The following is a 288,358-nucleotide window of genomic DNA, read 5'->3' as shown; positions in this document are numbered from 1 at the left end:
TCAAATCCTTCATCAGGTTCAGGTGACTCCCTCTCCACAAGCCACCCTTTAATCCCACAGCTGACCCGTTATCTCCCTCACATGAGATCCCTCAGGCTCATTTTTGCCTTATGAATTCCACTTTTGGTAATCAGGCCACACATCCTCTTTCTCACACGTCACTGACAGGTGCATGAGAACTATCTCCTCCACGGTGCCCACCTCAGCGACTTGAAAGTTTCATGAGACGGTTGTGGAGTAAATCAGTGATTCTCTAGATCTGTTTCTGATTCTGTTAAAGGAGGAAGGTTTCTACAAGCTCCTATTTTCTGACTCCCAGTTTAGATTAAGTCTGAGACCTGCTGCATGTCTGATACCGTGTCTCTCTCATTTCAAAGAAGACGCACGTATGTGACCTTGTCACGGTCACACAACATACGAGGAGTAATTACATCAGGAGACTGAGAATATGCTAAATATTCTCAGAATAACATGCTAAACTGTACATGGCAAGGGCAGCTCGGGGGCGGGGGGGGGGGGGGAGACAGACCTGTGTGGTCCAGAGAGAACTTGGAAGGCTAACAGGAAGGGTACTGAGTGGAACTGAGCTTGGAGGACTGTGGCTTTGCACGGGTCAGCAGCCTGTAGATTGCAGCCCTTGCCCTTGACGCCCTGCCTGTGGAGCTCTTCATCAATGCTTTTTTTTTTTTTAAAAGATTTTATTTATTTATTCATGAGAGACACACAGAGAGAGGCAGGGACACAGGCGGAGGGAGAAGCAGGCTCCCTGTGAGGACCCTGATGCGGGACTTGATCCTAGCACCCCAGGATCATGATCTGAGCCAAAAGCAGACGCTCAGCCACTGAGCCACCCAAGCATCCTTTCACCACTGCTTTTATCGCTAAGGAAACTAGAGGCGAGGCAGGAGCCAGGAGTGGCCCCTGGCAGATCAGGGTACTGTCTTCTTGGTGATCTGCAAGCCTTCCAGGCAGAAGGTGCAGTCGTTGTTGAGGAGGTTCTTGGATTTCTGCTACCCAGGCCTGGGGAAAATCGGGGTGTAGGGTGGGTGAGAGTCCTCCTTAACCTCATCCCCCTTCTCAGTTAAGAGGGAGTGCGCTTCCCTATAACACTTTCCACACAGATCTTGCCCTGACTATCCAGGATGGAAGTTTCCACCTTCTTCTGGGGCTGTCCATACCTTTACCCTAGCCAGTGTGTGAGGTGTCTTTTACATGGTTCCATCATCTGAGTATTGGGGAGTGAGTGTGGTGCTCAGCTGGTGGCCATGTGAACTCAAGTGTCCTCAGCTGAGGAATTCAAGATGCTTCTAACCCTCCTGCCTGAGATCTAAGACGTTCCTTCTCCGCACTTCTGGTCCGTGTTTGGTTTATCAGATAGGAAGGACGGTCGGGGCCTCTCCGGGAGTAGCTTGTTGCTTTATCTGTCAGCATGAGTCAGGGTAGGAGCAGGGTTGCCTAGAAACCAGTCTCAGGCCCCAGCATTGCTTTTTCATCTAGGTACAACAATTGCTCTGGGACACGATGGCCTGTGAGTCCAACAAACAAGCACACACTAAACTGAGCACACGGGCTGGTATTGTGATGGTGGGCTTCCCAGGGAGCTTCACTACATCTCCTACCGCTGCCACCACTCCCTCTCCCTGCCATGTGTATCTTTATGTCTCTAATGCCTAGCAGAGAGCCTGGCACACAGAAGAAATCCTATAAATGATGCTAAATCCGGAGGGAGACGCTTGGCAGATGAATGACACTGGCTAATGCAGCCTTAAAGGTATGGTATTACACAATGGAAAAAAAAAAAACTTCTCTATCTCATTTTACAACAGTAAATCTGAAGCCCCATCTCTCAGAAAACATTGTCTCCACCGTGATGTCCACGTCAATGATCCTGCTTATCAAATTCTGTTGAGGCAGTGTGGAAGGAGCAGCTCTCTGTAATCTATTTACCTTAAGGAGCAGAGTCACGTGCTCGGCTCACAGCCCGTTTATCAGGATGAAGGATGCTCTCTGGAGAGAGGAGACAGCAGGACAGGCTGAGCTCAGATGACAGTCTGCCCTGTAGAGATTGACTTTAATGAAGCACAGAATAAACAGGAAGATTAAGAGGGTGCAAAAATCAGTGACAAGTTTTGAGTTCACCTCTACATAGGGAATGAAAGGTTCTCTGTACAGCTGAGAGCTGTCTCCGGGTTATAGATGGGGCATCTGTTTGGTCACTAATGATCCTGTGCTGTCTAAATCAGCCTCTGTGCAAGGAAAGAAAAGTTTTCTCTTACCTTACAAACCCACCTCAGTGCAATTTAAATGTACCCACAATGTGATGGGATTTAGAGTGAGTACAAAGAGTTATTAAACGGTTTGAGAAATTATTTAACAGGCAAAAATGTTAGCCCGATAAACAGGGGCTAAATATTCTTAATATTGATTTTTTTATACAGTCCCTCCACTTTGTGTCAAGAGACCATGCTAAGTCAGGATTTGTAACTCAAAGGTGTGATCGGTCCTGTAAGAGGTGGCTCACCTTATAAAAGGGCTAAGTTCTTGGAATAAAATAAAACCTAGTCTTCCTCGGAAAACAGTGCCATTTCCATAGGCCTTAATGCCATTCTGACGTTGTACTGTATGTTGTTGCAGTTCCTTATTTCATATATGATTTTTTTTCAATAAATAAAAAGCAAAATTTACCAAGCAGCCAGAGGACATCTAGAATTCACACCCATCTCTGGGAGATGATAGTTTTATTATTGGAGGATCCAAATGGGGATCTTTTCTTATTTGCCATTTATTTTTTGAAAACATAGATGTTACTAAGGATTGGAGCAAAATATTGCTTTGAGGTAGCATATTCTTTATTCAGATTATAAGAACTGGTGTAGGTCACACGTATTGAGTATTTAGTATGTTTACCGAGCAGAATGTAATCGTGTTGATAGTATTGCAACATTTATACCAGTAGATGGCACTCTGGTTCAAATTGAAACTAACCTTCCAGTGGTCCTGCAGTAACATGCATTGAGCTCTTTGAAGGCGCGGTACTAGTCAGCCTGCATGTAGCCAAGTGAAAATGTGTGACAATACAAAAGTCATATTTACACACTACTTTAAGAAGGTGGACGTGTACAAGGATATAGAGTGATCAGAATGCTGCAATTAGTGGGGTTAGTCGAGAACTCCTTTACAGAAGAGCTTCCTTAAGTAGAGTGTTTTGATTGGAGTGGAAGGGGCAGGAAGCTTGCAGGAGGCAAGCAGCAGATATGCCAGGTAGAGGTCAGAGAAGTGTTATGAAAAATATGAGAGTTTCAGTCAACTTTGAGAAAGTTATCTGATGCAGGCTTAAAGGCAAATCCTCATATAATGGGAAGAAAGTGGTGAGATATAGGTTGGGGAGGAGGTTGCTTAGAGCAAGAGAAACACTCAGCTTTGCAAAAATAAGCAGGCAAATAAAACATAGCCAAAGTGATGTATTGTATTCGATTTTCACTTTCGATTATTTATCACAGTAAATAAAATTCAAATCAGCCAACTGAGCCAATATCTTTAATTTCTGACTTTATGTAAATGTAAGAAGTTGTTTTTATATTTTACATTATGTAATTCTGGAGACAGTAGAACTTGTAGTAGTCAAATATAAATGTTGAGTTTTCCATGTAAATGTAGAACTCCGTGTGTCCCCAGTACTTCCCCAAAGCCATCCATTAGACTTCAATTTTTTTCTTACCTTCCTAATTTCCTAACCTTCTGGCAGTCTCTTTCTGCAAAGTTTTGAGTATCGTTTATGTATTTCGCCTAAGCTTAGGATAACAGGAAGGCCAGAGTGTAAAGAGAGAAATGTATCTGTGGTTGGGATTTAGCTTGTATTTATTTTTAGAGCATTTGAGGCAATGGGGAATCTTAATTGGCATTCTAATGCAAATTCATAGTTAAAGCAGTAAGGAAGTGTTTTAAATAATGCAGCAGAAACTGCACCAAATGAACAGTTAGTTAAAATCTCTTTAAGGTCTCAAGTATAGAAAACCATTAATAGGAACTATGTTGCTTAATCTACAGAAAGTGTTTTCCATTCACCATATGTTACCAGGACTATAACTAAAATAGCAATTTATTATGAGGGTAAGTCTTTAAAATGCTGTGCTGAGGCCCCAGGTTCTGGAACCACTGACTGGGTCAGCTCTTTGTGGTCTTAAACTGTGATATGCCTTGGGTAAGAGAAAGAGAATGATGTTCATTAATTCTTGATGTGCTTTAAACACAGAAACACTGCTGTACTTTTTTTGTCTTTCGATGGAGAAAACCATCCTTAAACAAACAGGCTAAATACTCTGATTGCTTAGCTCTCCCCCCAGATTAATAATAATGTCTCCCTCTCAATGTGATCGAATGTATGTTCCCGACAAGCTGTCACTGGGACAGGGCTTTGTAGTTTGCTGAAGAGAGAGGTTTCCATGGGGTCCCTGCTGCAGTCACCATTCTAATCAATAGAACCAGTCTGCAAGAGGTGAAGGTGAAATTCAGTGTGCAGTCTGGCGGAAAGGAGTGGAGGAAATGCAGCCGTCCTGCTGGGGGTCATGACCTAACCCTTGTTAGCCTGCAGCTCTCTCTAGCTCAGCCAGTTGGTCTCTGTCTGAGTTTCTCCATATTGCCACCATTGCATCGCTGGCGTGCTGGCCTTGTGATATGAAGATGGTCCTTGGACCATATTCCTTGACATGAAAATCCTTGTCCTGTTCAAGTAAGTTGGTGCGACTGGAGGGTGGCGCAGTGCTGAATTAAATGGGGTGAATGGGAAAAGACTAATCTAGAAAGATAGGTAAAAAGAGTGTTGCATTGTGGAGGGCCCTGATGGCCCCAGACGTGAGTCTTTTGGAAGCATGTTTGGGGTAGAAGCCACATGCACACTCTTACATTTAGTCCCAGTTGTTTATGACGTATTTTCCAAAGCAGTTGCAACTTAAATTTTTTATTTCCAACCATAAGCCATGAAAAGAATCTTAGAGCCCCTAAAATATTCATGTTATTGCTGCTGCATGTTCATGCTAGAATTTGAGGGCTTGCCTTCAGCTATACCTTAGCATAAAAGAAATCGTAGTAAAAATAATTGGCATAAAGCCATCAACTTGCTCATTTGCTCTCTTTCACTGTAAGACAATAAAGGCATTAAATGATGTCTCATTTGGCTTTACACATTTGCATACTTAAATGTTTGGATACTTCCCTGCTAAGTAAATTGAGCTTGATCAGACAAGCTAGTGGGGGGTGAATACCTAGAATTTTCAAATGGATTCATTCTTTCTGGCTGCAGATCACTGGTAATATTTTTAACCATTTTCCTATAGCGATGACGTATTGTTGAATGGATGAAGCAGGTTAACAGAGCAGTATGCTACCTGTGAGAAAAGAATTATATACATGCCACATATGGGTTTTTTTCTAGACACATGTGATACAGTAATACACACACAGAGGCACATACACATAATAAAAACCAGCATGTCACTATTCGTGAATACAAATTAAGTCATTTCAACCTTTAAAGGGCCAAACTACAATGGCCCTGAGCCCCTTTCCTGCTTGGTTATCTAGTCTTTTAAAAAATCCACTTCCCAAAATATTTCTAAGGGCCCCACAGGAGTTCATATACATTAAAAAAATTAGTCTCAGGCCCAATGACGCCATTAATGTGAAACCCCCACCTACATTTCTGATAAATTTGAGGTTTACTCACACAAATCAAGAACTATGAACAACAGTGATTCCAATAGAATTACTTATTCCTGCCAATCACAGCACAGAGCTTTCTTGTTTTGTTCAGGAAGCAGCAGTTTGGAGGTGATAGTAAAGTCTTCTCTCTTTTTTCCACCATCCAAGATGTCCCAGAGCAAAGCAGATTGGTGCCCCAGTGCTGCAATTTATGAAATGTATGCCAACACACACACACACACACACACACACACACACACACATTCTCTCTCTTTCTCTCTCTCTCTGTCACTTACATGTACATACATTACTTTTCTCTGGGTTATAAGCCATCCACTGGGCCTAAACTGGAGAAATTTCCTTTAATTTTCCTTCCACTGGGAGGAGGCATTCAGCCAAACCTCAAGCATTTTCCTCCTTCATTCTCTGCTTCCATTCTCTTCTTAAAACTGTAAATAAAATATGTGTCACTATAAGTCATCAGCATAATATAGTAATATTGGATACAGAAGGAAAAATTTCTCTCTCCCATCGCCAAGCTCATGCCCAATCTTCCTTTACTGATATTCACTCAACTCTGTTTAGGAGATTTTAAGTCCATATGGCCAACTTTTGTCCAGATTTTTAACAAACCAAATATAAAGAAGTTTTAAATAATAAAACTAAGAACTTGAGTCTATCTACCTATCGTGTACCTATGATCTTTTTTTTTTTTACCTATGATCTTTGAGAGAATATACTACTCCTTTTTCAAGCATATATGAAACATATATACTAATCAACAATATAATAGGATGCAGAGGAAGCCACAAGAAATTCTAAAGAATCAAATGATTCCATATAACCTGACTGTATGCAATAAAATGAGTATAGAAAAAAAATCAATAACAAGAAACATTTTTTAAAAATGTACATGTCTGTACACTAAAATATGTACCGAAACCCTTTGTAAGGAAACAAACTTAGGGCTGGTTCAGTCAGAAGAGCATGTGACTCTTGATCTCGGAGTTGTGAGTTCAAGCCCTACATGTGAGTGGAGAGATTATTTAAATAAACAAACTTTTTTTTAAAAAAAGAAACTTAAAAAAAGGAGAGAGAGAGGCAAACCATAAAGGGACTCTTAACAATAGAGAACAAACTGAGGGTTGTTGGAGGGGAGGTAGGCAGGGGGATGGGCTAAATGAGTGATGGGTACTAAGGAAGGTGCTTCTTGTGATGAGCACTGGGTGTTATATGTAAGTGATAAATCACCAAATTGTACTTCTGAAACTAATGTTACACTATATGTTGACTAACTGGAATTTAAATAAAAACGTGAAACAAACAAAAAACTTAAAATCAAATGGTATTAAAATATGCCAGTAAAAATCACTATTTAGAATGAAATTTATAGATTTAATAAACTTCTATTTATCAGAAAACAAGAAAGACTTAAAACTAATGACCTAAGTGCTTACCTCAGCAAGTTGGAAATGAGTAACAGAGAAAGCCCAAAGAAACATGAAGGAAGGAAGTCATAAACACGAGAAATCAATAAAATACTGAACAATAGCAACCCTCCAAAATAGAGAAATTTAGCTAATGCAAGACTTGCATTTTTTTTAAAGATCAATAAAATAGACAAGCTTCAGGCAAGTATGATAAAGAGGAAAAAAATGAGAGGGAGAAATTGAAAGTAAGCAAAATACAGAAAGAAATTAGAAATTTAAAATTACATAAACACATATATACACATAATCAATGTATTTGAAAACCTAGACAAGATGAATAAATGTCTATAAAAGTATGCATATGCCAAAATTAATGCAAGATGAAATCTAAAATGTGAATAGGTTAAAACCACTACTCAAATTAGAAAAATAATAAGATAATTCATCTTTGCATAAAAAGAAATAAAATCATCCAACCCCAGACAATTATACAAATAAATTCTATCAAATTCTTAGAAATACGTTATTCCTACCATATGTAGGTTGTTACAGAAAGTAGAAAAAGTGAGAGAGTTACCCAACTCACTTTATGAAGTCAGTATAACCTGGAATCCAATAAAAAGAAATAGTAGTAGAAGAAAATTATACCCATTTCATATGTGGAAATAGATATAAAATCTGAAAAAACACACAAAAATAGCTAACTGAACATAGCAGTGTTTTTAAAAAATGATATAATAAAATAAGATTTATCCTAAGAATGAAGAATAGTTTTATAACAGAAAATCTGTCATACAGGGATGCCTGGATAGCTCAGCAGTTGAGAGCTTGCCTTCGGCCCAGGGCATGGTCCTGGAGTCCCAGGATCAAGTCCCACATTGGACTCTCTGCGTGGAGCCTGCTTCTGTCTCAGCCTGTGTCTCTGCCTCTCTCTCTCTCTGTCTCTCATGAATAAATAAATAAAATCTTTTTAAAATAAATAATAAATATAAAAAAAGAATATCTGTCATATAAATCACTGTATTAATGAACTAAAACGGGAAAAAAATACAACTATATCATAGAAGCCTAAAAAGAAATTGAAATAATTCAACAACTGTTTGTAATATAAAAATATAAACTCAGATAACTAAGAACAGAAAGGAACTTCTGGAATGTGGTAAAGGCTCTGCATTGCCACCTACTGGAAACACCATACTTAGAAGAAAGACTTTAAATGCAGCCATAGTGAGATTAAAAACCAAGGCAAGATAGTTATCACCACTATTGTTCAGCATAATTTTAGAAGTCTTGGCCCATGTAATAACACAGAAGAAGAAATTAGAAATTAAAGCATTGAAAAGGGAAGAGACTTTATTGTATCCTTATTTACTGCAACATGATTACGTACATGGAAAACCTTCAGAATCAGCAACCTGTCAGAACAAGAGAGCTGGTATTTTCATTACACTAACAATTAAAGAGAAAATATAATTTGCAAATGACACAACTCACAATAACAACAACAGCTATATAAAGTCTGAGATCAGAATAATAAAGCATGCATAAGACTTCCATGGAGAAAAATCTAAAGCTTTATACCCTTAAAAAAGCATTTAAAAGAATCTGAATAAACATAGAGATTTTTTTATGTTATTAGATGAAATGACTTACTTTTTAAAAAATAACAGTTCTCCCCAAATTAATCCATAAATGCAAAGGACATTTACCCTATTAGAATTAAGAGATATCGGGGTCGCCTGGGTGGCTCAGCGGTTAGGCGTGTCTGCCTTTGGCTCAGGGCATGATCATGGAATCCCCGGATCGAGTCCCACATTGGGCTCCCTGCATGGAGCCTGCTTCTCCCTCTGCCTGTGTCTCTGCCTCTCTCTCTCTGTGTCTCTCATGAGTAAATAAATAAAATCTTAAAAAAAAAAAGAACTAAGAGATCGTAAAGCATTGTGGTAATGCTGTAGAAATAGGCAAATAGAACAATGGAACAAAAAAAAGCCCTCCAAAACACACTCACTGACATACGGGGTACTTGTTAAATGAAAAAGGTGACATCTCATGTCAGTGGGAAGGAATGGGTTCTTTAGTAGATAGAGTTGGGATACCTTTCTTGATATTTGGAGAAGAACAAATGTAGATCCTTACCCTACACTATACATAAAAGTGAACTTCAGATCAATGAGTCCTAAATATAAAAAATTAAAAGTATACAGCCAAAAGAAGAAAATGTAAAAGCGTATCTTTATCTACTTGGGGGTAGGAGAGAATTTCTTAAATAAGACCTAAAAGACATATGTCATAAGTTAAGAAAAAAATTTGATGGTTTTGACACTTTCAAAATTGAGTATTTATAATCAATGAAGAATACGATGGATAAAGTAAACAGGTGACACCCTGGGAAGAGATGTTTACAATAATTAAACAAGCCAACAGATTACATCATAATACATATGCAATATCTACAAATAAATAAGAATAAGGAAAAGAATCCAGCAGAAAAATAAAGAATATAAATGAAAAACTCACATAAAGGGAAATCTGAAGTTACCAAATTACTGAAGAGATGTTCAACGCATTAGTATTCAGAGAAATAGATATTAAAATGAATGCCATTTGATATACATAAGTTTAGTAAAAATTATAAAGTCAGAAACTACCATATTTGGTGAGGATGAAGGGACATGTACTTTCATGTTTTATGAGTGGGAGTGTAAACTGGGATAGCTGTTCTGGAGAGCAATCTGCCAGTAACTGGTAAACCAAGGATTTATAAAGCTCATATTCACAACTCCAGTTTTGATTACATATCCTAAGGAAAATCCTACCCAGGTCCATAAGGGGACATATATGAGGATGTTTATTGCTGCATTGTCTTTTCTAGAAAGCAGTGAACCTCAAATTGTTCAACTTCAGGGGAAAGGATCAGAATATGTGAATAGATTCTATGGGATATTATACAGGAGTAGGAAGCAATAAATTAAATATACATAGAGCCACAAGATAGATTATAAAACATAGTTTTGAATGAAAAAGAGTTACATCACAATACCCTTTGTGTGAATTAACACATACACATGCAAAAGAGCACGGCATAAGTTATACGTATACATAAATATCTGAGGACATCTGCCAAATCCATCAGAGTGGATTGTCTCTGTGAGGAGGAAGGAATGAGTGTGTGGGGATCATGGTTGAAGGGGGAAATGAAATCAAATAAAAATAAAATATAATGAAATAAGCAAGGGGCTGTGCATAGACCCATGTCAACAGCAAGAGTGCCTTGAACCAGAAGTATGATTAACTCAGCCGTTGGCACCTGAGAAGAGAGTCCTAGAAAGGAATAAAGGGAGAGTGCAAAAAGCATTGACCTGGCCTGAGACAAATTCCAATTGCTTCATAGTTGAGAGGTGTCAGGAGTTTCTCAACCTTTCCATAACTTGTAAATAAAACCCAAGGTCCTTAGCAATACATTCAAATCTTTTCACCATCTGACCCCTGCCTCTTTCAACTTCATTGAATTTTCTATCCATTTGTCCCCATAAGAAGACACTAGACTGTTTCATTCTCCTGGGTCTTTGCACCTGCTACTGCTACTGCTTGGGTGTTTTTTCCCCCACCTGTCTAGTTGCAAATTCCTCCTCATTCAACATGGCCCCCTCTATGAACACCTACCTTGACCTTTCTTTCTCCTCCTTCACCTGCTCTTCCCCCATATATACAACTTTCAGAGCACTCATCACATGGCATTGCATTACTTGTCCACATATCTCTCTTCTGGATTAGATCACAAGCTCCTTGATGACATGATTCTGCCTTAGTTTGGCATCTAGAACATGCCTAGAATATACAGCCTTCCTACAACTATTAATTGAATAAATGAAAGCAGGCTTGGTCATGAGAATTTGTAGAGATTTGTAGTGAGTTTCCATCTATGTGCCCAGAGAACCTCTTATTCAAGAAGTGTTGGGAAAACACCAGTGTGTAGTGTTGTGGATGCTGGAGGAGCAGTGAGAGAGGGAGGATTGTGAAACTAAAGATGTAAGGAATTCTGGGTTAGGTCAATGATCCTGCTGCCACCCCCCTCCCTTTTGCAGGATCCAATCCTACCGCTATAGACAGCAGCGGGCCCTGGGTCAGGCAGGACCTACACTTCCTCCCACCTCTAACCTGTCGATTTTCCCTTACTGGACTGCTGTTGTGATTCTCATCAGCCTTTTCTCACTGATGTGACAAAATATATGAACTTAAAACTTCTGTCAAAACCAACAGCACAGTTAAGCTGTTTGAAGACCTGTGAGGTGGCTGCAAGCTGGTCTGTGCACTGGACATGTGTGGAAGTTGTGGCCACACTCACTCCTCATCTCAGACCTCACTGAAGACATTTGGGTTCAGGGAAGCCACCATTTTGAAAGATCTTCACGGAAGTGGACACACAGGCAGAGGGAGGAGCAGGCTCCACGCGGGGAGCCTCATGTGGGGCTCGATCCCAGGTCTCCAGGATCACACACTGGGCCAAAGGCAGGCGCTAAACCACTGAGCCACCCAGGGATCCCTTCACTGCTTTTTCTTAAGAACCAATCCTAACGTAAGTTCCGGCAGCTGCTTTTGGAATATACCCTCGTTGAGTTCCAGCAGAGAATTTTGCAAGTTTGTGGGAAACATTAAATTGAATATTTACAAAGCTTCTATCCAGTTCCTGGTGCATAGTGAGTACTTGGCAAGTTAGTCTGCTACCAACCGCTGCCATGAAAAAATAATTAATGGGAAAAAATTATTCAAGCACCAAGTGCCTTGTAGATTCTGATCATATTTTTTTTTACATGCTCCCTCTTCTCTCTCCCATCCTACCACCTTCCCTCAGTATTGCAACTTTATCCTCATCAAACTTAAACTTGATATTCTGATATGTGTATTTTGAGCTGACTCATTGCTTAGATTAAGCAGGTTTGACTCGAGGGACTCTGGCCTTTCAACACAGCTTCCAGTCCACAGTGATCTCCACATATGTCCTGCTTTCAAGACTGATATTGTCTCCATTTGAATCAGTCAGTCCCAAGCTACCCAAACCCTTGTTTTAGACTTTAAAGTAGACAGTGGCTTGCAGAGTCAACATATTTACACCCATTATGAGGGCATGGTTGTAGCCATACAATCACCCAGGCCAGGGATCCAGGGATCTAGAAGTACATCCTAATGAGGATTAGGGAAATGGCAGACAAGAAGAAGAGGTTAGAGAAGGTGTCCCTGGGCCAAACACAGAAAGCCAGGAGACGGCATAGAGCAGTAGAGGAAGTGCCGAATGGGCATAGGGTGGTACCAAAGATGCACTATCCATTTCTCAAATTCATTTTCTGCCTTCCACAGTTCTTCCATTCCTATTATGGAATTCTTACCTGTGCAGTCTTCGTAGGTATAATTTTTTCTTCTCTTTGATCTACTTCCTCATTTTCATAGACAAAGTGTTTCCCTAAAGACACGTTTTCACCTCTATGCATGAGTTTTTATCATGAAACTCACTCTTCTCCCCACCACCACTATCCCCAATAAGCTCTTTCACTGTAAAGTTAAGCTGCCTGGGGCAAAGGTCAGTCACATTATATTTACATAAGGATAGGGAATATCAAGACATCAGGAAATACAGTGCAGATGTCTGCAGCTACACTTTGATAACCCCCGGCAGCTGTGGCCATTTGAACTCTCTCATGGGAAGTAAGAAACTAAAATCCATAAAACAATCTTCAGGCAGTAACATTGAGTGTGTCCACAGAGAATAGAAATCAGTGGAGTAAGACTTAGCATTAGTGAGCTTCGTACTGAATCTAATTATTTTCTGGTGTGAATTTGTTGTGGGAAATGTAACAATTGGTGCTGACTTTCAAACAGTTCTGAACCTATTTATTATTTTACTTCATTTAATAATGCATTTCCTGGTATGTCTTATTAAGAATGAAGCCAAAAGAACAGGGGGCAAGTTTTTCTTGTTTGTGTGTAATGAATGGGACCAATGGAACTAACCCTTAAAACTCCTGAATTGCTTATACAGATCTGAAACCCATTCTTTTCTTGACATGAACTATGGGTCGAAATGTCGGTGAAAGTGGTTTGTGTTTATTCTTTGACAACTAAGAATTATAATTTTAAAAAGTGCCAAGGCTAAATAGAAAGAAAGAAGAAAGAAGAAAGAAAGAAAGAAAGAAAGAAAGAAAGAAAGAAAGAAAGAAAGAAAAGAAAAGAAAAAAGAAAGAAAAAGAAAGAAAGAAAGAAAGAAAAGAAAAAAGAAAGAAAGAAAGAAAGAAGATAGAAAGAAAGAAAGAAAGAAAGAGAAAAAAAAAGAAAGAAAGAAAGAAAAAGAAAATAAAGAAAAGGCAACTATCTGTAATCCTTATCACAAATTGTACTTAATATCCAGTCCCAACCAACCTACCACTGCTTTCCTCTGCTAGAGGCCACCTGTAAGGAGTGAAGAAACAATCTAAGGCAAGCAGAGACCTAAGTAGCCTAATTTTAGAAATAAGGAATACGAGACTCAGAAACAGTAAGAACTAGTACCACGATTTCATAGCAATTGAGGGGCAAAGCAGAGATAGGAATGTGGTTCTGTGGAACCCTGAAGCCTAAATTCTTTCCTTTACTCCCCACATCCTACCTCTGTTAGAGGTGCCTCAGAACCACTAGCACATTTCATTTGGAAGCCCATCTGTTGGGTAAGGTGAGTGATCAATTCCACTTTTAATAAAGGATAAAATGACTATTTAGGGATGCTTTTCTGGTGTATCTTGCGTGGCTGCTTCATTTTCCTTTTCCTTTCTCTTGCAACAGGGGAATTATTTAAAAAAATATTAATGTGCTTTTCTTGAATGCTTCCCTGAATATAAGACTTTCCCCTAGTCTTGTACTTCTAGCAGAGGCACTTATGAGCATTTAATTGTGGAGACTCCAAAAGGCATGTGAAGAGAGTAGAAGAGTTAATGCTCAGCTTTTGATATTCAAAATAGAATTTTGCAGAAAAAGATGTTAGTCCTCAAACAAGATTATTTTCTCAAGGTAAGATCTTCAAAATTCCTTTGTTTTTCCTTGAACATATCAAGAAATAAGCCTAGAAGTATCAACTCAAAGAGTTCTCTCATACCATAGAGAAGATACTCCTTCCACTATAGCAGCTAGACCATGAAGCTTATTGTTCTATGGTAAGAGCAAGAATATGATAAAGAAAGAATAAATGTCAGGAGAAAAAAACTCATCCTTCTGACTCCAAGGGATAGAGAGAAGAAGAGAACCAGACAGAGTAGCCTCCAGAAATCTTATTTTTTCTCTCTCCTTGGTGCAAAACTCTAAGGGAAAGTGGCTATGGAAACACCAGCTAAACTGAGGAGCAAACACAGTGTAGGGAGGGGTACCACAGAAAGAAACTACAGCCTTTGTTCCCATGTGCCCTGGTTCTGAGCAGGGGCCTTGAGGACTTACCTTGGAATCAGTGTGGTGACTTCATGGCAGAGATTTGGAGTGGACCCCTCAGTCCTGGGTTCCACATGCAGTCAGTTGGGAATCCTGCCTGGTTAGGGGGTAGGGACTACATGAGTGAGAGTGAGGGGAAGCCAAGTCAGCCAAGAACCTCTAGACTAGAGTCAGCAAACTGTTGTCCATGGGTCAAATCCAACCCACTGGCCTATTTTGTAAATAAAATAAACAACCATTTGTTTACATGCTGTCTATGGCTGCTTTGGACTGCAGATGTAGATAATTTCAACAGAGACTATAGGGTTCACAAAGCCTAAAATACTTACTAGCTGGACTTTTGTTGAAAAAGTTTGCCAACCTCTGCCCTAGACCTTATGAAAGCCTGAAGGACAAGCTGCAATGAGGCCAATAAGAGATGGTGGCTTGGGGATGCCTGGGTGGCTCAGTGGCTGAATGCCTTCAGCTCAGGGCATGATCCCGGGTTCTGGGATGGAGTCCTGCATTGGGCTCCCCGTGGGGAGCCTGCTTCTCCCTCTGCCTGTGTCTCTGCCTCTCTCGCTATGTCTCTCATGAATAAATAAATAAAATCTTTTAAAAAAATTAAAGAGATGGTGCCTTGGAGCTTAGAGGAGCCAGAGGATATCAAGCTAATCCAAAGAGCTGGACTCCTTTCCTTAGTCATGAGATTCCATAGCATAAGCCATATACCCGGAAGCTATCCTGGAGAGAAGCTGGAAAAGGGACTGAACACTGAACTAAGTGTTCAAGCTAAGCCAGGAGGCTGAGCTTTTTACCTAGAGAGACTGAGTATTATCTAAAGGGATAACTCTATTATGTCAGTAGATTGGCCTGAATATAGTTTCTCCAACACAAAAGGGTTGAGATTCATGAGGGAATCTGAATCAGGAAATTGCATTTCCTCTGAACATTTCAATGTGTGAGTTTTACAACCCACCTACTGATTTATAGATTATGAGTCTGGATTAAAAACCTTAGAGATACTCTTCTCTCGTTGTGCAGATCAGGAGAGAATGTCCCGGAAAGACCATGTCCCTGTAGTTATGTAGAGGATGAACTGAGACTGGAATCCAAATTCCCTAATCCAGTGGTTCCAAATACCAAATTTTCAAAGGGATTATTAGTGCTATATCTTTATGGTCTTGGCAGGAGAGCACAGTCAAACATCAAAGAAATGAAGGGAGTTTGATAAGGAAACTGTTTACCAAGGTACGGCCAGGGTTTAGGTATACCACAAGGGAGGGTGCAGTATGCCAGGGCTGGCAGGAGTGGGGAGATTTTTCCCATGCAGGTGTGGAGCAAGAGAGGGGGCTACTCTGAGAGAGGGTAGCTTAGGAGACAAACACCGACAAGAGTGGAAGGATGCCGCTAGCTCAAAATAACCCAATGGGAAAAATTCAGGGAACTAAGTTTCCTGACTTCACTTTCTTTCTACTCTTTACTCTTCCTGTCATTCCATTGGCTGAAACCCAAAAACTTAACTTCTCAAGATAAAAAGGTGGATGTAGTTTCTAGAAGAAAAAATAGAAAAATTGGGTACCATGATATAAAATGATCATATAAAACAGTGCCTGGAGGCATTCCTGGCTTGTGGTTGGCGCTCAAATATTTTTTGAATGAATGAATTGATGAATTAGCTAATTTTGCTATTGATAAAGCCATTCTTATGAACTTCTAAGTGATTCTTACCAAGTACAACATCCAGTCAACAGATCATCTAAGCAGGAAAGTTCCCCACAACGGAATATGGAGCTCTCGTATCTGTAAGGGTTATCAGAAGTAGGCTTCGGGTTTGTGATTATAATAGTTGCAGATCTATTACTGCATAACCAATCATCACAAACTTAGCAGCTTGTAACAACACAAATGTATTATCTTACAGTTCCTATGAGTTAGGAGTCCAGGCATGCGTAAAATTAGTTCTTTGCTCAGGATCTCACCAGGCTGAAATCAAGATGTTGGCTGGGGCTGGGGTCTCATCTGGAGGCTGGAGGACTTCCATTCTCATTCAAGTTATTGCCAGGATTCCTTGCAGCTATAGGACCGAGGCCTCTGTTTCTTGCAGGCTGTTAGATAGAGGTTGCTGTCAGCTTTTAAGGGCTGCCCTCAGGCTCTCTCCACAAGCCCCTCCACACCTCTGATCTCTTAGGTCCACCTATATAATCCCCTTTTGGATTAAGTAAATTATTAGTAACTTGATATCTGATATTTCATCATATTCCAGGTCCTGTCTATACTCAAGGGGAGAGGATATATAGGTTGTATGTTCCAGGGGGTAGGGGTCTTGGGGGCCATTGTAGAATACTGCCTTCCACAGTGATGCAAGCTCTAGTGCTCTTCAAAGTTTGTGGATTTTATTTCAAGTAAAAAGTCTGTTTACATTTATCATCTTGACTCAGAAGTTTTAAACTTTAGAGTGCTTTTTGTTTTGTTTTAATTTGGGAATATTTCCAGGCTATTCGTATTTTCAGAGATGCATGTTGAAGAGGCTGGGGTATCAGTAGCTATGCTTGCATTTTAGAACCATTTCTGATAAGGGAATTTGATGGATCTGATGTTATTCACAAAAGAAACGAGAGGAAAGAGTGGTTGATTTAAATTGTGGAAATATGATTATTTGAAACACCAAGTAACCTATACATTCTGATTACATTTCTACCAGATTTTGCAAGCATCGTACTTAGTATCTGCAATAATTTGTAGACAAAATCATGAGAAGTTAAGCAAACTGCAGACTTTTTACAACCAAATCAAAATAGCATTAATAGACCAAATAATGTTTAATCTTAATGCCAAAAGCAAAAGTATTTCTTATGCTTTTATGCTTTCCAGAATGATATCTGTGAGATAGAAGCATTCATACAAATGGTCACATTTAAAAATGAAGAAAATTCCTACCAGTAAACACTTAGAGGAATTCAAGTCCCAGACTTGACACTTTTTGTATCTTAAAAAATCAAAGTGTCCAGCAGCCTGGGTGGCTCAGCGCTTTAGCGCCGCCTACAGCTCAGGGCGTGGTCCTGGAGTCCCAGGATCAAGTCCCACATTGGGCTTCCTGCATGGAGCCTGCTTCTCCCTCCTCCTGTGTCTCTGCCTCTCTCTCTCTCTCTCTCTCTCTCTCTCTCTCTCTCTCTCTCGTGAATAAATAAAATCTTAAAAAAAAATCAATGTGTCTTACACAGGTGAGAACATATTTTAATATAGACTTTTTAGGATTGTAAGGAGGAAAGTAGCAGACATATTATCTTCCATAAAATCTTTGACTGCATGTTCTCTTTGGGTTTTATGAGAAAAGTTCAGGAATTGCAGTGTCTTAAGGTTTTCTGTCAGTCTTTGCTGTCCTACTGAGGCCCAGGGAAAGAAGCAGAGGGGGCTGTGGAATGCTTTTGGAAGCATCCCCACTGGGGCCACCATTTTGGCATGGACCAATTTTGTTACTACAGTGGTTACATCTTGAGAAAAGTCCATTCGTGGATGCAGTTTGAACAGGGTATCACGAGGTGAGTGAGGAAACTGCACTGATTATTTTATGGACTCCCCACTTTCCTAGTCTCCCACTACCTCACTCCCTGCAGCATGAAGCATGGGACTGGCAGCAGAGAGAAGAGAGAGGAGAGCAGGGAAAAGGAGAGACGCACTGTGGGCAGAGCAGCAGACATCATTCAGAAATGGTTTTTACAGCCTTGTAAATAGAATGAAAAGAAAGTCTTCAGGGAACTAGAGTGTATTCTATTTGATTTCACCTTTTCTCACAGATTAAATTTAGTCATGCTTACCCGCTCAATCAGAGTTCTCTCACTATCACGTGATGCTACGATTGCCCACTGGGCATAGCTAATATATTTAGGGAGGAAGATACCACAAAAGTAGTTGACTTTTAAGAAAGGGGTTCAGGGACCTCCCCCCTTACAATCTGGACAAACAATAGTTTTTCTGAAGGCCCTACCCACTTTCTCTTGCATCTCATTGGCAGAACTAGATCACATGGCCATCCCTAGCTGCAAGAAAGTGATTTGTGGGGGAGGCATTTGGGTGGTGCAGTCTGATAAGCCTCTGACTCTTGGTTGGGGCTCAGGTCATGACCTCAGTCAGGGTCATGATCTCAGGGTCTGCTTCTCTCTTTCTGTCCCTTCCCCAGCTTGTGTGCATGTACTCTCTCTCTCTCTAAAATAAATAAATCTTTTTTTTTTCTTTTAAAGAAAGTGGTTTTTAAAAAACTGTCATGTATGGACATGTTGAATCACTATACTGTACACCTGAAACTAATATTAAACTGCATGTTAATTACTTGAATTTAAATAAAAACTATTAAAAAAATTTAAAAACTGCAGGTAATCGCTGTGATGCAAATGAGGTTCTGTATTAAGACAAGGATCAGGGGATCCCTGGGTGGCTCAGCGGTTTGGCACCTGCCTTTGGCCCAGGTTGTGATTCTGGAGACCCAGGATCGAGTCCCACGTTGGGCTCCCGCATGGGGCCTGCTTCTGCCTGTGTCTGTGCCACTTACTCTCTGCCTGTCTGTGCCTCTCACTCTCTCTGTGTCTCTCATGAATAAATAAATAAAATCTTAAAAAAAAAAAGACAAGGATCAGCAAACTTTTTCTGTAAAGCAGTATGTTTTCATCTTTTGGATCTGAAGGTGTTTGTTGGAACTGCTGAGTTCTGTCCTTGCAGTGTGAAAGCAGTCCTGGGCAATACATGGCGAGACTGTGTTCCAATAATACTTTATTATAAAAACAAGCAGCAAGCCAGATTTAGCCTAAGGACTGTTTTCCCAATCTTGACATAGGAGAAAGATATGAAGTATGAAATGAGCAGGGTCTCCCAACCAACTGCCTGTTTTTTAAGAACCACTCCCCACCTTCATTCTAGTACTTGAACACACCAAGAAAATAAGGATGTCAAACACAGCATTTCACACTGGAAGGGGTTCAGCTTCTGGGCTGTCACAGGGCCTGGTTTCTAATCCTCTCCTGACACAGGTATCTGTGATTCTATGGGATGTGGAGCCGAGCTACTCTGGTGTCTTAGTCATCTCGTTTATTCAAAAGGCTGGAGCCCCACAGTGCCAGCATCTAAAGTCACAAACAAAAGTGAAGAAGTGGCTGTCATGAGATGATGAATGGCTGCCCTCTGAAGTTTTGATTTGTATCTGAAATGACAAAACTGGACCGACCAAGAGAACTTGATAATTTTCTCTGCTGCAGAGCAGCCACCTGGCAAAGATCACATTGCAACCACCAACCCTTGGCAGAGGTTGGAACAGCAGCTATAATTATAAAGAGCAGGGAGGAGACTCTAAAAATCTCTTCTGAGTGGCAAAAATTCTGAAAATCAAGATAATTACAACACTAGCTCATCCTGATTTGCTTGGCTATTTATAGATGAGAAGAAGCTGAGCACTGAGAGCTTTTTCTTTTCTTTTCTTTTTTTTCCCTTTTCTATTTGCATTAAATCCTGTGTGGCTCCTCTCTGAAATGTGTGCATATGCTGAGTCCATGTGAGATGCCACCACTGGCACTTGTCATAAGAATTAAATCCCTCTCAAGCTTGTTTACAGCTCAGCACTTGTCATACTGCTCCCTTGAGCTTCATGGCTGGTTGGGTTCTTTTTTTCCCCAGCTCTGCGGAAGATTTAATTTCTTTTTTGTTTATGTGTGTACTTACCCTTGCAGGTGCAGGGGAAAAAAAATTGCTGTGCCCAGATGTTTTGAAGCTGCAGTAGCATACATACAACTCAGATTAAATAGAAAAATTGTGTAAGATAAGGCAGGCACTTCAAGCACATTATTCTATAGGGTATTTCATAAGCCTATCATGGTTTCTCGACAATAAAAGTCTTGAATGTAACTTTAGGAACAGAGGAATATTTTAAGGCGTCACCAGCTCAATTCATTTAGAGATGACTTTACAATGAGCTTTGTCATTTTTGAGCGGGACCCATTACGTTTATCCCATTTTCAACTTAGGAAATATCTTCCCAGAACAGAACAGTCTGGGAATTGGGTGAGAACATCGCCTATCAAGCTGTCTCAGTTCATTACTGGATTAATTAGACCTCAGGGATCTGAGGCCAGATTTCACCTTAGTTTTGAAACACAGCAAACATAAGCCAAGCACAAACAACCCTCTTGCTGCTCGTTGTGCTCTGTACTAATATGCAAAAGCCCTGCCCAAGTTGCAGATGGATAATGCTTCTGCAGACCTTCAGTTTGGATTTTCCTTTACCCCAGGCACTGGGTTAATCTGCTTTGTACATAGAAACTGTCAAATAGTGGGAAGGAGTGCAGCTCAGGAGAGGAGATAATGCTCAAAATTCTCCAGACTCTACTTCACCAGCCTCCAACAATTGTTTCCTGAGACTGTATGGAGGTAGCTCACAACCTTTGGCAACTAGTCCTTTAAAATATTCCTTCACAGCAAAAGCCTACTCACAACGCTTGTCATGGAAGCCTATGCGATATACCCACCCCCACTTTGTGACATCCTCCCCCTAGTGGCCCCAGGAGCATGTTCCTGTTTTTACCTTTCCTGAGGTGTAGAAGAGCTCCCACCTGACTTGCTTAAGATGTTGTTTTAAAAGAAAACCTCTATCTCCCTATGCTCATGAAGCTAAAGACTCTCAAGTAGAATTAGTAAGGTCTTTAGCTAGGAGAAAAGAGTGCTGTAGGCCTGTGTAGAGAAGAAAGAGGTCATGCAAAGAAAGAAAAAAACAGAAGCTCTCACATTTTAATTTAAGTGCCAGCGTTGGATCCCCAGTAGGCATAATCGTTTATAGTCAGTTTTTGGTCCAGCATTTTGCATCTGCAAGATCAGAGCTTATTAGTGTCATCTCTTTCTTGTGCCTCTCAACACTGCCACCAGAGACCATAAAAAGTTTAGACTACACACACTGCAGGGCGAATGGCTCTTTCTTAAATACCACGATGCAGGTTTTTGCTTGCACCGAAAGACTTATATTCCCCTGGTCATACTGATAATATGAAACACTCTCTTCATCCCAGTATCTTCTAGAACCCCCACTTGGAACATGGAGACTATATTAGAAATCCATATCTCCTGTAATGGGCTGTTTGTGAAAGAATGGTAGGACGCAGGAAGCATCTGTGGTTTCATAGACTGTGACTGTCTGTTTGTAGGTCATTGATCAGTTCTGGAAACACAACCATCATATAATGTATAGCCTTGTCGATTTATGTTCCCTCTCCTTAATTTGTCCAAAGAATCCGGTTAAACACCAATTGTTCTTACGGCAAGAAGCCTATGGACTGACTCATCAAGATATGGTGGGACTTCATGAATGAAATCTGTTGCAGTGGTGGTTTTGCTGGTGTAGGTAATTTATTGCATCTCTAACAGGTAATGATTATAAATATTTTAAACATATGAAGCTCATACATTGAAGCTCCAATCAAGCATAGCCACCTGCCACCAGACTATGGGTGACAGAACCACAACCACACCAACCAGTGAGATAAAAGTGGTTAGATATGGTCAGCTCCTCACTCTCAGTGAAATGTGATTCCAGATGATGACTTCAGCAGCCTGAAAACATCTGCTCCCCCCAAACCTTCATAAGCACATACGCAAACACACATGCATATACTTGCCAGATCCAAAAATTAATTTGTGCAAAACACTGATCACTTCTGCTGAGTTAGGTATATCATGTTAAGAAGTAGCACAGGGGAGGGCAGCCCAGGTGGCTCAGTGGTTTAGCGCCACCTTCAGCTCAGGGCCTGATCCTGGAGACCTGAGATTGAGTCTCATGTAGGGCTCCCTGCATGGAGCCTGTTTCTCCTTCTGCCTGTGTCTCTGCCTCTCTCTCTCTATGTCTCTCATAAATAATAAATAAATAATATCTTTAAAAAAAGAAGTAGCACAGGGAAGCTACTTTTTAATGTGTTTGTCAGGTTCACTGGAGCCTGGAGCAAAGCCATGAGGAAGGGAGTCTCTAGCTGGCAGTCTCTGTTAGATCACCAGAATGAAAGAAGATAGAAAGAAGTCTGGAGGCAGAGGGTACTCTTGGGGGGGATGGAGAAGAAGTGGGAGGGAGCAGAGAGACATTGCATATGCACTTTTCCTGCTTCAAAACTTTGTCTCAGAAACGACTAGGCTAATATACAGCAGGCAGAAGCCAAGCCAAGGTCATGAGAGAACTCAGTTATCTGTCCATTCACAAGTTCAGAGGGGCTAAAACTTTAATGCAATTAGTTGTTTCCTCTTTTCTGTATAGCTGCCCCAGTCTATCTTTCCAGCTCATCTGCTGCCACTGTAATCTTTACCTAAGCTGGTCACCTTTCTTGAACATTTAAAACAGATCTGTGCCTTCATATCTTGATTCAGGCTGTTTGCTCTCTTTGGAAAGCTCTTTGCACCTTTCTCCTTTTGAAACTCCTGCCCATTCTTTAGAACCTAGTTCAGAGGTGTCAGATACTGTGACATCTTTCTTGGGCAGATCAGTCAGTTCCTCCACTGTATTTCCAGTGCACATTTTACACATTTATTGCCTCCTATGGGATTGTTTGAGTGCTGCCCTCCCATCAAGATTCAACTCCCAGAGAGCAGTGGTGGCATTTAATTATCTGTATCCTTGATGCTTAGCCCATGGTAGGCACTCAATATATGTTTAGTGAATGGATGGATGGATGGATGGATGGATGGGGCATTGCAATTTTTAATGGAAGAAGAAAAGAGCATGAGGAATTAGCAGGTGAGAAAGTTCCAAAAGAGGTGCTAATCAAAACTACAGCCACTTTCTCACAGAGGTTCACCTTTTACCTCTGAACATTGGACTCTCAACATTGTCATCCTTTCCAAATTGGAGTTACAATCCAGGCAAGTATTAAGGTTTAGAAAAACCATAGGAAAAGTCATGGGATCCTGCTAATTTGAAGATGGATTTAAACTTCGGTGAGGTAACAACATTGCCTGCTTGTGTTATTTCTTTGTGCATTTAATAGGACACTTACCTCTCAAAACCTGCCTGTGGTTTGATCTCACATTTTCTTCATACTTGCTTCAACACCTGTTAACCACAACACTGAGGCTGCCAGTCCTGGCTTCATCTTGCTCTCCGACTGTTACTACGACGTTGTAACCACAGCTCTGCAGCTGCTACACTGGCAGCCATTCCAGGGGCTGGGGCTGGCCTCCAAACCCTGGGGTGCTTTAACAGTCACACAGGTTCTTGGTGCCTTAGACGCTTCTCTCTCTTCCTTCTGGCCCTCACAGCCTTGCTCATCCTGCCCTTGTAAAGCCCATTGTTTCACTGTCATTAGCTCTTGTGTCTATCACCCTCACTGGACTGCAAGTTCTATGAGGGAAGGACTATGTCCCACTCATTATTGTTTCTCTCACACTTACCAGGGCCTGGCAATGGAAGGGAAGAGTGAAGAATGAATGAATGGATAAATTAAAATGTTCTCATTATAGTTATTTCCTGGAACCTCAATCAAGTCACTTATCACTCCTATCAGTTATTATTTCCCCCCAAATTATACTTGTGATTTAGTGTAATTGATTGTTTTTTTTCTTCCACCCTAGAAATAGGTAATCTTTCTTGATTATCAACAGCTATGCTGTAATACAAAAACAGGGAAATCTACATATGGTAGAAACTTGCTAATGGCTTCTTCTCTGAGAGCTATCTTTATACATCTCTAAATCACATTTAGTAATATTTGATTTCTTTAACCTCTCAGGCCAGTTGGACATGGTGTGCCCTGCCTTTGGAAATTACTGTATATAATTCCATGAGCACCAGAGGCATAGTGACACTGCATTTTAACAATACTATTTGTAATTTTTTCTTTTCTTTTCTTTTCTTTTCTTTTTTTTTTTTTTACATTTGTAATTTTTTCATTTAAAGAATTGAATGTTTCTGCTTTTCTTGAGTCCTAAGAGATAAGTGTCTCAGGGCACCTGGGGGTCTCAGTGGTTGAGCATCTGCCTTTGGCTCAGGCCTCAATCCCGGGGTCCTGGGATTGAGTCTTGCATCAGGCTCCCCTCAGGAACCCTGCTTCTCCCTCTGCCTATGTCTCTGCTTTTCTCTCTGTGTCTCTCATGAATAAATAAATAAATAATATTTTAAAAAGATAGAGATAAGTGTCTCTTTGGAATCTTTGAGAAAATAGGCAATATATTGAAGCTTTATCACAACTTTCAGTAATAATGATACCAAACAGATGATTCCTCCCACTTGACTCACTTATCTTGACTCACCTAAATTCAATCTCCATTTCCAAGTCAGAGGGTACTTTTGCATGTAGTGAAATGGGAAACCACGGCCTGGGCTCAGAGCTGACTGAAGCTGACTGGCCAGCGTGGCCATGCATTTCTCTTTATGTCTGTAAAACAGCGAACATAATGTTGACTACACATTATTAAAGAAGATAAAAATAAATTATGGCATGCATAATGCTCCCAAATTTTGTGAAGCAGAATTTCCTCTATTATGTTGGAACTCTTACCCTTCTGACATTTCCAGGGTCCACCAGGGCTACTTTTCCCAACAGAGTGCACTGTGGTGCCAATAGACAGACATAACTTGCCGTGGCAGAGGGAAATGTGGGACAGGGGTGCTTCACAGAGTTAGACGATAGAAGCAAATGGTAAGAACAGTTTTATAATGTTTTGATATGTTTTGTCTTTTCCCTAGTGATAGCACCTTTTTTTTTTTTTCCAATCTAGAAAGTCCTCTTCTAGGCCTCAGCTTTTGAGATTACTGATTTTCCTACTTCACCAACCATTTCTTTTCTCCTAATCTTCCAAATCTCAGGAGTAAGGTCTTTGCTTCTCCACTAGCCATGCTGGCAGTTACCCTTCTTATCAGTGTAGCCAGAGTCCTCCATTGGTTCTCCTCACAGAAAAATGCTCCAGCTTTCCTGGTCCCAACTCACTTCTCTGACCTGGGGCCTTCACACCATGAGTGCCACTCTCATCAGCAAAGCCCAAGCAAGTACTCCTGTCTTCAGGTGTTAAGTTTTTTCTTGACAGGGTATTCCTTCCACCCTGCCACTGGGCTATTTTGTTTCATTCTTCTCCCGACTCTCAGTGATCCTAAAAACACATCTTAACTCATCACAGACACTCCCATTCAGCATTTTAATCTTCTTAAATTCAAGTGGAAAATCTCTGTTCTTCACAGGGTTAATAGAGATAACCACAGTCAAAGGCACTTTTACAGCTACAGAACACTCTTATGGAAGTTGTTTCTCATCTTTCTTCACAAAAATGAGTTCAGAGTGCATACTTATGTTTTGCTATCCCTGGTAGTTCCACCTTCAACTAACTAGTTTCCTTTCAACTAGTAGTCAGTTTAGGGGACATTGGATTTTTAAATTTAAAATGTGAGTTTTTTTTTTTAAATGTGAGTTTTTCTCCTCTTTAAAACATTTTTATTGTCAAAAATGCAAAACAGGGGTGCCTGGGTAGCTCAGTCAGTTGATCATCCACCTCTTGGTTTCAGCTCAGGTCATGATCTCAGGGTCATGGTATCAGGCCCTGCATCAAGTTCCAAGCTCAGCAGAGTCTGCTTGAGATTCTTTCCCCCTTCTTCTCCCTCCCACTCTGCTCTTCCCACGCACTCATGCTCTCTCTCTCTCTCTCTCTAAAATCTTATCACTCCTTGTGGCTGATGCTCTTCCTCATTAAAGGATTATTCACCACGACCAAGTAGGATGCATTCCTGGGATGCAAGGATGGTTCAACATTTGTAAATCAATCAATGTGATACATCACATTAGTAAGAGAAAGGACAAGAACCATATGATCCTCTCAATTGATGCAGAAAGTCTACTTTCAAGAAACACTTAACAAAAGGCTTCACTCTTTCCACTCATACTGTTTGTTTTCATAGCAGTTGTCTCTAAACTAGCTCGTATTCAACAATGATTAACACAGCAACAAATAGTGTTAAACTATTTCAAGCTTTAGCTTATGAGTATACTCATCCTTTTTAAAAAGTAAGAAAAAGAGCTTCTCCAAGGAAATTCCTGTCCCATATCCTTTATGTCTTCAAGCACTCATCCTTCTCTTGTGGTTCTTTCTTTGTACTGATAAATACTGATAAAGACTGTCCACATGAGCTCCCTTAACTTCCTTACTAACTCCTCCATAATGCTGGACACCCTGGATTCCTCCCACACTATTTTACGGATTCTAGGGTCTTATACTTGTTAGGACAGAGGTTTGGCTACTTTTAATTCAAACTGTTCTTTTTCTGTTGAGTTGTATTAGTTTTTTATATATATTGGATATTAACTCCTTATCAGATATATGATTTGCAAATATTTTCTCCCATTCTGTAGACCACCTTTTCATTTTGTTGGTTTCCTTTGCTGTGACTTGAGCCAAAACCAACTGTGCCACCCAGGTGCTCCCACTATACCATTTTTAAAATGAATTATGTCATATCTAAAAAAATCTTTGTCTAACCCATAGTCACAAAAGTTTTTACCTATGTTTTTGTCTAGAAATTTTATAGTTTTAGATTTTACACTTATATCTATGATCCATTTTGTGTTAATGTTTGTGTATGGTGAGATTAGGGTCTATATTTGTTTATTTGTTTTAATGGATATACAATTATTTTAGTTTCATTTTTAAAAAAAGAATATTCCTCAGGTTACCTGTGTGACTCAGACAGTTGAGCATCTGACTCTTGGGTTTGGCTCAGGTTGTCATCTCGGGGTTGTGTGATTGAGCCCCATGTTGGGCCCTGCACTCAGCACAGTATCTGGTTGAAATTCTCTCTCTCTCTTTCCCTCTCCCTCTGTCCTTCCCTCCACTCATGCACTCTCTCTCTCTCTAAAATAAAAATAAATATATAAAATCTTTAAATATTCTTCTCCCATTGAATTGTTTTGGAATCTTTGTCAAAAATTGACAGACTATAAATATGTGCCTTTATTTCTGGACCTGATGCTCTTTTACACTGATTTTAATATGTATGCCAATAGTACACTATATTCATTTCTGAAAATTTGTAGTAAGTTTTGAGGTAAAGTGTATAAAGTTTTGTTCTTCTTTCCAACATTTGTTTGGCTATTCCAGGTGCTTTTCGTTTTTACGTAAATTTTAGGATTAATTTGTCAATTTTCTGTCAACAATGTTTTGTAGTTTTCAGTGTGCAGGTCTTGCCCTTCTAGTAACTTTATTCCTAAGAATTTTATTCTTTTGTGCACTAGGTGAATGGAAATATTTTCTTAATTTCATTATTGGATTGCTGCACTGATCCTGCATCTTGTTGCCTCACTTCTCAGTTCTAGTATTTTGTTTTGCTTTGTTTTGTTTTTACTAGATTTCCTAGAGTTTTGCAGGATGGAAGGAGATTCAGGGTTCTCCCTGGTAGAAAAGTCCCTCCGTATTCCAATAGGAATAACAGCTCTAGTTTTATCTTTTTGATTTGTTGAGGTTCAGCTTTAAAATACCATTTGAATATAAATTATCTATTTTACTCTCATTGTGTAGATGAGGAAACTAATTGATCTCAGAACCACTGAGTAAATTTGATATACAGCTTAAAATTAAATAAGATATTACAAAGGCAAAATAAAATATGATATGGACATACAAAAGAAGTAAGTGAATCAGTAAAATTGCAGCTAGTCTTGTTCCTAACGAAACATTTTATTCTTTCATTATAAATATTAATTCACGGTGGATACAACTCTTTGGCTTTATGTAAATTTCATAGAAAAAATATGTAGATTTGTCATTTTTCTTATCTCAAATTGAAGCTGCATTTGAAAAGGTTAAAAGGATGCATAATTACACCGTTATTAAATGTCATATGGACTGATATTGTGCAGGTTAGGCCAAGTGGCTCTGTAACTCGAGTGTTAATTATTTGCAAACCTGCATATGGGAGGCCCCCAAGGATATGATTACTGAAGTATTGGCCTTCTCCTGACTTCACTGCTGTTAGTGTCAGCAAAGCCAGGGAATCTGTCATGTCTTTCCTATTTATTCATAGAGGGTGTAGTGGTATTTTAGCAATATTCTTGCTTTTCATGGATAATTGTTTCTACTTTTGAATTTATATCTCATGTAACATTTGAATAATCCTTTTCATATGCAGAGCTCACTTAAAATGTGTGATAGCCAACTTGTTATTAACTCTTTTTGACAGAGAGAACTTATTGAGAACTGAATATTAACAAGCAGGGAAAGAAAGACACCAGGACTTTCAATTATTAATAGAAGTAGGAGTTATACCCAGAGACTTTTGACACAAAATACAGGTAGTGAACAGTCTATTTTAAAATGGCATGGCAAAAATACTCTGAAAAAACCCAAGTAAAATGATGGAAACAAGAAAAGAGATACATATTTTTTAAAAATATTTGGCAATGTCTACACTTAACCTTGGTAGAAAAACGAATCAAAATCATTACATGGTAATTAGAAGCTATTGAGTTTTTGTCATTTACTTAACTATACTTATATATTGTAGACATTAAGTGCCTTCAGTTGGGTAAGAAGAGAACAGAATAGCTACTTGTTATAAGATAAAGGTTACTGTGTTTAAATCTACCTTGTTTGTTGTGGTGGTTATGATATCAGGAAGGTATCAGGAAGCAGTTGAAAACAAGAAATTGGGCCATTGTTACATAAGAAGATACTAGAAATTTTAATACACTATGAGTATTTTCTCTTAGAAATAGCTTTACAATTGGGGATTTGTGTGTGACAATACATAACCACTATAACCCTCCATTGTATCTTAAAATAGAAAACTTAGCTCCAAGATCCAAAGATATTTTTATAAATATATTGCTCATATAGAGAATCATGAATTACAAATGTAACACATGAGGAATATAAACATACTAATATTTTATTTTTTATAACTAGTATATTTTAAATTGATTTCAAAAAACAATTTTACCAGTTATTTTAGAATTTAGAAGCATTTTGATAGCATTTTGGTGGACCAGGGATCATTTAAAATCTGTTAAGATCATGTGCACTGATGCCTTCTTTTTCTTTTGATCAATTTCCCTACGGCAAGAAAAGGTATACAAGATGCTTCTCTTGACTCTAACGCTGTCTATGTTCAAAATTTATTTTATGCCAGTTGTATTCTCCTTATTAATAACTATTTTTTAAAGAAGTATCTACTGTCTTTCAGTGCCTACCATGAGAGAAGGTCACTGCCAAGCTTTATGCATTCAAACTAGTGCCACCTCTGTATCTATGTCATGGATCAGGGAGGTCAGATGTCTGGGCCTGGGACTCAAATCCTGGCTCTGCCCCTTATAAACATGTGAAATTGGGCACTTTACTCAATCTACCCTAAGCTTAGTTTCACTAGTTTCACAACACCAACCTCATAGAATTTTTATGGGAATTAACATGGCTATATACAAAGACCTGGCTACTAATAGGCACTAAGTAAATGGTAGATATGTAGTAACGTTTTGCATCACTATCTCAGGATCAGGATCTTAGGAAAAGTGAAGAAGTGATGAAAGCCATCTTTTGTTCTATTTCTTGCTTGCACTCTGTCTTCTGTATTTCTCCACTGCAGTAAGTAGTAGTAAGGTGTAAACTTATTCAAGCTTATTCACAGTGGCCCAAGACTGGAATCAAATGCCCAAGTTATGAGCAGATAGACAAACTATTGTGCATCCACACATGGAATGAAATGGAATACTATTCAGCAGCAGAAAGGAATGAATTACTGATACATACTCCAACAGTCAAAAGAATTATAAAAAATGAAAGACACCAAATAGAAATGGTGATGATATTTTACAAAGGGTAAATCTATACAGTGCCAGAAAACATATTGATGATTGCCAAATGCTGGGAATTAAAGAAAAGGATTTACTTCAAGGAGGCAGGAGGAAACTTTGGGGATGATGAGAATGGAAATTTTGATTGTAGTGATGGCTTATATAACTGTATGTGTTTGTCAAACTCATCAAATTATATACTTTAAAATAATATATTTTATTACATGTAAAGTATACCTTAATAAATCTGACAAAATTATTTATGTAGCTAAATTTTGCTATATCAGTTACAACTAATTTAAAATTACATTCCCCAGTTTTGAGAGCATCTGTACCTCTACATCATGCCAATGAGTAATATTAAACAAACTTTTTTTTATCTTTGTTAAACTTCTAGGTAAAGAGAAATATACCATTTTTTTTTTTTTACTTAAAACTTTTAAAGTATGCACTGGATGAGCATTTGTTTTTATTCTTAGCACATTTTATATGTGAAATGACTTTTCACATCATTTCCCACATTTCTAATAGTGGCGTTTATCATTTCGAACTGAGTTGTAAATACTCGTTGTGGGTTTTTAAGTGGTGCTTCATAATTAATATTAAAATGTTCTTGCCAATATGTTGTTTTTAACTTTAATACATATAGTTTTCATTGGCAATGTTACTAATTTTTATGTGGTCAAATTTACTTTTTCTTTTCCTTAATGTAATTCTGGTTTTACATCATATATCCCTAGTCCAAAGCTATATGTAGTAATCTGTTTTCTTCTAGTAACTTATGGAGTCATTTTATAATCAAGTTTTGCTTTGGGAAGAATTTATTTGGGTGTAATTTTATGAACATGACTTATTTGAAGAATCTGACTTTTCCCCAATAATGCCACTTTTGTTATATACTAAACTCCCATAATCTATTATACTTTTTCTATGAAGTCTATTTTGTTACATTAATCTTTCTAGTCATTTGTGATATTACTCTACATGTTGATAATATTCACAATCTTGCCTTAAGAAATGAGTGTGAGGCAGCCCTGGTAGCTCAGCAGTTTAGTGCCACCTTCAGCCCAGGGTGTGATCCTGGAGACCCGGGATCAAGTCCCACATCAGGCTCCCTGCATGGAGCCTGCTTTTCTCTCTGCCTGTGTCTCTGCCTATCTCTCTGCGTGTCTCTCATGAATAAATAAAATCTTTAAAAGAAAGAAAAAGAAATGAGTGTGCATCTCTTATCATAAGAAAGATAATAAATAGTTGCTCGACTTAGTATTTTAATAAACCCAATGCAAATCATTAGTCTTTCAACTACATTATTTAATACCTCTTAGCAGATGTTATATTTAAATTAAATCAAAATAATAACAAATTTAAAAGAAAAATGTAATAATATACTAGGAAAATTTTAATGTTTTAGCATCAGTGAACAAACTTACAGTACTATATTTAGTTACTCTATTTAAGACTTCTAACATAATAAAATCTTTTTGTAGTTTTATGGTCTCCTCCAAGGAATGGTAATTATGTTTAGTGCAGCAAACAGTGAGTTTCTGATTGCACTGCAGCTCTAGTTCATTAGGACTGAGCTAGAATGAGCTTGCACATTTTGAATTAGACTGCAGAAGGGTGCAAGTAGTCAATAAACTTTGGCACCATTTCCAGATTGGCTTGTGAAAACCCAAAAGGCTCCCTTTGTCCATAGTCATTTCTTTAAATACTGGAGAATTAATAATGCTTCTGTTCAAAATGAATGTTAAATCTTTTGAAATAACAGAGTCAGTAAACATGAATCACCATTTGTATACAGATCCAGCAGATTTTATAAGAGTAAACTGAGTTTTCTAAGGCCTCCCCAGCCTGGTTATAAATTGGGTCATGGTTACAGCAATGGTCTCAAGTCCTCACTTTTTTTCTGTTGTAGTATTTTAGATGAATTCTAGGTAAAAAAAACACATAGATAGATTGTATTTTGAAATCCTATTTGACAATCCTGACCAGTTTAATCTATCTCATTTATCATGAACACTCCCATACTTGGATTCATTCTTACCATATTTTAATGTTTCCTACTTTCTAGGCTTTTTATTTGTTCCTCCTCATCGTTGCTTGATGACTTTATGTATGTATGTATGTATGTATGTATGTATGTATGTATTCATTCAATCATTCATTGGATTGAGTTTTCTTTTTCTTTATTTTCAATATAAAAAGGTGCTTTTATTAAAGCACAGGGACAGGACCCATGGGCAGAAAGAGCATGGGTTGCGTTTTCTTTACTCACTTTTTCCCCCTTTACTGATTTGGGAGTTGCTGATTGTACTTGACTAAAAATCTAAACTTAGTCAATATTTCTTTCTCCTTAAAAATGTAAGGACTCTAATTACAACATGCCTGTACTTTTCACCCTTTTTCATATTAATTTGGATTGTTTTTCTGCTTCACTTAATTTTTTTCTAGTTCCATAATAGTGATTCTTCATTTTCTTTTTTATAAAATCAACTATCAATTTTGCTCATATTATTCTTATAGTCCACATCTTACTCTGGGTTAAATTTCCTAAAGTATATATTTTTATCTTTCTTCAGGGATCTGAGTGTAATAAATTTATCCTTTGCTTGTTTAGAAGGGATTTTATTTTTCTTTATTCTTGAAGATAATTCATTGAGTATAAGTTTATAGACTTGGAGTTATTTTCCTTCAATATTTTGAAATTTTTATTTTATCATCTTATGACTGTCATCATAACAAGTCTATAGTCAGTCAGTTGATTTTTTTCCCATTATAAATACACCATCCTTTCTTCTTTGGTGTCCTAAAATTTTCTGTCTTTGGTTTTCTGCACTTTGGTGACAATGTGTCTACTTCTACATTTATCCAGTAGGGGACTTGTGGTATATTTTGTCTGAAGATTCATGTCTTTTTTTTAATTCTTGAAAATCTTCAGCCATTTTCTTTTCAAATATTGATGCTTCTCTATTTTTCCCTTGTAGAATTGTTTTGAGATATACGTTAGATCTGCTAATTATGCTCTTTATATCTTATAGCCTGTGTTTTGTGTTTTCCATATCTCTAATGTGCATTCTGTGTAAGATTCAGTGATATATTATCCAGGTCACTAATTCCTTCTTTTTTTACTATTTAAACATTTACTGACTTTTAAATCCCAATGCCTATGATGACTATATTCATTTCTTAAAATGTTCCAGGTTCTTTTTAAATTTTGCCTCTTTTTTTTCACAGTGATTTATTTATCATTGTGATTGCTGTGACTTCTTCTATCTCTGACCATTTAACTGTAGACTGTTTGAGATTATCTGTTACCTCACGTTATTAGCCTGTAAATTCTCCAATTAATGTCTGGTGACTCTTCCTCATGCTAGATCACTTCATGTTGTTTTTGTTTTTGGTTTTGTTTTCGTTTTAAAGATTTTTTATTTATTTATGACAGACACACACACACAGAGACAGAGAGAGAGAGAGAGACAAGAGAGAGAGAGTGAGGCAGAGACACAGGCAGAGGGAGAAGCTCCATTCAGGGAGCCCAACATGGGACTTGATCCCGGGTCTCCAGGATCACACCCCTGACCGAAGGCAGCACTAAATCGCTGGGCCATCGGGGCTGCCCACTTCATGCTGTTTATAAATTTTTATTAGTGGCTTAACTTCAATAGGGATTTGCTTTAGATATATGAATTAATGCATCCTGGGGGTATAGAAGGTTCCCTTGGAGCACTTTTGTAGGTTTCTTTCCATGCTGTGTGCCCTCAAATTATTTCAATAGTCATGGATAATTTTTAAATTAATGTCTTACAGCATGGGATAATATAAATTCAGATACTGTACACCACACACAGTACTAGTGGAACGGTCTTGTGGTTAATTTTCTTAGAGGAGACCCACCTCCCCTGCCCCTCTGACCTTCCCAAAATCAGGCAGATGACCAGCTACTTTGTATTTTCCAAAAACTTAATGGGTGAAATTCATCTAGTCTTCTTTTCATAGAAATAGCATCCTTTGGAAGACCATAACTGTATTCAGGGGACTCAGTTCCAGTTCCTTATTTGGGCTCCAGGTTATATCCCCAAATTAGCCAAATCTCTATAAAGACATTGAAACTCTCATCCCTAGCTACTGGATCTGATTAGGACTGCCCCTTCTGTTAATGGTGGAAGGTAATTTGGCCAATACTCCTATTAGAGAAAACTAAAAAAGGTTAGCATAGAAAAATCATATTCTTAAAAGCATCAAAAATGTAAATGATATGAAGGAAATAAATACTGGTGCTAAATCCAGAGTAGAGAATAATAAATCAGGGATTTGCTTTTGCTCAGGGGGGCATTTGCCGACTCAGAACAAGTAGCTGAGAGGACACAGAGTTGTATAGCCCAAATCGGTCTTCAAATTGATACCCCACCAGCTAAGAAAGCAGTCAGCAAAGAGCCTTCAGTTACTGCCCTTCTCAGGGATTGTCTCAGCTGTAGGGAGCCATCTGACCAAGATCATGACATTCCTAGAATGGCCCACATCCAATAACTGATTGATATGGAGGTATAAAAGCTTTGCCATTTTGTTCCTACTTAGAACAACACTCATGGGTCATTTCAACTCACCTATTACTGGACCTGTATCAGAGCCTGACTTTTCCTTATACCCAATTTCTGCTTCCTTTACCTCCTTTTCACAGTTGTGGATCTCAACAACACTCCTGAATAAACACCTTAAACACTAAACTCCAACTAGCTCAGCAGAATTATCAAAAACATTTTTGTTGCAGGTTGAGTTTTCTGTGAAGCAGAGCTTTTCATAGTTTTCAAAAGTTAGTGTGGAAGACTTAGAGTCTAGTGCTTAGACTTACCTAAAGGTCATCTGTGCCCTACCTAAAGGTCATCTTACCTAAAGGTCATCTGTGGCCCAGAAAATCTCAAGTCCTAAGATTGGAATATAGTTATTTGAGATGGTTGAAGCATTCACTCAAGCAACACATGCTCCTTGGAGAACTCCTACAAATAAGTAAGGAAAAAGAACAATAACCCAGTAACCCAGTAGAAAAATGGACAAAAACTTGGATAGGTTCTCAACTCAGTAATCTTCAGGAAAATGCTAAATAAAATGTAATAGATGCTGCTGATCCCTCACTAGAATGGCTAATATTTAAGAGTTGTCAAGAATGTGGAGGAACAGTATCAGCCATGCACTTCTAAGTGGAGTGTAATTGGTACTACCACTTCAGAAAATAGTTTGGTATTATCCAATAAATTTTAAGATATACATACCTCATGATACAATAATTTTACTGCTATATATGTTTATATATATATGTTTATATATATATATGTTTATATATACAGAATTGCATGTGTGTATGAATAGACACATGCAGGGGTGTTCTTTGTAGCCAATGAGCTTACATAGTATTATTATTTACAGTAACAAAAACTGGAAAATAATCAAATATCCATCACCCAAAAAATCTAGAAGTTGTGTCCCTCAGCTATAGAATGTAAAACGCTTTTATTACACAATGAAATCATAACAGTAATAAAGAGAAACAAACAGTATAATTCAGATGCAAAAACATGGATAAACTAACATAATGTTGAATAAAGGAAGCCAGACACAAAATAATACATTTTATATGATTCAGTGCATATGAAGTACAGAACCAGGTAAAACTAAATTATAGTTCTTACACATACATTCTTTATGGGGTCAAGTATACAGAAAAATAAGGACATGATTACCATAATTTGGTACAAGAGACCCTAAAGATTACACACACACACACACACACACACACACACACAAACAAGAACAAATGAATGAACTCAACAAAATTTCAGGATACAAAATCAACACACAACAAAAACCAGTTGCATTTATATATGCTAACTGAACAATTAAAAAATGAATTGAGAATAAATGACAATTGTTGGTGAAGATGTGGGAAAAAAAAGAACTCTTGTGTACTGCTGATGCAAATGCAAAGAGCCACTATGGAAAACAGTATGGAGGGTCCTCAAAAAATTAAAAATAGAATTATCATATGATCTAGTAATTCCACCAGTGGGTATTTATCCAAAGAATACAAATACTAATTTTATTTTTTAAGTAGGCTCTGTGCCCAATGTGGAGCTCAATATGGGGCCTGAATTCAAGATCCTGAGATCAAGACCTGAGCTGATATCAAGAGTTGGGACACTTAACTGACTGAGCCACCCAGGCATCCTCCAGAACACTAATTTTAAAAGATAAATGCATTTATATGTTAATGCAGCATTATTTGCAATAGCTAAATTAGGGAAGCAACCTTAGTGTCCACAGGTGAATAATAAAGAAGATTCCTTTATGCATCTAAAGGCATATATATATCATCTAAGATATATATATGTATATGTATATATATGTATATGTATGTATATATATGTATATATATATATACACACACACACACAATAGAATATTAGGATAAAAAGAATAAAATCTTGCCATTTGCAACAATGTGGATGGATCTAGAGGGTATAATACTAAGTGAAATAAGCCCGTTAGAAAAAGACAAGTACGATATGATTTCATCCATATGTGGAATTTAAGAAACAAAACAAATGAACAAAGAAAAAAACTGAGACAAAAAAGTAGACTCTTAAAGAACAAATTGATTACCAGAGGGGAGATGGGGGGGGGGGATGAAGGAAATAGTGGATATTAAGAAGATTAAAAGTACACTCATCATGATGGGCAATGAGTAATGTATAGAATTGTTGAATCACTATATTGTACACCTGATACTAAGATTACAAAAATAAATTTAAAAAATAGAATTACCATATGATCCAGAAACTCTATGCCTGGGAATATACCCAAAATGATTAAAAGCAAGACTTTGAAGAAGTATCTGTACACCAAGTTCATAACAGCATTATTTACAATAGTCAAAAAGTGGAAGTTACCCAAGCGCTCACCAATGGATGAATGGATAAACAAAATATGGCATATATACACATGTATGTATTGTGTGTGTGTGTGTGTATATATGTATACATATATAATGTAATATTATTTACTCTTTAAAAAGAATGCAGTTCTGACACATGGTAAAACATGGATGAATCTTGAGGACATTATGCTAAGTGAAATAAGCTAGTTACAAAAAGATAAATACTACATGATTCTACTTATACGACATACTTAGAATAGTCAGAATCAAGAGATATAAAATGGAATTGTAGTTGCCAGGGGCTGGAGGGAAGGGAGATTATGGAGTCAATATTTAATGGGTATAGAGTTTCAATTTTGCAAGATGAAAAGAGTTGTCGAGATGAATTGTGGTGATGGTTACACAACAATATGAATGCACTTAATATTACATAATTCTGCACTGAAATACAGCCAAGATGGTAAGTTTTATGTCATGTGTATTTTACCATGATAAAAATTTTAAAATAATTCATTGGTCATAGTTTGTGGGTTATTTTTGTACTCACAATTCTATTGATCTATATGTCTTGCCCTTATGCCAGCAGCACATATTTGTGAATATGTAGCTTTGTTGTAAGTTTTGAATTCAGAAAGTGTGAGTCCCCCAACTTTGTTCTTTTTCAAGATGTTTTTGTTTTTTTTGGGCCCTTACAATTTCATATGAGTTTGAAGATTGGCTTTTCCAATTCTGCAATTTAAAAAAAAAGGGGGGGGCCATTGGAGTTTTCTAGGGATTGTATTGAATCTGTAGACCACCTTGAGTAGTATAGCCATCTTAACAGTATTATGTCTTCCAATCCATAAACACAGGATATCGTTCCAATAATATAGGACCTCTGTATTAGTCTCTGTTCTCCAGACAGACAACAAATAGGTTATGAGAGAGAGAGAGAGAGAGAGAGAGAGAGAGAGAGAGGAGAGGAGAGAGAGAGAGAGAGAGGGAGAGGGAGAGAGAGAGAGAGGAGATTGAGAGAGAGAGATCAACTATAAGAAATTGGCTCATGTAACTATGGAGGCTGAGAAGTTCAAGATCTATGGTTGGCAAGATGGAGACCTAAGGAAGCTGATGGTATTGTTCCAATTTGAGTCAGAATGACTGAGAACCAGGAGAGCCAATGGTGTAGATTCCAGTCTGAATCTAAGTCTGAATCCAGTCTACGGAAGAAGAATATCAGTGTACCAGTTCTGAAATTGGTACTAAGGGAGTATGATTTCTTTCTTATTCAGACTTTTATTCTACTCAGAACTTCAAATGGCTTGGATGAAGCCCACCCACATTGGGGATGGCAATTTGCTTATCCAATCTACCTATCAAATGTTAATCTTGTCTAGAAACATCCTCAAAGACACATCATAAATAATGTTTAACCAAATAATGTGGGCACCATGGCCCAGTCAAGAAGACAAATAAAATTAAGCATTACAACTGGTTTTTACCTGCAGCCAAAGTTGAGAACCATTGTTCTAAATACTGGGAAGAATGAAATCTAAAGCCTGGAACTGTACTGAGGAGTTCACAGTCATCATAGTGGTCAGGTGCTCCTCATAATAAGTAGAAATACAAGTTAAGAGAATGACTAAATAGGTTGGCTTGGGATGCAGAAATTGGAGGAAATAATATCCTAACAAATGTTTGCTTTTTGTACATCAAGAAACATATTTACTTTTTTCCATATCCCCATACAAGAGAAGCAGATTCTAAACAAGTAAACAGGGATTTTGATCTTTTTTAAGCAATGAACAACTAATGCAGGTTTGTTGCATTAAACAAGAAAAATGACTTTAATTTTCCAGCATAATTTGAAAACTTGCCATTCAATTACTAAATATTTTAAAACTTTTCAGTATGTTCCCTCTTGTGTTCTTATAAACCTTTTATGAGTTGGGGAAAATTAGTGTCACATTCATGAATAAGTAAGCACAAAGGCTGCATTGGTGCAAATTCAATGATCACCACTATTTTGTTTTGTCATTTGGCAGCAACAATAGACTTAACATCTAAACATAATCAGCACTGAGTTTGTGATGTTTTATTCTACAGCTCCAAATTCCAAAATACAGAATTTGAATCTGTTTATTCTCTGGTAGCATATTTAGGCATGAAAGGCAAACTTGAGTGTGAATCCTTTTCCCATTTGCCAAATATGGACCTTTTCTCCCTTTAGCAAAGCGCTTTTGTCACAGCAACTGGGAAGAAGTACATGAAGAAATGAGAAAGGCCAGTGGTGCATTCTTATCTTAATCGAAAGCTGATTTCTGACTTCTTTCTGGCTATAATCAAGCTAAACTTAGAGATAACCACCTTTGGGAGCACAGAAAACAACCTCTGAACAGACTTAAACCACCTGAATTCTGAACTCTATTTTAGTATTCTGTATGATGTAGCTAACTTTGGAAATGTTATCAAAAAGTTCTTTTATTAATTTATATAAAAGTAAATGATAATATGTACCTCATTAGGGTTGTCATAAATATTGAATGACATGACCTATTAAAAACAATAGTGCAGCTTTAGGATGTATTCAGTTGGTGCCGAGTATATCCCTCCCTTATAGTTTTCTATCATCTTTCCTCTTCCTCAGGCAGAATGTACCTGAACTTCACTTAGTGCCTGTCTAAACCTATACTTTGGATGACACCATATAATAGTTTGAGGTTTAGGTTGACCTAAAATGGACAGAAGGAAATAATCCTTGCCAGATCCCAATATTTGATGGAAATGAAGCTGAAGAGTACAGTGAGGCCAGATAAATTGGAAGCTCTTGAGAATCACAGACTTGTGAGCATATTAAGATGGCTGTTGTTTAAATTGGGTTGCTGGCATATTATATCAGCCTTTGAGGTACTGAAAGAGAAGGAAAGAGATTTCCTTGATAAATAATTGAAGCTAACTTTCAAATACTTAAAAGGCTAAATGACCCAATCAGCTAATTCCTATCTATCCTAACTGCCCACCCTCTATAGCTGGATGAACTTATTCTCATGAACTAGATGAAAATGTTCAAATTTGACTATTACATAACTGCTCCATATAAAATTCTACTCTCATCAGATTTTTCTGATTTTAGTCTGTGCTTTGCACATTACTTGGTATTATCTCCTTAAAAAATCAAAATGAACTAACAAAAATCTGCACAACACTTTGAGTTTAAGATTTGGCCTCACTAACTCCCAAAATTCCACTAAAATTATGGTAAAGGGGTACAATGACAGTAAAAGTGTATGCCTTTTCCTCATCAAAACTCCTTCCTACCTCTCCAAAGGTAACTGCTATATTGACTTTTTAAAATTATGTTTAAGTACCCATAACAAAATTTACCATCTTTGCCATTTTAAGTGTACAGTTCAATGTTATTAAGCACATTCATATTGTGTAACCAATCTCCAGAATAATTTCATTTTGTAAAACTGAAACTCTATACCTGTTAAACATTAGCTCCTCATTATTCTCTCTCCTGTTCCCTTGGCAACAGCTTCTCTATTTTCTCTCTCTATGATTTTGACTACTCTATGTTCCTCATATAAGTGGAATTATATAGTATCTGTATTTCTGTAACTACTTCATTTCACTTAGCACAATGTCCTCAAGGTTTATCCATATGGTAGCATGTATCAGAGTTTCATTCATTTTTAAAGGGCAAATAATATTCCATTTTATATACATACCATATTTAGCTTATCCATTCACCCATTGATGGACACTTGGCTTGCTTCCACCTTTTGACCACTGTAAATGATGCTGCGATGAACTTGGGTGTATAGATGTCTCTTCAAAATTGCATTTCGGGGGGTGGGGGGTGACTGGGTGACGGGCACTGAGGGGGACACTTGACGAGATGAGCACTGGGTGTTATTCTATATGTTGGTAAATTGAACACCAATAAAAAATAAATTTATATATTTAAAAAAAAACTTGCATTTAATTATTTTGGGTATATCTCCAGATACAGAATTCCCAGATCATGCAGTAATTCTATTAATTTTTTTTTTTTTAAAAGCTAGATTAAGGACTAGATTTTTTTTTTTAATTTTATTTATTTATGATAGTCATACAGAGAGAAAGAGAGAGGCAGAGACACAGGCGGAGGGAGAAGCAGGCTCCATGCGCCGGGAGCCTGATGTGGGATTCGATCCCGGGTCTCCAGGATCGCGCCCTGGGCCAAAGGCAGGCGCCAAACCGCTGCGCCACCCAGGGATCCCTTCTATTAATTTTTTAAGGGAACATCAAACTCTTCTACAGTGGCTGCACCATTTTACCTTCCCTCTAACAATGTGCAGGGATTCCAATTTCTCCACATCCTTCCCAAAACTTGTTCTTTTCTGTTTGATAGTAGGTATCTTAAAATTGTGGTTTGGGGTTTCATTCATCTGATGATTAGTGGTGTTGAATATCTTTTCATGTGCTTCTTGGAACTTTTTTATCTTCTTTGGAGAAATGTCTACACAAATCTTTTGCCTCTTCTTGAATTGGGTTGGTTGTTTTTGTTGTTGTTGTGGGGTATATATATATATATATATATATATATATTCTCGAATATTTACTCTTTAGCAGATAAATGATTTGCAGATGTTTTCCTCCAGTCTATATGTTGCTTTTTTACTATGTTCATAGTGTCTTTTGAGAATCAAAATTTAACATTTTTGAGGTATTTGTCTATATTTGTTTTGCTGCCTGTGCCCTTGAGGTCATTGCCTGATTTTTGACATATGTGCCAGGACCATTTAATGAGAAAAGAAAAGTCTCTTTAATAAATTATATGGATGGAGATCCCTGAGTGGCTCAGGTGTTTAGCGCCTGCCTTTGGCCCAGGACGTGATCCTGGTGTCCTGGGATCGTGTCCCACATCCCACGTCGGGCTCCCTGTGTGGAGCCTGCTTCTCCCTCTGCTTGTGTCTCTGTCTCTGTCTCTCTCTTTCTCTCTCATCCTCTCTCTCTCTATGTGTCTCTCATGAATAAATAAATTAAATCTTAAAAAAAATAAATGGTATGGACAATTTGATATTACATTCAAAGGAATGAAGTTGTACCCCTACCTTGCACCATACACAAAAATTAACTCAAAATGGATCAGCAATCTAAATATAGGAGATAAAACCAGAAACTCTTAGAAGAAGAGATAATACTAAATCTTCATAACCTTGGGTTTGGCAGTGGATTCTTGGATATTACACTAAAAGTGCAAGCAACAAAAGAAAAAACAGATAAAGTAGATACCATCAAAATTTAAAATTTTGTGCACCAAAGGACATAATAAAAAAGTGAAAAGACAATGTACAGGATTAGGAAGAATGTTTGCAAATGATACATCTGATAGGTGACTAGTATCTATGATATATAAAAACTTTCACAACTCAGCAACAACAAAAAAGACCAACAATCCAATTTTTTAAAAATGGTAAAGGACGGGGGCACCTGGGTGGTACAGTTAAGCATCCGACTCTTGGTTTTGGTTCAGGTCGTGTTCTCAGGGTCATGAGACTGAGCCCTATGTCAGGCTCCTGAGCATGGAGTCTGCCTGAGTTGTGTTCTCTCTTTCTCTAAAATAAATAAATAAATAAATCTTTTTAAAAAATGATAAAGCACCTATATAGATATCTCTTCAAAGAAGATATGCAAATAGCCAAGAAGCACATGAAAAGATGCTCACTTTCCTTAATCATTAATGAAATACAAGTCAAAACTACATGAGGTACCACTTCACACCCAGTAGGATGGCAACACCAACACCAACACCCAACAATAACAACAACAAAACAAGAACAACAGAATATAACAAGTCCTGGTGAGGATGTGGAGAAATTGAAAATCTTGCATACTGCTGGTAGTGAAGTAAAATGATACAGTCACCATGAAAAAGAGTTTGGTGGTTCCTCAAAAAGTTAAAAGTAAAATTACTCTGACCCCATAATTCCATTCCTAGGTGTATACCCAAAAGAACTGAAAACATTTACTTTAACAAGCACATGTATACACATGTTCACAGCAGCACCATTCACAAAAGCCAAAAGAGGAAATAACCCATCAATGGATGAGTGGACAAATTATGGTGTGTACACACAATGGCATATCATTCAGAAATAAGAAGGAATGAAGTACGGACACATGCTACAACATGCATGAGCCTCAAAAATATTACAGTAGGGGCACCAGGCTGGCTCAGTGAGTGGAACATGTGACTTGATCTCAGCATTGTGAGATCAAGCCCTATCTTTGGTGTAGAGATTACTTAAGTAAATAAATATTTTAAAAAGTTATGGTAAATTAAAGAAGCCAAATTCAAAAGGTCACATATTGTATAAATCTATATGTGAACCTACCAAGATAGTTAAATCCATAAAGATAGAATACAAATTGGTGTTGGTGGGAGTTGGTGGTGGTGGTGGGGAGAATGAGGAGAAACTGCTCAATAGGCAATACGGTTTTACCTTGAAATGATGGAATGTTTTCTAACTAGATAAAGGTGGTGATTGCACAACATTTCAATATATTATATGCATCGAAATCCTGCTTTAAAATGGTTATTTTTATGTTATATGACTTTTTTAAACTCAAATTTTAAAACAATTTTTTAAAAGAAGAATATAATAGAGACACCTGGGTGGCTCAGAGGTTGAACATCTGCCTTTGACTCAGGCTGTGATCCTGGGTCTGAGGATCAAGTCCCCTCATTGGGCTCCCTGCAAGAAGCCTGCTTCTCCCTCTGCCTGTGTCTCTGCCTCTCTGTGTCTCTCATGAATTAATAAATAAAATCTTTTAAAAAATAAAAGAAAAGAAGAATATTATATATTCAGAGAATTGCCAGGAAAGCTGGAGAAGTAGGTTTGGAAATTTACCAGAAAAAAAAAAAAAAAAAAAAACGGATGCCAGGCAATCAGAATTACATGACATTCATACCATAAAATTAGTCTGGAGAGCAAGTGCTGCTCTGAGGTTGAGGCTATATTCCATAGCTTGCATAGAATTTTCCTCTATTCAGTTATGGACGTTGCTATGGCAATATTATCTCTGGAAGAAGAATGTTGTGCCGTTGTCAAAGTATGAATTCTTCATTGGTCCTCCATCTTTGGTTCATTATCTCAGAGTCCAAATGGGGGCACATCTGATTAGCTGAGTCTAATTCAAGTGCCCATAACCCAGCTCAAGGGGGTTGGGAAGAGAAGCATTTTGCTTTTTTAGTTCATATAGTGAGAGGCAGGCCTTACCTGATTCACTGAGCATGAGATTCCTTACCAAAGAAAATGGTACAGATACTTGGGAGCCTTTTTCCTCCAAATGGTAAATGGATACTGGTGTTGGTGGGAGTTGGTGTTGGTGGGAGTTGGTGGTGGTGGTCGAGAAACCTCGATTTGGAGTTCTAGGTCATGCAAGAAGAAAATATCAGGAAAGGAGAAAAATATCTCTATTTGTAGTTGACATCCCAGTGAAAAACTGAAAATGCTAGTAGTAAACTCTAAAAACTACTGAGCAAATTTAGTAAAACAGCTGAATACAAGATGAATATACAAATGGCAATAGCTTTTCTAATCCATTAGAAATGGAAATAGAAAATTTTCCCATTATCACAACATCAAAAATAGTAAATACTTAAAAAAACATGTGATGAAAAATTCTATACAGTATTCCCTCCTCCTCTACAGTTTTGCTTTCTTTAATTTCAGTTGCCCATGGTCAACTGTGGCCTGAAGCAGATGATACTCCTTCTGACATATTGTCAGAAGGCCAGCAGTTGCCTAACACTACATCATAATGCCTAGTCATTCACTTCACTTCATCTCAACATGCAGGCATTTTATCTCACAACATCACAAGAAGGGTGTCTATATTCAATAAGATATTTTGAAAGAGAGAGAGAGAGAGAGACCGCAGTCACACTTTTATTATAACATATTGTTTTAATTGTTCTATTTTATTACTAATTATTGTTAACCTCTTATTGTATCTAATTTATAAATTAAAATTTATCACAAGTATGTATAGGAAAAAATGTAGGTTTGGTGGTATCTGTGAATTCAAGCATCCTTTGGGGGTCTTGGAACATGTACCCTGCACCTAAGGGGAGGATATTCTGGATATCTATCCAGAATTGGAAGTTAATATTATAAAAGAGTCAATCCTCCCCAAATTAATAGACAAAATGAATATAATACAAATCATAAGTCTTATTCCTGAACTAGACAAAATTGTCCATATACAAAAATTCAAATGGAAAAGTTCATATAGAAGAGGAAATATCTCTAAGAATATCCAAAATATTGTGAAAAAAATGGAGAATAGCTAAAATACTGTGAAGAACAGTTGTCTTCAGATATTAAACTTACTATAAACCTACTGAAATCAAAATAATATAGCATAAGCATTAAAGTAGATAATTAGTGTAGTAGGAACAAATAGAGAGGCAGACAGTAATCTACATTATAAAGGTGCTTTTTTAATTTAGTTATAAAATGGTGACTTATTTAATAAGCTGTGCTTTTTTTATAGTTGACTACAGAACAATGCACAGAGTCTGATTCTGTTTGACTAAAACAAGTATGTGTGTGTGTCTGTGTATGAATACGTCTATCTACCCATACTCATACACACACACACACACACACACACACACACACAGCCTGGGAATTAGGATTTAAAGAGGAAAAGGGAGAAAGGGGAGAGAGGGCTTTCACTTGTGATTTGACATGCTTCCGTATGGTAGTTTAGGTTGTTTGGGTTTATTTGCTTTTGTTTACAAAGAAAACAAAGGCACAGTTTGATAGAATCGACAACATATTGAGCAACAGCATTGAATTACTTTCACCGTTCTCTGTTGAAATGTGCACCATGGGCCTAATTTATTTTTTTAATGTCTACATTCTGAATGTTGCTTCTTCAATAAAGACTTAGCAGCTCTGAGGCCTCATTGGCATGTCTGCAATGTAACCTTTTCATTGGATCAGCATATAATTTTAGGCTCATTCATTTCAGTATTTAACAATTTAAAATAATTTCAGACATTCCATGGGTTTTAGATTCCTTGGCATAAGCAATGTATTATATTTTTAGCCACTGTTTTGTCTGTCACTGAAGCCTTAATAATATGACATATCATCCCTAATAGGTCACCAAATGTTTCTATTTAGACTGGTTTCAACTGCTTATGAAAGAACATTCATTTTGGATTTCAGCTTCAACTGTTCTGAGTTATTCAACCTATCTAAGTCTACTTTCCTCATCTCTGAATGGTTATAAGAGCTTCACTTCCAAATAGAATTGTGAGAGGCAATGGACATAAAATACTTCATATAAGTATTTATAAGTATTACTAATTACTTAGTAAATTGTGAATATTATAAGAGTCTTCTGTTTTCCAATATCTGACAAAATATTTTTCTCTGGAATTCTCCCAAATAATAATCTGTTTATTAGAATGACAAGATGTTAAGTGTTAGGTACCAAATAGAAATATATAGGATAAGGTAAAAACAGTGGGATAGGCTCCAACAGTGTATCTCTGCACCTCTGCTATATCCAGGTACCATCTTGTGTATGAGGAATACAGAAATAAAGTTATTTGACTGCACTTGTTAGCTGGCATGGTAGAAACTATTAATTATGTCCAGCAACACCTCTTCATTTTCTTTCTTTCATTTTCATTCATTTCTCTTTCATTTTCTTCACTTTCTTTCATTTGCCATGGTGAGGCACATGGCAGCTGAGATTAAAAATCACATACCCTGGCCCCTGACGCAGGCATGAATGGGCCACATGGCTGAGTTGTGGGCAAAGGGCTATAAGGAGTGAATGCCCCTAAAAGGGGAGTGTCTTTTCTTACCTGGCCTTTTTTTTCTTTAATTTTTTGAGCAGTTTTAGGTTCACAGAAAAATTTAGGGGAAGGTACAGAGATTTTCTATTTTCTTCTTGCTGAAGAACTTTTAAAAAAGCTATTTTTAGCACAAATAATTAAACTACATAAAGGAAATGTTTATGACTAATACTCTACTTCTGAGACTATTCTTTTTAGTAGTTCTATATGAAAGCCACACTAACATTTGTCTGTTTGGTTATATTACTGAGCTTGAAATAATAACTTTACACATTTGTATTCATAGTTTTTATTGACCTAAACTGGCCACATTTAAACTGCTAATGGTTCCTATATTTACCAGATAAGGCAAACGATGGAAAAACATTTCATTGTGAAATGTGTCATCCTCCAGGAGTTTCATCAAATTGTCTTTGCCCACTAGCTACAATAAAGCTAATGCATGTACTAACATAAAATAGTGCACTGGTTTTGTTGAGGTTTATTTACTAGTCTAATGATTATTTCAGTAAAGCCAGGACTCTAAATGACAGCCACGTGGATAATTATATTGTAATGTGTTTTCTTTTCAATTTAGTCAGGTTAATTTAATATCTAACACAACTAACGCCTTTCAAATGCTGTGATTGGTAGAATATGAATGAAACACAAATAATTTGTAAGATATTTGGACATATTAGTTCTAATACATTCTACTGTGTTTTTTCAAAGTACTTTTTAGTAATATTAATAAATACCAACAAGTGATTTATTGCTCATTTGATAAATTAACTTTTATATTTGAGAATGAGTATTATACATTTATTATACATTTTTGTGACTAGGAAAGGTAAGACTGTTAGCTCTCTTTTCTGCAAACTTTGAGCTCTGTGACTGCTAGCCATTTGAAATGGGACTTATCTAAATGGGTCACTTAATTGAGCTCTTGGTTGTCATGGAATTGGCCAGTGAAATTATACCTTATTATTTTGGTATCTTTTGATAAATAGAAGGTCTTAATTACAATGTAGTCAAATTTATCAATCTTCCATTATGGTCCGTACTTTATGTTTTCTTTTTACTTTTTCTATTTCTATAGAAAACTTTCTACCTCAAAGTCACAAAGTCATTCTTCTGTATTATATATCAAAGTTTTGTTGTTTGATCTTTCACACTTAGATTTTTAATCCACCTCGAATTATTTCCATGTAGAATGTGAGGAAAGGTCAAGTTCACATTTGGGGTTTTGTTTTTGTTTTTTTTTTTTTTTTTCATTTAGATGGGGTTTTCTCTCCCCTCTGACCTGCAATACCATCTTTGTCATAGATCAAAGATCCATTACAGCATAGCTATAATGTCATTGCATAGTAAATACAATGATATGTCATCTAATTTAACAACAAAATATTTTTTATACTCCTGCACCTTTAAAAAACATGACATTTGGAGCTCGCTTTTACTTGCCTTACTTTTTTCAACATAGTGGGAATGCACTGGTAATAAATAATAAAACAAAATGTTGCACTATAGAGGTACACATGACACTTGAAATATTGATCAGTTAGAGCTGCATCATTGCAATTTATAGTGCTACCACACAGCAGTGTGAAGTGATGACAGAACTATGGAAGATCTCTGTTGCAATTGTGGTTGACCGTTGAACAGTGTGGTGGGTAGAGGTGCTGATCAACCACAGCTGAAAATCCACATATAATTTTTGGCTCTCCCAAGACTTAACTACTATTAGCCTACTATTAAGTGGAAAGCTTTACTGACAACATAGTCAATTAACACATATTTTGTATGATATATATATATACTATATTCTCATATAAAGTACACTAGAGAAAGCAATGTTATTAAAATCATAAGGAAGAGAAAATATACTTACAGTACTGCACAGTATTTATAAATAATATCAGTTAACACTGTATTTATAAGATAAATTGCCAGTACCTACATAATATTGTCTGATATGATACAAAGCACTATAGGTGTTACATATATTACTTACATTTGACATAGAAAATGAAGAGATAATGTGAAAAATAAATTTATATTTTTTTATAGGTACAATGATTCATACATTGATAACTAAGAAGCAGCAGTACAATTGCTTTATGGTAGCCTAGTATAATCAGAATGATTGCTTCACAGTAGCCTAAACTATATACTAACGGATGAGTTGTTATAAAATTTTATGGCATACAGTATTACAGTCATATTCATAATACAGTATTTGAAATATTGTTACAATTTTAAAAGAAAAAAACACTTACCTGTGTTGACAGGCTGATATGCAGTTTCTCCAATTATGAGAAGCACACTGTAATTCTGGAAAGCAAAGTTATAAAACAGAAAACTAACACGTTGTTAGTTTTATATTAACTATCACTCACCTTATGCCTACATGAGGATAGGCTGTCCACTTCCATACCAGTTTCACACGTGATGTTCTATGTGATAAACCCTTGGGTGATGGTGGTAATTGTGACACAGAAATGTCTCACACAGTTCTTGTCCTACAGTTATTAGGTTTTCAGATGAAGACACATACACAACAGAAAAGTTTATTGACTGTATGGCATGATGATTATTACTGTTTATTAAGTGGAAGTGAATCATCATAAAGGTCTTCATTTTTATCATCTTCACGTTGGGTGGGCTGAGGAGGAAGAGAGGGGTATTTCAGGGGTGGTGGAGACGGAAGAGGTGGAGGAGTTGGGAGGGGAAGCCGAAGAGGCAGGCACACTCATTGTGACTTTATGGAAATACATTGTAATTTCTGACTTTTTGTATTTTCATTTCTCTAAAAGTGTTTCTTTATGGTACCAATTCTGTTTGCTTTAGTTTCAGTGTCTGAATCATAGAAGGGTCCAGGTTGTAGAAATCCAAAGCAGTCTTAAATAATCAGAACCTTCTGCCAGATTGTCTAACGTCAACTTCTTTTCTGGCACTGCTTCTATTTCTCCTTCCTCATCTTCTGGCACTGGTTCCAAAGCACTCATCTCCATCAACTTATCTTCTGTTCATTTCTCTGGTGTGGTGTCTATTAGCTCTTGAATTTCTCTAAGATCTATATCTTGAAACTCTCACCCTTCACCTTTTTTTTTTTTTTGCCATATCCACAATCTCCATGATTTCCTTGATTGGCTCTGTTGTAAAACTTGTGAAGTTATGCACAACATCTGGGCCCAGTTTTCTCCAGCAGGCATTTACTCTTTCAGGTCAATAACTTTCATGGCTTTTTCTATAACAATCATGGTATCTTCAAGGTGTGATTCTTCCAGACTTTCATGATGTTCTCTGTATTGAGGCTCTTTTCCATAGCACTGGCAATCCTTTCTGTAGAGTATCATGTGTAATGAGCCTTAAAAGCCTTTATGACCCCTTAATCTAGAGGCTGAATTAGAGACCTTGTATTTGGAGACAAACAGACCACCTTGGTGCTTTCAGTGTTGAATTCTGGGTGGCCAGAGACGTTGTTCAACATCAAAAGAACTTGAAAAGGCAGTTCCTTACTGTTAAGATACTTCCTGATGTCAGGGACAAAGCATCAATGGAACCAATTCAAAAAAAGGGTTCTCACTGTTCAGGCTTTCTTGTTATACAACCAAAAGACTGGCAGCTAGCATTTATCTTTTTCTTTCAAGGCTCGGGGGTTAGCAGTTTTACAGATGAGGGTAGTCCTGATCATAAATCTGACTGTATTTGCACAGAACAGTAAAATTAGCCTATCCCTTCCTGCCATAAATTCCAGTGCTCACTTCTCTTCCTTACTAATAAATGTTCATTGTGGCATTTTTTTTCTAGACTAGGACACTTTTCTCTGCATTAAAAATCTGTTCAGGCAGATATCCTTTCTTCTCAATGACTTTCTTAATGGTGTCTGGGAACTCATCTGTTGCCTCTTGGTTGGCAGAAGCTGCTTCTCCTGTTATCTTGACATTTTCAAAGCCAAATCTCTTTCTAAAATTATCAAACCGATCTTCGCTGGCATTAAATTCTCCAGTTTTGGGTCCTTTACCTTCCTTTTTCTTTAAGTTGTCATATAATCACTTTGCTTTTTCTTGAATTATATTAAAGTCTACCTAAGGATATGCCTTTCTTATAGCAATGCTTCATCTATAAAGAAGCTTCATTTTCACAATGAGGTAAGAAGGTATTTCACAGAAGTTCAAGGTTTTCATGTTTGCTGACAGTGATGGCTTCACAAATTTCCTTTTCTATAGTAGTCCTTAACACTGGATTAATTCATTTTGAAATTATGGGCAACCACAACTGCAGATCTCAATTTATGGTACATGTCAAACAGCTCAACTTTTTCTTGCCATGTCATGATTTTCTCTGCTTTTCTGAGGACTTTCAGCACCACTAGTGGTACTTTGAATGGGTCCCATGGTGTTTTTTATCAAGGTTTATGACATTGCACTAAAGGTGATGAAAAATAGACAAGAACTGCAAGAGATTACTTTTTACTGTGATACACAATTTACTGGAGAAATAGACTGCTCATGTGATTAGCATCACACAGCATTTTAAGCAGATACTCCCAACACTTGAGCTCACCACAATAGCAATAGGAGATGGTTTCAAAATTAACATAGAGTACAGTATGTACTATATTTAGTTTTATGTGGTTATGATTTAATCCTGCATCTTTATGTTGGTTTACATTTCTCTCGGCTATGAATGATGCTATGTATTTTCTGTGTTTTGGTACACAAATTTTGATAATTTTAACCTTTTATAATAGATTAGTGTATATTTATAATAGTAAATAATAAAACAGGCTAGTATCTATATATATATTTTGTGATATATCTAACTTTTTCTTTTTTATAGGTATTTCTGGGCTATGTGATTTGTCTGAGAGTTTTTTCTCAAATAGTCACAGATCTCCGAAAAAACTCACAATATATTTACTGGAAAAAAAATCTGCATTTAAGTGCACCTGCACAGTTCAAATCCTTATTATTCAAGGGTCAACTGTATTCAACTCTGCCCTTATAATGTAAAAACAGCCATTGACAATATGTAAATGACTGTGGTAGTGTGCCAAAAAAGGTTGTTCAAGGTCACTGAAATGTAAATTTCATATAATTTTCAAGTATCACAAAACATTATCCTTTGATTATTTCCAACCATTAAAATATATAAAAATTATTCTTAGCTCAGAGTCTATACAAAAACAAGTGCAAGACAAGTTCAGATATTGGACCATCGTTTTCCAGCTCCTGACCTAGATAGTCATTCAGAATAGTATTTACCAAAACATGTTTTGAGGAACTTCGCTCCTAGGAAATCATTCTCAAGTATACAAAGTCAAATAGCTTTATAAAAGCCATATATAGGACTTTTGGGAAAGATGGCCGAATAGGAGGATCCTAAGTTCAATCCATCTCAAGGATACAATTAGATGACAACCACATCAGTGTAGATAACCAAGAAAACGACCCGAAGACAGAAGAAGAGACTTTCCACAGTGAAATGTAGAGAAGAGGCCACACTGAAGAGAATAGGAAGGGCAGAGATGTGTTCTGGAGCTAATGGGACCCACAGGACTCTCTAGGGGGACAATATTAGTGGGAAGAGGGAAGAGAAATAGACTTTCACACCTGGGAGCTTAAATGAGGTAATATGAAGTGCCATAACATCTGGCTTTGAAAACTAGAGAGGCCAAATTTTGGGAGTTCTTACAATTAGCAGAGCTTAATAGCCCTGGAACTTTAAAAATCAGCAGGCTTGTGGGAGAGCCTGGAGGATGAGAGGGAACGAAGTTCTTGCTCTTAGAGCACAACAAACAGCCTCAGAGATACAGCATAGAAACAGCAGTTTAAAAAACACTGAGGGTATACAGGAGGGAGTTTTGTTTACTAATCCTTGACCATGTGCCTGAGTGGCAGGGACCTTTGGGAGAGTTCTCCAGGAACAAAGGAGCTAGCAGGCACCATTCTCCTATCCTACTGCCCAGCCAAGACATTTGGGCACCTGCAGGTACCAGAGCAGCACTGGTACTCACTACCTAACTTGCTAACAGCATGCTCCACTCACTGTTTACTTATTGATTTTTTTTTTGGATGATCTATCCATTGATGTTAAGAGTCATGTTAAAGTCTCTTACTATTATTGTATTACTATCAATTACTTCCTTTATGTTTGTCATTAGCTGCTTTATGTATACAAAATCAATTACAGAAATCTATTGCATTTCTATACACTAGTAAGGAAGCAGCAGAAAGAGAAATTAAGAAAACATTCCTATTTACAATTGCACCAAAAAGAATAAAACACCTAGGAATAAACTTAACCGAAGAAGTGAAAGACCTGTACTCTGAAAGCTCTAAAACATTGATGAAATAAATTGAAGATGACATAAAGAAGTGGAAACTAGTGTTCAAGGATTGAAAGAACACATTAAAATGTCCACACTATCCAAAGCAATCTACAGATGCAAAATAATCCCTATCAAAATACAACAAGGGCAGCCTGGGTGGCTCAGCAGTTAAGCACCTGCCTTCAGCTCAGGACGTGATCCTGGAGTCCCAGGATCAAGTCCCACGTCAGGCTCCCTGCATGGAGCCTGCTTCTCCCTCTGCCTGTCTCTCTCTCTCTTTCTATTTCTCTCTCTCTGTCTCTCATAAATAAATAAAATCTTAAAAAAATACCAAACAGCATTTTTCACAGAACTAGAACAAATCTTAAAATTTGTATGTAACTATAAAAGACCCAAATAGTCAAAGCAATCTAGAAAAAGAACAAAACTGGAGGTATCATGATCCCAGATTTTAAGATATACTACAAAGCTGTGGTAATCAAAACAGTATGAAACTGGCACAAAAAAAGATATAGATCCATGATCAAAACAGAGAGCTCAGAAATAAACCCATGATTATATGGCCACTTAATCTTTTACAAAGAAGGAAGAATATGCAATGAAAACAATGACAGACTCTCCAACAAATAGTGTTGGGAAAACTGAACAGCTACATGAATAAGAATGAAACTGGACCATACACAAAAATAAACTCAAAATGGCTTAAGGAACTAAAAGTGAGACCTAAACCCATAAAAATCCTAGAAGAGAGCACAAACAGTTATTTCACTGACATTGGCCATAGAAACATTTTTCTAGGTAGGTCCCCTGAGGCAAAAGAAACACAAGCAAAAATAAACTATTGGGACTACATCAAAATAAAAAAGCTTCTGCACAGTGAAGGAAACAGCCAACAAACTAAAAAGCAACTTATAGAATGGGAGAAGATATTTGTAAATGGCTATAAAGAGTTAGTATCCAGATTATATAAATAACTTGTACAACTCAACACCCAAAAAAACAAATAATCCAATGAAAAAAATGGGGAGAAGACACAAACAGACATTTTTCCAAAGAATACCTACAGATGGCCAACACACTCATGAAAAGATACTCAACATCACTCATCATCAGGGAAATGCAAAGCAAACTACAATGAGATATCACTTGTCAGAATGGTTAAACTAAAAAACACAGGAAAAACAGGTGTTGGCAAAGATGCAGAGAAAGGGAAACCCTCTTGCACTGTTGGTGGGAATGAAACTGGTGCAGCCATTGTGGAACACAGTATGGAAGTTTTTCAAAAATTTAAAACTAGAACTACACTAGTAATTACACTCCTGGGTGTTTACCCCAAAAATACAAAAACACAAATCAAAGGGATACATATATTCCTATGTTTATAGCAGCATTATTTATAATAGCCAAACTATGGAAGCAGCCCAAATGTCCATCAATAGATGGATAAAGAGGTGGAGATATATATATATATATTTATTTATATTCATATATGTATTTATATATATATTTATATATATATATATAAAGTAGTTGTGCCATAATTTGGGTATTTTGAGGAGAGATCACATCTTCCTCACTTTGAAGGCATTTTTGGCATTTAGAGTAAAAACAAGTTCCAGAGACAGCACGTTTGGCTATAAAGGTTTTATCTCAGGGCTGAACCTAGAGATTCATAGGTCTTTATCTTTTATCTATTGGCTCTTTAAATCTGAAAGTAGCTTTATAAGCCTAGCTATTATTGTGGCAATAAAATTTTGGAGAGTTACTTAACTGCTGAAAATAAAAGGGTTCTCATCCTCTGTTCTAGGAAAGTGCTCATTGTTCTTTGCCCATAGCATCAAGTAAACTCCAGAATCATATTTTAAACCCACCTAAATATATCAATGACAAAGTTGCATCAGTAACTATGCTTCTGAAAGCCAGAACCTTCATCACCAGCTTGGTACTTCTAGCATGTTCTTAGTGCCTTTCTCAAGTTACAAGTTAGTCAATCATTCGGCTCTTTATGGAATGCCTATTATGCGCTATGATGCTCTAAGTCAGTAGTTCTCAATTTTGACCACATATAAATCAATTATAAGGATTTAAAATGATGCCTAGATCCTATTCACATAAATTTCTTCATCTAGTGTGTAGCCTGAGTAGTGTTTTTTTTTTTTTTTCAAAGCTAGACTGGTTTTTACCTGTAACAACTGAAAGGGTCTTAAAGAAATATTTATACACCTATGTTCATAGCAACATATTCGTTATAGCTAAAACATAGAAGCAACTCAAGTGTACATCTACATAAGAATGGATAAATAAAATGTCCTATATACATGTAACTGAGTATTATTCAGCCTTAAAAAGGAATCAAATTCTTACAAATGCTAGAACATGGATCAACCTTTAGGACATTATGCTAAACAAAATAAGCTAATTACAAAAAAGATAGTGTATGACGTCACTTAGGAGTAGTTAAAATCAAGAGACAGAAAGTGGAATAGTGGTTGTCAGGCCTAGATGTACTCACTTCAATTATGCAAGCTAAAGAGTTCTGGAGATGGATGGTGGTGATAGTTATACAACAATATGAATGTACTTAATACCACTGAACTGCACACTTAAAAATAGTTAAGATGGTACATTTTGTTATGTGTGTTTTACCACAATGAAAGAATTGAAAGAAAATTCATTGGTCATAGATAATATGGTTTACTTCTGAATTCACAATTCTATTTCCTTGATCAATATGTCCATTCTTATGCCAGTACTATGTTGTCATAATTATGTAGTATTGTAGTAAATTTTAGAAATCAAGAAGTATGAGTCCTCCAATTTTGTTCTTCTTTTTCAAGATTGTTTCAGCTATTTGGACCTTTGCAATTCCATACAGATTTGAGGATTGGCTTTTCTAGTTCTGCAAAAACGACCATAAAAAGTGTTGCTAGGGATTGCATTGAATCTGTAGACCAGTTTGGGTAATATTGCCAATTTAACAATATTAACCTTTCTAATCCAGAAGGATAGGATGTCTTGACATACATTTGGTCCTCTTTAATTTCTTTCAATAATGTTTTATAGTTTTCACTATGTAAGTCTTTCACCTTCTTGATTTAATTTATTCCTAGGTATTTTACTTTTTTGGATGCTATTATAAGTGAAATTGTTTTCTTAATTTCCTTTTGTTTTGTTCACTAGTAGTATATAGAAACACAACTAATTTGTGAGTGTTGATCTTATACCCTGCAACTTTGCTGAATTTGCTTACTAGCTCTAGTATCGAAGTTATAACCTAATCAGTGGTGAGGAAATGATTATTTATCCCTCTGGTATCCCTCAGCCTGGATTTAGGCAGCCTGAAATGAGGAAATGTTCATTAGTGTGGTAAGAAATTGGTTCCAGAAAAGGCTTCTAGTTCAGGCTCAAAGAGGAAGAGTGTCTTCTGATAACTACAGGACTCCACAAGCATCAAAATCTTAACATGTTGAGGAAATACCTTATATTCTTAGTTTTCTGAGTTTTTAACATGAAAAGGTGTTGGATTTTATCAAATGTTTTTTTCAGCATCAGTTGCGAGGTCACTTGATGTTTTTTCTTCATTCTATTAGTGTAATATGGTACATTGATTTGTTTTCTATGTTGAACTACCCTTACCCTCCTGAGATAAATTCAATTTGGTCAAAGTGTTTAATCTATTAATATGCTGTTAGATTTGGCTTACTAATATTTAGTTGAGGATTTTTGCATCTATATTACAAAGGATATTGATTTGTAGTTTTCTTGTGATGTTTATATATATGTCTTATATATATAATAAAGACATATATGTCTTTATATGACTTTGATATCAGGGTAGTGCTGGCCTCACAAAATAATTTACAATGTGTTCCCTCCCTTTTTTTATTTTTTGGAAGAGTTTGAAAAGAATTGGTGTTAATTCCTTAAAATTCTCTGGTAGAATGCATCAGAGAAGCCATCTGGCCCTGAACTTTTCTTTGTTGAGAGGTATTTTAATTACTGATTAAATCTCTTGTGATAGCTCTGCTTAGGTTTTCTGTTTTTTTTTTTTTTTTGATTCAGTTTTTGTAATTTGTATGTTTCTAAAATTTCTCTATGTTATTTAGATTATCTAATTTTTTGGTATACAGCTGTTCATAGTATCTCTTACAATCCTTTTTATTTCTCTAAGGTCAGTAGTAATGTCCCCACTTTCATTTCTCATGTGGTTACTTTTGTCTTCTTATATTTTTTTGTAAGCTGTTATTCACCTTAAATCAGCCAGAGTAGCTTTTCTGTGATTTATTTGTAACTAAGACACCTGAGTAACACGGCAGACATCCCTGACTTGTTCTTGATTTAGTGAAATTTTAAAGTTGACTTCTACCTGAAATTTTGCTTAGATTAAAATTCTATGGGTCAGTCAGAGAAAGACAAATACCATATGACTTTACTCATATGTGGAATTTAAGACACAAAACAAACAAGCATAAGGGAAAAAAAGAGGGAGGTAAATCAAGAAATAGGCTCTTAACTATAGAGAATAAACTGAGGGTTACCAGAGGGGACCTGGATGGGGGTATAAGTTAGATAGGTGATGGGGATTAAGGACTGCACTTGTGATGAGCACTGGGTGTTGTATGGTAGTGTTGAATCACTAAATTGTACACCTGAAACTAATATTACAGTGTATGTTAACTCATGGGAATTTAAATAAAAACTTTTTAAAAATTATATGGAAACTTTTAGGGAAATTTTGGCCTGGTCTTGCAAGTGCTTACACATCAAATTTATTTGATTTTTAAAAAATGAATAAACAGTCTCCCTTGATATTTCTGTTTTTAATTACAAAAGCATAAGGATTCCAATTTCTGTATAAGATGGAGTAAGCACACTCCACTCTGATTCTCCTATTCAATGTAGCTGTAAATCTGGACAGAATGAAAGTAACACCTTTTGAGAACTCTAAAAGGTAAACAGAAGTAGGTAGAGTGGAAGAAAAGGACAGAATTCAAAGTATCACTTAATCAGTGGTGAGTGAACTATTTTTCTCCTAGTATTCCTCAGCCTGATTTTGGCAGCCTGAAATGAAGAAGTGGACGTTGGTATGGTAAGAGGGAGGTTCCAGAGAAGCCTTCAGCTCAGGCTCAAAGAGCAAGATAGGGGTCTTCTGGTAACTACAGGACCCTGCAAGCACCAAAAACTGAGGGAGGCAAAGTTTCCAATCAGGGGAGTTATAGCTTCAAAAGGGTAAGGGGGTCCCCATTGCTTTTTTAACCCTCTCTGACTTCCCTCCACATGACCCTGGACATAGGGGCAGTTATGGTGAATATCTGGCAGAGATGAAATAAATCTGCAGCATTCTAAGTGGAGGATCAAATGGGAGTCTCATGGAATCAGTAAGTACTGAGGAGAGTACGGGGGAGAATTTTTTGACAACTACAATTGTTTATGAACTCCTGGCATCACTTCTGAGGAGTGTATGTGTGGTTCTGGTAATATATAACATACTAGAGACTGAGAACTCAAGTAAGAGAGAGACTATTGCTCATGACTCTGATTGGCCACTGAACAGCATACATGTGAGACATATTTGAATAAAATTGTGAAGACTTTGAAAATGGAACTGACATTGAAACCACAACCCACAGATGGCTGGTTGGAACTTGTAGCCTGAACTCAACCAGGTTAATTGCCTGCTAAAACAAAAATATCAACATTCTCCATATGATTTAAACAAAACACAGCATCTCATAATATTCAAAATGTCTAGGATACAATCCAGAATATGAAGAATATGAAGAACCAGACAAATATGAACTCACATGAGAAAGAGACAATCAAGACATCCCAATGCTGATTTGACACAGATGTTTGGATTATCTGTTAAAGCACTGGAGAAGCTATTATAAAATTTTTCCAGGAATAAATACAAACTTTCTTTTTTTTTTTTAATTTTTATTTATTTATGATAGTCACAGAGAGAGAGAGAGAGAGGCAGAGACATAGGCAGAGGGAGAAGCAGGCTCCATGCACCGGGAGCCCGACGTGGGATTCGATCCCGGGTCTCCAGGATCGCGCCCTGGGCCAAAGACAGGCGCCAAACCGCTGCGCCACCCAGGGATCCCAAATACAAACTTTCTTAATATGAATATGAAGATATATAGTCTTAGCAAAGAAATGGAAGATTATAATGAAGAACCAAATGAAAATTTTACAATTAAAAAATGTAATATTTTGAAAATTTGACTGGAATGAATGGATTCAATTGCAGAATTGAGAAAGCAAAAAGAGTAAGTTAATCAGCAGATAGACCAATAAAATTATTTGGTCCAAAAACAGAGAAATATTTTTTAAAAAGTACAGAACCTACAGAACCTGTTACACAATACCAAAAGGTTGGATCTTTGTGTTATCAGAGTCCCAGGCAAAGAGAAATCAATTATAGGTGATACCATTCACTAAGATGGCTATTATCAACAAACCCTGAAATTAACATGTGTTGGTGAGAATAAGGAAAGAGAGGAACCCTCCTTCATTGCTCCTGGGAATGTAAAATGATGCAAACATTGTAGAAAATTTTGGCAGTTTCACAAGATGTCAAATATAGGAATTATAATGATTCAGCAATTCTACTCTGAGGTGTAGACTCCAAAGAACAGAAAACAGGACTCAAACGCACAGGATTTATGAAGAAATATTCATAGCGGCATTATTCACCATGGCTAAAAAGTTGAAACAAACCACATACCCATCAACAGATGAATGAACAAATACAGCATATACATGCAAGGGAACACTATTTGCTCATAAACAAGGATGAAGTTCTGACACATGCTGCAACATGGATGAACCTTGAAAACATCACATTGAGTGAAAAAATGAGAACATAAAATAATACAAATATGGTATGACTCCACTTATAGAAGGTATCTAGAATACACAAATTCACAGAGACAGAAAGAAGTTATCTGAGACTAGGGTGTGGGGAATGGGGGTTTATACTTAATGGATAGGGTTTCTCTTTGGGATGATGAAAAAGTTCTGGAAATAGAAAGCAGTTATGGTTGTACAGCATTGTGAATATATGTACTGAATACTACTGACCAGTACACTTAAAAACATTAAACTAGTATACCATCCTATGCTTATTACAATGAGTATTGAATTATTATATTATTGAATTACTAAGTGTTGAATTACTACATTGTAACTCTGAAACTAATATTGCACTGTATGTTAACTAGAATAAAAATAAAAACTTAAAAAATGTTAAAATAGTAAATTTTATATTGTGTATATTTTACCACAATAAAAAAGGGGTTCCCTCTGGTTGAAAATTTCCCAAATTTGGCAAAAGACAGAAATGTACAGATTCAAGGAGTTCAACAAATCCCAAATAGGATAATCCCAAAGAAATTCAGACCTGATCAAACTGCTGAAAACTTAAGACAAAGAAAACACCTTGAAAGCAATCAAAGAAAAACACATTATAAAGGAACAATGATTCAAATAACTGCTGATTTTTACCAGAAACAATGGAGGCCCAAACAACGTGGCACAACATTTTTTAAAATGCAGAAAGAAAAAAAATCTACCGAAAATTTTATATCCAGTTAAAATATTATTTAGAAATCAAGGTGAAATAAAGACATTCTCAGATGAAAGAAAACTAAGAGAATTGTTGTCATCAGACCTATTCTTAAAAAATTACTAAAGAAAGTTCTTCAGACAAAAGGAAAATTATACCAGAAGGAAACTTGGCATATCATTAATAAAGGATGAGCAAAAGAAATGGTAAGTTTCTGAGTAAATATAATAGCTTATTCTCTCTTGAGTTCTTTAAAAAATGTTTGATGATTGAAAGCAAAAATAACATTATCTAATGGAGTTTTTAATGAATATAGGTGTGATATATACAACAAATAAAACACAAAACAAGGAGGATAAAGGGACATATGGTAAGTTTTCTACATTTCACTTTAAGAGGTAAAATATTTATTGTAAGTAAAATGTGAAAGCTAAGTATGTGCAGCTACCCTGGAAAACGGTATCTTATCAAGTTAAACATACACTTACAGCTAGCAATCCTTCTCCTAGGTATTTACTCCATAGAAACAAAAACTTATGGTCGCACAAAAATACATACATGAATGTTTTATATCTATTTATTTTAGATATTTATTTATAATCACCAAACTCTATAATCTATTCATAATCACCAAACAGGAAACAAATCACATGTCCTTTAATGGGTTAATGGGTACATAAACTTGGTTTATAAACATAATGGATTACTATTCAGCAATCAAAAAGGAATCAACTATTAATATATGCAAAAGCTTTGTATGAATCTCATAGGCATTACACTGAGTGAAAGAAGTCAGTCTCAAAGGTTACATATGGTAATATTCTATTTATAGGACAGTCTCAAAAAGGCAAAACTATAGTAACAGAGACCATGTCAGTGATTGCAATATAGAAAACTGAAGAACTAAAAAAGAGCAACAGGCGAATCAGAGTGAGATTTTACCTCACATTATACCCAGAAAGCGATAGAACAAGTAGAAAAACAAAATTAGTAGACTATAAGAGATTTGAATTATAAAATTAAGAAAATTGGCCCAATGGACAAATAGCCAACAACTACAGAGTATATATACCTTTTAAGTACACATGAAACATTAACTAAAATTGACATTTACTAAGACAATCTCAACACATTTTCAAGTTTGAAATCATGCAGAGTATGTTCTTTGATATACCACTATTATACAGATACCATACATACCCAATGGAATGGATAAAATTAAAGAGATTGATCACACCAGATGTTAGTGACAATTTGGGACAACTGGAACTCTTGTGTAATGCTGATGAGAATATAAAACAATGTAGACCCTTTGGAAAACAGTGCAACAGTTTTTTTAAACAATTAAACATGCATTTGCCATGTGACCTAGTAATCCCACTCCTCAGTATTTACCAACATTTGTTCATTTAAAAACATTTGTCCATTTAAAGACTTGTATACAATGTTCACAGCAGCTTATAATAACTAAAAACTGGAAAGAACCTGTACTGGCTTTCTGTGCTGCATAACAAATTACTACAAATTTAGCACCTTACTTAAAATTGGTATTGTACTTAAATTTATTTTTGAATAGGCAATTTGTTAACAGTTCAAAACGCCAAAGGTTTATAAAGTGAAAAGTCTTCATGACTCCTGTCTCTCAGGCATCTACTTCCTTTCCTTACTGTAATCTTTCTTTAAAGAACTCCTAAACAGCTGTTTTGTGCATAGAAAAGCATATCTGTATGTGTGTATGCGCACGCACACATATGTGGTACCCTTGTAAAAGTACCAAGAATGGAATGATATATACCAGGGTTATTAACACTGGTTACTTGTGGTGCATGGAATAAAAGGAACTAAGAAATAAAGAAAATCTATTAACTTCTTAAAATAAATATTTGCATCATTTAACTGGTTGATCTAATCCTAGTCAAGAGCAAGTTTTTAAGAAGCAGACTATGTGATTACCTTTGTCAAATGTCTTATTCTTTATGTTTCAGTTCGTCATTTACAAATGGAGTTACTGACAGTTTCTATAGCCTAAGATCTAGGGGGAAATTGTAGTAAATAATTGATATATAGGATCTCTAGCCTAGTGCCTCTAGCCTAATGGTTAGAAAATATTAGCTATAAAAAAATAACCACCTTACACTCATTTTTAGAAAACAAAGTGATTTAAAAGGGACTGACCATCCAAACAAAATACCTTAGAGAAATATGTACTTCAGGTCAAGAGTGTTATAAACTCACACTGTAAACTCTCCTCCTGCTCTACATGTGTGGATCGTAGATTCAGTTAACAACAAGAAAAAGACCTACACATGCTTAAACGTAAAATGAACATTTCTCTGGGTGAGAAACAGAAGGCCACAGTGAGATGTGGCTAAAGCTACAGCCCTGCAGATTTCTGGGTCCAGAAGGCAACTGGAAGGCAGTGGGATTTTTTTTTTTACTCTTTTGAAATGACAAAAGGATTCCATATGTGGCATGGAACCATAGTCTAGCTGAGCTCTAAGAAAATGGTTGGGATCACTATCTGATGTTACTGTTTATGTAAACCTATTAAAATTCATTATTAATGAGATAAACAGAAAACCTGAGCCGAGCTGCATACTGCCCAAGATACTGGGCCAGCAGCAGCCTCAAGACACTTTGGGGCAGGAGTTCCTAGCCAAGGAAACCTAGGCTCCTGAATGACTAGAGGGAGGAAACCACACAAAACTGCCAAACGGGGAGAGTGAGCACAAGAGAGGCAAGGGGAGAATAAAACTCCCATTGAACATGAATTTGCAGATAAAAATTCCAAGCCATCTGATGGACATTAACATTAAGAAAGAGAAACGAGCAGAAAATAACCAAAGTCTGGACAAAGATTTAAAAAATCTTAAAGAGGTCATAATCTAGAAAGAAAGAAGGAAAACACTGGAGGAAAAACTTATTGAAGGCAGGAACCCGGAGAGTTTGAGCACTGAAGTTGACTTCTGCTTTGAGAGTATTTGCTGGGCTGGAGGAATTTGAGTGTCGGTTTTACAGCCTTATGCCTGGGGAAGGAAAATAATAAAGCTTATGTCTAACAGGAGACGGGCTTGCAAAGCTGAGACCACAGAGGTCTACTTTTTAGTGTCAGGGTGAATTAGAAATACTTGCTCACTCCTTCAAACATAAGGACTGCAAAAAAAAAAAAAAAAAAAAACTCGTCTCAAACTGCTGCATGTTGGGTGCCTGGTGGATGTCCCCTGAGAATTTGTATTTATAAGCTGGCCTTCAAGCAGGTTTGTAGCTTGAATATGTAGTATTTTTGATAGTCCACAAAACCTCAAGTCATGAACTAAAAATGGTACTGGACTAGTACTACCCCCAGATGCTTGACATAATCTATTCTCTTTGGAAGGAATTTCTTTCATTCTAGGCCTCTAAAAATTACCATGTGAGGAAAATTGACACATTAGGTCATAATAAAAAAAAAATCACTAAACATTAAGGAAATAAGACCCCATAAGTGAAAACAAGTAGAAACAACTGAGAACAGATTCAAGCCTGAAAAAATCTCAGACTTTGGAATATTCAGACATGAATCAAAATAATATTGCTTAATATGCTTCAATATATAAGAGGAGCTTGAAGTAATGAAATTACAAGGAGAGTTGAAGAATCAAAGAGGGTATTCCACAGTGAAAAATGTAACAACTGAAAGTTTAAAAATTCAATGGATAGTGATTAGAGATAAAGATGATATATTGAAAGGTCTGAATATATTATGCAAAATATAGTCCACAGTAAATATGAAAAAAAGGCTAAGAGTCAAGGAGGATAGAGTAAAAAAGTCTGACTTGAAGTTAATAGGAGTTTTAAAAAGAAAACAGCAGAAACAATATTTGATGAGATAGTGGCTGAGGACATTCCAGAAAATCACCAATCCACAGATTTAAAAACTGTAATAAGTCAAGCAGGATAATAAACAGAAATCCATACCTAAAGACATTATTATGAATCTGTAGAGCACAGAAGGCTAAAGATCTTAAAAGCAGGCAGAGAAAAACGAACGGCAATTAAATGAACAATTGACTTCTTAGCAACACAAAAGTCAGAAGAATTTAATATTTTTAATATGCTGAAGGAAAATTGCTGTTTAATCTGTAATTCCATACTCACAAAATCATTTTCCATAATGAGGATTAAAATAAAGACATTTTCAATCAGGCGAAAGTTGAGAATCTGAAAACTCTCCATTGAAGAGCATTACAGCATATACTTCAGGCAGGAGAGTGAACCCAGACAGAAGTTTGAAGTACAAGGAAAAAAAAATACAAGAAAAAATGAGAACAAAAAACAGGTAAATATGATGGTAAATCTGAGTGAACCTGGCTGCTAGTTAATTTCTCTCATAAGAAATTCTTAGAGGCCTGGAATGAAGCTGGGGTCCTGTAAAGAGAATTAGTTCTGTCAAACATTTGGAGGCACTACTCACCAAGTGGTTAAAATAAAACAAAGAAATAATGCACATGACAATTTTAAGGTCCTGTATTAGTCTCCAGAGAAATAGAACCAAGAGGGGAGATACACACACACACACACACACACACACACACACACATACACATACAGATTTATTATAGGAATTGGCTCACGTTGTTATGGAGACCAAGAAGTCCCATGATCTGCCATATATAAGCTGGAGAAACAGGAAAGCTGGTGATATAACCTGAATCCCAAACCTGAGAATGGGAGGCTGATGATGTAAATCCAGATCTGAGTCAGAAATCCCAAGAACCGGGAGCACCAATGTCTGAGCTCTGGAGGGGATGAATGTCTCAGCTGAAGCAGAGAGAGCAAATTCACCTTGTGTAACTTTTTGTTCTATTTGGGCTCTCAAGGGATTGGATGATGTCCATCTCATTGGGCAGTTAACTCAGTTTACCAATTCAGATGCTAATGTCTTCTGGAAACATCCTCACAGACACACCTAGAGATAGCATTTTACCAACTATCTAGGCATCCCTTAACTCAGTCAACAAAATTAATCATCACGGGATCCAATAAATCTTACTGAATGGATGAATGAATGGATAAATATTATAATTAGCTCTTTATTAGTTTCTAGCAAATGCTAAAAACTGTCTGCTTGTTAGCTATTTCTGGTTTGCAAATAGTTGTAAACTTGGCTGACAACATATTGGCCAAAGCAAAAAAACCAGAAGATTAAACATCAAGGACTGAACCTATGTTCCTTGCTGTCAGTTAAGGACTGCAACTCACTTGCAGCTGCCACCTTAGAAGGGGCATGTACTCTTCCACAGGCAATTGGAATTGAAATATTTTCACATCCTTGTTTGGGATTAGGTTAAAAATAATTGATTAATTTCATTAATAAATTAAGGTTACTTGGTATAATTTCTGGAGTGGCAAGTAGGAGCTACTGGAAGTTTTTACTTCTCTCCTAACAGGGAAAAAACATGGCATATGTGGTAGGGGAATACAGTTAGGTTGTCTGTGTGAAAATAGTTGCAACTACTGAATAAAATCATGATGAAATTATCTCTTTCTTAGGCCCTAGGAGAGGCTTATAACTGCTGAATTATTGACATGCTTTTCTTTTGTTTACACATTTTTGGCCAACACCTAAAAATCAAGGATTTCATGTCCTATTCTGAGACTTTACTTCTGATTGGCAGTAGTGGAATAGAACTAGGTAGGAGAGGCCACCTTTAGAAAGGGGTATGTGGTCTCAAATGGAATTTCAGTGTTTTTTAGTTCCTGTTCGGGAAAAGGGAAAATATAATTAACTTTAGACTTTAATAAATTAAAGGGTATATAGTGTAATTCTTTGTGGTACCCATTGATTGGCTGGCTGGATTTTAAGACTGTATATACCACAAAAACGTTGAAAGTATAACAGTGGAAAATACTTATCATGTAAATACTAACAAAAAGAAAATTTGTATAGCTATTTCAAACAAAATAACTTTAAGAAATTAATAAAAACTTCAAGCATTACTAGATTATATAGTATACTATATTAAAAAGCTCAGTTCACCAGGAAAATAAACTGAGCTTGTATGTACATTATATAATCTTAGATTAAAATAAAAGTTGATAAAATTACAGCTATAATTGATTAATCCATCATCAGAGTGAAAGAGATTTTAAAACATGCCCTTTAGTAACTGATCAAAGGGAGTAAAAAATCAGTAAGGCTATAGAAAATTTGAATACAGTTAAGTAATTTGATCTCAAGTGTATACCTTTTGCCCACAGGACTTCTTTTAGCATCTTAAGCTGCGGATCTCCTAATGATAAATTCAGAAAAAGTCTTTGCCTTTGTTTTGAAAAGCATTTTTTGCTAGGAATATAATTCTAGGTTGACAGTATTCTTTCAGTACTTTTAAGAAAATCTGATGTCATCCTTATCTGGCTACTTTAAATTAAAATTTTATCTGGCTGTTAAAATTTTCTCTTTATTACTGGGTTTGAGTGATCTTATTATGCTCCATTTGTGTGTTTTCTTCACCTATCATGGACTTGGGATTTGTTGAGCTTCTTGGATCTGTAGGAGTATAGTTTTCATGTTTGGAAAATATTAGGCCTTGATGTCCTGAAGCTCACTGGATTATTTCTATTGCTGTCTTAAAACTCTCTGAACTTTTTTTTCTGCTATGTCTAATCTGCCATGAATCCCATCAGCAAAATTTTTATGCCAGAAGTAGTTTTTATCTCTAAAGTTCAACATGGATTTTTAAAATATCTTCTTAGCTTTTTTTTAAGACAAATCTATTAACTGTATTAATATCTTGTCCTAATCCTGGCATCTCTATCAATTCTGGGTCAGTTTTGACCAGCTGTTTTCCTCATTATGATCATGTTTTCCTGCCTTTTTGTACGCCTGGTAATCTTTTATTGGAGGCCAAACATTTTGAATTTTACTTTTGTGGGTACTCAATATTTTTGTATCCCTTTATATCTTCTCAAGTTTTGTTCCGGGATATAGTACACATAATGTGGAAATTACTTGACCCTTCCAGGTCTTGCTTTTATGATTTGTTAGTTGGGAACAGAGCAGTGCTCGGTTTAGAGCTAATTATCCACACTAATCAGGCAAGATTTTACTGAGTTTGCTACCCAATGCTCCCTGAATTTTACATTTTTAAAATTCTGACTTACAGGAATAGGCACTGTTTCTAGCCCTGTTAGGAATGCCAGCACTATTCCTCCTAATCCGTTCAGATTTTTCTTTCCCTAACTGTGGTTAGTTTCTTCATATACAACATAGTACTCTGCTGAATACTGCCAATCTCTGTGCACTAATCTCCTCTCTAGGATTTGGTCCTATGAACTCTTCTTCCCTGGGACTCTCCAGACTCAGCATTGTCTCCTTAGGGAATCTCTCAGTTTATGCCTCACTTTCCTTTCTCTGTGCTATGGCTCCTGAGCTCTCAGGTTGGTAAACTCAGGCAACTATAGGGCTCACTTCATTTGTTTTGTCTTGTAGAACACTATCTTTCCTTCTTGATGTCACTGTCTTAAAACTATTGTTTCATTTTGTTGTTGCTGTTGTTGTTTCAAGGGGGAAGATAAATTCAATCCTTATTACTCCAAATTGGCCTGAAGTGAAAGTTCTAAAACGATTTTTTAAAAGATTTTATTTATTCATGAGAGACAGAGAGAGAGAGAGAGAGAGAGAGAGAGAGGCAGAGACACAGGCAGAGGGAGAAGCAGGCTCCATGCAGGGAGCCTGACCTGGGACTCAATCCAGATCTCCAGGATAACGCCTGGACCAAAGGTGGTGCTAAACCGCTGAGCCCCCCCAGGGCTGCCCCTAAAACTATTTTTAAATTATGCAGTAAAATGATTCTTAAAAATCCCAAGGGAGACTAATATAAAACTAGCATGCAAGAGGATAGAAGTAAAAGATAGGAAATGCTGAGGTAATCTAAAAAGGTTAGGAAATTCTGATATAGGTCCTTAGGCACTGCCATGAAAAGATTTGCATGATATTATCAGTCAGGATAGGCTAGACTTATATTATAGTAACCACCTGAAATCTCGATTACTAAAAGCAACAAAAATTTATTTCCCACTCATTTTAAGAGTCCACTGCAAATTGGAGGGGTGATTTTTCTGTTCATTAGTTACTCAGATAACAGAGTAACCACCATCTCAAATTTTGCCAGTAATCAAGTCAGAGGAAAGACCAGAGTCTAGAAGGTATTAAACTGGCAATTCAGTGCTTGAGTTCAGAGTTACTCGTGTCATATTTGCTCACAATTTATAGGCCAGATCCAGACAGATGGCCCCACTCATCCGCAAAGGAAGGGTAATCCTGCTGTGTCTGGTTCTCTACAGAGAACGTAACTATGATGAATAACCCTAAGGATTATCACCAACCATCCTTCTGATCAATAGTTATTCAGTGCACCCTCCTACCAACAGCCCAAATACATTTTCTCATCTGAGGAGAGGTAACTCAAAAGTCCCATTAAATCAATGGCAGCAAGCTTAAAGTTCAGTATCTCCTGCTAGCCTCTAAGTCAGGGCATGGTATGCACTAGTCTTAAACTACTGACCTCTGAACTAAAAAGCTATCTGTCTCCTACACATCTGAGGTTGAAACAGAAATTAGAAAAACTGGAATAAACACTCCTATTCAGAAAGGGAAAGATGGAAGATACACAGTCACTGGCCCACAACGATTCTCCTCTCCAAGGACCTTGTGGCTACAAAAATTCCTTGAGGGGATTCCCAATCCATTGTTGTCAACAGCGACTGATCCCACCATCTAAGAGGCCCTTCCTTTCTTTCTTTATCCTTTTGACCACATCTGAGATGGATATTGGAAAACGGGTTCTATTTGAGGACCATGCAACTTTTTCCATCTGCTGCCTCAAAGGATACAAAAATACTAATTTGAAGGATACATGCAACATTTATAGCAACATTATCAACCACAGCCAAATTTTGCAAAGAGCCTAGAATTCCATCAACTGATGAATGGGAAAGGAAGATGTGGTATACAGTATATACAATAGAATATTAGTCATCAAAAAGAATGAAATCTTTCTATTTGCAATGACATGGGTGGAACTAGAGTGTATTATGCTAAGCAAAATAAGTGAGTCAGACAAAGACAAATACCATATGATTCCATTCATACATGGAACTTAGGAAACAAAGCAAATGACCATAGGGGGTAAAAAAAAAAAAAAGAAAAAAAAAGAGGAAAACCAAGAAACAGACTCTTAACTATAGAGAAAACAGATGGTTACCAGGGTGGGGGTGGGCAGGGGGATGGGTTAAATAGGGGAGGGGATTAAGAGGATTAAGGGTTTATAGGTGCTGGGGACTAGGGGGATTAAGCCACTTGTGATGAGCCCTAGGTGTCATATGGAAGAGGTGGGTCATGAGAGTCTATACCTGAAACTAGTATTACACTGTATGTTAACTAACTGGAATTTGAATGAAAACTTGGAAAGAAAAATAAAAAAAAAAAAAAAAAAAAAGAAAATTGGAGGCCCAAGGGTTCATTTTAAGTTTTGAACAATTATAAACTTTTCATCCAGTTCTTTCTGCATATTTACATAATTCCAGTTAGCAATGACCCAATAATCATACCCACAATTTTAAAGACATGGTCCCCTAGCTTTTCCCAAAATTCAGCTGGAGTATCTTGAGCCCAGTAGACATTGGTAGAAGACTGACACTCCAGTACCGATTTCCTAAGCCATTTTACCTACCTGAATAATTTATGAGTATTAGTGTTTCTGATTACTGACAGATATTACTATTTAGGATATGGAAATAAGAAATCAAAATTTCTGGGAATTCTCAGTAAACCCAAAATATACAGAATCATCATTCTGTATTTTTCATAACAGTAAACTCAATGTATTTTAAAATAGTTACCAATGACCATAATAAATACAGAATAATTTTTGTGATAATTATGCTAAATGCTTTATATATCTTCTGTTAAAAAGATACAATAATACAGGGGATCCCTGGGTGGCTCAGTGGTTTGGCACCTGCCTTTGGCCCAGGGCCCAATCCTGGAGTCCCAGGATAAAGTCCCTCGTCCGGCTCCCGGCATGGAGCCTGCTTCTCCCTCTGCCTGTGTCTCTGCCTCTCTCTCTATGTCTATCATGAATAAATAAATAAATAAATCTTAAAAAAAGATACAATAATACATATATGGTTTATTAATATGAACTAACGTATTGTGATAAGGTTATATATTTCAACACCACTGCCTCTGCCTGACAAAGACATTTAATAACAGAAAATATTAAATGAAGAAACATTAGCATAAACTCCAAATAAAAATTTTAAACATTGAAAGTACTAGAAATACTTGTTAAAAGTTTATCTTAAAGTGAAACTTAAAAGCACATAATACATTAATTGCCCTATCTCATAGCTTTTATCTTTACTTTGTAACAAACATTTCAGACAGACATAGAAACTTATCTTTCATTTTTGCATTGGTATTAGTTGAATTGCTAAGTATTGTCCAAAAATATCTACAAGTCGGTCTTAGGTTACATTTTGATTTATAAAAGCACTTTTCCCTCTTTGATGATGAAAATATTTTGTCTGAATTCCCTGATTTTGGTCTTGCTGAAATTGATACTGCTTTTGCTAATTTAGAATTCAGATCCATTTATGATTTCATTTCACAATGTTCCAAAAACATTTACTTCTTTTCTTAACATTTCTAGTTGAAGTATTTGCAAAGAACAGCAGCCTCTGGCAAATAATCATACAAACTAGGAGATGCCAACAAACTTATTTGGTATATTTGAATGTTACATTTGGATGTCCCATCAAGGGGAATAGCACCATGCAGAATCATAAGTCAAGATCGCCAATTTGCTTCCACGTGTTATTTTCTGAACACCATTGATGGGATTTGCATAAAGTATACTATCTATACATATTAATTTTATTTACAGGAATGACTCACAGTTGGTAGCAGACAGGAACATAAACAAAATTATAATGGCAAGAGCTACAAGTAAGATTGAGTGATCAGATTGTGAACATTTCTCTTCTATGTCTTCCTGTTTGGACTCCTGGAAATGTTGACTTTACTCTTGGATTCCTGCTTTGGGGTTTGACTTCAGTGGATTCCTTCAAGCCAGTAATGGCTCTAAATTCATTACTATGCTTTAATTCTTGCTTGGTTGCAATACTTTTTCCTGTTTCACCAATTTCTTAACTAATTTGTCATGAGATTCAGAAAAATACATAAATTTCCCAAGAAATGCTGTAGAAAAATTCCTGCATAGAAACACTATGAGGGGGGATCTCTGGGTGGCTCAGCGGTTTAGCATCTGCCTTTGGCTCAGGGTGCAATCCTGGGGTCCTGGGATCGAGTCCCGTGTCGGGCTCCCAGCATGGAGCCTGCTTCTCCCTCCTCCTGTGTCTCTGCCTGTCTCTCTCTCTCTCTCTCTCTCTCTATGTCTATCATGAATAAATAAATTTTTTAAAATAAATAAATCTTAAAAATAAAAGAAACACTATGAGGGGGCCTCTTCTTGACCTGATTAGAAGTTTAAACAATTAGTATGATGGCCACATTCTTGATTTAATTAAGCTTTGTTGCTTAAAGGCCTTCTTCTTTTACTGATTGGGGAAAAGTTTTGTCTCTTCCAACCCTTCAAGTATCTGGATTTCTGGACTTTTCCTGTTCTCTTGTTTCCATTGGCAATCTTACCATTTCTCCTCTGGGTTCACTTCTTTCTTAAAATATCTTGTCAGATGTTACTAATAGAGTAAACAAAATTGCTATTCAAACTCTTCCAGTAGAGATACTTCACTATATTATTTTTCTTCCACGTATTGTAGGCAAGTTTACCAAATCTTTTACCACAGCAGAATGTGGAGTTGGAACTTTACCTATTGGAACTTTACCATGTGTCATCTAAACCAATGCAATATAGTTTATTAGTAGTTTTGTTCTTTCTATGGCAGAGATCCACTTTTAGGACTAATCTCGTATCAGATGGGATATTCCCTAACTGAATTAACTTAAAAATGTTTATTTCTTCCTTATGCTACATGTCCATCTAAAGAAACAGGGAGGCTCTGGTCACAGTCCTTCAGGAACCCTGCCTCATGCAGCAATCATCATCACCAAGTCAGAGAGGAGAAGGTTACAAAGATTCTCACATCAACATTTAAATGATCCAAGTCAGAAGTTACTTTTCACTTACAACTCACTGGCCAGAAAACAGTCATGTGACCACACACTAGAAATATTTGGTGAATAGCATGAATGAAAATCACATTAGGCTTAAAAAAATGTTGACTTTGAAAAGTCAAAGAAAAAGATCTAGATAAATGAACTTGTAACTCAGGAGTTCATGCTAGAACAAGAAGCTTTCCATAACCATTATGGGAAGATCATTAGTTTAAGTATCAGTTTTTTTAAATGTAAAAACTGAATACTCTTCGATATATTATTGCACTTAGAATTCTAGTACAGGGCAGCCCTGGTGGCATAGCGGTTTAGCGCCGCCTGCAGCCCAGGGTGTGATCCTGGAGACCCGGGATCGAGTCCCACATTGGGTTCCCTGCACGGAGCCTGCTTCTTCCTCTGCCTGTGTCTCTGCCTATCTCTCTCTCTCTGTCTCTATGAATAAATAAAATAAATAAAAGAATTTTAGTACAGGTAGTAACAAATGTAGACCAAAATTTATGAACCAAGAGCTTCCCTTTAGTGTTTATAGTAGTGAAAATAAAAGAATGGTTATAAAATTATGATATATCTACATAAAAATATAGAACAGGTGTTGGCAAACTTTCTCTTAAAGTGCCAGTTTCAGGGTTTAGGCTTGTGAGCTATATGGTTTCTACTGTGCACAACTTGTGTTGTTACAGTGCAAAGGCTTCAACTGACAATATGTAAACAAATCATAGGGTTGTTTTCTAATACTATTTTGTTTATATAAACAGGTGGCTAACTGTAGCTTATAGTTTGCTAGCCCTTGATACAGACATGTTTTTAAGGCAGTAGGTGAGGACTTGAAATATTAAAAAAATTTAAAACTATAGTTTAAATTCTCCCAACTTCTCCACAAATGGCAAATTTTACTTTAATATTTGGGGAGGGGGAATTCATTTTTAAAAAGTGGTTGGCCTGAGTGAGTAATGCAGTCAATTTTTCTATTCTGTTTTTGGAAATCTCAAATGATCCCAGATGTACCTGGGGTATTTTCTGAAAACCAAAATCCAAGGTAACTTCTGTGATCAGCAATTATTCAGGCCATTAACATCTGCAGCTATGGCTTCATTTATAGCTTAGTTCAATAATCTTCATAATGATGAAGTGTGCCATCATTCATCACACAGTGTCATCAAAGCAGACTAACTTATGCTTGGAATATTCTTTTAAATAATGAAAGTTATTTAATAATACTTTTAACAAGCAATTAAAAGTTACATTTACCTAACTGTAAAAGTAATTTCTCAGGGTACCTCATCCCTCTATGATGTTACATTTATCGCTACAGATGTGTTTAATTCTTTACAAGTTGATCCTAGAGAAGTATCTTTTAATTTATAACTTCTGAGCTGAAAATTAAACATTGTCATAACTTTAAAAAATGTACTTGACTTTTCATTTTGTCTACATTGATCTGAAGTTATGGCTCATAAAAAAAAACACTTTAAAAACAATTCTCTTTTAATACTTAGAAATAGGTAAGTCAAATGATTCATGTCTTAGCTGAAAAAACAAGTCTTAAAGTAATCTAATAAAAATGAAATATTTGCAACCCTTCTGTAGTGTCTATATACATATAAAAGTCCTGCTTCATTGAATTTAGCACAAGTGAATGGTTTTAGAATAATAATTTTGATGGAACAAAAATGATCATGTCAACTGTGAAGTAAAAAAATGACATTATAGAAGTCTACAAACAATGATATTAAAACTTCTATAATTATTATATATAAAGTTATTAATAATATATTCCCTAACTCCTTCTCCTGAGGTAAAATTCTTCAAATTCTATTGATAAAAGAAATCACTGCGTCTTTTTAGGTTAAGAAGTTCTCCATTCCAAATGCATATAATCACTGTATGAATAATACATAAAACTATTTAGTACCATCAATGAGAGGGTTATTTGCAAAAAGAGAATTTATTTTAAAAACAGACATGTTACACATGTTAGTAAACACTAATTTCAGAGTCAGATCAAACTTCATCCAAATCTTAGCTATGTAACCTTAATACATAGCTAATTGCCTAGATATTTGGTTTCCTCATCTTTTTACTTGTAGCTAAAATGAGGTTACTTGTATCTTGTCACTTCCTTTTTAAAATGTTTAGAATGTTCTTAAACATTTTATTGGATGAAAAACATTCCAATTTCCTCCCTAAAACATTGGAGAGACGCAAAAAGGAGAAAAAATAATACAAATAAAGATGGCAATCAGATTTTCAATATGAAATAAAAGTAAATCCCACAAAATGAATATAATGCTTCTTAGTGTCGTTGAACTACACTTAGAATAAATCATAATTTTATTGTTAGGTAACAGAGAAGGAACCATGATACACCAAGGCACCTTGGTGGTAGTTCTGAGGCAAACAGTCACTAGAGTGCATCACTGGCTCTCACTGTCATATTAAGGTAGTCTAAGCACCCTAAAGCAGGCACAGGCAAACCACAATCCATGGGCCAAACATTCTTGTTTTGTAAATAAAGTTTTATTGGAACACAAACAGGCTATCATTTACATTGCATCTACAGCTGTTTTCAAGCTACAAGGACAAGTTGGATAATTGTGACCACATGGCCCACAATTATTTACTATCTGGCCCTACACAGAAAGTTTGCTGACCACTGTTCTAAAGCACTGCTACTCAAAGTTTTGGTTTACACATCTGAACTTTTTTGCTACTGAACGGAATGAGATGAGATGGTGTGAGAATATAAACCAATTATGTTACCAAGTACAATGATTATTTCAACTACACTCTTGTTTTCATTGCCAGGCTTTCTCAGTGAAGGACTTACAGTTTGGTTCAGGTTCCTTTTCTCATACTGGATAGGTATAAACAGCTCATTGATTAGCTACTTTGAATACCATGACTCTAAAGGTATATAGCCACAGCAGAAGGAACTACCCAAAGCTCAAAGGGATAACAGTGTCATTTAGAGACTTATCTTGGCACAGTGATCTAGGGTTTTGTAGCATTCGGTGATAGGTGTGGTAACTAATTAAATAGGATTCAGAAAATGGTTTTTATAGACTTTCTTCTCTTTACTCTTCCTAAGATTTACATTATTCCAAAAATCTTGTCTGCTATAGATTTATGTTTCAGCAAGGTGAAGTGTAACAACTAAAGTCCCTCTCCCTATCTTTTCTTAGTAGCAGGAAAGATGAAAATATTTGACCTCCAAAAACAGCTTTTTAAGAAAGTCAGTCAATAATATATTTTGCCTATTTAGCCTCTTTAATTTGCTGAGCAGATAGAAAACTATAATAGTAAATTCTATTTCTCTTGAAGTAAAAGAATTTTTAAAGCAAATCTATTCTCTGCAAATATTAACAGTATTTTATCCCATACTTTAAGTCCTAACTTAAAATAAATCATGCATCAATTAAAGAATACAGAATGAAATCCTACCGCTAACTTTAACATGAAATTTCCTTGAACAAATACACAATTTCTAAAGGCGCCAAAGGTAATTCGACTCAAGTAGCTTTCTGAAAAATAAAATTATTCAGGGACAGATTTTTATTGCAAATATTTACTCAAAAACTACTATATACAGCAGAATTTTAATAGCCATTTAAAACATTTAACATTCAGTGAAACAAAATTTAAGAATTCAAAGCACATTTAGGAAGTAAAAATGTAGCATTTTAAATAAATTTTTTAGTACTTTAAAGCAAACTACCGTTATTCATATTATTTATTTCTATATCTATTATTTTCTAGATGATAAAAAACAACTGAAAAATCAATTTAGCAGCCATTTTATGGATAAAATAGGATATGGATAAATTAGGCTAAATATCCCAAACCAATTTTTTACATCACTGCTTTAAAAGGTCCCATTTGAAGTTTCTATTATACAATTAAAGAAAAAGTCACTTAAACATGGCATGAGCCAGGACATGTTTTCAGTTTACTGCTTTACAATATCTACATTATACCATACTTTGGTTTGGTTTCCAGACCATTTTTATGGGTCTATTTCTAAAGATCATTAAAACAATATTAAAAACATAATAGCTATAGGGGTTTCAACAATGGGTTTCTATTTTATACAACTAGCACATCAAGGATTTCTGCACAGCTTACACACTGACAAAAAGCACAAATATAAATTTATATTTTAATTATTTCACTTTCACTGAAAGTTTAATTAAGGTAAGCTTACAGCCTGGCAGGCTAACACTTGTACGGAGGTACACAGATTGAAATATTCTGTTTACATGCTTCTGACAGTCTGGAATGTTATATTAAATCCAAAATTAATTTTATGTTCATCCAAATGCTCATTGGATCAATTAATTTAGCACTCTAAGCATGCTCCATTTACCAGCATCATACTCAAAATGAAGCCTTCATTAACAATGCCTATCAGCCATTATTTTAAATCAATTATCCCCAAAAGGCATGTGGTTTCCAGATCTTTTCCTTTAAATTAACTGAAAAGTTTAGATAGGTAATAAGAACTTTTAGCTTAGGACTGATGGAAGTTTCAAAAGCTTTATTATTATAATTAATATTCTAATAATCAATTCATACTAGCCACCAAGTTCTCCTCACAAACTGTTAAATTAAGACTTCTCTTTTGCAAACTTAACTTCCATTAAAATCCTATTATGTTTTAAAAGCTTCTTGGAAATCCATACAGATCAAGCTATTATCAGTGAACTGATTTAATAACCTGGGTTGAACATACAGGTAAAGTGTGTATGAATGACTTCCTTTGCATTTTTCTCTTTCTGAACTCTTATGTAACAGCACCACTGAGCTCATCTGATAGCACTGCTCCAAATGTTCTTACCGTTGGTACATTAAACTTAGAATGACTAATAAATTTCAACTTCTTTCTTTTTCATCTGCCAGGTCTACTGTTGTCTCTGTTGTGCTAGGGCTATTTTCTCCGGGAACACTGTCAGTTTGATCAGACACTACTTCGTCAGTCTTGGCTGAAGGATCACCACTACCTTTCTGAAGAATTTCTGTGGCTTCGTACTCAAGTACCTCTGATGGAGTCAAAGGTTCTAAATGAATACTGCCTTGCTCACTAACATCAGAACTAACAGATTCAGGTTCATCTCTTTTTCTCAAAAACTGATCAATGCTAACATCAGCAGATGTTAACCGCAAATCCTTAATATTCTTTGAAGAAAACCTAGTTTCACTGGAGTTGGAATCTTCAATCTGATCACATGAAATTATGTTCCCTGAACTCTGACACATCTTCAACTCTGTTTTCTGATAAATGTGCTCTATTTGTTTTTCCTTTTCTACTTTATCTGCATCAATATCTGAATCATGACTGAAGATATTCTTTAACCCAGTTTTCTGGTCTTCAAGACAGGTATCATTTTCCTTATTTGAAACTGTTATGCTTTCTTCACTTTTTGTTGCTAATGAGCCTTCAAATGAATTTGTATCACATCCATTTTTTTCTTCCTCTGAAGCTTTATCTTGTTTACTGAAAAAATAAAACCATTTATTAACTATTCCTTCATAACACAATGTATTTGAATGCTATCAAAATAAAGACATGCTCTTAAAAAAATCACCAAAAAAGGAAGAAAATAATCCAGGTCCCAAGTCCTTGTCATGTTACAGTTTAGGAGTGGCCATTTTCTTAGGCAAGAGAGTGAGAAACTCCAGAGGCACATCTTAAAAAGAGACCTGGGTAATCTATCAAAACTGGTTTTAGTCCTGGTAATCATTACTTTTATCTGTTCACACCCTTGCCTGTCTTTAAAATCTATGCATTCTTATTAATTTGTATGATTACTTTAAATAAGAAATAAATATATTTGGAAAAAACTTTTTAAAATGATTATATATCCTCCTAGAATGTCCCTCCCTATGCAAAATCAAGTAAGCATTCATAAACATTTCTCTAATTTTTAACATTCTAACTTAAAAAACAAAAACATGCCTAAAATATGTAAATATACAATATTCATACATACAGAAATATATGTGTTTGTAAACATAAATGTTTATGTGTATATGAGTGTGTCTACGTGTTCACTCTTACCCTGGCACGTTAACAGAAGCATAAAAGATTAGAAACAGTATATTAAAGAGGGTCTCCAGCTCCTTATCTGTTATAATACTTAGATCACTAAAAATAAGTTTAGTGATTACAGGTATCTTATTTCTTCTACTAATCCAGCCTGGAATTTGGACTTTTTCTGAATGAATTAACAAAATATCAAAGCAATGTTACCAAATGGTCATTTATTATTTATTAATTTATATTTATATAAGTTAAATAAGTCTGCTACTTATTTTGTTCTAATCTGTCTTTCGATTATTCTTGGGCCAATACCACCTAGTCTTACCAATTATAGACTAACAATGTACTTTATTATTTAATAGAGCAAATCACTTACTTTCCACTACTTTTCTAAGTTTAATAGTTTAAAAATGTAAAAGACATTTGCACAAGGATGTTCATAAAAACAATGTTTAAATAGCAAATACAGAGGGGTGCCTGGGTGGCTCAGTTAGTTAAACATCTACCTAGGGCTCAGGTCATGATCCTGGGGTCCTGAGATTGAGCCCCATGTTGTGCTCTCTGCTCAGTGTGGAGTCTGCTTCTCCCTCTTCCACTACCCCTCCAACTTGTAGTTGCTCTCTCTCAAGTAAATACATCAGGGTAGTAAATAGAAAAATATAAATCTTCTTTTAAACATCGTTGGTTTCCAAACCAAATCCCATTAGGATATTTTAACTAAATATTCATTATTAAACTTATAAATTAATTTGGAAATGTCTTATCACACATTAGTTATTTCCTGTCACAGTAAGTTTTCATTTTTCTTCATTTGGATCCTGCACATTTCTCTTTTTTGTTGTTATTGTGAATTAACTCTTTTGTCCATTGTATTTTATAATCATATGTTATTGGTATACTGAAAGATTCAGATTTTTGTAGCAACCTACCTTAATTAATACTCTCATTAATTTCATTCTTAGCTCATTTTCTTGGATCTTATAGGTCAGTTACACCATCTGCAAACAATTACAACATTTTCCTCATTTAAATTTACATAATTATTATTTTTGTTCAGATTTTATTGGACTAACTACAATTTATAGAAAAATTTAAATTATAGAGGGGTGATTAGTCTGCTTTTTCTAATTCCTTTGCTGAATTTTTGTTAACCACTCCCTCTGCCCCCAAATTCTAGGTGAAGAAAGGGCTAGATCATTTTTCTAGTAAAGTCTAAGAGACATCTTCACAAGGCATTATTCCATAATTTTCTTTTCAGGGGAAATAGATTAATTAATCTCATTTGCTTAACAAGCACCCTACACCTTATGCTGTATAGCTGTAAAATACACAGCATAAAGACAGATATGAGGAAATTACTTAATTTAAAAGACAAAATTATCTTTATCTATAAAAATTAAGTTCTAATATGAATGTTAGATTTTCTTTTGCTAAGAAATTTTCTAAAATAAGATAAAAATAGAGAGGGAGGCAAACCATACAAAACTCTTAACTATAGGGAAAAAAACAGGGTTGATGGAGAAATGGCATAAATGGGTGATGGGCATTAAGGAGGGCACTTGAAAGGATGAGTACTAGGTGTTATATGCAAGTGATGAATCACTAAGTTCTACCCCTGAAACTAATACTATACTACATGTTAAAAAACTTGAATTTAAATAAAATCTTGAAAGAAAAAATGTCTTGTGGTTTTTAGTGTTGATCAGAGCATTAAATTTTTTAAAGCCAATACCTGAAGTTTGAAACTTTTATGTTAAGGTCCCACCACAGAATGAGCTTTATAGCTTTTGAAAATACTTTAGGAAAAAAGATTTTAAGATTATCTGTTTGTAAAAATTGTCCCCATCTTGTAACTTGTAGGATTCTGTAACTGTTTAATAAGGGCAATTAAAATCTGTTAACATTGTATTTACTAGTAAGTACTTTTTAAAAATTTAACAACTATAAGATGTTTATTTACTTATTTAAAAAAAGATTTTATTTATTTATTCATGAGAGAATAGAGAGATACAGAGGGAGAGGCATAGGCAGAGGGAGAACAGGCTCCATGCAGGAAGCCCGACGTGGGACTCAATCCGGGACTTGAGGATCACACCCTGAGCTGAAGGCAGACGCTTAACTGCTGAGCCAACAATTAGATGTTTAAACGATGTTTAAAAGATTTCAAAACTAAGGATCTTCAGTATGTTTTTATTGTATGAAAATTTCAAATTTTTATTTTAACTAAATCTAAAATAACAAAATAAAATCTCAATTAACCAAAATAATGTAGGTCAAGTATTATCTTTTTATATACTTCAATTTCAAGAGATTCAATTTTTCCTTATATTTACCTTTCAGAATTTGATGTTTCTTTTTCTCCTTCAGCCATATTAGGTCTTGCAATTTCCTGAAATGATTAAGAATATGTTTCTTTTATATTCATGGTTAAGCTTAAACTACTTTAATTATACTAAACTTTCTGGATTAAAGGAACTTAAATATGCAACCTAATATAGCAAAGAAATAGAAAAACAATTTATTAATCTGAGGTACATACTATAATAATTTTTTTTTATAATAATTTTTTTATATCAAAAGCAGAATTTAAAAAAATCTTTAAAAAATACCTTTAAGAATTTCAGTATACCAGAAGTTTCTGAATCAAGATCATAAAGCAGTTATCCAGTTATAATAATACCTGCTTTTCTTAGACTCTGTGTAAAATATGCACTATAATGACAATTACTTGAATAGAAAACCAGTAAAACACAATTTGAATTTGAGTAACAAGTTGTATTCAAAATATTTTATACAAACATATTAAATATAAACACATGAAACATATCTGAAATTACAATTTCATATTTGGAGTGATGTTAACCCTTCCATTGTCAAACCAAGTAGTATGGGTTGATAGACAAATTAAATATTTTGCTTACTTGAAATGTTTTAAAATTTTTTTTAAATTTTTTATTTATTTATGATAGTCACAGAGAGAGAGAGAGAGGCAGAGACACAGGCAGAGGGAGAAGCAGGCTCTATGCACCGGGAGCCTGATGTGGGATTCGATCCCGGGTCAAAGGCAGGCGCCAAACCGCTGCGCCACCCAGGGATCCCACTTGAAATGTTTTATAGGAAGAAAAGAATATAGTAAAACTTTAGTAAGCCAGAAGCCAGCTTAATACTTTATAACAATTATCAATTATTAAGCACATACGGTGCATGAGATAGTATGTTAAGAGCTTTACACTGTCTCATTTAATACTCATAGACATTCTCAACTCCATTTTTTAACTCCATTTTTATAATAAGAAATATAACTATGTAGGTTAAGTAGAGAATCACCGGCAATAATCACAATAAGTGGTGAAGACTCAAATCTAGGTCTAGCACTTAACCATAGTGATTGAGGCCTGTGAAATTGATAATAGTATACTGATCACATACATTTGTGGTTTTTTGCTCTCCTAAAACCCTGCTAAAATGAGGCAGACATAAAACATTTTCATTCATAAAGACCAAAAAAAAAAAAAAACCCACCAAAGCATAATGATTGTCAATGAGATGTCAACAAATTTTTAGATGGAAAGTGGCTGGAGAAGTTGACTTTGCAGCATGCAAGAAGTTATAATTAAATTATCTGAGCAGGGGAGTGCAAGAAGAAAGGCATCAATTTGCCCAGAGAACTGAAGCAATCTGGTATTTGGAGGAATTCAGTACAAGATCCAGTACATATATAAAAATAAAGCACAAGGACTGCTGAGATCTCTAACTGCTCTTTCCCTAACTCACAACAGATACTTATCATTTCCTGTACCATAAAGGCTAAAAGTTAACTTTCTGACCTAGAGACAATTTAGACTTATGAACACCAGGAATGGCAAAGGGCAGCCATGAGGAACTGGGAGAAAACAGAAAAAATTAGTCAAAGTCCATAAACTGAATAAAGGTCCCCACAGTTCTTCCTGCCTGGCTCCTAGAATGCCAGCAGCTAGAGCAATCAGTCTTCACTCTACCACCAACAGCTGGAATCTAGAAGATTCTTCTTTGGAGAAAATTATCAGCCTCAAGACAGATAAGGTTTCCCATAATGACTTTGAAAGCATCTTCCTCACCAAAGAATCAGTCAGCTCAGCATCTGATTTCCTATGATGAAGTCTAAACAATCCCCATACAGACTGTGCAGATTGTACAGAGCATGAATCCAGGAGGATTAACTAACCTTCACATTTTAATCCATGTCAGCAATTCTCCAAGTGTGTTGCGCAGACACCTCGGACCTCCAAGACACTTTCAGGAGGCAGGTGAAGTTAGAATTCTTGGTACAAAAGCAGTAGTGAACAAACATGCTGGCATCTTAACATGAATCAAGGAAGTGGCATTGAACCAAAACTATTCTAGTAATGACTGTAGTTTTTACTGGCAAACACCAGCAGTAAAATTCACTTTATTAAATATCAATCTTTGAGTTCATGTCTTTTGAATATTCTGTGTGATAAAATAGGAAGTATGCATAAAGCACTGCTGTTGTGTACTGAAATACTTGGGTCTATGATGGAGTTGTAAGCTGAACTTTGGCAAAAATTTTTCACAGAACATCATTTTTATTTTAAAGGATGACTGTCAAACTATGAATATTTAGACTTGGTTATTTAGGAGACGTTTTCTTGAAAATTGACAAAATGAGCCTATCACATCAAAGATAACTGACAGTGATTATTGCCAGCAATAAAATTCAAATATTAAATTTTAGGAAAACTTGTATTCATCATTGATTAGATTAATGCTAATATTAATGAATGACTTGATGTTATACATAAACATGTCAACACTTGCATGATCTATGTAACTCAGTGAACTAATATTTTTCAAATGACTAATCTATGATGTTACAAAATCATGCATGAATAAAAGGTCCAATCAAAGTGTAAGACAGATCAATAGATTTTAATGTATCAAAGCATAATAACTTTGATATGGAATAAGATTCTACATTGCAAAAAGCCTTTAAGAAAACTTCCACTTGTCTATTTTTGATGTAGTATCAAAAAAATCACAATTATTTGAAAAGTGCTAGGTAAGGCTGGATATTCTTCATATATTTCAACCACAATAACATATCATGATAGACTGAATGCTGAAACATGAGAATCCAGTTTTCTTCTACTTAGACATTACAAAGATATGTTAAAGGATAAAACAATACCAGTCTTCTAACTAAATTTCTTGTGTTTATAGTTATAGTAAATAGTTCTTTTTCAGAAAAATGTTATTTATGGAACTATATAGGAGGTTTATTAGTTTGATTTTTAAGTTACAATAGTTTTTAGATCTCATTTTTAATTTCTAATATGGTAAATCTAATACTTTTTGAGAGTATATGTAAATAGTATCCTTTGGATTTCTGCAGTGTACAACTTGTATGACTATATAAGGCAACCTTGTTCCCATTCAACAAGCTTTCAATGAACTCTGTATTCACTCTTTAGTGTATCAGCAGCCAAAGATCACCATACCATTGAAGACATCCTTTATTTTTTAATTTTTTAAAAAAGATTTTATTATTTATTTGAGAGAGAGAGAGAGAGAGAGAACTGGAGGGAGAGGGAGAGAGAATCTGAAGCAGACTCTGTGCTAAACACAGAGCGTGACTTGGAGCTTAATCTCACAACCATGATATCATGACCTGAGCTGAAACCAAGAGTCAGACACTTAACCAACTGAGCTACCAAGGCGCCTCTGAAGACATCTTTTAACATCAGAAATAATAAAATAAATAGAAAGGGAATTTTAAAAAAGGAGCTAGGAGATAGATATCAGAGGCATTGCTGGGAAACAAGAGGAAAGAAAATATACACTTAATATTCCCAAAGAAGTATGTTATTACATCCACTAAACAAGAACAAAAATTATGAAGACAGCAATTGAAGAATAAAAATACTAAAGAGCTCTTCAAAATTAAATATATGACAAATAAGTTTAGAAAATCTTTTTAAAAAGATTGAATGAAAAAGACAAAAAGTTGGAAGGCAAGAAAGAAAATACCATACAATTAAAGGAGTGAATGCAAGAAATAGTGTCACATCAATGAGTTGAGAGAGAGAGAGAGAGAGAGAGAGAGAGAGAGAGAATGAACAAAGAAAAGCGAAAATTTACCAAAGAACTAATACAAGAAAACTTCCCCAAACATTCAAATTACAAAAGCTTATTAAACGCCTACCATAATGAAAGAAAAAAGGATGACTGGAGAACATATCACGAAATTTCAAAACACCAGAAATAGAGATAATCATTAAAGTTGCCAGAAAGAACAAAAGTACCAAAATGAAAAGAAACTGGAGCAAGAATGGCATCAGATTTATCAAAAATAATACTTGTAAAACTGCACAGGAAAAATGATTTCCATGTACTTTAACCAAACTATTATTTATGTAAATACAGTTTAAAATACGCAATGAATGACAAAAGTTGTTAGAGAACATGTTTTATCAAAATAGGAAGTAAACCAAGAAAAAAGGAACTCCTAGTTCAGAAAATAGAATATCCAATACAATTAAGTAGCAAAGGAAAATCTATGCACCAGGCTTAGAGGTCAACTAGTTTAAACTGAAGGAGATCTGAGAGGAGATATCAGAAATTGTCTCCAACAATTTCTTTTGATGTGTGTGAACATTTGGAAAAAATACTTCCAAATATTAGACAAAAATAATTGCAACATTAAAAAAAAACAGCATTAGGCATGTAGAAAACTAAACAAATGAGTAAAGATATATATTGTTTAACTCTACAAAATTAAGATAAAGGAAAAAAAATCATAGTAGTACTTCCTGGCTCAATACATAAAAAAGTCTCAAAAATTGTGATGTAACTATGCTGACGTCAGTGTTATGCCAAGCCCACTGGAACCTGAGATAGAAGGAAAAATACATATCCTTATACACACATTTTTGTCTTTATTGTGGTAAAATACACATAAAATTTACCATCATAACCACTTTTAAGCGTACAGTTTAGTGGTCCTGAATACATTCACATTGTTGTGTGACCATCACCACCATCCATCCCCATAACTTCTTTCATCTTGTAAAACTAAAATTCTCTACTCATTAAACAATTAACTCCATATTCTCCTCTTCCCCTCAGTCCCTGACCATCACCACTATACTCTGTCTTTATGATTCTGACTATACTAAGTACCTCATAAGGGGAATCATACTGTAGGTCTTTCTGTGACTGATTAATTTAGCATAATGCATTTAAGGCTTATCCATGTTGTAGCATACTGCAAAATTTCCTTCCTTTTCACAGCTGAATGATTCCATCGTATGTTTAAATCACATTTTGCCTATTCATTCATCTATAGATGGATACTTGGTTTACTTCTGTATCTTAGCTATTGCGAATAATGCCACTATGAAAATGAGTGTACAAATATCTCCTTTACTCTCTGTTTTCAATTCTTTTGGGAATACTGAGAAGTAGAATTGCTGAATCATATGTATTTTTTCTTTTGAAGAGCCCCAAAGTGTTTTCCACAGTGGTTGTATCATTCTACATTCCCACTAACAGCACACAAGGGTTCCGACTTCTCTACATCCTTGTCAACACTTGTCTTCTGTTTTTTTTTTTTTCTTTAAATAGTAGCATCCTAACAGGTATGAGGAGGTATTTCATTGTAGTTTTTATTTGCATTTCTTTAATAATTAGTATTATTGCATATCTTTTCATCTTATTGGCTATGTATGTATCTTCTTTGGAGAAAACTTTGTTCAAGTCCTTTACCCATTTTTTAATTGAGTTATTTTTTGTTATTGAGTTTTAAGAGTCCTTTAAATATTCTGGATATTAACCCCTTATCAGATATATGATTTGCAAATATTTTCTTCCTTTTGTAGGTTATCTTTTTATTCTGTGGATAGTGTATCTGATGTACGAAATTTAAAAATTTTCATGAGTCTAATTAGTCTTTTTTTTTTCCCCTTAACATGCCTTTGGTGTGATAACCAAGAAATCATTGTCCAATGTCCATGAAGTGTCTATCTTGCTTTTTTCTAAGAATGTTATTGTTTTTAATCTTACATTACGGTATTTGACCCAATTTTAGTTTATGTTTGTATGCAGTATTAGGTAAGGGTCCAACTTCATTCTTTTCCATGTGGATATCCAGTTTTCCCAGCACTGCTTATTGAAAAGACTGTCCTTTCCTCATTGGTCTTAGTCATCTTGTCAAAAATCATTTCACCCTATATTTGAGTCTTTATTTCTAGACTCTTTAATTCTATTCCACTAGTCTATGTGTCTGTCTTTATGCCAATACTACATTGTTTTGATTTCTGTAGCTCTGCAGTAAGTTCTAAATCAGTGTGACTCCTCCAGTTTTGCTTTTCTTTTTCAAAATTGTTTTAGCTACTTGAGGCTCCTTGAGATTCTATATAAATTTTAGGATGGGATTTTCTATTTTTACAAAAGTAAAAAAAAATTCTTTAGGATTTTTGTATGGATTGCAATAAATCTGTAGATTCATTTGGGTGGTATGGGCATTTTAGAAATATTAAGTCTTCCAATCTGTGAACATGGGCTGTTTCCATTTATTTATGTTTTAATTTCTTTCAGTAAGATTATATAGTCTTATTTTACAAGTCTTTTTTCCCCTGGTTAATTCCTATTTCATTCTTTTTGATGCTATCATAAATAGAATTATTTTTATAAGTTCCTTTTCAGACTGTTCCATGAATACAGAAATGCAACTGATTTTTGTGTATTGACTTTGTATCCTACGACTTTGCTGAATTCATTTATTAGTTCTAATAAGATTTTCTTCAGTTTCTACATAAACAGGATAATTTTACTTTCTTTTTTCAATTTGGTTGCCTTTTGTTTCTTTTTCTTGACTAATTGTTGTTTCTGGGTAGAGCTAAATCTAGCTCTAAATGTCTGTTAAATCTAGTTGGCTTATTAAGCTAGTTCCTTACTGACATCTGATTGTTCTCTCCATTATTTTAAGTGGGGTATTGAAGACTACACTTGTATTGTAGAACAGTCAATTCTTCCCTTCAATTCTGTCTCATTTATTTAGGTGATTTGTCATAGGTACATAAACATATAATTGTTATATCTTCCTGCTGTATTGAAATTTATATGCATATATAATGTCTTTCTTTCTAGTAACTTTTTTTCATTTAGTCTATTTTTGTCTGATATTAGTAAAGACACCCATGTTCTCTCTTGATTATTATTTGCCTGGATTATCTTTTTTATTCTTTCATTTTAACTTATCTCTTTAGATCTCAAGCGAGTCTCCCATAGACTGCTTGCAGTTGGATCCTGTGTCTTTATCCATTCTGCCAACATCTGTCTTACAATTGGAGAGTTTAATCCATTTACATTTAAATTAGTTATTGATAAGGAGGGACTTATATCTATCATTGTATTATTTTTTATATGCCTTATAACTTTTGTTTTTTTGTTTTTTTTTTTTAATTTTTATTTATTTATGATAGTCACAGAGAGAGAGAGAGAGAGGCAGAGACATAGGCAGAGGGAGAAGCAGGCTCCATGCACCGGGAGCCTGATGTGGGATTCGATCCCGGGTCTCCAGGATCGCGCCCTGGGCCAAAGGCAAGCACCAAACCACTGCGCCACCCAGGGATCCCGCCTTATAACTTTTGGCACACATTTCCTCCACTAACTGTGGAGGAAACTGTTTGTTGATTGTGATGAAATGTTTAAATTCTTTTCTCACTTCCTTGGTGTATACTTATTTTTTTCTGCAGTTACCATGGGAATTACATCTAACATTGTAAGGCTGTCACCCTCTAATTTGATTTTATACCAGCTTAACTTCAGTAACATAACAAAAACTTTGCTCTGCAGCTCCACCCCCACCCCCCCTTAGGGCTGTTGTCACAAAATTATATCTTTATAAACTGTGTAGCCAGACATAATCTGGTAATTATTTTAAGTGCATTAGTTTCTTAAATTATGTAGAAAACAAGATTTGGAGTTGGAAATCAAAGTTATAGTAATGCTAGCTTTTACACTATTTTTTTCTTTTAACGAATCTCTCTTCATTCATGTAGAAAATAAAAATTAGTTATGAAGCACTGTTATAATAATACTAATTTTTATAATTGCCCATGTACTTACCTTTATTTCTCCATATATCTTGGAGTTACCGTGTACTGTCCTTTCATTTCACCATACAGGACTCCTTGAGGATTTCTTGCAGGGCAGACCTAGTAGTCACAAACTCTCTTAGGTTTTATGTCAGAATATCTTTTGAAGGATAGTTTTAACAGATCTAAAATTACTGAATTTTTTTCTTTTAGTACTTTGAATATATTAGTCCACAGCCTTTTGGCCTCCAAAGATTCTGATGAGAAATCTGTTGATAATCTTATTGAGAATCATCCTCATGTGATGATTTGCTTCTCTCTTGCTACTTTCAAGATTCTTTGCCCTCTCAGGAGTTTGATTATAATGGGTCTCAGAGTGGGTCTTTTTTATTTCTTACTTGGAATTCACTGTGCTTCGTGATGTTTACATCCATGTGTTTCATCAAATTTAGGAAGTTTTCAGTCATTATTTCTTTATGTCTGTCTTTGTCTCTGTCAAATATTCTCTGGGATTCCCATAATATGTATGTTGGTCTGCTTAATGATTGGCTCCAACTGCCTTAGGGTCTGTTCATGGTTTCCTCAATCCTTTCTGTTCCTCAGACTCACTACTTTCCATTGTCCTATCTTCCAAGTTTGCTGATTTTTTTTCTTCTGTCTGCTCAGACTTTCCTTTGAGTCATCCTAATGAATTTTTCATTTGCCGGTAATGTACATTTCAGCCCCAGAATGTCCTTTTGGTTATTTTTCAGATTTTCTCTCTTTAATATTCCCATTTTATTATGATATTGTTTTCTTGACTTTCCCCACATATTCCTTTTGTTCACTGGGCATCTTTAAAATAGTTGTTTTAAAGTCTTTGTCTAGTATATCTGCCATTAGGTCTTTTTCAGGACCAGTTTCTATTGATATTTTTTTTTCCTTTGAATGGGCCACTTGACTGTTTTGGTGTGTCTTGTGATATTTCCATTGAAACTGGGCATTTGAAACTAATAATGTAGTATCTCTGCAAATCAGATTATACCCCTACCCAGTGTCTGATGTTTTTGGTACTTTTGTTTCATTGATTGTCTAAGCTTCCTCTGTTGCCGAGATAAACATGAGATGTAAACCTAAGATTTTCTCAGGTCTATTCTGAGCTTTTCTCTGGGCAAGTACAACCCATAACTTAACCCATATATGTGATTGTTGCTGAATGTCCTAGTCTTTAATGTCAGGCTTCTGAAAGGGGAAAAAGCAAAAAATTAAGGGGGAAAAAAAGGGCACTGTACCTTTAAATCCCCTGGAAGTCACATCAATTATAAAGGGAAGGGATTGCAACAATGAGGAGAGCTGTAACAACAATGTGCCCACTTCTGTGGAATGCTGTAGTGAGAAGCATCAATTAGTGACAACAGCACAGATCCTTAATATTTGGAAGGTGGTACCATTTTTGGCCAGTCTGGTCCCATAAGCTGTGTGCAAGCTGCTCCAGGAACGTGTGCACAGCTGCCTGTCACGTGGCTGAGGGTAGGGGATGGGTAGCTGTTACTGTGCTGAATGCTTAAATTGACTGATACTGATTGCAACATACTGCCCAAGTCTTCCCCTGGAAGTTGCAGGCATTCAACAGACTCTAGAATTTCAAAATACAGAAATATTCCATTTTACTGCACATCACAAATACTGCCTTTTATTTTACAAATTGAAGATTTATGGCATCCTTGGTGCCATCCAAGCCTGAATGACAGTATATATGTTTAATACTTAGTTCACTGAATGTTTTGAGCCCACTGTTGAGACCTACTGCTCAGAAAAAAAAAGATTCCTCTCAAAATATTACTGTTCACTGACAATGCACTTGGTCACCCAAGAGCTCTAATGGAGATATACAGTGAGATTAACAATGTTTTCATTCCTGCTCACACAGCATCCATCCTATAGCCCTGGACCAAGGGATAATTTCAACTTTCAAGTCTTATTATTTCAGAAATACATTTCTTATGATTACAGCTGCTTATACATAGTGGTTCTTCTGGTGGATCTGTGTAAAGTCAACCAAAAACCTTCTGGAAAGGATTCATCATTCCAGATGCCATTAAGAAAATCCATGATTCATGGGAAGGGTTCAAAATATCAACATGGATGGGAGTTTGCAAGAAGTTGAGTCCAACCCTTATAGGTCACTGAGGAGTTCAAGACTTCAGAGGAAGAAGGAACTGCAGGTGTGGTAGAAATAGCAAGAGAACTAGAATTAGAAGTAGAGCCTGAAGATGGGACTGAATTGCTGCAGTCTCATGATAAAACTAATGGTTGAGGTGTTGCTTCTTATGGATGAATAAAAAAGTGGTTTCTTGAGATGGAATCTACTCCTGGTGAAGATGCTGTAAAGACTGTTGAAATGACAACAAAAGATTCAGAATATTACACAAACTTCATTGATAAAGCAGTGGCAGAGTTTAAGAGGGTTGACTCCAATTCTGAAAAAAGTTCTATTAGTCAGCCAGTAGCCATTAACATGGAGGCAAGACTTTTCACCAGCAAAACTATTACTGCTTGCTAAAAGCTCTGACAATAGTCAGCATTTTTTTGATAACAGAGAATTTTTAATAAAGGTTATGTACATTGTTCTTTTATATGTAATGATATTGCATACTTAATAGACTGTAGTATAGTGTAAACATAACTTTTATATGTACTGGAAAACCAAAAAGTTCATCTGACTTGCTTTATTGAAATATTTGCTTTGTTGAAGTATCTGGACCCAAACCTGCAAATACCTGTGAGGTATGCCTATAGCTACATGGGAGAGATGTAACTGCCAATGTAACTTGTCTAGGTGAGAAGATAGAATCCTGGTGCTTTCTACTCTGTCATTTTCCCAGTAGCTCAGAATATTTTTTCCCAAAATATTAATTGAAAAATTGAAAAGCAGGTGTATTGAACTCACAAAAGTAATTGAAGTTTAAACACTTCTACCAAAACCAGAATTTATTATTTCATTTTACTGGCTTTAAGGGAAGCACATGTATCAATACTTTCAAATGTATTTCTTTTCCTATCTTGTTTTCAAATAAGCAAATAGTCATGTTTACCAATTTCTCTTGACAAGCGACAATTTTAAATAATTTAAAACTAACTTCAGCTTACTGAAGTATCTTTTACAGGATGTTACTGTGGCTAGTATTGTTTTAATGTTCTGATAACATTTTGTTAATTGATTAGCTAAATGCAATTCTTAATTTAATTTTACAATTTGTTGATATTGTGATAAGCTATTCTCATGAAATTTCTATAAAACTTAGCTCATTAAGATATTTAAGAATGGAGTCAGTGGCTGCTTTTTGTAAATCAATGTAATTTATAGAAAATAACTTTTTCCAGTTTAAAAATTCAAAATCTGAAGACTTCATTAAATTTTTCATATATATATATTTCAAATATGAAGCTAACACATTAATAATCTTAGTGTCTATTCAATAAGCACGCTCCCTATAAAAATCAATACTCTCACTCATTGATTTATACATTTCCAATTTCTTTTCATATAATTTTGAAATTCATGTGAATATTTACCTCTCTTGCTCAAGTTTTATATTCACTGAACACACTTTTAAAATTAGTTTCATTTGTTGTAAGCAAAGGGGCAGGCCTTTTATTAAGCATGTAGTTTTATTTGTGGTCATTTTTCTGATTGCAGAGTTTTATTAATTCTTGCTACTTTGTTCAAGATATCATCCCGTACAGATAATTTGTGTAAAAATCTAATATATTTGTACCAAGAAGCTCTTGAGTCCAACATAATTTTGATATATCTTTTGATATATATTTTCTTATTATATAAACATCTTTAATTTGTATGCAAAGTGTATCAAGTGCATTTAATCTTGATGCCTATATCTATGTGATTTTAATTTTAGAAGAGACAAGAATGTTCCATCTGCTTTTGAATTACCCCACTCCCAAAATACATATCCTTTCTACAATACTAAAAAAGATTAAAAAAAAGATAATCATATTTGAATTCACAGATGAAGTATTTTATAATTATGAGCTGAGCAAGGCACAAATTTGGCATAATTGTTTCTTGGGAGAAATACTGGCTTATATGCCCTTGTATACATTTGCCAAATCTGCCCCATTATCATATCCCTGGCCAGGACAATTTTTAAATAATCTTTTTCTAACTTATTAAGTTCCATAAGCTTGACCATATCTACTTTTTCTTTAAAACAAAAACTGTTTTATTGAGATAAAATTGTCCAGTTTTTCCTTCCTTTTGTTTCAATCAAGTCAAATAAAACTCTCCCCTTACAATGATATCATTCTTAATGTAAATATACCTAATCATCAGATACATTTATTACAAATAATATCAGATAATATATTACAAAGAATAAGAACATGTATTTTTTTATTCTCCATAGTATTTCAGATTTAACATGATTGCTAATAGAATCACACATTTTTTAAACTTTACTAGACAAAACAGAATCCTTTTAATGACTAGCTGTATGATTATAAGCTCCTATAAGTTCAAGTGAATGCAGAAACAATAGTTTCCCATGGTCCTCTAAGAGAGAAATAATTTTTGTATAAAGCACACATTTAACATCACTGATACATATTTCATCACATTCTGTAAAGCATCATCTATTAAACTATCAGTTTGAAGATATGTTTAAAAATACTTCCATTTTATTTATTTATTTTTTTTAAGAATTTATTGAGTGTCTACTATGTCCTAGGTAGTAAGCATTAGTCCTTCCATTATTAACAAAGAGGTTTTTTTATACCCCTTTGATCTGACTGCTTCTCGTGCAGGCCCTGGAATATCTAATTAAGTAGTTTTGCATCTTCAAAGCAAGGAAGCCAATGAAGGATTCCTTTTTTTTTTTTTTTTTAAAGAGCACTGCTTTATTTATTTATTTATTTATTTATTTATTTATGCTATCATAAATAAATAAATAAAGAGAGAGAGAGGCAGAGACACAGGCAGAGGGAGAAGCAGGCTCCGCGCACCGGGAGCCTGATGTGGGATTCGATCCTGGGTGTCCAGGATCGTGCCCTGGGCCAAAGGCAGGCGCCAAACCGCTGCGCCACCCAGGGATCCCAAATACTTCCATTTTAAAAAGCATTAAGCTGGTATAAGGAATTTCTGTAATTACAAATTCTTTTCAAATTTTTCCAATCCTTGAAAGAACTTTTTGAGCTGCAAAAAATTAATTATATTGTATTATTGCTAAAAAGTATATGTACAGGGAACAAAAGTAAGGATTCTTTGGAATAAATGAGCCAGTCACAATGGACCAACTCAATGTGAGACCTTTTTTTTTTTTTTTAAAAAAAGATCCATCTTTTGAAAATTTTTGCTCACATGTAAAACAGATACTCTAAAATCTGCATCTTGTCCTTGGATAGGCCAATGCTCTATTAAGAACATTTTTATTATATTAGAAATAGATGGCCACAATGAAGAATTAAACTTATTTCAAAAGACACCTTATTTTCTTGCTCATGCTTATAATCACTAGCTTCTGAGACTAAGAACATTTCCATTTTCTTTATCTTTTCCTCACAATGCAAAGAAAAGTTTTTAACTCTGAATTTCCTAGTAATTCTATTCTAATAGTGTCAATGTTAAAGACTTCATAATTTTCAGTAGCTGGAAAAGTTTTCTAGCCTAACTTGTTATAGTGTCCTATAATTCTCATTATTTTTTACTTGTATTTTTCATCTTCTGAACAATGTACTACTTGACTTCTTATACCATATTTGTTTTTAAAAATCTTTGGTATACATTTTCACTATATTTATTTTTAATTAATACATACAGTTAAACATAGTATTTAACAATCAAATAGGTGTACATAAACATTTGTATGAAAATTTTATGATTGCGAACAACAGAAAATTACATACCAGGAAAATCGATAAATGCTTAAACAGAGGAATTTATCCCAAATCAAAGAACAAGATAAGGCCCAGCCAAAGATCTAAGTGAAAAGATGTAAGTAACATGCCTGATAGAGAATTTAAAGCAACAATCATTAGGATACTCACTGGGCTTGAGAAAAGAATAGAAGACATCAGAGAGACTCTTACCACACAGATAAAAGAGTTACAAAAGAATCAATCAGAGATGAAGACAATAAATGAGATTGGAAATAGGCTTGATGCAAGGAACAGCAGGCTAAAAGAAGTAGGGGGATGAATTAGTGACAAAGAAGGGGAAAAAATGGAAAATAATGAAGCTTAATGAAAGAGAGAAAGAAGAATTATAGGAAATGAGAGCAGACTTAGGGAACATATAGAGTAATTATGAAATCATAATAACATTAGTATTATAGGAGCCCCAAAAGAAGGAGAGAGAAAAAAGGGGGCAGAAATTTTATTTGAGGAAATAATAGCTGAAAACTTCTAAATCTGGGGAAGGAAACAGACATCCACATGTAGGAAGCACAGAGAACTCCATCAAAATAAAGAAAAGCAGGCCAACACCAAGTCTTATTGTAACTAACTTTGCATAATATGGTAATAAAGAAAAAAATTGTAAAAGCAACAAAAGAAGTCCTTAATTTACAAGGGGAAGATCCACAAGGCTGGCTGGAGATTTCTCAACAGAAGTTTGGTAAGACGGAAGGAAGTGGCATGATATACTCAAAGAGCTGAATGCAAAATATCTGCAGCCAAGAATACTCTATCCAGTAAGGCTATCATTCAAAATAGGAGGAAAGATAAAGGGATTCCAAGACAAAGACTAAAGGAAATTGTGACCACTAATCCAGCCCTGCAAGACATAATAAAGGGGACTCTTTAAGTGAAAAGTAAAGACCAAAAGGGGCAATGGGAACAGAGGATCAGAGAAAATTTCCAGAAACAATGACAAAACAAGTAATCAATCCCATTTACAAATGCACCAAAAATAGTAACATACCTAGGAATAAACCTAACCAAGAGGTAAAAAATCTGCACTCTGAAAACTATAAAACACCAGTGAAAGAAATTGAAAGAGGATACAAAGAAATGGAAAGACATGCCATGTTCATGGATTAGAAAAACAAATAGTTTTAAAATGTCTATACTACCCAAAGCAATCTCCACATTTAATGCAATCCCTATCAAATACCAACAGCATTTTTCACAGAACTAGAACAAACAATCCTAAAATCTGTATGGAACCACAAAAGACACTGAAGAGCCAAAGCAATTTTGAAAAAGAGAAACAAAGCTGGAGGCATTACACTTCTGAACTTCAAGTTATACTACAAAGCTGTAGTTATCAAAACAGTGTGGTACTGGCACAAAAACAGATACCAGATCAATGGAACAGAGTAGAAAGCCGAGGAATAAACCCACAACTATATGGTCAATTAATCTTCAACAAAGCAGGAAAGAATATCCACTGGTAAAAAGATAGTCTCTTCAACAAATCATGTTGGGAAAGCTGGACAGAAAGATGGAAAAGAATGAAACTGGAACACCTTAACATCACACACAAACATAAACTCAAAATGGATGAAAGACCTACATGTGAGACAGGAAACCATTAAAATCCTAGAGAACCTCTTTGACATTGGCCACAGCAACAAAAGCAAAAATAAACTATTAGGACTTCATCAAAATAAAAAACTTCTGCACAGCGAAGGAAAACAATCAACTAAACTAAAAGGCAACCTATGAAATGGAAGAAGATATTTGCAAATGACATATCTGATACAGATTAGTATCCAAAACTTATAAAGAACTTACAAAATTCAACACTCAAAAAATCAATAATCCAATTCAGAAATGGGCAGAAGACATGAAAAGACATTTTTCCAAAGAAGACATACAGATGGCCAGCAGACAAATGAAAAGATGCTCAACATCACTTATCATCAGGGAAATACAAATCAAAACTACCATGAAATTATCACCTCACATCTGTCTGAATGGCTAAAATCAACAACACAAGAAACAACAGGTGTGGCAAGGATGTGGAGAAAGGGGAATCTTGTACTGTTAGTGGGAAAGAAACTGGTGCAGCCACTCTGGAGAACAGTATGGAGTAAAAAGTTAAAAACAGAACTGCTCTACCATCCAACAACTGCACTACTAGTATCTATCCAAAGAATACAAAATACTAATTCAAAGAGATACATTTACACTGATGTTTATAGCAGCATTATCTATAGTAGACAAATAATGGCAAGAGCTCAAGTGTCATCGACTGATGAAGAGGATTATATACATAAACAACATATATAATGGAGTATTACTCAGCCATGAAAAAGGATGAAATCTTTCAATTTGCAACAACATGGATGGCACTAGAGAGTATTATGCTAAGCAAAATAAGGAAAGCAAAATAAGTCAGTCCAAGAAAGACAAATACCATATGATTTCACTCATATGGTGAAATGACCAAAGACAAAAAAAAAAAAAGAGAGGGGGAGGCAAACCAAGAAACAGATTCCTGATAAGAGAGAACAAACTGATGGTTACCAGAGGGGAGGTGGGTAGAGGGATGGGCAAAACAGGTGATGGGGATTAGGGAGTGCACTTGCTGTGATGAGCACCCGGTGTTGTATGGAAGTGTTGAATCACTATCTTGTACACCTGAAACTAATATTACGCTATATGTTAACTAAGTGGAATTTAAATTAAAACTTAAGAAAAAAAAAAGGCATCTGTACCTGACTCCTCTCTATTACTCCCTACCTATGTTATAATGAAAGTACACTAATCCTGAAACTGGAGGGGATGATTCATGATATATATATATATACAGTTGGAGAACAATAGCAATGGACTGTTGTATTATATAGAATACACAGTAGCAGAACAGAGGCTATGTCAGAAGCCAGTAAATTATACAAATTCCAACTATAATCTAGTATATGAAAGGAATTAATTTTCAAAGAGAAAATGTAAAACTATAGAAATGAAAAAGACTGAGACCAGGAAAATATATAACACTGATTCTAACAAATGTATCTGATCAAAATCTTGAAGACTAACTCAAGCTATCCATCCTTGAGGTGGTATCCATATCAGAGGTGCAGCTAAAATAAATACCTGTATCTATTTGAAGTACTATCCATGTCACATATATTCTTGAAAGAAATACCTGGACCAAGATTGCTCTATGTGGCCTTCCAGTCAATACAGCTTCCTTTAACTCTGCTTGTAGCTTACTAAATTTTTAGTGTAATGTTTTTTCTTTTAACAAAAAATAAACAAGAAATTCGGCTTTTGTATGAAAGGTGGTTTCATTTGACACAGATGAAACAGGGCAATCAGAGGAAAGTAAGAGTTTGATGACTTATTCTAGTCAAGTATGAACGTATAAGAAAATAATCAATAGATGATGTGATAAAATTATGGATTTATAAATTTTCTTTGTTCATGCCTTTACATTTTTGGAAAGAAGAGAAGTAAACCCTGTTGCCCCCAGGGAATGGTGACTGACTGTGGCTAGGGCATGAAGAAAAAATCCTACTCTCAAGACCCAGAACACAGAGCTGGATTAAGAGTGAGGCTAAACCAGAACAGAGAACATCACCCCATTCCCTACCACCCACCTCCAGGCTATCAAACACCAAATAACAAGCAACAACAGTACTGCTAGAAGAAAGGGAAGAGTATATATATATATATATATATATATATATATATATATATATATAGAGAGAGAGAGAGAGAGAGAGAGAGAGAGAGAGAGAAAGACATACTCTCTAAGGCTCAGTCTCACAGGGAGAGATAAAACTAAGTGTGAAACAAGAACACTGAGGGAAAAAACCTCCAGCAACATAACCCACCCTCAGCACAAAGAAATACTATAGGAATTGAACCTGGTAGTACACTGAGGGTAACCATAGCAACAAGAGCCAAAATTCAGATACTCAGATCAACTCATTGCTAGGTGAAACCAAATCACATAGTAATGATCTAACATAAGAAACAGTATGCCCATTTTCAGATATAAATATTATTTATCTCAGTCCTACAAATAATTTCTTGCTTTCAACCAAACATTATGCAATACACAAAAAAGCAAGGGGGGGGGGGGAATGGACTGTCAGGAGAACCAGACTCAGATATGACCCCGCTACTGGAACTATCAGAAAAATTTAAATTACTATTATTAATATGTTAAATGCTTTGGTGAAAATAGGAGGACAACATGCATGACTACAATGGGAATTTTAACAGAGGGTCATAAACAATAAGAATCAATGATCAAAGCAAATGCTAGGGGAAAAAAACCCCACAATGACAGGTACAAAAAATGCCTTTGATGGGCTCATCAGCAGACCTGACACAAGTGAGAAAACAAATGGAAATAAATAGGAAATAAATAGGTCAATAAATAGAAATTACCCAAACTAAAACAAAAAAAGAATGTGTGGTAGGGTGGAGACTAAAACAGGGCATCTAAGAATGGGGACTAACATCAAATGGTATAGTATTTAGGAAATTGGAATCCCAAAAGTAGAAGATACAGGACAGCTCAGAGAACACCAATCATGATAAACACCCCAAATAAACAAATAGATAAACATATAAACAAATGGATTAACAAATCAGACTTCGACACTCCATGCTCAAACTGATGAAAAATATAGATAAAATATTGAGGACAACCAAAAAAATTTGACACTATATGTATATAAATACATATATATATATATATATATATATATATACACACACACATACATATATATATATCAATCACACACATATATAGAAGAAACAGAGATCAAAATTACAGTAAGACATTTTGTCAGAAAATATGCAAACCAAGAGACAATAAAATGACTTCTTTAAACTGCTGAAAGAAAATAAAGCTGTCAACCCAGAATTCTACATACACCAAAAAAAAATCTTTCAAAATGAAAAACAAAGGTATTTTTAAATGAAAAGGGCATCAAGAATTAATCACCAGTAGATCTGGAACATAAAACATATCAAAGGAAGTTGTTTAGGCAAAAGGAATGTGATACTAGACAGAAATGGAGAGCTAATGAAGAAATGAAGAGCACTGGACATAGTAAAACAAAGATGAATACAGTTATTTTTTAAAACTTTTAACTTCTTTAAAAATAACTATCTAAAGCAGAAACAGTAACATTGTATTCTTTCTTTATAACCTTTATAAAAGTAAACTATATGACAATAGGAAAAAGAACCCACAAATTATTAACATCAAGAATGAATGAGAGTATTATCACTGCAGACTCCAAGACACTAAAAGATTAAAGAACAGTACAAATAATTCTATATGGACAAATTCAATATTAAAAACCACAAACTATCAAAACTCATTCAAGAATAATCCTATAACCAGGGCACCTGGGTGGCTCAGTCAGTTAGGCGTCTGCCTTCAGCTTGGATCATGATCTAGGGGTCCTGAGATTAAGTTCCGCATCAGGCTTCCTGTTCAGCAGGGAGTCTCTCTCCCCTTTCCGTCTACCCCTCTCCCTCTCCCTCCCTCTCCTCCTGCTCTTGCTCTCTCTCAAATAAATAAATAAAATTTTTTATAAAAGGACAATCATATAACCAAAAATCCTGTATCTATTAAACTTTTTGTAGTTAAAAACCTTAACGAAAGAAAACTTTCTGTGATGTAAAAGAAAGCTGCTTGGAAGAAGGTGGCTAATTCTGCCTAGATTTCTTTCTCTTCTTCACTGTTCAATATGGATATGCTGTTCAAAAGATAAATGCTGAATCTGCTTCACTTCAGTATACTCAGAAAGAGACCTGAAATATTTTGTAATATTAAAAAAAAAAAACCTGACATCAAGAAAACAAGTACTTGAGCAAAACTATTTCTACACACATCCATTAGACTGCCCAGTGACATTTATAGAATAACCCATGAGCATAATATTCAGAGTGCCTAAGAAGCTAAAACACATTTAATATATATTCAAAATATTTTTTTTTACAAAGATTAATTTGAGAGAGAGTATGTGTGTGCATGCACACACACAGGCACATGCCAGTTGGGGGAGGGGCAGAGGGAGAGAATCTCAAGCAGACTTCCTCCTGAGTAGGAGCTCCACAAGGGGCTCAGTCTCATGACCCATGAGATCATGACCTGAGCTGAAACCAAGAGTCAGATGCTTAACCAACTAAGCCACCCAAGGCCCCTGAAATATTTCTATTTTAAGTATTAGTTAAATCTTTCTAAAGTCTCAGAAAATAAAATAATCTGGAAAGACTAATTTTCCAATGTGTCAACTGTTTGACATTTTATTGATTTTAGGATTTTTAAATCATAAATTTACCTCCATTAACTCATTAGTTGAACCAAATAACAGGTAAGCAAAATATATGATGCTTTTGTAATATAAAAAACACCTCAAAATTTTGCTTAGGGTTAGATATTTTTATATCTAATGACAAAAACTAATCTCAATTTTTTTTCCTGATAACATGCCAATAATTGTCACTGAGGTTTACACAATGAATTGAAATGTTTTAAAAATTATACGAACAATACTTTCAACTACATAAGCCTTTAAGGTACAAGTAAAACAAAATTTACCTCAGACACAGGTTCTTGTTCCTTAGTGGGAGCTTCATTTTTTAATCTTGAAAACAAAATAGGTATTGAATACTTTATTTTATATTTAGGAAAATATGAAACAGTTCTTTTCTGTATGCTTAAGTAATTAAAATGTAAATTTAAACTAACATAGATTTGTAAATGCCCTCTATAAATATTTTAAAGGAAAAATAAAATGCATTAAAATAAACAGTAGATTCAATAAATGTGCTAAAGAAGTTAATAGGGGCATGTATTTCCTTCTTTTCTAAAAACAAGAGCACTTAAGAAATTTTCTCTATGTTAAATACAATTATAACTAAAAGACATAATACATTAGTAAAACAGTCTCAAAAAAAGAATGATTCTTTAAAAAATAAAAGGTTATATGATTAATATATATAATATGCATAAGTATTTACTATTATGGGGCTTAAAAAGTGAGAAAAGAAATTTTATCTCTTGTGAAATTCAATATAATGCTATTTCTATATTTATTACAATTAAGGTGGTAAAATCACAGAAATAATTTAGAATTCTGAAGGATATAGTCTCTTAGGAACCTTCAGAAGCACTGCTCAAATATTAACTACAAATATTTTAAACTGTTTCTAAAGATAAAAAAACAAATGGTAACTTATTACAACATTAAAAAAGGCATATGCCATCTATAAAATCTTTTTTTAAATAGTTTCATATAAAAGCTAGCTTTCACAAAAGATCTTTTAGAAACTGCTGATAACTAAACATTATTTCCTGATATTATATATTAAACTCAATTTTAAACTAAGTGCCTACCTGATCTGAAATGCCATTAATAGTTAAGTGATTCATTACTTTATGAAGGCTTATAACTATACTTAAAGATTAATATATTTAACATAAGCAACAAGTATACTGACTTAAATTTCATGTACAAAAATGACATATAGTAGGATAGAAACGTCAACTATCCTAAAAGCTACTCTCTAGTTAGTCAATGAAATCTCTGAGGGCACACTGAAAAAATTAGGTCTATAAATGCTAATGCTTTACTAGATATTAATAATAACTCATGCAAAATTACTTATCTATATTTTAGTTATTACATGAAATTGCAAACAATTTAAAATAGAGTGTGTCCTTTTTTGTTCTTTTATTATATTGGTAATGTACTACAATAATTTACAACCAATTTACTAAACAAATTTAAATGAATAAAATTTGCAGAAATACTAACAAAATGCATTAATGTCGATCATTTTGGGGGTTAAAGATTTTATAATTCTTTAAAGTGTTTTATTGTGAACAACAAAATTCATAAAGATGAAATTTCACATGTTTAGTCTTTAATGATTTATACAGGAAAATGAGAGTCTTACAAATAACATGTATAAAGTCATAAGAAAACATGAAAAATTAGTGTGAAGAAACAAAGTAGATACTGGATTATAAAATTTTGAAATAAATTTGTATATTACAACTACTTTTTATTTCCCATCAGTTAATAATTTTAAACTCAGTTTGAAAAACTGAAACAAACTGGTCACAAAGAAGTTTAAAAAATATTTTATAAAATAATTTCCCTCTCAGTATACTGTTGAAAATATTATCAAAGATCAATCTTACATTCTTACAAAAAGAAATTACCATGCTAATCATTTTTATATGGCTGTTCTAATAAATTGATTTTATGCAACAATTAAAATGAAAGCTATCCTGTGTGTTTTACTATTTCTGCTGATATTTCAATTAGAGAAACTCAGTCCTCTATCTCTGCAAGAAAGATTGGTTACAGAGTTTTTATTACCCTTCATCTTACTGGCTAAGAAACTGGTAGATGAGAACAAAATAAGTCACTGAAATATTAGCACTGAAGGGCCTATGATCCCAATCTTATTTTGTGGCTTTAACCATACTAGTATTCTTTTTTTGGAGCAGAATTATAATAATGAATAAACTATTTAAGAAAACATATGTTTAAAAAATTCAAAGCACACTATGTAAAATCGCCTGAGAAAAACAGTTTCTCTGAATTATCAATCAATCACTAAAATGTACACTACATTTTTGTAACTTTTACAAAAGCATACTTTAAGGTTAATAAATTAAAACAAAAAGATGAACAAATTTTAACACAACTACTAACACATCATTAACACTATTGGAAAAGAAAAAAGTGTTCTTACCTGTAATTCTTATTCATTAAAGATACCTGCTGAAATAGTCATCATTTGAGATATTTAATTGCTTGGTTAGAAGACAGTGAAATTTGCTAAGCTCAAAGTTCTGAGCTAAAGACCTGCTATTAGTTAGTTACACTTTTCACCTATGAATGTTGCAATAATTTTTTATAGAAAAATGCAGTACATTTAAAACAAACACTAAAATTTCAGTGTAAAGAGAACAGAAAGATTGATGTTCAATTTCAAAATGATTATTGCAGATAAATTATTTTTTTTTCTGTAGGTGAACCTGCTGAAACAGATCTTTTTGATAAAAGATAAAGGACAATTTGATAAAGGACAATTTTTCCCCTCTAAAGTTTAAAATAAAATAAATGTCCCTTTTTGCATTTTTCTGCAGGTCACATAACTAATCCATGGCTACATGTAAAATAGATATTTTGGGTCAATTAAATTATTGTGTTCTTTTGAGGTTTTATTCATACTATATTCTACCATGGGGTATAGGGAAAAGCTATAAAGGGAAAATAGTTCAGATTCATTTCAGCCAGGCCATATTCTTTCCTTCATATAATATTTAAAAGACCAACATTTCAATGCTGATTTTAAAAATATAATCTTCAATTTAACAATATTTGTAAGCATACTAAAAAAGTTGAAAAGAAGTTCTATAAACCATCGGAAATCCAATCAGTTCCTAAGATCTTCCACTTAGACATTCAAGATTAAATTTAAGGTAGTAGTCATCAGACTAATAAATTGTAAAACACCTAGTGTACCATTTCTGATCATTTGTTCTGAGAAGTGTTAACAGATAATGTGGAAAGGGTAACTGAGCTAAGCATTTACTGGGCTGTACACACATCAGGTACTGTGCTAAGAGTTCTAGTCCAAAGTAAAGACAGTCCCTCTTATCAAGGAGTTCATCATCAAGGAAACATATTGAAGGAAATGTTTATGGAACTGTGAAGTGTTACAAAAGAGACATCTATATGATGGATTGGCTATACAAAGGACTGAGCCACTACAAAAGGGAAAGACACAAGGAAGCAGTGAAGATACTATAGTAAACTTGGTTTTGCAGAAAGAGCAGGAGTTAGCAAAGCAGGGGATGAGGATTTGAGGAAGAACAAAAGCAAAGAATTATGAAATAAGACAACAATGATATGAAAACCTGAGTGGTCTAATATGACTGTAATGCAGGGAACAAAGAGTAGTCAAAAATGCAACTGAAGAGATAGCAAGGGCAACTTCAGGAAAGATCTTGATTGCCAGGATAGAGTGCTTATGCTAAGAACTTTAATCTAAGGCTAACAGGAAAGTATGATTAAATTTGTGCATCTGAAAGAGAAACGGTAGTATTAGAAGAGGATAGGCTCTACTCAGGAAGTCCAGAGAAGATATAGTCAATGACTGTCTCAAGTAAAGCAGAAGCAGTTTCAGTGGAGAAGAGGAAGGTTTAGGGAGATGATAAGGTAAAACCAATAAAGTAGAAGTACCAACTGGACAAAGAACACTCAAATAGAAATATTTATTACTCAGACCTGCACAGTCTTATTTACCTCATCCTTAATGAAAAAATCCAACCATCACTTCTGAACAGATAACCCCAGAGTCATTATCTAGAGCTTTACCCCTCCATTTTTATTATTATTTATTTCAATCAATCAATTCAATTCAGAAATATTACAGTATATTAGATTTAGACTTGAGTCCTAAGAGATTGTCTAACTGCCCTCATCTTGTAGATGAGAAAAATCTGAGGCCTAAAAATGCTAAAGTAATAAGCCCATTAAACAACAGAACCAGGATTAAAAGTGATGGTTCTACTTCAAATTTCCACTGCATTGCTTTACAGCCAATTCCTTTCCTGTGAATCAGGCTCCCTTACAATCATGCCAGGAAAAGTGAAAAGGCTTAACTGATTGGTCTGCTTCTGGATATTTTCCACTTTCAAACATGCTCAGTATCATTGCCAAATTAATCTTATTAATAGACCAATTCATGCCATTGTTTGCTGAAAATGTCCTATTGCCCATACATCATAGACCTATGGCTCTAAGACTGGGAAGTTAGATTCTGGTCCCAATGCTACAGGTGTGTCAGTTGCCACCTACGCTCCTGTGAAAACACACTGAAGTCCCATCTAGTTCCTCAGCCAATCATAACAAGATAGGAAGTATATTTGTAATCACAAGTACAACCAGAGCAGCAATAGAGTATGTATTAGTTTGGTCTCCGAAAACAAACTGCCGTAATTTAAATTGAAGCTCTCCACTTGAAAGCTATGTGACAATGAGCAAATTACTTATCTGTACCTCAGCTGACTTAATATCCATTAATTGGGACAATAACAGCAGGTATCTCATTAGTTTGTGAGAATTAAATTAATAAATATAAAACACTTAAAAGAACGTCTGCACATTACATGTGTTCAATAAAAGTTATTATTGACATGAGTAGAGGTGGGAGACAACCTTACTGTCCAGAATTTTTCTTGAGAGTGCACTACACAGCCTCTTAAAGCTTATTACCACTTAAATATCTTCCATATTTTGAGATTTTCCTGCAATTACTTTCCCCAACTCCCAAACTGAATCCAATAGACATTAGTTTGACGGGGGCCTACTCCTGTTAGGACCAGCCCTATTTGCTCTCCTAAAAAATTATATACTCATTTCTGAATGCTTAGGTATGATCTAAAGTTAGGCAAGATAGAGTTTTAAAAAAAAATCATTCTAGATAGATAGAAGAAAGAACCAATTTGAGGTAGGAAATTGAGAGAAACAGAAATATTTGTGTGTGAGAATGTTAAGCAGAAGAAATAAGACCATCAGAGGAGGCAGAAGATTTTGATGCCACACTAGGGTTCTATTTTGTTATTTTGTTGGCAATATTGAATTAAGCCCCAGATATTTAATTTATATTATACAAGCAACTACTATCATGACCAGAAGACTGAAAAAATGGTAGTTAACCTTAGAATCACTGGCAGAAGTTTGTCCAGTTTGCCCTAAATGAATAGACAGACATTTTTCCAAAGCAGACCTACAGATGGCAAACAGTCACATAAAAAGATGCTCATCGGGATGCCTGGGTGACTCAGCAGTTGGGTGCCTGCCTTCGGCTCAGGTCGTGATCCTGGGATCCAGGATGGAGCCCCACATCAGGCTCCCTGCAAGGAGCCTGCTTCTCTCTCTACCTGTGTCTCTGCCTCTCTCTCTCTCAGTCTGTGTCTCTCATGAATAAATAAATAAAGCTTTTTTAAAAATGCTCATTATCACTCATCAGGGCAATGCAAATCAAAACCTCAATGAGCTATCTCTGTAACACCTGTCCTAATGGCTAAAATAAAAAAGACAAGAAAGAATACAATCGACAGTACTGATGTGCAGAAAAAGGGACCCTTGTACACTGTTGGTGGGAATGTAAATTGGTACAGCCACTGTGGAAAACAGTATGGTGGTTCCTCAAAATATTAAAAATAGAATTATCACATGATCCAACAATTCCACTACTGGCTATTTACCCAAAAAAAAAACCAAAAACATTAATTTGAAAAGATATATGCACTCCTATGTTCACTAGGCATAATTTCCAACAGCCAAGATATGGAAGCAAACCTAGTATCCATCAATATAGAATGGATAATGAAGAGTTTAATATATATATATATATATATATATATATATATATACATACACACACACACACACACAACTTGTACATATATTTACATATACATATGTGTGTATGTATAATAGAATACTACACAGCCATAAAGAAGGATGAGATTTTGCCATTTGTGACAACAGATGAACCTAGAGGGTATCACACTAAGTGAATGAAGTCAGAGAAAGACAAATACTGTATGATGTCACTCATACATGGAATCTAAATAACAAATGAATAAACAAACTAGCAAAAAGCAGAATCAGACCTATACAGGGAACAAACTAATGTTGCCAGAGGGGGAACTGGATGGGGAATGGGCAAAAAATGGGTGAAGGGGAGTGGGAAATCCAGGCTTCGAGTTTTAGAATGAGTAAGTCATAGAAATAAAAGGCATAGCATAGAGAATACAGTCAATGATGTTGCAACAATGTTGTACAGTGACAGATGGTAGCTACACTTGTGGTGAGCATATCATTAACATACAGAGAAGTTGAATCACCATATTTTGTACACCTGAAACTAATGTAACATTATCAGATATACTCAAATTTTTATTTATTTATTTATTTATTTATTTATTTATTTATTTAGTTAGTTAGTTTAGTTTAGTTTAGTTTAGTTTAATTTAGTTTAGTTTAGTTTAGTGAAGGAAACAAACCCAGGGCACCTGGGTGGCTCAGTCAGTTAAGCATCTGCCTTGGGCTCAGATCATGATCCCAGGGTTCTGGGATTGAGCCCCAGACTAGGCTCACTGCTCAGTGGGAGTCTGCTTCTCCTTCTGCCCTTCTCCAGACTCCTGATTGTACTCTTTTGCAAAAAAACAAAAACAAAAACAAAAACAAAACAAAACTTTTAAAAAAAGGAAGGAAATAAGCCCTAAATCAATTCTGTATATTTCACAGATTAGATCAGTTTCCTTTTTTTCCTGATTAGTCAAATATATTTAATGAGGACACTGACCATTTTGAATACTTAAGATTCTCCAACTTAAATATGTCCAGAATAAATAATTCCTCCAAATAATTTCAGAATTTCATAGGGAAATAATGGAATGACTTATCTATTCTTCAATGATCATAGTATTCAATGAAAGTAAATATATTAAAAGATAAATAGTATTCTTAAGCATAAAATTTATTTAAAAGATGCCATTCTCCTTCTAAAAGAGTTTACTTAGTGCTTGCCTTTATGAAAGATAATTAATGACTTACTGGTATAGATTAGAGGGGTATAATAGTGATATTTCTCCTTTGGAACAAGTCCAGATTCTCTATTGGTATAAGCATTTCACATAATGTCATATACATATGGTATTAGTGGTTTAACTGATTGTGAAATCAGTTTACAATGTAGCCCTGTGAAGATGTGGATTCAGTATTTACAATTCTCACTGCCTTATTCTGTAATTACTCTGATGGCATGAACTACATCTTACTCATATTTCCATTTCCAGCATTTGATACAGAGTCTTGCACACAGAAGCCAAGAAATCAATGTTCTGGGTCAAGGGATATATGAAAGGGTTATTTATCTTATACTATTAAAGAGCCATGCAGTTACAACTGGTGCTAAGTATAAAACTCAGTAGCCATTCTGAAATAAGAGGAACTCAGTTTCAAGGAAAGTCAGTTTTCTGTTTTCATTTCTTCCTGGTATATTTTAAATTAAGGGTATTTATTTTTTAATTTGTTTTTTAAAGATTTATTTATTCATGAGACACAGAGACGTATGCAGAGAGAGAAGCAGGCTCCCCATGGGACTCGATCCCAGGACCTTGGGATCACAACCTGAGCCAAATGCAAATGCTCAACTGCTGAGCCACCCAGGTGCCCCTAAATTAGGGGTACTTAAAAAAATATAATAAAAATTTTTATCTGTAAAATATTCTACATTTCTTAAATCTTCTAAACAATAGTGTAAAGATTACTATTTTAGAGAGCACATGCATACATGCAAGTGATGGGAGTGCAGATGGAGAGGAAGAGAAGGAATCTTAAGCAGGCTCCATGCCCAGTGTAGAGCCTGATGTGGGGGCTCAATCTCACCATCCTGAGATCACGACCTCAGCCAAAATCAAGAGGTAGGAGCTTAACTGACAGCCACCCAAGTGTCCCAAGATTATTTTTAATTTCATTTTACAAATGAAGAAACTGAAGTAATCTGAACATTAAGTTAGTAAGAGAGATGAATCCTGAACTCTGATATTCTGACTTTAGCCAGTGTCCTTACATTGTACTTTGCCTAGAACAAACTTCGAGGTAACTGAGAGAACTAGATCAACTTTTAAAATCACTTTCAAATTGTGGCTTTTAGATGTTTGATTTAATCAGTAAAAGAGATAACTGGTTAAGTACTCCAGTTTTCCAAGTTTGAGGTTTTTTTGGATTTACTATAGACTCATACTCTCAAGATATGTTAGAGGGAAATAACTTTCTAATCTGAACTTTTTGTCAAGAAAATTAACCTTGCATAGGGATAGATGGAACCTACCTCAACATCATAAAGGCCATATATGAAAGATCCAAAGCTAATATCATCCTCAATGGGGGAAAACTGAGAGCCTTTCTCTTAGAGTCTGGAACAAGACAAAGATGTCCATTCTCATGACTACTATTTAACAGAGTACTGGAAGTCTTAGCCTGAACAATCACACACACACACACACACACACACACACACACACACACACACACACACAAAAGATAGAAAGCATCCAAATCAGCAAGGAAGAAGTCAAACTTTCACTATTTACAGACAATATGATACTCAATGTAGAAAACCTTGAAGACTCCACCAAAAAAACTGCTAGAACAAAAAATGAATTCCACAAAGTCACAGGATGTAAAACCACCATGAAGAAATTTGTTGCATTCTTATACACCAATAATGTAGCAGAAAAAAAAAAAACAAAACCCAAGGAATCAATCCCATTTGCAAATGCACCAAAAACAATAAGATGCCTAGTAATAAATCTAACTAAAAGAGGTAAAAGATCTGTACTCGGAAAACTATGGAACACTTATGAAAGAAACTGAAATGACATAAAGAAATGGAAAAACATACCATGCTCATGAATTAGAAAAACAAATACTGTTAAAATGTCTATACTACCAAAGCAATCTACACATTTAATGCAATCCCTATCAAAATACTGATAGTATCTTTCACAGAGCTAGAACAAACAATCCTAAAATTTGTATGGAACCATAAAAGACCCTGAACATCCCAAACAATCTTGAAAAGCAAAGCTGGAGGCATCACAATTCCAGACTTCAAGCTCTATTACAAAGCTGTAGTCATCAAGACAGTATGGTACTGGCACAAAAACAGACACATAGATCAATGGAACAGAATAGAAAATGCAGAAATGGACCCACAACTAAATGGTCAATTCATCTCAGACAAAGCAGGAAAGAATATCCAATGGAAAAAACATTTCTTCAACACATTTTTCTTCAACAAATGACAGCAAGCTGCAGAAGAATGAAACTGGACTACTTTGTTATACCATACATAAAAACAAATTCAAAACCTACATGTGAGACAGGACATCATTAAAATCCTATAGGAAAACACAGGCAGCAACATCTTTGACCTTGGCTGCAGCAACTTCTCACCTGACACACTGTAGGAGGCAAGCAAAAACGAACTATTGGGACTTCACCTAAACAGCCTCTGCACAGCAAAAAAAACAATCGACAAAACTAAAGGCAACTTTTAGAATGGGAGAAGGTATTTGTAAATGACACCTGATAAAGGGATAGTATCTAAAATCTGTAAAGAACTTATCAAACTCAACACCCAAGAAATCAAATAATCCAGTTAAGATATGGGCAGAAGACACAAATAAAAATTCTTCCAAAGACGACATTCAGATGGCCAATAGACACACAAAAAGATGCTCAACATCATTCATCATTAGGGAAATACAAATCAAAGCCAAGATGAGATATCACCTCACATCTGTCATAATGGCTAAAATCAACATAATAAGAAACAAGAGATGTTGGTGAGCATGCAGAAAAAGGGAAACCCTTTTACACTGTTGGCAGGAATGCAAATTGGTGTAACCACTCTGGAGAACAGTATGCAGGTTCCTTAAAAATTTAAAAATAGAACTACTCTATGATCCAGCAATTACACTAGTAGGTATTTACCCAAAGGATACAAAAATACAGACTCAAAGGGGTACATACACCCTGATGTTAATAGCGGCATTATCAACAATAGCCAAACTACGGAGGGTGCCCAAATGTCCATCAGCTGACAAATGGATAAAGAAGGTGGATATATATACAATGGACTATTACTTGGTCATGAAAAATAACACAGTCTTGCAATTTGCAACAATATGGATGGAGCTAGAGTATATTATACTAAGTGAAATAAGTCAGTCAGACAAAGACAAATACCATATGATTTCACTCATGTGGCATGTAAGAATGAAAAAGATGAACAAATGGGAAGGGGGAAAATGAAGAGAGGGAAACAAACCATATGAGACTCTTAACAGTAGAGAGCAATATGAGGGTGGAGGGAGGGAGAGAGGTGGGGGATGGGCTAGATGGGTATTAGAGAGGGCACTTGTGATGAGTGCTGGTTTGTTGAACAATCATACAACGCTATTCCTGAAATCAATATTGCACTGTATGCTAACTAAAATTTAAATAATTTTTTTAAGAAAAAGGAAAAGGAAATTAACCTTGCAAAACCTAAATTTTACTTTTATTCGATGTTACAATTAATATACCCAGAGAGATAGACTGGAGAAGACAGAGGAAGAAGAAAATAGCAATAAGGGATAAACAAATAGAAAAGTACAATTCCATGATTGAATTAGGATATAACATCTGAGAAATGCAATTTTAAAAATCATTTCAAAGGTCTACAAAAGAACAGCAACTTTACTACTGCTAATTGGCATAGTTATACACTTCCATAAGCCTAGTAATATTGAATAAGTAGCCAGGAAATGAATGCCTGGTAATAATTTTAACAATTTATTTTTTAAAAGGGGATTCTATAAACTCAAAGGGAATGTCTTCCTTCTCGAGAATTACATACTAGCATTTACAAGGGTATTGTTTAATAGTTTGTAGACCAGAAGAGTCAACTACACTCAATCTGACATTGGAGAATTTTACCAGATGGGACTGAAGCACTGCAGTGAAATGCCATCCACCCAGCAGTCTGCAGGAATGTACTGTGTGATGTGTGAACTATAAGCCAAAATTACAAATTACGGTGCAGATGGATTGCACTAAAACTCTCAATGATGAAAAGATGCCACTGATAGGCAATTCCCAGGGTCTTCTGTCATTAGTAGTAGCAGTAATTACAATATTAGCAGTAACAGCAGTAAGAGCCATTACAGTAGTAGTAGTAACAACATGCATTTATTAACTACGTTTTGTTAGGCCACTGCTAAATAATCTTAATATTTAACTAAGTAATTCAATTATTTAATAATTTAACTAATTTAATTTCCATACCTTATCTTTATTTCTTATAACCACCCTGCAAGGACTTACAACAGATCTTACTGATGTGGAAGCTGAGACTCAACAAGCTGGTTAGACACCCAACCAGGATTTAAACCTAGGGCTACCTTATTTCATAGCTGCACTCCTTCCATAACACTATACTTTGCAGCAGTATGGAGATAGATATTTTTCAGTGTGGAGGATTAAAAACAATAGGTTCCTATATTTCAAGAAATGACACAGAAAAGGAGATGCACAGTAGCTTCTCCAAGTTTGCAGATGAGAGTAAACTCTTTCAGGTACTCAAATACCAAAATGACCAGAGTGAGGCTGCAGAAGGATCTCAAAATCAGGGATGTGGGCTGAAAATATGAGGTGAACCATAGTACAGTCAGTATAAGGCAGTATAATTAGGGAAAATATTTTTACTATTTATAAAATAGTTATGATAATATGAACCACGGAGTATTCACAGACATTCTCTAACAGAAGTTTGGTGAGTTGTAGATACCAAAAATTTAATGGTATGACTAATGTTTGCTTCAAAAGTAACTCTAAAAATATATATTCTGGGTTAGGAAAAAGAAAACAAATGATCTGTAAATGATACGGGAAACTCAGATTGAAAACTGGAGTTATTCTAATGAACATTAGTAAGATATAGGCAGAAGTAAAATCACGAAGAGTAGTAATGTAACAACAATAGTAATGACGATAAATTTACACTTGTATAGCGCTTCCTATGTGCCAACTGCTAAGTACTATATGCATATACTAAACTCTAAGGGGCACAGATGTTTGGTAACCTACCCAAAGTCACACACACACACTCTTGTATACAGCAGGGTAGGAACTCCACACTAAGCAATCAACTGTAGAGCCTGTGCTAATCAATCCCTATCCTAGTATTACTATCAAGGAAGACCTCCTGACACTGTTTCAATGAGAAGGAAAACTTTACAATATAAGAAACTCCTTAATAGATAATAAAAGACTGGAAAAAGTAGTAGTATCAAGAAAAGTAAATAAGGGGGTATATTGATAAGCTAAACATAAGGAGTAACAAAGAGAAGCTACAAATAAATATGAGAGATTCTTAAACTTCTTAGTGTGAAATCATGAAAAGTAACCATACACTCCAAAAAAAAAAAAAAATCCCTGCTGCTCAATAAACAGAGACAGAATAAGCTAATAACTGGTCTGTCTCTGTTACGTATTTCTTAGATTTTACAAACATAATAGAAGATATCATTTCTATTATTTCTAAAAATATGAAAATGCACATTGCTAGCATCCAGTTATAAACTCTACCTTACAAAGATTCACAAACATTAACAAAATGTTTAGGAGTCCATCTTAGTTAACATCTTACACGACTACTTTTTGCCCCCAATTCAGAGAATCCGAAGAATGATTCCTCTAGTTCAGCATTCTACATATTTATTGTACAGAGATTAATGTCAGAAAGTTAATAAATATTGAAGGAAAAAAATTCCAAATAAATATTCTTGAGACACAGGCCACATCTAGCAGGAAAAATCCTATATTAAAGAATCTACTTAATTTTAATTTGCATTTCCTAAACTTATTTGACCATGGAAAATTTCCCCTGAAGATAGTTTACAAATTATGGACACACTAGTTCCACAATTCAGGTTTTGGGAAACAATGATCTAGTTACTTTTTTCTGGGAAAATATAAGAGAATTACTTTTATGAGAGTATATGTAGGGAGTTAAAGGTGCTGAGGAGTAATGTGGACATTTAGTTTTCTTAAGATCAAAAGTTTCTGCTACCAGAGATAAGGATATGTGTGGCATTCTATATCTGATCTTCTAAGAACAAATTTTAACATGTAGGTATAATCAATACTGGATAAAGAATCCCAGAACTCTACAGCATGTCTGCACTCATATTTTACAAAAAGGGTAACCAAGACTCCAAGGACACCACCACTTCCCTGGTCTTCCTTTTATATCATTGGCTACTCCCACTTAGTTTCCTCTGCTGGTACTTTTTCATCTTCCTAACCCTTTATTGTCAGATTCCCCAGAGCTTAATCTCTGGACCTTACCTTTTCTCTATTTCTACTGTGTTCCTTGGTAATCTCACACAGTCCTATGATTTTTTAATTTAACTTTTATATTGGGACAATTTTATATTCACATGTAGTTGTAAGAAATAATATAGACTCCATGCAGTCCAGTTTCCCCCAATGATAACATCGTACAAAATCATAACCAAGATATTGACAGTGATATAATATACGAATTTTATTTACATTTCTCCGGTTTTACTTGTATTCATTCCCATGACATTTTAAAATGTTCAGTGACATTTACAGCCTAGAACACACCCCTAACTTTACACAAATGAGTAACTATGGCATCTTCATTTGGATTTCTAACAGGCATCTCAAACTAAAACATGCCCCAAGCCAAAATCTTCATCTTCCCAATTTATTCTTCCTAGTCTTCCTCATCTCAATTAATATCACTGCCATCTTCCCAGTTGCTCAGATTAATAACTATGTCATCCTCAACATTTTCTCTTATTTCACAAACTATTAATAAATTCAAAATATATCCAAAATCAAATCTCTCATCACCCACACTGCTAGTTGTCTGCCATCTCCCACAAGATTATATAGCCCCTCAACTAATCTCCCTGATTTTGCCCTTAATCTTCTGTAATTTATTCTTAAGACAGAGGCTAGAGTAATATAAGCACTCTTCTGTATTTAAGGTTTTTGTTGATTGTATTTTTTACTGAGGTGTACAAGATTCCACTATTCAAAATCCTCTAATGAATGGCTTATCTCAGAGTAAAAGCCAAATTCATACATGGCTCACATTACCTTGCAGGCCCCATCTCTTACTATTCCCTCTTGCTCACTCATTTGCAGCCAATCCAGTCTCCTTACAATTCTTCCTTCAGGTCTTTACTCAAATGTCATGTCTTAGTGAGGCCTTCTCTGACGACCAAGTTTTAAATGGGAACCTCCCATTTAAACCTCCCTCCTGTTCTCCTTATCCCCTTTCCCTACTTTATTTTTTTTTAAATGGGAACCTCCCATTTAACCTCCCTCCTGTTCTCCTTATCCCCTTTCCCTACTTTATTTTTCTCTATAGTATTGACTGCAATCTAACATACTGTATGTTTTATTTACTTTTTATTGTCTGTCTTTCAGCACTATATAAAACATGAGCTCAAAGACGGCAGAGATATCAATCCATTTTTTTAGCACCTAGAATGGTGCTAGGCAGAGTAGATGTTCAAGAAATCACTGAATAAATACATGAGGCCCAAAGCAGCAAGGTGTTTTACCAAAATGTGACAAAAATATGGTAAAAATCCTAAGTCTCTGTAGTTTAGGAGTATTTTTTTTTTTTTTTTTAAAGAATGAATGGTGATGGATTCAAACCAACCTCACTTTTTATTTGGTGGTTACCAAAAACACACATGCATGAAATGACCATTTCTGATCAGGCGAATAAACTTGACGGTAAGGAGGGATCAGAGCCAAGTTAAAACACATCAGCACCAAACTAAAATTCAACCAACTGCCTTTAATAAGCAAATTTTGTACCAACTACCTTAAGTGTTTTATTTAAGGCACCTTCTTAAAAAGGAAGTTATATGTGATAAAACTTTGAGAGTTTAAAATTTAAGAAAATGAACTTGATAATACTATAAGAGAGAGTCCTAGGAAAAAACACAAAGCAGTACTCCTACATTGTTATATCAAGAATAAAGTTTAACAAATTTTTGAGTTTTAACCAAAGGAGAGTAAGTATTTATTTATTTTTTAAAGATTTTATTTATTTATTCATGAGAGACACAGAGAGAGAGAAAGAGAGGCAGAGACACAGGCAGAGGGAGAAGCAGGCTCCATGCAGGGAGCCTGATGTGGGACTCAATCCTGGGTCTCCAGGATCACGCCCTGGGCTGAAGGCAGCGCTAAACCGCTGAGCCACCTGGGCTGCCCAAGAGTACGGATTTTTTTTTTTTTTTCCGAAGCCCTCCCTAGCAGGGGAGAGAGTACGGATTTATAAATAAAAAAGGAATTTCTGTTAAAAATGGAAATAAGTTGTTGTTTGTGAACAATATTTTAAAATACTTTTTTAAATTGGGTAGAAAGAGGGTGAAATGACAAAACTTCCTGGGACAGATAAGGAAATAAAGACTAGAATATCACAAGGTCTATTTACTAAGAAACAAGTCTCTTTAGGAGCTTTTGGAAAATCATTCATTTACTGTACTAGTTAAAAAAATTTAACACTAATAGATCAGCTTTTTTGATTAATATTTACAAGGAGATAAGGAAATAAAGACTAGAATATCACAAGATCTATTTACTAAGAAACAAGTCTCTTTGGGAGCTTTTGGAAAATCATTCATTTACTGTACTAGTTAAAAAAATTTAACACTAATAGATCAGCTTTTTTTGATTAATATTTACAAGGAGATTACATAATATGCAGGCATCTAAGTTGGCTTTAAATTTCTTTCAAAGTAAAATTAAAGAAGTTCTAATTTTAGAGTAAAAAACATAATTGAGTCATACTTTCAGAGCTTGTCTGTCCTCATAGCAGGTAAGATTACAAAAGGCATTTTGCTTGTCTTTAAGATTCAAGAAACTGGTATGGTATAATGAATGACCTTTCAATTGTCCTGGAGGAAAAAATGCAAGGTGCATTAAATAGATATAGCTTTCAGTTACAGGCCAAATAGTAATAAGGCCTCCATTAAATAATTAAAGCAATGCTCCTATTTATATGATAAATCAATAGCTTTCATATGAACTCTTTATTAGTAAATAATTCCTGAGGCACTTAAACAATACAATTTTTTATTAAAAGAAATTAATATCATCAAAACTCTTTAGATCTATATTTAATGTAACTAAAATAAACAAATGTCAAATTCTTAAAATATACATAATGCATGAGGATATATATATATGCACATATATATATATATATATATATATATATATATATATAATATAAACACCTGCATTATTGGCCCCCATAATTTTTGCTGTTACCTTTACCCAAAGAGACTACATTAATGGTAAAGTGGATATTATGTATTGAATGTACAAATATGTAACTTTAAAACTTGTTTTAAGGTATGCAAAGAGGTTTTGCCAATTCTTCACACTTCAGAATTCACAATTATAAAGATAATATTAACCATAATAAAATCCCAAAGTATGACAGAAGATTTAATAATGTGTATGGTCTGAACAATAGCCAAAATAAAAAGCTATAAATAGGCAGCTATAAGGGAATCTATAGAGAATTCCAGGGAATCTCTTGGAGTTCTTAACAAAACAAAGCAAAAACTAATTAACAGTTTTAAAGAAAAGAATATAAAAATAGACATTATAAAATAGACATCAGTAAGTTTGGAAAACATAAAACCAAGTTACCAAAATTAAATTTTTTAAAATTCAAAAACTTGAGAATTGGTATTCCTGAAAAACTATAAAATTAGTACTGGGTAATATATTTTAAATATAGAAAAATAACTGCAATTTTGAACATAATTTTAGAGACCTGTTGTTCCAAGGACATGAAAATAACCATAGTTTCCTAACAACCAGAGAGCTTTTGTATTCCTTGGACTGCAATCATGCTAGATGAAGATTAAAAGGCAGCAGTCAAAATGACTACACTTCAACTGGGATGTTGAAGCACTGATCTGATGGGGTTTTCTTGGCCACAAGTGACCCACAAACTTATGATCAAGAGCCAAAGCCCCCACTGGGAAGTTGTGCTCAATTTGGTGGGCCTTGAAACCATCTCTGGCTAAATCAGCATCAGCCTTACAGGAGGCCAGCCATGAAGAAAGGGAGTCTCCCCAAAATCTGATTTCTTGAGACCACAACCTAGAGCAGGTCCCACAGTCAAATTATTCACATTCCTTGGAAAGAGAGAACAGGCATCAGTTGTGTCCATCGAAGGGGGACACTGTCCAGGTGTACCCTGGAAATTTTTTGAAATCTCTGGGTTGCCTCTGCATCTGAAAAATAAGAAAAATAGCACAATGACAGACAACGGATGAGGAAAGACAATCATCTGGCCTAAAAACTTAAGACTTATAAGAAATTAAGGAAGCAGACAAAACAGACAAAAAGACAAACAGCCATATCATTTAGAATGTATTATTCTGAAGGCAAGTACAGCGGAGAAAAACACAAATTATTTTAAGCAAAGTAAGAAATGACCATAGCAACAAAAGTTATTTTTGGAGAGAGCCAACTGGGAAAAACAAAACAAAACAAAACATATGTTAAGATATGTCAACCTGACACAAAGATAAGGTGGAATAAGAATCTAGTCCCATTTGAAGCTGAAAATTGCTGAATAATGAGAGCTAGTGTCATGAACTCGGCTGCTTAACTGCCTTTGTGTAAGAAAACATCTCAGAACTTTGAACTTAGGAAATTCCAACTTGTCTTGCACCAGGTCACGAGCTCCAAAGAGCAGGAACCTATTTCAACAAGCAGCTTTAAAAAACAAAACAACAAAATACTTTAATATTTTTCATTTCCTTTAATGATACATTTTAAAATGCAACAGTGCTAAAATCCATCAAAGTAAAATGCACTGAATTAAAAATTAAACTTACTCAGAAAGATGTTCAGAAGTTGGGATACAAACAGAAACTGAAATTAGAAGAAAAGTTTTATATTTAAAACAGCACATGAAATATGATGAGTGAGAATAACGATTTAGTAAAGAGCTCATATTGTGGCTGACCCAAAATACTGGAATAAATATCAAAAATCCAAAGTAATACAATTATATATACATACCTTTCTCTATCACAACTTGACAAGTATGAGTTTCATGTTGACTTAAGTGTGTGGCCATATTATCTAAGCCAGAAACATCAGCTACGAAATCACAATTAAGGCACACTAGAGTAATGCCCCTATAAAAAAAAAGCAAATGATATAAAAGGTGTTTGTTTTTTTATAAAAATCCATACACAAGTTCAATGATTATTTTTCTATAATTTGCTTTTTGTCATAATTGTCACTTCAATTTTTGTTATAAAGCTTGATATAACTGAAATGATTCTCTAGAAAGCAAAATAGCCATTTCAAATTAAGCTATCATTTATTTACAGAAAGCATTTTTGTTTTATAAACTTTTACTACTCATGCTTTAAAAACTATGTAACAAGAGACCTACAATCCAGCTGTGGCCTCAGTAACAACTTGTGTTACTTCAACAAGCCACAATCTACCTGTGCCTCTGTTCATCTGCAAAGCAAGGGTATAAGTATTCATTCACTCAATATGTATTTACTGAGGCTGTGTACATACTGTACTATTATACTGCATTGTGAGTACAATGATAACCAAAAAATATAGTCTGCTCTGACAGAACTTACAATCTAGTATTTTATTTAGGTGATGAAATAGAAGAGAAATGTTTTAAGGCTTTAAGAAGAGAAATGTTAAGGCTTTACACTTCAGAATTCACAATTATAAAGATAATATTAACCATAATAATCCCAAAGTACGACAAAGATTTAATAATGTCTATGGTCTGAACAATAGCCAAAATAAAAAGCTATAAATAGGTAGCTATAAGGGAATCTATAGAGAATTCCAAGGTATCTCTTGGAGTTCTTAACCAAACAAAGCAAACACTAAACAACAGTTTTAAAGAAAAGAATATAAAAATAGACAATAGATCATATTCTTAGATCATGTTGTATCTGTCATCAATTGTGTGCCATGTGTTAAAGGTTTTCCCATATATTATTTGGTTTAATTCTCACCACAAACATCCAAGGTTGGCATTATTCTCATTTAACAATGAATTAACTAAAGTAGTTAATTCACTACAGGAGTCCAAAGCTTAGTCCCTGGTGTATCAGCACAGTAAACTGGTCCATGCACTAGGGCCTGAATTACTGGTTCCTTAACAAAACTTCACTGAGTGCTGTAGTTCCTAAGTGAAATCTGTAATGATTACAAATTTTCAAAAATGTTTGGAAACAATTCCCAAAGCCACTAATACTTTTTGTTGAATTCGGAATAGTTTTTATACTCACTGGATCAAACTGTGTAGCATTTGCTACTTGAAGAATTTAAACACTGTTGGCATATAGGATGTAACACTGGCCTTCAGATTCTAATTTAAATTGTGTTTAAACTTTTGACTTTTGTTGAAAGGTATTTAAAAATATTAACCCTGCAAAAATATGGAAATACGTCAGAGAACTTAGAAAACCACTATATATTTAATTTATTATTTGCTAGAATTAAGCACTTGGGATCTTATGGGTCAAGCATCTGAAATGCTGTTTAAAGGAAAATCAAATATATTAAATGTATAAAAGATATTAAGGTGTTTTAGGAATTTGAACTATAAATGGGACTGTTTAAAAAATTTAGTCTATTCAACTTAAATGAATTTTATCAAACATTAATTAAAAGTATTCTTGAAAATGATTATTAAAATGTACTAATTTCTAAATGGAATATTTTTAAGTTAAACGTAAAAGCTTAACTTTAATAACTAATTATATAGTCTTCCCTACTAACAAACTGCCCTTGCAGAAATCAAAAGTAGTCTCAATGGTAAGTAGTAGCTAAATTACTATCCCACTAGTCACAGTTACTTGGGGCAGGGATCGAATGCCTAACTCATGACTCCACTAAACAAAGATGCGTAAAATCAGGATTTATAATCAAATTTCTTCATCTGGGAAGATGTGGGAGACTGGAACTAGTATGTTCAAGTCACCAATAGAGAAAGCTGATCTGCAGTAAGGAAGGAAATGGAACCCAACTCCTGAGAAAATAATAAAGACAAGATCATTCTGTCTCAGTAGGTCAGACCAGAGAGAAGCCATATTAGTAACTGATGGCTTTCTGGTTGCATCTCCTCCTCTTAGGAGTCTTCAAGATTCTTTAGAATTCTGCTTTTAAGTTATTTTTGCTTAGGTTAAAAAAAAATAGACCATGTAATGTTATTACTGTTACTGTCAACTTACTAACAAAGCATAAATAGTTTTGAAGTTCATCATATACTTTAAAAATTTAAGTTTTGCCAATATACAAAATATAAACAAGTAACATACCATAGACTGACTTCTGCCCTGAAGCTGTAGTCTAACAGTGTGCTGTGCATTTTATACCTAGATGTCACATAAAGCACATCAAAACTGATCCTCAATCAAAACTACAATTATGTACTTTCTCCCCAAATCAACTTCTGATTGGTCTTTCTTATGATGTTTCTTTCTTCTAATAGTAAAGTTCAAACTACAGATATCTGTTTCTTCTTCCTTAAAATAATCAATATGGCAATCATTTTAAAATATTCATTGAATACTTATACTGTGCTAGTCTAACAACTTTAGACCTATCATCTTATCTAAATATTGAGCACCTGAATGCCTCACATGGTTGAGCGTCCAGCTCTTGGTCTTGGCTGGGGTTATGATCTCACAGGTTGTGGGATGGAGCCCTGTGTGGGGCTCTGCACTCAAGTCTGCTTGAAAATCTTCTCCGTTTCTCCCCCACTGCACACTCTCTCCCTCAAATTTTTAATAAATAAATAAATAAATAAATAAATATTTTAATGACCCAAAAAGGTAGTTGCTATAATTTATCACCTTTTTATAAAGTTAGATTAGTAAACTACCAAGGAGAAGAGCTGGTAAAGGTCAGGACTAGGTTTGAAACTGAGCACTTTGGTTTCAGAGCCCATATTCTTAAAGATGATGTAATACTGCCTCATCATTTTAATTTAGGTCCTAACTAAATTGTAACTACCACAATAGTCCTAATCTATAGGATTCATGCATCTATAACTCATCTTATTATTGAACCTTCCTTCAGTATCACTATATAAAATATCAAAGGTTTTCTAATGCTCTCCAAATTAAGTCCAAACTCCTTAACCTTATTTTTAACACTTTCACAACCTGGCTCTGAGCTTAAAACTATTGCTCCAGACATCAATCTTATTAGTATTATCTGAACTTCATGCTCCATCCATTTACTATTAGTCATTCCCTCTGTATGCTTTGTACTTTTTCATTTCTGCACCTTTATTCACACTATTTCTGTTAACTCAAATGCCTCTGTGCATCTTCTATCAGTATAAATAATACTCATTCTTTAAAGCCAAGTGTACCTAACACCTATGCAGATCCTTCCAAATTACTTCTCTCTCCTTTGGAAAAGAGACCTTATTGCACTTATTAAAGTTCCCCTTGCTTTAATATAGTTTTATACATTCACCCCTTATATCTCCACCCAACAAACTATACATTCCCTGAAGGGTGGTCCAAGACTTATTCATCACTGTCATCTTCGACCTGCTATATTATGTACCTGACAGATGTACCATAAATAAATAACCAAAGAATTAATATTCCATTCCAACAAGAGTAATCACAAAAATTACTGTTCTATAATTCTAAGTATGCTGTCCAGTCACAGAAATCAACCAGTTTTCAATTTCAGACCTATTCCAGTTGAAATAAAAGAAATCTAGATCTTTAAAATCATATAGTTCATTTAAAAAACAAACATATAACCGAGCTTGACAACAGTAGGGTAAAAAGCAAATCAAATTCTCACCTTTTGAAAAAAACCCTTTTATTCTTATAAAACTTTTCAGTAAAGGCAACATCTAATAAAATCTTATCCATTTCCTTGAATTCAGTAAATGTTTTAAAATGTATACTAATATATTTTTAAAACGAAATCAAAATTTTCTCTACCTGTGAGCTACTGATCTCTATGAGCTATATCAAAGATGAGACCTATTGTTTTATATGTCATTTTCAACATATACGTTAACTTATTCAACAAATATTTACTGAGTGCCTACCATGTGCCAGGCACTACTCAATGCCTGGCAGAGACAAAAACCCAAACTACACATATTCTAGTGAGAGGACACAGATAGGAAGTACTGGAATGAAGCACAAGGGAGATGATACAATGTAAAATCAAGTGATCAAGGAAAGGCTGACTCACCAGAGTAGCAACCCAAACTAGATAAAGGAATACATACAGAAATCTGGGGAACAAAACTAGTCATAGAGACTAATACACAGAAGTCCTGAAACAGGTCGGCCCCGGTGGCTCAGCGGTTTAGCGCCACCTTCAGCCCAGGGCGGGATCTTGGAGACCCACGATCGAGTCCCACATCAGGCTCCCTGCATGAAGCCTGCTTCTCCCTCTGCCTGTGTCTCTGCCTCTCTCTCTCTCTCTGTCTCTCTCTCTCTCATGAATAAATAAAATTTAAAAAATAAAAAAGAAATCCTGAAACATAATATCATCCCTTTTTCCAACTTTTCCACTAACTCAAAGCACTAAAACAAGTACTGGCTAACCTTATCTCTATATATATTAGTTTGATACAGCAAAGACACTGATATTTCAAGTAGCAATGGCAACGTGAACAAAATAAAGAACAGAGTCCAAAAATTCAAAAGAATATTTTTAAAAATGGTTGCTCAGTAGATTCTGAGTTAAGCATGTGGTACAACCAAAGTTAATTATCAATGTCTTTAGAAATATTCATCAGTTCTTTCTGCACAGTAAGCAAGCTGTACATGTCTCTTTGAGAAAGGAAAATAAGAATTATGAAGCTACCTAATAATTTCAAGAATTTCAGTGGTTTAAGAAATTTACTTCAAAACTAAAAAAGTGTTAGCCATTTTACTAGGTATCTTAGGTATCTTTTTAATATTCAAATATTGTTGGAGAACTTTATTTTTGTTCTCATCTTATAATATAAATGCATAAAAATAACCTCTTCACACCACTTGTCACCACTTGAAACAAATATAGTAAGAGATCTAAGTCTAGTCTAAGGATCTATATCTAGTCTAAGGATATAAAGAATAGAACTCTCTAACATCCAATGGCAATCATTTAGATTTCCAAATTGGGCATCCCAACATCAGGCTTTTAAAAAATCAGAACAAACCACAATAAGATACCACTTCACACTCACTAAACAAATGGGACGTCTGAGTGGCTCAGTTGGTTAAGCATCTGCCTTCAGCTCAGGTCATGGTCACAGTGTCCTGGGATTGAGCCCCAAGTCAGGGTCCTTGATCAGCTGGGAACCTGCTTCTCCCTCTCTCTTTGTACCTAACCCCACTCTTGAATATCTCTCTCTCTCAAATAAATAAAATCTTAAAAAAACCCCAAACAGATAAGTAGTGTTGGCAAAGATGTGAAGAAGCTGGAACCCTTACACATTACATTGCTTGTGGGAATGTAGTGGAGGTACTTTGTAAAACAGTTCGGAAGGTCTTCAAAGGCTCAATATAGAGTTACCATATAACCCAGAAAGTCTAATCATATATGTATATGATATACATATATGTATATATATACATACACACATACACACATAAAGGAGAAATGAAGACAAGTTCAGACAAAAACTTGTACACAAATGTTTATAGCAACAATATTCATAATGGCTTCAAAGCTAAAATAACCTTAACAGATAAATAAATTACAGTAGATCCATACAATGGGATATTATTCAGCAATTTAAAAAATGAAGTACTGACATGCTACAACATGGATGAATCTTAAAAATATGCTAAATGGAAGAAGCCAGTCACAAAGGATCACATGTTGTATCACTCCATTTATATAAAATGTCCACAACACATAAATCTATACAAACAAAATTAGATTAGTGGTTACTTAGGGATGAGAGGAGTTGGAAGGATATGGGGATGACCATTAAGGGGTATAGGAGTTTCTTTTGGAGTGATGACAATGTACTAAAATTAACCATGGTAAGCTTGTACAACTGTTTGAATACACTAAAAACTATTAATTGTACTATTTAAAGGCATGAATTACATGGTATATGAACTATATTTCAATAAAGATGTCACATAGACAAAATTTAAATTATATTATTTTTCAACAGAAAGAATTTAAAAAGATCAACTAGTTACCTGAGATCTTCTGAATGCTTCTTAAAAATACAAAACCTTTTACTTGGGCGGTTACTATGAAAGCTGGAGAGACAAAATAGATTTTATTAATGTTGTTAAACAGTAAGTCTTATTAATTTATAGCTTTTATAAAGTTTCTAGTTTTGAGTAAAAGAGGATATAAATAATAAAATAAAATAAAATAAATTTAAAAAATATAAAAAAAATAATAATAAAATAATGCTTGCCATCCCTGTTTAATTCAATGTTTTTCTTAAATTCCACTTTATTCTTTTCTTTTCAAATGACACACATTTCTCTAAGCACATTCTTCTAACTCTTCTAAGATCAGTACCTCACCATTACACAGAAAAAAGGAAATAAATTTTTTTAAAGTACGTCAAACTAATTTTCTTCATGTGTTAAGGAAGAGTTGAAGACACTTTAAAATTTTTGCAGATAACATTTTTGCTATAACATGAATCATTATCAATAACCACTTTTTAAATCATTTTCCAATTTTTTTTTAAAGATTTTATTTGTTCATTAGAGAAAGAGAAAGAGAGGCAGAGACACAGGCAGAGGGAGAAGCAGGCTCCCTCTGGGGAGCCCGATGTGGGACTTGATCCCAGGACCCTGGGATCACTCCCTGAGCTGAAGGCAGAAGACCAACTACAGAGCCACCCCATTTTCCAAATTTAACAAGCTTGCTGGGAGGGGTATAAAATCCAAATGATCTTTGAAGTAAACAGTACTTCAGCTAAATGCCATTGCACTGTTTACCATTTGTAAAATCAAATATTTAGAGAGTTCTATGCAATTACTAGCAGTCTATAAAAAACGAATTAAAGCAGAACTCTTTAGCTAAACTGATGCTTCTCCTAAACACAAAACAGAGAACTACTATCCAAACTTTGTAGCTAAAGATAATAGCTTTCAGATACCCGTTTAAATCTAGTAAAGAAAATCTAGTAAAGAAAGCTTTCCTATATTAGAAACCCAGGATTAGCTTTAGCACAGGATTACTGGAAGTGGAATCGCATAGACTGATAACATCAGCATCACCTAGGATCTTATTTAGAAATGCAAAGGTTTGTGCTCCCCCACAAACCTAGCTGAATTAATGTCTGCCAGTAGGCCCTACCAGAATCTGTTTTAACAAGTTTTCCCAGTGATTCTTAGGCAAGCTAAAGACCAAGAAGCAGTAGTCCTAGTTTGCACTGATAGACTCAAAGTAGCCAACGCACCAGGTCAATGGTCAGTCTCAGATACAACGTAACCATCACCAGTACAGCATGTATTAAGTGGGAGAAGAAATACTGTGACTAGCTATATATATAATCTCCAGAAAATGTCCTCAGAAGACTTCTAACAGTTATTTCTTCAATTTGGGGATAACTACTATTAAAGAGTTTATAAATGCAAGACAACATCACAAATAATAAATATTTTTTAGAAGAGAAAATCAGGGGTTAGGAAACACTGAAATTATATGCAAAAATTTGTGCACATAACTGTTTCTTCAGAAGAATAAATCCAAGACTTTATCTGATTCCCAAAGAATATGAATCAAACAAAGCTATTTTTTAAATGAGATTTAAAAGTTATTTTTAAAAGCTTTTTTCTTTCTCCTCAGACAATTTTGGTATGATTTATTTGGTTAAGAGGAGAAAAAAAATTACATTTTAGGGTATTGATAGCTTCCATTCTGTCTACAACTTGTAACTTATTAAAGTGTTGGTAATTTTAAAATTCCAGTTGTCTAAATCCAGTTTTAATTTAGAGTTCCCTGTTAAAAAAAAAACAAACCCTATAATGCTCTTTTATTTATATTTATTACACAAATTCCATTCTTTTATTATTATCCTTGTATTATAGAAGTGGAAAAGTAGATCTATAGCTCATAAACAAGAAAAAAATTATCCTCCTTCTTCCTGTTAGATCTGCATAAAGTTAATAACAATACAAAAATAAATCTAAGAGAGCGAAACAAATCATAAGAGACTCTTAACTATAGGAAACAAACTGAGGGTTGCTGGAGGGGAGGGGATAAGGAGATGGGGTAACTGGGTGACAGACATTAAGAAGGGTACATAATGTAATGAGCACTGGGTATTATATAAGACTGATAAATCATTGACCTCTACCTCTGAAACCAATTATATATTATATGTTAATTAACTGAATTTAAATAAAATTTAAAGAAAAAGAATAGAGTAAAAACATATGTTGAAATTTAGGCTTTAAAAATTCACCACCTAGTTATAAGACTGTATATAATTATCAAAATTCATTAAGCTTTCTCTAAAAATAAGTTAATTTTATTATATATAAATTATACCTCAATAAGACTAGAGGAGAAAAAACTCCCTTTGACCGTATCTTCTTAATAACTTTAATTCAGTATAAAACAACTTTCTTTCTGATGAAACACAAAAGGAATGTTAACAGTACTAATGGCATGCCTACTATTGAAGACACTACACTAGAGGTTGAGAATACAAAAAGAAAGAGGGCAGGTTGTCTCTCAAGGTCCCGGCGTGAGTGGGGGGAGGCAAAAAAGTCAAACAGCAGGTGGCATAGAATAAATGCTTTTAAATGAATGAATACATATTCATAAATAATTATAAACATTAATAGTGACACAAAGTTTTGTGGCTGCATGAAGGAAAACTGCAGGTAAATGGAATAGAAACCAGCTAACAATCAGGAGTTCATTTCAGTAAAGAAGGGCACTACGCCTTGCTCTAGACAAAGTACAGAGCAAGATACGGAGGGATTTTCAAAAAAATAAGCTCTAAAGGAAAAAAATAAAAATAAATAAGCTCTAAAGGAGTTGAAAAAGTGGTCAGACATTAAATACTGAAAGGTCTTATACTCTCCAGAATATCTGAACTTCATGACTATGAATGTTAGAAGGGCAAAGGATTTTTATGCCAAAAAAGACCGAGCAGACATGCCTACTGCAGTTAAGAGAATAAAGGAAAAACTGGAGAGCCAGGGGGAAGGGGATGGACTAGACAGGACATCAGTTATGACGCTACCACAATAATCCAACTGCTTCTAACGACTATTCTTTAATGCCAGTAAATCTATACAAAATATATAATGAACTCAAACATATCATAAAAATTCAGTGTTCTGTCTTATCCATTATCTAGAACAACCTGTTATATCAGTTTTCCTTCTCCTTGGTAAAATTTTAAGTCATCCTTCAAAGCCTAAGTGAAATGTCATTTATAAAATACCTCCCCTTATATCTTGCTTAAGGAACTCATTCTTCCCTTCTCTGCGCTCTCATAGTCATTTGTTTACCATCTTAAGTTAGGTAAATATACCTCTCCTACTAAATTGTGAATATTAGAGGCAAGGACTTTATCCACAATACCTAATAATGACAACTTAGAAATAACAGCTACAATTACTTGAGTATCTCCTAAGTAAAAATAATTTTATTAAACACTTTAAGTATATTTTCTGTAATTATCACAATGACTTTCTTTTTGAGAAAAGGAAACTGGGAGTCAGGTTCAGTAACTTGCCCAAAGTCACACAGGTAATAAATAAATGGTGAAGCTTGGATTCAAATCCAGATTTGTCTGATTCTTCACCACCAGATTGCCATACTTCTTAGCAAATAGTAAACTCTGCTAGAAAAAGAAATATTAAATACTTATGTCCATTAACTTAGTTCTATTACATGTAGAGAAAAAGCCTTCTTATATACATCATGTTGAGGAATAGTAACAACAATATTATATGGTAATTTGCTTCCATTTTTTTTTTTCAGGTGACTTCTATTAATTACTATCTGAAGTCTATAAGTAAATAAGGTGCAGTAATTTAAACAACCAAACCCAAATAATACTACTTTCTAAAAAATCACTTAAAACTTACATGTTGAATGACACTCTTCTTCAAAAGAGACTTATTCCAAAAAGACTACAAATGCATCAATATTTTTAACATCCTCTTTTGAGATTTTATTTAGAGCCTTTTATAATTACAACAAATAATGCCTTGCTATTTGTAATGTGCTGAGTGACATGGTGAATACAAACAGCCCCTTCTTCTCAAGGAAATAATACAAACACAAACAAATATAATAAAAGGCAAAAAAATAAATGAATGGTACACGCTCAAAGTGAGGAATGATCCCTCTGAGTGGTTGTGGTGATCAGACACCCCCAAAAAAGAAGATAAATGGAGAGGAAGAATAGGCACATTCTAGACTTAACAAAGAATAAGGAAACGCCACTGTCAAAAATGAGTTATGTGATAAATTTTATTCTGGGGAACAGCAGTCAATTTATGGGGATGGTGTAGATATGAGACCAGAGGGAAAAAGACCAAATGAGAGTACAGAGGTGGTATAGGATAAGATTAAAGGTACTCAACCTCTGGAGAAAATGAATCTTCTATACATACAGAACTCAAGCCTATAATATGAATCCACGCGGGGCAGAAGTAATGGTGGTCATTCAATGGGAGGATACCTAAGGCAGTGACTGAGGCAAGTGTACCAGTAGATAAAAATTTAGAGACCTACTAAACCCTAAGAGTGGCAATGGAAGCTTTCAGTTCCACTAAGAGGCTAACAATAAGCAGGAGCTCAGTGCACAGCACAAAGATAATAAAGTGCAGGGCTGGGGCTCACTGGGAATTGGAAAAAGGATATGGAGGAAGGTGGGCTAATAATAAATGTTTTGCAATAGAATGGACTTGGAGGTTCTACAGGACAGGTGGGAAGCCTGTGATAAATGAGAGAGGGAAGAGTGAAAGATTCTTGGTTTAACAAAACAAAACATTTTCCAATTTGGCCCCTTACAAATTAAGGGCAGAATTAAAGCCCCATTCAGGCAACCATGTATTTGTCACAGAAAGAAGACACATTTCACACAGCAGTATACTGGGGAAAAGATGCCTGGGGCCTGGCTTAGAGGAATTGGAATAGAGGTGTAGACCAGTCCAATAGTTGAGAAGCAGAGTAGCAGAATGCAAAAAGGGGAGTCTCAGAAAAACCATAATGCACAGTAGCTGATCAAGAGAACTTCATGAGCTTACGAAACTTGGGATAGTAAACTATTTCCAGCTGGTGTTCCACATTCACAGAAATGGTGCCCTGAAAGAGTATTTGGGTAGTTGTGTGAATTCTAGACAGATGATAATGTTTGGCTCATTTTTGTTCTTTTTAGATGCTAGTGAGTCAAAGGTAAAAATATGTATGAAATAATTAGAAATATAGAGTTGGATCTTAGGAAGATTAAGAAATAAAATTGGAGGGACGCCTGGGTGGCTCAGCGGTTAAGCATCTGCCTTCGGCTTAGGGTGTGATCCTGGAGTCTTGGGATTAAGTCCCACATTGGACTCCCTGCATGGAGCCTGCTTCTCCCTCTGCCTGTGTTCTGCCTCTCTCTCTCTGTGTCTCTCATGAATAAATAAATAAAATCTTTTTAAAAAATAATAAATAAATAAAGGGTGACTTCCAACTGAATACTTGGCCAGGTTAACTTCTAAGAGACTAAAATAAAATTTCCAGAGTACTAAAAAAAAGTTTAAATAAATATTGTAGATAAAAATGAAGAAGTATTAAAAAAGTAAAAAGTAAATAAAGAGGCATTTTAAAATAAAAAGATAGGACCCAGTCAACAACGTTAAAGACCACAAAGTCAGAGTTGATTGAATCAAGTCCAGCTGAGTAAGTCTAAAACTGAGCATAAACTTCAGGAGACTAAGAAGTTCCTGTCTCATGTTGGGATATATGCGAAGTGACCATGACTAAAAAGGTAAAGGATCTAGAACAAAAACAAAGCAGCAATCAAAACAAATGACCCTGAGAGTAAGGTTGACTATACAGTTAAACAGGTGCTGCTAGACTGAAAAAGGGATTCAAAGTACTAAAAACTCAAAAGGAGTTAACTCTACAGGGTAACGGCAATTGTAAAGAAATGAACAATAGGTATGATGAGATTAAAATGGTACTGTGGTATAAGAAAGGAGGTTACAATAACTTAAGGGTTGATGTGAAGCACTAGTACTAAAGAAGTCCAGGTACCTGAGGTCAGGCTAATAAAGGGGAAAGAAAGTAAGAGAGAAGTGCTAAAGTCATCAAGAAGGTGGGAAATCCTTGAAAAGAGTAGCTGATTAATGACCAAAAAGTAGAGGTCATTTTATGATCTGTAAGAAAATCCCTTTTATACTTCAATTCTAATTGAAAAAAAAAATGGAACAATCTCACTTTGAATGATCAACCTAACTGCTCTACAGGTAAACAATTTTTGACTATTTTTTAAAAAATAAAAATGTATCCTAAGGGATGCCCCTATTAATGAGATACAAATGAAAGAAATGTGGGCTGTGAAGGCTTCCTCTGCATAGAGTAAATATCAGGTATCCAAATAACCTAAGCTGAATAAATTAATATAATAAAAAATTCCAACAATGGCCTCATGACTGGGATAGTCTCTCATTCCACTGAATGAATGCAAGGATAGATGGTTTGATGGATAGATGGACAGATAATGGCTTACAGAGAAAAAGAGAAAAAGACCCAATAAAGTTCCTAACATCACTAAAAACCCTGGAGTCTCTCAAAGTAACTGCTTTCAAAGAATAATATTCATGAGATTACATGTATTTGTTTGGTAAATATATTTAAAATATTTGATTTTTTATATTTGAAAATGATCCTTTAAAAATTCTAAAGGAAAAAAAAATACCCATAGAGAAACAATTTCCCTAACAAACCTATCCTAATTTTGTTAGTCTAAGTATTCTTACAATTTTAGTTCCAATAATTTTATGAATTATGATGCTGGGGAAAATAGTACCAGGTATTATCCTAAAAGTTCCCTGTAACTAGACAATTAGATCCTTAAAGAGAAAAATTGGCTTCTAAAAGGATAACCGTTTCAAAACAAACTTTCTGAACTATAATTTTAATTGGTAATTACAGATGTTTAACTCATCTTACCTCATCATATGATTTACATAGGCTTTGCTACAGCTAGTGTTGTATCTGCAAAAACTACAATGGACATACGTAGGAAAGTGATTTGCAAAATCTTTTATTTCGGAACAACACTCAATGCACTTGTGAACTCCCCGACGAAACCTTATGGAGATATAAAGAAAATGATAAAAATATATTTTAAAATAAAAATAATGAGGGAGGGCCTTATTAATGTTCTGTTAATTAAGGCCAAGGTGTTTAAATGAATATGTTTAAATAGAGTTATAATTTGAAAAATCTGTTCTGGAATAATAGCTAGAGTAAGTGTAAACAATTTTAACATAAATCGATGTTTTGCATTGGCATAAAAGGGCTTAAGTTAAGCAATACAAGCATCACAAGATATAAGCACACATATAATACCAGTATAATAAATGAATATTATAAAAAATAATAATTCAAATACTGTTCAAGAGTTGTAAAAAAAATACCTTTTTATTATTTGCTTGGCCTTTATGTCATAGTGATAGCATATAAATGTATAAGAGAGCTGTGTAATAGGGTAAATTTATATTAAATAAAGTTTTTATACTTTAAATTAGTATTATATATGAGGAATAAAAGATTACCTTAAGTTCCTCAATGCTGTATTGACTTTACTTTTTTTATTGCTACTAGCCAATGTGCTTTGTTTCTTTTGCATATTAGAGATTTTTGATTTATATTTAGATTTACTTCCATTAGGCTTACTTGCATTAGGTTTACTTGTATTGGATTTAGTTGTATTAGGTTTGCTTGTGTTAGATTTTGTGGGATTTTTAGCAGTTATATTTTTAGTCCTTGGAGGTGAGAGCTGAAGGGTAGAAGTGCTTGCACTAATGGAAGGTGTAGGTGAAGATCCTGACTGAAGAGGTCCAACTGAAGCTCGAATAGTAACCTACAAAAATGGAGATAATGTTTGCTTTAGAAAATTAATCATGGCATTAGTATTAAAATATAACTGTATAACAAAAAGTTAAACATCAAGTATTTGGAAAGGGCAAGTATAAACTATAATTGGATAAGTCTTCCATTTATTCTAAATGTTCATACCAATTAAATTAAATTAAACTTGATATTTATTCACTTGTAATACTACATTTTTTGGTATTGATATCAGTCATGTTAACAGTTATTAATGCATAATTAGGAGTTAATGCAAATTATAGAACTATTAAGAGAGCACATTCCATAGCTATTTTTATGCTCTGATATATCTCAAATAATTCAGAGATCAAAATTTAAATCTCAAAGCCCAAAAAATAATTCTAGAAAGGCCTGCATTATCCCTCAACAGCTATAAAACAAACAGATCTATAGTAAATATGACCTCCTCTTTCCAGGAGCTCATTAGGCAGGATTTATGTATACAAAGGTTATGGGAGAGGTTATATATCAACTCATTATACTGTATGGAGAGTTTAATATTGAGAATTTCCTTAAAGAGAACTAATATAAAGCTTATCATTTAGTATCCAGAAATTACATTTGTTGATTGGCAATGAAAAACAATTGCCTACCAACATTCTCATTAATCATTTAACTGTACTTCTCCCATGTATTTGAGGAACAGACTATGAGGAAGTCCTATGAAATACATGTGTTTTGGTATCACACAAAAGCACTGGACTAGGAATCAAAAGACCTGAGGTTAAATCTTATACCATGCCATCCTAGCCATGTGACCTAAATAAGTAACTTATTCTCTTCTTTATAATATAGGGCAATAACTGTCTTGTCTTCCTCACTGGATTGCTGTATGGATTAAATAAAAAAGCATACCAAAAGCCTTATTCTAAGGTGCTATAAGAACATTTAGTATCATTATTAATATTATTACTATTATTATTAATAAGGGAAAATATGAGAGAGGACTGCACTGCTTACATTAGTGTTCTGCATGTCTAGTCCCAGCATGGAATGAATGGACTGCAGGGAACGATGCTGGATAGCTTCTCTTGCTCTAGGTCTTCAGAGCATGGCTTTATATTGTTTTAGTTAATTCAAATAACAGACATACCCACATTCAAAGGTAAGTACCCAAAGGCAAATATAAATGTTTTGGGGATTATTTCACTTTGGATTATCCATGCCTCTGTTTCCCTCCACTGGAGCAAATATTCAAGAGCTGACTGTATATAAAGAAGTCAGAGAAAACAGAGGTATATAAGGCAAAAAGGGAAAAGTAAATTACAATCATCAGTATGCAGTCAGACATGTTGTTTGCTCACTTAAAACATAATGCTATCCAGCAGCAGAACTTGCTTCTCTGAGAGTAGACTCAGTAATAACAACTTCAGTAAACATCTGAGAACCTACGGCACTCAAGGCACTATACCAGAAGCTAAGGACACAAAGATAAAACATGAGTCCTGATCTCAACTATCTTATAGTTTAGCAGATAAAACTGACGTATACACTGCCAACTGGAATAGCTCAAAAACAGCCTATATAATATCGACACAACCCGCTGACTCAGGGAATAGTTAATTTGTTGCACTTTTTACAAAGGAATAACACTTTAGCACAGCACACACCACTGACCATAAAAGGATGGTGAGAAGGATTTTTTTCTAGATATAAGAATGATAAAGCCTAAAATTAAAGTCTTCATAAAAATCAGACATCATTTTTTAAAGTATTATATCTAATAGATAAAAGAAGGCAGGAGTTAATTTCTATTATCATACAAAGTGTTAAAATACAAGACATTTAAACTTACCTTTGTTCCAGGAGGCAATCCTTCCAGTTGTTTAGGTTTTATAAATGTTCTATGATGTTGAGTCTTATGATCCATTTTCTCTTTGCATGTCAAAAATTGTAGTCTGCATTTTGTACAACGATGTATTCCTTTCTTCTGTTTAAAAACAGGAAAAGGGAGGAAAAATAATTTCTATAACCACAAGTGTCGTGCCCTTAAACTGTTCTGATTTACTTTAATGATACCTAAGTAATTTTAAAACTAGTATTATTTTACATCTCCCATATAAATAACTCCCTATAAATAACAGCAAAATGTTATTTCATTTTTAAAAACACTGTACAATAGTATTGGGGTTTCAAAAATGTCTGTTACTAGAAAGAAATTGAACATAAGCGTTCTATCAGTAGGTTCTAATGAAAGTTCTCTCAGCAGTGATGTGAAAGCTTATCTAATTATAAAGTATTTAGACTCATGATATGGTTAAAAAGAGCTATACTATGTTTTTATCCTAAAAAAAGTAAATACTTTTTAATTTTTGCTATTTCCACTTGGTTGACAAGTTGGCAAAATAAATTCAAATACTTAACCAGACATTTCAAAGAAGGTTGTTATGAGAGTGGTTGTATAAAACTGTGCTAATATAACCATCTGCAATGAGGAAAATGTTCTACAGCTGCACTGTTCAATATGGTAGCCAGTAGCCACATATGGTTATTGAGCACCTGAAATGTACTAAGTGTAACAGAGGAACTGAATTTTTAATTTTATTTAATTTTAACTTCAAGAGCCATATGAACATTGAACAGTGCGGATATAGAGACGTAAATCAGAACTACTCCCAATCTATTTTATGATTGAGATCCCTTGAGTGAGTCCCTCTTTAAACTCAACACTGCTGGGAAACAGGACCCAAGAAAAATCTAAATCACTCCCCAAAAACTAGTTACTGGCACTGCCAGACTCCTGATCAATGTTCTTTCTATTATATAATATCAAATCAACTACAATCTTACCTATATGCTCTCATTAAGAAATGACACATGTATGAATATATATATATATAAGATATATATAAAATATATATATATATCTTAATACACAAAGGAATATTTTCTCGAAAGTTAAAATCTGCCAGTACATTATTATTTCCATTTAAACACACTCAGTCATTTATAAAATTCAAACAAGGTAATATACTGAGAAGTACTCAGCACAGTTACTAGCACACAGCAGGCATTTCATAAATCAAAGCTCTTTACAAAATTCAAAGCAATGTATAAATATAATGTGTTTGTATTACTATTCTAGCTGCATCTTAAGACTATTTTAGAAGTGTGGTGCACTGGATTATATTATAGACTCAGGCAATTTTTAAAAATTCACTTATACGTGAAGGAAGAGGAGGAAAAAAGAAAACTTGGCAAAGATACACACCAAAACAACAGGACAGAAAGAATGTTTTCCAGAATCTGATTTCCAGAAATCTTTTCTCTATCTATAATCACTCTCTGGGTTACCTTATCCAGTTTCATGGCTTTACATACTATCTATACAACTATCTACTTGACATCACAACCTGATAGCTATTATGCATCTCAAATCAACATGGACAAAATTGAATTCTGGATTTTCTCCCTACCCCCTGCATTTTGTACAACATTTTCTCCCAACCCCCTGCCCTCCAAAATCTGTTTTCTCAGACTTCCCCCTAAAAGAGTGTATGAAAATTCCATTCTTGCAAATGGTTAGGACAAAAACTTGGTTAACTCACTCACACAACAACCCATATCCAACCTGTCAGCTCTACCTTCAAAAACTTTCTTAATCTTTCCACTCCTCATTACCTCTAACCACTGCTGCCATACTAGTCCAAGCCACTCACCTGGCCTTTTATCTTCTTCCTATCATGCTCTTTCCTCCCTTTTGTCTATTCTCCAATGATCTTAAAACACAGCAGATTGTTCACAAACCTAAATGCTCCAAAGGTTTTCCAAAGTCCTGTGTCTGCTTTACAAAGCTCAACATGAACTGGACTGCATTCTATTGCTACAAGCTTATCCCCTACTTCTTTTCCTCTTATTGGTTTACTCTGCTCTAGCCACAACTGGCCTCTTCGCTGTTCTTTGAGTGCCTCATGTGTACATTCACTTCAATGCCTACATAATATTTCCTTTCCCAGATTTCCACATGGCTTATTCCTTTATTTCCTTCAAAAAGGCTCATGTTTTGGAATGCCCTGGGTGGCTCAGTGGTTTAGTGCCTGCCTTTGGCTCAGGACATGATGCTGGAGTCCCAGGATCGAGTCCCACATCAGGCTCCCTGCACGGAGCCTGCTTCTCCCTCTGCCTATGTCTCTGCCTCTCTCTCTCTCTCTGTGTGTGTCTCTTATGAATAAATAAATAGAATCTTAAAAAAAAAGGCTCATGTTTTACCACACTACATACATAATAATAACCATTCCTCCACTCCCAATACCTCCCTGGCACTCTTTATCCTTCACATTTTCCTTCCACAGTACTATCACTAGCTAGCACGCATATACATTCAAATATAAACACACATATATATTTATCTTTCTCTACTATAATTCAAATTCCAGAAGGCACAAACTTTGTTTTGTTCATTCTTATGTAATACCCAAAATAGCCCCTGGCACATAGTAAGGCATCCAATAAATATTTGTTAAATAATTGGATAGTGAGGCAAAAGCAAGAGACTGACAGAGAAGATGCATATGTGAAGTAGGTACAATTTAACTAGTTCAAAACATGTGTCATTCCATTCAATGAACATTTGTCCAGAGTCATGACATAGAATACATTAATCTACTATTCTCTTAGTTGGACACAAGCCTTATACATGTCTCTTGTGTATGAACGCATTTCAAGGTGTTAAGAGTGATAAAGAAACAATACATTTTTAAATAACATCATGTTCAATCAAAGAAAATAGTGACCTATTCCAGGGTAGAGAAATAATTACCTGTGTTGAACTTTTTTGATACACATACTGAACTGTTTGGGAGACTTGAGAGATTAAGAGGAATCCTGACTATATGTAATTTCTGCCCTTAGACCTAATGCCAATGTGAAATCTGGTTCTGTGGTAAAGCAGTAAAAGCCTGGGCTCTGAAGTCAAATTTTAATTCTGCTTTTTATTAGGTAATAGGACACTGAGCAAGTTACTTTCTCTAAAATTTTGCTTCCTCATCTAAAAGTTAAAAATAATAATATACATATGGTGATTGTGAAGATTAAAGATGACAATGCTTATAAAGCACCTGCTGCTGCCATAAGGTAACTGACTACCTATGTTAACTGTTTAACGTTTTTATTAAAGATTTAATGAGCATATTTAACATATCTGAAACCACTTTTATTATCTCTTAAAAGTCATACAAACTGGATTGTTAGCTCGAAAATCACCTGTGACTTAATACATATTGTTTAAAAAAAAAGTTACAAAGTCTTTGAAGACAATAAAATGTGCCTATTTACAAAAGCCAACAATTCTTATTGTCTAATATCACACTAATGATGTCATCTCAATTACAAGTTTATAGTCCTACTCAGCTAGGGTGTTCCAGTCTTCGTAAATAATTATGGATGTTGTAAATACCTTGAAAGATGATGATGATTCTTATTAATAGATTTCCCCTCTTAACTGCTGACTGCCTAAATATCCCATATAAACAAAAGAATATTGGGCCAAAATGGCAAGACAAGACATAAAACTCAGTATATAAAAACCTTACAAATCACAAAGCCCACATAGTGGGTCCACACATCTCTTTCATAATTATCATTTTTCTTGTGTCTCCATCTCCTTCTGGAGCTTAGGAAAGTGTGTGGGAAAAATTATGTTGAAAGACTCCTGGGCAGGGGATCCCTGGGTGGCTCAGCTGTTTAGCACCTGCCTTTGGCCCAGGGCATGATCCTGGAGTCCCGGGATGGAGTCCCACATAGGGCTCCCGGCATGGAGCCTGCTTCTCCCTCTGCCTGTGTCTCTGCCTCTCTCTCTCTCTCTCTATGCCTATCATAAATAAATAAATAAAAAATCTTAAAAAAAAAAAAGACTCCTGGGCAACCTGTGTGGCTCAGCAGCTTAATGTCGCCTTCAGCCCAGGGCCTGACCCTGGAGACCTGGGATCAAATCCCATGTCAGGCTCCCTGCATGGAGCCTGCTTCTCTCTCTGCCTGTGTCTCTGCCTCTGTGTGTGTGTGTGTGTGTGTGTCTTATGATAAATAAAATCTTTAAAAAAAAGACTAATAAAATAGCACTACTGTTTTATATCTCATTCTTTCATTCAGATTTAAGGTCAAAGATTTAAGGACAAAGATAAAATAAAGAATACCAAGAATAGTGTTTCTAAAAGTCTAGTCCTCAAAAAATGTTAATATGTATTGTATGTAATAAATAAAGGGCTCAATGGCCAAAAAAAGTTTGGGGACTAATAAGTACTATACTGGCTTCGAGATTCACCATGTTCATTAGCATATTAAAAGTTCAGAGAAGCCCTGTTTTCAAAAACAAACAAAACTGGGATCCCTGGGTGGCTCAGCGGTTTAGTGCCTGCCTTTGGGGCAGGGCGTGATCCTGGAGACCCCAGATCGAGTCCCACATCGGGCTCCCTGCATGGAGCCTGCTTCTCCCTCTGCCTGTGTCTCTGCCTCTCTCTCTCATGAATAAATAAATAAAATCTTTAAAAAAAAAACAACTGTTTGATATTGTAAACCTAGGCATTTACCAAATTTATTTACCAGTAACAATGTGGAAGGAAACATCTAATAACACCTGATGGAACATAGTTGGGAAAACCTAGAACAGAAAGATCTTGCCAGACTTCTCAAAGATGAGTATCATCCCAATCACAACAGGAGATACTAAATTCACTTGGATAAAGAAGATGTGATGTATGTATGTATATATAATATGTATATATATTTTACACCAGTAAAATAATAAAACCAGTAAGCATAATATCTGAATTCACGAGAAGGGTATTAAGTGCTAAAACTGGATCCCAAAAATTATATAGCAGAACTAGCAGAATTCATCCACAAGACAAATAATGACCTAAATATAGTTCTTTGGCAGAGTTCATATACCAAACTGTAAGCGTCATTACTGTTTCCTTTATCACTGGCAGCTATAAAAGACGACTTCTGGTCAATATTAATACCATGTATTCTCATAATAATGAGGCTAAAAGTGGAAGGATGGGGGAAAAAAAGAAACAAGATTATGAGTCCTCACACTTTTCTTAGTCAACTCACCCTTACCCTGATAACTACCTTCAAAATCATTCCCATATCCACTCTTGGATCCTGAAATAGCCACCAATCTTATGGATATTCCAGTCATCTTCCCCTTTTCTCTCCAATCCTAGGTTTCCTATTTCTGGCTATCTTTCAGAATTTTCACTTATGAGCCACAACATCACCAGAAAGGAAGCAAGAAAAAAGAAGTTAGTTTTACAAGTAATTCAGCATAAATTGCAAATTAACCAAGTCATTTGGAAAATCTTGCTTCCCTTGCAGAACAAATCTAACCAATGTTCTAAGTAATAATCTATCTTTTTGCTAAAACAACATGAACAAATAAGAACTGATAAATCTCACCTGATGCTTCATATAATGATGCATGTAGGGTGTCGCAATTTTAATAACTTTGAGGCAAAATGGACATAGCAAGTTCTTAGTGTTTTCATGGGATGTTCTAAAATGAGTTTCTACATCAGAAAATGAAGATGATCTATAATTGCAAACCTACAAATAAAGAAGGTTTAGTTTAACTTGAAAATATATAATGATATGCAATTACAAAGTAACAATCATAGGTCATTTGTTTAGAAGAACATCAGCTGCTACTCATTCAGCTCCAATACCTGCATAAACAAGAATCCCATTAATGCAAGCACCAAAAAATAATCTTCTGAGACAGAAAAGTTATCTATCAAAGTTTAGGGACAGTTCCCAAAACATAACTAAGTTCCCTTCTTTTTAATAAGATCTTTTTATCACCCCCAACTTGACTCGAATTTTCATTCTTTAACACCTCTTGTCCTATAAAGTTTTTTTTCCTGCTACATAAAACAGCACCTTCCTTTAGATTATAATAGCCTCCAGGCTATGGATTGGCAACATATTTTTACCTTCTTTTTCTATTTATTCTTCAAATTCTGAAAAAAATGCTAATCATAAAGCATTTCGTAGAGTTCTCCGTAACTAAAAGCATCTCATACTTCCTTTGTATGCCTACATTCTTCCCTATATGGTAAAATAAGTCCCTATGCTTGTCTTTTGGCCACAGGCTTTTCTTTGTCCAATTGGGAGTTGGTTTAAAATGGCCTATGGGCCAATTGACTGCACATATAACACATGAGTTAACCCAAAGTTATTTTTATTAATAGTTTACAAGAGGAATTTTAATTTTAGTAACCAATTTTATCTAAAGAGTTAGGAAAATAAAAAAATATATTTTGTGGCTCATTAAAATTATGTGAAATTCAGATTCCAGTGTCCATAGATAAATTTTAAGTAAATTAACACAGCCTGATCACATTCATCTACTTACTGTCTATGGCTGCCTTTGTGCTATAATGGCAAAGTTGATTATTTACAACACAGACTGTATGACCCTCAAAGACTGAATATTTATTACTATCTGTGCTTTACAGAAAAGATTTCCTGACACCTGGCCCAGCAGGTTTAAATCTTATAATCAAAACAACAGAAAACAAACAAACCAAACACTAAGTACACAATAAAATATATGTATACCTGGCAAATATATGGCATTTCACCAGGCTTATGGTTGTCCTTCATATGTTGCAAAAGAATATGCTCTGTTTCAAATGATAATTCACATATTTTGCAAATGGCTAAAAGTGAGGAGGGAAAAAAGACATTATACCATTTTAAGATTCACACACATACATACACACATATCAAATCATTATGTTGTATACCTGAATCTATATGTCACTTACACTTCAATTAAAAACAAGGTAACCTCACCAGGCAAACAAAAACAGATATACATGTGTAAAATTCATTTTATATATCTGTATCAACAATAATAACTATAGTATTAGTGGGCACTGATAATAGTTATACAGTTTTTAACTGTGTGCCAAACACAGTTCTAAGTATTTTACTTACATTAGCTCATTTAATTCCCATAACAGCATTATGAAGTAGGTATTTCTATTATCCCTATTATTCAAATATTAAGTAACTTGCCTGAAGTCACATAGCTGTATAAAGAGGGAGACCTGGGATTTGAATTCAAGCTATCAAGCTCTAAAATCTGTGATTTTTAACTAGAATCATACTTTTCTTATTCAAGTTTAAATGAAGGGCATTAATTTCATATTTGAAAGCTATGATCTGAGGTTGTTAATTTAGTTCCCCACATATAATGCACAGATTATTTACTTTAATAAATTACTTATAAGAGGAACTTTAACCAGTTTTAACAATTTAGATAACTTGAAACTTTTCCAATTCTGCCCCCAAATTCCAAAGTCTTTTTCTCAGTCTTATTTTTCTAACAAGCTTCTTTAGGTTTTCTGGAGTTTACGTTGTCAATGTTGATAATATCCAATACCTAAGCAGAATTGTAACTTACTGGAAAATTCATGGGGTGTATGTGTGCTCTCAATGTGACACTGCAGTTGAAATGGTGTGGGAAACTGACGGTAGCAGTGCTGGCAGGTGGTGTGGTTTTCCCAGCTCTCACTGCTCTGCTTCTCAAGTTCCAAATGGTGTTTCATGTGGTTCATAAACCTATAAATGATTGTCAACAGGTGCAAAAATTCAGATTTAAAAACAAAAATCTAACAAATAAGTATCTGAATCTAAAAGTATATATTATTCAAAATAAAATCTCAAAAGCCTTAAAGTCCTCTAGAAAACTGTGTGTTTTAAATAATTGCCTTCATTAAGTGGCTAAATAAACATCTTTGCTTTTCATCTTTGTTTTAAAAGAATTCATCACTGTAATTAATCTGAAATATCACTAATTTGCTCAAATTCTTAATCATTTCAGATTATTAAAATGTTTTTTTAAAGATTTTTAAAAAGCAGGCTTTTTTCCATACATGACTACTGTTTACATTTTTAAATAAAATAGTTGAAAGGAAGGAAACCCTACTACCAAAAGCAACTACAGTCAAAAGAGAAATCTTTTAAGGCTGTGAAGATATACAATAGATTCCAGCTGTTTAAAAGACAAATTACTGGTATTTTTACTTGTGTCTTGGTTTCTAAATGCATGTAATAGCAATTTTAATGCCTACAATTACAAGAACCTTTTGTTTTATTTAATGATACTGGTTTACTGTTACCACAGACTGTTCATTTTAACTTGCAGACTGTGCCCTTTGTAGGCAACGTCCATTTTTCAGTTTTACATTCTGCAATTTCAGCTTCCCTAAAAGGCTTCTTATGAACAGGAACTATGACCTTCAACAGCAAAGGGTGCAATATAAACGGGAATACCTATTTAAAAGAGCTTACTGAAGCTTTTTGCTGAATTTGAAAGTAAAGTTGTAACAATTTTTAGTCTGGGTCAACTATTAACAATTATTCACTTTGAGCCTGTAAAGGAAAGAATCTTGAAAATAAGTGATAATGTCATTAATTTGGATAGCAGTCACCATGAAGGCCATAACATTTATCTCTTTTTCACATCTCCAAAACAGTACTTTCCCTTGAACAGGTTATGGCACACTTTGAAATATCTTTTTGTCCTCCCTAGCTCTCCAAACACCTAGAGAAAATCCTAGTCTTGGCTAGGAAAAGAAAAGGTCATGAGCCATTAAACTTTTAGCTCACAACTTTAAGCAATTAAAGTGTATCTATATAAAATAGTCTCTTGACTAGCAAGCTTTCTCAAAATTATTATATGAGCCCCTATTGGGAAGTCAAGCTACTTAAACTAATGGATGGAAATGAGGGATACATAAAAGCAAACTTCTTACAAGGATGTTTGCAGAATAAAATAAACCTGTTTTTGGTGACACTGTAGAAAAAAAAATATCAAAAAATATCATATCACAATGTTGACAAGGTAAAGAGTAAAAATCTATAGCTATCAGTTTTCCTACCATTCTCTACAAACATCAATTTGTCTCCCCAGTTTTTACTGTTAAGATAAAATATTATTTAACATATATAACATACATAACTTCTTTGACCACAAAGTATTTACCATTGAGGTTACGTTTCCTAAACAATCAGTATTTCAAAACGTGCTCAATTCCTGGCTGTTATAAATGTTGTTTGCTTTAAAGTTTGAAATATTCAAGTATTCTAAAAATATGTTAAGTAGTTTTCTGAAACAATAACAAAAAAAGGAATTTTTAATTTTTATGTGTTTAATATTAAGTGGGCTAATCTCAAAGGAAAAGCCAAAAGCTATTGTTGAATAACTTCTAATATACACATAATATTTAAGTATACCAAGGAACTAATAAGTCAGTGAAACATATTTCTATGCTTTCATCCTGTTTACTAACATGATTTTTCTGGTATATTTTGCTATTAAAATGGTAATAATATGGAAATAGATGACAGAGTACTACTGTAATATTGTTTCAGTTTTATACCACAAAGTACAATATTCCTTCTAACAAACTATTAACTACTGATGCCTGTTAAAGTTTAATTAAAGGAGATAAAGAAATGTGAAGACTCACATGAAATAACATATGTGAAAGAATTTGGAAACTATAAAGCACCACAATAAACAAAGCTTTAATAACTGTTATAGAAGTATATCACAATGTATTTCAGGGTTTTCCTATATTCTTCTTTTTGGACCCAAGAACTCACAGGAAAAAGGACTATATACTGGGTCCAGAAATAACCTACAGGTGCCTAAGAATGCTATTTACAAAGTTATCAAGGGTAAATATAAAAAGGCATACATATGTATGTTTGTACAAACACACACACAACACCCTCATCTAAGGAAAGTATACTGATGTCTGCAACTTACTTTGAAATGCATAAGAACAAAAATAGTTTGAAGGAAAAATGAACAGATTATATGATGAAGCAAGCATAGTAAAATGTTAGTGGTAGAATCAAGGTGATAAGCATGTAAAATTTTTAAAACTTTGCTCAATGTCTGAACATTTTTACAATAAAATGGGGGTAAAAACAACCTTAACTAATATAAATACCAACCTACATAACCAATAAAAATATCAATCAATATGTCTTGTTACTCTGTTCTTGTTACATACTCATTTATAGGATGACACGCACTAATATGTAACTCAAAGATCACAAAGTTCCTGAAATTTAAAACACAGATGTATAAAATTCAAAATTCCACCGGAAATTAAGTTTCTAATTTTTAAAGGGGTTAAATTTTAAAATCAAAGCAGAAATGTTTCCTAGAACTGGTACTTCTCTAAAGAGTATCACTTTTCCTGCAAGGTAAATGTTCTAAAATTTATAAATCCGAATTAAAAGACCTGAGCATTAAATAAGATTAGTATGGAGGAGGTCAAACTGGACTTACTAAAGTGGTTCTTCTTATGAAATGAAGAAAAAATTCAAATGCAGCTAAAAATGAAAATGATCTCATGAAAATTCTTAAATGTGATAATGTAGGAGAATTAATTAATTTTGCCTTATTTGAAATAAAGTTTGTCCTTTCTTAAGTTATCTTAGAGAAATAAAACTAATTATATTCAAGAATCAACTCTTAATTACAAGAAAGAACAAAGTTTTTCAACAGGACAGTCTGCCTTTGTCCTTAGTAGAAAGTATTAAAATTGTTTATCCTGAATGGCAAAGAAAAATACAAAATAAAGATACAACATTTATCCAATTTTCAAACAGAAATAAAAATAAGTATTTACATACCTAATATTATTTTTAAGAATTTTCAAGCAACTGAAGCATTTAAAAGTTGTGTGAGTCTTCTGTTCTTCCTGGACATCTCCTTCATGTTTTCCATAATAAAAGTCATTAACTAACATAATCAATTTTCCTTTCTCTGAGTCAACAGTCTTATTTTTATTTACTGTACTTGAAAATTCTGTTTTAGCCAGTCCTAAAAAGTTATTTATCATGTCTGGACAACAGTACTGAAAGAGAAAAAACAGAAGTCTTATTTATCGCTTAAAAAATTAGAAACCAACAAAATAATTCTATGTTTACAGCTAAAGTCAGTCCATGTAAAACTATGCTTGGTAGTATGTCTGGGAAAATATTAATCCAAAAGTTTGTGGTACACACTCACACTCTAAATAACAATAAACACCTATCATCTTAAGAACACCACAAAAATTTTTTATTTTATTTTATTTTAATTTTTTATTTATTTATGATAGTCACACACTGAGAGAGAGAGAGGCGGAGACATAGGCAGAGGGAGAAGCAGGCTCCATGCACCAGGAGCCGGATGTGGGATTCGATCCCGGGTCTCCAGGATCGCGTCCTGGGCCAAAGGCAGGCGCTAAACTGCTGCGCCACCCAGGGATCCCACCACAAAAATTTTTTAAAGAATAGTATTAGAACTAGGACTTGGCTATTGATCTAACAGTTTTTCCTTGCAATTTATCTTTTCAGACATAATTACTGAATAATAACTTAAATGTTTAACTGAACTAAAATTTATTCATTTCACATCTATGTCAGGATAGAGCACAGAAAGGAAATGTAGTTTTACATGTCATAATGTATATGTTTAATTATCAGGTGAAATACGAAATTTCATAATATCTAGTTAGAACTAAAAATTGAGCATAACTTGCCATTGCCCAGACACAAGGTGCTAGAAAACGTGTGGGGGGCGGGGGGGGAAGAGGCATTAGTAACATCTTGAAAAATTCTACACTTACACGTTGAAATCTAGAATGCTTAAATATTTAAGGGGGAAATTATTTCCTCATGAATAAAGTCAAGATATCACATAAACTGGTTCTAAAGTGGAATACTTTCATACATGAGCTTTTTTTTTTTTCAGTAAGATATAACTAATTCATTTATGGTACATAATTTTCAGCTGAAGAATTTCTCTAAGGTAGTTTTTCTTCTCAAAGGCCAGTCCAAAGAAGACCTGCACTAGAAAAACCAGAAATACTTGTCAAAATGCTAATTCCTGGGCCCACTTCAGACCCATAACCACAATGTATCTCAATACAGCACCCAGAAATCTTTTCAACAAGACACCCAGGTAATTCTTTTACAACATATACCAACTGGCTTAAACTCTTCCTAAATATGTTACTTAGTAAATAAGTAACACCATTAAATAGTTTGAAACTCTAACAGAACTCTCTTCCATTTCTCAGATAATATCCCTGTCCTCTCTTGCCACAACGAAATATTTGATCATTGGTAAAATGTTCTGTATCACATGGGAAGCTAGGTATTTGATCCAAGACAGACCTTTAACATTTCAGCTGCTTTTAGTTTGTTCACTTGTCAATTCGGAAATCTTTAAGGAAATAACACCAAGGTAAAAATCTAAACTAGATCTAAAAGAAAGGGGAAAAAATACTAATTAAAATGGTAAAAAATACTAATTAAAATGGGCCCACAAATAGTGACATAATTTGTGTTTAGGAGTTAAGGTTGCATCAATAAGCTAAATTAGGATAAATACATTAGATCCCTAGACTACATTATCCTCTGAGGTCAACCATGCAGAATAAAGTTGAAATGAAACTATAACAGAAAGAGGGAAATGAGAAAGGTTTTGCTCTATATGTTTCTAGATATTTCTTAGGACACATGTAATATTTAAAAGCTCAACCTTAGGAAAGTCAACTATTTCTAAGGACTATTATAAGGCTAAGTTCCTTTTAAAACATACTGGTTTTGACTCTAAGGATAAGTGGAGAAAAGTATGGTTCAGAGTAAATCCATCAACACTATCAGAAAAATAACTCAAAATACATGTCTTACTACAAATGATGTATATCAGTAGTATCATTTTGATAGACAAAATCCCTGACCTTATCTGCAATTTTACCATAGAAGTTATCTCAAACAGCAATGAGAAAAATTATAATGCACAAAAATGATGTAAGTGTCCCTATTAGAAATGTGAACAATCACATATATTCAAACATTAAATCTGGTTTTTCAAACTGTAGAAGTTATTGAGTCATATTTGAGACTTGGATTCTTTTCTGAAATCTACAAAATAATCTAAGCAGTCCATAGCAGAGTGTGCTGCAAGGCTATATTTTTCAGAAACATCTAATTTGGTACATCTATAAAAGTTAAAGTTACCTTAAATGCTCATAAATTATAATACACATAACAGATGATCAACTTCTTGCTGTTTTTTCATTTTCTTTTTTTAAAATAAAAAAAGATAGGAACAGGTTTTAAAAATAAATATACAAATCTCAAAGTATCCTTTTCTTTCTTTCTTTTTTTAAATATTTTTATTTATTTATTCATGAGAGACATAGAGAGAGAGGCAGAGACATAGGCAGGGAGAAGCAGGCTCCCTGCAGGGAGCCCAATGTGGGACTCGATCCTGGGACTCCGGGATCATGCCCTGGGCTAAAGGCAGACTGCTGGGGCGTCCCTCTCAACTGCTGGGGCGTCCCCCCCCTTTTTTTTGAGTATAGTGGACACACAATGCTATTATTCACAGTATCTTTTAAGCAATGTTTCAAATCCCTATAAGACAGATGAATGATAAACCACTGAAAACCAAGAAGGACAAGATAATTCAGGAAACTTAGTAGTTGAGAGAAACGCAGAATCTCAAAGAAAATAGCCAAAAGGCAAGAAAGCAACTTAAGAAATGACAACTAGGCTTAGACTGAAGGTTTTGTAGGAGGATAGAGAAAGCTATGGATGGCACATTGAGCTACGGTTCAAAACCTACTGGCCATCTTTTATTTAATCCTAAAACTCTTTTGGTTCTAGCTTCTCACTGTAGCCCTGGGTTTATCCCTTATTTTCCCGAGATAACCATTTTGCAAATATTAAATAATGCTATATACTATAATTAGACAAATAGCAATTACCAGCTAAACCCCATTTTCATATTCACTCCTCCCAGTAGAGAAACCATGTCCTATTGCTTTATTAGCACCTAAAAATTTAGGTTAGATTTTTTTAGAACAAAGAAGGTGGGATGCTATTTTTAAGTAGTAAAATAGAAGTTCCCATATTATCATCCTACATAAGTCAACATTTTCCTCTTCTCCTGGGACTCTTCCAAAGCCACAACAACCAAATTCTAAAAATTTTATTTTCATTGAAACTAAGAGCCAGATAAAATCCACAGACTCTATAACATATGAGCACTACCCAAAGCAGCCAAGATCAGAGAGAAGACATGTAGCTGGAAGTAGATCAGAGAAGTCAAAAGGACCCAACAGTAACATCTTAGAAAGTGTCAGCAAAATTTGCATTCTAAAGGTGAAAGACACATCCTAAACTGCAAAGCTATATACTTTGTTTACAAAAACAGGTGCAGAAGGATGGCAGAAGTCCCCATACTTCATTTGGTACAGAGAAGCAGATAAGGCAATGCTACATATAAAATCAGACACAAAAGTCACATTTGCAGGAAGCCACCTGCCCAGCAAAGAGTTATATAAGCTAGTTAGCAGGATGTGAGTTTATCCTGGCAACCTACACTTCCAAAAAGGAGGCTTGTACAAAAGAGCTAGCCCAAGAAAATCCAACTTATTCTTTACTATGATTAAAACTTACATCTAAACAAAAATACTTTAGGATAAAAGGAGGAAAATGTAAAATTCTGACAAAAACACCATGAAGCAGTTGTAGATGAAAACAGTGACCAAAATATCTGCTACAAATTTTAAAAACTTAATGAAGTAATTGTGTCTATTTGGAAAATCACAAAGTAAGAAGAGATGACATGACAAAAAAGGAATGGCAAAATCGAGGGAAAAGTAGAGAAATCAGAGAGATAAAGGCAAATTAGAAAGGATAACAGCAAAAAAAAAAAAAAAGAAAAAAGAAAGAACAGTAGTGAACAGGCATTAGAAAATAAAGTGAAGGAGAGGATGATAATGAGAAAGGGAAATTTAAAAAACTTAAGTGTTAAAAGGATTAGAAAGAAAATGATAGATGTGTCACACAAAGGACATCAAATGAATGCATACTGGATAACATTCTCCCCTTTCCTCAAAAGACAAAACAATTGTGTGGATTAATATTTTAAAATATGAATCAAGAAAACTCCACTAAAATAAAGGAAAACACAATCATACAAGCAGAAAGAACATGTTACATATCAGAGAAGATTGACCAAATCCCCAACACCAAGTCAGATCATTATAAAATTATCAGTCTTCCAAAAAATCCTATGGACAGCCAGACAGAAAGATCAAATCATTTATAAAAGGCAAAATAATTTAGGCTTATCCTAGATTTCTCAAAGCAATATTCAATATTGTAAGACAGAAGCATCACAAATAAGATCCTCAAAGTAGGATCCAACTTACTTTATACCTGGCAAAACCGTCTTTTATGAATGGAATATAGTCCAATTGTTTTGAACATGAAAATAACTCAAAAAATGCTGTTTCAAGGCCCTTCTTGAGGAAATTACTAGAAGATGAACTTCAGCCAAGTAAGAACATAACTAAAGAACCCATGAGAAACACACTGGTAATCAACACTGAATATATTTACTGTGAAAAAGGATTAAAATAAATACAGAAATAATGTCAAGTAAATCAAATGCAAATGTTTTATGCCCTAACAATGAAAAAATACAACCAACAAATAAAAACTAGAAGGGCATAAAAAGATAATAAACATAAGGTTGAGAAAGTTCACAAACTGATTCACATATACTAGCAGTACATCAAAGAATATCATTTAGAGCTACCAAATGAAGTAGTATATAGGTATACGCAGTTTTAATAGCACAAAAGTAAACACACAGAAAGATAATATTGATTAAAATCAGGTAGGAAAAGAGAAGGTAAGAAGGGGTGGGTTAAGAATAGAAAATTTAATGCTACTTTAACCAATTTTAATATTAGAGAACGGCCAAAGGAATACAAGACTACTAGAATTATATTAGCATTAAAATTAGAAGGATAAACAGGAGAACAAAAATACAGCTTCTCTAAAAACCCAAGCTACAGACATATAAAGCAACCAAATAGTGAGACTTAAAAAAAAAAAAAAGATGATAAAAAATTGTGACAGAACCAAGACCAAATAAACCTATCATCATGTCAACGAATATAAATAAGTTTAACTCAACTACCAAAAGAGATTTTCATATAGGCTCACAAAGGAAAAATCAACTCTGCTCAAACCAAAGGGCATGATGTGATTCAAAAGGGTTGAAAAGAAAAGGATACACCAGTAATATACTAGGCAAATGGAAACCATAAGAAAACAAGGGTTGTAAGCCTAAAAGTCATTAACATTAAGACAAAAAGAACAGAACATTTTATAAAAATGCTAAAGGACACATTTGCAATACAACTATAAGAGATTCATCTATATCGCAAACAGCAACAATCTTAAGACAGAACTGCAATAAATTATTAATAGGATCCAGATTGGGATGTGGTATTTCTCAAACCATGTAAGATTAAATAGACAACAAAATAAATAAAAATATAGATATCTAAACAATGCAATTAATATGACAGACCTGGTTGATAAATACCAAATTCCATATCTTAAGAAATTATTTACCTACTTTCAAGTGTCCATGTAAATTATATAACCTATACACTAAAAAAGGAAAAATTTGTTAAAATTTGGGTTTTTACCATTAGAAGTTTGAATGCCAGTTATGTCTTTAAATAAACTGGCTATAAAACAATGAGAAATATGTCGATCTCAAAGAACTTTCTAAAGATTAAATGAAATAATGTATTTAAAGCTTAGTAGTCTGACACATAGTCTCAGATAAATAAATTGTTATTATTATTATAGGATATTTGCTTTATGTTTTAGATATTCTGTACTGAAAGAAAATATTATTTCTGTGATATAGTCATCTATTTATCTATAATAACAGCAAAAATTCATTTCTTAAGAATCAAAAAATCAGATTTTTCCAAAATGGATATCACTATTGTCATACTAAAACTTCAACTGATATACAAAATGCATAAACTAGAATGCAGTTTTTTAAAAGATTTCATTTATTTATTCATGAAAGACACAGAGAGAGACAGAGAGAGAGAGCGAGGCAGGGACACAGGGAGAAGGAGAAGCAGGCTCCACACAGGGAGCCCGAAATGACACTCAATCCCGGACCCCAGGATCACACCAAGAGCCAGAGGCAGACTCTCAACCACTGAGCCACCCAGGCGTCCCTAGAATGCAGTTCAAAACACAGCTTTAAACTTGTTCTAGAGCTGGTGACTATTCTGTCACAACTCTTTATGATATAAGCACACATAGATTATTCATATTATATTTAGTTGAAAAATATGTCTTAGAGATTTAACTTACTATAAACTGTATACAAAACAGAAAAGAAATAAGAACATATCCCTTTACCTGTAAACGCAGAAAGAATATTGGGGAAAATAAAAAAACAACTAATAAAAATCATTTTCTTTGACAGTCATTCTGGGAACCAGGTAAATAAGAGACACAATTATGATTTTTCATTTGTATGCCTTTGTTAACTTTTTTATTTTGAATATCGCTGTATTACCTATTCAAATAATTAAAAGTTAATTAGAGAATTTAGCCCTTTCTTTTTTCTCTCCATCCAAAATGCAAACCATAAAAATAATCAGGTATCTCATCAAAACATCACACAGATTAAAAAAGTGAAAGCCTTGTACAGGTTAATTCTCATACAAGAAGAAAGCACAAAGTGCAATTATCAGAGACTACATACATTCTGGGAGCTGGAAGTAGTGACACACCAAATACAGCTTTGTATGTGAATAAAGAGATTGTATTTGAAATTCTAAGAGAGTTCCTTTATTTTTTTCTACTTTTTTCTGTGGAATGTATTTTTTTTTAATATTTATTTATTTTAAAGAGAAGGGAGAGAGAAAGTGAGTGTGGAGAGGGGGGCAGAGGAAGAGGAAAAGAGAGTCCCAAGCAGACTGGGTTCTGAGCCACAAAGGCACCCCTCCTTCCTTTCTTTCTTCATACAGCCTATGTGGATTTTTTTCTTTCTCTTTCCCCCTTCCTGCCATCCATACTGGGCATGCAAAGAGAATACAGGTTATCTTTCCTTAGATCACAGTAGGATACTGTAATATATACTAAAATATTTCAAGTGAAATGTTACCTATACCTCATATTTCATTTGTACTTTGAAAATTTCTTTTTTTTTTTTTTTTTTTTTAGAGAGGGAGAGGGAGGAGGGGTAGAAGAGGAAGAGACTCTTAAGCAAGCTCCACATTGGATGTGGAACCCAACCATGGGCTCGACACCAGTCTCGATCTCATCATCCTGAGATCATGACCAGAGCCAGAAATCAAGATTCAGATGTTTAAAAGACTGAGCCACCCAGAGGCCCCTGAAAATTTCTTAAAATCTAATTTCAAGAGCTTTATATTCCAACAAAAAACCTGAAATAATTTATTACAATTACTCAAACTGTATCTGAACAGAGTTAAGATAATTATTACATATGAAATGCTCCATCATTTGGGGCTTAAGTCTGAGTGCTGAAAATTAAATGTAAAATTCAGATTCTCATTGTGTAATGTGATATGCATATATTACCATGGACATAAAAATAAGGTAGCTGAAGAAACTATAAAAATGCCTTTAAAAAAAAAGTTTGAAGTATATCGAATCTACCAAAGTATTCTGATTAATACCTTATTTTCATTTAAAATTAGAATACAATAAACATATATTATAATCTATATAAACTTAATTCTTAAAACTTGATGATTCAGAGGAAATTTTTAAATCTTCTATGAAAATAATCATTATGAATATAAACCTTTGTCTAAGTTATGTGGAAATACCACCATGAAAAGTTTTTTAGCCTAAATATCTGCACAAAGCATTATTTACTATAAATCAATATTTGGGGGGATTTGCAAATCTCTTTAAAATTAAATTTTGAAAAAAATTTTACCTTCATGTGATTTTTCAAAGGATCCAAAAGATTAAAATGAATATTGCATTTTGGACAAGCTCTTGGAAAAGGTGTTCCATTTTTAGATTGATTTGATGAGGTATTTGTACCTAAAATAAATTCAAAACATATAATTCAAAATCTATCACTTTATAACTTTAAATAATCACTGCTAACAGTTCGTAAATTTACTACAACTTCTAAAACTTATGTATAAATACTATAATTTCTTTTATTTCAGAGAGGGGTGCAAAGGGAGAGAGAGAGAATATTAAGCAGACTCCATGCCCAGCACAGAGCTGGATGTGGCTCAATTTCACAGCCCTCAGATCACCACCTGAGCCGAAATTAAGAGTTGGATGCTTAAGTGACTGAGACACTTAGATGCCCCTATAATTTCTTTTTTATATGCCACCTTTCACATTTACCTTTTGATGACATAGCCTGAGGAGATGTCACTGAAAGAGATTTAACTGAAGGAAAAACAGCTGAAGAATTTAATCCAGAAATACCATCACCGGGCTTCGGCTTTTTTGGATTAACACTGTTTACTTCAGAAGTAGAAGGACGTTTTGATAAAAACGAACTTTCATTCATACCTACAATGAATTAAATAGTGGGAAAAATATTTTTAAACACTTTAGCATATTACTTATAACAAAGTAAAATTACTTTGGAGCTAAATTAAATGCAATACAATTGAATTATCCTATCACTCAAATGATAATAAATAATGATACAAATTGATGTGATCAAATGTCAAAGGTATACCAAATATCAATCCTGAAAAAGAATAATAAAACTAGAGTATCACAATCTCAGATTTCAAGTATACTACAAAGCTGTAGTAATCAAAACAGTATGGTACTGGACAAAAATAGACACACAGATCAATGCAGCAGAATAGAGAGCCCAAAAATAAACCCACAATTACATGGTCAATGAATCTACAACAAAAGAGGCAAGACTATAAAATGAGAAGAAGAATCTTCAACAAATGATGTTCGGAAAATTGGACACCAACATACAAAAGAATGAAACTGGAGCACTTTCTTACACAAAAATAAACTCAAAATGGATTAAAGACTTATATGTGAAATCTGAAGCCATAAAATTTCTTGAAGAAAACCAGGCAGTAATCTCTTCAGTATCAGCCACAGAAACTTCTTCTCAATATGTCTCCTTTGGCAAGGGAAACAAAAGCAAAATTAAACTATTGGGACTATATCAAAATTAAAGACTTTGCACAGCGAGGGAAGCCATCAACAAAACAAAAAGGTAATCTACAGAATGGGAAAAGATACTGCCAAATGATATATCTAAGAGGGAGTTAGTATCTAAAATATATAAAGAACTTATACAACTCAACACCAAAAAAACCCCCCCAAATAATGCAATTAAAAATGGGCAGAAGACATGAACAGACATTTCTCCAAAGACATAGAGATGGTCAACAAATGCATGAAAAGATGCTCAACATCACTTATTATAAGCAAAATGCAAACCAAAAGCACATTGAGGTATCATTTCACACCTGTCAGAATGGCTAAACTCAGAAAGACAAGAAATAACAAATGTTGATGAGAATGTGTAGAAAAAGGAACCCTCATCCATTGTTGGTAGCAATGCAAGCCAGTGCAGCCACTGTGGAAATCAGTATAGAAATTCCTCAAAATATTAAAAATAGAATTACCACATTATCCAGTAATTCCACTACTGGGTAGTTACTCCAAGAATACAAAAACACTGAAAGATGTATTTATTGCAGCATTATTTACAATAGCCAAGATATGGAAGTAACCCAAGTGTCCACCAATACATGAATGGATAAAGATTTCATATATAAGTAAATGGAATAAAAAAGAATGAAATCTTGCCATTTGTAATAACATGAATGGATCAAGAAGGTGTAACAATTCCTTTGGTAAGAAAAAACCAAACACTTAAATACAGAGAACAAACTGGTGGTTGCCAGAGGGAAGGTGGGTGGGAAAATGAAATAGGTGAAGGGAATTAAAAACAAACTTATTATGAGATGCTTTGGTGGCTCAGTGGTTGAGCATCTGCCTCTGGCTCAGGGCGTGATCACAGGTTCCGGGGATTGAGTCCCACTTCGGGCTCCCTGCAAGAAGCCTGCTTCTCCCTCTGCCTATGTCTCTGCCTCTGTCTCTGTGTCTCTCATGAATAAAAAAATAATCTAATAAAAATAAAAATAAATTTGTGATAAGCACTGAGTAATGTATAGAATTGTTGGATCATTATATTACACACCTGAAACTAATATTAACCACTATTAAATAATTATTTTTAATTCTTCTTTCTTTTTTGGCAGGGGTGGGGGAAAAGGGAGAGGGAGAGAGAGAATTTTAAGCAGGCTTCACATCCAGCATGAAGCCCGATGTAGGGCTCTATCTCACAACCCTGAGATCATGACCTGAGCCAAAGTGAAGAGTCAGACACTTAATCAACTGAGCCATCCAAGAACCCTATACTTGAACTTTTTAAAATTAATTTTGTGGGGAGGGAGCTAGCATGGCAGCATAGTAGGAGGATCCTAGGCTCCTCTCATCCCTTGAACACAGCTAGATAACTATTAAATTATTCTGACTACCCAACAAATCAACCTCAGGACTGACAGAACAAACTCCACAAATAAAGGAAGATAAGAGGCCACATCCATGAAGGTAGAAAGTATGGAGACATGGTTTGAGAAATGGATCATGGGTGCTGCAGAGGGGAGGGAGCCCTAGTGGCTGAGAGAGGCACAAGGAAAACAACTCCCCAAAACTACTGGCTGGGAAAATGAGAAGGGCTGATTTTCATGACTTTTTGCAACAAGTAGGATTTGAAGACTGGAATTTTAAAGGTCAGTTGGGCTTGGCTGGGACAGACCCCCTAGGGCACAGCCCTACTCCTGGAAAAAAGCAGGCAAACAACCCTAGGGACAGATGGCATTTGAGGCATGCCTAAGGCACACAGCAGGGAGATTGTTCACTCTCCTTAGAGCATATCTGTGACAGGTGGTATTTGCAGAGACACCTCTCCAGGGACAAAAGAGCCACTCCCCAGCCCCTCAGCATAGGGGCAGAGCCACCTGCTAAGGGAAGCTTAGCCCGACACTGGTTGCCTAGCCTGCTTGCTCCAAGTCCCACAACCCTGTGTTCTGGCTCAAGTGACCTCTGCAATCAAACTTGCATCAGTCCCAGAGCAGTGAGACACTCCACCAGAAGACCAACGCTGGTCCCCACCCATACCACATGTCTAAAGATTGTAGTTTTAAAAGTCAGCAGGGCTGGCTGGGATAGAGCCCAAAGTGCACTGTGCTGCTCTAGGCAGGCAACAACCAAGAGACAGACAGCATGAAAATGGCAATTCAAAAAACACCTGGGGTGTGCAAAGGAAAATTAATCATTTGCTCTTCTGGGAGTCCTTCCCTAAGAGCAGCCAGTACAAAGGCCCCTCTCTGGGGACAAAGGAGTAGGCTGGTGCCATTTCTCTCTCCCTACCCTGCAGCATAAATCATCTGCAGTAAATGCCACAGTACCTACATTAGCGTCTAACCTGCTTATACCAACTCCCACCACCCTGCACTCAAGGCACTGCTATTCTGGGCAAGTGAACCACAGTCCCAGCACAGTGGGTGCCTTGCCCAGATGACCAGCAGAAACCCCTGCACAAAGCACATCTCCCAACCAGAAAGTTCTGCAAGACTTCAGTTGTAGTGGAAGTAGCATCAGGTCTCATTTAGTGAGCAGACCAGAGCACACCTAGTTAAAACTCGCCACATTCTGGCCAAGGTCCAAACACTGCCCACTGCAGGCAAGGAGAGCCCCTGCATACGACTGGACTGAGGGATAGAGAAGTCAACAACAGCACCAGAATTCATGCAGCACACACCAGAAATACTCCCTGAAACACCAGGCTCTGAACACTACATGACCTCTTCTTCATAAAGCCATTAGTCTCAGGAGCAGGAAACAAAACAGGCTTTTTTAACTCACAGAAGAAGACAGAGTTAGACAAAATGCCATGGTGGAAGACTCCATCCCAAATGAAACAACAAAAAGTTGTATCCAGAGATCTAATCAAAATAGATATAAGTAACATGCCTGATGGAGAATTTAAAGTAACAATCATAGGATACTCACTGGGCTTGAGAAAAAAAATGGAGGACTTCAGGGAGGCCCCTACCACAGAGATAAAACAGTTAAAAAACAATCAGAAATGAAAAATACAATAACAGAGATTTGAAACAGACTGGATGCAAAGAACACAAGGATGGACAAAGCAGAGAAATGAATAAGTGATATAGAATCTAGAACTACAGAAAATAATGCAGTTGAACAAAAGAAAGAGAAGAATTATGAATAATGAGAACAGATGTAAGGAACTCAGTGACTCCATCAAATATAATTATACTCATATTCTAGGAGTCCCACAAGAACGAGGGAGAGAAAAAGGGACAGAAATTTTTTTTGAGGAAATAATAGCTGAAAAATTCCCTAATCCAGAAAAGGAAAGAGATCTACATCCAGGAAGCACAAAAGATTCCTATCAAAATCAACAAAAGCAGGCCAACACCAAGACGTACTGTAGTTAAATTTGCAAAATACAGTCATTAAAAAAATCCTAAAAGCATCAAGACAAAAAAAAGTCCCTAACTTATAAAGGGTAGACCCCATAAAGCGAGCTGCAGATCTCTCCACAGAAACTAAGCAAGTCTTGAATGGGAAAAATATGTAGCCAAGAATACTCTATCCAGCAAGGCTATAACTCAGAATAGGAGAGATAAAGGGTTTCCCAGACAAACAAAAAGAGCTCATGACCACTACACGAGCCATGCAAGAAATATTAAAGGGAACTCTTGAGTGGAAAGGAAAGACAAAAAGTGACAGAGAGAAGAAAGAAACAGAAAATCTCCAGAAACAATGAAAAATCAAGTAATAAAATGGCACTAAATACATATCCATCAATAATTATGCTGAATGTAAATGGACTAAATGCTCCAATCAAAAGACACAGGATATCAGAATGGATTAAAAAAAAAAAAAAAGGCCCTACTATATGTTGCCTACAAGAGACTCCTGAAGATTGAAAGTGACGGGATGGAAAAATATTTATCATGCAAATGGACATCAAAAAGGAAGCTGGAGGAGCAATACTTGTATCAGACAACTAGATTTTAAACCAAAGACTGGAAAAAGAGGTGAAGAAGGGCACGCTAATATAAAGATTTTTTTTTAATTTATTTATTCATGAGAATGCACAGAGAAGAGAGAGAAAGAGGCAGAGACACAGGCAGAGGGAGAAGCAGGCTCTGCTCGACGTGGGACTTGATCCCGGGTCTCCAAGATCACACCCTGGGCTGAAGGCGGCGCCAAACCACTGAGCTACCCAGGCTGCCCTGGGCACGCTATTGTAATAAAAGAATCTATCCAATAGGAAGATCTAATAATTATAAATATTTATGTCCCCAATATGGAAGCACCCAAATATATATAAAGCAATTAATAACAAAATTAAAGACACTCATGGATAATAAAATAATAGTAGAGGACTTTAACATCCCACTTACATCAATGGACAGATCATCTCACCAAAAAATCAACAAGGAAACAATGGTTCTGAATGACACACTGGAACAGATGGACTTAACAAATATATTCAGAACATCCCATCCTAAAGCAGCAGAATACACATTCTTTTCAAATGTGCTAGGGACATTCTCCACAATATATCACATACTAGGTCACAAATCAGGCCTTAAGAAGACTGAGATCCTACCACATCTATTTTTTTATCACAACACTATGAAACTTGAAGTCAACCACAAGAGAAAATTTGGGAAGACCACAAACACATGGAGATTAAACAAAATGCTACTAAAGAATGGGTCAACCAGGAAATCAAAGAAGAAATTAAAAAATACATGGACACAAATGAAAATGAAAACACAATGGTCCAAAAGCTTTGGGATGCAGCAAAAATGGTCATAAGAAGGAGTATTTAACAATACAAGCCTACCTTAAGAAGCAAGAAAAAATTCAAACACCCTAATCTTACACCTAAAGAAGAAAAAAGAACAACAAATGAAACCTAAAGTCAGTAGAAGAAGGGAAAGAATAAAGATTAGAGCAGATATAAATGATAAAGAAACTTAAAGAAATAGATCAATGAAACTAGCAGCTGGTTCTTTGAAAAAAAAAAATCAATAAAATTGATAAGCCCCTAGCCAGACTTACCAAAAAAAGGACCTAATTATAAAGAAATAAAATCATAAACATAAACAGGAGAGGAGAAATTACAACCAGCACCACAGAAGTACAATTATCAGAGAATATTAAGAAAAACTACATGCTAACAAATGGGACAACCTGGAAGAAATGGATAAATTCCTAGAAACATATAAACTACCAAAACTGAAACATGAAGAAATAGAAAACTTGAACAGATCAATAACCCAGGAAAGAAACTGAATCAGTAATCAAAAAGTTCCCAACAAATAAAAGTCCAGGAACAGATAGCCTCAAAGGGGAATTCTACAAAACATTTAAGGAAGAGTTAACACCTGTTCCTCTCAAACTATTGCAAAAAAATAGAAATGGAAAGAAAACTTCCAAATTCATTCTATGAGGAAAAAGACTCCACTAAAAAGGAACTACAGGCCAATATCCCTAATGTACATGGATGTAAAAATTCTCGATATGACACTAGCAAATCAAATCCAACAGTACATTAAAGAATCATATACCAAAAAAAAAAAAAAAGAATCATATACCACAATCAAATGGGATTTATCCCTGGGCTGCAAGGGTGATTCAAGATTTCCAAATCAATGTGATACATCACATTAATATAAGAAAGGATAAGAACCATATGATTCTCTCAATAGATGCAGAAAAAGCATTCGACAAAGTACAACATCCATTCATGATAAAAATCCTCAACAAAGTAGGGATGGACATTATCTCAACATATCTCAAATGACATATCTCAACATCATAAAGGCCTTATATGAAAAGCCCACAGCTAATATCATCCTCAATGGGGAAAAAATGAAAGCTTTTCCTCTACAGTCAAGAACAAGATGAGGAAAAAAAAAAATGAACAAGATAAGGATGTCCACTCTCACCACTGTTATTTAACATAGTACTGGAACTCCTAGCTACAGCAATCAGACAACAAAAAGAAATAGAAGGTATCTAAATCGGCAAGAAAGAAGTCAAATTTTCACTATTTGCAGATGACACAATAAAATAAAATCCGAAAGATTCTACCAAAAACTTGTTTGAACTAATACATGAATTCAGTAAAGTTGCAGGATACAAAACCAACATACATAAATCCTCTTTGTTTCTATACACCAATAATGAAGCAGCATACAGAAATCAAGGAATCAATCCTATTTACAATTATACCCAAAACCATAAGATATCTTGGAATATATATAACCAAGAGATAAAAGATATGTACTCTGAAAACTATAAAACACTGATGAAAGAAACTGAAAGGACACCAAGAAATGGAAACACATTCTATGCTCATGGGCTGGAAGAACAAATATAGTTATAATGTTTATACCACTCAAAGCAATTTATATATTTAATGCAATTCCTATAAATACCCCAGCATTTTTCAGAGAGCTGGAACAAACAATCTTAAAATTTGTATGGAACCACAAAACACCTCGAACAGTCAAAGCAATCTTGAAAAAGAGAAACAAAACTAGAGGCACCAAAATCTCAGATTTCAAGCTATATTACAATGCTGTAGTCATCAAAACAGTATACGGCATGGGCACAAAAACAGACATGCAGATCAACGGGACAGAATAGAAAACCCAGAAATGAACCCATAATTTTACAGTCAATTAATCTTCAACAAAGCAGGAAAGAATACACAATGGGAAAAAAAAGATCTCTTCAAAAAAAAGGTGTTGGGAAAACTGGACAGCAACATCCAAAGAATGAAACTAGACCACTTTGTTATATCATAGACAAAAATAAATTAAAATTGGATAAAAGACCTAAATATGAGACAGGAAGCCAACAAAATCCTAGAGGAGAAAACAGGCAGTAACCTCTCTGACATTGGCCATAGCAACTTCTTTTTAGATATGTCTCCTGTGACAAGGGAAACAAAAGCAAAAATAAGCTATTGGGAGTTCATCAAAATAAAAGGCTTCTGCATGGCAAAGAAACAATCAACAAAACTAAAAGACAACCTTTGGAATGGGAGAAGATATTTGCAAATGACATTCAAGCAGGGTTAATATCCAAAATCTATAAAGTAACAAAAACTCAACACCCAAAACACAAATAATCCATTTCAAAAATAGAAGACATGAATGGACATTTTTCCAAAGCAAACACAGATAGCTAACAGACACATGAAAAGATGCTCAACATCACTGATCATCAGGGAAATACAAATCAAAACTACAATGAGATATCACCTTAAACAGTCAGAATGGCTAAAATTAACAACACAGGAAACAACAGGTGTTGGCAAGGATAGAGAGTCAGGGGAACCTTCTTACACTGTTGGTGGGAATGAAAACTGGTACAGCTACTCTGGAAAACAGTAAGAAGTTTTCTCAAAAAGTTATAAATAGAACTACCCTACCATCCAGAAATTGCATTACTAGGTGTTTACCCAAAGGATATAAAAATACTGATTCAAAAGGATGCATGTAAGGAAGAGTTAACACCTGTTTACAGCAGCATTGTCAACAATAGATGCGCAAATTTCCAAATTATGGAAAGATCCCAAATGCCCACCGACTGATGAGTGGATAAAGAAGTAGTAGTATATCTATATAATGGAATATTACTCAGACATAAAAAAAAAAAGAATGAAATCTTGCTATTTGCAATGACAAGGATGGAATGATAGAGTATTACACTAAGTGAAATAAGTCTATCAAATAAAGATGAATAGCACATGATTTCACTCATATGTGGAACTTAAGAAACAAAACAAATGAACGTAGGGGAGAAAAAGAAAGTGAGGCAAACCAAGAAAGAGATACTTAAGGAGAGAGAACAAACTGAAACTGATAGTTAGCAGAGGGGAGGTATGTGGGGGGTGGGGGGGAGTGGGTTAGATGATGTGGATTAAGGAGCACACTCGTGAAGAGCACCAAGTGTTGTATGTAAGTGCTGAATCACTAAATTCTACACCTGAAATTAATATTATACTGTATGTTAACTCACTGGAATTTAAATAAAAACTTGAGGATAATAAATATTAATTTAATTATTAAGAAATAATTTTTTAAAAGTCAGGGTTGTAAAAAATTATATAAACATCTATTATGGACTATATACATATTCAAATAATTTGCAAAATAATCTTCTATGCAAGAAAATACTAAATATGGCTTCAAATAAAGGAATATATAAACAGTAATATGAAAGAAGCCAGATGAAAATATCCCAAGTAAAAAAGAAAAGAAAAAATTAAAGCATAGAGAACACTCCAAACTAAGTTTCTACAAATGAATCACTTTTCAATGTTTTAAGTGCACTGGAGCTAGTTTACAAAAGAAATTTTATTTTATTCTAAAAATTTAGAAAGACCCATTAAAACCTTTTTATTTTTTTTAAATGTCTAATGGAAGGTTAGGTTTTTTTCCACCTAATAAAGAGGTGGTCTACTCATGGCTTTAGGTTATATTATCTGTTTATTCAAAGTGGAAAAACTACAAAAATGGAAAGTACAAAGTAGAAAAACTAATTTTGAATGATAATACGTTATTCAGTCATATGAAAGGGCTCATAATGGAAGACGTTAGTACAATAGTTTCCAAATTATGTTCCTGGAGCCTAATGGGCTCATTTTAGGGAATATATTAGTTACCTCTGACAGAGGAACTCTTTTATATTTTATTTATTACCATTTTGAATAAAATTTTATTTGCATGGGAATTTTATTCCTAAAAACAATTTTTAGTTTGAAAACCAACACTTTTAAACTAAACAATTTTAGTCCTATTTGGAGCATTAGCAAGAGAAATAGGGATATTTAGGCTATACCCAGGTCAGGCAAAAGTTCTTTTTGAAAACAACACACAACTGTACTTGGTAATAAGGATCCTAAAACTGCACACCATATTTTAATTTTCTCAACTATACATGAAAAATAGAAGCAACAAAGTAAATATATTAGAAATATTTCAGGCTTTTAGGGATCCCTGGATGGCTCAGCAGTTCAGCGCCTGCCTTTGGCCCAGGGCATGATCCTGGGGTCCTGGGATCGAGTCCCACATCGGGCTCCCAGCATGGAGCCTGCTTCTGTCTCTGCCTCTCCCTCTCCCTCTCCCTCTCTTTCTCTCTCTCTCTCATGAATAAATAAATTTTAAAAAAATCTTAAAAAAAAAAAGAAATATTTCAGGCTTTTAAACCACACAGTAGAAGTTGAAATCCAAGTGCTGTCACTGCCTAGCTATGTATTCTTGGCTTATTTAATTAAGTTCTCTGAGCCTCAGTTTCCTCTTTTGTAAAATAAGTTATAATGCCTTATTTCACAAAGCTGTTTTAAGATCAAATAAGATAATATATTTAAAGCATTCAACACGATATTTGACACAAAGTATTTAGTAATAAACGACAACCATTATCATTACTAAAAAAATATTTTGTATCTTAACTTACTTTTAAAAAGCACCCACACAACACCTGGCACATAGAAAGCATTCAACAATAAATGACAGCTATTATCATTACTAACAAAATATTTTATATCTTAACCTACTTTAGAGGAAAAAAATTATTCTAATAGATTCACCCATCAGCTTTTTAGTATGGGGAAACATGCCAGACAAATAGAGTGTTATATTAGTTCATACTGTGAAATAACATAAAAATGATTTTTTCCCCATCTTCGAGACACATGATTTTTTTTAAAGATTTTATTTATTCATGAGAGAGAGAGAGAGAGAAACAGGCAGAGGCAGAAGCAGGCTCCATGCAGGCAGCCTGATATAGGACTTGATCCTGGGTTTCCAGGATCACACCCTAGGCTGAAGGCAGGCACTAAACCACTGAGCCACCCAGGAATCCCCAAGACACATGATTATTGATATTGGTACTTGGAAAAGATTTGTGTAATCACAGTAGCATTCTTGTGAGATGCTTAAGTAACTTGAAAAACGAACGCTGGTATTTTGATTAAGCATTTGCATATAATAGGCTGGACAGTAGAAACAGAGTTTCATACTATAAGAACTTTTTAACATAAGAAATAAAATCACTCTGCATTTAAGAGTTTAATTTACTTATTTTTAAAGATTTTATTTATTGACTTGAGAGAACAGAGAGAGCACGTGCACACAACTGGGGGGAGGGGCTGAGGGAGAGAGAGAAGCAGACTCCCCACTGAGCAGGGAGCCCAATACAGGGCTTGTTCCCAGCACCTTGGAGTCACAACCTGAGCCCAAGGCAGATGCTTAACCTACTGAGCCACTTGGTAATCCACTCAGGTACCCCCATTTAAGAGTTTTAAATTCTGACCCTTTATTTATTCATGTCATCTTTGGTTTGTATTGTTTTCTACACTGAACAGCTTTCTCTCTATCAGTAAAAATCCTTTTGAGAACAAGCTTAAATCCAGTCTTCTTCAAGTATCTGTGACCATTGGATAGTGGTCAGTTAATGCTATTGACTATAAAGCACATATTATCAATCATACCAACTGCTGTCAAGTCCTTTAAAGTTCATAATGCATTTTCACATTTTATCTTATTTGTGCCTCAGAAAGCCCTGACTAAAGTGGAGCGAGAATTAAAATTTTATCTCCCAATGGCTGACTCCAGGTCTGGAGTATGAATGCATTAATAAGAAAAATAAAATCTCCTTTTAATAATATAAGAAGACTAAAGTGTAAAGACTTGATGAAGACTACAAAAATCTTAATAGCAGTTCAAATCTGTGTCTTCTCATCCTACTTGCTGCTCAGGCTAATGTTTCTCTCTGCAGCAGAAAACTTGGGAGGTAGAGCAGGAGTCATTGCCCCTACTCACAAGAAGTTTCAAGAATTCAGACTTTTTCTATTAACAAAGTCCTTCTGTTTAGTAAAACCAACCTTAAGACAACAATCATTGCCCTTGTTTCTTACCTATTTTACTAACTAGATTTTTATAAGTATGTAAGTGACACCCAAAGAAGTGAACATCAACTAAATGTTATCTAAATGGAAAACGATTTATGCACTAATATTACAATAAAGAATCAGAGGAGGGTTTGGTAGATTCTCCACACTGATTTGTTAGTAAATAATCTAAAAAGTCCCCCCAAAATCTTGTTTATTTCTATTTTGTCAAATATTTAAAATATACGAAAACAGCAAATATACAAAGCAATTTGTATACAATATATTGTATACAAATATACAAATTACCTCGATTACTGGGAATTTTCAGTTAGATGAAATTCTTTCATAGCATGGCTAATGAAGAACTATGTTTCAGTATACAAAGAACTTTAACTCTAACAAGGAAATTTCATATTCCTCCAATGGGCATTTACTGAATGTTGGCTATATACAAACTTATTGTGCCACTTTATAAAAGCACTCTATTGTCATACATAACTACAATATCTAAAGCCTTTACTGAATATACATTATTCTAATTAGGAAATCAATTGTAACCATATACTTTTTCACATTAGTTATAGAAATGAATTAATACTGTTTTTAACAGATGTAGGATATCAAAGATTTCTATAACTTAGAGAAATTATTTAAGATTTTTCAGCACATTTTTAGTTCCAATTGAGAACAAACTCAAAGCTGGTTAGCAAGAAAAAATAAAACATCTTATTGGTTTTTTTTAAATATATATTTTTTAACTTAAATTCAATTAATTAATATGGAGAGAATTTTAGTTTCAGGGATAGAGTTCAGAGATTCATAAATCTTATGTAATAGCCAGTGCTAATTACATCATGTGCCCTCCTTAATGTCCATCTCATTATTAAATAAGATTTTATTTAAAAATCACCCAAGGGAGAAAAAAATCACCCAAGAAAGGCATTTAAGAACTATTAACACCATTCCACTGTACAATATATGAAAGCTTAACATGAAGGCATGAACTTGAAAACAGAAAGTCAATTCCATATATATTTATAAAGTTTCTTCTTACAGTTTTTTTTAAAAGTGCTAAAACCAACCTGGTATAGAAAGTGTTGGTCCCCCTTGGTAATGTGATGATCCTGTATCCTGGGTCAAGTCAAACAGTAACTCTGAAGAATTATTAGACACAACTCGCGAGGAGTTTGTTATATAACCCTGTTAAAATATTTCAAAGGAAGAATATTACATTTACTCAATACAGTGACAATTATTTTGTTTCATAAACTTTTATAAATGTAAATATAAGTGTATGTCAATATTATAAGAACAGCTTTTGATGACTCAGTAATTAATAAGTTATAAAACGCAGAGGTAATTATTACTATCCGTCAAAATTATCATCTACTAAAACTGAAAGCAAGCCCTTACTTACAGCTCTTACTTACTTAGGTAAAACTAGCCAATTAAAACAGGGCAAATTCCAGTGTTTTTTTTTTTTTTTAAGATGAAAGAAACATATATGCCTATTTTTTTACCCAATTTATTTTTTAAAGATTTTATTTATTTATTTATCCATGAGAGACATAGAGAGAGAGGCAGAGACACAGGCAGAGAAAAAGCAGGCTCCAAGCAGGGAGCCCGACATGGGACTCGATCCCAGGTCGCCAAGATCACGCCCTGGGCTGAAGGCGGTGCTAAACTGCAGAGCCACCCGGGCTGCCCCATGTATAGCTATTTAAAATGAGCAAGATTGATACACTTTAGACGGCTACTAAAATGGAGTATTCCCATCAAAGAGCAAACCGTAAAATTTAGCAAAATCTTTGGGTAAAAGGAAAAAAAATAGGAAAACATACTGACATAAACTTAAAAGCTTCTGAATCTCTATAACACCACAGATGAAATATCAGGGAAAAGAAATTAGGAATCAATCTGCAGTACTGTGTATCAGGATTCGGGATGAACGTAGCATATGGTTTGAGTTTTAGAATCATCTTTATTGGAGAAATTTATAAGGCAAGGGTCAGGAAAAGAAGAAGGGGTTCTCCTCTCCACTCTTCCTGCTATTCCACAGAAAGCCATGCAAGATTCGAGTAATGTCCCATCTCATAAGGCAAATATGAAAGCTGCATGGCCAACAGGGGAAACCCAAATATGAAAGCCAGGTAAACAGGGGTTAGAATTGAAGCTATTTATATGAATAATCTGAGACAGCTGCTATACTCCTGGAAGCCTTAGGGCTTAAGGGAAGTTTTAGCCTTTCCATCAGGAGAAAAGATAGTCCCAGCTAGTAGGATAATCTCAAGAAGAGAGGAGTGAGAAGTATGAAATGAATGATAATGTGGTCAAGAAGTAGGTAGTATGAATTTATGTTACCACACATAGATATTTAACATAATTACAAAAAGTATGATCATTTTAGGGATATATATTCCAATACTATTATATATTAAATTTACTGACATACACACTCAAAAAATTACCTTTAATGCTATTTTTAAAAGACCATCATTGTAGAGTAAGCACTCAGAGTGAATTGTAGACCATTTTGTACATCATAATATACAACAAGCAAAAGTTTTAGAATTAACAATGCTGAAAAATTAAAAGGGTTTAAAAAGTCGCTTTAAGAGAAAAATGGGCAAAGGATATAAACTGAGACACTTCAAAAGCAAAATACAAATTATCAACATGTATAAAAAAACTTTTTTCAAACATAATAGTCAAAGAAATGCAAATAAACACAATGGCAATTTTTAACTACTGAATTTGCATGATTTTAAAGATCATAATACGTAATACAAAATTAATTGGCCACTCCTCTTAAAAGTATTCAAGTCATGAAAGAAAAAGAGTAACTATAGAAAAATGAGATTAAGAAGAAAAAAACTGCCAGCAAAGCGTGATCCTGATGGGATCCTGGGAATGAAAAATGATGGTAATGGAAAAACTGGTAAAGTTCGATAAAGGCTTGAGGTTTACTTAATGTTAATTACCTGATTAGGATACATAAGATGTTAGCATTAGGGGAAACTAGGTTAGGCATACATGAGAACTCTTTGTATTATTTTTTTGGTAAGTTAGCTTGAAATAAAAATTTAAAAATTAAAAAGTAATGATAACGTTCACTATTGGCAAAGTAGAGAGGTTATATTTTGGTATAACTTTTATGCTTGAAAATGTTGGCAGTGGCTATCAAAGGCTTTAAAGAAGTTCATATCCTTTGGTCCAATCATTCCACTTTAAAAGTTTATAATAAAGAAATGAAGTGTTTAATATGAATTATTTTTAATAACAAAAAATTAAAACCTCTATGTCTAACAAAAGAATGGTTAAATAAATTATAATAGACTAGCATGCAACCACTACTACTGTTTTTGAGAAATATCCAATGACATAATCCCAGTAGATTGCTCAGAACAGACAGAAAAGACAAATACATATTGGAATATATAGTATGCTCCTGACTTATATATTCTATACTATGTCTGCAGGGGGTAGGGAAAATCAAAATATAGTATGTACCTTTCCCTCTAAATCTCTTTCCAAAATACATTAAAGATAGAAACATAAAGGTTTTATTTGGTTTGTGCTTATTAACTGAGGGATAATTAAGTTTTCAGAATTTTGGTTTGCTACTAACTTTTCTATTGACATCAATTTGTTAAGTTATGGAAACAAAATGAATGGAGTCAAAGGTATAAACTTTCAATTACGAAATAAATTAGTCATGGGAATGTATAGAATAATGTATTACATATTTGAAAGTTGCTAAGAGTGTAATCTTACAATTTCTCATCACAAGAAAAAAAAAATCTGTAACTACAGATGGTGATAGATGTTAACTAGATTGTAGCGAACATTTTACAATATATAATAATATCATTATCTTGTACACCTGAAATTAACATAATGTTCAATGTCAATTATACCTCAGTAATAAATTTTTCAAATTTTAAAAAGAGAGGAGTGGATCCCTGGGTGGCTCAGTGGTTTAGCGCCTGCCTTCGGCCCAGGGCATGATCCTGGAGTTCCAGGATCAAGTCCTACATTGGGCTCCCTGCATGCAGCCTGCTTCTCCCTCTGCCTGTGTCTCTGCCTCTATCTCTCTCTGTCTCTCATGAATAAATAAAAAAATCTTTAAATATATATATATAATCTTTTTTAAAAAATAAAAATAAAAAATATTTAAAAAAATAAAAATGAAAAATAAAAAATAAAAAGAGATGAGCTTTCCTCACCACACTCTGCACACAATGCAGAATAATAAATAAAATATCAAAATAAATAAATAAATAAATAAATAAATAAATAAATAAAATATCAAATAAATAAGTAAATAAATCGTTGTTTAAACCAAAAGGAAGTTATGGAAACAGGTATTGAAATAACTCAAAACACTTCTAGAATTTGAGGACTACCAAGGCAAAATCTGCACTTGAACTTTAACATGTAAAATAAAAAATCAATAATGCTGTATGACTTCAGTGTAACCTAGCACAACCTTATTTCAGAATATTATCTCCAAATATTTGCACTTAAAAATGGAAAATATTCACTTCTATTTTTATATTTTATATTTTTAAAGAAATATGAAGTTATAACTCTAAAACACTTTTTAGGAAACAACTCTGGTTAATTAAGCTCCACAATTTGAGAGAGCAGGCATATATTATTCAACAATAACTGGTTAAAATAATTCTCCAGCAGGGAGAATATAAAAAGTTCAGAAAGACATCAAATATAATAGTAAGGGTAGAATAAACACTAAACTGGGATTCAGAAGACCAGCACATTTAACTGTATACCTTGGCAAGTCACCTTTGAGCTTCAAGTTATTCACCTTTCAAACTGAAATAATGGCCACAATTGTGTTTTAAATGTACTTGTACTTCATGATACATATGTGTATTAAATCAAATAGTTGTCACATTACAAATTAAAACCTTATACTCTATTTTATAAATAGGTAAACTAAGGTTAGGTGTGGTTATTGATGGAGCTGTAATTAGAAACCAGAACCTGACTGATTCCAAAGCTATACCCTTGAACTGGATCACATTGACTTTATTATAAGTAATAATAATATATCCCTGCTATCTGTAAGAGGTCTGAAAGAGATGTTGAAGTATAGAGATATTCCATGAAAAAGTAAACACACATATACACACACAACATAAGATGAAAAACTATAATTATAATTTATTAAAAGCAGTGGCTTCAAAATTCAGAGTAAATTCCCTTAAATAGGAATCTTAATTCATCCTAGAATATATCCATCATTCTTAACTTTGCACACTAGAATCACTTGGACAGTTTTTTACAATATGCCACCCAGGACCCACCCAAACCAACTGGCACAACCTCTCCTTTTAAAAATTTACCAAGATTGAAAAATACCAATTGAGGTGTTTTGACTGAAACTATACCCAGAGAAATAAACATCAGTTAGAGAAAGCTCTATTTCTAACTTTTAACACCAAAGACACCACCCTTCCCTTTGCTGTTTTTGTTTTTTTCTCACTGGGTCCAATGCTGGAAAGATTTTTATTTATCAAGCTGAATTAAACAGTAAAGTTCCCTTTTCCAGTTTTCATTCCTGCAAAAGCCATAACTTATGAAAAGTACACGGAGTTAATTTGATTCCAACTAATAGCAAAAAATCTTTACATTTTAGGTAGCTTCCCATCTTTTAAAATATTAGGAATAACCTGCAGAATCTTAGGATCCAAAACTGAGAATCAGTGGTCTGGGTAAAAGCTCTCTTTTTAGAAATGAAGGAAACGAGGCTCAGAGAGGTTTCAACAATTCTTATTAACAAGGTTGAATCAGTACTTAAGTCTCTTACTTCAATTTAAGTTTTTTAAACTACTGGTCCAGGGCTTATATCACTATTTTTTATTATTTCAGATAGTAATTATCTCAAGTAATAACAACTCAAGGAGAGAGAAACATTTGTCTAAACATTTCTTTTATTTTAGGACATATAACATCTTCAAAATAGAAGTGGGAGTTGAATTTACTTAGCCATAGATTTAAATACTACAGCCTTCCTTTTGTTACATAAATTAAAGTAACTCTTCAATGAAAAATAACACCCCAAAATATCAATTTTTAGTGCTAAAAGATCTGTAGATTGCCTAATAGTAATATGATATGAAATATAGGAAAAATGGATTATTCCTACAAAAATATTTGGATTCAATCCTAGTTTTGAACTTGAATATTTGCAAGAAAATTTACAGGTGCTATCGTACACAATAGGGAATTACTGTCAAAAGAACAAAAATTTTCATTAAAATTCATGATTTCTCTAAAGCCAATGCTAAATTGCTTACAATAAGCATGAAAAAACCACTGAGTTAATTAAATTCCAATTAATAGCAAATAATCTTTACATTTTGGGTAACTTTTTATTTTAGTACTCTAACTCCTTGGTTTCAGGACCCCTTTACACATTTAAAAGTTATGGAGCACCCAAAACAGTTTTTTTTTATTTGGGTTCTATCTGTTGATATTTACACCATGTTAGAAATTAAAACAGAGAAATTTTTTAAAATATTTATTTATTTAAAGTAACAATAAACCCATTACAGATTAACATAAATAACATTTTTATGAAAAGTGACTATCTTGCAAACACAAAGAAATTAGTGAATAAGAGTGGTACTGTTTTACATTTTTGAAAATCTCTTTAATGTCCAGCTTAATCAAAAACCATTGCAGTTTCATATCTGCTTCTGCTTTCAATCTGATAGGACATATTTTGTTTGAAAAATATAGAGAAAATTTGACTTTATAAAGATCTATAGTTTAAAAAGGGAGTAGTAGTATTTTAATAGCACTTTAGGATAACTATGGATGTACTTCTTTGATACTACATCAAAATTCAACAGCTGGTATTTTCTTAAAGGTTTACTGCAATGTGGCATCTGATTCCTAATTACTAGACTTTCTGTACTTTGTTAAAATTCATTGGTCTATCTCATACCTGCATGATTTTGTAACATCATGCACTGGTTTATTTCGAAAATACTGGTTTCTTTGGATTATGCTAATCTTCCAAATGTTGACAGAATTCATTAAATATGAAAAAATTGCATTTGTTAATTGCACCACCAAGCAGAAAAGTCTTTCAGTACTGGGAAGCTGTCAACATCATAGTGGCAGACAGTTTTCCAAAATTCTAATTTGTGCTTGAAAGCTCAATTTTATAATTGGCAAGAAATGCTATCAGTAGTTTTCCTTTAAGTGTGCACTTTGTTCAGTTTTAAGGAAATGTCTGTCAAATAACCAGGACTGAATTATGTATGTAAAACAGAGTCTAAATGGCCTCCATGATCCCCACCCTCTGGTGTTCATGTCCTGTATGATTCCCTCTCTTTCAGTGTGGGCAAGACATTTGACTTGCTTCTAACCAACAAAATGCAGGATTACAGGATATACATGATTTTGTGTACATGATTATATTACATAAGATCATAATGTCATTCTGCTAAGGATTCTCTCTTTTGTGGTCTTTAAGTAAGAATCCATGCTGGGAAGACCCACGTGGCAAAGCCAGCCAAAAGCCAGTAAAATAGTGAGACTCTCAGTTTGACAACCCTTAAAAAATTGAATGTTGCCAATTACCATGAGAACTTGGAAGCAGATACTTCTCCAGTCAAGCTTCAGATGAGACTGCAACCTTAGAGTCCACATCTTGAATGTAGCCTTGTGAAACCCTGAAGCAGAGGATCCAGCTAAGCCATGACCTGACTCCTGACTTACAGAAACTATGAGATAATAAATGTGTGTAATTTTAAACCACTGTTTCTGGTAATATTGATACACAAAAATAAGTAATTCACCATTGTTTGAGTCATTCTTTCAAGTAAAAGTAGTCTTCTATTTTTAAAAAGTGGGTACTTTAGCTCACAATTCAATCAAACAAGTGCTTCTCCTCAAGATAACCATTAAATTTCTGACACAGAAGTGCTTTTGCATACTATCCATTTCATCATATAAAATATTTTTAAAAGATACATATTCCAAAGGTAGAGATTTAACAAAATTAATAACAATGCTAATACTTCACTATAGAAAACAAGTGTGAATATATTTTATTGGGAGTGCATGGTGGGTATGAATACAAAAGCTGCTCATACAGCTTGGTGCATTGTTTTTGTTTTTGTTTTTGTTTTTTGGTGCATTGTTTTGATCTATACTAAGGCACTAGCAATTTACCCACCAGAACTTCTGCATCATCAATGCCTATGTCAACATGGTGGAAAAGGCAAATAGTGTCTTTGTATTATTATGACAATAGTATTGACTTCCAAACCCATGAAAGAGTCTCAGGGGAACCCGAGGGGACTGAACACTACACACTGAAAACTGCTGCACTAAGGCAATGGTTCCATTTTAAGTAATATTTATACACACATATATATATGTATATAAATACATATAAATTATGGGTTACTCTGGATTTAAATCCCAGATCTATCATTTTGTCAGCTGTGTGACTTTGAATGAATAATTTAACCTCTGTGAGCCTCAATTTCCTCAACTATAAAACAGGGTTAATAATAATAGTGTATATTTCACAGGGACATTTAAGAATTAAATGACTAATTTATGTATAGCATTTAGAACAAAGTCTTACACAAAAATATCAACTCAATAAATATTAACTGTTACCATTAACTATTACTTTTTGTCAAGAGTTTTTTAAACTAAATTATGAAGACATGTTTTCTGAATAACTTCCTCTCAAAAGTTTTTCCAATTAAGAGCCAAGAATAATTGACCCAGTTTACAATCTTTACAATCTTAAATAGTTTGCCATTATGCAATAATCATTACACTTTTATTCATGTTTTGATAACACAATTTTCTATACTTTACCTATTTAAGCATGTTACCTGATTTAGGAACAAGCGGGATGGGTAGTTCCTGCAGTTATTACTCTGGGTACTGGCTAAGCTACCATAAAGATGGTGACATTTTTTTATTCTAATTATGTTTCTACTGGATACCTACCCATGACAATCCAGCATTTTAATTGGCATTGTTTAAACTATTAAGGAATATCCAATGTATCGCTGAGCTGTGTAATTTCAGAAACACTTACAGGTTTAGACAAAGGCTGAACAATAACAGAACTATCTGAAGATCTAGATTCAGGATGAAAATTTACTGGTGAGGCAGCCACTGGATTTGATGTTGGGTTCGTGTAGTGTTGACTTGTAGGCTTGAATGCAGCAGTAATACCTGTATTGAAAATTATACAAAACATTAAATATATTTTTATATAATCAATGATATCAAAATGCTTCACTTTCAAAATAAAATAGTAAAATAAAATAATACTGTACCTCGACTAAGTGCACCATTCTTTATTCCCCTTGAATATGAGCTGGGGTTTACTCTATTCAAAATATCTACAAAAAATTATATTTATTTTAAAATTTATTACTTGAATAAAATATATGCTAAGATAATAGAAATCATGAACTGAAAACAATCAAATAGATTCCTGGGAGTATATATGTTATTGTTAACCTAAGTATACAGTTAATCTGAAACATATATATCATCATCTACTAAAGAAATAAGATTCCTAGCCTTGTTTTATAGGATAAGAACCACCTTTCTAACTGTAACTCAAAATCCAAAAGCCAGAAGTAAAAGAATGATAAATCTGACCACAGAGAAGTCAAACTTTCTACAAAGTTTAATGGCAAAGAAACAGTCTACATAATTAGCAAAAATCTTCCAAAAATGTATGTATATACAACCTATAATTAGTGTATATATCTTTCTTTGAGTGTTTTTTCTTTCTTTGAGTGTTGACAGAGCTATACATAAACTCAAGTTCCTATCACTCAAAATCAAGCCCCTATTCTACCTTCATATCCCATTCATACCTTCCTTGAAAGTATCATAATGAGGGATCTCACTGGATTATCTGCAGCATTAATATTGAGTTCTAAAAAGGGAAAAACTAGCAGAGATTGCAAACTAAAATATTGTTTATCGGAGTATTTCATAACTTAAGAGGATTCAAATCTATAAGTATACCAGAAGTCAATCTGAGTCTAATAGAACTTTTGGGTCCTGATTCTGCCATGCATGTAAACTCTGTAACTCCTAGATTATTTGGTAGTCAAACTAAAATTGGGAAGAGTGGAGATTTCCCAAAAATTGCTGGCTACAAAAGGTAAAAGCACAAACAAGTACCAAACCTCATAAAAATTGCCTTTTCCTCACAGTAAAAAAAGAACCAGATCCCATAAAATAACTCTACAAAGTAAAGGGCCACACAAAAGTAGGATTGTTTTCTGACAATGGCAATGCAGTGCTCTATACCTAAGCACAATCTATGTCCTACAGAATAAAAGCCTGCTCAAACAACTTGACACCATTTTCATTCAGAAATTCAAGATTAAGTATTACTCAAACCATCAAAGAACTATTGGCTAAAATACTTTTAAGTGGCTGTATTCTACCAAACACAGGTTTTGCCCTCCTTTCTAGCAGTTCTATACAAACTCTTAACTCATATTCCATATATTACAATATTTTATGGCTTGCACATAAACAATAAATTCACTTAAACTCTGCATCTTAACAGTCCAGAAACGAATTTTTACTGGGGTCAGTCTCCTTTTTGACAGAATTATCTTAAAACTAATATACACTGTTTTAGTTGAATACTGTTAACAGTCTTCTACAATTGGTATAATTCAATTTGATCTTTGTTACTTTTTCAATAAGAGAATTTGAATAACTATTTTATAATATGGTAATATTTCAGTATAAAATGATCACAATGAATAGAAATAGTAATTAAGAGAATATATAATTATGTTCCACTATCATCAACAAGCATGCCATCAAAGGGAGGTGGGCGGGGGGTGGGGTGACTGGGTGACGGGCACTGAGGGGGGCACTTGGCGGGATGAGCACTGGGTGTTAAGCTAAATGTTGGCAAATTAAACTCCAATTAAAAAAAATTTTTAATTAAATTAATTTTTTTAAAAAAACAAGCATGCCATCATGCCTAGTTCAATTTATAATTGAAGTGGTATTCCACTTAGAACCTAAGAGATTATCAATCTGCTACAGGAAATGGTAGTGAGAATTTAATTGGTTAACTGATTCTCCCTCTGATAAAACTGAATAGAGGTGCCATTCCAAGTGTAGAAGCAAGAGAACAAAAAACCAGGCTTTAGAAAATTTAATAGTAGTCTCTTATTCACACTTTTAAGCACTGCCTTGGTAAGAAAACTATTACACTGGTCATATTCTTTGGCAAACTCACCTGGCTTAAACAAGCAAACAAATAAACATGTACATGCAATGGGAAATGATCTATTTTCTCTTTCTCTCCTAAAATTTGTTATTTCTCTGTATTTTTTTATGTTCTTGTGTGGACAATTTAGAAAGTGTCTTTGGTCTTTGCTTTTAACATTCTAATAACATCAAATCCAACTACTCTAACTAAAATCTAATAATCCGCAAAAGTACCAAGTATTCTGCTAGAAAGCCATAAAAGATTTAAGTATTAACTAACTGCTACATCTTCCCAAGTACAGTGGCTGTAGACAGTGATCTTCTCTTTCATGAATAAAAATGTGAGTTGGTGGAAGATGAATGTGGTCAGAAGCTGCAGTCCTTGTTGGCACTCAGGCTAGAGACTGCAATTATTCCCTGCATATACATTTTGTAGCAATGTATGGATGACACTGCAGTTGCCTGGATGTCTCAGATAGGAGTCTATCTGAGACTAAAACTTATTTAGTATATTGTGACATTTGAAGGAAAGTATTCTAACCTCTTCCATTTCTCTAGTTCTAGGTTTAAGTAGGAAAAAAATAAACAGATAAACATTACTTTTGGCTCCACTAAAAATTATGATTTCCAATTTTAGAGACCTCCAATGATACCAACTAATCTTAGTCTATTTCTTTTCCTCATATCTAATATTTTAACCTCTTAGCTCTCTCCTCAAGTTCCCAATCATGTCCTCACCCTGATTCTTCAATTCTTACTCACCTCTCACCAAATCTTTCATCTCTAACTTCTTACAGAGGAACAAGGATATAAAGCACCTTATAAGGCAGTTCACAAGTTTTTCCATTAAAAACAATATTTTATAAAAACTGGCTCCACTAACAGTAAGTGCTTACTTGAAATTGCTGGTTTTGAACTTGATATCTCTCCAACAAAGATTGGCTCATCATCATCATCATCCTCAACCTCTTTTACTTTCTTCTGCCATGGTTCTAACTCTTCTTCTTCACATTCCATAAAGAGTTCTGCCATTTTTGAATTATCTAATTTTCAAAAGAAGAGAAGCAAACCTTATTTTCCAAAAGAAAAATACATTAAAAAATTTACAGTATATTTAAGATCTACTTTAATAGCCCTAATAGCAATTTGTGATTTGATATTTGTAGTTAGTGCATGGCAGCAACAGTGAGAAACTTAGAGCTCACTTTCTAAGATATAAACTAATACATTTAGATAAAAAGATAATGGTTAAAAAAAAAAAAAGATAATGGTTGACAGGTTTATTTACATGAAACAGTCAAAATGAGTTCCAGTCATATGCCTAGAATATAATTTTATTACAAAAAGGATTACACCTGGGGGAAAGAGTATTAATAAAGGGGAGATAAACTAAGAATAAGAGGCAGCTCATAGGAGATATATTAAAAAAACTGAATCAAATTCAGTAATTACAGGCATAAAGCAGGGATGAGGTGCTAGACTAAAATAAGGGAATAAAGTGAGACTTTTTCCAGCCAGGGCAAATTAGACATTTCTTATCTAAAGAAACAGATCAAAGAACATGCAGTAAATATGAACATACACCACCTAGAAGTTCTGACCAAGCACAGAGCTCCTAGGAAGAATGTAAATATTAATGAACAAGTACCAAAAATTTCAGGAAAACCTCATTTTAGGTCAAATCAATAAAAAAGATAAAGAATCCTATGAAAAAGAGATAATGCAGAGTAAGAAAAATATTAAAAAAAATATAATTAGTATCTTTAGAGATATTAGATAAGAATGTTATAAAATATTCAGAAAACAGGGATCCCTGGGTGGCGCAGCGGTTTGGCGCCTGCCTTTGGCCCAGGGCGCGATCCTGGAGACCCGGGATCGAATCCCACGTCAGGCTCCCGGTGCATGGAGCCTGCTTCTCCCTCTGCCTGTATCTCTGCCTCTCTCTCTCTCTCTGTGTGACTATCATAAATAAATTTAAAAAAAATTTAAAAAAAAATATTCAGAAAACAAAAAATATAACAATATGATAGCCAAAATTTTTTAATTTGGTTTTTTAAAATATCAAAATATCCCCAGAGGTGGAACTAAGAGAAAAAGAGAAAAACACACACACACAAACACAGGTATAAACTAAATAGAGAAGAGGACACAAGGTTGCTAGAAAACCAATTTCAAAGTAAAACATTCACCTAAAAAAATTTACAGAAAGAGAATAAAAAAAAAAATCAGAAAGTAGGTTATTAAAGAAATAATACAAGAAAACTTCCTAGATTGAAAAACAGATCTCTAGGTTGTAAGGCCTCACTCTCGGTACATAGCACAATGAGATCAAGAAAAAGGTGAGATTGAGACATATCATCATGAAATTTCAGAGCAAAAGAGATAAAGAGAATATCTCAGATCTATGGGGTGGGGGTTTTGGGGGGGGAAGTGGGAAGAACCATTCATATACAAAAGGTCAAGAATAATAAGAAGTATAGAATAATACTTTAGCAGAAGACAGTAAATAATACTTAAATAATTTTTTACCAAAATTATTTTTTAATAATTATTTACCCAAACTTTCATCAAGTGTGAGAATAAAGAATAGCAACATCATACAAGATTTACTTCTCACGTAACTTTTCTCAGGAATCGACTACAGAATCCATAAAAATATATGAGACTTAACTAAGAAAGAAGACGACACAGGAATATAGAAAACACAGTATTCAATACAATACAAAGTCCCAGGACAATAGTTGTTCAGCAGACCAGAAAACCACCAGTCCAAACTAGATTAGAACAGTACTTCAGGAGGAAATGTCTCTAGGACACCAAAGAGAAGATGACTAAAATGTTGTTTTAGATTACCTGAAAAGTTTTACTGTGTAGAAAACTGAATTGAGAGGCACGTGTGGGAAGACGTGCCTACAGATTTTAATACAACACAGAAAATGAAAAAACATAAAAAGCATTAATTGCTGGATAAATGAGAAAAAAGAAAGAAAGGAAAGCAGAGAGGATGGGAGAGAAGGGTAAATATGTGTATTATATGTATAAGAGCATATTAAAAGCATCAGTGAAGAGCATTTATTATAGTCATAATGAATACATCGACTATGGATTAAATCAAATATTGAGATATTATATTGGAAGATAGTTGGAGGGAAGGAAGGGGTAGCTCTAAGAAAGCAAAAACCCTCATGATAGAACATTATTAGAAAATGGTTAAACCTGATTATGCAACAGACAGCACAACATAAATGCATATATGCACATAAGCACTCTAAGAAACTATCGTTAAGCCACTTAAAGCTTTTTCAGATTGACTTTTTAAACTATGTGCATATATTGCTTTAAGTTAAAATGGAAAGAAAAAAGGTGGAAAGGAAGAGGGGAAGAAGAGAAACAGTACTGAAGGCCTAAACTAACGTAGTAACAGCAAAGATGGATATAAGTGGATATAACTAGATATACAGAATGAGATGGGGGAGTGGTCTATTTAAAACAAAAAAACCCTCCAGCGTTCAAGTTTGATAACATCTTTCATTTATCATTTAAATATAGTCATTTCTAAGGGTAAGTTTTTATCATATTAAAATAATAGCACTTCTACTTTTAACTAAAAATTAGGACAATGTTCTACCGGTTTGTAAAAGATACTAACTGAACCAATGCTTTGGAGATGGCATACAAAGGAAATACCATATCAAATTAAGAGCTATTCTTTTATAAATTTTTAAATTTTTTCCTTTATATAAAACTATGTCACAAATTATTTTCTATCTTAACATTATTTAAATATTAATAGTCCATCTACCAAAAAAGGGGCTTCCCATTTTCCCAAATGTCATGAACATCATGAACTCCTTTCTAAACTATATTGTTTTATTAATCATACAGAATTCTCCAAGCCAAATGATTAAAAATATTATTACATGTCCCAAAACCAAGCAGTTCTTTGAAGTATACTTCCTTCTAAACACTAGATAGGCAGTAGGCACATAGTATATAACAATCTATGGACTAGGAAACTAAGTGGTTAGGCAATGTCTAATTTTTAAAAATCAGGGGAACTCATGGTATATGGATAATAAAAGTTTCCAATTAGTTTGTTATGGGCTGAACTATGTTTTTCCAATATTCATATGTTAAAGTCCTCACCATCAGTACCTCACAATATTACTTTATTTGGAGACAGGGTCTTTAAAGAGGTGATAAGGTTAAAATGAAGTTACTAGGGTAAGTGCTAATTCAGTAAAAGGTAAGTTCAGGACACGGATACATGCTTGGAGGTAAGACCATCTAAAGATATAGGAAGCATATGGCCATCTATAAGCCAAAGAGAGGCCTGGTACAGATCCTAGGTAGGAATCAACCCTACCAACATTTTCATCTAGTCCCCAAAACTGTGAGAAATTCTGAAATAAATTTCTGTTATTTAAGCCATCCAGTCTATGGTACTCCTTTATAGAAGCTTAGCAAACAATACAAAGGTCTTCCTCATTCTTCTTAGGACCCTGACACTATCAATACATCCAGGATATACTGTTGAGGAAAAAAAAAAAAAAAAAAAAAACTTTAAAGATACATAACAGTTTTATACTTTTTAGAAATAATTATTTTTTGTCTATGCATAAAAGAAACATAGGTAATTATGTATACCAAATTAATACAAATCACTGGGCATAAGAAGAAAAAACACTTCATTCCTACTTTACTCAGTTTTTAATTTACATTGTTTCTTATGTGAGCATTTGTTACTCTAATAACTTTAAGGCTTTTTTTGCCTTTTAGAAAATGTGCCTACCTCTCCTTCTCTCTACTGAAGCAAATTTATCAGTACAAAAGCCACATATGTATACTAGTATCAGTTGTGGCAGCAACACTTACTTTTTGGCTGAAAAGGGTTGTCGCCCATCAAGTTGCAGAGTTGACTTTCTGTAAATTGTCACCTAAGTACTGACACATGATATCAGTCAATTTTATGAGTCACGTTAAGTAAAGCCAAATATTGAAACATGAAACTTGGGGTTCAGAAATTCTTGGATCTAATTTTGATCTCGAAACTCACCATGTGACTCCAGACAAGAAAGCAATTTATATCTCAGTTTTCCTTCCTATAAAATAAAGATACCTAGTATTAGAATGGATCTCATTAAATTAAATGTACATATTTGAATTTTTTTCCTATGAAAAGCTCAATTTTTAAGTTTGATATGTCTGACAGACTTGCAACTCACTTTATATAATTTTTTCATTCTTGAATGAACCCAAATTTAGTAAATAAAACGTTGACTCTAATAAGCACTCACTACTTGGAAGAAGTCCGAATTATTAACTTACAAATAATTTTTTGAAGTATCCTTTTGTAAAAATGAGTAATCACTTCATGATGTATTGTTTTAGTAAGTGAATTTTCAAATATAAGTGATGCTAATCTTTAACTGTAATCTATTCACATTTCAGATATAAATGTAACTATTTCCACAAGAAAATATAACTTTGAGCCCGACAACCACTTCCGAGTCTTTTCACAGAACAACATGATTGGGTATTACTAAAAAAAAAAAAAAAAAAAGAAAGAAAGAAAAGAAAATATAACTTTGAATAAATTTTTTTAATTTTATTTTTGTTTTTTAATCAAAGATATTAAAAGGGAAAGAAAATGAATTGGACATATTTCATCACAGAATAATTCATTCAAAAATAACTACTCATTGGGGTGCTTGGTTGGTTTCATCAGAAGAGCATACGACTCTTGTTCTCAGGGTTGTGGGTTTGAGCCCCAGGCTGGGTATAGATTATTAAAGAAATAAATAAGCCTAAAAAATATAACTATTCAGATAACATGCTAAGTTCTAGGGAAAAAAAAAAAAAAGATGAATCAGTCACAGTCCTTGCCTTCAGAAATTTATAATCTAATAGATCTATATTTTTTGGGGATTTAAAAACTGCTAGTAGAATAAAAATTATCAAAAAGAAATTTTAATTCATTTATTTAAAACAAGAATTATTCTGGATTCCCACACATGTAACAGCATAAGTTGCACAAAATTTATAAATTTTTAAAGTAAGTTTTAGTTATAAAGCAAAAAAAGATAAAAACTAGATAGTAGAAACCATAAAATACTACAATGCACACTCATTCAATCTTTATATTTCTCTTATCCTCAGCCAATTTTCCTGAGTTTTAGTTTCCCAATTTATTTGGATACATTAATCCACACGGAAAAATAACTATTAACCTCAGAAGTTACTCTTGTAAATGTTTTAGCTACTATCACAAGACTCTAATGAATCTTTTTTAAAAAAAAAAGATTGATTGATTGAGACGGAGAATATGAGTGGAAGGGAGGCAGAGGGAGAGAGGGGCAGAAAGAATCCTCAAGCTGACTCCCCTGCTGAGCACAGAGCCTCACACGAGGCTCGACCCCAAGATCCCAAGATCCCAAGATCATGACCTGAACCAAAATCAAAAGTTGGGGCACTTAACCAACAGAGCCACCCAGGTGCCCTGAGACTCTAATGAGTCTTGTGTTTAACTGAATTCACCAAGTTCTGAAGTCTGACTATTTAAATCCCATTAACTTAATTATTTGAATAGTTGTAGTTTATCTCTAAACTAATATCAGTGTTATGAATATGTCAAGGAAATAAATATGTGGCAATTTTTGCTCCTGTTAAGGACCTACTGCTACCAAGTTGACAGAATATTTTTTTAAGAGCCACAATTACACAGCTTATGAGACTCATATATTTTTTTGTTGTAGTTATATTGGGTTATAATAATGGTTATATTGAATATTACATAGTTGACATACATATAATATCTTTTGCTAAGTGATCATATAAATATCTCGCCAAAACTCTGAAATTAGTATTCAATTTACAAATATTCAATTAATGAATGACTTGTCTATATGAACAGACATCTAATGCCTATTACGATAGAGATGACTTTAAGATAACCTACTTTCAAAAGCTTAAGGACCATAGTAGCCTACTTAAAAACCCTAACTGATAGCGTCTCAAACACATGATAAAGATGGAAATCCTCAGATGTAAACAGAACCAAAATCTCAGCCTAAAGCTGTACTGTGTAATATAACAGTAGCCACTAGTCACACGTGACTATTTAAGTTTAAACTAATTAGAATTAAATAAAATTTAAAATTCAGCTCATCAGTTTTACTAGCCACATTTCAAATGCTCAAAGCCACATGTGGCTGGTGGCTACTGTAGTACGGCTACAGAACATTCCTACTGGGCAACACTGGACTAAAGAATCACTACAATATTTTGTTCTGATTAATAAACACTTTCATGGATTCCTTTGGCAAGCATGCCAAAACTACCACCATATAAACCTCTCAGGTCACCACTTCAGAATTTTGGTGGTAAGGCATGGAATTCTATGAAGGATTAAATCAGCGGCCACTGAAGTGGAATATCCAGCAAAGATAAGCAGCGGGGAATCTCAAAGTTCTAAAACATCTCTAATAGCTTCTATGGCTCAGACTTAGCCCCAAAACAGCCAGAAAAAGAGAACACTCAATTACAGCTACTGACTCATTTCATAACCACATTTAATACACCTGTTTCTATGAAGAAAAAAATGAATTCCAATTAATTGACTTATCAAAGACTTTTTAGAAAATAATTCATTAACTGTTGGAGACAGCTCATACAAATAATTTTAATTCCTATTTTACTATTTTTTGTATCAGCTTATATATACATAAAACTGTATCTTAATTTTTTCTACAAAAATTTTAAAAATCAATGGAAAAGTAGGTCTAAATTTTTAATTTGAAAAATTTACTCTTATCCATTAATAGGTACCACCTATTATGGTACCACCATAATATCACTGTGTTAAATAAAGGTAATGCATTTGATCTGGTATATAAAGCACACAGGGTAGCACAGGTGTGCTATGTACTAGATATGGGTCTATTTACTTTCCAATAAAAGATTAAGCAATTCCACAAATCCCACCTGTAGAGTCTGCACATAAAAAAAGAGCATTAGGCTAGGAGCCAAAAGAACCAAGTCATAGCCCCAGCACTGTTACAGTTTCAATCAAATCACTTTACAATTCTGGGTCTCAGTTCTTAGTTCAACTAATAATCTCTATAGCTTAATTTAGCTCTATACTGTGTACTTTAAATATTTTATTAACAATAAACAGTAAAACATGGTGAATACTGAATGCCACATTCAAATTCTGACTCAATCATTTATTATCTGTATGATGTTGGGCAAGTTAATCTCTGTGCCTTACTTTACTTTACTATAGTAAAGTTATAGTGAAGATTATGTCAGATAATACACAAAAAGCACATAGCTCGGTACCTAACATACAGAAATCATCCAATCAATCTTAATTTTTAACTCTGTTCTTCCTATCATTTTCAAGAACTCTAAGAGCAAATCACAATTTTGTTATTATACTAGAATTTACAAGCTCTTAGCTGAACATTTAGAAATTATTTGGTTTTATAAAAGGGAAAATATAAAACCAAAATTAATATAATCATTTAAATAGTGAGAATTTTTATTCAAAATAAAGATAGCACATACAAATAATGCTCAACTAACTCATAAATTTTGCATAAGATTAACAAGCTAGCTGTAAGAAACACTAAGCCTTGAACAATTTTACTGAGAAGAGTTTTTCAGTGGAGTGATTTGGATGACATAGGGTCACTAGAACATTGTTCAGAAAAGTTTAATCTGTCATTTTTTTCCTCTCACAAATTCCACAAAAAAATCAGGTATTCAAATCATTCCCACTGACTTAAAGTTTCGGTTTATGCTCTATTTCATTGTATAAACAATTCTTCAGTCTTTATGACTAATGGCATACTGAAATGGAGGTCTATAATTTTAGAATTCTAATCCTGAAAGAATAGAGCTTTAAGGATTCAGAGTAGGTTTTTAACTATGAGTTACAATCTAATATTTCCAACCCTGGTTCTGTGATCTCTCAAGAATTTCCAACTATCTCAAGGTGATACTAGAAAATTCACTTTAATGTTATCTTAAAAACACACATAATCTTTTTAGGACAGAGAGTCATTTTAAAAATTCCACTTTTAAATCACCTTAATATGCATCACCTATTGAGTGCATCATGGAAATTAATTGTAACAGGGTTAGCAAAACAGAGAATGATGATGTGTACCTTGGCATATAAATCACACAAATATAAACATTAAAGCATAAGCAATAAACTCTATATAATTGAAAAAGACACACAACTAAAATTTCATTTCATAAAATTCAGGTGTTTATGAAATTTTAAAGAAATTAACTTATTAAATTTATTTACAAACATTAAGCAGATGAAACAAATTTTCAAAGCAGTACTTTCCACTTTCATGCCTCTTATTCTTTAAAAAGCTTGGGCAGCCCAGCTGGCTCAGTGGTTTAGTGCCGCCTTCAGCTCAGGGCGTGATCCTGGAGACCCGGGATCCAGTCCCACGTCAGGCTCCCAGCAGAGAGCCTGCTTCTCCCTCTGCCAGTCTCTCTCTCTCTCTCTCTCTCTCTCTCATTCCCTCTCTCTGTCTCTCTCTCATGAATAAATAAAATATTTTTTGAAAAATAAAATAAAATGCTTTATTGTTAGAAAACTAAGTACCTATCTTTTTAAAAAATCAGTCCAGTTAACAGGTTACTGTTAAAAATCAAACTTATTCTTGAAAAGGGCACATTTCAACCACACACTAGTATGAGTGAAAAAGAAAAGCAAGGGGGTATATGATAGGAGGTAAGACAGAAGTCAAACAAAATAGTACACAGATCACGCTAGGAATTTTTTTTTCCTTAACCTAAGAACAATGGAAAGCCAATGAGGGGATTTTAAGCAAGAATTGTTATGATCAGATTTGTAATACAGTGTCAAAATAACAGAATTTGATTGTATAATCAAAGAGACAGTGGTTTTATTCCATTCTCTCCTAACTGATCCCCACTTGGCATATTGTGTATTGGCTATGACTCTTTCAACTCTATACAGGTACAATTTAAACAATGATATATAAAGCTCCATTCCTGGACTTCATTTTCCCTATGTTGTTTCTACCGTCAGAAGAGGTTCCCCACTATGAACGTCTAGACACACCAGCTCCAACATAACATTCAATTCAAGTACACTAACAAGAGGACTAGTTCTCATTGGAGTTGACTAACTTGGCTTAAGTCATATGCCTTTCCCAAAGCCAAACATTACCACTTAGGTTTAGTCCTACATCCATGCTCTCCCCAGTACCAGAGGTAGAGATCCAACAATCCAACCACTAACCAAACAAACAAAAAAAAACAAAAAACAAGAAACAGTAAGATAAAGATTTTCCCAAAGGAAAATCATGCTGTTACAAAAGTAGGAGGGAAGATGCTGGAGAGCAAATGCAACATATGTCCATTATAATGAATTAAAATTAAAGCTCTGTCTAGGTCAACGGACTAAAGGTATTTAACCTAGGAAACATGAGACTATGGGATGGGGGTGGTAGAAGTGAAAGCTATTTACAGTTATTTTTAAATTTGTCATGAGAAAGAAGGAAAGAGGATAACTTACTCTTTGTGGCTCAAGTGATAACAGTAACAGTATTAGTAATAGTTACATGTTTTGAGTAAACTAGAGAATTTCATTCCTAGTGTTGAGCTTCAACACAACTACTTTATTATACACTATCATGTTATAATTACAGATTATGTTATTTATAATAACAATTATCATTACTATTAGCTAACATTAATTAAATGCATATATCACTTTGTCTAATTCTCAAAAACTCTATGAGGTAGACAGTATTCTTATCCTCACTCTACAGCTGTAGAAACTCAATTACAGAGGTGAAGTACCTGGCTCAATATAACACAACTAAGAGTAGAGCAAGGATTCAAATCTAGGCACTTAAAAGGCCAGAGATTTCAGCCATATACTATTTGCCTCCACCAGGAACACGACCAAAATCACAGATTTCATCTAACATAAAACAAAACAATTAATAGTATTCATAGTATTAAGTATTGAACAATTAGTAATTGTTAGTAATAGTAATAGTATTGAACAATTAAAATATCAGGAAATGAAGTGAACTCAAGATGTGACAGATCACCAAAGAAAAATATGAAAAATTCAAGCATCATGTAATTGAAAATGGTCACTCTCAACATCTCCAAGGACCCCAACCCTAATATCATAAATATATCCATCTGGTATAAGGATATAAATTTTTGTCTAGACAGACAAAGGGGACTTATTATTTTAGTTAAAAAAAACTGCTCTAATTGAGAATCTTGAATTATGAAATGCCATTTTGGTATTATGAATAAATCTTTTGGTAATCAACCTACCATACCCAAATATTTTCTAGAAACTTTCAAGTTCAATGTAATGAATGAAGCAATTAAGTTGAAGTTCAATAGTGAGGATAAATTTTTTTAGTTTATTCAAAGCAAGTAAATTCCTGAAGAAACATAGTTGATAATTTTAATTAAACAATATAAATTGCATTTTAATAAACCTGTTTGATGTCAACTCCCAATCTACTTCATTGATACTAATTCAGAGCAATATTTCAAATCATGATAAACCAACTTTTTAAAATTTTAACATGTTTGATAACACAAAATTTTTTAATATAATAAGTAAAAAGCCTAAGCTTCAGTAGACTGCTTACATCTACAAATCAATCTAAATCAGCAGTCATTAAAAGCTTCTATGTAAAAAGAATCCTTCTTCACAATAAGGCTTTGGGGAATCTCTCTTTGCACCATTTCCATTTCATACAAGTAAAACCCCTGCAGACCCTATCTAGCCTGCATCCATTTGCTCTAGTTAGCACCACCCATTCTGTCAGTCAAAACTAAGCTGAGCACAGCAGTACAGCTACTACATTTTCTACTGCACAGTATTCTGCTGAAGGTATCCATCTGAAGACCCCAATAACCTCCCCATTGCTAAATACCCTTTCTTCATTTACATTTTCCTTATCTCACATCTGTTTTAACCCAATTTCTTGAAACATCTTCCTCAAAAAATTTTTATACAATAGACTAGTTCTCTACCCATCTTCTACTGTTTATACAGATTCTCCATATTCTCTTGTTCCTTAAATAGTGTAAAATAAGGTTTTTCGTAGAATTTAGTTCTCAGCCCTACACAAATTGTTCCCCAAATGACAGATTTATTAATTTCCAGATGCTCAATAGCATATACAATCATCAAATATTAACCTCCAACTCTGACTCTCAGCTAAGTTCCAGCCCATCATCTCTTAACTGCTGAAAACTGCTATCTGGATATTTAAACCAAATTCATTACTTCAAAAACTGAAAATGACCTCTCCACAAAAATCAGCTCTAGAGCATTATTCATAATGGCTAATAAGTGAAAGCAAACCAAAGGTTCATGAACTGATAAATGAATAAACAAAACGTTTCCATGCAATGGAATATTATTCAGCAATAAAAAATGAAGTACTGATACATGCTAAATGGATGAACTTTGAGAACATTACACTAAGTGAAAGAAGTAGTATCACATTGTATGATTTCATTAATATCAAATGTCCAGAATAGGCAAATCCACAGAGACAGAAAGTATATCCATGGTTGCTAAGGACTGTGGGGTGGGAAAAATGGCCAGAGACTGCTTAATGGGCAATGGGTTTTCTTTGGAGAAGGTAAAAATACTATTCCAAGATTAGTGTTGATGCTGTTTAACACTGTAAGTATACTAAATGCCACTGAATTGTACACTTTAAAATAACTTAAATGGTGAACTTAAATGTTATGTTAACCTTACCTCAATTTATAAAAATTCATTCTACTTTTGCACTTCTCTTTTTCCACCAATGAAACTGCCATCCTTCTGATTTTAAGACCTTAAAAATTTTTTTAAAGTAGGATCCACATCTGGCACAGAGTTCAACTCTGGGCTTGAACTCACAACTCCAACATCAAGTTCTCAGCTGAGATCAATAGTCAGATGTTTAACCAAATAAGCCCCCAGGTGTCCCATCTTGTAAGTTCTTTTCAATGTTTCCCTGTTTTACTTAGCATACCTAATCAATTCCCCAGTCCTAGAGTCTTCCTTCAACATATTTCCTACAACTATCCATTTCCATTCACTCTGTACTTGTTCAGGCCCTTAAAACCTCACACCCATAGTAAGATTTACTTTGTAAAATTCACTTTATACTCAGCCTCACAGCATCCAGATCTGACTTCATGCATTTAACACAGAACCACCAAATTAACATGTCCTAAAATAGTGTTTTCATTGTGTCACGTATCAATTCCAAACTCAGTAACTCTCCATCAATCCATGCAGAGCTGGATATCCTTGTCTTAAAAGCTTCCAGAATGCAATGAGGTACAGAACCAACCAAATGTTCTAGGAACTGGCACTTCCACCAGTGGTTGGTGCTACCAGGCTGCAAGGCTACTCCTATGCTACCTAACCCAAGAAAAGAACACACAATTCTGAGATTACAAAGCTGAGGATAGAATGAAGGAAGACCAAGGCACTATACCCTACAAAATTAATATACAGCATCTGGCACCCAATAAGTATTACGATGAATGAAATGAACTTTCTGAGACACAATTCCCTCATCTATAAAGGACAGATGATGATAATACAATCCATCTCAAAGAAACATTTATCTTAAGGATGAAATATGATCTATGAATATATTTTATAGTCTACAACAAAAGATTAGAAAGATATCTCTTGTGTTTAACTTCTCAAACACAAATACTAATAATGTACCATCAAAAAAGTACGGTCAATTTTCTTATTTACTTCTTCTCTATTCAATAAAGTTAAGAGGTCTATTATTTATTTTTACCCATAAGACTAATAAAGCCATTCTGTTTATTAGGGTCTTTCTGTCAGCAAACAGAAATCCTGTGTAAAGTCAGTCTTAAACACTGAACGGGAAAAGCAAAATGAGTGAACAAAGCAGGAGACAGGATTACTTACATATAAAACACTCACAACCCTCCCAAACCCTTCAGGTTTTGCTTCTCAAACCTGCCAAAGGTAACAATTACCCACAAGACAAGGAACACACAAGGGTGAAGCCTAGAAACAAGAAGCAAATTATTTCATAGACTAATGATCTTTGCTTTGGTTAATACCCATCAAATGAAAGTCATTCAAGCAGTTGTCATACTGAAGAAACCCCAAAGCTAGCAAAAAAAAAAAAAAAGGAAAAAAGAAAATATGTGTTTGATTAACTTCTAAGGATGAAATCTTAGAAGTAGACAAACCCCACCCTAAGGAATTTAAGATAGATTAATTTACTTAAAATGACTATAATAAATCCATTAACTATTAATATTTGTGTGAAAGACATTTTCTAAAACAAAAAATTTAGAGAGGTGGCACTGTTTTACATTTTTGAAAAACCCATGAATAACTGTCTTAATAAAGAGCTGTATTCTCTTATCTATTTCTACATTTAATCTGTTGCACTACATATTTCTGCTGAAATAAGGAAAATCTAGCCTCACAAGAAAGGTAGGTTGTTAAGGGAGGATCTTGTAGAACTCTTGAAAGCACCTCAAGGCCCCAAGACCACACTCAGAGAACTGCTATACTACATAAATCAAGTCAAAGCCACCGTTTAAAAAGGAGAGCTAAATTACTATCCTGGCTATACTGGCTGGTCAAAAATTTTGTATATGCCAATCTAAAATAATAATTTTAAACAGAGAGTATTCAGTGATGAACACAACTCTAAGAAAAAACATTTATTAAGCAGTGTATAAAGCACTGTTTAAAAACACAAAGATGCAAAACATGTACCATTCCAAAAAAATCACACTATGCTCATCATAATGTACTAACCAGAAAAGCAGAAATGTTTGCAATGAAAAATAATTGAAATAAAAAATATTTTAGGGCAGCCCAGGTGGCTCAGCAGTTTAGTGCCGCCTTCAGCCCAGGGCGTGATCCTGGAGACCAAGGATCGAGTCCCACATTGGGCTCCCTGCATGGAGCCTGCTTCTCCCTCTGCCTGTCTCTCTGCCTCTCTCTCTCTCTCTGTCTCTATGAATAAATAAAATCTTTAAAAAATATATATTTTAGTTTAATCCAGCCCACCAAAAAGCCTAAATAGTACACCCTGATCATACAGAGTTTCACTTGATCATTTTTTACCTCAGAGGAGCTCTGAAGGTAAAGTTGGGAAGGGAAGAAAAAATGGTAACAACAAAAATATTTTGGAACAGAAACCTCAAGGAATAACTTTCTAAGTACTATCTGTATTCATCAGAGATGGAGTGGAAAGAGCTGAAAAAACTATCATGGTAGGAGATGGAGAGGCAGACAGGGTTACTATGTGTGTTAGAAAGGGGTGGGGCTCTGTATATATCTAACGGATCAAATTAACATTAACCTTCAGTGAATACTATCAGAATCCACAGAAACAATTTTAGTTTTTTCTTTCTTGAGTAGTTCTAGCTGTAAAGATTGACACTTTATGGCTTTTGTTTCCTAGAGATCTTCAAACAACATTTTATTACTTTTAAACAGAATAAATCTCATTGTATTTTACAATTACTATGTGAGCCTATAGAATCCTTTTATAAATCTAAGATACATTATATGATCTTAGTGATTTTACTTTTCCTATATCTTGAAATATTTTACTACTTCCATCATTCTAGGTATTATTTCACTGTTGCTAAACAAATATTCCCAACCATGTTTACAAAAAAAACCAAGAAAACATAAGAATGATTTAATTGCCTAGAAGGATGTGACAATGAAGTAAGTCATCACTATGCATTATCTTTCACTTTTCTTGTTTTGCACAAAATATTGCATCAATTTTCAAAAAGATATATAAGATTGAAGACATCATCTTTGCAGTCTGCATCGAGGAGGGAAAACTTTACTTCTACCCTTTTATGTTGCAGTACCTGGGGACCTGTGGATTAAAACTAACAGAAAACAGATTAACAGAAAGAAAAGCACATAATTTTTTTTAATATTTACATCACGGGAATTCACAGAAAAGAAGTAAAGCTCAAAGAAGTGGTTAAACTCAAAGTCTTATATACCATTTTAACAAAGGAAAGGGGATTAGGGCTTTGAAAGACAATAAATCATGAAGAAGTAACTGAGAAATACATGGGAGAACTAATGGAAGATAAAAGGTTATTTTCAGTAGGTCTGTTTATGCAAACTCATCTTGGTATTAACTTTCCATCTCAAGTAGTAAGAACCACTCTTCTTTTCCTACTACCAGGGGGAAAATATCTTCACAAAGGAATATTTATGACCAGTACAGGTGTCTCAGCGGTTTAGCACCGCCTTCAGCCCAGGGCATGATCCTAGAGACCTGGGATCAAGTCCCTGCATGGGGCTCCCTGCATGGAGCCTGTCCCTCTGTGTCTCTGCCTCTCTCTGTGTCTCTCATGAATAAATAATTTTTTTTTTAAAGGAATATATATGACCAGCTTCTAGGCAGGTAACAGGAGAAAACAGTTTTTGTTTCTGTTAATTCTGTTGATTGCTGTACACTCAAAATAATCCTTAGGTTAAAGTGGCATTTATTAGCGCAGCATATCCTGATCTTCTTCATCTGTCTTTAGTTTTCACTGAATGTAATTAAGAACTCAGAACTTTTATTTTCTGTCCAATATGGAACAAAAGAAAACTGGCAGAGGTCACATTTCACAATTATTAGATGAACTTAAAAATGAATGCAAAGATAGACAGCAAGCACTTTAGACTCTATTAATGAAAGTCGGGGCATCTCAGACTGAATCTTCAGAGATTAACTTGATACAGTTCATAAGTGGACAAATGTTGAACGCAGATGTATATAATGGTGACTGGAAGGAAATAGATGATGTGGAAAAATTTTAAATTCATTGGATTGGTCATGCTAACTGGTATCTGCAAATCTTAGAACTGAAAATATCTTGCAATTATGAAGCAAAGAAGATGGCCATCCTCCCTTCAATAAAATTTAAGAACCATCAAAAGTTTCAAAAAATTCTTCAAATACTGCATTTAATGATGAGCATGAAAAAAATACCCAACCAAACAAAAAAACCCCACCCTGGAATGATAAGCTAGAACTTATCATAAGTATTTTAAATCTCAAATCATTATTGACAAGATGGACACATTCCACATTCAGGTATGACAGCTGATGAGTAGTCATATTCAGAAAATGTTGCCCATTTCAGGTACATATACTTTCAAAGCTGGCAACATGGGGTAGTGAAACATCCTAAGCTTTAAAGACATAGATCTACACAGAACTTCAGAAAAGGGATGAGAACAGAATCAAGAGTAATACAAAAATTACAAAAGACAAAAGAATTTAAAATTTGTCAGAAATATAACTTGTGACAAAATTTTTATAAGTATAGAACTGGCTTACTATTATCCGGCAAGAAATTTTCTTGATTTGACAAGATCAGGAAGAACAGGGTTGAACTTCTATGGATTTTCACAAATGGGAAGCAAGAAAAGTTAATTGCACATAATCTGGACTTACATACATATTTAATGATTCTTATTGTCCTAAGAAAAACTAGTTTTTCTTCTCAGCTCAATGCATTCTCAAGTGTAAATGAATTAAAAAACCCTTGCAGGGGCGCCTGGGTGGCTCTGTTGGTTGAGCAACCAGCTCTTGATTTCAGCTCAAATCATGAGATCAGGGTCCTGGGAGCAAGCCCCATGTTCAGCAGGGAGTCTGCTTGATGATTCTCTCCTCTACCCCTCCCCCTTCTTGTGCACACTCTCTCTCAAAAAAGAAATCTTTTTTAAAAAACCTTGCATAAATTAACATGAAGAGAGCTGTATTATAAAAAGACCACAGAACAGGTAGATACACTAACAGGGTCAGAACCTATACTTGAAATAACTTGAAAATGATGATCAATAATTAATAATGCAGAGAATTCTTTCAGTGTCTAGGAAAAACTTCAATTACCAAGAAGAATATTCCTCATGCAACTAGGAAAAGAACTTGCAGGAATAAGGAAGAGAATTTTACCTAACCCTTCAACCACATCAGTTTTTTTACACAGATCTTCAAAGTGGGAGAATAAAGGAAGATGTTCTTTGTGTACATATAAAAACTTTTAAAAGTATGCATATTCATTGTAGGGGTGGTATGTAAGTAGAGGAATGATATATATTTGTTTTTCATGTTTCAAAATACATACAAAGAGTTTATGTTTAAATTCTAATCAGAAGCTCTACTGAGGGGATCCCTGGGTGGCTCAGCGGTTTGGCGCCTGCCTTTGGCCCAGGGCGCGATCCTGGAGTCCCGGGATCGAGTCCCGCGTCGGGCTCCCGGCATGGAGCCTGCCTCTCCCTCTGCCTGTGACTCTGCCTCTCTCTCTCCCTATGTCTACCATAAATAAATAAATAAATAAATAAATAAATAAATAAATAAATAAATAAATAAATCTTTAAAAAAAAAAAGAAGAAGAAGCTCTACTGAGTTGTATTATCCATTTATTCTATAAATTACATAACGGAAATTATTAAAATAATTTAAAATGTAAAAAAAAAAAAAAAAGAAATAGTTCTTTTCAATCTAGATGGTGAATTGCACTATTTTTCCTGTATAATGATAGTTAAGAGTCCTTAAAGAAAATTGCTTTGTAGATGGGGAGCCCGGGTGGCTCAGCGGTTTAGCGCCGCCGTCAGCCCAGGGCCTGATCCTGGAGACCTGGGATTGAGTCCCACGTCAGGCTCCCTGCATGAAGCCTGCTTCTCCCTCTGCCTGTGTCTCTGCCTCTCTTTCTTTCTCTGTCTCTAATTAATTAATAAATAAAATCTTTAAAAGAAAAAGTTGCTTTGTAGAAATGAATAAAAACTTCAAACACACGTTTGATACAAACTACCAAATAAATCATTATTTTTTTCTTTAAAATAAGCTGACTGAAAACTCAAATCTTATGAGTCCTCAGAAGCAGGAAAAGATAAACTATTCAGAATTACATATTTAATTAATGAACATGTCATAAATAAATATATCTCCCCCTTTCAAAAGTTAGTTTCGAAATGGAACAAAACACTTTGTCAACAATCTCCAATTTCCTATCAGTTAAAACTATAGTTTACATTCTATTTACTAGAATTGTTATTCCATTCAGATACATCCCCTGCTGAATTTGTACAGGAAAAAAAAAATCGTGGTATGGTTCTAAATGTTCTCTTGAATAAATAAAGCAAGTATGGGACAGGAGTGTATAAAAATTATTTATTCCTTTCCTTTGCCTTCCTGTCCCCTACTGATAAAGCCAATTCTGAGTAGTAAAACACTGGACTAAAGCAGGGCTGGACTAGACAACTTACCTGGTACAAATGGGCTTAAGTGGGAATGCTGAAATTTATAATTCTCCAACATTTAACTACCTCAGAACTCTATTAATCACAGCTCCCTAATGCTACAAGGGCCCCAAGCAAACTTAAATAAAGGCGGGCAAAATCTCTTGACATCTACTTTCTGAGCCTCCTTTCTCCTAAACCTCCTAGATTCTGATACCAATGGGCATCAGCAATTTCAAGTTCCCTAAACTAGATAAATTGGTCCTATCCTCCAAAATTGCTCCTTTCCTTCACCCTCAAACATCCATTTCTAGAAGACCACTCCCAATTATTTCATTATCAGAGTACTGCAGGTAAATTCACATCAGTACTAATACAAAACATCACCCCCTAGATTACTTGCTAATTGCAAAAGAAAATGCTTAGTCTGAAAAGATAGTCTGTCACCATTTTATTGGAGAGATCAAATTTAGGATCACTAATAAGATAATGGATAACCCTCCCTTACGTGCCTTCTGATGTTGTATAATGTGAAGTACACTGCATGACTTAAGTATTCTTGCCAAAAATATTAAGCCTGATCTACACAAGCCTTCAGATCTACAAGTTTACAGAATATATAGGGGCTAGAGGTATAATTTGAACCTAATGAAGAGGAAACTGTCAGTAAGATACAGAATGTGGGTTATTCTACAAGACAACTGGTAGTATGGTCTCTTCAAAAAGGGCAATGTCATCCAAAAAAAAAAAAAAAGAGAGTGTGAGAGAAAGAACTACACTAAATTAAAAGAAACGTAAATAAATGTAATTAATGCATGATTGGATACTGGTTCCAAGACAAAGGACTAAATAGGACATTTTCTGGACAATGGGGAAAATGTGGATACGTAACTACATATCTATATTAGATAGCAGAGATTCTTCAAGTATGATTACAGCATTGTGCTTATACAGAAAATTGGCCTTATTCTTATGACATCCATATAGATATATCAACAGGACTTAGGTGTGAATTGTCATAATATCTGCAACGTGCTCTGAAAATAAATGCTCACCAAAAAGAATGTAGACAGATAAAGGAAATGTGGCAAAACGGCAACACTTTTAAAAGTAGGGGTACAAATGAAGGTCCAACTGGGCTATTATTTCACTTTTTAATATGTTTGGATGAAAAATAACATGAAAACTTCGGTAATAAAAAGCCGAAAAGCTAAGAGGTAAACTCTTAAAAACAAAAATATAAAAGGAGTTCAACAGTATTCCTTCATTTTTGTGAGGTGAGGCTTCTCTTCACTCACCTTATTCTCACACACACACACACACACACACAAAACGAAACATAATGTAGTGAACTGAGCACTGAATAAGGAATCAAGAGGACCTAAGGTCGTAGAAATGGTTCTATCACTTCCTAGCCATGACCTCATTAAAGACGTCTCCCTGAGGCTCTCTTTCCTCATCTTCGAGAACAGTCTCATAAACACAGACCAATGCAAAAGGGGTCTTGAGGTGGAAATAGGGCGTGTCAATGTCAGATACAAATGCAAGATACAGACATAACGGGATCTGTACTGATGCTTTAAGATGTCAAGAGCACACAGCCCTAACAATCCTCTAAGCACAACAGTGCCTTCAAAGGCACAGCAAGTTTCCCATTAGACAGCCTGAGTTGTCACTCATCCCCCAAGGCAGGACTCCTCACAAATGCTAAGGGGCGGCTTTTGCACTTTAAAAACTCTCCTCCTAGGTTTCAGTGTTAGGTCTAATGGCGCTCGTAGACGTCCAATTCTTAGGACCCCGTCCAAATCTGAAAACAATAAAGTCTAGGTTCACGAATTTTCAAAAAAGCGACTCTTGGCTAACAAAGAGAACCCTCTGGACCGAGGTCTTCCCGTGTGCGTGCAGAAGCGGGTTCACTTTGACGTTGCTCCTCTCTAGCCGATTTCTCCTTAGAAGCCTTCAAACTTGAGCTAAGTTGGGAGAACTCCTTCCATCTCTAGAGCCGGGTAAAAACCTCGCAGTGAGCTCATTCTTTCCGTCTAAGTGAAACCCTGAAAAGCTCGGTCAGTAAACTGTGTATCCGACTGCACGTCTCTCCTCAGGGCCCTTCTGGAGACAATAACGGGACAGAGCGGGGGGGGGGGGGGAGTCCCCTTGACAAGCATGAGGGTGTGAGCGTGGGACGGAGGACTGGGCACCTGGGCACGGGGTCAGGGGCCCGAGGGCCCCGGGCGCCTGAGAGTTCGGCACCCCCTTCGGCCTCGGTCTACCACGAAGGGACTCCGGGGAGCGTTGCTGTGGGGGAAGCATGGGTCCCCGCCAAACATCCGCACAAAATGTACGGCCGACCAAAGGGAGCCGTCTCCAGAGAGAAGAGCCGAGCGCAGGCTGGGGCCAACAGGCGCGCAGGCCCTGGGAGGCGAGGTGGAGGAGGCGGAGGAGGAGACGGAGGGAGAGGCGGCCGGGCCGGCGCGGCTCCGGCCTGCCGCCCCGAGCCGTCTGCCGCGTCGCGCCGGGATCCCTCCCCCGCCGGGGCCGGCGCAAGATGGCGGTCCGGCCGCCGCCGCCGCCGCCGCGCAGCCGGTCCCCTCCCCCGCGCCCTGGACGCTCTCGGCAAACCGCGCCGGCCTCGACACCCCCGGCCCAGCGCCCCCGGAGTGAGGCGGCGCAGGCCGCGCGGGAGGGCCTCTCCTGCTGCAGCGCGGGGCGGGCGGGGGCGGGGGGCGCTTACCGTGAGCGGAGCGGATCGGCCTGACTGGGGCCCTGAGGAGGAGGAGAAAGAGGAGGAGGAAAAGGAGGAGCACGGAAAACTACACAGCGGCGACGGCGGCGGCTCCCATTGCGGAGCAGCAGCTGAGCTGTGGGAAGGGGGGGGGGGGGCGCTCTCGTGGATCCGCCGCGCTGCCTCATGGGTAGGCTCCGGGTCAGCCTCCGCACGTCCGGGCTCCCTTTCTTCTCGCCGACGCGGGAGGCGGGCGCGGGCATGTGCGTCGCGGCGCTGCCCTCGAAGGCCGCGGCTCCCCGCCACGCGCCGGCCGGCGGCGAGGGCCGGGACTCGGGACCTGGCTGTGGGATGTGGGGGCCCCCCCTGCCCGCCGGCGAGCCCGAAGTCGGGGCTGCACCGCAGCCGAAAGCGTGGGAACGTGAGTTCCGGGGCCTCCCTGGGTGTAGCGGCCAGCGCTCCGCAGGCCTGGCGAGGAAGGGCGAGCAGGAGGGCCGCCCCTAGAGGTCCCGCGCCTGAGGGGCGAGGACGTAACCCAGGGGAGGAGGAGAGTCGGGTTCTTCTCACAGCTGGCTAATTTTGTTTCTTTTTTTTCTTTTTTTTTTTTTTTAATTTTGTTTCAGATGTACGATTTCGCTGGTGTCTCCTTGAATTCCTAACTCTGCCACTATGGATCCCTGTAATAACTTAAAAAAAAAAAAAGCTAAAACAAATGCATTTACAAGAACACTTCGTGAGACACTGCTTGCATAAATGCTCCACCTTGTATTCTGGTCCGTAAGGAAGTTTCCTCTCCCAGCTCTCCTCACAAGATCAGGCTCGCTCCCTGAGATCCTTGGAACACACAGCCACCACTGCACAAACCCATCGCTGCATTGTACTCATTCTTCTGTTTGAATTAGTTTCTTCTCTCTCATCCAGACTGCTCCCCTCGCTCTTCTGGGGTGTTGAGCATTAGTCACTTCCTTATTGATTCCCACCCCCAGATCCATCCTAGCCAAGGACAGTTAACTACCCCTAGACCTGGAATGGCTGCAGGTGACCATGACCTGCTCTTCCCCCCATCTGTGCCAGGGATAGTCTAATCCAGCTTTCTCTTTCTGGCTGGCCCTTAAAGGAAGCTTAACAGGAAAAGAGAGCAATCAAAATAACAAACTGGAAAGCTAATAATTAAAAAAAATTGTGGCCTATTCTTAAGCCATTATAGTTAAAAGAGAGTTCTAATGGCTCGCAAAGCATGTCACGGTATGAAAATGAACTGAAGGTTTCACTCCGTGTTCCCTGTTTGGTCCCATCTGTAGAGACAGAAATTTACTGTTGTTAGACCCTAGAGTTTATTTACATGGAGGGTATGATTCACGCCAACCAGACTTACTAGAGACTGATGTACAAACCAAAATTCACATTTATTCCTTTTTTTCTTTCTTTCATGAGAAGTACATCTGCCCTGAAGACCACAAAACTCTGGTTGACACATTTTCACTCAAAGGAAACATTTACATGAGAAGCCAAATTATAAAGGATATCCACTAAGTATGAAATCAACACTCATGAAGTAATTTAGATGATTTTTTTTTTATTACTCCATCCTTAAAACTCCTCCCTTGGCTGACAGAACATGATTCTCTTGGTTCTCTTGACAGCCTGTCCACACTCTTCCTAGCATTTTTTTTTTTAATAGTTTTTCTTCCTCTGATTTGCCAATTTTCTGCCCCTTACCCTTCTGTACCTACTCTTTAAGTATCCTCACAGTACTCACTCTCCTTAAGTCAGGTCATGCTCCACACTGTTCCCTGGCTGTAATGGTTATAGATGATTGCCCACCTTCATTTTCAAAGCTCCATTGTCTTCACCTATGTAATTTAGATGGCATAACCACTACCCACTCCTAATTCCAAGAGTGATCCAGCCAGCCTGAAACTATTAGAATCACTTTTACCTCTCTTTGAACAGTTTTTATTTAAGAAACCAATCAGAGTGAAACCTAGGATTTTTGTTTGCTTGTAGGAAAGAGAAGTTCCTTTTTTCTCTGGATGATATGGCATTGCCATTAAAATGTAAATACCAGAAGAGCTACAACTTTTTTTTCTACTAAGGAGAGCCAAATGATAATAAAGCTAACAAATGGAGGAAGAAGGGCTGGGTGAATTAATCATGGGGAAAGGAAGTCAACCTCTGAGAGCATCGTAAGCCTCCAAATCAAACCCAATCTGAATCCTGTGCTACCTCTAGACTTCTCTGTTATATGAGCAAATAAATTCTTTTTTCTATTTAAGCTGAAGAGGTCCAGAATAAGCCTCTGTGACATAAAAATTATTTTTAGCTGAAAGCATTTGAGTTTCTGAAATTTCTTATCTGCCTAAAAGCAGAGCCTCCCCAAAGAACTCAATTGTCATAAATCTCCCAGGGAGCAACCAGGGAAGATTGGCTCTTACCACGAGAGACAATGAGAATTGTCACCACACCTAAAGAGCCATTGTCATGAAACTATCATATCTCCCATCTATTCTCCTAAGGGCCTACTTATTATCTTTCCTAAACGTCATTTGTTTTCCCATAAGTGCACTCTTTCCCCCACCTCACTTCCAAGAAGTCATTTGTTCTCATTAAGTGCCCTCTCCCCTCCCCTTCATCTATTAAAATGGTATATAAGCCCCAAATTTTGTCCACTCCTTTGAGTCACATTTCTTTGCAAACCACCCCCCACCTCGTACCTAGTACGTGATTAAAATCTGTCTTTTCTCTTGCTAACCTGTCCTTTTGTCAGTTTAATAGGCAAGCCCCCAAAAAGTAAATCTAAAAAGGGAGAGGAAAGTTTTCCTCCCTAACAAAGTCAATGTGAGTTAGGTTTTCTGTTACTGGCAAGTGAAAGCATCCTAACTGGTGGAGACAATGATAAATACTCCCCACTTTACTTTCCTCTTGCATACCCAGGAAACCCACATTTCCTAGTTCCTTTACGTCTATATCAGGCCATGTAACTGTTTCTGGCCAGTGCACTATAGAGGCAATGATTTCCCAATCTAAGCCCGACCCTTAAAACCTCCAGTGATTTATAGTTCCCTTCTGTTTTTCACATATCAGTCACCCAGATACAGAAAATTCTGAGGAGCTAGGGGATGGCAGTAACATTAGATGGAAAGACTGTAGGTCTTAATTGCATGGTGCACATCTGACCCTTATTGTACTAATTCGAGCAACATCATATGTTACTGGGTTATGACTGAGAATTGAGGGTTGTTACTAAAACACTAACCCTGATTAATAATAGAAATAGTAGCCTACTGTAACAAAAAATCCAAAATATGTGGCATTAGTTTGGCATAGCAGTCAGGTGGGACTTAAGGAAGGAACCATGCAGTAGGCTGGATAACCAAAGATTCATATTAGGCAATGGCTAGACTGTTGCCTACAATACCTTAGGAGGTAGATCAGTACAAGTACATATTTTCTAGCTCTAAGGCAAGAGTTCAGAAAACAAAATTAATAATAGATGTTGGTGATTTTTTATGTGATTTGCAAAATATTACCAGAAAGAGATTAGCATGAAACAGAATTAATCAGTTTACCAAAAAAATGAAAGAAAATAGAATCCAGCATTTGGGTAGCCTTAGAGTTTGAAAACAATACTTCTAGATTCCAAAGAGAAAGCTATATTTTAAAAGGCTTTGAGCAAGGAAGCCTCAGTAGGATTTAAACAGAATGACTCAGCCCTTAGGAAAAGATCAGATTACACATGTTTCAGATAGTATCTATTGCTTCAGATAGCCTCAAAGAAGGAGTTTTATTGAGGTATCACTGACAAAATTGTATATAAAGTGTACACGATGATTTGATTTATCCATTGTGAAATGACTCCACAATCAGGTTAATTAACACATGCTTCCCCTCATATACTCACTTTGCATGTGTGTCGTGAGAAAGCTTAAAATCTACTGTTAGCAAATTTCAAGTGTACAATACAGTATTAGGCTGTACAGTAGATCCCCAGAACATATTCATTTTATAACTGAAGTATCAACTATTAAATTAAGAGAGATTTGATTAAGAAAGTAAAGAAATAAGGCAGCTTTTACAACCATGTCCGCAGAGGGGATATTGTTGATGCTTAAACCACACTCTCAGATATCTATCCACTCTTTTGGGGTGCTCCCTTTGCCTCAAGCTTCACTGTGCCTTTACTTCCAACAGCCAGGCTCTGTGGCTCTTCTTCCAAGGACTGCCCTCGGGCTTTTGGAGCCACTTTGCCTGCCTTCACAGAGACAGAAAGTACCCAAGAATTTATATGTCCATAAGGCCAGCTCTTAACCAAAGACTGATAAATGGGAGAGTGTAGAAGCCCTAACCTCCTTGTCTTGGGTGAGAACTACTTTGAGGCATGACTTACACTCCAGAATTCCCCTGAACCACCAGGCTGAAGCTATCTTTTGCAGGGTTTTTTTCTAACATACCCTCGCTTGTGTGCATGTGAAACTATTATGCCCACTCCAAAGCCACCCTTCTTAACTCATGTTTGTGATGCTGGGGGCTGTGATTCTGCTTTGCCAGCTGTTCCCTGTTACATTCTGCTAATAGAGGACCCTAGAGGGAGACCACAAGTCTGAAGGAGGAAGAAGGGCCTTGTTCCTTCCTGTTTACTTTGCTTTATGTTTCTGTCTTTATAAATCCAGCAGCTTTTTATCAGTCCCAACAGTGACAATTCATTCTCACAGCAAAGACTGAATCTACTCTACGGTTTTCCCAACACTTGCCAAACTAGTCTCATTGTATCCCCACAGAGATATCACCACAGCCATCCTCACCTGTCCTCAGTAGTCTAGGTTCCAGCTCTATGGTACCTCTGTTCCAAGCACAGACTCCAGCACCAGAGCAGTGCCCTTCTCAGAGGTCTGAGTTTCAGCTCCATGGGGCCATTCCTCCAAGCTTCTGTTTGCTATGGACTGTACATATGTGTGCCCCCCCCCCCATTCATGTTGAAACCCTTATCCCCACTGTGATGGTATCTAGAGACAGGGCCTTGGAGAAGTAATCTTAAGAGATCTCTCTCTCTCTCTCTCTCTCTCTCTCTCTCTCTCTCATTCTTTCATTCTCTCTCTTTCTCTCCCTCCCTCTCCCTCCCTGAACCTCCACCCCCACCAACCCTCTCTCAGGCTACAGCAAGAAGGTTCCTATCAGAAGCCAGGAAGCAGGTTCTCGCCAGGCACTGAATCTGCCACAACTTGACCTTGGATTTCCCAGCCTCCAGACTGTGGGAAAGAAAAGTTTGTTGTTTAAGCCACCCCATCTACAGTATTTTTGTTATAGCAGCTCAAACTAAGACACTGTTAGTGATTCAAACCTCTTTGTTCCCTCAGCCCTAGAGGTGGTAACTACTTCCTGTAGTTGCCACCTCCATATATGTAGTGTTATCTTTTTGCCATTATCAATTCTTTATTTTAAATTCCCTTTGTTAAAATAACTAGTATGCCCCCATCTTCTAACTGGATCCTGAGTGATACACTTGGCTTTCTTTTATCCCTTGTCCTGCTTTCCCCACTCTCGTACAATGTTCATTGTTGACAAATCCTTTTCTTAGAATCTGCTTCTGAGGAATTCAATCTAAAACAGTCTCAGAAAGAACTTTAAGTATTCTTAATGTCATATTGAGCCAACTGGAAACATGGATTAGAAGCCTACAGTAACCATGCACCTAATCTAAAATAATTTTTAACTGTTAAAGCTGTAAAACCATCTTCAGTTGGCCCGTAACCTCTCCAAATATGAAATCTCTACAGTCTCCAAGGAAAGCAAAATCTCATTCAGATATGGCCACGGGAGATTAAAAACAAGGAAAACTTCCCAAAGGGTAGAGCCAGAGGAAATGGAGAAAGAGAGTATCCTGGCTAACTTGATGTGTTGACTTGACTGGGCTAAGGGATGCCCGAAGAGGTGGTGAAACATTATTTCTGGATGTGCCTATGAGACTGTTTCCAAAAGAGAGTAGCATTTGAACCAGTAGACTGAGTAAAGAAAATTACATTTACCAGTGTGGACAGATGCCATACAACCTGTTGAGGGAACAAAAAAGGTAGAGGGAGAGTGAATTCACTCTCTCTGATTGAGCTAGGATGTCCACCGTCTCCTGCCCTCAGATATCAGCACTCATGGTTCTTGGGCCTTTAGACTCAGACCAGGACTTACACCATCAGCTCCTCTCATTCTCTGCCTTCAGATTTGTATTGAATATGCTACTGGCTTTTGATTCTCCATCTAGATAGAGATATAGAAACATATATAGAAATGAAGATAGGTATCTGTATCTATTTAACACCCATTGGTTGCTCCTCTGGAAACCCATAATATAGAGAGTATCTCACCAAAAGAAGAATTAGAGGTTTAACACCTAACCAAGGAAAGTGCTGCACCCCTGGTTTAAAGGGCCTTCAAAATGTCTTGTAAGCAGGATTTGAGAATTGCTATGAAACTGTAACTGCTGTGTCTCACATTCTGCTCCTTTCCTAACATGAGTGTCTTTTGCACTTATCTTCTTTCAATTCTACCATCCTATATTGGGTGTAAATCTGGATTGTTTCTTTTTAGTTCATAAGTCACCAGACCAAGAAAGGTCACATCCAAATCTGATGAAGAAATCTGTGTACCATCTGGGACTTAAAACTAGATGCAATGACTTGATGGGCTTTGGGTTATCCCCCTTAGTATGAAGGAGGAAAAGAAAAATGGACATTTGGGACTAGAAGGGTGGATTAAGACAGAAATAATCACCTAACTTCCTCCTCTGAACATTCCCCATCCCTTTTACATTCACATATAGCACGTTAACTAGTTTAGGCCAGTGGATTGCCATCAGAAGCAATTTACACCAATGTTACTGAAGTGTGGTTCAGAGACCAGTATTGTTCCATGATTTGTTTGCTGCTGGTCCATAACAAGGTAAATAAAGCAAAGGAAAATACTTAGAAACTTTCATAGAAATTTGACATTCTCACAACATCTTTATTGTCTTTTTGAAAAGTAATGGTCTGCAACAGATTGGAGAGTTTATAAAAGGGGTCCTTTGCTACAGATAGTTTGAGAAGCTGTATGCTCACATCACTTCTAGCCCAACTTCTAAATCCTCTTAATGTTCTTCCCAGACCTTTTTGTTCTTCAGTTGCTCACATGCAGAGGATCTACCAGAGTACTTGAAGCCCTAGAAAACAGTGGAAATATGAGGTAGAAGTAACCTGGGGTTGCTGAATGATTGATGGAACAGAATCACCTCCCCCAACAAACACATCAATGTTCACTAGACTATAAGGTGAGTGAGAAATAAACTAGTATGTTAAGTCTGCGATTTGGGGGTTATTTTTTTGAGTACCAGTGTTAGTTATCCAAATACATTGTTATTGAGTTTTCCTATGACATTGACTTTAATCTCTATTTTCATGATTTCTGAATTTATATCTTCAAAGCACACCCCTCTCCAAAGCAGCAGAGCCATATGCCTCATCACATACTTGATAAATCCATTTTAGACATCCCACAGGACCTAAAAACTCAACATTCCTAACACTTAATCCCTTATGCTCCTCTTCTTTTTCTCAATTTCATTTTGTTCAGCCATATTGCCATCTCTCCAATTGTCCAACCCTGAAACCTAGGAGTAACCCTCAGCTTCTCTTTCTCTACTGCCCATCATAACCCATCAACCCTGTACCAACTTCTGAAAGTTTTACCTTCTTCACATCTTTCCAACCCTTACCCTACTTTTGATTTCTAATTTCTCTACTCTATCTCACTTGACTGAGAAAATCTTCTATTGTACACTCTTGCAATTAATTCCTTCCAACATCATAAAGCTCCCTTATAAAAAGCAAATATAAGTATGTAACAGTCCTGCTCTAGAAATATATCCATTTTTTACATAGTCCTTAAGACAAAACTCATGATCCTTAACATGGTGTGCTAGATACTATGGATTGGCTACTTCAATCTCCATTCCACTCTGCTTCTAATGGGAGATGATAGGAAGCTAAACAAAACAAAAGAGCAAAAAACAACTATATTCCCCCAAACAGCCTTGCCACTAGAGTGCTAGGTATATTGGGTTCTGTCAATTTGATGCACTTGCACTAAATCCAAAAGATAAAATTGAGGTAGAAGCTATCTTTTTAGCTACTACTGGCAAACAATGGGGTTCTGACGTGATTGTTAGAGGCAATTGCCACAGCTGAGCACTAGTATTAGTATCTATTCACCACCTTTATGGATGTGAGAGGCAAGTGAGACAACATCAATGACAGTGGCAGCAGCTGGACTTCAGCTAGGAAATCACACCAGCCTCCAATTTCTATTCCTCTAGCTCTTTTGCTAATATTGTAGTTCCCTGTGTTTAATACCTTTCTCTCTGAAATACCTAAAGATGTTTCTTTTATTAAAGATTTTTATTTATTTATTCATGAGAGACACAGACATAAACAGAGGGAGAAGCAGGTTCCTTGTAGGGAGTGTGATGCAGGACTCAATCCCCAGACCAGGAGCACGACCTGAGCTGAAGGCAGATGCTCAACCACTGAGCCTCCCAGGCGTCCCCCTCAAAGATGTTTGTATTTCCTGCACTACGACCTGACCAAATAACATGACATACAAGGCTTTTCATATTCAAGCCCTGATTTCTCTCACCAACCTAACCTTGTGATGCACTTTGCCACTGCCACTTCATACATATCCATCGACCAACATGGTGGTTGAGCCATGCTGAACCACTTGCTGATCTTCAAATGTACCATGTTTTCCTCATTCATGTTACTCTTCAACTTTCTTACTGCTATTGATTCTTTAAGATTCAACTTAAATCTTACCTATTCTGGGAAGCCCTTCCTGATATCTCTTCCAGCTTTTACTAAAAAAATTTCTCATTCTTTCTTTTGCCACAAAACATGTGAGCCCCTAACCATGTTTGAGATATCCCCCCATTCTTATGGGGCAGAGGCTTCCACCTCTATAGAAATTGAAGATGCCAGCTACTTTCTTCCCCACTTCACCTGTAGTTAGGGAATGTGCACATGATCTAGGATCTGTCAGACATGACTACCCCAGATTATGAATCAGAAGCTAATGGAATGAAAAATCACAGGTTTTCAAGTGAACTCTAACAATATGGAGCAAGAGAGAAGGCACCTAAAGCCAGTTTCTAGAGGCAGTAGTGCCAGTAGTTGTAGCAACAGAGGTGTGGGCAGCTTGAGCTGGAGTGTCTATGCTACTGGCAATAACAACAATGTTTTCTCCAGCCTAGTTTTGTGTGATTTTGAAAGTTGTTCTTGGCTGCGTGGTCTCTGAGACTGATTTTTAAGGCTTCTAAGAGATTATATACTAATGAATAGCTCCTTAATAAACTCCTTTAATGTTTAAATAAGCCAGTCTTTTTTTATGGCTTAAAACTAAGAATTTTGATTTATATAATATCCTCCCTGCTCTCCTATTGCACTTCATAAGTGTAAGTTTGAATTATTGCTCGGCAAATATTTCCTCCGGTATATGCCAAGTATACTTTCCTGCTCTATTGATGTTGGGCTTGATCATATGTTTTGCTTGCCAATGAGATGTCAGCATTTACAATTTAAACAGGGGCTTAAAATACGTTCATGTGCTTGAGCTTTCCCTCCTGTGCTCCAGTGATGAGAAGAGCATGTCCCAGGTGGCTGGTGATTATTCAGCCTGGGCCACATAGTGAAATACATGGACAGACCACATACCTCAAGTAGCCAGTGGTCCAAAGATAAGGGGCACAAGGAGCCTCCCTGAACCCTTTTGTCATCATTGAGCTCAGAACCTGAAGCATGGAGTCTCAGCTAGCCATCCCACAGACTATAAGCAAGAGAGTACGATTACTATTTTAAGTCACAGCATTCTTTTTTTCTTTTTGAATTTTTATTTTTTTAAATTGAGATATAAATGACATAACATTATATTAGTTTCCAGTGTACAACATAATGATTCAATACTTGTATACGTTGCAAAATGATCACAGTAACTGTAGTTAATCTGTTTCCATACATCATTACAAAATGTTTTTTCTTGTGATGAGAACTTTTAAAATTCACTCTCTTGGGATACCTGGGTGGCTCAGTGGTTGAATGTCTGCCTTTGGCCAGGGTATGATCCTGGAGTTCCGGGATCGAGTCCCCTATCGGGATCCCTGCATAGAGCCTCCTTCTCTCTCTGCCTGTCTCTGCCTCTCTCTGTGCATCTCTCCTGAATGAATAAATAAATAAAATCTTTTTAAAAAAATAAATGAATAATAAAATAAAATTCACTCTCTTAGCAACTTTCAAATAGTCACCATGCTGTACATTATAATTCCATGACTTATTTATAACTGAAAGTTTGTACCTTTTAACTCCCTTCACAACCATTTAGCTCAACCCACAATCTCTGGCAACCACCAATCTGTTCTGTATATCTATGAGTTTGATTCTTTGCTTGTTTGTTTAGATTTCACATATCAGTGATATCATACAGTATTTGTCTTTCTCTGTGTGACTTATTTCACTCAGCACATTGACCTCGGGGTCTATTCATATTGTCACAAATGACAAAATTTCATTCTTTTTTATGGTGAATAACATTCCACTATACACATATATATAGGAATGTTATTATATATACACACACACACATACATATACATCACATTTTCTTTATCCATTCATCTGACAATGTACACTTAGATTACTTCCATACCTTACCTCTTGTAAATAATAGGTAACTGCAATGAACATGGGGGTGCATGTGTTTTTTCAAGGTAGTGCTTTTGTTTTCTTTGGCTAGACACCCAGAAATGGAATTGCTGGGTCATATGAAGTTCTATTTTTAATTTTTTTGAAATATATCCACACTATTTTCCACCGTAGCTGCATCAATTTGCATTCCTAGCAATAATGCACAGAGGTTCCTTTTATCTACATTTTCACCAACACCTGTTTTGTTTTGTTTTTATAATAGCCACTCTAAAAGATGTGATGTGATATCTTATTGTGGTTTTGGTTTGCATTTCCCTGATGATTAATAGCATGTTTTCATATACACATTGGCCATCTGTATGTCTTCTTTGGAAAAATATCTATTCAGATCATATGTCATTTTTTAATTAGATTGGATTTTTGCTATTGAATTATATGAGTTCTTTATATAATTTGGATATTGACGCCTTATCAGACATATGATTTGCAAATATTTTCTCCTATTCTAAGTGACTACATTCTTATGTAACATTGCATTTATAGCTGACTAATATGTTATGTAATTAGTATTAACAGCTATAGCAAAAGTCAGCGTATAATTATTGTCTGTTGCTCTCTACTAAACTGTAACCTTGTTGAGGGTTGAGACTGTGTCTCATTAGTCTTTACATTTTCAGTGATTATCACAAAACCTATACCAAGCCTTAATAAATGTTTGATGAACAAGTCAATGAATAAAAAAAACATTCTAAAAAATTGCAATCCTTTTATCTGTTATACCATTATAGGAAATTTACAGAAAATTTATTTTTTAAAAAAAAGATGTATTTATTCATGACAGACACACACACACAGAGAGAGAGAGAGAGAGAGAGAGAGAGAGAGAGGAAGAGGCAGAGACACAGGCAGAGGGAGAAGTAGGCTCCATGCAGGGAGCCCAGTGTGGGACTCGATCCTGGGTCTCCAGGATCAGGCCCTGGGCTGAAGGCGGCGCTAAACCGCTGGGCCACCGGGGCTGCCCTACAGAACATTTCTTTATGAAATGATTTCTCTCCAGTCAAAATTGGTAAAATTTATTAGATTAAGCTGGATTGAATTATTGCATAGTAATACAACATACTTTTTAATTTTACTGAGACTATTTCTTTTTGATTTTACTTGGAATTTGGGGTGCTCCTCAATGACATAAAAACACAGGTCCAGTTCATAATAAATTTGTTCAATGAATTTCATTTCAATTTTCTTCCCATGACTCCTTAGTTACTGACTTCTACTACTTCTGTAGGTAGTTGGTTACTTCCATTATGTATAGATTCTACTAGTTTCATTTTTAAATATTAAACAAATCCTGGTTTTCAAATTTGGGCATATTTGGTAGTGTCTCACTACCTAGCTTATAGCTGAAACTTTGTGAAATTAATTTGTCAAGTGAATTTGGTATTTGTTATATTAATAGTTTCCTGAGTATATAAAATTTTCATGTGATCATTCTGACTAGGTAGTATTATGGGTCAGACTAAAATAGAAACTTACGCATTTTTTTATTTTGACAAAATATACAAAATCATTTTTCTCAACTCATTCCTAAGTCTCATACAATTACATCTTCCTTCAGAGCAAAAATCTAGGATGTGATGAGGCTTAGAGATCAAGTGAGTATAAGGAATGAGGCGTAAACAACAAAAGCGAGTTTATATTTTGTCATAATCTTGACCATTTTGATGAGTTTGTAACAGCTGCATCAAAATGGCCATGTCAAGAAACAGAATTCAGAGCCATGTATATGTCCTGTCTCCATTTCTAAGTTTAAGTTCTAAAGCAGTGCTAGGGTACTAGATCATAAATAGGCAGATATATTTCTTTAATTATTATAAGCGATAGTATTCATAAGTGGTAAGTAGGTGGAACTATGTAATATAATCTCTAAACATGTTGACTACACATGAACAACATTTAGTCATGAAATAAAAATGTAACACATTTCATCCAAAACATTTAATAATATAAATAATCATAGGTATGCATCATAATGAAACATAGTTGATAATTCACAAAGTGAATTTTTTCCAGATTATTGGGATACAATTGACACATAACATTGTATAAATTTAAGATGTATATCATAATGATTTCATTACCACAGTATGTTTAGTTAACATCCATTAGCTCACATAGTTACATTTATTTCTTATGATGAGAACTTTTAAAATCTACTCTCTTAGTAGCTTTCAAATATGCAACACAGTATTGTTAATTATAGTCACCTTGTACATTACTGTATTTTTTAAAAAGTTTTTATTTATTTATTCATGAGAGACACAGAGACATAGGCAGAGAGAGAAGCAGGCTCCCTGCCAGAAGCCTGATGTGAAACTCTATCCCAGGACCCCAGGACCCTGCGATCACGACCCAAGCCAAAGGCAGATGCTCACCCACTGAGCCACTCAGGTGCCCCTACATTACTGTATTTTATATCCCCCAAATTTACCTTATAACTGGAAGTATGTACCTTTTGAATGCCTTTACCCATTTCCCACACTCCCCAGACTTTGCCTCTGACAACTTGTTTCCTGTTTCTAATGAGTAGTTTTTTTAGATTCCACATACAAGTAAGGCCATGCAGTATTTGTTTTTCTCTGTTTGACTTATTGACCTCAAGTTTCATTCATGTTGTAGCAAATTACAGGATTTCTTTCTTTTTTATGACTGAGGAATATTTATATATATACCACATTTTCTTTATATATTTATACAACAATGGACACTTAGATTGTTTCCATGTCTTAGCTTTTGCAAATAATGCTACAATAAACACAGGGTACAGATATCTCTTTGAGACAGTGATATCATTTCATTCAGATATATACCCAGAAGTGGAATTGCTAGATCATATGGTAGTTTTATTTTCAATTTTTTGAGGAACCTTCATATTGTTTTCCATAGTAGATGCACCAATTTACATTCCCATCAACAGAATATGAGGCCTACCTTTTCTCTACATCTTTGTCAGCACTTAAAACTTTTTAAATTTTACAACAGCCATCCTAACAGGTATGAAATGATATCCCATTGTGGTTTTGATTTGCATTTCCCTGATGAGTAGTGATGTTGAGTACCCTTTCATATACCTGTTGGCCATTTAAGTATCTTTTTTGGGAAAATGCCTATTCAGATACTTTGCCCATCTTTTAAATGGATTATTTGTTTTGTTGGGGGGGGGCCTGTTTTTTTGGTTTTGAGTCTTGTGTTTATCTGTTTGTAGGTTTTGCTATTGAGTTGTATGCATTGCTTATATATTTTGGATATTAACCCTTTATCAGATATGTGGTTTGCAAAAATTTTCTCCCCTTCCATAGATTGACCTTTCATTTTGTTGATGTTTTTTTTTGCTGTGAAGAACTTTTTAAGCTTGATGTAGTTGAACTTGCTTATTTTTGCTTCTGTCGCCTATGCTTTAGATATCTTATCCAAAAAACTCATTGCCAAGACCAAAACCCAGGAGCTTTTCCCTTATGTTTTTATCTAGGTTTTTATGGTTTCAGATCTTACATTTAAGTCTTTAATCAATTGTGAGTTAATTTTTGTAAGTGGTGTAAGATAGGGGTCTAGTTTCATTTTTTTGCATGTAAATATCCAATTTTCCCAACACCATTTACTGAAGAGACTATCTTTGTTTCATTGAGTAGTCTTGGCTCCTTGGTCAAATACTAGTTGATCATACATGCATGGGTTTATTTCTGGGCTGTCATTTCTGTTCTATTGGTCTATGTGTATATTTTTATGCCACATATTTGTATTCGGATTACTATTGCTTTGTAATATAGTTTGAAATCAGGTAATGTGGTGCCTCCAGCTTTGTTCTCTTTCTCATGATTGCTTTTGCTATGCAGGGTTTTTGTGTGTGTGTTTGTTCTGAACAAATTTTAGGTTTTTCTATTTCAATGAAAAATGCCATTGAAATCTTGATAAAGATTGCATTGAGGGCAGCCTGGGTGGTTCAGAGGTTTAGCGCTGCCTCCAGCCCAGGGCCTGATCCTGGAGACCTGGGATGGAGTCCCGCATAAGGCTCCCTGCATGGAGCCTGCTTCTCCCTCTGCCTGTGTCTCTGACTCTCTTTCTCTCTCTCTCTCTATCTCTCTCTCTCTCTGTCATGAATAAATAAATAAAATCTTAAAAAAAAAAAGATTGCATTGAATCTATCGATGGGCTTTGAGTAGCGGACATGGGATGTGAACATGGGGTATCTTTCCATTTATTTGTGTCTTCTTCAATTTCTTTCAACATCTTATAGTTTTCAATATACATATCTTTCAATTTCTTGCTTAAGTGTTAAGTATTTTATTGTATTTGATGCCATTGTAAATGTGATTATTTTATTTCCCTTTTCAGATAATTATTAATGTATAGAAATGCTCCTGATTTTTGAATGTTGATTTTGTATCCTGCAACTTTGCTGAATTCATTGATTAGATCTAACAGTTTTTTATGGAGTCTTTAGGATTTTTTATATATAAAAGTATGCCATGTGCAAACAGATAATTTCATCTTTTTCTTTCCAGTTAGGATGTCTTTACTTCTTTTTCTGCCTGATTGCTCTGGCTAGGACTACTACTACTATGTTGAATAAGAGTGGTGTGGAGTGGCACTCTTGTCTCATTCATGATCTTAAGAAAAGCCTTCAATCTTTTACCACTGAGTATGATGTTAACTCTCTAGGTTGTCATACATGGCACTTATTATGTTGAGGTACATTTCTTTACCCAATTTGTTGAGAGGGTTTTTTTTTTTATCATGAATTGATGTTGAATTTTGTTAAATGCTTTCTCTGCATTTATTGAGATGATCATGTGATTTTTATTCTTCATTCTATTAATATGGTACGTTACATTTATTGTTTTGCATATATGGAACCATCCTAGTATCATCCCAGGGATAAATCTCACTTGATCAATAAATAAATAAATAAATAAATAAATAAATAAATAAATAAATAAATCTCACTTGATCATGGTGTGTGATCCTTTTATTGTGTTGTTGAATTCAGTTTGCTTATATTTTTTTTCAGTTTGCTTATATTTTGTTGAGAAGTTCTACATCTATTCATCATGGATATCGCCCTATAATTTTCTTTTCTTTAGTGTCCTTATCTGGTTTGGAATTAGAATAATGCTTGACCCATGAAATGAGTCTGAGACTGTTCCCGCCTCTTTACTTTTTTATGGAAGAGTTTGAGGATTGCCATTTTTAGTAACCAGAAAAACCTTGTGGTCCTAGGCTTTTTTCTGGGGGGGGGGGGGGAGGGATTTTTATTATTGATTCAATCTTCTTACTCTTCATTGGTTATTCAGATTTTGTTTTTCTTCCTGACTCAGTTTGATGGGTTGTATGTTTCTAGGAATTTATTTATTTCTTCTAAGTTGTCTAATTTGTTGGCATATAATCATTCACAGTAATATCTTATGATTCTTTGCATTGTGGTATCAGTTGTAATGTCTCCTCTTTCATTTACAATTTTATTTTTGGGTCCTCTTTGGTTAGTCTGGCTAAAGGTTTGTCAATTTTGTTTATCTTTTCAAAGAACCAACTCTTAGTTTTGCTAATTGTTTCTGTTGTTTTCCTGTTCTCTGTTTCATGTATTTCTGCTCTAATTTTTATTATTCCCTTACTTCTGATGCTTAGAGCTTAATTTTTTTCTTTTTTCTAATTCCTTGAGATGTAAAGTTAGGGTGATTATTTGAGATCTTTATTCTTTTTTTTTTTTTAGATCTTTATTCTTGATGTGTGCATTTATCAGCATAAACTTCTTTCCTCTTAGAACTGCTTTTGCTGTATCCCACAAGTTTTGCAATGTTGTATTTCCGTTTTTGTCTCAAGGCATTTTTTATTTCTCTTTTTTTGTTTTCTTTTGTTTTTTTTTTTTAATATTTTATTTATTCATGATAGACACAGAGAGAGAGAGGCAGAGACACAGGTAGAGGGAGAAGCAGGCTCCATGCAGAGAGCTCGACATGGGACTTGATTCCAGGTCTCCAGGATTACACCCTGGGCCGAAGGTGGCGCTAAACTGCTGGGCCACCTGGGCTGCCCTATTTCTCTTTTGATTTCCTCTTTGGCCCATTACTTGTTCAAGATTGTGTTGTTTAATTTCCATGTATTTGTGAATTTTCCAGATTTCCTCTTGTTATTGATTTCTAATTTTATACTACTATGGTCATAAAAGATACTTAATATGATTTCAATCTTCTTAAATTTATAAGTCTTGTTTTGTGGACTAACATATGACATATCCTGGAGAATGATCTGTGTGCACTTGAGAAAAATGTATATTTTGCTGCTATTGGATGACATATTCTGTATATGTCTATTAGGTCCATTTGGTCTATAATGCTGTTCAAATCCACTGTTTCCTTATCAATTCTTTGCCTGATCTATCCATGGTCAAGAGTGGGGTATTGAAATCCTCAACCATTTTTTAATGCCTTATTAAAAAAATTTTATTTAAATTCAATTTAGTTACCACATCGTGTATTATTAGTTTAACAGGTAGAATTTAGTAATTCATCAGTTGCATATAACACCTAGTGCTCATTACATCAAGTGCCCTCATTAATGCCCATCGCACAGCTACCCCATCCCCCCATCCAAATCACCTCCAGCAACTCTGTTTTTTTCCTATAGTTAAGAGTCTTTTATACTTTGCTTCTCTCTCTGTTTTTATCTTATTTTATTTTTTCCTCCCCTTCCCCTGTGTTTATCTGCTTTGTTTCTTAAATTCCACTATGAGTGAAATCATATGAAATTTGTCTTTTTCTGACATTTCACTTAGCACAATAGTTCTATTGACATTGTTGCAAATGGCAAGATTTTATTCGTTTTGATGGCCAAGTAATATTCCATTTTATATATATATATATATATATATATATAATAAATATATCCCTTCTTTATCCATTCACCTGTCTATGGACATCTGGGCTCTTTCCATGTTTTGACTATTATAGACATTCCTGCCATAAACATTGGGGTGCATGTGCCCTTTCGAATCACTATGTTTGTATGCTTTGGATAAAAACATAGTAGTGCAATTAACTGCTGGGTCATAGGGTAGTTTTATTTTTAACTTTTTGAGGAACCTCCATACTATTTTCTAGAGTGGTTGCACCAGTTTGCATTCCCAAAAACAGTGTAAGAGGATTCCCCTTTCTCTGCATCCTCACCAACATTGATTGTTTCCTGATTTGTTCATTTTAGCCATTCTGACCAGTGTGAAGTGATATCTCCTTGTGTTTTTGATTTGTATTTCCCTATTGATGGGTGATGTTGAGCGTTTTTTCATGTGTCTGTTTGGCCATTACATATCTTCTTTGGAGAAATGTCTGTTCATGTCTTCTGCCCATTTCTTAACTAGATTTTTTTATTTTTGGATGTTTGATAAGTTCCTCATTGATTTTGCATACTAGCCCTTTATCTGATATGTCATTTGCAAATATCTTCTCCCATTCTGTAGGTTGCCTTTTAGTTTTGTTGATTGTTTCATTTTCTGTGCAAAAGCTTTTTATCCTGATGAAATCCCAATAGTTCATTTTTGCTTTGGTTTCCCTTGCCTTTGGAGACGTGTCTAACAAAAAGTTGCTGTGGACATGGTCAAAGAGAATGCTGCTTGTTGTTGTCCTCTATGATTTTGATGGATTCCTGTCTCACATTTGGGTGTTTCATCCAATTCAAACTTATTTTTGTGTATGGTATAATAAAGTGGTCCAGTTTCATTCTTCCGCATGTTGCTGTCCAGTTTCTCCAACACTGTTTGTTCAAAAGACTGTCTTTTTTTCCACTGGGTATTCTTTCCCAATGGAAACTTTGTCAAAGTTTAGTTGATCATAGGGTTGAGGGTTCATTTCTGAGTTCTCTATTCTGTTCCATTATCTATGTGTCTGTTTTGTGCCAGTACCATACTGTCCTGATGATCACAGCTTTGTAACAGAGCTTGAAGTCTGGAATTGTGATGCCTCCAGCTATGGTTTTCTTTTTCAATATTACTTTGGCTATTCGGGGTCTTTTGTGGATCCATAGAAATTTTAGAATTGTTTCTTCCAGCTCTGTGAAAAAGGCCAGCAGTATTTTGATAAGGATTGCATTGAATGTGTAGAATGCTTTAGATAGCATAGACATTTTAATAATATTTGTTCTTCTTCTAATCCATGACCATGGAATGTTTTTCCATTTCTTTGTGTCTTCCTCAATTTCTTCCTATAGGTTTCAGAGTACAGATTTTTTACCTCTTTGGTTAGGTTTATTCCTAGGTATCTTAAGGGTTTTGGTGCAATTGTGTATGGGATCAATTCCTTGATTTCTGTTTCTGCTCCTTTATTGTTAGTGTATAGAAATGCAAAAGATGGGGATCCCTGAATGGCTTAGCAGTTTGGTGCCTACCTTCAGCCCAGGGCATGGTCCTGGAGTCTCGGGATCAAGTCCCGCATTGGGCTCCCTGCATGGAGCCTGCCTCTCTCTGCCTGTGTCTCTGCCTCTCTGTCTCTTTCTCTCTCTCATGAATAAATAAATAAAATCTTAAAAAAAAAAAGAAATGCAACAGACTCCTGTGCATTAATTTTTATATCCTGCCAATTTGCTGAATTCCTTTATCAGTTCTAGCAATTTTTTGGTGGAGTCTTTCAGGTTTTCTACATAGAGTATCATATCATCTGCAAAGGGTGAGAGTTTGACTTCTTCACTGATTGGATGCCTTTTTTTCTTTCTGTTATCTGATTGCTAAGGCTACGACTTCCAGTACTACACTGAACAATAGTGAGAGTGGACATCCTTTCCATGCTCTGACCTTAGGGGAAAAGCTTTCAGTTTTTCCTTGTTGGGGATGATATTCACTGTGGGTCATGATATTAAGGTATGTTCCCTCTATCCCTATATTGTGGAGCTTTTTTTTTTTTTTTAATTGTGGAGGGTTTTTAATCAAGAATGGTTGCTGCATTTTGACAAATGCATTTTCTATATCTGTTGAGAGGATCATATGTTTTTTATCCTTCCTTTTTTAATGTGGCGTATCACACTGATTTGCAGACATTGAACCACCCATGTAGTCCAAGAATAAATCCCACTTGGTCGTGGTGAATAATCCTTTTAATGTATTGTTGAATCCTATTAACTAGTATCTTGGTGAGAATTTTTGCATCCATGTTCATCAAGGATATTGGTCTGTAATTTTCCTTTTTAATGGGGTCTTTGTTTGGGGATCAAGGTAATGCTGGCCTCATAGAATGAGTCTGGAATTTTCCCTTCCATTTCTATTTTTTGGAACAGCTTCAGAAGAATAGTTATTAATTCTTCTTTAAATGTTTGGTAGAATTCCCCTGAGAAGTCACCTGGCCCTGGATTCTTGCTTGTTGGGAGATTTTTTTATTACTGATTCAAATTCTTGGCTGGTTATGGGTCTATTCAGGTATTCTATTTCATCCTATTTCAGTTTTGATAGTTTATATGTTTCTAGGAATTTATCCATTTCTTCTAGATTGCTTAATTTGCTGGCATATAATTGCTCATAATATTCTAATTGTTTGTATTTCATTAACAGCCCACTCACCACAACAGATAGATCATTTAAGCAGAAGATCAACAAGGAAACAAAGACTTTTAATGACACACTGGACCAGATAGACTTACAAGATGTATACTTCTTCATCCTAAAGAAACACATTCTTTTTTCTTAAATATTTTATTTATTTATTCATGAGAGACACAGAGAGAGGGGCAGAGACATAGGCAGAAGGAAAAGCAGGCTCCATGCAGGGAGCCCGACATGAGACTTGATCCCGGGTCTCCAGGATCACACCCTCAGCAGAAGGCAGGCGCTAAACCGCTGAGCCACCCAGGTCGCCGAACACATTCTTTTCTAGTGCACATGGAGCATTCTCCAGAATACATTATATACTGGATCACAAATCAGGACTCAACTGGTACAAAAAGATTGAGATTGTACCATGCATATTTTCAGACCATAATACTATGAAACTTAGAGTCAACTATTAGAAGAAAATTTGGAAGGACCACAAATACATGGAGGTTAAAGAACATCCTACTAAAGAATGAATGGGCCAACCAGGAAATTAAAGAAGTATTAAAAAAATAGATGGAAGCAAATGAAAATGAAAATACAACAGTTCAAAACCTTTGGGATGCAGCAAAGGCAGTCCTAAGAGGGAAGTATATAGTAATACACGTCTACCAGAATCAAGTCCTACAACAGGCTCCTGGTGAGGAGCCTGCTTTTCCCTCTGCCTATGTCTCTGCTTCTCTCTGTGTTATCTCATGAATAAATACATAAAATCTTTTTTTTTTTAAGGCAAGAAAAGCCTCAAATACACAAACTGACCTTATGCCCAAGGGAGCTGGAAAAAGAACAGCAAATAAGACCTAAATCCAGCAAGAAGAAAAATAACAAAGATTAGAGCAGAAATCAATCATATAGAAATAAAAAAAAAAAGTAGAACAGATCAATGAAAACTAGGAACTTATTCTTTGAAAGAATTAACAAGATTGATAAACCCCTAGCCAGACTTATCAAAAAGAAAAAAGACCCAAATAAATAAAATCATGAATGAAAGAGGAGAGATCACAACTAACACCAAAGAAATTCAACTATTATTATATTGTTATTTGCATCCAGTTCTATTAGTGTTTGCTTTCTGTATGTAGGCAGTCTGACACTCGGTGCATAAATATTTATATAATTATTATTTTAATTGTATGTGTAAAGTGACCTGTTTCAAAAAAGAAAATATAGAAAAGATACAAAAATATGGAAAAATCAAATAAATTAAAAATAAGAAAGTCAGTCAAAAAGCAAGAAAGGTTAGGAAAGTTTCATATCATCCTAATGCAAAAAGCAAACCAATTTCTTAGGAAAGCAAAACTATGCTTGAATTCAAACCAGAAAATAATTTCTCCATTGGGTCATTATAGGCAAGATTCTATGTATGGTATGCCTTAATCTGGGAGTGGATTTCAGTGTAGCCAGAGAAATTGATGAATTACAAATCCTCTAGATAGTCCTCCTTAGTATTTCTTTCATCTAAGCTTTAAAAAAGAATAGTGAACAGCTCTGAATTTGAAATTAACTCACCTGAGAAATACCTAGAATACTGCTATTCATCGTCACTAATTAAGTACAGAGCCTTATGTTTTAATAATCAGTAGAGCTGGGGGGTAGCTTTGACATTTTCTGGTGAATATTAAAACATGCAAAAGGCTGCCTGTATAAAAGTCACTTCACCTGGTACTTGGAGTTGTGCCAAAAAAAAAAGTACTAGGAATAAGGATGAAATTATCTTCAGAAAGTAATTTGTTTCCCCTCTAAACTACAGAGAACTGAATAACTGATATTATAGAGTTCCACACCATAAAGCATTGCAGCAATATTTTGGTCTGGAAAATACTAAATACCACCACCACACTTTGCCATTAAAATTCATTATACTAAAATATCCACAGAGCATCAATATGTAAGTACTGTTAATTCATTATTATGGAATAGCCCACCTGAAACATGCCTGCTTTTTGAAAATAATATTGGTCCAAGATGGCTATAGCTGCAATTTATCAAGTATGAAAGCAAGTTTAAATAACATATCTGATAAGCAGCACATCATAAGTTAAGCTTATTTTCATCCCACAAAGGGAAACAGTATTTTGTTTGTTTACTTTTAAAAGATTGTAATAATTTATTTGAGGGGAGAGAGGCAGAGGGAAAGGAGAGGGAGAGAATTTTAAGCAGACACTGGGCTGAGTGCAGAACCTGTCATGGGGCTCAATCTCATGACCCTGATGAGATCACAACTGAGCCAAAATGAAGAGTTGGACGCTCAACCGACTGATCCATCCAGGTACCCCTGGAAGCAGTATTTTTAAGACTTCACACACAGCATGGAACTCGAACTCACCACTAGGAGATCAAGACTTGAGCTGAGATCAAAAGTCAGACACTTAACAGACTGAGCCATCCAGTTGCCCCAAGGTAGGAGTATTTTTAAAATGGAATAGCCCACATTGCAAATATTTAAGAGCTATCATGAGATGGCCAAGTCATTTGAAGTGAGATTCTTCATCATTTTTGGAACATCCTTGATCATTATTTCTTCAAGCATTGCCTTTGTCCCATTCTCTCCTTCCTCTCCTTTTGGAACTCTGATTAAATGAATATTAGATCTCTCCATGTCTCCTAATTTTTCTTCTATATTTCCTATCATTTTAGTCTATCTGTGCTGCATTCTGGATAATTTCTCCTAAAATATTTTCTAACTTGCTTTTATATTTATCTGCTCATTTTAAAATTTTATATAATGTGTTAACTTATGTACAGTATCATTGGTTCTTCTAAAAATCTTATCAGTCACTTCTTGGACTATTCTTAAAATTTACAATTGTTTTTTAAGCATAGTAAGTCATGTTTGTTTGTTTTAAATTAGAGAGGATGGGGGGAAGGGCAAGGGAGAGAGAATCTTAAGCAGGCTCCATGCCCAGTGCAGAGCCCAACACAGGGCTTAATCTCACAACCCTGAGATCATGACCTGAGCTGAAATCAAGAGTTGGATGCTTAACTGATTGAGCTACCCAGGCTCTCCTAGTAAGTTATGTTTTAAAAATAATCTCTAATTCCAATGTATGCTTTATTTTGTTTCTGTAATTTTTCTCATGGGATGCTTTCCTTGTGTGTGTGTATGTGTGTGCGGGTGCACGCACCTGTGTGTTTTATTATGCTCTGCTTATTGTCCCTAAAATATTATGTCAAAGGCTTCTCTGAGGTCTAAGATAAATGTTCCTTATTTCAGAAATGATTTATCCCTACCAGTTCAGGACCAAATTATCCAAATTCATGGCTTCTTGTTTCCTGGACCATTCAAATCTTGGTCTATAATTCTTGGGAAGAGCAAGCCCACAGCTACAACCTCTCAGGGAGTTTTTCTCCTTTTCTGCTTATATCTGTTTTTCTTAGTGTCAAGGCAACATTCCCTTTGGGCCTCTGGGTGTATGGGTAGGTATATTTCAGATTTTCTTTTTCTCTGACGGTTGACACCACTTCAGTGGAGAAGGGGTCATCTGCTACGCCTTGAGCAGGACTTGGGTTTCAATATCTGATTTCTCCACGTGTAAGATTGGTAAAACCAATGCCCAAACCTCCCAGATCAACAATTTCCCTCTGAGTAAAAGCAGCCTCAGTGCTCTGCCTATCTCTCCAGAATCTAGTGTTTTCTTAGATTTCGGTCATAATTGTGGCTCTACAACACTTTTAAAAAAACACAACTTAATTTTTCCAATATGTTTAGGTTCCTTTCTCAGGAAGATTTAGAGTAAAAGTAGAAGAATATATAGCTTTACAAAGAAGGGAGGTTTTCTTTTCTTCCAATGTCTGTGTCTGGTTTTGGTGTTAGAGCACTGTTGGCCTCCCTGAGTTAGGAAGTGATCATCCCTCCTCTTTAATTTTTTGGAGTGGTATTATTTTCTTCCTTAAATGTTTCATAGAGTCCCCCAGAAAAGCCATCTGAGCCTGGATTTTTCTTTGTTAGAAAGTTTTTAATTACAAATTCAAGTTCTTGAATACATATATTTACATATATTTATTTAGGTTACATATATTTAGGTTATCTATTTCATCTTGGATGAGCTTTGGTAAGTCTCTGTCTATGTCATCTAAATTGTCAGGTTTATTGACATAAAGTTGTTCACAATATTTTTTTTAGCCTTTTAACATCTAAAGAATATATATGTCTCCTCTCTTATTCCACATATTGTTAATTTGTGTCTTCTCTTTTACTTTTTCTAACCAGTCTGGCTAGAAATTAATTCTTTTTTCATTTTCCCAAAGGACCAACTTTTCATGGATGTCTTCTATTGTTTTTATGTTTTCTATTTTATTGATTTCTACTCTGATCTGTTTTATTTCCTCTCTTCTGCTTATTTTGGGCTTGACTTTCACTTCTTTTTCTAGTTTCTTACGGTAAAAGCTGAGGTCACTGAATCGAGACCTTTCTTATTTTCTAACATAAGTATTTAGTGCTAAATATTTCTAAATATAGATGTAGCTACATCTAACAAATTTGATTTGTTTTCATTTTCATTCATTTCACAAAATACTTTGCTTCAATTCAAATCTGCCTTGATAGCTTATTTGACACAAAGATTATCTAGAAATGATATTTAATTTACAAATATTTGAGGGTTTCCTATTTTTTGTTACGATTTATCATTTTTGTGGGGTTTTTTACATTAATAGACTTTATTTTTACAATTTTAGGTTTCCAGAAAAAATGGGCAGGAAGTACCAAGTTCCCATTTACCTATTTTCCTTCCTGTCCTACCCCCAACTCCCCCCATTATTAACATCTTGCATTAGTGTGGTACATTTGTGGTAGTTGCCTGCAGTTTACATTAGGATTTATTGCTTTGTACTGTTCTATGAGTTTTGACTAATGCATGTTATGTATCCACCATTGTAGTATCATACAGAATAGTTTCACTGTACAAAAAAACCCATGCTCCACCTACCTATGTCTCCCTCTCCCCAAACCCTTAGTTAGCTATGACTGATCTTTTTATTGTCTCTACAGATTTTCCTTTTCCAGAATGTCCTATAGTTGGAATCATAGAGTATGCAGCCTTTTCAGACTGGCCTGCTTTGCTCAGCAATATGCATATGAGGTTTGTCCATGACTTTTCATGGACAGATAGCTCATTTCTTTTTATTGTTGAATAATATTCCATTGTCCTGATGTACCACAGTTTGTTTATTCATTCATCTATTGAAGGACATTTGGTTGCTTCTAGTTTTTGGCAGCTATGATTAAAGTTGCTATTAACATTTATGTTGAGGCTTTTGTGTGAACACATCTTGAAATCATTTGTATAAACATCTAGGACACTAAGTTTTGATTCCCTTGTCCAACATCATATAGTTAAGGAGTAACACCGTAACAATTGGACTCAAATAACCTGATCCAGAGTTTATACCTTAAAACTATCTTTCAACGTGATACAAGTCAGGTGAATATGGTAAGAGAAGATTCATGGATGATGGGGTTTGAATTTAATCTTTTTTTTTTAAGATTTTATTTATTTGAGAGAGAGCATGCACAAGCAGTGGGGAGGGACAGAGAGAAAGGGAGAGGGAGAAGCAGACTGCCCGCTGAGCAGAAAGCCTGACTGGGCTTGATCCCAGGACTTTAAGATCATGATCTGAGTTAAAGGCAGATCCTGAGCTGATTGAGTCACCCAGGCGCCCCTGAATCCAATCTTAAAAGAGGACTAAGAGTTGGATAAATAGAAGTGAGAAGAAACTTTCAAACAAGGGTATGGTGAAATACTGCTTGGAAAAGTATAGTGTGGGAAAGTGATTGATGATGAGTTGCACAATAATGTGAATTGCTTAATGCCACTGAACTGTGAACTTAAAAATAGTTAAAATGGTAATTTTTTGTGTTATATGTATTTTTCTGCAACTTTTTAAAAAGGTATAGTGTACATGTTGATTTATGGGTATGGTGGTAAGTTAATCTGACTGAAGTTAAAGTTTTATTGAGGGAATAAAAGGCAAGGAAGTTGAATATGTTACATTAGAACAAAATCAGCATGAATTTTTAGTGATAGTATAAGGTTTTGGGGAATCATTAAAATTTTGGAAGATGAAATAGACATAAAATCTGCAACTTTTAAGTATTTAAAATGCTTTATGAGAAATTTATTGAAATGGAGCAAGGATGGGGTCAAAAAAACAACTCCACCCAGTTTAGTTGTGTTCACATGTACACACCTCCAACAGCAGCTTGTACAATGGGTATTTTGCCCCCATTCTAAGTCAAGGAATCTAAGGTTTATTGATGCTCACAATACTAGTACAGAGTAAAAGCATAGTAATTTGAAACCAGATCTCTTAACTTCAAATCTAGTGGGTTAGTGGATTGCAGAAATAACACAGACGTAGGAATTATACAGACCTTTGTTTGAATCCTGGCTCTATCTTATTAGCTATGTGACTTTAGGAAGATTATTTAGCTTGTCTGAGCCTCAATTTTCTCATCTGTGAAAATGTAATAAAAATATCCATCTCTAAGGATTAAATTCTTTCAGGATGATTTGAAAGTTATCTAGGTAAGTTGGTGGGGACAGGGGACTTGGGGACCCTACTCCTCCACCATCTTGCCCCGCCTCTAAGGATTAAAATCTTTGTATTTAAAGTGATTAGTGAGTACCTAGCATCCTAAAAGTGCTCAATAATTGTTTATTCACTTTCTTCCTCCTTAATTTCTGATGTTTATCTGACATTTATTTGTAGCATATACGTGCATCACTAAATTATTTATGAATTATCTAATGATATTTAAAAGTTATTTGTGAATTTAGGTTTTCCTGAATTGACAAATGATAAATCTTCACACATTAGTCTCTTTCTGGATAGTAGAAAAGCACATTTTACTAATTAAAGGCACAAAAATCTAAAGAAAAATTATGAACATGGTTTGGAAACTCATGTACATATTTATTTAACACCATTTCATATCTTTGAGAAGGCTTTTGGAAACTTATTTAGAAAGCTGAAAAGTCCTTGAATACCAAGTGGTTTAACAAGAATTTTTTAATGAGTTAAGTGTAAAGGAATCAAAAACATATGAATTCTATTTTCTGTAAATAACACATGGTTTTGAAAACTGAAAATGTACTTGGAAAAAATGTTTCCTGTGCACTATTGAATTAAAGCTCTTGAAAAATAATGCCCCCCCTCCAGACTGAGGCAAGTTCCATTTAGATTCTAGAGTACTCTCTGTCCACAGTGAAAATATTGACCACAGCATATCTTACATGTTTGATTTTGTTGAGATAAAATTATTTTAGGATAGTGTTCAAAGTAGGAAGGAGACTTCTTGGGTATTTCCACTTTCACATTGAGTAGAATAAATCATTTTCTTTTTTGACAAAAGAGAAAGCAGTTGTTTTCATCAGCATAAATTGTTCCTAGAGGAGCAATTCTAGGACTTCGGTTATGAGAACAGTGGGATAAGAGTAAATGGAGGAATGTTGGTGAAATGTGTCATCACAATTTCTCAAGAAGAATAATTTATTTTGTTGGAAAGGCAGGCAAACTAATCAACTAAATTTTCATTAAGATATTAAAACCTAAAAAAAGATATTAAAACCTTTCCCTGACAATGCCAAGTAATGTGTCTTCAAATATTTTATTTATATTGTGCCTATAACTGCTTCTTTCTTTTCTAAGGAGATATCTACGATATATAAGATCCAGATGAGGCAATCATAATTTTAATATTACAATTATTTTTGAAGCCATCCAATTCCCAATTCCATCTTTGGGTATTCAGAAGAGTTTTCACTCATTTGAAGTAGTCCTCCTTTTATAATTGGCAGTCTCCCTCTCCCCTAAGATGGCAAAACTGACTATATTTTGTTGGTTGTAGAATGAAAAATGTATAGATAAAGTTGCTTTAGAATAAAGCTATGTTTGTGCAGTAATGGACTCTGATATATGACCAAATGGACATTGATTAAAAGGACCAGAAGTACTGGCAGAAGGATAGATATATAAATAGAATAGAATTGAGAGTCCAAAGATAAGCCCTCACATATATAGTCAACTGATGTTCAATGAGTGTGCCAAGCCGATTCAATGGGGAAAGAACAATCTTTCCAAAAACTTATGCTGGAGATCTAGTTATCTTAATGCAAAAAAAAGGAAGTTGGATTCCTACCTTATACCATATACAAAGTTTAACTCAAAATAGATCAAAGACCCAAATGGAAAAGACTAACTCAAATTATCAAAGATAAACTAAAATTCATAGCATAAAACATAGGTATAAATCTGCATGACTTTAGATTTAGCAATGATTTCTTAAATGTGACACCAAAAGCACAAACAACAAAAGAGAAAAACACAGTGTACTGGGGATCCCTGGGTGGTGCAGCGGTTTGGCGCCTGCCTTTGGCCCAGGGTGCGATCCTGGAGACCCGGGATCGAGTCCCACATCGGGCTCTCGGTGCATGGAGCCTGCTTCTCCCTCTGCCTATGTCTCTGCCTCTCTCTCTCTCTCTATCATAAAAAAAAAAAAAAAAAAAAAACAACACAGTGTACTTCGTCAATATCAAAAAGTTCTGCACTTAGGGGCACTTGGGTGGCTCAGTTGAGTGTCAGACTTGATTTTTGGCTCAGGTTGTTATCTCCAGGTCATGGAATCAAGCCCTGCATAGGGCTCCATGCTGAGCCTGCTTGCCCCTCTCCTTCTGCTCCTACCCCCCCCCCCCCCCGCTTGCACTATCTCTTGCTCTAAAATAAATAAATAAATACATACATACATACATACATACATACATAAAATCTAAAAAAAAAAAAAACAACTGTGCTTAAAAGGACACCATCAAGAAAGTGAAAAGACAACACACAGAATAAGAAAAAATAGGCAAATCACATTTTTGATGAGGTACTTCTAACTAAAAATTTCAAAGAATTATTACACTCAATAATAAAAAGACAAATAACCCATCTTAAAAATTGGCAAAATAGGGATGCCTGGGTGGCTCAGTGGTTGAGGATCTGCCTTTGGCTCAAGGTATGATCCTGGGGTTCTGGAATCGAGTCCCACATCGGGCTCCCTGCAGGGAGCCTGCTTCTCCTTCTGCCCCTCTCTCTACGTCATAAATAAATAAATAAATAAATAAATAAATAAATAAATAAACAAACAAATAAATTCTTTTTAAAAAATTTGCAAAATATCTAAACAGACATTTCTCCAAAGAAGATACACAAATAGCCTAGGAACACATGAAAAGGTGCTCAGTATCATGAACCATTAAGGAACTGCAAATCCAAAACACAGTGAGGTACCATTCCAAATTATTAGGATGGCTATAATAGAAAATAGAGACGAAAGCAAGTATTCACAAAGATGTGGGTACATTGGAACCCTTATACACTACTGGTGGAAATGTAAAATGACTTAACTTCTTTGGAAAACAATCTGGTCATTCTGCAAAAGTTTAAACACAGAGTTACCATATGGCCATATGGCTCACTGATTCTACTGCTTATACCCAAGAAAAATGAAAATATAGATCCACACAAACACTTGTACATGAAGGTATATATTAGCATTATTATAACCAAAAAGTGGAAGCAACCCAATGGATAAATAAAATATGGTATATCTATACAATGAAATATTATTTGGCAATAAAAAGAAATAAAGTTCTGATGCATGCTACAAAATATTACGCTGAGTAAAAGAAGCAAGTCACAAAAGACCACATATTTTATTATTTCAATTATATGAAATGTCTAGAATAGGCAAACTCATAGAAACAGAACAGTGGTTGTCTAGATTTGGAAGAGTTGAGGAAACTGAAAATATTCTAAAATCAATTGTGTTGATGGACACACACTCTGTGAATATACTAGACTACTGAATTGTATACTTCACATGGGTGAATTGCGTGATATGTAGTTATATCTTAATAAGGCTGTTCCCCTTCTCTGCAAAAAAGAACCAGAAACAACTGACAAATAGAAATGTTGGCTGATTTTCATCTTAAAATATTTTTATGTAACTTAGAGCTAAACTACTATATGTGTGTTGAATTTCAGGTTAAAGAGGTGAGAGAAGGACAGATGGTCTCTAAAGGTCTGATTGTAATTGTCTTTTCTCTTTTTTTGTATTTCTTTTTGTATTTCCCAGTGCACTGGTTAGAATATAAAACTAATTCCAACATAAATTCCAACTGTTTTTTGGTGTTGGAGATGCAGGGAACAGGACAAATTCCCTGGCTCTCCGCTTATATTCTAGTAAGGGGAGTATAGTGGGGGTGGCAGGAGGGAATGGCCTTTTCAAGGAAGTGATATTTGAACAGAGATCTAGATAACATAAAAAGTCTGGAGTATTAGGTAGAGGATGCAGGAATACAAGCCCTGAGTTGGGAGAAAGATTAGTATATCAGAGCAGTGGTTCTACAACTTAAGTACGCACTGGAATCAACTGGAGATCTTGTTAAAATGGACTGTTGGCTCCACACACAGACTGTCTTATTCAGTAAGCCTGGGAAAGGGCCCAAGAATTTGCATATCTAGCAAGTTCCCTAGTGCTGCTGCTGCTGCTGTTCTATGGACCACACTTTAAGAACCACTGTTAGGGGAACAGCAAAGAAACTAATGTGGCCGGAGAAATCTGAGAAACTGGGAGAATGGTAGGCAATAGTGTGCCAATGTCAGCTTATACTACCTCACAAGGGGCAAAATTACATATCTCTTCTCAAACTTTTATTCAGCGAAGTTCCATTGATAGCCATGGTGGAAGTATTTATACTTTGGAAATTGGCAAGAGCAGTATATCAAGGATCCCATTATTAGTGAGAGGAATGAAGTAAAAAAGATAGGCAGGTGTCAGAACTTGAAGGGTCTTGTACTCCATGACAAGGAATTTGTTTTTAAGTATAAGGGCAATGGGAAGCCTTTGAAGAGTTGCAAGCAAAAGGTGATGTGATCTGATTTGTTTTTTAAATGGAATATCCTGAATGCTGATTGGTGTATAGATTATAGGGGTTATGCTTATACCCTCTAAATTCAATCTGTCCATTAGGGCAATTAGTTAACTAAAAGCTACATTTCTTAGCCTTCCTTGCAGTTGCAGGTGGGTATCTGCTCAAGTATATGCCAACACAATGTGAATAAAATGATGTGTGACATTTATGAACCACTGGATAAAGAAGAAGTCCTTACTCTGAATGTTCGCCCTTTTCCCTTACTGAAAGCCACAAGCCAGACAGACATAGCAGTGACCCAGTTTGGGTTATGCCGATAATGATATTACCCAAGGAGATAGAGAAGTAATGACTTAGAAGCAGCCCTGATGTCTGAATCACTACAAGAGCAAAGCTCCCCATCAACCTGTGAGAGACCAAAAAAAAAAAAAAAAAGGTTTTCTTTTAAACAAGAAGCCATGCCATTGTTGGGTCTGTTACAGTCATCTCATCCTAACAGCAGGAAAAGTTAGAGTAGAAGCAGGGGGAAGACTGAGGAGACTATTGTTTTGTTTTGAAGATTTTATTTGCTTATTAGAGGAGAGAGAAATAGAGAGAATGAGCACAGGGAGGGGCAGAGGCAGAAGGAAAGGAACAAGCAGACTCCTCACTAAGCAGAAAGCCCAACGCAGAGCTGGATCCCAGACCCTGAGATCATGACCTGAGCTAAAAAGTCAGAGGCTCAACCTTAACCAACTGAACCACCCAGGCACCCCCAGGAAGACTACTGTAATAGCCAATTAGGAGATGATGATGGCTTGAAGTAGGGTAATGCCAGGTAGGCCTATTTGTTCTCAGACCCAGTCCTCTCCCTGTTTCTTTGCTGCCTGGTCCCTGCAGAATGACTCCCTGGCAGCTGACTTCTGGTGGCTTTAGGCACTTTCTGGAGATGGGAGGGCAGGTACAGTGGAAGCCAGGTCATTTCTCTCTCTCTCTCTCTCTCTCTCTCTCTCTCTCTCTCCTTCTCAATCTATACCACAGGCAGCATCTCTGGCAGGGACAGAATGGCTCTGGCTTCTGCCAAATGGTATCACCATGGATCCAGCTTCTTTTGGGGGATCATGACCCTTCCTCCTTCTGTCCTCCCACTCTGGACATGGCAGCAGTTTCCAGGGTTGTTAATCTCTGGGTTGTCTCACCATCCCGTTTGGCTTCTCACTTCTCACATCACTAGTATAACCAATTTCCTGCGTTAAATCCCTTCTGTTTTAAATAGTTTCTCTTCTCCTGGGTGAGCCTGGACTGATACAGGGACAGGTGGTTAAGTGAGTGAGAAGTGTTAGAATCTGGGCATTTCAGTAAAAAATGACAAGATTAGTGAGAGATTGGATATGGGGTAGGAAGGAAGGGTTTAAAAATCAAAACATTTCCCTGCAACCTCGCTACCAAACTGTTTCTCAATCTTCCCAATCTCAAAAAATTATCATTTATTCAGTCTCAAAACAAAAATCTAGGCCTCATCTTTTATTTATTGGATTCTTCCTCTAGTCTTTCATAAAGTTTTACTCCCACTTTTGGGGCATGTGGGGACTTGTCTGGAATTAGAAGTATCTATATACACTTTATCATACCTGACCAAAAACCTTATCCTGGAAATAGAGCCTAATTCAGATATTACTGCTAATTTCAAAAATTCAAGTGAACTTCACAAAGACTATCCATTGAGAAATAAACCAGAAACTGTATCTAGATTAGACCGCCTGGGCCCTGGACCATTGCCAGAACAGCTTCAGGGAGTGTAGGGAGGTGCAGCAGCCAGGGTTTTGCTGTGTTTGTTGGGAGATCAGAGCAGTTTTAGATAGGCTGAAACACAGGAGCTAAAACATGTTTGGAAGATATTAGGCAAGTTGAAAATAATACTGGTTACAAGGACTGGGGCTCAGAAAACTTCTCCATTTTTCCCTTGACTTGAGACCATTGAGGAGAAACACAACCTCTGGGAGGAAGAAAGACCTGTACTTATTAGCTTTGTTGTATAAGCCAAGGGATTAATAATCTTAGGACAATGTTGGTAACCTCTTTACCGACTTCAGTTTGCTATGTGTCAAAAACAAGAAAAGCATTACCCTTACCTGCAAGATTGTTGTATTAAAGTATGTGATGGGCCTTAGAACATGGCACATAGCATGCCTTTTTATTCATTTTTCTTCTCATCCCTTTCATTTTTCCCATGCAGGTACATTGCAGAGTTGATTAACTAACTATCTGTAACTTAGTATACTCAGTTAATGACTAGTGATCTTCTACATATATGGTCCTCAGATGAAATGTATGCCATGGTTTAATTCATAAGATAAAATGTCTTGGGATTGCTGAGTGGCTCAGCGGTTTAGTGCCTGCCTTCCGCTGAGGGTGTGATCCTGGAGATCTGGGATCGAGTCCCACGTCGGGCTCCCTGCATGGAGCCTGCTTCTCTCTCTGCTTGTGCCTCTGCCTCTCTGTCTCTCTCTCTCTCTCTCTCTCTCTCTCTCTCTCTCTGTGATTGTCTCTCATGAATAAATAAATAAAATCTTAAAAAAAAAAGATGTCTTCATTGTGAAATTCATTGCCAACTTGTTTAAGTTTGTGGAGAGACTATCTGTGGGTAATGGAGTAGGGTGCAAAAATTTTGGGAAGAAAGGCAAAACATTATTATCTATGTTACATGCAAGACTAGCAGTTGCAAAGTAAGGACCATGGACTCTTAAGAAGCGCCTCCCTCTTGAACACAATTATTTGGTTTCTCTGGACTTACTATATTGCATGGCAACATGTACTATAGACAACTTATATTTACTGGCATCATAATAAGCTTTCTTAAACACTTCATAAATTTGACTTTAAAATATTCCTTATACAAAAACTTTAATTCTCCAATTTATGAAGACATTCTCGACAAAAACCATTTGAAAAAAAAATAACTCAAAATGATGACAGGGTGGTTTTATTTTATTTATTCTATTTTCTGACATTTAAAAAAATTTATAGTAGCAAGAAATCATTAATTTTTCTTCTGCAAAGAAATTAAGTTCCAAAATACCAAACATGTTGCTTGTATGATTACTGATTGTCTCTACTCAAGAGCTGGCCAGCTCTTTCTGTTTATAGCTAAAATGAAATGAAAATATTAAAATGAGTTACTTTCCCATGCAAGTGAGTATAATAGTTAATTTTATGGGCCAACCTGGCTAGGCCATAGTACTCAGATACTTGGTCAAACTCCAGTTTAGATGTCGCTTTGAAGAGATTTTTTTAGATGAGATTAACATTTAAATCAGCTGACCTGGAGTAACACAGACCACCCTCTCTAATGTAGGTAGGTAGGTGCCATCCAACCAATTGAAGATCTTAAGACAAAAAGATTGAGGATCCCCAAGGAAAAGGGAATTCTACATCCAGAATGCTTTCTCAGACTGCTTTCAGACTCCACATGCAAGATCTACCCTTCTCTGGGTCTCCAGCTTGCTGGCCTGCCCTGAAGATTTCAGACTTTCCAGCCCCACAGTCATATGAGATAATTCCTTAAAATAATAAATGAATCTCTCTCCTTCTCAATCTCTCTTTCTCTATGTATATATGTATGTATATGTATATATACATATGCATGTATAGATAGCAATATATATATTATATACATATTCAGTTTCTCTGGGAAACCCTAATTCAGGGGGAAACATTAAACCAAGTATCAAAATAACAAAAAAAAAAAAATAATGTTTTACGAGATACAGAGAATGTTTCCTAGATAAAACTTTTTTTTAAAGATTTTATTTATTTATTTGACAGAGAAGGAGAGAACACAGAGCAGGGGCAACAGCAGGGAGAGGTAGAGGGAGAAGCAGGCTTCCTACGGAGCAGGGAGGGAACCCAACGCAGGACTCAATCCCAGGACCCTAGGATCCTGACCTGAGTCACCAAGGCACTCCCCTCATGAACCTCTAACCATAATATAAATTGGCATAATCACTAGAGGAAACAATATGGAGATTCCTCAAAAAATTACAAATAGAACTACTGTATGATCAGCAGTCCCACTTCTGGATATTTGTCCAAAGAAAATTAAAAATATTAATGTTCATTGCAACATTATTTATAATAGCCAAGACATGTAAACAATCAAAATGTACATCGATGAATAAATAAAATTTGTCATATATATATATGAATATTATTTGGCTGTTAAAAAATCAGATCTTGCCATTTGCAACAAATGGATGGAACTTGACAGCATTATGCTAAGTGAAATAAGTCAGAAAAATATAAATGCTGTATGATCTCACTTATATGTGGAATCTAAAAACAAAACAGAAGAATTAAATTCTGTAAAAGTTCTAAATTAGTGAATGATAGGTGAATAAATGAGTTCTCAGAACACAGTATTCAGTATATGCATGATTCCTATTAACTAATCATTTCCAAAGCCATAACTATTAATTAAATGTCTTTCAAAATATTTTCTTATTAAAAGTATTTGTGCCTAAGTGCTTCTGTTTATGGGACAAGAAATTGAAATGACTGTCTTGGCAGTGTAACTCCTGTTGTATAAACCAAGGGATTAAGAGTACTTTTGAGAAGGAGTAACAATGTGTTCTCTGTAATTTTGGAAATGATGGTAAATTTATATATAATGTATGGATGATTATATGCTCTTACGAGAGTGTCAATCAAAACAGCATTTCTATCAAGAGAGAGTTTCTGATTCACAATTTGTTTTTATATTAGAATCCATGCTGGTCTTAAAAGTTCACATTTACCAATCAACTTCATTTTTAAAATCCACTTCTAAAAATGAAATGACTAATAATTCTGACTTTGAGCAACAACTATCCATGCCAGCCTGGTACAGGAAAGCTTAAAACTAATTCTAACATCACTCTTCCTATAATATAAGTGCTGTTGATGCTGCAAAATCTCAAGGTGGTACTTTTTAATTACCCTTAAACTAGTTGCCATGGCCAGTATTGCTTCACAGGATATAAAAAGAACAGTAGCTAAGCTTCCATAGAGGAGAGGTATGCTCTAGAAAGAACAATAACATCAACAGGATTTAGTGTGGAATGAAAGGCTTAAAAATTCCATAAAGTAGAGAAGGAAAGCAGGAATTTATTTACAGACATCTAAAAAGAGTTTGCCTTCTCACCAGGAAGTGCTCACATACTAAGCTTTAGGTTTGGTTTGCCTATAGGTATGTTTATATAATTTTAACTATTAATAAAATGTGAGTAACAACTTGCATTCTTTTTTTTAACTTTTTTAAAAAAAGATTTATTCATTTGCTTGAGAGAGATGGGGTGGGGTGTGTGCGCAGAGGGAGAGAGAGAATCCCAAGCAAACCCCCCACCAAGCACAGAGTGCAATGCAGGGTTCAAGCCCATGACCCAGAGACTATGACCAGAGCTGAAATCAAGAGTTGGATACCCAACTGGCTAAGCCACTCCAGAACCCCTTGACTTGAATTCTTTTTACACAAGTCCAGCTAGATCAAATTGTTAAATGGGCAGTGTTCATCTTGGTGTTCAGTGTTTATCTTGGATGTTCCTTAATTTCTATCTCTTCTATTTCTTTTCCCAGTGTTACTTCCTCTAGAAACAATTTCTTCAAAGTGATTTACACAAAGATGTCAATGATGACATTTCCAAGGAAATATAGGCATTTGAAAAGAGCCCAGAGCAATACAAAGGAATAAATTGTTACCAATGAAACTCACATATGCAATCAGATTAGAGAGGTATATTTCATGGGCTTCCTAAATCCACGCTTTTTTTTTTTCCACAGCAAAGCAGCCCTGCTAGAGACCCTAGACATTTAAAAAAAAAAAAAAAAAAAAGACTTGTAGAACTGTATAATCAGTGCATTTAGCTGAAGGAAAGGGAGATCTTAAATCACAATCCCAGCATCAGCCAGGAACAGCTATTTTCATTCATACCTGAAGATTGTTGGAATGATTGGGTAATAGAAAAGACACTGATGGTTCTAATCATTGAATCAGAGGGCGTGAAGATAATTGCATACAAAACGAGCAATGACTCATTTCAGGCCTGCTTCTCCGACTGATACTCCTTTGTGTTCTACTTTCTTACCATAGTGCTCTTGATTACAACTGTCAGCTGGGGATCCTTGGTTCAAATATCCACAGTATTACCTGAGAGGGTTCTCTAACTTGGAGGTTTATAAAAACAAAACAAACAAAAAACAATAAAATATTCCTTTGAGAATGACTTATCCTAAACTATGGAAGAAAAATTAGATATAGATTTCCAATTCAGTAATAATGGAGTAAAATTGGTCTTTCCTCCTTCTCCTCTAGGAAATCACCCAAAAGCAGAATGAGAAAGAGAAATGCAAACTAGGATACTTTTGAAACCTTAAGCCACAGATAGATAGAAGGGCTGCCAAAAGCAGTGAAGAGCAAACAGGATGTGGGAGGAAGCTGAGGGGAGGACTGTGAATGCAAATCCCTCAGAGAGCTGGCAATACCCCAAGATAAGGAGCATGCCCAAGACACAGAGCTAAAATCTTCATGTGTCCTAACAGGGACAGAGAGTATGGGGTTGTGACAGAAGCATCCATGCACTAGTTTGATTCTGAGAAGCAGAGGTAACCGGACTGAACAAGGATATAACTGACTGACTCGCCACTTTTTAAGAAACAGTCTGCTGGTGAGGCAGAGGAGTAAAAAAGTCTCTGAATGATGTGAGTTATACAGCTGCCTATCTTTTGGCCAGGGACAGGTAATAGTTAAATGGATTCTCACATTTAACTAAAGGCCCTAGGGAGAATGCTGCTAGCCTTGGACATGGCTTTAGCATCTCCAACATATGACCCATTTGCAAGTAGCTGGTCAGGGAAGCCCTCTTATCAATTTGAAAAATCAAAAATAAACCATCCAGGATCTATATAAAAATATCACAAGAAAAAAGGAGAAAAGGAACAAGAATACAAATGCAGATGAATACTGATTAAAGCAGTATTTCCATGAAACATGAAAATGTTGATCAAAAGTTTTGCTGTGGATTTAAACAGCTAATGAAACAATTTGTCAATAAACAATAGACCATACATACAAGCAATGTATTTAAAAGCCTTGAAAAGGAAAAGAGAGAAAAGCAATGAAACCTAAAGCTGGTTCTTTGAAAAGATCCATAAAACTTTTAATCCCCTAGCCAGCCGCACTAAGAAAAAAAGAGTTGATAAAAATTACTTTCAGAAATGAAAGAGGGAACATTGCTGCAGATCCCATAAATATTAAGAAGATAATAAAGGAAGACTATGAATGAGTCTATTCCCACAAATTTGATAACCTAAATGAAATGGATCAATTTCTTGAATGAAACAATCTGCAAAACTCACAAAGGAAGAAACAGATTATCTGAATAGGCCTATCTCTAATAAAGAAATTGAGTCAATAATTAATAACCTTGCAAAACAGAAACCATGAGGCCCAAATGGGTTCACCAAGTGGTAAATTTCACCAAACATTTATGGAAGAAATAGTACCAATATTTGACAATTTCTTTCAGATGATAAAAACAGAGGGAATACTTCCTGACTCATTCTATTAGGCCAGCAGTACCTTAATATCAAAACCAGACACAGACATCACAAGAAAGCTACAGAACAATATCTCTGAAGAACAATCCTCAAAAATGAAAAACCCTCAAAAAAATATTAGCAAATAAAATCTAGCATTATATAAAAAGAATTACCGTAACCAAGTAGGATTTTTTCCAGGTATACAAGGCTAATTCAAATTTTGAAAGCCAATTAATGTGATCCATCACATCAACAAGCTAAAAAAGAAAAAGCACATGATTACATCAATAGATGCAGAAAATGCATTTGACAAAACCCAGCACCCATTTATGATAAAAACTCAGTAAAAGAGGAATAGAGGGGAACTTCCTCAATTTGGCAAAAAAAATATCTACCAAAAAAACCCACAGATAACATCATACTTAATGGTGAGAAACTAGAAGCTTTCCCATTAAGATCAGGAACAAGGCAAGTAAGCCCCCTCTCACCACACCTTTTCAATATTATACTGGAAGTCTTAGTTAATGCAATAAGACAAGAGAAGGAAATTAAAAGTATACAGATTGGAAAGGAAGAAATAAAACTGTCTTTGTTTGCAGGTGACTATGATTGTATATGTAGGAAATCCAAAAGAATCAACAAAAACTCCCAGAACTAGTGAAAAATTATAGCACAGCTGCAGGATACAACATGAATACACAAAAGTCAACTGTTTTTCTATAGACCAACAATGAATAAGTGGAATTTGAAATTAAAAACACAATACCATTTACATTAGCATTCCTCCAAAGTGAAATACTAAGGTATAAATCTAATAAATGTGTATAAGATCTATATAAGGGAAACCACAAAACTCTGATGAAAAAAAAATAAAAAAGTAAGTACCTATTAAATATTGAAAACTCAACATTACCACGGTGTCTGCTCTTCTTAATTTGACCTATAAATTCAATGCAATCTCAATCAAAATCTTAGCAAATTATTTTTTGGATATTGACAAATTGATCTTAAAGTTTATATGGAAGGACCAGGCTTAGAATAGTCAAGACAACATTGAAAGAGAAGAACAAAGTGGAGGACTGACACTACCAGACTTCAATACTTACTATAAAGCTATTGGTGAAAGAATAGACAATAGGAACAACAAATCAATAGACAGTCCAGAAATAGACCCACATAAACATAGTCAACTGATCTTTGACAAAAGACCAAAGGCAATAAATGAAGCAAAAACCATCTTTTCAACAAATAGTGCTGAGACAGCTGGACATCCATATACAAAGCAATGACTCTAGACATAAAAACTAGCAAAAATTAATTCAAAATGGGTCATATATTTAGATGTAAAATGGAAAACTATGAAATGTAGATACAATTAAAAGAGAATATAGGAGAAAACCTAAATGACCTTGAGTATGACGATGACTTTAGACATAATATCAAAAGCACAATATATGAAAGAAATCATTGATAAGCTGAACTTCATTAAAATTTAAAACTCCTGCTCCATAAAGACAACGTTGAGAGAATGAGAAGACAAGCCACATACTAAGAGAAAAATATTTGCAAATGACTCATTTCATAAAGAACTACTCAAAATACACAAAGGACCCCTAAAACTCAACAATGAGAAAACAAACAACTTGATCTTAAAATATGCTAAAGACCTTAACAGGCATATCACCAAAAGATATACAGATGGCAAATAAGCATATCAATAGAGGCTCCACCCCTTGTCATCAGAGAATGCAAATCAAAATAACAATGAGATGCCACTAAGTTTCTATTAGAATGGCCAAAGTCCTGACAACTGCCAACACCAAATGCTGACAATGAAGGGGAGCAATGGGAAATCTCATTTAATGCTAGGAGGAATACAAAATAGTACCCCTATTTTGGAAGACAGTTTGGTAGTTTCTCACAAAACTAAACATACCCTTACCATATGATCCAGCAATCACATTCCTTGGTGTTTATTCAAACAAGTTAAAAACAGGTTCATACAAAAACCTGTACATGGATGTTTATAGCATCTTTACAATTGCCTAAACTTGAAAGCAACCAAGATGTCTCTCAGTAGATGAATGGTTAAATAAATTGTGGTACATCAAGACAATGGAATTTTATTCAGTGCTAAAAAGAAATGAGCTATCAAGCCATGAAAAGACAAGGAGGAAATTTAAATGCATACTACTAAGTACAAGAAATCAATCTGAAAAGGCTACATACTATATAATCCCAAGTATATGGCATTCTGAAAAAGGCAAAACTGTGGAGATAGAAAAAATATCTGTGTTTGCCAAGGATTTGGGCAGAAAGATGAATAGGTGGAGCACAGAGGATTTTTAGGGCAATGAAAATACTCTGTATGATACCATAATGATGGATACATGTCATTATAGATTTGTCCAAACCCACAGAATGTACAACAGCAAAACTGATGATTATGATGTATCAAGGTAGATTTATCACCTGTAATAAATAAAGGAAGTTGATCATGGGGCTGGCTATACATGTGCTGGGGCAGGGGTTTATGGGAAATCTCTGTACCTTCCTCTTAACTTTGCTATGAACCTAAAACTGATCTAAAAAAGAAAAAGTCGGGCAGCCTGGGTGGCACAGCAGTTTGGCTCCGCCGGCCCAGGGCCTGATCCTGGGGACCCAGGATCGAGTCCCACGTCGGACTCCCTGCATGGAGCCTGCTTCTCCCTCTGCCTGTGTCTCTGCCTCTCTCTCTCTCTCTCTCTCTGTGTGTGTGTGTGTGTGTGTGTGTGTGTGTGTCTCATGAGTAAATAAATAAAATCTTTAAAAAATAATAAAAAAGAAGAAAAGAAGGAGTCAGGTCACCTGGGTGGCTCAGTTGGCTAAGCGTCTGCCTTCGGCTCAGGTCAAAATGTCTGGGTCCTGGGATTGAGCCCCACATTGGGCTCCCTGCTAAGCAGCGAGCCTGCTTCTCCCCTTAGCCTCTCTCTCCTCCTGTGTGCTCTCTCTTTCTTTCTCTCCCTCCCTCCCTCTCAAATAAATAAATAAAATCATTTTTTTTTAAAGGACATTCTGACACATGCTACAACATGGATGAAATTTGAAGACATTATTCTAAGGAAAACAAGCCAGTCACCTAAAGACAAATATTGTATAATTCTGCTTATACGAGGTATTTAGAGTCATCAAATCATAGAGACAGAAAATAGAATGATGATTGCCAGGGGCTTGGGGGAGAGGTTAGGAATTAGGAGCTAGTATTTAATAAGTACATAGTTGAGAAAGACAAAAAAGTTCCTGGGGTTGAATGGTGCTGATGATAGCACAACAATGTAAGTGCACATAATGCGACAGAAATCTTCACTTAAAAGTGGTTAAAGTGGTAAATTTTTGCATTATGTATATTTTATTGCAGTATGGATTTTTTTTAATTAACAAAGAGCAAATGGCACAGATTAATAAAGATAGAGACAACTAAAGGAATGAAACACAGCTGGCAGATCTCTTAGGGGAATAGTGGCTTAAAAAATAACAGAAATAAAATAAAAACTGGAAGTAGCCCAGGGGGGACTAGATGCTGATGGGAATGCAGAAAGGAATATAGAGGTTAGATATGAGAAAAGCAAACAAAACAAGTGAAAATAAATAGCATTTAAAATAATAAGAGATAAAATGACGTCGAGGGAAAACAGGCAAAGGAGGTCTAATATAAACTTATCTGAAATCCCTAGGCAATGAATCAAAACAAATACCTGAAATATGATTAAGGAAAATGTTCATTTCGAAAGGGCATTTCAGGTCTTAGGAAAAACTGACACATAACAGTCAACACAGATATATCCTAACACAATTGCTGAATTTTGAATATTTTGGGCAATCAGGCAAAAACAGTGAGTCATCTATGAAGAATAAAAAACACAGAACAGGCTACAATAATATGCAGTTCTAGAAAACTGGATAAATGCCTCTAAAAGCCTTAAGGAAAGAAAGTGTGACCCACGAAGTTTATATCATCCAAATTGTTATTCAAATATAAAGGCAATAAATAATTTTTAGTATTCACGAACTCTGGAAATACTGGAAAAATATTACAATTCATATCACAAAGTGCCAATTTTCTTGTCTGTAAAGAACCTCATTTTTTAACTATAAACATAACAGCTGTATGGTAACAATTTTGAAAACTTAGACAACATGAACAACATACTGTATACGTTTCTTGAAAATGCACATATACCATTTGACATGCAGCTAAAGAAACTAAACCTTGAATAGTCCCTCAATTCTTAAATATATTCAAACAGTTGTTAAAAATCTTCCCACAAAGATAAGATTAGATAATACAAGTATTTATATAAGGATATAGTTTTCTGACTGTTAGGAGAAAGGTCAGGGTTAATGCCTGTCAATACGTTATCAGAGAACACATAAAATAGAAAAACAACTATAAGAATTGTTACAAAAAATAAAATTAACAATACCTCGAATATGTGTACCAATAAAAACTGTCACTGTTCTGAAAGGCCCAATTAGCAACTTACCTAGCCTGAGCAGTTCACATGCTGATGTGCCAGGGCTGTTCTCTGAGGCAGATTGCCCCCGTCGGACCAGTCATAAAGCACTGTTTCCCACTTGTGCCAGGAAGGAAGAACACCTTCCTTCATTGCATAAATGCAGGTGGCACTTATGGAAATAAATGAATTTTGACAAACAAAATAAGGAAATGCTGTGCAAGGGAGACATTTGTAAAGTTGCAGGTGGAAGGGGGTGGGTATTGAAAGTACTACTACCAAACATTTCTAGATTGTTTAGTTTATGGGAAAGGGAAGAGTATCCATCCCAGTTTCCCCACTTCCAGTATAAATTTCATATATTTCCAAAGCTCAGCCCTCATCTTTATTTTCAATAGGGCTCAATCATCAGTCATCATTTTTAGGATACAGGATGTGGCTTATTGGCTGAACAAGCCTCACAGAGCAAGGGAGGTCAAGCCTCTTTCTACAAGGGCACATCTCTTCCTTTAGGAGCAGCTTTTCAAAAAGTAACCTCACTGAAGCACTAGAACACACTTCAAAAGGAACTTTAACTACTCGTCAGAATCTAAGCTAGAAACGCTATTTGTCCAAATCAAATTTCGACTAACTAAATACATTCCCTTACCTTACATGGACAGCAATTCTGGATTCATTTTGGCCTTAAAGTAAAGAGAACTAAATAAGGAGAAAAAAATAAATGTAAAAAACTTACAGGTAAACGAATAAGCCTGAGGATAAATGGGCAAAGAATATGAACTGTTCACATAAAAGGAAATATAAATGGATTTACAACATATGTGAAAAATGTTCAATCTCATAATGAGAAAGGCAAATTAAAATTAAGCTGAAATATCACAGGTACCCATCAAATTGGAAAAAGAGCACAAAGCTTTGTAACACTCTGCATCAGTAAGAGTGTGTTAGAGGTGTTTTCACATACTGCTGATAGGAACATAAATTAGTACAACCTCTGTGTAGGGTAAATTAGCAATATCTATCAAAATTAGAAGCACACATACTCTTAGAGTCAGTAATTCTACCTCTGGAATTTATGCTACAGATTTTTCACATGCGGACAAAATGACTCCTGTACAAGTCATTACAGTATCATTTGCAATAGCAAAAGACTGGAAACAACTTAAATGTCCATCAGGGTGGAGCTGGTCAAATAACTTATGATGCATCCATTCAACGGAATACCATGCTACTGAAGAACAATGGGTAAAATTTATTACCAATAAAGTGGGGAAAAAAAACTTCAAAGTATACAGAATGTTATCACTTGTGTGAAAATTTCATGTACATTTGCTCACATATGCACTGACAGATACATAAGATAGTGGTAATATTAGTTGCCTTTGAGGAGAGGGGACTAGTTGACTGGAAAGGAGTTAAAGAGAACTCACTGTATTATTCTTTTGTCCTTTGGGAATTCTGAAATGTGAACTCATTACAAAGAAAGAAGGGAGAGGGATCCCTGGGTGGCGCAGCGGTTTGGCGCCTGCCTTTGGCCCAGGGCACGATCCTGGAGACCCGGGATCGAATCCCACGTCGGGCTCCTGGTGCATGGAGCCTGCTTCTCCCTCTGCCTGTGTCTCTGCCTCTCTCTCTCTCTCTGTATGACTATCATAAATAAATAATAATAAAAAAATAAACACTCAGTGGAAAGTAATTAAAAAAAAAAAAAAAAAAAAAAAAGAAAGAAGGGAGAGAGGAAGGGAGTAACAAATGAATGAATGAATGAATGAATGAATGAATGAAGAAAGTGTGTAATTCTGTTTATGTCTACCTTTACCGGGGAATTTGTGAATCCTCTTAGCCAGAAGTGGCTAAGGGAAGTGTCCTTGGTTGTCTCTTCCTTTTCCGGCCCAGTGTTGGGTTATTAATCATCTTTCTTCTGAGTCTTACTTAATTATATACCCATAATAGTCTCAGTCAAATGAGTGTCTCCTTGCATCAGTGCTTTAAAAATTTCAAATAATTCTCATGCTTAGTCACAAGCAAACACCAAAAATTTATATTTTAAACAGAAGTCTTCATAAAGCTCTAACTATAGCTGATTTTTAATTCCATTGAACTTTAAGGGGTTTCTTTCCATTTGTTGTAGAGTCTGCCAAATTAGGAACACTTCCCTTCTCTGGGGCAAGCCTATTTTAATTCTTTTAGAATAATGAGACAAATTCAGGACTCTTAAAAACAGAAACTGGTCAAAAGCGATTATCATAACCTTTTTTTTGCTACCAAATCCAATGGCCAAACAATAATTATATTTAGCCATACTCTTTTCAGTTGTTTGCTTAAAAGGGGAAAACTCATTGTCCAAGCACTCCTGAGTGCCAAATTTATGTGGCTTGCTCATGACTGGAAGTGGACTAGAGACAGGGTAGGAAGCCTACAGGTAATCCCCACAGGATATTTCTAGGTTATTGCTCTGGCAAATTGGAGGGATATCCTGACCCTGTACATTTTTAAAAGTATAATCTTCCATGAGGTAGAGATTGTAGCCTTCTAATGAAATTTACTTAAAACCTCCTGATACCCCGTTAAGCCTCCACCAGTGGCAAAGTCCCATTAGATCTGTCCATGCTAAAGCCTATTTGATATTAAAACAAAAGGAAAGGTCTCTGCGTAAGTAGATTAGGGAGACAAAATCAAGCAAGCCAGATTTCTAAACAAGGGGACTTTAAGCATGGAATTTGCATATATTATTCATTCTCTCTCCATGCAAACATGCAGCTATTGCTCAGTGAACTTCAGCCTACCGTGCTTAAAAACAATGGTTATAACATCAGTATCCCCCTTTCTATGGCTGCTGCCAGAGGAATTTCAGTCTCCATTGGGATTTTCACATAACTACCTCTCAACATTGTCCAGTAGTACCCTTTCTCGAAAATGCTACTCAGCACTTGACAGGATGAGCACTGGGTGTTACACTATATGTCGGCAAATCGAACTCCAATAAAAAAATATACAAAAATAAAATAAAATAAAATAAAATAATAAAATGAAATGCCACTCAGAACTTTTTAAGTGGCAATGGTTTCTTAGCCTCTGTGTAGCAAGTTTCTGCTCTGTACAATCCATGTCTGCTTCCCTGTTAGTACTTTTCCCCTCTTAGCTTCTGGTAACTTAGAGGTCACGTTTAATTTGATAAAGGATTAAACACTGTAAAGAAGTAATAGAATCCATGTTGTACCCTGTGTAACAATATTAAGTGGCCTCTATTCCACTTTGCTGCAGCCATAGAGGGTTTTGTGATTAAACAGTCTGAAGTACCTTCATGTTCTACATTTTGAATGCCTGTTCTTTGAGTCATACTGTTTACCACTTTGATTTAGTGCTTCCATGTCCATGCCTACATTTTATTTATGAAAAAGAGTAATTTACTATTGCCTGTTATGGGCCTCAAAAATTTACTCAGTGGGGGTAAGATAGAGTGGATAGTGTTCCTCTTTTTTTTTTTTTAATTTAAATTCAACTTAGTTAACATATACTATATTATTAGTTTCAGGAGTAGAATTTAGTGATTCATCAGTTGCATATAACACCCAGTGCTCATTACATCAAGTGCCCTCCTTAATGCCCATTGCACAGTTATCCCATGTCCCTACCCTGGTCTTTTCCCTGAATGAACACTTGGGAAAGCTTCATCACTTTTCTGACAACTTTTAGAAATATCTGTGTCATTTTTTTTAAGATTTTTTATTTATTTATTCATGAGAGAGAGGCAGAGACACAGGCCGAGGGTAGAGCAGGCTCCCGAGAGGAGCCCGATGTGGGACTCTATCTTCAGACCTGAGGATCATGTGGTGAGCCAAAGGCAGGCGCTCAACCACTGAGCCACCCAGGCGTCCCAGATATGTATCGTTTTAAATATATCTCTAATCTCAGTTCAGAAACTAGAATGTTCATATTCAGAAATAATCACAATTCTTAACTTCATTTAATAGTTATTTCTACTTTTTTTAAGCTAGAAAGGGAAATATTTTAATAGACTTTTATATAATTGTGGATATTGTTTGATACTATGCCAAAACTCAACACTTAATAGTTTCATAAATGTTAGCTACAATATAGAATTTGAAAACCATATAAACGGACATACTGTTACATAAACATAAACACATAAACATTCATACTGTTACATTGTAGTCCATTCATTATTTTGAAGTCCGAATGGATCTTTAACCCATGCATGATTCTATACATCATGAATTGATCATGTGGAGAATGTTAGAGCACTGAGTTAATGTTGACTTTTTTCTTTATACAATATCAAAATTGCTTTAGAAGGGTACCTGGATGGCTCATTCAGTTAAGTATCTGCCTTTGGCTAACGTCATGATCTCAGGGTCTTGGAACTGAGTGCTGCATCTGGCTCCTTGCTCAGCAGGGAGCCTGCCTCTCCTTCTCCCCCCTAACCTCCTTCCCCCTGCTCAGGCTCTGTCTTGCTCTCTCAAATAAATAAATAAAATAAAATAAAAACAGAAAATAATAACAATTGCTTTAGACTACTAATTGCCTGAACAAAAAGGAATCTGTGCCACAGCAAATATCTTCTGCTGTACCTGGATCAGTGCCTCCAGAATTGTAGCAAATACAAGGAATTAACAAGCAACTCATTAGGCTAGAACAGACTGGTATCCCTTCAGGTACATTCTTTGATTTGATACTTTGGTTTGATAATGGGGACATTGGCTAAGGAGTACACTTTGGTCTCTTGGTATTATCCTCCTAATAGCTAGCATTATAGTCTCCATGGTACAATATGTTCTCTCAAAGGTCTTCAATGTATGTTCACAGCCATCAACAGTACATCACATGGTCTCGTTGTGCTTGGAGAAACAGACTCAAGGTGAACAATGACAGGAACAGCAAAATCAATTCTTCTACAATCTGACATCTTCACCTATGAGTTTCACAATGAAACGGGGAACTTAACTCTGATGGTAACTGAAAGTGGCACTAATACCAAATTTCTGGTCAATCTCTCTAGGAGAGGATTACCAGTAGGGGAAACTGTTAAGCTAACCGAGGAGGCCATTAGACTGATGTGGCTCTAATGCCGTGGAGGCCTATGTAAGCAAACCAAAGTCTTAGTGTGTAAATGCCTCAAGGTTAAAAAATCCAAATCCAAAGGACAACCAATCATTCAGAAACAGCCAACTAAGCTTTACCAATTAATCATGGAAATATACGACTCAGATCTCCTGATACAGGGAGCAGAGTTGATTGACAGCCCCAGCTGCAGCCCCCATAGATCCACCACTGGATTTCTGCTGAGACCAAGCTTTCTCCAGACTGCTCCCAGCAGTGATTGAAACTTGTGAGGCATTAGTGCAGGCCTACCTTTGTGGGAGGCAAGAGTCTTCTAACAGGCAATTTTTTGGCTTAAGGACTTCTCATTAACATCACCAAAACTTCCTTGCAATTGTGCCACAGTCTGAGATTCTTCCTCCCTAATCCTCCTTCCTTTCCTCTCCCCTTTCACAGGCATCAGCCCTACATAATGTCCTAATAGCCCTTCCTACTTCAGCTCCATACCCTCTCCCCTTATCATTAATTAGCATTTCCCCCAATAAATCCCTTATACATCTAATCCCATCTGAGTATCAACTTATCAGAGTACTCAAAGAGTAGTTTAAATAAAAAGTAGGGAGACAGACATGATACAGAGGAGCAGAAAAATTACACCTAGTGAGAGAACATGAGGTCTAGGTTTGTTGCTATTGTTGTGCAGATAGGAGCTATTAGAGCATATTTGTATATTGACCAAAATTATCCAAATAGACAAGGAAAAACTGATGCTGTAGGAAACACAGAGCATAATCCTCAGAACAAAGTACTTGCTTAGACAAAAGGATATGGAATCCAGTGCACAGAGAGGTCAGCCAGCTCCAGCATCTTCTCCTCTGTACCATCCCTATAGTCAGTCTACCTTTTCAAAGCCTGAATGGCATCTTTCAGGGTAAAAGTACTTTTTTTTTTTTGCTCCCAAGTTTTTATTTAAATTCTAACTAGTTAACATACAGTGCAATATTAGTTTCAAGATTTTTTTCTTTTAACTTTCCTTTTTTAAAATATATGTATATTTTTTTATTGGAGTTCAAATTGCCAACATATAGCATAACACTCAGTGCTCATCTCGTCAAGTGCTCCCGTCAAAGTCCTTTATAAGGGACTTTAACACACATCATCTCATTTTATCCTCACAAGCATACCTGAATTGGTAGGGGTTAGCATCATACACATAAAAGATAAGAAAACAGGCACCAGGGTGGCTCAGTTGGTTAAGCATCCGACTCGATTTCAGCTCAGATCATGATCTTAGGGTTGTGAGCTCTAGCCCCATCTGGGTTCCACACTCATTGGGGAGTCTTCTTGAGATTCTCTCCCTCTACCCCTCTCCCTGCTTGCTCAAGCTTACTCTCTCAAAATAAATAAATAAATCTTTGGGGCGCCTGAGTGGCTCAGTTAAGCATCTGCCTTTGGCTCAGATCACGATCCCAGGATCCTGGGATCAAGCCACTGGACAGGCTCCCTGCTCAGCAGGAGGCTTGCTTCTCCCTTTCCCTCTTCCCTGATCACGCTCTCTATCTCTCTAAATTTTTTAACAATCAATCAGTTAATCAATCAATCAATAATTTTTTTAAAAGGTTAAAAAACTAAAATTCAAAGAGCTTAAGTGTATTTCCAGATTAGGAAAGAACAGAACTTAGAGATAGAACTTTGCCTTCTGATTCCAAGTCCAGTATTAGACTGCTACTCCTGAGAAAACACAAGAGGTTGGACAGAGGCCATAAAGAGCAGCGTGGGCCGAGAGGGATCACACTAGGGTTGAGCACCAGTGTAGGGGAGAATCTGAGCTCATATTTAGAGACCCAGAGCTGTTTTAATAGACAAGTGGTAAGCAAAAATGAAATAGAATGCCAGGTAATTCATCTAACTGATATATCATTCTAAATACTAGCCAGCCAATACAAAATTCAAGTGTATGGCAGCAAGACAGATTTTGGAATACTTCAGATCAGAACAAGAATAATCAAAGCTGGGAATAGTAGAAAACATTCAGGAGAATTCCTGAGCCCCTAGCAGTGCTTCAGGCATTTTTATAGAGTGCCACACTTAGGCTGTATAGATAAACCTCAGCAATATACCACGTTCAGTTCCAGACCACTACAATAAAGTTAATAACACAATAAAGCAAGTCAAATACATTTTTTCATTTCCCAGTGCACACTGGAAATTTGTAGTATAAACTTATGTTAAACTTGTTATAATATAAACTTATGTTTATACTATATTGTAATCTATTAAGTGTGCAATAGCATTGTATCTAAAAATGTACATATCTCACTAAAAATAGTTTATTGCTAAAAAAATCATCTGAGCTTTCAGCAAGTCATAATATTTTTACTGGTGAAGGATCTTGCCTCAGTGTTGATGGCTGCTGACTGATCAAGGGGCGGTGGCTGAAGTTGAGGGGGCTTGGCAATTTCTTAAAATAAGATAATGAAGTTTGCACATTGATTGACTATTCATTTCACAAATGATTTCTCCATACCATGTGATGCTCTTTGATAGCATTTACTCATAGTAGGACATCTTTCAAAGTTGGAGTCAATTCTTTGAAACCCTGCCACTGCTTTTTTTTTTTTTAAGATTTTATTTATTTATTCATGAGAGACACAGAGAGAGGCAGAGACATAGGCAGAGGGAGAAGCAGGGAGCCTGATGTGGGACTCGATCCCAGAACCCTGGGATCATGCTCTGAGTCGAAGGCAGACGCTCAACCACTAAGCCACCCAAGTGTCCCCCTGCCACTGCTTTATCCACAAAGTTTATACCATATTCTAAATCCTTTGTTGTCATGTCAACAATCTTCACAGCATCTTCATCAAAAGTAGATTCCATCCCAAGAAACCATTTTCTTTGCTCATCCCTTGGAAGTTACTCTTCTGGGCAGCCCAGGTGGCTCAGCAGTTTAGTGCCGCCTTCAGCCGAGGGCGTGAACCTGGAGACCCAGGATCCAGTCCCATGTCGAGCTACCTGTGTGAAGCCTGATTCTCTCTCTGCCTCTCTCTCTCTCCCTCGTGTCTCTCATGAATAAATAAATAAATAAAATCTTAAAAAAAAAAGAAGCTACTCTTCATCTATTAAAGTTTTATCATGAGATCACAGCAATTCAATCACATCTGCAGGCTTCACTTCTAGTTCCAGTTCTCTTGCTATTCCCACCACATCTGCAGTTACTTCCTCCATTAAAATTTTGAAACTCCTCAAAGTCTTCCATGAGGGTTTGAATCAACTTCTTTCAGACTCCTGTTCATGTTGGGGGTAAAGCTCAGTGGTAGAGCAACCCCCTGTTCGTGCTGATATTTTGACCTCTTCCCATGAATTACAAATGTTTTTATTTTTTTAAGATTTTATTTATTTATTCATAGAGATGCAGAAAGAGAGAGTCGGAGACACAGGCAGAGGGAGAAGCAGGCTCCATGCAGAGAGCCCGACATGGGACTCGATCCAGGGTCTCCAGGATCACGCCCTGGGCTGCAGGCAGCGCTAAACCACTGCGTCAATGGGGCTGCCCTACAGATGTTCTTAATAGCATTTTAGGATGGTGAATCCTCTGCAGAAGGTATTCAATTGACTTTGCACAGATCCATCAGAGAAATCATTATCTATGCCAGCTCTAGCCTTAGAAAATGAATTTTTTCAATAATAAGACTTGAAAATCAAAATTATTCCTTGATCCATGGCTGCAGAATGGATGTAGTGGCAAGCAGGCATGAAAACAACATTAATCTCACTGTATATCTCCATCAGAATTCTGGGGTGACCAGGTGCACTGTCGATGAGTGGTAATATTTTGAAAGGAATCTTTTTTTTTTTTTTCCCTGAGCAGTAGATCTAAAAAGAGGGCTGAAAATATTCAGCAAACCATGTTGTAAGTAGATGTGCTGTTATCCAGGCCTTGTTGTTCCATTTATAGAGCACAGGCAGTCTGTATTTAGCATGATTCTTAAGGGCCCCAGGATTTTCATCATGGTCAATTGAGCATTGGCTTCACCTTCAAGTCACCAGCTGCATTAGCCCCTAACAAGAGAGTCAGCCTGTCCTTTGTAGATTTGAAACCAGGCATTGATTTCTTCTCTCTAGCTATGAAAGTCCTAAATGGCATATTTCTCCAAAAGAAGACCTTTCCATCTATATTGAAAATCTGTTGTTTAGTGTAGCCACCGTCCTTAATTATCTTAGCCAGATCTTCTGGATAACTTGCTGCAGCTTCTACATCAGCACTTAACTGCTTCCCTTTGCACTTTTATGTTATGGAGGTGGCTTCTTTCCTTAAATCTCCTGAACCAGTCACTGCTATCTTCAGACTTTTCTTCTGCAACCTCCTTAACTCTCTCAGTCTTCACAGAACTGAGGAGAGTGGGTGCTTTTCTCTGGCTTGGGCTTTGGCTTAAGGGAATGTTCATGGCTGGTTTGATCTTCTTAGCCAGATCACTAAAACTTTCTCCCTATCAGCAATAAGGCTGTTTCACTTTCTTTTATCTTCATGTATTCATTCACTTGAGTAGCACTTATAATTTCCTTTAAAAACCTTTCCCTCCATTCATAACTTGGCTAACTTTTGGTGCAAGAGGCCTGGTTTTTAGCTTATCTCACATTGATATGACTTCCTTACTAAGTTTATTCATTTCTAGCTTTTGATTTAAAGTAAGAGGTGTGCAACTCTTCCTCCCATTTGTATACTTATAGGCCATTGTAGGGTTGTTAACTGGCATAATTTCATTATTGTGTGTCTCAGGGAATAGGAATGCCCAAAGAGAGGGAGAGAAACAGGAATGGACGGCAGATCTGGGAGCAATCGGAACACACACATGTATTGATTAGGTTCACTGTCATATAAGTGCAGTTCATGGCACTCCAAAATAATTATTATAGTAACATCAAAGATCACCATTATAAATATAATAACGATAATGAAAAAGTCTGAAATATTTTAAGAACCTCTAAAATGTGACAGAGAAACACAAAGTGAGCAAATACATATGGAAAACTGGCGCTGGACAGCCCAGGTGGCTCAGTGGTTTAGCGCTGCCTTCAGCCCAGGGTGCGATCCTGGAGACCCACGATAGAGTCCCCTGTCAGGCTCCCTGCATAGAGCCTGCTTCTCCCTCTACCTGTGTCTCTAACTTTCTCTCTCCCTGTGTCTCTCATGAATAAACAAATAAAATCTTAGAAAGAAAGAAGAAAGAAAGAAGGAAGGAAGGAAGAAAGAAAGAAAGAAAGAAAGAAAGAGGAAAGAAAGAAAGAAAGAAAGAAAGAAAGAAAGAAAGAAAGAAAGAAAGACTGTCACTGATAGACATGCACAACGAAAGGTTGCTGCAAACCTTCAACTTGTAAAAAATGCAATATCCAAAAATGCAATAAAGCAAAGCACAGTGAAATGATGTACACCTGTAGTTTGGAAGAGAATCATTAAGGATTCTGAGCTAGCAGGGGTGTAGGCATGTTAGAAGTCCAAGATAATTTTAAGGTTACTGTCTGGGGGAGACCCATAGATGCACTCAAGAATACTAAGAGAGGATGAGGTGGAGGTGGGGGCTGTTATAGAGGTAGGTGACCAATTCCTCTTGATACATGACAATGTTTGGGATGGGGGGAAGACTCCCCAGATCTAAGGGGACATATTAGATTACTTTAATGAAGAGGCAGAACTGGTGTCATTTGATGAAAAAGAAAAGGACTGCATCTTCCATCCATTGTCTTAACTGGTTCAGTACTGAATTAATCATTTTCCATTCAAACCCCTGTGTCCTGGACTAAGCTTCTTCCTAGATTATGAGCTACATAATCATAGGGCAGGGTATTATTTCTTTCTGTGATTTGCTGCAAGGAGGATTCCCTCTAAAATGTTGGATGGATGAATGGATAGATAGATGAGTAGATGAATGGATGAATTACTCTCCTCTTATCCTCCATTCTCCACCTATTAATGTCTTATGTCAAATGATCCCCTTTTTTATGAAGACATTCTTTAGTTCATCCTCTAGATATCCACTCTCATATATTTGAACCTTTAAAGACTCTGTTCCTGAGATTCTTACCTTACCCGATCTTATATTTTCGTGTTACCATCTTGTAATTTGTGTTTGTTTTAGTCTTCCACAAAGAGGTACTTTGTCTCATTCATCTTTGCTTCCTGTTGAACCTAGCACAGGGTTTACACACAGTATATAATCAATAAATGTTTTTGAATATAATTTAATCTAGAGTACTTTCATTTTCACAATATCCTTGCAAGATAAGCAAAATGGGTATCATTCTCATTTTACTGGTTAAGAAACTGAGGTTTAGATAAGTTCATGACAATCATCCACTGGCCATGGTTGCCCATATGGGCAAAGAGCTGGCTAGGAGGAGAGCACAAGGGTGGGAAAGGAGAACCGGCTTTCACCAGCACCATTTTCTGACTCAGTATGCATTTGACAAATCTGCTTTTAAACAGCCTTTAAAAAGAATATGCTGGGTCATAAAAACCAAAACTTTCTGCATGTACGAAGAGGATAAGGTCTTTAAAGATATTTTCCTCCTTTGATCTTCCCTTCAGTAGGGCATATGTTATATTTTCCTCTTAACCATATACATCCATCACCATACACCACCTTACCCAGATGTCTTATGTATCTCCAATCTGTTCTTATGTTCAGTGTCATCATTGTTTACCTTGTCAAGGGCCCCACTGCCTTATGATCACACAATTGTTGTAGCTCTTCAGTTGCTCTTTCCACCATATGGGTCCCTCCCCCTTTCAGTCAATTCTCCACAACAATGCCAGTAAATCTTTCAAAGCTACTATTGTTTACATACTCGCCAAGCAGCACCCTACAATATTTTTTAATGGCTGGCTCTGATTTCAGAAATAAGATCAAACTGTTCAGCCTGAAATTCTATCCTCTCTCAGCCTTTTCAGCAACCTCATCTCCAACCTTTTCTCATACTACTCCTTAAAGGAGCCTTTATTCAAGCTTAGATTTTCCATGTATAACACATGTTCCCTCCCCCTCTCAGTCACGTCGTTTCTCCTACTTAAAATGTCTTCTTTCTTCACCTTTTATCTAAATGCTACACTATCTTCAAAGCGCAGCTCAAAGGTTATCTTCGCTCTGAACTTCTACTGTATACATCATCTCTTGGTAATCATTCTTTCCTCTGAATTCCTTTAGCATTTTCCATATGCTACTTGACTATTTTTTAGGGTACATATACTCACTGACCACAAATAAATCTTTAGCTCACCCAAACAAACTCTGTACCTATTGAACAATGACTCCCTATTCCCTTCTTCCCTCAGCCACTGTGTTGTTGTTGTTTTTTAATAATGTGCACTATGGTTGAGAAACTGATTTATAGGTTAGTACACCCATCCTCAGCTCTAGCCCCAGGTGACCACTGAGGCTTAGAAATCACTGTCGATTGCACTGTGACAAAGGAGGCGGCATTCTGTCATACTTTGGTAGCAACCTTTCCTAAAATTTTCAGTGGGGCAATTTTCTGTGTGTATAGCTCCTTTTTGCTCAAGTTTCTGGTGTTACCCAGATCTATCTCTCATTCTTGGAGTTCATAGCAGTGAGGGACTCAAGCTCTATTTTCCAATCCACTTTCTGGGTCTTTTCCCCTCTTTCTCAGTTTGGTTACTAATCTGTTTAGGTTTGATTTTCTTTTTTTTATTTGTGGTATGACCTGAATTTGCCTCTTTGTAGTGACCCTCTCCATGACATTCCTCCCTGAAGAGATGGGTGAATCTTTTTCTTTGTGGTGGTCATTCTACATCATTTATCCCCCATAGAGTGTCAAGTAGCCATTATGAACCCAAAGAAATGTGTGTGGAGTTGAACATTTTGGAAGGCACTATGTTGCTGATAGAGCAAAAAGTGATAAATAAATCTTAAGCTTTCTATTTCAGAATAATGAACTGACCCTTACTTTTTTTAGCTACTAAAATATTTAGAATTTATGATTTTTTTCAATGCTCTTCTATCGCAATATGAAACTTGATGAAGATGAGAAAAAATACAAAAGGGTGAAATGACATTTAAAATTTTGAAAGTAGGGGCGCCTGGGTGGCTCAGCGGTTGAGCATCGGCCTTTGGCTCAGGTCATGATCCCAGTCTCCTGGGATCGAGTCCCGCATCAGGCTTCCCTGCAGGGAGCCTGCCTCTCCCTCTGCATATGTCTCTCCCTCTCTCTCTCTGCATCTCTCATGGATATATAAATAAAATTTAAAAATAAAATAAAATAAAATAAAATTTTGAAAGTATATGGTTGGAGTTGTAAGCCTACTTTCACTTATGCTTGAACTAAGGCAATAACATATATGAACAAAAAACAGAGAACAAAAAGGCATGCTGAGTAAGGTGCAGTTATTTAGACTTTTTATTATTCACTTACTTATTGAGCACTTGCTACCATACTAGTTACTGAGAGGGGTTCAGAAATGAAAATGTATGGTCCTACCCTCTAACAGCTTATAATCTAGCATTAGGAAGACAAAATAAGCAGTTTACAAAGTAAAATTAAATGCAAACAAGAGTGATATGAGTAACATATAGTGGGAGTAGAAAGAAAAAGCAAGATTCACTCTAATTGTATAAAATCACAAGAAACTTAGTGGTAAAAACAAAATTTGAGTCTCTGATGGCAGATAAGATTTAAATACGTCTATGTTATAGGAAGGTCTGTCCTCCATTAAGACTAGTTTTAACAAAAGGATAGAGTCTAGTAGGGACACAATTGCCAGAGTGAAATAGCCAGACAGAAGTGCAGATTAAGATTTTTTCTTACTTAACTATTGGGAACCGTTATTGTTTCAGTCCAACTGAATGTCATAATTAGAGTTGTGTTTCAGGTACATGAGTTTGACCACAATGTGTTGGTTGAATCAGGATGGGGAAGGTTATAGGCAATGATAATACAACATTAGATTGCCTTTTAAAGTCTACATCCTTGGGGTGCCTGGGTGGCTCAATGGGCTGAGCTTCCAGTCCTTGATTTCAGTTCAGGTCAGGATCTCAGATTCGTGAGATCAAACTCCACATCAGGCTCACTCAGCTCACATGCACATTTGTTCTTTCTCCCTCAAATAAATAAATCTTTATTTTTTTAATTAATTTTTATTGGTGTTCAATTTTAAATAAATCTTTAAACAAAGTTTAAACCCTCATTCTTACATGAGTGGCAGCTTGATAGAGTGGAAAAATCACTGGACATGTAGTCTGAAAGCATTTTCTGGCTATGTTTCTTATTAGCTCTGACCTTCGGCATATTACTTAATATGTGTACTCTATGTTTTTTTTTCTGTTAAGTGGAATTAATATGTATCTTATAGAATTGTTTTGATAAATGAAAGAAGCCTCAGAATGCAATGCCTTGCACAAAGTGAGTGCTCATTGAGTGTTTGTTTCCCTCCTTTCCTGCCTAATCCAGATTTTAAAGGTATTTATTTCTATGACTATACAGCTTGAGTTAGTCAATACCCACATAGTTCATTTCAGTATTTTAGATGATGCTAAACTCTGTGACATAGAAGGCAAAATTATAATACATTTGCATTTGGGAGAACAAATTTATAATCAAGAAATTAATAGGTACTTTGGGTTCCTTTTTTTTAAAAAGATTTTATTTACTTATTCATGAGACACACACACACACACACACACACACACACACACACACACAGGCAGAGACACAGGCACAGGGAGAAGCAGGTTCCATGCAGGGAGCCTGACATGGGACTCAATCCTGGATCTCCAGGATCAGGCCCTGGGCTAAAGGCGGTGCTAAACCACTGAGCCACCCGGGCTGCCTGGGTACTTTGGGTTCTTAACACAGTATGAGTTTGTGCCTGGGTGATTCAGTCAGTTAAGCGTCTGCCTTTGGCTCAGTCATGATTCCAGGACCCTGCTCAGTGGGGAGTCTGACCCTCTCCCTGTGCCCCTCTTCCTCTGCCCCCTCTTCCCTGCTCATGCTCTGTCTCTTGCTTTCTCTCTCTCTAAAATAAATAAAATCTTTTAAAAAATAAAATAAAATAAATAAAATCTTTTTTTAAAAAAATCTGCGTTTACTCAACATTCATTTAGTCAATACTTATTGAGCCCCTGGATGAGTATGTGACAGCGGAAGCAACCAAATACAAAAGTAGAAATAACTTAGTCCTGGTCTAGAGAAGTTCAAAATCAAGTTATCAATATACAGATCACTAAAAATGTTTATGATAGGTGCTCCAGAAGAAGTTTATACAAAATGTTAAGAGAGCACAAAAAAACACAGAAGTAGCTGAATTTGCAGAGGTAATGGAAAGCTTTCTAAGGAAGCAATCCCTTTTGATAAGTCTTGGAGTATAGTAGCTCATCTGCTACCCAGGTAGAGAAAAGAATACACCAGGTAGAGGAAAAAGTAATATAAAAATATTTAAATTAAAAATAAAATATAAAAAAGGGAGAGATTGCATTTGGCTACACATAACTGAAAATAAAAATAACAGAGATTTAAACAAAGTCAAGATTTCTTTTTCCCACATTCTAGAAAATCTATAGGGTAAGTATTGCTAGCATTGATTTGACCAAAGCATGTCAAATTGTAGGGCTCTGAGATTCCCTTCACCTACATTCCAAAGGAAGCCGAGAAAGAAAAGTTTTCTTTAATTATTTATTTTATCATTTTTAAGATAGGCACAAGATTACCCCAACAAAATAATAATTCTGTTTAAAAAAAGAAAGAAAAAGAATATATTTGGTATAGGCAACTAATAATCTCTGCTATAGCATTTTTAGAGGATTGCAAATAGTCTGTGTAGCTGAAACATGGAATTTCAAAGGACTGACAAGGGAGGCTGGAAATCCAAGCAGAACTGAGCTAAGGGAAGATCTAAAAGTTTATCTGGGGACGCCTGGGTGGCTCAGCAGTTGAGCACCTGCCTTTGGCCCAGGGCCTGATCCTGGAGTTCTGGGATTGAGTCCCACATCAGGCTCTGTGTATGGACCTTGCTTCTCTCTCCGCCTGTGTCTCTGCCTCTCTCTCTCTCTCTCTCTCTCATGAATAAATAAATAAAATCTTTCTTAAAAAACAAAAGTTTATCTGTGCAATTTTTTCATGTAAGAAATAGATTCAAAGATCCACGAGGGGGGATATCAGGTACCTCTGCCTGGTTACAGCCAGAGTAGTAGGAAAGGAAAGTTATTTATTCCCAACACACTTGGCCAATTGATCAGAAAACTCCCAAGTCTTGGAAATGTAAGGAGCAGGGTTCCAGCAGGAAAAACTGGTTGTTTTGCTAGGCTGCACAGGACCTGTTTTTATCCCATACCTTGTTAACAATAAAAGTCACCACTGCCAATCATGTTTTTTTTTTCTTTGTCCCTCTATTCCTTTCTTCTTTTTTGCTTTGAATTTATAACAGTGTGTGGCCCAGTAACTCCATTTCTTCTCCCTCTTAATGACTTTTCAGCAAGATTCTGTACCCCTGAATGAAAATCAGGCATGGTCATAGTTAGGCTCCAGGGTTTCTGAGTCTTAATTTTGTTTTTATATTTTGCAAGTTTCCATCATTCTATTGTGATTCCTCTCCCTTTCATCCTGGGGGTTTTCAACAGCTGCCTTTTTAACAAGCTTCCCTTCTCCTTCTTAACTGCTTCATTTCCTGGGCACTCTCATCCTCTCTTGCATAAGGGAAGTTCAGGGAAGTGTTTAGTTACCTGGAGAGTCAAGATCTTTCTAATATCTGACTAAACCCCTCCTACTACCAAATTAAAATCATATCCAAATTGTTGATAAAAGTAATACCATTTTGGTGATTCTTTTTCTCATCTCAAAAGAAATGTCTGTTTATTGTTAAAAAAAAAAAAAAAGAACTTGAAAAAAACCAGATCAAACAAAAAAGAAGTAGAACTCATCAATATCCCACCATTCCAAAATTTTCACCATTAACATTTTGGTGTATGTTCTTTCCTTTCAGTCTTACTAAATAATATACCTTTATTATTATTTCTGGGTTTTAAATTTTAGACATTGGAAATGTGTCCCACAATGGAAGACAAGGACTAAGAACTCATGAATTCTTCCCTCAATACACACACATCCCTCAAAATACACACATCCCTTTCTTATGGAGTTTTACAACAATTTTTACTAAATGGTATCAACAATGTGGTAAACTTTATTACGCATATTATACCACAAGTTCTTCTAAAACCTCAAGCTGCAAAAAATAAATAATATCAACATTACTGACAGTCATTTAATATATAAAAGTACATTTCATTTTTTATTTGTACATACAATTTTTATTTTTCCAAGATTCAGTAATTACCTGTTTTTCCCCCTCTATTTGCTTAGTTTTTATGGAAATGATCCCAACTTTTCAAAAGAACTATAAAACCTAAATCAGGTGAGCCAAATAAATCATTCCACCCACCTTTTTTAAAATATAATATCCATTTTGGAGTCTTTCATAATGTTGCTCCCATCTGAACTGGAAGCTCTCACCTTGAACCTAGATTGTTTCCATCCCGGATAGTCCTTTTGCCTTTTTTTGTATCTTGGATCTCTTGCTTCTTGAGCCCCAATCTCTTCTTTCTTGCTTTATTGCCTCTAGTGAAGCACATACTTGAGTAATTTCCTAAAAAATCTGGAAGGTAAAGCTTTTGTGCTCATGAATAACTGAAGATGTCTTTATTATAAATAATCCTCACTTGATTGGTAGGTTGACCAGGTAGCAAAAAATTTTTCCTCAGAATTTTGAAGGCCTTGCTCCACTATTTTTTTAGTTTCCAGGATTGCCGTTGACATATCTACCATTCTGATCCTTAAAACTTTGTATGTGATCTGGTAGGTTTGTGTGGGTTTTTTTCCCCTTAAAGATTATCCCTTTATGCCTGGGGATTTGAAATTCTACAATATGCCTTGCTGTGCGTCTTTCTTCATTCAATGTCCCAGTCATTTATCCTCTTTATGCTCTTTAAGTAGAACAAATAGGACCCTAAAATCTAACTGTAAGAAGTTTCTCTTAGATCAATCAATTTTGCTAAAGGAGAATCCTCCATTCTCTTACTGGGGGATTAAAAACCTAACTACCAGCCTACTTTATACTGTATACATATTTTTCTATATACATATATTTTTCACAAATGAGATCACACTACACATAATGTTTTCTAAAATGTGCTTTTCACCCAACAAGGTATCTAAAACATCTTCCATGGCTATATGCATAGAAATGTAAAAAGAAAGCCTAAAATTTCATATTATATATAAGCCATAATTTACTCAAATAATTTCAAATTGATGGGCTTTGGAGTATTTTTTTTGTATAACTACATTGCAATTATGTCTATATCTTCCTATACTTGAGCAAGAATATCTGTTCAATAAACTTCTAGAAGTGGAATGGTTGGATCAAAAGATGTGCATATTTAAAATATTTTCTCAACATTGCTCAATTACACTCCCAAGAAGTTTGTATAAATTCATGCTATCTCCAATGTTGTATAAGAGTGCCCACTTACTTATATGCTTGAAAAGCCTGGGTATTGTCAAAATTTTTCAACTTCACCATTTTGACAAAATTTTTAAAAATGTATCTACTTCTCTTGAGGTTTGACATCTGAGGAAGACAATGGAATAGAAGGATCCTGGGCTCACCTCATCTAGCAGATTCAACTGGATAACATCCACACCAGTGTAAATAAACCAGAAAGTGATCCGAAGACTAGCAGAATAGATTCTCCACAGCTAAATGTAGAGAAGAAGCCACATGGAAGAGGATAAGAAGGGTGGAGATGCAGTGTGTAGTCAAATGGACCCATAGGACTATCCAAGGGAAGGAGGGACACCACAGGCACAGAATGGGGAGAGGAGATGACCCCCTCCCATTGGGCACCCCAGGCACAAGGGGGCTGCACTGGGAAGAGGAATCCCAAACATTTGGCTTTGGAGGCTAGAGGGTCCAGGCTTTATAAGTTTTTATATCAATGGGGCTTAACATCTGAAATTTTAAAAATCAATGGCCTAAGCTCTAGGAGGAAACTGAATCCCCACCCTTAAAGAGACAGTACAATAAGCAGCCCCATGGAGATACAACATAGAAGCAAGAGTTTGAAAAATGCCTGGGTTATATGGGAGGGAAATTTGTTTAGTAATCTCAGTGTGTGTGCTGGAGGGGTAATGAACTTAAGGAGATTTCTCCAAAAACAAAAGAACTGGTGGGTACCATTTCTCTCCCCAGTCACACAGCCTAGACATATGGACACCTGCAAGAACCAGTGCAGCACTAGCACTCTCTACCTAGCTTGCTAACAGTGCACACTTCTGCAGATCCACTGCTTCCAACCCAGCCAACTCTGGCAGGAGTTTTACCAGGAAGCTGCAGCTCCCCTCCCACAGCTGACCTGCCCAGATCTTGCTTTACATCATGCACCCTGCCCCAACATTTTCCTGAAGACCTGACCCCTCCCATACGTTCTTGGCTGGAGCAAATCCAAAGCAGTGTCACAAGCCTGACAGTGTGCAGGAAGCTCTGACAAGGGCAAGCACCACTTCAAAATCACTCCAGGCCCAGGGAGAGGGGAATATAACCATATGAACCAGTCTAACTGTAGCCCTAGCAATGCACTCGGGATAGTCTCAGGTCTGACTGCACACCTGATCACCAAAAAAGGCTCTCAAAAGATAACACAGGGAGAGCACCCTGAAGTTCAATGCCACCACAACTCTGGTGAAAGTGTGGTCTTACTCAAAGCAAGCCCAAGGCAGTCCCAGACTGGTCCATTAACCACACCAGAACCAAACCCTGCCCACAACAGGAAAAAGAACCATTATAAACATTATTGAAAACAAACATGGCTCAGCCACAACAAGAGAACACATGCAACAGACATAGGAGACATCCCTGAAGTGCCAGGTTCTGGTGAACAGGAGACATTGCACTGCAGGGCACTACAGGACTTCTCCTTCACAAAGCCACTACTTCCAATAGCAGGTGACACAGCTGATTTTCCTAACACATAGAAACAGACATAGAGAGTCATACACAATAAGGAGACAGAAGAATATGTCCCAAAAGAAAGAACAGGACAAAATGACAGCAAGAGAGCTAAATGAAATGGAGACCAGTAATATGTCTGATGGAGTATTTAAAGTAATGTTTATAAAGATACGCACCAGACTTGAGAAGGAGTGGAAGGCCTCAGCAAGACCCTTAACAAAGACAGAGAAAAACATTAAAAAAAGAGCCAATCAGAAATGAAGAACTCAATAACTGAAATAAAAAATACACTAGAGGGAAGGACGCCTAGGTGGCTCAGCGGTTGAGCACCTGCCTTTGACCCAGGGCATGATCTTGGAGTCCCAGGATCGAGTCCCACATCAGGCTCCCTGCACAGAGCCTGCTTCTCTCTCTGCCTATGTCTCTGCCTCTCTCTCTCTGTGTCTCTCATGAAAAAATAAATAAAAGCTGAAAAAAGTACACTAGAAGGAATAAATACTAGACTATGGGAAGCATAAGAATAGATCAGCAATCTGGATGACAGAGTAATGGTAAGGAAGCAAGCAGAACAGAAGAGAGAAAAATGAGAAATTAAAAAAAAAAAAAACAGAGTAAGGGAATTCAGCAACACCATCAAGTATAATAACATACATGTTACAGGGATCCTGGAAGGAGAAGAGAGAGAAAATGGGGTAGAAAATTATTCAAACAAATAATAGCTAAAAATTTCCTGAATCTGGGGAAGAAATCAGAAACCCAGATCCAGGAGGCATAGAGAGCCAACAACAAAATCAACCCAAGGAGGTCCACACAAAGACATTTAGTCATTAAAATGGGAAAAAGTATCCCTGGGTGGCGCAGCGGTTTGGCGCCTGCCTTTGGCCCAGGGCGCGATCCTGGAGACCCAGGATCGAATCCCACGTCGGGCTCCCGGTGCATGGAGCCTGCTTCTCCCTCTGCCTGTGTCTCTGCCTCTCTCTCTATCTCTCTGTGACTATCATAAATAAATTTTAAAAAATTTAAAAAAATGGGAAAAAGTAGTGATAAAGAATTTTTAAAGTAGGAAGAAGGGGGAAAAAAAACAGTTACATACAAGGGAAACCCTAAAAAGCTATCAGCGGATTTTTCAGTAGAAACTTTACAGGCCAGAAGAGAATGTCATGATATATTCAAAGTGCTGAAAGAAAAAAGCCTGCAACCAAGAATACTCTATCCAGTAAAGCTAGCATTCAGAATAGGATAGATAAAGACTTTCCAAGACAAATAAAAGTTAAAGGAATTCATCATCACTAAACCAGGCTTATAAGAAATGTTAAAGGGGACTCCATGTGTGAAAAGGAAAGACCATAAACAGGAGTAAGAAAAGTAGGAAACACAAAGTAGTAAAATTAAATATATCTGCAAATAGATCTACATAAATCAGTTAAGGAACTGATAAAATAAAAATATGTACAATATGAGACCATATACATAACATGTGGGAAGGAAAGGAGTAAAAATTTAGTGTTTTTTAGAATGAGTTCAAACTTAAGGAACAATCAACTTCATATAGATTGCTATATGCAGAAGATGTTAAATATAAACCTAATGGCAACCACAAATCAAAAACCAGTGCATAGATATGCAAAAAATAAAGAGGAAGGAATCTAAGCATATCACTAACAAAAGCCAACAATGAGAGAAGAAAGTAAAAGAAAGGAACAGATGAGAACTACAAAAACAAAAACAAAAACATAAAACAAGTCACAAAATAGCAACAAGTGCATATAAGCAAATACCTATCAATATATAAGCAATAAGCACATACTTATCAATAACTACTTTGAATGTAAATGGACTAAATGCTCTAATCCAAAGACATAGGGTGACAGGGTGTATAAAAAAAGCAAGATCCATAAATATGCTGCCTCCAAGAGATTCATTTCAGACTTAAAGACACATACATATCGAAAGTGTAGGGATGGAAAAACATTTATCAAGCAAATGCAAGTGAAATGAAAGCTGGGGTAGCAATACTTTTATGATACAAAACAGATGTTAAAAATAAAGGTTACAACAAGAGATAAAGAAGGATACTATATAATCATAAAGGAAACAATCCAAAAAGAAGATACAATAATTGTAAATATTTATGCACCCAACAGGGGAGCACTCAAATACATAAAGCAGCTAGTAATAAACATAAAAAGTAATTCATAGTAATACAATAATAGTAGGGGACTTTATTTTATTTTTTTAAAGATTTTATTTATTTATTCCTGAGAGACACAGAGAGAAGCAGAGACATTCACAGAAGGAAATGTAGGCTCCTCACAGGGAGCCTGATGTGGGATTCGATCCCAGACCAGGATCACACCCTGAGCTGAAGGCAGACGCTCAACCACTGAGCCACCCAGATATCCCTAGTAGGGGACTTTAACACCACACTTACATGAATGGGTAGATCATCCAATAAAAAATGAATGAAAAACACACAGGCTTTGAATGACATATCAAACCAGATTGATCTAACAGATATATTCAGAACATCTATCCTAAAACAGAAGAATACACATTCTTTTCAAGTGCACATGGGACATTCTCCAGAATAGATCATCTGTTAGGGCACAAAACCAGTTTCTACAAATTCAAAAAGACTAAAGTCATACCATGCATCTCTTCTGACCCCAACACTACAAAATTAGAAATCAACCACAAGAAAACATCTGGAAAGAATACAAATACATGGAAGTTAAATAACATGCTACTAAACAATGAATGCATCCACAAAGAAATCAAAGGGGAAATTTTAAAAATCCATGGAGACAGATAAAAATGAAAACATAATGGTTCTAAATCCATGAGACACAGCAAACGGAAAGTTTCTAGCAATACAGGCCTACCTCAAATAGCGGAGAAAAATCTCAAATAAACAAGCTCATCTTAAACCTAAAAGAGCTAGACAGGAAGAACAACAACAACAACAACAACAAAAATCAGACCAGTAGAAGGAAGGAAATAATAAAGATTAGAACAGAAATTCATGAAATAGACACTAAAAAAAAAAAAACAAAACAATAAAACACATCAATGACACCAGGAGGTGGTTCTTTCAGAAGATCAACAAAACTGATAAACCTTTAGCCAAACCCATCAAAAAAGAAAGATGACTCAAATAAACAAAATCAGAAATAAAAGAGGAGAAATAACTGACACCACAGAAACACAAAGAATTATAAGAGAATATTATGAAAAATTACATGCCAACAAAGTGAACAACTTGGGAGAAATGAACAAAATACTAGAAACATATAACCTCCCAAAACTGAAACAAGAAGAAATAGAAATTTTGAACAAGACAATTTCCAGCATTGATTCCAGGATCAATTGATTTTTTTGAATCAGTGATCAAAAAAAATCACCCAACAAATAAAAGTCCAAGACGAGATGGCTTCATCGTTGAATTGTACCAAACATATAAAGAAGAGCTAATACCTATTCTTCCCAGACTGTTCCAAAAAATAGAGGAATGAAAGCTTCCAAATTCATTCTATCAGGCCAGAATTACCCTGACACCAAAACCAGATAAAAACACTACAAAAAAAGAGAACTATAGGCCAATATCTCTGATGAAAATAGCTACACAAATACTCAAAAAAATACTAGCAAACCAAATCCAACAATACACTGGAAGAATTCACCATGATCAAGTTAGATTTATTCCCAGGATGCAAGAGGGGTTCAATATTAGCAAATCAATCAACATACTAAATAACATCAACAAGGGAAAGGATATAAACCATATGATCATTTCAATAGATGCATAAAAAGCATTTGACAAAGTACAACATCCATTCATGATTTTAAAAAACCCTCAACATAGTAGGTTTAGAAGAAACACACCTCCACATACTAAAGGCTGTATATGAAAAACACACAGCTAACATCAGCTAACATCATACTCAATGGTGAAAAACAGAGCTTCTCCCTGAAAGTCAGGTATAAGATAAAGATGTCCACTCTCACCATTTTTATTCAACAACATAGTATTGGAAGTCCTAGCCAACAGTAATCAGACAATAAAAGGGAATAAAAGGCATCCAAATCAGTAAGGAAGAAATAAAACTTTCAGTATTTGCAGATGACATGATCTATGTATATAGAAAATTCTATATATATAGAAAATTCTAAAGACTCCACCAAAAAAACCCACTGAAACAGATACATGGTATCATTTGAGTTGCAGAAATCCATGCATTTCTATATATTGATTTTGTATCAATTAGAAAGATAAATACCACATGATTTCACTCCTATGTAATTTAAGAAACAAAACAAACGAACAAAGGAAAAAAAGAGATAAACCAAAAAAATAGACTTTTAACTCTAGAAAACAAACTGATATTTACCAGAGGGGAGGTGGGGGGCGATGGGTAAAATAGATGGGGGAGATTAAAAATAAACTAATCATGATGAACACTGAATAATATACAGAATTTTCAAGTCATCATACTGTACACCTGAAACTAATACAACACTGTATGTTAACCATACTGGAATCAAAATTTTAAAAATATCAAGTTCTAATTATAAAATATACTTCCTTAATCATTTTTGAGGTAGAATAAGTTTTATTATATTTATTAGCCATTTGCATTTAATATAAACTTTTTGTTTTATTCACTGCACATTTTTCTAATTGGTGATTAATCTTTATTTTGTAGAATTGTCCCATTCTTCTGTACATTAAAGAAGTTAGGCCCTTGTCCATTATTTATTGTTTCTTTTTAAAGAAAATTTTAATTTATGCATATATTTTACATTATGGCTTGGATTTTTTTGTGATTCTTAGAAAAACCTTCCTTACTCCCAAGATGATTTTTTAAAATTCACTGTTTCATCAAGTGTTTCATGGTGGTTTTTATTATATGAGGCCACTATGATTTATTTAAACAGTCTGTATTATTAATTAGACTTTTATGTTGTTTTTCATTTTCCAAAGGCCACATCTTCCTGTTTTGTTCTAAACTCCCAGAGAAACCAAAGAACAATAGGTGAATGTCTTCTCTTTATAAAACCTCTTCACAAATACATAAACATTTTTCTTCTCTGACTTCTCTAACTTTTAACCATATTTTATTTCATTTTTGGTTCTCTACTCTCAAATCTTTTTGCCATTCACATGTACATTAAAATGCCACTGCCCAAACTTGGCATGATACTTTAAGGGTGTGACCAATTCTAAGTTTAGCAGAGGGATACTTTCCTAGCTCTTGGATGTCACAGACCTATTAATATATTTCACTATCACAGTTAGCTTTAGAAAAACAGCCACACTATACTGCTGACTCATTCTCAGCTGGTGGTCCCAGGCTATCAAATTCAAAAAACTAGAAAAAAATGTCCAATGTGTTAGAGGAAAGAAAAAGAGATTCAAAAGACTCTGGAATTTTGGAACACTGGGCCAAAAGATGAAACTTATCAGAAAGAAATGAAAATTTTTGCATTCTATGTAAAAAAACAAAACAAAACAAAAATCTACCTGAGTACAGGATAAGGGTGATTTCACTTAACACTTACACACTGAAACGTTTCAGTTTACTGTAAACTTAGTCTCAGCAACAATGCAAAAACTGTTGCCAATATATTTAATGTAGTTTTGACAGGAAAAGAATTTTTTTGCCTGATTATTCACAGCCTCTCCCCTCCCTCTTCAGCCAAGGAAAGTTTTTTTCTTGGCAAGGTCAGTTCCTTTTGAAGAGAGTGGTAGATTGGGTAAGAGAAAAGCTTTGACTGACCTCTTGGAAAAGCTGGAGAGTTGCACAAGAAAAAAGGCAGATGCTAAAGATGAGCAGAGACAAACAGAAAGTCAAAAGCCAATAAGCACTGGCTAGGAGAGAGAGAGTTTGGGAAATTTATAAAAGAGAGAAAAGAGAAAGAAATTTGGATTAGCTGCTGTGTTATGGCAAGGGAGCCTTTTGAGATGAGGAAAGAGGTTTTAAAGGAAGTGTTGTCATGTGTTATGAATATCGTGTCACTCTGTGTGTATTCTAAGAGACTTAAGTAAAATTTAAACAATTTTTTTCCAATTATTTTTGGATGTTTGAAATGTGTGTCTTTGGATGGCACTTTGGGCTGAGCAGCTGCCACAGAATATCTGAACTGTATGCAGGTTATGAGATCTTATGTTACATTAACAATTTAATGTTTGACCATAATCAAGATGACAATCACGTCATTCTGGCAGACACCTGTATTAGTATCTTGAGCCTTGAATGCCAAATCTTTCCAAGGTGTATTAGTTTGCTAGGGCTGCCACAACTAACCACAGACTGTGGCGGCTTAAATGACAGAAATTTATTTTCTCACAATTCTGAAGGCTTGAAGTCCAAGATTGGGTTGTTGACAAGGTTATTTTCCTCTAAGGCCTCTCTTCTTGGTTTGTAGATGGCCACATCTCTCAGTGTCTTCTCAGGGTCCTCCTTTTGTGTGTCTCTGTGTGTGATATCTCTTCTTTTTATAGGGACATCAGTCATATTGGATGAAGGCCCACCAAAATGACCCTTTAATTTAATTACCTCATTAAAGACCCTGTCTCCAAATTGAGTCAAATTCTGAGATACTGGGGGTTAAAATTTCAACAAGGGTACAACAGTCAGAGCATAACACAAGGCTGCAGACAAATTTCATCTTTATTTTCAGTTATAGAACTCTTTGAATTTTATTGCTGGTCTTTCAGGACTCTCACCCAAGTTCTTATAATTGATAAACAACCAGAATAGTTGCAACTTCTTCATTAAATTATTGTAAAGTAGTGAATTAACCTGGCTGACATTGATCCACATTATTTCTATTCCACTTAAAAGAATTTAGAATCTGGTAGTTAATGAATACGTGCAAAATGATGTTATATAAGATGATCCTTCAGAGCCACATATACATATGTATATAAAGAAAAACAATTCCCTTCTCTGCAAAATAAACAAGTAGATCAGATAATCCATCAGGTCTCTTCTAGCTGTAAAATCCCACAATTTTAATTCAAGGACAATAAAAATATAATACATTGTTAAATATAATTTTTAAATATTGGATATGTGTTATTAATAATGGGCATCAGGAAAAGCAGAGATCAAGTTAGGAATCATGGAAGTTTTTCTTAAAATTTGATTGGGCAATCTAAAACATCTTGGAGGAAAATCTTTTACATCTGATTGCTAACCTAGAGTTAAACTTTCAGAATCATAATTCATACTGATGGCAATTCAGGTTCCCAGTTTCACTTATATAACCAGCATTTTCTTTCATAGTGCTATGTGCTTCAAAACTGACCTAGGAGAATTGACCATGTACATTTAAACCCTGCTATAGATTTCATATCTCTTCACAGCTACATGGAAAGATATATTGTATTTCCCATTTTCTTTTATTTTCTTTTATAATTTGTTGCAGAAATAATAACATTTCATCAGCATTAACTGATTATCTGTGTATTTAGGTAGAGAAGAACAGATAGCAAACTTCTGCAGTATACAGATAAATATCTTAGTTTGACAGTGTTTTACACATTATATTTATTCATATTTCCCAAGCTCATGTGGAAATCTATTCATATACTTTTCAACAAGCCAGGATTACACAGTAGATCTGCCAATCCCTAAAATTAGTTTTTTAAAATACCTTGTAGAAGTCAGAAAATATGGCTCATCTTTTTGAAGGTTGAAGACAGGCTAATATTTTACTTTTCTTTAAAAAAAAAAAGATAAGGGCCAACTGTCACACAAAAGTTGTGAAAATGTAGCAGTAATACTTAGAGGTTGCTTTCTGCAGTGAATTAAATTATTATACTTTGAAAGACTTTCATATACTACCCAAGGCTCATTTCTGACATCAAGTTAAAATCACTTTAACATGAATAATTTTTAAATGAAGCATTTTCTGAGGGTAGAAAAGAGCCATATTGGATTTTATCTGGTTATTAAATTCAGAAAGTACCTTGTATCAAGAAAGTGGATACTGTGGCCAGCATTATTAACATATTCTATTTAAAAGAATGACATTGTTATTCATATGGAAATAGATGTTGGTCTAGATAAAGTTAAATGCCTGCAGAGGTCTCAGACATGTGCACATGAAATTACAAAAATTAATTATAGTTCAAGCAAGGACTTAACTACTGTCCTATAAAGTGTTTGGGTTATCTACTGCTGCAAAGCAAACCATCCTAAAATTTAATGGCTTAAAATAAAGTTTGGCAAGCTTTTCCTGTAAAGGGCCAAACAGTAGATATTTTTAGACTTTGTAGGCCATACAATCTCTGTCACAACTACTCAAGTTTGCAATTTTACCTCAAAAGTAATCATAACAATTCATAAACAAATGAATGTGGCTATGTTTCAATAAAACTTTATTTACAAAAAAAGGCAGTGATCCAGATTTGTACAGGCCATAGTTTGTTTAATTAATTAATTAATTTATTTATTTATTTATTTAGCTCACAATTCTCAGGGTGGGTATTTTGGGAAGGGCTCTCTTTGGGGAAGACTTGTCTCTGCTCTCCATGGCTGAATGATTTAATGCCTGTGTTTGTAGGCAGTTGTCAGGTTGGCTGGGGGACAGAATGGTTCTGAAGAGTGTCACTCACATATCTCTCAGTTGACTGAGGCTGCAGGCTGGAGGCCTCAGTTTGTCTCTACATGTCCTTTGTAGTAGGCTAGCTTGGGGCTTATCACATGGCAGCTGGATTCCAGAGTGGTGAAAGCAGAAGCTTCAAGACCTTTCTGAGGCCTCAGCTAGTTACACAATGTCAGTTTACCATATTCTATTGGTCAAGGACCCAAGGCTGGCCCAGACTCAAGTGTGGGGAAATAAACTCCACCTCTCAATGGAAAAGGCTGCAATGAATTGTGGCTTAAAATTCTGAGACTAAACTCTATCAAAACAGAGTACTATCAATTCCTAAGACCTTAATCAGCAATTTTCTTACTCAGAAAAATTTGCTGGGGGTGCCTGGGTGGCTCAGTTGGTAAATCTTCTGCCTTCGGTTCAGGTCATGATCCCAGGGTTCTGGGCTCAAGCCCCATATTGGGCTTCCTGCACAGCGAGGAGTCTGCTTCTCCCTCTCACTCTCCCTCTGTGCTCTCTCTCTCTCAAATAAATAAATAAAATCTTTTAAAAAAATACCTCATGTATTGTGGTCACAATTCTTACTCCATACCATATAGCCACAACTCAAGGGAAAAATAAGAATTAATCAAAATTTCCATTCAAAGTGTTTTGAAATTTTTGTGAAAATGAAGAAGATATGAAAGTAAAAAATCTTTTAAAGTCTCAGAATGGAATGATCTCATTTTTATTTTTAATAGAGTTCTTGGTCAAGAGGGTCATTTGAGGAAGAGATAGTGAGGGAGAATGTGGAAAGTAGTGAACAAGGATGGCTGGACTTTTGATCCTTGGAGGTGAAGAGATTATTGCTTTTGGAGTGACTTCTTTTGTTTTAGGAAATTCCCCTCTATGAGTCTTTAGTTACATTTGATTACAGTGGTTTCTGCCAAGCTTCTCTTCTGTAAAATTATACTTTTTCACTTTCTAACTAATAAATATTTTGTTCAGTTTCTTTATGCCATTCTACGTCAAATTTTACCCATTAGTTGATTTTATTTATTTAGAGAGAGATGGTGCATTGCGAGCAAAGGGAGGAGCATAGGAAGAGAGAGATAATTTCCAGTAGACTATGCACTGAGTGTAGAGCCTGATGCAAGGCTCCATCCCAGGACCCTGAGATCATGACCTGAGACAAAACCAAAAGTTGGATGCTTAACATCTGAGCCACCCAGATGTCCCAGAATTTACCCATTAGTTTTAACATTTGTTGATTTTTTTTGTCTTTTAACTTATTATGATGCTATCGAATAGGGTATTTCTAAAATTCTATCATTTCCTCTACATTTACTAGTTACAAGGAAAATCTGCCTCTTATTTATATGCATTTATCTATTTATATTAATACAAGTTCATTAATTACTATTTTACTCAATATTATGATTCATATTATTGTTACTTTTTTTCAACAAAAAAGGTTTGTTTCACCAAACCGTCCCAGAGTTGGCCAATGGGAGCTTCTGGAGGCTAGCTTTTCTGTTCTTTTAACATCCCCATCATTCTTTGAACACTTCCTTACTTTCTGAACAGCAAGATGTTCCAGGCTTATCTTGTACTTACTCTGTCTCAACTTGGCCTTGTCCTTTTTAATGAAGAATTTAGAAACTAAGTTCTGGATGCTAAATGTGTTCATTGTTATTGGGATATTGTTATTTTCATGCTCTCACAGAGGGCACAGTTAGGGAATACACACACACACACACACACACACTTTACAATATGTATGTATCTATCTATCTATTCATCCACCTATTGAAATTCACAAGTTTACCAATACTGTCAATCCCAAAAGTGTTCATCCTAGTTTTCTAATTTGTACTTATCTTCTCCAACAATGAGAATCCCAGCAACCATTATCTTCAATACACTTACATATCTGTTCAATATGCCTGTACAGAACTAGTTTCTCATTGTTGCTGCCACCTCTCCATGTGAACACTCCTCAGTAGAGCCAAGCTGACACTTTATTCCAAGCTGCCACTGCCATCTCCTCACTCAGATGCCCTCCTCATGATACTCAGCCTCCAACACTATATGTCATCCCACCACAACCACTGCCCTCAGCTGCCCATGCAGACTTTTGGATTAAATCTTGAAGGGAGGAAACAACGAGCACATTTTCTTGACTTTTTCCTCTCTGTTATATGAATTAGGACTCATTAATACATACTTGTGTAACCATAATATAGAGCTTCAAGAACAATTTTTGTGTGCCTAAACCTACAAATAACTAAGAATCATCCCAAAATATATATTACCAGGAACATAGTTGTTACCTCATTGCTGATATTAGTACATTTACATCATTTTTTAACCAGTTCTGATGTTTGGATGCTAAGGTGTTTAGACTTCCAGATAATTATCTGCTATTGTAAGTATCTTTATATTTCCTCTCTTCTTGTACTAGACATGTTAATCAGTAGCTCTTTCCATGCCCACAGCTCTCTAAAAAAGCAGCTTACTAAACTGTTCAATATTACATTAATAACAATCCTTATAGGAGCCAATCTTGATTAACCAATGCAGACCCAAAGGCCTATGATCTGACTAGAAAAGGTTCTGCCTATAACAGATGCCACTGGTTCTCTATTTTATTCCCTCCACACTTCCTGGTCCACTTAATGCTGACAGCATCCTGCTATAAGCATCTGCCACTTTCTACCTAAGGGAAATGGGGCAGGCTGAATGTACATGGAAGTCAACGTCCCTTGAATTGGCCCTCAGCAAATGACAGATAGGAGTTGGATGACAAATATCCAACTGCTTTGCCTCCAAATTAGGATAAACCTGAGGAATATTCGATACCATCTCCCATAGGTTCTCCACTGGATTGAAATCCAGTTGTCCACCCAGTAATCTACTCAATAACGAATCCTTTATTGGCTTCTTTCCCTTCCTTGTCCCAATTCCTTGCTCCTATAAAACTGCCTCTAATTCTATTCTGGATTAGACTGTGCCTTATTACAGCTTCTCTTGGATTTCTTGGGATTCTATCATTTTATAACTTTGTATGTGTCCTATGAATAATGAACACCATCTCTTGTGCTTTCTGTCTCACTCTCAAATAAATAAATAAAATCTTATATAAAAGAAGATATATACCCTGCAACTGGTCATTCATAATCCCTTATACTCCAGGGGGGTTGTATATGACTTTAGCCAAATAAAACTCACACTCCAGTTACATCAATCCACAAGAAGGGAAGTCCATTTTCAGTAGGAAACATAGGAAAAAGCCACCTAAGTTGGGAGTTAGAGGGGACTGAGGGAAGGTGAGAGGGAGGGAGAGATGGAGATAGAAAGATCTAACAATATTTTCTGAATCTCCAGAGTCCTAAAGTCAGCCTCACCTTGTATTTCTCTTTTATGAAAGCTAATAAATTTCCTTTTACCTTTTTAGTTAGTTTGAGATAGACTTTTATCACTTGCAACCAAATAAAAAACTATGTATATACAGAAGCTGGAAAACTAACTCTTGAACTCTGATAGAAATACATTTCAAAGTTTAAATTCCTCCCCCATATGCACTCTACCTGAACCTCAGTCCTTAGAGCATGAGAGAGCATCAATAGAAGGACATGATTCTGTGTTTCCTATTACATTGTGTGCTGACTGTGTGGGAGTCTACAGCAGGGGCTGTTGCGTACCAGAGGATCCCTAGAAATTAGGGTGTATCCAGTGGAAGGGGATTTTAGAAAGAAAAGAGAAGATTATGTTTTTTTTCCAGACAGATTTGTTTTATATACTTGGCCACAATGTTACTGAAGTTGCAGGTATACAACACAGTGATTAGCAAGTTTATACATTATGCTATACTTACGGCAAGCGTAGCTACTATTTGTCACAATACAATATAATACAACGCTATTACAATACCATTGATTATATTCCTTATGCTGTACTTTTTATTCCTGTAACTTATTCATTTCATAACTAGAAGCTTATATTTCCACTCCCCTTTATCCATTTTGCCTACAGCATAATACCCTCTTGATCCGTTGCAAATGGCAAGATCTCATTCTTTTTTATGGCTGAGTAATATTCCATAGTGTGTGTGTGTGTGTGTGTGTGTGTGAGAGAGAGAGAGAGAGAGATTCTTATTTAGTACATAAAGGGAAGATTATGGAAGAAATGCTCATACTTATTTTGTGGAAGGGTTAGAATGAATAGGAAGCTATTTTTTTTTTCTAATAGTAGGGATTTCAGAGAAATTTAACCAAGTGGGAAGGGTGATTTGTCTCAAAGCCTCTAATAAATGCATGTGAGTAAATCAAAACAATCTAAGTGTCTTCTGGCCAGTTCCATTTGGATGTCTCAAAAGCAACTATAGTTAATCTGAAACTGAGACTATATCCCTCAAAGCTGGTCTTCTTTTAATACCACTTATCAGTATCTCACCACTACTTTTGCAATTCATATGTAAGCCAGAAACCTGAGAGTTACATTAGTAACTTCTTTGCCTTCACTTCCTCCATGTTCCTTCACAATCTCCATGTGGTAATTAAATAATCACCAGATCGTATTTATTTTACCTCCATATCCATCTTGAATCTCTCTGCTTATTCCCTACTTCACTGCCATTTCTTTGTCCCAGCTATCATCATGCTAGACTACCATTCTAACCTACTAATTGGTCTTCCCTGTTTGTACTCTTGCTCAAAAGTATACTGCACATCCGGTGATTTCTCTCCAGAAAATTTCTACCTTCCTCAGCATAATAACACCCTAAATTTCATTTAGGAAACACCTATAGGTCTTGCACACATTTTGTTAGATTTATTCCTAAATGTTTAATTTTTTGGAATGCTAATGTGAATGGTGGGTTGTTTTTTTTTAAGATCTTTAATTTATTTATTCATGAGAGACACAGGCAGAGGGAGAAGCAGGCTCCCTGTGAGGAGCACGATGTAGGGGGACTTGATCCCAGAACCCCAGGATCACAGCCTGCGCCAAAGGGAGATGTTCTACCACCGAGCCACCCAGGCATCTCCACTCTATACATTTTTAAAAGAATGAACATGAATGCTCCTCCAAGTGATTTGAGATCACTTCCACCTCCAGCTCCAGAGTTATGGATGCCCTAACTGGTATACTTTTCCCTAGCCACAGAGATTGTTTTAGGAAAGGGCATTTAACTCATACCTAAACCACTTAAAATACTGCATTCCCTAAGCCAAAGATACTAGTTCAAAGTGGGGATGTGATTTAAGCAAATCCAGTCAGCAGCACTGCCTGGTTATTGTGACCATGATGGGTACCAGAATGAAGACTGGGCCAGCACAAAGGTGAGAGCAAAATCAAGGAATCCCAGAGAGCCAGAGCAGGGACATGAAGACATCAACTGCTTATGTGGAAAACTGTGCTTGTGCGTGCCTAGGTGGCTCAGTCAGTTGAATAGCCAACCTTTGGGTTTGACTCAAGTTGTGATCTCATGGGTCATGGAATGGAGCACTGCATCAGGCTCCGGGCTCTGAGGGGAGTCTGCTTGGGGATTCTCTCCCTCTGTTCCTCCCTCTACTCATGTGTGTTCTCTCTCTCTGTCTCTCTCTCTCTCTGTCTCTCTCTCTCTCTCCCTTAATGCATAAATAAATCTTTTAAAATTAAAACTGTGCATTAGGCAAATTAGACTGGGTTTTCCATTACTTGCAGCTGAAAGATTTTAGGTAATATCCATCCAAGTGAATGTGCCATTGCACATTTAAGCAAAAGGCCTTACTACAACTTGACACGTTTGCATTTGCTCCCTGGGTTCAAGTCACAAAGGCTGGCCTTTAACCTCTTTTCATGCCATTCCCTCTTCCTGAAACCCTCTTGGCCTCCATATACCCAATATTATGCTTCTTATCTTACTTATTCTCTAATTTTCAGCTCAAATGCCTTTCAAGAGTCCTCAAACATACCAGATCCTCATTATTTACTTTCCAGGGGAATATGGGTTCAATTTTGCTACTCAGAAGCATAGAAATTTTACATTTATTTATGATATTCTTTCATAAAAATCCATCTCTCACATAACTATAAGCTACATATGAGATACTCTTTTTTTCTCAATAATGCATTTCCTGACACATGGTGTTTTGTTATTTCTTTTGTTAAATAAATTAAAGAATTAAATAAGTCAACAAGAGGGGCACCTGAGTGGCTTAGTTGGCTAAACATCCAATTTTTGGTTTTGGCTCAGGTCATGATCTCAGGGTCATGAGATGGAGCCTGGCGTTCCACACTTAGCATGGAGTCTGCTTGAGATTCTCTGCCTCTTTCTCCACTCCTCCCACTACTCTCTCTCTCTCTCTCTCTCTCTCTCTCAAATAAATAAATAAATCTTTTTTTAAAAAAAAAGAAAGCATGAGGAAGACATTCTCTTAGTATGAAAGTTTCAGTTAACATCACACTTTACCAAATAACAACTTGAATTGCATTTGAAAGGAAGCATAAAGTTACAGTGACGATCACTGGTTCACTTACAAAATGAAAGTGGGTTAGTAAAATTTATTAAATTTTTTAAAGATGTGATGGGAGAAATTTTCCTGTTTATATCCAAGCAATTTATAAAAATGAAAAAATTTAAAACAGATATATCAGAAACACATGCTATTTTATCTAGGGAATAAATTAAATACCTGAGTTAAAATCCTTGTAGGGTATAAAGTTAAAGGATTAATTTGTTTTAAAGTAACTCAACCAAAGAGGCCAAAATATGATCAATGTATTGATGTAGATGTAGACAGGATAATTTGGGAACAAAACATGATTTCTGACAAAGTTCCTTCTTTAACTTAAAGCTACAATAACAACAAAAACTGATAAATGTTTGCAATTCTATTTCAATGCCGAATCAAATCTCAAAACACAGACTTTCAGCTGTTAGAAAGTTTAGATGATTTGTTATACTGCAAATTGTAAAATCCTTTGTCAAGGTCAAAAGACAATTTTAAATTAATTTTAACTTTAAGAGGTCATTTCTGAATCAGTTTTTCTTTTTTTTTCTTTTTTAAGATTTTATTTATTTATTCCTGAGAGACACACACAGAGAGAGAGAGAGAGAGAGAGAGATAGAGACACAGAGAGAGAAGCAGGCTCCATGCAGGGAGCCTGACGTGGGACTCCATCCTGGAACTCCAGGATCACACTCTGGGCCCAAGGCAGGTGCTCAACCACTGAGCCACCCAGGCGTCCCATGAATCAGTTTTTATTTTCTGAATGAAAAGAAATTGTGTAATTATCTTACACCAGAGAAATAACAGTTGTGTATGGAAGGTCAAGCTGACAATATTGTTGCTCTAATGAGAGTTTCACATTATAACAAAATGTATTATATATTTAGTGAGCAAATACTTTGTTGTTGTTTTCAATAATGGTTGAATGAAAATATACCATGAGTCAATTTGGATTTTGAATGAGCTGTGATCCCATAATTAAGAACACCTAGAAAAGTAGGATTGTAATTCTTATACCTCTAAATTTATTTTTTCTTCAACCTGAAATGCCTTCCCCTCTCATTTCTGCCTAATCCAAATTCTCCTCAGTTTTTAAAAACACATTGAAGTCATATACCTTAGTACTCTAGGGTTTGGTTTTGTTTTGTTTTGGGTTTTTTTTGTTTTTTTGTTTTGTTTTGTTTTGTTTTGTTTTGTTTTTTAAGATTGTTTTGTTTTTTACTTCTAGACTAGTTGCTTATTGTGTGGGACCAGTGGCTCCCAATTGTCAACCAAAGGACTATACTGAATACATCTGATAAAACACATCCAAAATCACCTAGAAAACATTTTAAAATACATCTTCCAAACTGCTCCCCACTCCTCTTCTCCCAAATCTAAAGTTTTTGACTCAGTAGATCAGAGAACCTAAGGAATCTGAAATTTTAAAGAATATTCTCCTTGTATCCATATTCATAAGTAGCATTACTCATAGTAGCTAAAATGTGGAAGCAACTCCAAGTATCCATCCAAGATAAATGAATAAACAAAATGTGGTATTACATACAATGGAATGTTATTCAACCTTAAAAAGTTAGGAAATTCTAATATATGCTACTAATATATCTAATATATATTAGGAAATGCTAATACATGAATCTGAGAACATTATGCTAAGCAAAACAAACCAGTCACAAAAGGATAAACATGGCATGATTCCACTTGTATGAGGTGCTTAGTTAAAATCTATAAAGAGAGAAAGCAGAGTGGTTATAGTCAGATGCTGAGAGGAGAAAAGAATGAAGAGTTATTGTTTAATGGGTACCATTTTTACCCATGAAGATGAGAAAAGTTTTGGAGATGGATGGTGGCAATGGTTGTACAACAATGTAGATATATTTAATACCACTGAACTGTACACTTAAAATAGTTAAGATAATAAATTTTGTGTATTTTACCACAATTTTTAGATAGTTAAAATGATAAATTTTGTATTATATATAGTTAATCACAATTGAAAAATAATAATTCTCTAGATGTGGGAAATAATTCTCACTCATTTGTGTTGGCTTTCCATTCTTCTTTCACAATATTTTATTCATACATTCCTTTGTAAATATTGACTGAGTATCTGCCATGTGACTAGGCATCATTCTAGATGCTGGAGCCATGACTCAAGCAGACAAGGTCCCTGCTCTCAAACAGCCATAAATCTGTCTATGACATTATATTTGTAAGAATTAGGTGGTGTATCATGAAAGAGAAAATCCAATTTCACAGTGGCTTTAACACTTAAGATGTTATTCTCTCATATAAAATGTCTATTTGTCAGGGACCAGTTCCTTCTAGCTTTCTTCTTTACCAGCATGAGGGTATGATTGTATAGGTATGGTCCATGTGGTTGCTGGATAGCTGGTCATTGTATCTGCATTCCTACTAGCAAAAAGGAGAAAATCAAATCCAAAGGGCATATCCCTTACATGTGCCACATTCTCAGAAAGTGACATCTCACTGACAATTACTTAGTCATATGGCCATGCTTAGCTGCCATGGAAGCTGGGAAATGCATCTATTCTTGGCAGCCCTGTGACTACCTAAATTTCAAGGGTTTTTTTAATTGAAAAAGAGGAGGATGGATACTAGAGAGTTCTCTAGTTCTCAGATTCTGCCACAATTATTTTCCCAGCAGATCTTGATTCTTTTGAAGGATGAGAAGTCTCTCAAAGTATAGGCTTAGTAAGAAGACACCAAGGAAACAAGGAAAGGGAATATTTGGGATGATGATGTGAGGGTTTCACCCCTTTTACAAAACACTTCCTATTGATAAGGATTGTCTTAGAGTAGGAGTCAGCAAATATTTTCTGTAAAGGCCCAGAGAGTAAATATTTTAGGCTTTGCAGGCAATAGGCTCTATCTACCACACAATGATTGCATGAAAATACACAAAGAAAATGTATTTGAAATGTAATACGGTAATATGTAAATGAATGAGTATGGCTGTTTCCAATAAAACTTTATTTACAAAAATACGTGGTAGGTAGAGTTTGGCACACAGGCCACAGATTGCTGACCACTGTCTCAGCTCACAATATAAGCCCTTAGGAGACTTTATTATATTACTTATATATTTTGTCACCTTTGCAGGTTAGTAATCAGAACCAAATGTGTGACTCAGATCCCTCAGGAATGTGAATTTTGTTCATACTATAGATTAGCCACTAAAAAAAGTAGAGGTAATGCTTAAGCATTAGGAGATTTTAGTATGGATTGTAAAGGCTGTGTTGTGGAGGAGGGCCAATTGTGAGAAATATTTTATCCCATTCTTTGAGTTGCCTTTGCACTTTCTTGATAATCTCCTATGAAGCATAAAAGTTTTTAATTTTGATGAACTCTAATTTTTCCATTTTGCTTTGGTTGTTCATACTTTTGGTATCATATCTAAGAAACCATTATCCGAGCCAATGTCACAAATACTTATACCTATGTTTTCTTCTGAGAGTTTTATAAGTTTTAACTTTTACATTTAGGTATTTTGTCTATTTTGAGTAAATTTTTGTGTATAGTACGAGGTAGAAGTACAACTTCTTGCATGTGGATATCAAGTTCTCTAAGTACCATATCTTGAAGAGACTGTTCTTACACCCATTGTATTGTCCTGGCGCTCTTGTTAAAAATCAGTTGTCCAAGAATGTATGGGTTTATTTCTAAATTCTTAAGTCTATGTATCTATCTTAATGCCAGTTCATAGTTATTTTTACTAACCAGAATGTCTATTTTTCCAGTAAAATGAACATGTTCTTTTATTCATATAATCATTTGCCAAATATTTTCTAAGCATATATGTCAAGGACTATATGGTGCTTAAAGGGGAAAGGAAAATATTGTCATTTAGATTAGATCTAGGTATAGATAAGTTTCCTTCGATGTGTTTCCTCAAATATAGCTCCTTGGGAATAGTTCCTTTTGATCTGCAGGCCTATTAACTGAAGAGACAAAATATCTCTCTCACACACATTCCCAACATACAATGATGAGACAGGCACAAAATAACTGATAGACACTGCCATTCAAAAAGGGGAAAAACTGAAGAACACAAAAGTCATTGGTCTGTAGCAATACTATAATCCAGCTGGACAGATAGGGTCAGTTCTTTGATCAGAGGATCAGTCCTACTGTCTGGGAATGATTTACCATTGCTCTTGGCTCTACTCTCTGTATTTCTGACCTCCTGATTTTCCATGGAAAATAGTTCACATTTGCAGCTGAGCAATTTTCTCAGTTTGCTTTGCCCATATAAATTGGAGATCCAAAGATCTCTTCATTTTTTATTATTTCTATATCTTTCAATCCAAGTTGATATGATTCCTTTAAAATATTTGTGGGGGCATGTCTGGCTGGCTCAGTGGTTGAGCATCTGCCTTTGGCTCATGGCCTGATACTGGGGTCCCGGGATGGAGTCCCCAGGGGAGCCTGCTTCTCCCACTGCCTATGTCTCTGCCTCTCTCTCTCTGTCTCTAATGAATAAATAAATACAATCTTTAAAAATAAATAAAATAAAATATTTGTGAGTTTTTTATGGATCAATTTATAGTACATTCCATTAAACAAAATCTATACCCAAAAGTCTCTGAGATAAGCCCTTCTCTTTCCTTTGGTCTTCCTAGTAAGCTCCTGAGGAACAACACCTTTAAGATTCTCCCAAGTCCTTTAATTTTTTTTTTAATTTTTTTTGTTGTTTTTTTCTCCCAAGTCCTTTTAGAGACACCCTTAAAATCCTTAGAGCACTTTTATCTGACTAAATTGTTTTTTGAGGAATGACTTCAGATTTTTCTGAGATCATGAAAATGGATTTTCTATTTCTTCCCTGGGTTTGATCTTTGCTGGGAAGCTTTTTCTTAACTGGCAATCTTGGAGAGCCTGGAAATGATGGTTTTATTTTCAAGTTCAGTTCTTTATTTGACTTATTTCTTTCTTCTCACTTTTATTATAAACAAGAAGAAGCCAATATTCTTGAATATTCTTCAATATTCTTCCAGGGAATCTCCTTAGCTAGATTACCCAGCTCATTAGGTATATGTTGAGAAGAACATTTTGTTGTTAAATAACCAGGATCCTCTTTCTCCAATTTCCAACAACATTTTCCTTACTTTTCTTTAAGCCTTCTCTGAGAGTCCTCTAGAAGGCCATTAGACTTCTCCACCAATCTTTTCAAGGCTCATTCACATTTCATCTCCTGTCCCAAAGCCCCACATTTTCAGGGTTTTGTTATGCAATAACCTACTCCTGGGCAATAAAACCTCTTCAGTTGCTAGGACTGCAATATAAATTACCCCAAAAACTTGGTAGCTTAAATCAATTGTTTATTATGCTTGTGGATTCTACGGGTCAGGAATTTCTGAGGAGTGATTTTTTGTCTGCTTCATAATATTTATGAGAAGATTTGAAGGTTGGGGACTGAAATCATCTGAAGTCTCCTCACTCACATGTCTGGCAGTTGGTATATATAAACCATTCACTAGAAACCTCAGTCCCTTCTGTGTAGTCTCTTTGAATAGGCTAATTTCAGTTTTCTCATAGCATGGTGGCTGGCTTCTAAGGGAGAGAACCTTCAAAAAGAGAGAGCTAGATGATAGCTGAATTGCTTTTCATTACCTAAGCCTGGAAGTGATCCAATGTTACTTCTGCCTTATTCTACTAGTTAAAATACTCACAAGATCCTCTCAAGTTCAAAGACTCCACTTCTTGGTAGAGTAGTGTCAATTTGTGAAAAAAAAGGTAAGTATATGGAACTAGAAATACAGCCTGGTGCTTAGCTTTCAATTCTTTGCGCTACTCCACATTATTGAGCAGATTTCTTGTCTTTGCTTAAGGTAGCCAGAGTTTCTTTTTTGTTTGTTTGTTTTTAAATATTTTATTTATTTATTCATGAGAGACACACAGAGAGAGAGGCAGAGACACAGGCAGAGGGAGAAGCAGGTTCTATACAGGGAGCCCAATGTGGGACTCCATCCTGGGACTCCAGGATCATGCCCTGAGCTGAAGGCAGACGCTTAACCGCTGAGCCACCCAGGCATCCCAAGAGTTTCTTTTGTTTATGGAAAAATTGAAATAGAAATTGATTCCTGAAAGTACCTCTTACAACTGATACTCGGAATGACAATGTGAAGTTGGAAGGGTCATGGTGAGGCAGGACACAGTGTAGATTTTCCCTTCTCTGGCTGGGAAGATGGCTAGCTTCATGAGCATGTTTCATCTGGAGACTCAGGCAATGTGTTTACACACACTGGAGATGTAGGAGAATCAGTAGCAAAATGTCATCTGGTTAGATTGGGATGGACATATTTTCAGCCTGAGATGAGTTACTATAAGTAAGAAACTACTGGCTCATCAGAAAGCAGAGAGAAGAGGAACTGTTAAGGAAAGCCCCTTATATCTCTGGCCTATGATCAAAGAGAATTACTAGCCAGATAATCTTAAGGCTTTCCTCGTTTGGCAAAGCCGAATTCTCTTCCCCAAGATAAAGTTAGTGAAAGCAAAGTCCAGGATACTGAAAACTTAAAAGGAAACAACAAGGGACCCAAGGAAAGTACTAATAAGCACCTTTTTCCGCATCTTCATTGCCTGATGAAGTCTCCATTTAGCCCCACTTTGGAATCCAACCACTGACATACATGGGATGAGGGAGCATAGATTGGTTCTATTTCTTCTAACTCAAGCTACCTCTTATTCCTGCCCCCAGGAAATTCCAAAAGGGAGGATTTATAGGTAAGGCCTAGAGATAAGGGCATAGATCTAAGGCCTTTGGTTATTTCTCAGGACACCCTCTCTGTTGGATGTAGAGAGAAAGCTTACTATATTTCTAAATAAATTGCATTCCTGGAAAAATGATGACCAACCTAAGGGAATTTCCATGCCCCTAAATTCTTTTCTATAGGAAATAGGCTTCAAAATTAGTTTAGCCCCCACAGATGAGTCCTCCCCATTGTCCTTCTCATATGTGACCACAGTGGACACTGCACACTGGCTCCACTACCAGGAAAGAAAGCCAGAGCTAGTTACTCTGGCTAACCACAGAATTCACTCCATCACTGAAGCAGGGAGAGCTTTTTATTCCTTGAAAGCAGAATGTGATCAATGCTGTTAGACATGACCATTCTAAGCGATCCTTCTTCTCTTTTCTACATGGGACTTGTTTTAAAATTAAGGTATATTCTGACCTCTTTGCAACATTGTAGCTTAGGCTAAATTTGTCATTTGGCAAACTCGCCAATACACAGGAGATACAGAGAAACAGAACAGTAGGATATATAAAGATATACAGAAAGAAATTTAGTATGAGGCACTGGCTTATGTGACTATGGAGGCTGAGAAATCCCATGATCTGCTGACTGCAAACCGGACACCCAGGAAAACCAGCAGTGTAGTTCTAGTCCAAATTCAAAGGCCTGAGAACCAGAAGAGTCAAGGGTATAAATCACAACCCAAGTCCAAAGGCCCAAAAACCAAGAGTACTGATGCTAAAGAAAGAAAATGATGGCTGTTTCAGTTCAAGCAGAGAAAGCAAATTCACTCTTCCTCTGACTTTATTTTTTTCAAGCCCTCAGTGTATTAACTGATACCCATGTGCACTGGTAAGGGAGATCTTCTTTACTCAGTTTACTGATTCAAATGCTAATCTCTTCCAGAAACACCCTCACAGACACATCTAGAAATAAGGTTTTACCAGTTATCTAGGGATTCCTCAGCCCAGTCAAGTTGACACATAAAATTAACCATCAAATGCACATTACTGAGAGCCCCTAGAGCTGGATGCAATAAGTGGCATAGAGTCTGGGAAGGGAGTCTTGTGGTATACACGGAGGAATTGCACTATCATGACAGGGAATGCTTATGATGTTGTACGATGAGAGGAAGAGTGTATGTTTGTGGATATGGAACTATCAGGAAGAGTAGAGTGGAAAACTATTATTTTTGCCTGCCCAGCATCTCAATTTTCCTTTATGAAACCTTTCTTCCCTCAGGCTTGAGCCAAACAGTTCTAAAGGGGCTGAACCTATACTTCTCAGCTCAGTTGGCTGTAACCCAGACCTGATGTGTTAATTTATTCCATCTCTCTGGCTCAATGAATGATTTAGGAAAGTTTATGCCATCCAAGTCAGATCAATAGAGTCAGCCACAGATTTTGATAGAATCACTGGAAAAGAGACACACTCTCTACACAGTGGCTGATTGGCTGATAGCATGTAAATTTGCAGCTTTTAGGAACCAGCATGCCACCTTTGTGGGGAGAATGGTGCTTGAGCAGAGGAGAGTAGAGTGAGAAAAATCTAATAAAAGTCTCCTTTGCTTAGCCATTTGGAGGAAGTATAGTGGACATTTGTCTGGAAGCCAGCAGTTCCTGAACGCTCTCCCCTTGGTTAGGGAATTTCCTTTCTCCCCAAGTCAGAAATTGTGCTTCCCTAGCTTCCCTTGTAGCTGGGCACAAGCATGTGACCCAGGCCCCACCAGACACTCTTGTGAAACCCTCTTTAAGAAGAGACTAATGAGAGGAAGAAATGCCATTTGAAATCCATTTTTGTCAATGAGAGTGACAGCACTGCCATTTGACCTTCAAAGGCAACACTGGTGAGTTTCTGGTAACAGAGGTAGCAACAGCACCTGCATCAGTGAAGTTAAATTCCTGCCGGCAATGCAATGGAAAATGTAGCATGGAGTGCTACGGGGCAGTAGCTGTGTCCCAGGCTAGTTCTGATGCCTGCTTTAGGTGGTGTCCTGGAAGTTCAGCCTGGAGGCTGGCTCTCTAGCCCATTCAGCAATTCTGTGCCCTACCAAATAGCCTTGGACAAATTTTTTTTTCCTTAACCAATCAATTAGATTTGTCACTTCCAACTAAAAAAATCCTGATAATAATATATAACAATCAATAAAAATCTGTTTATAGAGATGGATAAATGAATGGCAATTCTGTGAGGCAGGTATTATTACTCCTGTTCCACAGATGCAAAATAGCTCAAGTAGGATTAAGCGTATCCTGCCCAAGGTCTCACATCCAGCAAGTCCTAAAGCACAGATTTTAATTCTAGTCTCTCTCTGTTTTTAATCTCCAAAGTTCATCTTTTTTTAAGGCTGCATTTGAAACACGCTTTCAGAAATAATCTTGCAACAGAGAATAGATTGGTTTGCTCAGAATTCATCCCAATCTCCTTCTACTATGTCTTCCCGTACTACAGAGGCAAAGCTAAACTTAACATTTCCCATACTCATTTGCAACTCAGAATATAACTGGGCCTCCACAATTAAAGATACTTATATGAAAACTGAATTTAGAACCGAGTCAAGTAGGAGGGAAGACGGGCCTTCATTTTGATGGTACAAGTCAGGCACACAAGGTCTGGGGCCTATCACTGAGGCTGCAACTTTCTGATTCCTGAATCAGCAACAGCAGTGAGATCTTGGAGCTGGCACGTGGCACATGGGCTTCTTGATTTCCCCAGCTTCCTGACTGTTGCAGAGATAGTTCTCTAGTCAGGGCAGCTCTGTGGTAGTCTTCTGGAAGTCATTCCTGGAAGCCTCGCCTAAAGCCTATTCCTCTAGCCCTTCTAATTGGGAGCATCTGATTCCTTGCCTCCAATCCCTTTCTGTTTAACTACTAGACTAGCTTCTCTTATCTGCTTCTGAATCC

At 35.5% G+C, this 288,358-nt stretch overlaps 1 protein-coding gene across 11 annotated transcripts; it reads right to left on the bottom strand.

The window, feature by feature from the left end:
* Window positions 1–75,671: 75,671 nt before the first annotated feature.
* Window positions 75,672–200,658, bottom strand: ZNF280D (zinc finger protein 280D). Of its 11 annotated transcripts, XR_005985249.1 has the most exons (23): window positions 200,250–200,344; window positions 183,266–183,311; window positions 183,085–183,153; window positions 179,106–179,252; window positions 176,289–176,354; window positions 176,045–176,184; window positions 168,027–168,144; window positions 155,280–155,450; window positions 154,852–154,961; window positions 146,682–146,905; window positions 143,431–143,588; window positions 142,581–142,681; window positions 141,420–141,566; window positions 135,817–135,951; window positions 133,685–133,992; window positions 133,077–133,217; window positions 126,125–126,187; window positions 119,973–120,091; window positions 119,786–119,822; window positions 101,825–101,870; window positions 89,339–91,679; window positions 81,544–81,599; window positions 78,584–78,664 (listed from the first exon to the last, which is right to left on the bottom strand). XR_005985249.1 is itself a non-coding variant. In XM_041738459.1 (22 exons), the coding sequence occupies exons 3-22, from the start codon at window positions 183,110–183,112 to the stop codon at window positions 78,043–78,045; spliced, it is 2,937 nt and encodes a 978-aa protein (XP_041594393.1). In that variant the 5' UTR covers window positions 183,113–183,153; window positions 183,266–183,311; window positions 200,250–200,344; the 3' UTR covers window positions 75,672–78,042. The 11 variants fall into 11 exon arrangements, 10 of the variants coding, with proteins under 10 accessions (XP_041594393.1, XP_041594403.1, XP_041594421.1 ...); XM_041738459.1 differs by lacking the exon at window positions 89,339–91,679 and having other exon boundaries at window positions 75,672–78,664; XM_041738469.1 differs by lacking the exon at window positions 89,339–91,679 and having other exon boundaries at window positions 75,672–78,664; window positions 183,085–183,146; window positions 200,250–200,339.
* Window positions 200,659–288,358: the final 87,700 nt, after the last annotated feature.

Source organism: Vulpes lagopus, chromosome 2 (genome assembly GCF_018345385.1).
Source record: "Vulpes lagopus strain Blue_001 chromosome 2, ASM1834538v1, whole genome shotgun sequence".
In the NCBI taxonomy this organism is placed as follows: Eukaryota; Metazoa; Chordata; class Mammalia; order Carnivora; family Canidae; genus Vulpes; species Vulpes lagopus.
The sequence above is the reverse complement of the archived record's forward strand: the minus strand, read 5'-3'. Positions and strand labels throughout refer to the sequence as shown.

Bases quoted from the DNA above. Each gene is read 5' to 3' on its own strand.
- ZNF280D (XM_041738459.1), bottom strand. From the start codon at position 183,112: ATGGGCGACAACCCTTTTCAGCCAAAAA. The intron at 141,567-142,580 runs GTATACATATAT...CTTTATTTGTAG, and splicing joins AAATGCCATATATTTGCCAG to GTTTGCAATTATAGATCATC. The intron at 126,188-133,076 runs GTAAGATGAGTT...TTGTCTCTCCAG, and splicing joins TATGTAAATCATATGATGAG to CTTTCATAGTAACCGCCCAA.